This window comes from Panthera leo, chromosome A2 (genome assembly GCF_018350215.1).
Source record: "Panthera leo isolate Ple1 chromosome A2, P.leo_Ple1_pat1.1, whole genome shotgun sequence".
Classification (NCBI taxonomy): Eukaryota; Metazoa; Chordata; class Mammalia; order Carnivora; family Felidae; genus Panthera; species Panthera leo.
Window position 1 is genome coordinate 68,748,088 of NC_056680.1, and position 288,358 is coordinate 69,036,445.

A 288,358-nucleotide genomic window follows, 5' to 3' on the forward strand; every position below is an offset into this window, starting at 1 on the left:
GATGTATCTGCAGGTTCTGATGGAGCTGATTAACTTTTCCCCTTTGAAACCTGTTCTCCACTTGCTTCCAAAAGAGTAGATCAGGCCACTCCTCTCCCTGGTTTTTCCTCCTTAGGTCCAGGGTCTCTTTCACATTAGAGGCCCCGGGGCTCAGGATTCAGTCACCTGTCCTTGTCACGAATATTCTCTTCTAATCCCTTTATGACCTCATTCAATCTCAAGACTTTGAGTAGTATCTGTATATTGATGGTCCCAATTTTTGTCTCTTGCCTGGACCTCTCTCCTAAAGCCCAAACTCGTAGCTCCAAATCCTTACCCGATATCTCCATTTGAAAATCTAAAAGGATCTCACACATAGCAAGTTCAAAACCAAATTCTTAGATTTCTCCCTTCCAAACCCCTCCCCCCACTCTGTTTTCCATCTCAGTGAAGACCACCATCCTCCACTTGCTGACCAGGAACTTCAGGTCATGCTTGGCTCCTGTCTTCCCCTCCTGCCCCAGATTCAACTCATCAATAATTTGTATCAGCTCTTGTATCTACATACAACCAGAATCTAACCACATCTCATCACCTCCACAGCACCAAGCCAGGCCCACATCTTACCTGGATTATTACAAAAGCTTCTTCCCTGCCTTCATTCTATTCTGGACTCAGCCACAAAAGAGATCCAGTCAAGACCTAAGTCAATCATGTATCTCACTTCTCTGTTCAAAGGCTTCCAATTTTTTTCCCTTTCTATTTTTTAGGAAAAGCTGAAAATGTTACTATGCCCTACCAAGGCCCTGTGGTCCCCCTGCCCCTCTGACCTTAGCCCCTGTCTCTCCCACTCCCTACCCCGAACTCCATTCCAGCCACTTGGGCCCTCTTGCTGTCCCCTGTATAAACAAAGCCTCCTCCTCCCAGACCCCTGCTGGACTCACTGACTCTCCTCCATGAATTCACATGCTCCCCTTCTCACTGAGGCCCTCCACCCCATCTCACTTAAATTCATTGATCTTTATGCTGCTTCCTTACTTTGTTGTTCTGCACAGCCCTTATCCTATAATATTATGTGTACTGGCAGTCTTTTGCCGGTTAGAATATGTGCTGGGCACTGTTCTCACAATTTGGCAATGCAAGAGTAAGCAGTGCTCAGGACACAGAAGTCTCTCAACCAAGTGCATGTGTGCAAGTGTGATGACTGAGGAGTTTACTACACATTTGACTGGAACTTACAGAAGGCCATCTTCCACTCACTCTTCTCCTTAACCCCAAACAAGATGGGCAGAGGTCTGTTCTCCATAGCTCTGTGTGTCCCACAGCCGGTATAAGAGGTGATAAACCAAGGAGCTGTCTCGGGAGGCGACCAGAAGAACATCCCGCTGCTTCTGGAGAAAAAGAACTGGTGATTTCTGTGTATCAACCGCCTTGGAGAGGGCACAGCATCCTGGAGTTTGTCCTAGATTGTCTGGTCATAGCAGAACCCTAATTCCTTGGCCTTGGAGTCAGGTAACATTCGAGGCAGAATCCTGGAACCAGGGAAGGGGGCCCTGCATTTTCCAGAAGATGGTCTCTTTCTGTCTTCCGTACCCTAGAGGGCAGCCTTAGGTTCAGGGGAGGGTACATCACAGTTGAAGATTGGTCCGTGAAGCTGTCCGATGCCACAGGATTTATCTTAATCTTTATTTAGAACGTGGGGTCATTAGATCTTCCAGGAATAGGTAAAGGTGTCACACTCCAGTAGAAACACAGCCAGCCGACCTACCCAAGGGCTGGCAGTACAGGAACTATAGGGATCAGGTGACAGGGAGACATGAGAGCTTCTCCGCTCCCCAGTTGTCATCTTCTCTCCTCCAGATGTGGCTACTCTTCTTTGAAGTTCTAGCCTGTCACATAAATCAGTTTAGAGGGGCTGTAGAGTTGGGGTGCGCAGGTTACCACCTGGCACTCCCCTGAAGACTTCCTGAGGACTCTCCAAAGGGTCGGGTGTGTTCAGTCACTTTCTGGGAGAGGAGTTAAATAAAATTGGTGGTCAGGGAGGAAACTGGTGTCTCCCACCTAGCGCACTTACTCAGCACAGCTGGGTGAGGGGAGCAGGGCCAGGACTAGGGTGGGGGGAGGGGACACTGGAGGAAAGGCTGGGCCCTATGCCAAGAGCAGGCTGACCAGGAGAACCCTGGCTCAGTCTAGGGTAAACTGAGAGCAAAACAACCCTGTAAGGGAGGAGAGGCATCTCAGGGCTTGTCTGAGGCACTACGCACAGTGGGATACGCCCTCCGTGGTGGAGGGCCAGGACCCCTAGGGTGGGGCTGGGAGCTCAAGCCACTGCTTTTTTCTCTGGTTCCCCAAGGCCCCAGGTGTCGCCTGGTCCCCTCAATGCTGCCAGCTGAAAAAGAAACCGCCCCAGCCAGTTGCCCTGGAGACATCTGGGCCCTCCCTCTTCTGCAGGTGCCGGGCAAGAGGCACTGCAGGAAATCGAACTAACGATTCCAAAAAGAAACTTGAGAAACCTTCCAAATCTCAGAAGAGGAGTTGGGGGTGTGGGGGAGGAACAGATATCCCCATTCCTCATCTTGCTGAAATTAAGCTACGACCCCCATTCTCCCAGGCTGGTCCGGCTTCCAATCTCTCATTTAAAAATGAAAGATTTACAAAGAGACAAAAAGTTCCCCGGGGGGTGGGTGCGGGGGGTGGGGGGGGGCGGCAAAAGTAGCAAAAGGAAGGAATTACAGAGTATCCCAAGGTGTGGCTGGGATGTGGGGCCTGCTGGCCACAGGTCTCGGGTGAAGCTCTACAGGGCCAAAAATCCCACGAAAATCCCGCCCGGGGGCAGGAGGCCCTGGGCTTTCCCGGGGGACTGCCTCTAGTCTTTGTGGAAGCCCTCAGGGCACCGCCAGCCTCCTCCTACGCGCGCTGCACTTGGCCTCAAAATCCCTCCGGCTGGAACACAGCTAACTTCACCTTCACAGCTGCTCTGAGATCCCGATATCGGTCTGGAACCCGAGACTGCTCCCCACCCCCACCCCACAGGAAGGGAAGCGGGATTGAAAGCCACCTTTGAAGCCAGGCAATCGGGGAGCTTTTGTGCTGAGGCTCCAGCCAGGCTCCGAAAGTGCCAGTCGAAGGAGCCTGCGTGGTCCCCGTTAGCGCGTCCATCCGCAGGCGGCTGGAGCACCGACGGGGGGGGGGGGGGGGGGGGGGCCTTTTCGGGACATTCATTGCCCCTTTTTCCCTTGCAGCTGCTGCACCAAATAGCAGTTCTTTTGAAGGCCAGGAACAAGGCTGGTCCTCAAAGTTCATAATTAGAAATCTCAGGGAGAAATCACTGTTGCTAAGTTATGCCATGGGGAAGGGGGTTTCTTTTTTTGTAATCAAAAAAACAGAACAAAACGAAAAACAACACTAATTCTATGTTTAGATTGTTCATATGACCATAAAGACCAACTGACGGATAAATCTAATGGAGTGCACTTCACGGCAGGGGGCTCAGAGCAGAGCCAGTGAACTGTCTTTGTTTACTGCTGTCTGCAAATACAGAAAGCTTAGAAAATCTCCAGGGAAATGAAAGAATGTTATATATGCAAACCATAGTTCCAAGAACACATGTACATGGTAGGTTTTGTCAACTGCCCTGTGCTAGGTGCCTACATTATTTCAAGTCATAACAAACCTGTGGGGCAAATATTTATGACAATTTACAGAGAAAAAAAAAAAAAAACTAAGGCTTTGGAGAGATTGAAAAAAATAAAGCATGCTCAAAGTCACATTTAGTTTATGGCAATTTTTACATCATATGGTTATTCCATGTCCCTCCCAAGTTAAATATATGTTTTATATATATATATTATATATATATAAATATTATATTTATATATTTAATATATATTTATCTATATAAATATTATATATTTATATATTTAATATATATTTATATATATAAATATTATATATATTTATATATTTAATATATATTTATCTATATAAATATTATATATATTTATATATTTAATATATATTTATATATATTATATATATTTATATATTTAATATATATTTATATATATTATATATATTTATATATTTAATATATATTTATATATATTATATATATTTATATATTTAATATATATTTATATATATTATATATATTTATATATTTAAATATATATTTATATATATATTATATATATTTATATATTTAAATATATATTTATTTAATATAAATATTATATATTTAATATATATTTAAATATATAAATATTATATATATTTATATATTTAATATATATTTATATATAAATATTATATATATTTATATATTTAATATATATTATATATATAAATATTATATATATTTATATATTTAATATATATTTATATATATATTTGTGTGTATATAATATATACAGAATATTAATATGTATATATTATAGAGACATATATATGAATGTATAGCAAACAAAAATAATTTAATATAAAGTATACATAAAATCTACAAATATTTAATTAGGGGTTGAATACTTCTTTTATAAATTCTGTTAGTGTATGAGGGAGTAAAAAACAACCTGAAAATTCTGATAGCCTGATAAAGGGATCATTGCCTGGCACGTTTCATGCCCATCATGTAGATGTGACCTATGTGTCCCCCGCAGAAGGATCTACTCTCTGCCATCAATTCCACTCCAGGCCCAGGTTGAGGAGGAAGCCACTCTCTGGAGCATTACCCGCCAACAAGATAGAGGGAGAGGTGTCACACGAACACCTGTGACAGAAGGGGTGCCCGGCTTCTGAGAGCTTCTGCCCAGAAGTGACGTGTTTCCCTACATTACCATATCACGCAGCTGACTTCCGGGGGACCAGAAAGTACCACTCTCCCTTGGGGGTTGGGGTAGCCAGATCCTGAGGGACACACTCTACATTTTTCCCCATTGGCTACCATGGATTGTTCTCAGTCGAGGTTACTTGCCCAAGAAGGAAAGGCAGCGGGCACTTGCCCAATTAGCTCACCAGGTAACAAAACTAAATGGCACATTGTCAGAACAACTCACTAATCTCCAATGACATAGTAATTTCCCTAAATTTCAATGCAATCATTGAGAATTCATTTTTATAATGGAATAGCAAAACATCCCTTTTTTTTTTTTTTTTTTGGTGGTGTTTAGAAATCAGTGAAATTGATGATTAAGGTAGAAAGCTTCTTTTTCTTACATACACACACATCTGGTTCGTCTAGGTGACCATTTACAGGCTGCTTATAATTTCTATGAGAGCAGGAACTGGTACCCGACCTCTGAGTAGGGCACTTCAGACTCACTGAGCAGACAGTAAATGCCATGTATTCCAACTGTGAGTTTTAATAAAATAGCTAACAACCCTGAGAACTCCATTGTGTTTTATTTTACTACTGAAATATTATTAGTCCTTCCCCTCCCTGAAACAATTCATTTGGACAAGGTGCTCACCCTGTCATCTGCAAAATCGCAGGGCCCTCTCTCTGATGTCCCTGCCCAATCTGAGCCTTGACTCAGGCTTTCTTGTGGCTCAGTTCTACAGATTAACAACTGCAATAATTTCTAATTTTCCATTGAATTGCAGGAATAGAAAAGCAATTAACTTGGATTTCTCCAGCTGTGTTGATCATTTTTAATCTACAACATCCTACTCCTTACAGACCCTACAGACCCTGCCATCATCTAGAAATGCCACTTTGAGGGGTACCTGGCTGGCTCAGTGGGCACAGCATGTGACTCGATCTCGGGGTCATGAGTTCAAGCCTCATGCTGGGTGTAGAGATTACTTAAAAAAATAAAATCTTAAAGAAAAATTAAAATTCCACTTTGAATCTAACTTCTGGAGACCCCCTCAAAAGCGATTTTTTTTCCTTCTTTAGTACAGATCAATCCTTCATTCATTTCCTCTATATTCCGTATGAAGAAAAATAAAGTGACACAATTCTCTCACTTTGTGAAGTGCCCTGAATTCCTGTTTAGAAGAAGCTAAGCTTGACAATAGGTCTTTGCCACATGACCTTTCTTACAAGAGAAGAGACACAATTATATTAATTAAAATAAAAATTAAATATAAATAAATGAAAATAATAAATACAAATAAATTAAAATAATAATATTAACTTATAAATAGCTAAAATACCTCAAAATGTCTCCTTAGTTGTTTCCTTATGAAGCACATATTCTATCATGTGTTACAGTTTATTATAGACAGATAAGCTGGGCAAAACTTGCTGATTTGCAATAATATTTAGTCCACACAGCCTTCTAAGCCCTTACCTCCTACCCCCGATTTTCTCCAACATTAGCACATGGTCAGCTCACAGTACATGGTCATTGTACATACAACTATCCATTGAGAAGTTCCTTCTTTCTTTATCCTACGGTAGGACTCTATTTGTCTCCAATAATTTTTAATTGACATATATATTACATACATATATATGCCTATAGAACGTCAACCATGATAATGGTATAAGCATGAGCTGCGATAAACATTTGCGTTTTCTGGAAAAAAAAATAGAAATATGCTAATGTTTGAAATATGCTAATTTAAAGTGAGGTCTATGTTGATATGCTATGTATTATGACTCGGACCGAAATCTATCCACAAATGTATAGGCATACTCATGAGGTGAGCGAGGATGAGCCGGAGAGAGAAGGGAAGATCAGGAAAACCAGAGATGAGAACCATACCTAATGCATCATTGGCATTAGCATCCTTTAACTGGGAAGGACACAGCTGTAAACTTGAATGTCTGCAGTAGCCACGAAGATCCATGGACTGATGAATCCAGCTGCTGTCATTGTGAGCCAGAGACTTGATGTCCTTTCTGAAGGGGGCAGCTATGACCCAGCACATTGCCATCTCGCTTGAAAGAAGACACAGTTGGCCAGCACTTCCCGGTTTTCAGGAGGAACATAAAATCTGGGGCACCTGGGAGGCTCAGTCTATTAAACATCGGACTTTGGCTCAGGTCATGATCTCGAGTCTCCCAAGGTCGAGCCCCACGTCAGGCTCTGTGCCGATGGCTCAGAGCCTGAAGCCACTTCGGATTCTGTGTTTCTCTCTCTCTCTTTGACCCTCCCCCACTCACTCTCTCTCTCTCAAAAATAAAAAACATTAAAAAAAGAAACACAAAATCCATATTTTAAATATGAAATGTCCTGATTTTTAAACGTTCCCGTTAATTCGATTAAAATAACTATTGAATGGGCCACACAAGCCACATCCTGAACTTGGTCTTCAGGCCACCAGCTATAACCCTGAGGCTAATGCTTTCACTTATAACTATCTCTGAGAGAAGCAGTAATACCTTGGACAAAATTATTTAATCTCACTTTGGAACCGTTAACATGGGCAAAACATTGTGCAGTGTCCAGAAGCTTCCTACAAGATCCTTTGCAAAGTAATTAACAAACATCTCAACAATGCTAGAAACTAGCATTCAGAAATGTGATCCTGCTTTTTAAGCATTACGTAACCCTCAACCCTAGAGATAATGAAGAATACTAATGACATATAATGCTAATAAGAATACTAATGACAAATGAATGCCTCAGCAGTTTTGTGCTAGCCATATTATCCCCCAAAAAGCAGCAGCTTCTTCCCTACTCTCTGCCAGAGATGGCTCTCAACTCAGAGTCAAATGCAAATAACTTGACTCAAAGGGAGAGAATAAATGGCTGAGGAAAGGAAGAATGTCTGTAACCAGGAACTACACCCCCACCCCCACCCCCTCAGCAGCAGGCCTACTGAGGTCACTGACCCTCACCTTACAGAAATAGGTACTGTTCACAGTACAAAACTGCAAAGGTATAAAAGGACAGTTGAAAAATAGGCCTCCTTCCAACCCCTGACCCCCAGCTAACTAATATTCCTCCCCAGAGGCAACCCTGTTACTGAATTCTTGCATCTTCTTAAAATAAATCTTCAGAAGAGCTGTTGAATGGATGCACATTGGAAACCTATTTTAGAAATACATGCTCTTTTGGAATTTTAGGATTGGAAGGGACCTGGTTCAGTCCTTAACTCACAGCCTCCCTTAGCACTGCTCATACATACCAAGCTTTCTAAGGATAAGAAACCATTCCATTCAGAGGTGGCTCATTCCACTTTTCAATTGCTCTAGTAGTTTATAAAGACTATGTTTAAAAATTTTGAAATCTGCCAATCAGGTGTTTTTCGTCACCAATTCTTGCTTTGCCTTAAAAGGCCAGAGAAAACAGGTGGTCAAAGACCTTTTGCCTCAGGTTTGCCTGAGAAGGAACTTAAAGTATGTGAGGCCCTCCTTTCTCTATCCTGTCAAATAATTTGTTTCTCTTCCCTTTCCACAGGGTGTGTGGTTGCAGAGGACCCACCACCACGTTCCTTCTAGAAAAGATTAAGCTCTTACTTAAAATACTCAGGAAGCTCTTCTAAGAGGAAGACTGCTCGTAAGAGGAAGAAAAGAGTTTCCGATTTGTAGCTGGCCAAGAGAATGGACAGCCTGTGTCGTGAAAATTGATAGACCATATGAGATTTAATGTGGGAAGTCCTGGGGTCTCAGTACATACTTGCCAAGATGGTACGCACGGATGCTTTATCCAGAAATTTTTTGGTCAAGCAGCAATTTTGGTTGTAACTTCTCTAAAAACTTGCCAAGATATCCTGAAACACAATTTAGGGTCCTGATGTCTCCATTTGAAATGTCGTAATTGAATGATGGAGGACACGGCCTGGATCTGGATTCAAGGCTGGCTTCGTGACTAGCAAATCTTACTTTGGGACTTTTGGGGAAAATTATTTATTTAACTTCTCCAAGCCAGTGTCATCTTGCTGTAAAAGGCAAACACCGTATAACCTAACTAATGGGTAATCAGATGAGCTCATTTCTGATCAGTACTTAGCACGGAGTTGGGGTTGCCTCTGCTATTCGTATAGTGGTGGTGGTGGTGTGGGGCCCCTGACGTGCCCCGGGAGCACTCTCCACAGAGACTGAGTGCCTGGGAACCCTTTACGCAAGGCCCAGTCTGGGCGAAGCTGTATTCTCTTGAGAGGATGTCATTTCTGCCAGCTTGGCCATATGGTTTTTCACTTCACAAATAACACATTATCAGGACACTCCACGTACCTGCCAAAGAGCACAAGATCATCTGGAACGTCACCCCTTCCATCACAAACTCAGGGAGAAACTGAAACTTGAGACAGGTGCCCCAGGAGGATGTGAGGTTTACCCCTTCCTCCCCAGTCCTCTCCATTCCTTGGGATCAACCCAATATCAGATTGTGTGCCTGAAGTGTCCCACTGCCTCCTTGAGTAATTGTTTTCATAAAGCTTTGCTTCCTGAGATGCCATCATATCATATCAAAGGTCATTGGAACAAAATAGCTCTAGAAAGCTTAGTACTATTACAAAAAGGTGGCTACTAAGAATTCTGAAGTCTTTATACATTGTCTTCTTTTGAGGAGTCCCTGGAAGAAATTGCTATGTGGTCTTAAAAATTAGTTGTAGCTTCAATTGATTAGTGTTTTAACCTATGGACAATATGATTTGTGCCACCCATCATATTTCCTTGACAGACGCCTTAGAGTCAAATCCGTGGCCTTGTTAAGTAAACGCACCGAACTTTGCTGTGTGCAAATCTTCTGTAAGACGCCGTTCCAGCTGCATTCCAGGTTCCCCTGTGGTGTTTCCGGTTTGCTCTCCTCCAGTTTGGGATGCTTCTGTAGTTGTGTTTCTTTGCAAAGTGCTTTCAGTCCGTGTTTGGAACACGTGGAGGGAACTAAAACATGGCCTGCAGAATCTTCATAGCCTTCCCCATCCAGGGGCTGAGTGAGTTCAGAAGGCTCAGTGGTTGTCCTGATTTGTTAAAACAAAGGAACAAACGAGAATGACTCTAAATTCAGGTGAAAAATATATATAGGTTCTATGGATAGTGAGGGGCCCTGTGCCCTGGACCCCTCCTCCAGCGACAGGAAGGTTCTGGGCTTTAACTCCACTTACTTTAGGTTAGTAATTCCTACTTACACAGTGGGGAGGCCAGAGCTGAATCAGACCCGAATGTCACTAGTGAATCTTGTGTGGAGAGGAGGGAATCCAGTTGTAGAATGGGGCCTGCAGGTATCTGTCAGGTCTAGGAAGGAGACTGTACTCTGCAAAAGAAATGTCGCTCAAGTTTCTGCTGCCAGAGAACGTCTGATTTCTTCTGGCCAAACCCTTAGTGAATTTCCCTGTCGTTCCTCCTGCTTGAGAGGCCTGGTTATGGCAGAGAGGTTTGTCTCCACTAGCGTTTGTATTGTCTTCTTTAGAAGCTCTGTTGTTTGCGAAGTAATTTACCAAGCACGTTTGCTTTTCAGGTCCCCGTGGCTGGTTGATACAAATGCTGTGGACTCTGTAGGTACTCATGCATTCATTCAACTAATATTTTCCAAGGCACGTCTCTGAGCCAGGAGTTGGGTGCCCTCATTCCAGCCGATTTCTAGGTTGCTCCACGGGATGTGAAAGGTCCTCAGACTTGAGAGCTCCCATCTCAGCAGCCTGGCACTCCCGCCACGCGGGCGCAGCGTGGCCAGGCCAGCCTCTGACCCCCACTAGAGTCCCGGGGTGCTGTGGAGGAGTTGGGGGCCAGAATAAAGGGATGGGTTTCCATTTCTGCCGTTACCCGGTCTTGGGCCTAAGGCTCGGCCAGTTTGCCCCGGAGCTGGTACAAGTTTGCTCCGCAGGTTGGAGGGACGAAAGGCGGAAATGGGAACCCTGGTACAAATTTGGCTCCACGGAGGCTGGGTCACTGAGTAACTGCTTGAGTCCGCGAGCACCGGGTCCTGAGGGACAGCGCAGGGAACGTCCTGAGGGCACCCGCTCGGCTCCCGGACACCGCCTCCTGCCGCCACCCCAGCCCTGCCCCGAGCGCTTGGACCCCACGCGGGCCACCGCTGTCCGCCACCTCTAGTCGCCGCCCGCCCGAGGTCCAAACTGCCGGTTCTTCCTCCCTTCTCCGCGCTTTCTGCTCCTCCTCTGCTCCTCCCGATCCCTCCTCCTCCGCCTGGTCCCTCCTCCTTCCAGCCCAGCCTCCCCGGCCCCCGCCCCCGCGAGCTAGACGTCTGGGCAGCCCCCGGCGCAGCGCCGCGGCAGCAGCCTCCGCCCCCGGCACGGTGTGCACGCCCGCGGCCAAAGCGGCCCGAGTCCGAGCGGGTGCCGAGCTGGTCCCGAGCGAGCCCCGGCGGCCACCGCCTCGCAGACCGGACGACAGGCCACCTCCGCGTCCACCCGAGTCTCGCCTCGCCACGCACGGCCGTCCGACTCGCTCGCGACTCACTGCGGAGACCCGGAGCCGGAGCAGGGGGGCAGCGATGCGACCCTCCGGGACCGCGGGAGCCGCGCTCCTGCTGCTGCTGGCTGCGCACTTCCAGGCGAGTCCGGCGCTGGAGGAGAAGAAAGGTAAGGGCGAGTCCCGCCGGCCCCGAGCCGCAGCCGGCCCGGCCCGCACCCGCCGCACCGGCTCGGCGTCCCGCGCCGCCCGCCCCTCCTTTCCTGTTTCCTTGAGGATCAGCTGCGCTGCTGGCCGGGACCGTGGGAGGAACTGGACGTTTCGTTTCTGGGCTGGGCGAGGCAGAGGCGGCCCGGGACCCGAGGCTCCCTGCGCGGGGCAGCGGGGCTGCGGGCGGGGTGTGGGAGCCGCGGGCCGGAGCTCGGCGGCCCGGAGCGCTCGCAACTTTCTGTCCTCACTTCCTTGGCCTCCCGCGCGGGCTCCGCGTCCGAGCGCACACACTTGGCGCGGGGCGGCTCTGGTTCCCGCGGTGCCGGCTCGCGTTCCCGCACGTGCGCCCCGCGCTGTCCTCCGGGGGGGGGGGCGGGCCGGGGGGCGCGCGCCCGGTCGGGGGGTGTGTTAGGGAAGCTGGGGAACAGCCCCCGGGAATCCATCGCACCCCTCTCGGACCTCCTAGGACGGGCGGTTTCCCGAGCAGACCCACCTCACATCTTGCCTACACCCGCGTCTCGCACTTAAGCCACCCCGCCGGCCCTGGCCTTGCCAGCGTTGCCAGGCCCACGTCGCAGGACCCTGCAAGCTCTTTTCCTAGGTGTGGTGCTGCAGCCCTGACCTGAGTGAGACGCCTGAGCGTCTCGTGTCTGCCTCAACCTGTGGCTACAGGGAACCGGGGGCTTCGTTTCCTCTTAGGCAAAAAGGGGGTGGGGTCGGACCCACCCCGTGGGCGCAGACCCCCGACGCTCGCCCTGCTGTGGGTCCTCCTATCGGTCAGGCTCCGCGACAGCCCAGGGCTCCCTCCCAGGCATCCACGCCCCTCGGGCCCACGGGCTTTTGTGAACTCGTCGCTTCACGGGAACTCCTGAGATTCGTCCCCACCTGCAGCCCTTTGGTTGCCGGCTTTGCTGTGGAGCCGGACCCGGAGGTGGGGCCAGCAGCCGCGGGACAGCTGGGTCCTGCTGCCGGGACTTCCTAGGGGCGGGACCCATCCTGGTCAGGTCCCCACGGTTTTTCAAAATAAGGCTCACAGCAAACTTTCCTAATCAAAATCCCGAGATTTTCTCTTTGGGATGTTTCTTTTAGCTTTTTGAAGAATTTGACATTGGGCCAACTAAAATATTAAACATAATTTAAAAAAGCGGGAGGGGGGTGGTGGTGGAATTGATGTCCATGGTTCATGTGTGCCAAATGTCCAGACCAAACATGAGCGAGTCTGGCTTCGTGACTACCGACCATAAACCCACTTGACATGAGAAACATGCCTCAGAAGGTTTAATTACACAATTTCAAAATCAAGCAACCCGGGTTCCAAGAGTCAGGTCTGTACTTGCTGTTGATGTCATTGGCATAGGGAGTCGGGGCTGGAGCTGAGTGAGTTTGTTAGGGGAGCGGTAAGGCATAGACCAGTGGTTCCCCAAACTTTGTTGCACGTTAAAATCACCTGGGATTTTAACCAAACAAAACAAAACGAAAATTGATGTCTGGCTGCCACCCGCAGACGTTCTGATTTCATTGATCTGGGATGAAATCTGGGTGTTCAGGAGTTAGAAAAGCACCTCTGGTGATTCTGTGGGGTGGCCAGGTTTGGAAATCACTGGCATAGAGGAGAAGCTGGTAAAGTGTATGGAAAGATTACCTGCCAATGTAAGGAACTCTTTTTAAATGTCTGGAGTTTTAACAGTCTTGCAGAATATAGGAAAAAGGAGTGGGGGGCGGTGATTTCAGTAATCAGGGATTAGTCTTTTCACTGAGCGAGCTGGTGGCAAGCTTTCTGTCCTCTAAGGAGTCTGAAGGGCTCCCTCTCCAACTTTGCTATGAGCCCTGGGGGCTGTGGTCCTGCTCCTGAATCAGCTGGCAATTGGGTCCTCTTAGGCAGGTGGTATCTCTCCCTCTCTGCCACAGGAGACCCCTCCTTTTTTAAATTTTAAATGGACTCTTGGAAGGCCTCCAAAGCATCACTTTTTTTTTTTTTTTTTTTTTTTACTTGAAATGTTCACAGCGCTTTGCTGTTTGTTACCCCTTTGAACACTGCTATTAGTGCTTGGAGATTTGTTTCTGAGAAAAATATAAATACCACTTCATTTGACTGTCCCGTATCCACTTAAAACAGAATGCTCCTGAATAAAATTGTGAGAGTAGGCGGACAAATGTCATTCTGTTAAAGTAACATTAAAACACCCATTTCAAAGGGCAAATCATTAAAAATATAAAATGAAACATTTTTACAAAAGGTATTAAAGACCCGTATCAAATTCAGTCAGTGTTGTGCAGGAAAATTTGCTCATTTTAGAGAGACTTGTTCGGTCTAAGATGGTTATCTTCTGTTCTCACTGCACCTGCTACTGTCAAACACTGTTTTAAAGTGTCCTTTTATTCCCTACGTTAAGCATATGTGGCGGGTATTCTGTTTATAAAAGGGGAAACTGAGGTACAGAGAAATAAAGCGACTTCCACATTTAGTAGGAATGAACCAGGATTCGAACTTGGGCCTTCTCACCCTCTTGCCCTCCCCCAACCACCTAACTGAGCTGCACTGCCTTGTGTGAAACCTGGGAGAGCCAGGTCAGGTGTGTGTGAACGTCTCATGTCAGATGCTGGGAGCAGGGAGGAAAAGCACAGGAACGGGCGCGTTTTAGGATTGGACTCTGTGTGAAACTTGGAACAAACATCGGCCTGTGCGGTGGTCTAGACTCTTGCTTATGTACTCAGTAGTCGCTCTGCTTGCCTGTTGTGGAGGCAGCTCAGGCACCAGAGCAGTGGCGAGGTTGGAGATCGCTTGGGGGATGGAACGGTAGAGGTGTCGCTCTGGAAGAGACGCTGGGTGGTATTTTGAATTGTATCCCAAGTGAGGATCCACTCCCCGCCTTTCTCTAAGGAGTTCAGATGTGAGGAAGTTCAGTTCAGTCCTGGCCTGAAGCCAGGACACCTGCCTTCTCCTTGCAGCTCTGAGTCAAGGTGGACATGTCACCGACCAGCTCCAGGCTCCTGAGTCCTCATTTCTGAATTCAAGAAGTGTTTATTGAGTGTATAGAGTGTACCAGACATTATGGGCTAAAAGGGGCAGGGGTGATTTTAATAGTTTCTACTGTTGCTTCCACAGTGTGATTCTTTAAGTCCCTAATTAAGTACAGATGGTCCCCGATTTTCGATGGCTCGACTCACAGTTTTTTTTTTTTTGTTTTTTTTTGTTTTTTTTTGTTTTTTTTTATGAGGGTGTGAAATCGATGCACGTGAAGTAGAAACGGGACTTGGAATTTTAAACTTGGGTTTTTTGTTGTTTTTTTTTTTTCCCGGGCTAGTGATATGTGGTACAGTCCTGTCCCGTGATACATGAGACATTCAACACTTCATATAAAACAGGGGCTTTGTGTTCCAGGACTTTACCCACCCGTAGGCTAAGTGTCCTGAGCACGTTTGAGGTAGGTTAGGCTAAGCTACGATGTTAGGTATGATAAAAGCATTTCAACTAATGTTTCTAATTTATGGTGACATAACTCCATTATAAGTCAAGAAAGATCTGTATTTGGAAATTGCTTTTCAAATCCGAAAAGGAGACCAGGGGTCTGTGTGTCTATCATACATTCACAGCCGTGGGTAGCTCTGTCTGGCAGTAACTGGTTGAGCTCCAGTAGGTTTTGACCATTATTTCTGGCTCTATCTATTTAGTTTCAGTCTATAATTTTTCAAAAACTCATTCTCAAGTTTGAAGAAACCGATGGCCAGAATCCACTGTGCTACATAATTAGACTTGGTCCGCGTGACAGCACTAACATGTTTTGAAATGTTTTTAGAGGTAGTGTCAGTAAAAGATGAAGGATTCCGCCCTGTTTAAAAAGAAAGTACTTTTTTTTTTTTCTTTTTTCCCTTTGATCTAAGTTCCAGGGCCAGCAGCTAGTCTGAAACTTTACTGACAGGAGGTCCGAGCCAACTCTAATATTAAGTTGGTGATTATGGATGTTAAGAGAAGATAGCCCTACCCTGGTGCCCCAGGTCCCGAGATTAGGATGGGATCAGAATGTTGGGGACGTGCGGCTTGTTGAAGGACGCACCTGGGAAATCGTTTGGCCCTTGCCATGTAGCTTGCTGTGAAAGTCGTGTGTTTATGTGTGTTTTAATTTGGACTTAGTACAGTTGAAACGGGCTTATTTAAAGTTAGGTTTTTAGTAATAGAGGTATGTTTTGAGAAAAGCTCCAAATTCTAGAATATGGTTCACCCATGCATCGTTTCCATGTACACAGTTTCAAAACTAGAGTCTGCTCCTCTGATCTGTACTGAACTACTTTCATTTTGTTACCTTCTGTCACTTTTGGACATTTGAAATTGTCACAAAAGACATTTTTGGCCTCAGTTATTACTGGTTTATTCTCACACCATCAACACACATGGAATAGACTATCAATCTTGTTCTTGTGGGCCATTCCTATTCGACATCAGCACTTCTGCTCATTCCTTCCTTTTCATTTTCCTCCTAAAAGGTTGTCTTTTCTAAGACAATTCCCACAGTTGCTCTTTGCACAACATCTGAGTCTGCCATCCAGCTCATGGCCATGAGCAGGTTAGTTTGAATTTGGGCAAGGATCCAGTCTTACGTCAAATAACCGGTTTGACTGAAATTTTCACTTTTTCAGAGTCGTTAGGTACGGCCTCCTTCCTACACATTTAGATAGACACACTGAATTCAGTTGTCTAGAAAGTTCCCTGAGCCAGCTGGGAGCAGGAGGGATATCTAGGGCCAGTGAGCAGTGGTGGCTTGTTTACTTAGCCCTGTTAGAAGCTAAGTGCTGGATTTGACATTTTAATCTCTGAAGGCCCTGAAGTATAATATCAAATGCCTGACTGGCCCTCTTGACTAAGCATCTGTGAATTGCATACGCTTAAAATAAATTTTACTCCTACCAAATTTCAGCAGCTTGCTTCGGAAAGTAGTACGTGAAAGCTAACACAGGGGGATCGAATTTCCCTCTTCGCTCCAAGTTCTAGCCCATGCTGGTGGGCCAGCACACCTGGCCCTGATTTAGTAGAAATAATTACCTAAGTTCACCGCTATTGTTTGTCCTCTGAGTATAAGGGCGAGTATTGCTACCTATTACAACTTAGGCTCTTATTTGCTTTATTTCCTCCCCCCACCCCCTTTGTGTTTGAGCTACAGTGAGCAGTTCACACTCTTCTATCCACATTTTGAGATTTAGGAATGAATCGGAGTTAGCACTTGCCCTTAAGTATCTGGAAGTCAGTTCGGGAAGGAGGAATCTATAGATGACAAGTGTAGAACAGCATCAAAGAAGCAATGGTAGGGTTCTGTACAAGATGATAAATTCTTCTGGTGTTAGTCTTTGCTTTTAATTCTACCTGCAGAGGGGAATATCCCCCAACGGAAGGGTGTACTCATCTGAGCCTGCAGAGAGCTGTAGGTATTTCCCTGGAGAATATGGTCGGAAGGCATCCCAAGAGTAGTGCCAGTAGTAGCAAAGGTCTGAGGAGCACTGGTTATTTAGTGCACTGGGAAGAGAAGGGGGAGATGGGGAGGCTCCAGTTCATAAGGGCTTTGCCGTCCTCCCCTGTGAAGGGGAGCTCACTGGGGAGTTCTCAGCTGAGAACCCACATGATGGCTTTGAGGTTTAAGAACGAGGACTCTATCAGCAGCATGGGGAGTGGATTGCAGTGAAAAATGGGGAGATAGGTGATTCCTGTGGGCCAGGAGAGATACAGAAGATGTGGGCCAGGAGAGATACAGAAGAGGGAGTAGCGAGGATGCAGAAAAAATGACTCAGGCTGACCTGGAGGCAGTTAATGTATAACCAGTGCAAGGAACATGGAATCCCAGGTGACACACAGTGTTCTCACTTGGAAGGCAGGGTAAACACTGTAGCCATTCACAGGTTCTGAATGCTCTAGGGGTTGGGGGGGTGGGGTAGGGAGTAGAGTCAGCCAGGGGGATGTGAAGGGCTCAGATGGAAAAATCCAGGGGGCAGTAGAGTATACAGGTCTGGAGCCCAGGAGAGCAGCTTGGCCTTGAATTGTGTTTTATTAGATGTTTCAATTGCAGGCATTGTCTTTGGCCATAACACAGCCCGCCTCCAGCCTGTCTCAGGCTCACTGTCTCCATCTGTTTTGAGTCAGGCTGGGTTCTTCTGGATTACTAGTTTCTTTCTTCATTAGGCTGCTGTGGTTACCAGCCCAATTAGTTGCAGTTATCAGCAACTGATAAGTAATATATTATGCGTGTAAGTACATTGGGATTCCTATTTGTGTGATACTGCATATCCTTAGATGGGTATCCCCCAGTTCTATCTAAGGCAGCATCAGACTACTTGGTGTGTGCGTTAGGGACTGAACTGAAAAGACTAGAGGTGACTTTTTTCCTTTTTTTTTTTTAAGCAGTAGCTTTTGAACCTTGAATGTACCTTAGAATCAAAGGAGGAGGATGAAAAAGAGTGTGCCTCATAGCACCCTAGACTTCCGGGGGAAGGAGTGCCAGCATACGTGTTTTTAAAAATTTCCTAGGTGATCCCGATGAGTGCATTAAGTAGTGTGTTTCACTTCTGGCAGGGAAGAAGTTTTGTCTTTGTTCTCAGACTCACTGCCTGAGCTTCCTCAAGATCCAGGAACAGTATTATATTTCATTAGTAAATCATCTCGAAGTTGATTTTTTTTTTTCTCACGAATTCTCGAAAAGTCTATTGCAGTGGCTCCCAGAGTGTGTTACCCAAGAAACTTTGAAAAAGCTGATAGAAATGCACATTCTTGGATCCCTTACCTGGACCTCTGAACAGGATACTAGAACACGAGCCCTCCCAGGGACACTGACACATGCCAGTTCCAGAACCACAGACACTACACGCAGACCTCATGCTGGGTTCTGGAAGTTTGAAGGGAATAGGATAACGGCTTGTCTTTGAAGCACTCACATTTGGAAGGGCTGAACAGGGAGAACCTATTGTAATGCAACATCTCATAAGAAATGTGATTTGGGATTTCAGTGTGAGCCCCCAAAATGGGGTTAATTCTATTTCTGTGGCGGGGGAGGTTTCTCAGAAAGAGAACATTTAGCTGGATCTCAACGATGAGATTTTGCCCGTCTCCAGGCAAAGGGAAAAGCAGACGGGCAGTTTGTGCACTTGGCGATCCATCAGCAAGCCCATCACTGGTCATTTTCTAAACGTGAGTGTCTTATTAGAGCTCCGGCTAAAGTTTTGGAATTTCCTGCTTTATGTTTCTTTTTTTTTTTTTTTTTTAATTTTTTTTTTTTTTTAATATTTTTATTTATTTTTGAAGAAGAGAGAGACCAAGCGTGAGCAGGGGAGGAGCAGAGAGAGAGAGGGAGACATAACATTTGAAGCAGGCTCCAGGCTCCTAGCCATCAGCCAGAGCCGGACGCAGGGCTCGAACTCACGAACTGGGAGATCATGACCTGAGCCGAGGTCAGACGCTCAGCCAACTGAGCCACCCAGGCGCCCCTCCTGCTTTATGTTTCTAAACAACCATGAGGAAACTTACAATGTCAAAAGTAAAGTGCCTGAGAGGTAGCACATTTTACATTTAAAAATGAAAATGGCAGTTTTTAAAAAACTTATGGCCGGATGTGAAGAATTGAACTAGAATCTGGATTATAGTTGATAGTTTTAACATTCTTCCCAGTAGCATGACTTGGCCCCTAAAACTTGTTATGAATAAGAAAAATGATTACTTTACATTCTTTATTTGACTCCTACCACAGAGAGCAAAGGGAGAAAAGAAACAAAAGTCTGGGTAATTCTAGACATTTAGTAAATACCCATTGAATCACACTGAATCAGAAAACGTCTCTCAGATTAATTGAGCTCCTGCCACTTGTAAGTTTGAAGACATCTGTGTCCTGATTCATTGTTGATGAATTGCACAAATTGACCTGTTTATTTGCAGAGATCATGTGGAAACAAAGGGTAACATGTGGCTGTTGGTGCTACCTTGGGTACTCAGGCCTCTCTTTATGCAAGAGGAAATATCCAAGTGGTTCTAGGCCGTTTTGCTGCACAGTTGTTTTAAGAGCATTTTTGAAGGATTTTATTTTAAAACCAGAAATACACGGGTGCCTGGGTGGCTTAATCGGTTAAGGGTCCAACTTTGGCTCAGGTCATGACCTCGCGGTTTGTGGGTTCAAGCCCCGCGTGGGGCTCTGTGCTGACCACTCAGAGCCCGGAGCCTGCTTAGGAGTCGGTGTCTCCCTCTCTCTCTGCCCTTCCTCCTCTCACACCCTGTCTCTCTCTCTCAAAAATAAATAAAACATTAAAAAAATTTAAAGATAATAATAAAAAAGAAACCCAGACAGGTGATACCTGAAGGTGTACCGCTCTGCACATGGAGGCCTGCACGTGCTGGGTGATGTCATGAGTCCCTTAGCGGTTGTGTCTTCTTAACATGTGATTCCATTAGAACTGTTTGAAAGTCCTTTCACCCCAGGTTTCGTAGAAAATCAATGCAGTGCCTATCATCAGTCTCTCCGATATGACACACTGACATTTTTATGTGAAAAACTGTGCATGTTTTAGTTTCTTTGCCCATAGTCATAAATTTATTGCTATTTTAGAGTCTGGAATAAAAACAAATCATTTATTGAATCTGTGCTAATCCTCAAGGGCGGGCGTGTGCGCCTGGAAAAATTCTTACCATCGTGAATGAGATTTCAGAAAGGGTTTCAGGATTTTTTTGTAACATCAAAAACCTGGTTTTGCTTCTTTACCAGGAAACATTCAATACCTGACAACTGCAGGGGAATTTCATCACCATCCATGGCTTCTCTGCATTTACAGCGTCTCCTGATTCATTCTTATATATTGCAAGCCATAGCGGATGGATACATTGTTTTGAGCAAGATAAATTAGACAAACTATTTTAGGTGTGTTCTAGTATTCACTTGCAAGGTCCTTTTTAAAAAATATATTCTAATATAGCATTAGAAATTAAATTATCGTAACTTTTCCAGGAAAAGAAAAAAAAACCAGAACCCCCCCCCCGAATTTCATCGACTTTTGATTGCATCCAGATGAATGCCAGAAAAATAAAAGGTGGTTGTTGAAGAATTATCACTCCACCTGTTTGGTTTTTAAGATACTAATTTTAAGGGTCTTTTGACTATGATGAATTTCAGAACTTTTTCTTGGCTTTGATTTGCTGCAAAGTGAATGGAGAATCAGAAACCTTATCCTTACAGCACTTTTTGATTTCTTTAACTCTGCCTCCATTTCCTGGTACTTTAATAGATTGTATGCATGGAGCATATTTATGAGTGAGAATAATGTATTGCCTTAATCTGTCCTCCCTCCCTTCCTTTCCTGCTTCCTTCCTCTCTTTCTTTTTTGCAAGCTGTTATGGATAAGTCTTCACAAAGAAAGACTTTGACGTGTGATTATAAACGAAAAACCCTGACAAACGGCTGGAAAAATATACTGTGTAATTTTTAAAAGTTAGGACGTCAAAGCCATTCGGTGTTTACGATGATTTTTAATACAAATATGAATATGCATGTATCATTCCTTCAAAAATTGTATCGCTAAAGGAGTTTTTCTGAGGACATGGCTTCACGTGTTTTTCCCTGTAATCTGTTGTTAGTTATGATAGGAAGAGAACACAGGTTAGAACCTACCTTCCTGGTGTCATCTTCCATAAAATAACTAAACTAGATTGTTTGATGGAGCCTTCCAGCTGGAAACATCTATGAAATTAAAAGCAAATATAAATGCATGCAAGATATGTATTTAAACATTTAAATAATAAGTATGCTGTCCCTATAATTTAGATGCCAAAACACTGATGTCATAATAATCATAATAACACCTTGCATTTGTACAGCACTTTACAGTTTACCCAATGCCTTAACATCCATCTCTCCAAGCTTCCTAACAACCCCACAGGGTGGGAATAATTATCCACCTTTGAAGGTGAAGGACTCAAATTCTGCCGTTTGCCGACGATCACCAGGATGGTCAACATTTAGGTGCGGGGACAAACACTGCCTCCTGACACCGGTACCAAATGTCTCCAAAAGTCTCCCTCTTCCACCTTTAACACACCATTGCTTTTCTGTTTTTGATGTCTCCTCTCACTTTGAGTCTTATTTGTGAGTCAAAAGACTAACATAAAATATTCTCAAGTTTTTTGTTACACTTGTGTTACACCCAGTGCCCCTTCCAATTTTGGTATATTCTGCTCCAGTGTTGTACTTTCCTGCTTTTTTCTTGTTGTGAAGCAGTTTTTCCTAGAGTTAAGTCTCATCTGTGTATTGTAGTTGCCCATTTCATAAGATACAGGGCAATACATTTATGCACCTTGAAAACATCTACTTTAGAAACTAGAACTGTGGCTTTTTGCAGTTATGTCATAAACTTCTGTAAGTTTGCCAGACCTATAAATACTTGAAGTAAAAAGGAGGAGAGACAGGCGCCTGGGTGACTCCGTTGGTTGAGCATCTGACTTCAGCTCAGGTCATGATCTCACGTTTCGTGAGTTTGAGCCCCACATCGGGCTCTGTGTGGACAGTTCGGAGCCTGGAGCCCACTTCGGATTCTGTGTCTCTCTCTCTGTGCCCCTCCCCCACTCACACTCTGTCTCTGTCTCTGTCTCTCTCTCAAAATGAAGAAACATTAAAAACACATTTTAAAAAAAGGAGAGAAAGCAACTTGATGTAGCAGCTGAGTCAGTGAGCAGTGCCTATGGCAAGATGTGGTAATTCACTCACACAGATCTGTAGAGTCATTTATGTGATTTAAATGAAGCACACGCTTAAACTCATTAGGGTGTGTAAATAGCTCTTATGAAGAGAGACAAACTTAACAAGTTGTGTGTATTCCAGGATTGCTCATTTTCTGTATCAGACCCTTTATAAGAACGTTTTCTGCCCGAGATGATATGTGGAAGCATTGACTTTAAGGAGAAATTACTACAGAAGTCATAACTCTCACTTTGAGGTGCTTCATTGTTTGAATGAATAGAATTTGGAATGTGACACTTAATGGGTCTCTCATTAATGGCAATATACCTTTTCCACAAGAAATTTCAAAATACAGTGTGTGTTTTCCTCCATTAGGAAGGAAAGAACTTTTTGTGTTCTTGTTTATTTCTAACATCATGGAAAATTTTCAGCACTCTAGTAGATTTTCCCCTCAAACACATGTTTCTTTTTCTTTCTTTCTTTCTTTCTTTCTTTCTTTCTTTCTTTCTTTCTTTCTTTCCTTCCTTCCTTCCTTCCTTCCTTCCTTCCTTCCTTCCTTCATTAATTTTGGGAGAGAGAGAGCAGCATGAACAGGTGAGGGGCAGAGAGAGAGGAAGAGAGAAAATCCTAAGCAGGCTCCACACTATCAGCATAGAGCCCGACATGGGGCTCGATCCCATGAACTGTGAAATCATGACCTGGGCTGAAATCAAGAATTGGATGCTTGGGGCGCCTGGGTGGCGCAGTCGGTTAAGCGTCCGACTTCAGCCAGGTCACGATCTCGCGGTCCGTGAGTTCCAGCCCCACGTCAGGCTCTGGGCTGATGGCTCGGAGCCTGGAGCCTGTTTCCGATTCTGTGTCTCCCTCTCTCTCTGCCCCTCCCCCGTTCATGCTCTGTCTGTCTCTGTCCCAAAAATAAATAAAAACGTTGAAAAAAAAAAATTAAAAAAAAAAAAAAGAATTGGATGCTTAACCAACTGAGCCACCCAGCCACCCCAACACATTTACATTTCTTAATTATAAAGCAGAATAGGAAAAAGTCTCATATGTAAACAGTAGTTGATCCTTAGCTGTCATCCATGTAGTGTAGGTTTAGAGAACATCACGAAGGGAAGATGTTGATTTTTTTTAGAGCCAAAGATGATGTATCTCTTGTTGAAGAAGTAAATTCTTGCAGCAAACAGGCAGTTAGTGTATTGATTTCAGGGTGGCTTGCTTCGTAACTGGCCTCTATGCATTGCAAAAGTTATTTGGGCAAAAGCTATGCCATTTCACCTTCAATCAACAGAAATCTGCCCAGCCAACGCAGAACGGAAAGTTGAGCAATTTGCTGAAATGGGACAACATAGAGTCAGACTAGTTGCTCGTTTTTCACTTCACTTTTGACTTCTCAGGACTCTCGTTTACATGCAAATCTCAGCGCTGTGCCTGGTTTGGAGGGGACGCATTGAATGGGAAAAGTCCCAGAAGGATCCAAGACCCAGGTAGTTATTGGAGTCCATCTTCCCTCATGACAGTCTGGTTCTTAGAGTCTTGGCTAGAAAAGACCGGCTTTTAGAGTGTTGGGCAGTGGCTACTACAGGTTCATAATGTTGCCCAGTTGCAAAAACAGAATGTTCAAACAATAGCCAGGAAAATAGGTAGTCAGGGCCTAAACCATGCTAATGAAGCCAGTGAAAATGGGGTGCCCAGGTGAGGAAAGTTGCCGATAGTGTATACACTTCTTTTGCAACTGGGGAGATTTTTTTCTTTCCTCCTTGGACCTTGTTTTGGGAAGAGGTTGGACGTTATTTCCCCTCTGGGCTTGCATTCTCTCATCTAGGTGATAAGGGAAGAGGTAGGGGAGGTGCCAGCCACAGGTGAAGCACAGTGTTGGTCAGATAGGTAACCGAAGCTGAACGCGGGTTTGTCATCTGGCATCATCTGGCAGAAGCTTTACGAGCTGGGTGACTTCTGAACACTATTTACAAGGTTGACTTTCAGTTAAAAGAGAACCCACTAGGTGCCACGAAGTGTAATAACAGTAGTCCTGATCTTATGATCGTCACTTGTCCTGTTCACAAGATGTCCTGCTAAGCCATAAATAAATAAATAAATAAATAGATAAATAAATAAATAAATAAAAAGCCTAGGCTAAGTTTAAGAGTAGTTTTACAAATAACAGAGGATAGTGAATACCCACTGATGTTGAAATGAGCCATCACATGTGTCAACTCAGCAGTGTCCTCTTAGAGATGCAGGGAGAACAGTGAAATTAGCAAGTCCGTGTCTGTTTCTGAGGAAGCCCCGTAGTGTGGCCGGGCAGAGTGTTCAGTGCACCTCTGGGGGAGGAAAAGTATGTCTGTGGATGCATTTCCTTTCGAAGAGAGTTCGATCCAGTGAAGTTTCATTCTCCGAGGAGAGCTTCACCTGCACACACTTCCGTTGTGCCTTCAGAGGTTAGCTAGCAGAACCCTGGTATGATGCACATTGATTCTAATATTTCAGGGGGGGTGGTGTATCATAACATGAGTGACAAGGGTACATTTATGGTTAGCACATGCTGAGCCCAGAGATACGTGGCGGCTTGCTCTCCTGGCCGTGTGCATGGGTTGCTGTGTCTCCGTCTGGCACTCTGACTGCATGCACTCCCTGTTGGTATTATTTTACCAGCACATGCTTATGGTCGCTTATCAGCTAGATGTGCCCACTTGCTGGCATAGAATTGATTCTCCTGAAGAATCTCCGTCCATTTGCATTTTTTTGTTCTTGGTTATAAACTGGAATGCGTATGTCATTTACTTAAAATGGGAAAAATGTTCTGGGGTTTCTCGACTCAGAGAAGAAAAGGGGACACTTCCTCAGCCAGGAGTTGACTACAATTTTGGGGTGAAGGGGAGTGACCAAGCCAGAGGTCAAAATGCCACCTGTGGGGTACCTGGGTGGCTCAGCTGGTTAAGTGTCCAACTCTTGATGGCAGCTCGGGACATGATCTCATGGTTTGTGAGACGGAGCCCCGCATAGGGCTCTGTGCTGACAGCACTGAGCCTGCTTGGGATTCTCTCTCTCCCTCGCTCTCTCTGCCCCTCCCCTGCTTGTACATGCGCACACTCTCTCAAAATAAATAAATACACATTAACAAAACCCAACTCACCTGTGCCAGTTGTTCAGGGCTCTTGGAATAACTCTGCTCTTAAAACAAAGGCTACCCTAGATGGGTGTTTGTGAAGTTCTACTCGCTCTAAGTGTGTCCAATGATCATGTATGTGAATAATTTCCCCAATCTGAACATTGTTATGATAGGCTAAAGAATGTAACTAATCATCATTAACATTTGATGGGTGTTTTTGTTGGTGGTGCTCCAGAAAAGGCAATAATAACCTTCTTAAATCTAGCATCTATTTGATGTTAAATTTTTTTAGAAGGAGGAAAACCAAAATGTATACGTGGGACTAAAACATAAGTATACAAAACAATATGCCAAAGGAAAAAATGTCTAGACTTTCTATGTGGTGCTTTTCTTTGGACAAAGGTGATGCATTAAGACTTTGTCTCCTCCACACACATAGGACGGTGCAGGCCATGATAGATAGGGGTGCTGTCTCGGACCCAGGACCCCTTTGGTTTCAGGGTGTTGGCCAAGTTGGGTAACTACCATGAGGCCTGGTTTCCTCATCTGGAGAATGGAGGTAATAATGGCCCTTATCTGACAGAGCTGGTGAGAGGATGAGATGAGATGATTCATGTAGAGGAAGGAGCACAGGGCTCTGTCCCCGAGCACATTCCAGAAATGGTGGATATGATCACCGTTTGAAGTGCTGACTCTCACTGTGACCTCTAACCCTCACCGTGACCCTTATGATCCCTGTTGTAGGTGAGGAACCTGGGGTTTACAAAGGTTGTGTCACTCTCCCAAGGTCATCTGCCTAGGAAGGGGAGACCCTGGCCTCCGGCTTGGAGGCTGTGCCCTTAGCGGCCGCCTGCCCCTGCCCTAGATGTCTGCCCTGCCCTCAGGGCCCTCAAAAGGCCACAGGACCCAGGCAGGGGAAGGCTCAGCTCGCCCTGCCCCCCTCACCTCCTATCTCAGGACTCCCAGAGCCCAACCATCTTGACCCCTGTTTCCTTCCATGGTGGGCCTTCCTTTCCCTCAGAAGAGGATCACTGTTTCCTTGCAGGGCGCCTTTAACATGCTCTTCATTACAATGTGCAGCCTAATGGTTTATCCCTGTGCTGTTTTTACTTTCAGACTTTTGTTATGGCTACTGTGAAGGCTACTGTTTTGTCTGTTTTTTCCTGCCATCCTCTCTCCCCTTTCACGGCACTCGTGGCAGTCATGGCCACACATACTTACCCAGTCCGGCCTTTATGTCTTCGTGGTCCCCTGGATACCTGGACCACCTCCCAAGGAGGGAGGCAGGCGCCCCGGAGCCCCTGGCCCTTTCAGCAACACTTAAGCTTTCTAAAGAGAGAAAAGAATAGAATCTGTATTCTCTCTTTTATTATTTGACCTGAATTAATTACGCTGTCACAGGGAATGCTTCGTGCACTTGGCAGTGGGTTTTGAGCCAATGCATGCCCTTACCCAAGATACCTTCATCTGGGACTCCACCCTCACAACGTCCTTTGCTGCTGTCCTGTAATGTCCGTAATAGCAAGGCCTGCAGGTGTTTATATGGACCATGAAAACACATCAACTCATCTATCATCGTTTTCAAATTTTGCAAAGTGACGGACTGGTCGTGCATTAATACATGCTAGAGACTTGCTGTTTCCTCCCAGCAGTATATTATTCAAGTTATTGTAAAAGTTGTTTTAAATCTGCGAGCAAAAATAAATTGCTTTTGCTGCAAGAAACACCAAAAATGGAAAAGCTAACAGTTCAAAGATGATCATTTATCTCAGAAGCCCTACTGGCAGCATCACAGTTTTAAACAGTGAGATGATTTATGAGATGATTTGATCTACAAATGGGTTGAAGGGAGGTCCAACCTTTGTGCCACTTTTCTCTGAGCTCCCTGGACCCATAACGTCATAGTCATGGAGATGTGACATGCTTGGAGCGGTCTATTTGAAAACATGACAGACATAACGAGAAGATACGATCACTCTTAACACGTGAGGCTTGGGAGGCAAACTTTGTTTTCTTTGAACATTAACTTTACGGTTAGCATTTTTTTTTTTTTTTTTTTTTTTTTTTTTTTTTTTAGTGTTAAAGCAGTTGATGGGGGATGTGGGGTTAGGAAGGAAGGATTAAGGAAGTTAACTATCATGCATACCCTTGATAATGTTTTTGGGCATTAAATTCTTCACTTTCAAAGCACATTTTAGAGTCAGTATTTGAACTTAATATTTTGATCTTATTTCTTCTCAGTACTTTTTTAGAAGTTAGTACAGAAGTTAAGAAAAGTTTTAAAATTTGCTGTCGTTGTTGGAAAAATCATACTGAAAACAAAGCACTGCCCACGTTATATAAATAAGAATAGTGGTTTGCTGCAAGACCAAAGCTTTTTGTTGCTAGCTTTTTATTTTGAAAGAATTACAGATTCACAGGAAGTTGCAAAATAGGCACAGGGAGGTCGGTGCACCCTCTCCCTAACCTCCCCCCAGTGGTAACATCTTCATACAAAGTTTTAAATATTTAGTTTGGCATCTTTATCTAGTATTGACCTAGGCTAAACGCTCACTGTTTTCGTTAACTAGTGAGAAGACATTCTAGAAATCAGAGCCTTCACAATACTGTTTAGAAGTTAATTTTTTAATGAAATTTTTTGGCCTTTAACATTTGGGGGCTCTGCAGGAATGAGGAGGAAAGGGGAAGGAGGGCTAGAGGGAGAGCCTAGGTAGGCAGACAGACGGGCAGACAAATAGAGAGACACAGAAATAGGAAAACAGTATGGAGTTTCTTCAGAAGGTGAAAAATAGAACAACCTTACAACCCAGCAATTGCACAACTGGGTATTTACCCAAAAAATACAATAATATTAATTTGAAGGGATACATGCACCCTGATGTTTTTGGCAGCATTACCAACAATAGCCAAATTATGGGAAAAAGTCCAAATGTCCATTAATTGATGAATGGATAAAGATGATGTGGTACACACACACACACACACACATACACACACACTAGAATATTACTCAGCTGTGAAAAAGAATGAAATCTTGCCATTTGCAATGACGTGGATGGAATTAGAATGTATTATGCTAAGCAAAAGAATTCAGTCAAAGAAAGACAAATACCGTATGATTTCCTCCTATGTGGAATTTAAGAAACATAACAGATGGACATGGTGGGGGGGGGTGCGCGGAGAGAGAGAGGCAAACCATAAAACAGACTCTTAACTATAGAGAACAAACTGAGGGTTGCTGGAGAGGAGGTGGGCAGGGGGATGGGCTAGATGGGTGATGGGTATTAAGGAAGGCACTTGTGATGAGCACTGGGTGTTGTAGGTAAGTGATGAACCACTAAATTCTACTCCTGAAACTACCAGAACACTATATGTTGACTAATTAGAATTTAAATAAAAACTTGAAACAACAAAAAAAGAAAAAGAGAGAGAAAAAGTGAGATAGAGAGATGGAGTCATTCATTGATTGGACCAACCAAACGCCCTCTTGTAGGTTTTGGACAATTTGCATAAGCTATGTTTCTATTCTATTCAAATCACAAATGGTTGGGTTTTTGTGTGTGCACCGAATACACATTCATTCTTTATTTATTTTCATTTATTTGGCCTAACTTGCTGCCTTAATATTAAGTTTATAGGTGCCCTTGATGAGGGTCTTCTGGAATGCTGATAATGTCATGTTTTTGATATAGATACTGATTACACAGATGTATTCATTTGGTGAAGAATTCATAGATCTGCACAGTTTTGATTCGTACCCTTTTCTACATTTATGTTATACTGCAATGAAAGTTTTACATACCACACTCACAGTCACTTCCTAGAGAAGGTGACTTACAGGAAAAGCTCATATTTTATGAGAAAATTCAGGATCTCAAAGAAGGTGTCAGATTTCAGTCAAGGCAATGCATTTCTTCGGTTTTGGTCTGCATGACAATAGTCTCTTTAAAAGTGACATGACTCTGGGGTGCCCTGGTGGTTCAGTCAGTTAAGCATCGACGTTGGCTCCAGTCACAATCTCATGGTTCGTGAGTTCAATCCCTGCATCAGGTTCTGATGGCTCGGAGTCTTGAGCCTGCTTCAGATTCTGTGTCCCCTCTCTCTTGGCCCCTCCCCCGCTCGCACTCTGTCTCACTCTCTCTCAAAAATAAACATTAAAAGAAATTTCAAAGTGAGATGACTCCTACTTCAGTTTGCTCTAAGGTATTAATTATTTTACAAATCCGGTTAAAAGAGAGTAGCAACAAAGTAGCATGCTTCCCCTCCTTTACATTCATCTCTAAATCCCTGTAGGGAAGGCCTCTGGTAACAGGTATTAACCAAGGGCAGAATCTTTGAGGAAAGACCGTGTCTTTGAGGGTCACCGCAGCTTCCATCCCTGTCTGTTACTTCCCGATGTCAGGCTCTTGTGGGGCTAGGTTCAGACCAACCCTGGGAAAGAGAAAAGAAAGTCGATCCCATGCTACAGGAAAGCTCCCACTTTCACACACCACACTGCAGATCCTCTTGTGGAGTGTCCAGAACCTTCCAGCTCTCCGAGCATTCTGAGCCCTGATTCTTATACCTGTCCTATTGCACAGCCACAAACTAGGTTTGCAGTATGGCAGGGCGGTTTATTTTAGTAGATAGGTATAATTTGGCAGAATCTTCTGTGCATGTTTTGTTTTGAGTTTGCAGTTTGGTTCCACTCAGTAGGCTTGCATTAAATGTTTACTGCATCCCGTATGCTAAAAAGCTGCTGGGTGCTGGGCTACATAGAAAATGTAGCCTTTGCCCGTAAGGAGCTGTAGTCCAGCACCCCGTTCATTCTGCCACGTTCCCAGAAGTGAGAATTTAGTCTAGTGTGGTTTGTGAGTACTTCAAAACTGAATGATGGTCACAGAAACCACAGGGGGGTGTGTATGAATGTTAAGTGGAACATAATTTTGCAGAGCACTTTATAGCTTTCTCAGAGCCTTTGACACACTTGATCTCACTTGAATAATCATGTGATAATGACCTGAATTCACTTTTTGATCTCTTGATCAGGGAGATGCAAGAGGTAACAAGCCTCCAGCTTCTGTGCTCATGAAAGAACTCAAGTAGTTCTGAAATCTGTGTACACTCTTCACATTCCTTTTTCTTTTTAATTCTTTTTTTTTTTTTTTTTTGATGTTTATTTATTTGGAGAGAGAGATAGTGAGCCCGAGCATGGGAGGAGCAGAGAAAGAGGGAGAGAGAATCTCAGGCAGGCTCCGTGCTGTCAGCATAGAGCCCCATGAGGGGCTTGATCCCATAAATCGTGAGATCATGACCTGAGCTGAAATCAGGCGTCGGCTGCGTAACTGACTGAGCCATCCAGGCGCCCCCTCTTCACGTTTCTAAGTTGACATCTGAATTGTTTGTGACAGACTTAATAGTTGTAAGAGAGAGAATTTGAATCATTTGCTAAAGCAGGTAGTCAACTGCTTTTCTACCAGATTGATTCTGACTTAAAAAAAAAATTTTTTTTTATGTTTTATATTTGAGAGAGAGACAGACAGAGAGCAAGTAGGGGAGGGGCAGAGAGACAGAGACAGAATCTGAAGCAGGCTCCAGGCTCTGAACTGTCCACACAGAGCCCAACGCAGGGCTCGAACTCACAAACTGTGAGATCATGACCTGAGCTGAAGTCGGACGCTTAACCAACTGAGCCACCCCGGCGCCCCTGATTCTGACTTTTTTAAAAGTGATTTTCTGCCAGAAAGATTCTGATTTGTTTTCCTGATCAAAAAAAAAAAAAAGTTTGTTGTCAAAAAAAGTTTTTGTTCATACTTTTCTCAAAAGATCTAAGTTCTGACTGCCCGTTCTAGGATGGGTATTTGACCCCACGGATGGGAAGGTGAGGCAAAGTGACACATTGTGAGTTGGTCACCTTCGGCCTCAGTATTTCAGCGCTGAGTTAGCCTCTCTGCTGTCCCTCCGTGCGGCACCTGGAAGGGCTTGTCCTGGAGGCCTGAAGCACTTCCGGTGGGAGCAGGTGAGCAGGGGGACTGGGAAGGGGAGGAGAGCCCGAGCCCGTGGTGCACGCAGGCGGGTCGGCTTTAGGAAGAAGCACACATGGAAGGTGAGAGCCTGGACGTGGCTCTGTCGTGCCCCTACCCCCTGGGACGTCCCTGCACTGCAGGGAGACACCCCAGTTTGGGGACTGCCGCCTCGGGCCCGAGGACAGTCCACAAGGCCGTGGTGGGAATTGACACCCGATGAGACTGAAGGGAACACTTGACACTCGTGGCTGTCAGGAAGCTTCCCAAAGAGGAAGCGCCGGCCCCTGGGAACCGTGCGTGCCGTTGGGTCCCCTCGCACCGCAGGTGCGTCGGATTATACGGCAGCCTTGCACTGAGCACCTGCTGCTATGTGTCATGACCCGCGTTTGCACCTGGGATGCACACACATGTGTATTTGTTATCCCCCGTCAGGGAGGCTATAACGAAGCAGTGGCACAATGATGAACCTGCTTCAGGATCATTTTCTCAAACTGACGGCCACAAATGTACCCTTGGACAAGGGCCCTGGAATTTTATCCTCTTTTTTTATACTACTTTAACATTCTGTTTATTCATTTTTGAGGGCAATCTAAATTCTTGCGAACTTGGGTGCAGACCGCTTTATAGCAGTAAATCACGATCATCGCGTATGTGCGAATATGGTAAACTCCACCTTGCAGTGATACTCTAAACAGTCACTTGTATCCTAAGGGAATCACGAGGGAGAAAATATGTATTGACTCACATATTTACATGTGTTTCCCTTCTCTTAGGTCATTCAGTCCTGCCCTGCCCCATTGTCTGTTGCCTGAAAACAGTTGCCCCAAATATTTTGCTCGGTTTTCTGGTTGTTTACAGCAGGAGGGTACATCTGGGACCAGTCGACTAGTTGCTAGAAGCAGAAGTGTATGGCTGAAATTTTATAACTGAAAAACTTAGTCCCACGGTCAGTGCTTCTCCAGTTGGAGTCTGTGGAAGTTGTTTTTCTGTAAAAAGGACCAGTACGTTATTAAATTTGAGAAGTATCACTAGCAGCTCATGTATAAGATGTCATGGAGCTCAGAGGAGCAACGAGATGGGCCGTCTTGTTCCACATGATATGTTAGGGAACTGATTATACACACACACACACATATGTATATTTATTTATATATATGTGTGTGTGTGTGTGTGTGTGCGTATACACACACATATATATCTTTCTTTTAAAGTTTAAGAGAGAGAATGCAAGCAGGGGAAGGGCAGAGAAAGAGAACGCAAGCAGGCTCCGCACTGTCAGCACAGAGCCCGACGCAGGGCTTGAACTTGCGAACGCTGAGATCGTGACCTGAGCCGAAATCAAGAGTTAGATGTTTACACAACTGAGCCACCCAGGCGCCCCTGGGAACATTTTTCCGTTGGAGAGGAGCTTTGGTAAATACAAAATGGGTGGGTTAGGCTTTTGCAATTCATTTTACCCATTGGTATTTTTATTTCAGAACTGATTTGAAATATTACAAAATAAAATGTAAAAGTGCTTTCCTAAACCCTCCTTTACTCTGCATTTCATCATTGGATGAGTAAATAACTGGAGAGAGAACTTTCTTTGTTTTTGTTTTTTGGTGTCTACTTAATAAAAATATGTTGTTGTTGTTTTTTAACTACCGTGTTTTGGGGACAGCATGCCTTTTCCCAGAAAAATCTCAGGTTAACATTAAATAGGCACTGGCTGTTTATCTGATCTTGTTTATAGCAGCATGAGAAATTCAGTAACCTTGTATATACTTTATGCTGTTAACTGGGTAAGAGGTCATTGGAACATTTAGAATTCCCTTATAAATTCTCGGAATATCAGGTGAGGGCTGCTGTGTCGGTATCAGAAGATGTTTGTTACTCATCTAGAAATAAAATTAATGATGTGAGAAAAAATATATGTGGTTCTCCTTGGAAATCTCCATTCAGTGACAGAAACCCTGACCAAACTTCAAGTCTTTTCCAGAGTTAACAAGGGCCATCTGTCTGGACTGTTCACAAAGGTGTGCGACCTTAGTAAATTCAGTCTCAGCTTCTGTTGTGGTAAGTGTTGTAACTACACACGTGATATCAGAGTCACTGATTATGAGTCAAAGTTATATATGTATAAATAAACATGGGGTGAGCCTGAGGTACCCTGTACTTCTTTGCCGACATTCTCTACTGCATCATCATTGTTTATATTCTGGTGGTAAAGCTTTCTCACTAGATCGTAAACTCCACGCAAAAAGGAGCTGAATGGTTCATTCAGCCTCATAACTCACAGCATCATGCCATGTACACAGTGAGTACTAAATAAGTACTGAGTGCATACACTGAACATATCTAAGGCATGACTGCATTTCCAATAAACCTCTGAAAACCTAACATATCTTCATTCCCTGACAAGCATGAATGTAATTGTAAAAGGGGGGGGGGTGGTAGACTTTGTTTAAAGCAGCAGATTGTTAGATTACAGTGATCTCAGTTCATGAGTTTCCTCATTGGCCTTCTTTATACTTAATTTAGAAACAATAGAGAAAAAATAGAGAAACAAGCATGTCTAAAAGAGTATGGCAAGTGTTTTCTGACTTGTTTTACTTTTCAGACAATTCATCTGTAAAGTAAAGAACATGCATTGGTTTAAAAGTATTTTTAAGGAATTGGTAGTTGGATTAAAATTGATTTATCAAGGAAGAGTATCTTCACTTCATATAATCATGCTTAGATCTCTTCATAAAGAGGGGTCTAAGAGTTACCTGCAGTATTTGCCATCATCCAAACAACACAGAGGTATAGATTCCTTTTTTGTTTTTAATTCAAGTTAGTAGAAATTAGCAGGCAGTTCAGAGAAATATATGAACTTCAGAGTCCTCTCAGTAATGAAAGGAAAACTATTTTTACATCAATTATGATAAAATGAATTTAAGTGCATAATAAAGGTCATAACCATGATAACTCTTAAATATTACATCAAAGAAAAATAAGTTTGACTTTCATTTACTTGGAAATAATAATTAACTGTAACCTCAAGAAACACTATGAATGGTGAGCTCTCTCCCCACCGGAGCGTTGTAAAAGTCAAATGGCTGGTGGTTATTTACTAACAACAAGAGGCAGAAGTCATGCGCTGTGTGTCTTTGTGTGTCTGGAACTTCCCAGAGTTGGCACAGCGATGATAAGGCCACCATCACTAAATGACGAGTTATTAGTGAAATAAAATTGAATTTCAAGGACAGGGAAAGCGAAGTTTATTTAATTCTGTGATTCATGTCCTAAGTGTCATATGCTTTTACACATTCAGTGCAAGATATCACATTTTCTATTTTTAATTGAATTTTATTTTTCGAGCTAGAGTGCCAGTGGGGGAGGGGCAGACAGAAAGGGGGACAGAGGTCCTGAGATCTGAGGTGGGCCCTGCACGGACAGCAGTGAGCCCAGTGCGGGGCTTGAACTCATGAACTGCGACATCACGACCTGAGCCGAAGCCTGACGCTCAACTGACTGAACCACCCAGGCACCCCAAGATACCCCATTTTTAATTATATTTCCATGTGGCATGGATGTGGGTGGGAGTCTCATTTAGAAAAAGAGTTAATGCAATGTATTCCGTGTAAGCATATGAGAAAGTAGTAAGATAGAAAATTTTGAATGATCAGATTTTGAACGATCAGATGATATTTTGAATTTTCGAAGCAAAAGACATAAAATTGAGAGAATCAAAAGAAATATTTAAACAAAATAATAATAGTGGGTCAAACTTTGCTGCCACACATGAGTCTGGAGAGGAATATTGGCTTGATCTTGTGCGTACAAGCTTGAAAAAATGGTTATTTTTCATTTTACCTCTGGAAATGTAAATTGGCACTGTGAATGCCTTTATTGGGATGTGGAAGCTGTCTGTAAACTTCCTTTTGTTATTTTTAAAAAATGGACTGCTCCATTTCAAATGTGAAAAATTAGGATAAATTGTCGTCCTTTTGAAACATAAAGCACAGCCCTCTGGTGTGCATTCCACCTCTTTCAAATGGTAGAGCATCTGTCCTTCAAGCTGCCATTCAGTGTCTGTGTGCTACCTGCAAGGTGTTACCCTCAAAGCTAGAACTTAAAAGGTGGTCAGGACTTGCGTCACCAGTCAAGCTAATAGATTTCAGGCATATGGAGGTTTAGACCAGTGGTTCGTAACTGGGGACAGTTTTGCCCATCCTGCCCCCCTCCGCCCCTCCGAGCGGTGTTTGGTTTTCACCCTGGGTTGTGTTATTGGCATCTGGTGGGTAGAGGCCAGGATGCTGCATAGGACAGCCCCCACCACAAAGAACGGTCCCCAGCCCAAGATGTTAACAGTGCCGACAGTGAGGAACCTTGGGCTAGGCCGGGCCAACCATACTCAGCTCTTAGCCATTTCTTTAATATAACAGCAGAATCCATTTGTATTCTTTATGCCTGTTGCTGTGGGGTTAATTATGCCTTTGCCTGGGTTTTGTATGCGCCCAGAAGTGCAGCAGCCAGCGTGAAGGTTGGCGTTCCAGACAAGTCTCTTTGCCAGCATTCCAGCCTCACCTGCACCGTCTTGTCCAGCCTGAAAACTCACCAAGTGAAAGCAAGAGTCATGTGAAGACGCCTTAATTATACCCACTCGTAAACTTGCTTAAAAAGGAATCGGCAAGGCCCTGGGAATTGGAAATTGGCCCCTTCGCTGTTGTCGAATCAACGAAAATTTAACATAAAGCACGTGCTTTTCTTTTTCCTTCTTTATTCCCCCTCCCAGGCGATGTAAGAGCGCCATTGGGTAAAGAAGTCTTTCACCACACCGCTCTCTCAGAACCCAAAGAAAAACCAGCTTGTTCTAGCATAGCTTTGTCGTGGACAGACGGCAGCTGCCCTATTCTGAAGTCTCCTTTCACTGGGTAGCAGCCTGCCCGAGGCTGAAAACGTGTTGAATAGTGTGAGTTGCACAAGGGAACCGTAAATGTATGCCTGCTCCTGCTCTGTGGTATGCTGTTCGGGCTAAGGTTTTATTTACTTATTTTTTTTAAATTTATTTATAGATTTTGAGAGAGAGAGAGACAGTGAGTGTGAGCCAGGGGAGGAGCGAGAGAGAGAGGGTGAGAGAGAGAATCCCAATCCGCGCTGTCAGCACGGAGCCCGACATGGGGCTCAAACCCACGAACTGTGAGATGGTGACCTGTGCCGAAATCAGGAGTCAGATGCTTAACTGACTGAGCCACCCAGTCACCCCCTTAAGGTTTTAGATTACTACACCTAATGGCTTAGCAGAGGGACAGGCAGCCTCCTCCAGGCAGAGGTCACCAGGTCAGAGTTGAGCCTTGACCCGCCAGTTTCTTGAAATCCCCCCCAAGGGCTGAGAAGTCCCATGCCTTTTGCCACACCTGAAGGGAGTTACCAGAGTCTCGCAACAGAGCCACACACCTGTGGGGTGTTCCCTGGACATTTGCACAGGACAGATGACCATTGGTCCTGTTGGAATTTAGAGGCCAACTTGTGAGCTTGAGTTGAGTAACACCGGTCTTTCCCTTGTAATTCACATGTATCATAAAACACAACAATTTCTTTAATTTTACAGTCGCATCCTATAATAATGCCTAGCATACACCAGGTGCTCAATAAATATTTGTTGGGTGAATGAATGAGCTCAGAACTGGATGGGATCTTGGTCCAAGTCTCTCATTTAACATGGAAAGAAACTCAAGGTCCGCAGAGGTTCTGTAATTACAAAGGAAAAAGGGTGCTTTCATGGCCTGTGGTTTGTGTGGCCCTGTGAATCATGTGCTCGTACACCCAGAAAAACACGCGACAAGCCACCCTGCTGGCACGGGTACCCTCCTGGTCCTCTTCCCAGCTTTCTATAAAAGGGCCTCCAAAATTACTTCAGCTTTAAGTTCCCCCAAATCTGCATCACACCCAGTTGAGAAAATCAAAAGAATGAATAGTCAGGGGGTTGAAGACCTCAGTATAATTATTAGTTTCAAAACAATGAAATAGATATTTTCTTTTCCTTCTCTTAAACGTTTATTTATTTATTTTGAGAGAGAGCAACCAAGCAGGGGTAGGGCAGAGAGAGAGAGAGAGAGAGAGAGAGGGAGGGAGGGAGAGAGAGAGAGAGAGAGAGAGAGAGAGAGAATCCCAAGCAGGTTCTATGCCATCAGCACAGAGCCTGATGCAGGGCTCAAACTCACGAACCATGAGACCACGACCTGAACTAAAACCAAGAGTTGGGCGCTTAACCAACTGAGCCATCCAGGAGCCCCTGAAATAGATATTTTCAAATGTTTGATTCCATTAAGTAAGATTTTTTTAAAAGTTTACTTCAGCATATGTTAGTAATTGCAGTGTGTAAATGCTATGCAAGTATCCTGTGTAAAGTAATAAGTTTTAGAGAATCAAACATAATTTTCCAGATACATTGGACACATTCTAATCAAACTTAGTGTGACTACACCCAGCTATATAACTGATTGAACTTAATTTGAATTTGTATATGATGTTTTTTTCCAACAAAAGACTCGCGTTTTCCCATCTGTAAAAAGAAGGGGTTAGATTGTATGGTGGCTAAGGTCTTCCAAGTCTAAGAAAAGTAGCCTAAAGGGAGGATTCTGGACAGTGTTCACGGCAGGGGGTGGGGGAGGGGTCCCAGAGCCCCAGAGATAGTACCATCACTTGGTGGCTGTGTGATCCAGTGGAGACACCTCGGTATGCCTTAGTTCCACACCTGCCAAACACCCAATACGATGGGATCTAAGGCTGAAGGCTGTCATGGGGGTTCGGAGAGGTAGAATATGAAAAGTACAAGATGTTCAATAGATCTTAATCCTTTAATGCTGCTGCGATTATTGCTGTTGTAGTTTCTAGATGACTGCCATCCAATATGGTAACCGTGAGCCCCATTTGGTTGCTGCTGAGCACTTGAGATGTGGTTCATCCAAGCTAAGATGTGCTCATAGTATAAGAGACACGCTGGATTTTGAAGACTCAGCATGAGAGGAAGGATGTAAAAAATCTCATTTAAAGCTTTTTTGAATTAATGACATTGAAATAAAAATATTTGGAGCGTGTTGCAGTAAGTGAAATAGATTGTTAAAATTCATTTTGGCGGTTCCATTTTTGTTGTTTTTAATGTGACTACTAGAAAAATTTCGATGATTTATGTGGTTCTCACTGCATTAGAAATGGTACAGTGAGTAATCTATATGGTTATGGTCTGCAAAATGTGCTGCTCGTTTTGTTAGAACCTTAAAGTATCTCCTAGTCTCCTCTGCCTCCAGCCCTTGCATCTTCATTGGACCTGAAATCTTTTATTTTTTTAGCTTTATTTCTCTGAAGGGTTGGCATAGATTGAAAAAAACAAAAAACAAAAACAAACCTAAACATCTAGGCAAACATGAATTTAATTTGTTTTCTGACCATTCTATTCTGGCCGAGAGAAGTATGATCTAGGCGTGAATCTGCCTCCAGTAATTAAAGTGAGGTGCAATCCCTTCCTCTTCAGGGTGCCCACTGAGAAAATGTCACTGAACTTGCTGGGGTATCCTTAATGGGGTTGGGTGTCATTATCAAGGGCAGCACTTTGCTTGGTACTCCTTCCATCAGTGACTCCCAGCTGTATTCCTTAGACACATGTTAGTCTTAGTAGATGTTCTTGAAAAAAAGTATTCTGCAGTCAAGTAAGCTTGGAAAGCACTGTGTCTACAAGACCACTCCTTGTGTATGTTTTATATTAAAGATTCTGAGAAGTCCTGCAATAAAGAGGCCGGTCTAACATGTTACAACCCACAATTACTTACATTTATTTGACTACAGATCAGTTTTTCAAAGAACGCCTGTAAGACACACCCCACTGCTTCAGAAACACTGTTTCAGAAACACTCTCTCATATAATGAAAAGGTCCACTCACCTGAGCAGTGTTTTTAGGGAAGGGCAGGTGGAAACAGTTCCTCTGAAAATGTTCACGAGATCACTTTGCAGGAAGAAATCGCCGATAAGTATGTGTCTCTGGAAGGTGAGAAAACAGGGGGATTGCTGTTTTGTAAATACGTACCCTTTTCATAAAAGAATGCCTTGTTGACATTAGTAAAGTAAGGAAAAAATTACAAAAGTTCTGCCTTCAATTTGTATTTATTTATAGTCTATTTTCTGAAAAGAGTTGACACATCTTATAAGTGTTACAAATATGACAGGGCGCCATTCCAGCAAAATGGTTAGTTAAGGAGAATGCAGTCCTAAAGGAGCAGAGATGGCACTATTAGAAACTAGAGGCTAACGCTGCTGAGCAGGAAAGTGAGTTCCGAGCCTCCCCGCTGCAGGGAAGCCTCTGCAGGTTCCTGACCCCCACTCCAGACCTGACCTGATTGCTGCCTAAGTTATAGTGTGCAAGGTCAGCTCTGGGAGTATCTCCTCGAACATGTAGTTACTGCAGATTTCAGTTTATAGGAATTTGCATTATTGGAGAAATTGTAATGCAGATATTCTTTAAGATAGAATAAACCTAAAGCCTGTAAAGAAACCTAATGCTTTCAATGAAAATGTTTTTTGGCTTATTTTTTTTAATGTCTATTTATTTTTGAGAGAGAGAGACACAGAGTGTGAACAGGGGAGGAGCAGAGAGAGAGGGAGACACAGAATCCGAAGCAGGCTTCAGGCTCTGAGCTGTCAGCACAGAGCCCGACACGGGGCTCGAACTCACAGACCTTGAAATCATGACCTGAGCCAAAGTCAACTGAGCCCAACCGACTGAGCCACCCAGTCGCCCCATCATTTCTTATTTCTTAGTGTGCAACATACATTAGTACACTATATAAGTGCATTATAATTAAATAACATTTAGTAGAGGGATGTTCTCAGAATGTTTTTTGCAAGCAAGGAATGATGATTCAGAATATTTAGACCTTCCTGCTCTATTTGATCCACTGACTTATCAGTAATGAGGGACATTTACAAGAAGTTTTTAAAATGGCATATGCCTTATTATGGGATGACAGGTCATAGGTGACAGTCGTGTGTCGTGGAAAGCTGTGTAAGCTGGTATCTGGGTCCTGCTAGGAATGTGTCTTACAAGCAATAACGAAGTTGGCGAAGTTTAGGGAAACACAGCTGGGACGGCCCTGATAGCCTTTGGGTGACCTTGGACATCGCTGTAATTTACCTTTGGAGATGCACACGCACATCTTTTCAGCATGATAGGACCTTCCATGATGCTTTTCAAGCGGTTTTGATTGTTTGTTTTGCTCAACAGACTTTTTGTTGAGCCAATAGAATACGGTGGTCAGAGGCATCTCTTTGTAGACAGACTGGGTTCAAACTGGGGTTGCGTCTCACTGGCCCTGAGACCTTGGATGTGGTCCAGTGTCAGATTCCTCAGCTTAGGAGGGAGGGTTGAGCCTTTGCCTTCTGTTGGAGGCACTGAATGGGGTAGCTTAGTACAAATGTCCATGGTGATTATATGGCACTAGCTGTGGCCCAGCTCGGTAAAATACAGTAGCAGCCGATTCAGAATTCAAACAAGGAGAAAGTGAAGTAAGGGACCTAAAACAGGTTTCCTTCTTTTGAATGACTTTCAGAATTAAAATAGCCTAAGATGCTGGTGGCTCTAGGAAGGAGCTGTGCATCAAACACGGCCTGTCTCTTAATTAAAGGAAATGCAGCCTATTAACACAACTGGTGTGAACATGAACAAGCCATGCATATACACCTCGAACCAAGGCTCACCAAGATCTCCTTTTTCTTTTAATAAATACTTCCCAAACTGTCCACTCTGATTTTTGGTGCGGACACCAAGTTATGTGTCCTGCTGTCAAGAATACCTGCTAAGGACCCGGAGGGGATCGTTAGTTTTAGGGGCTGGGTGTTTGAATTCTTGCATAAAGTGGCAATAAAATCACCCAACTGTTGTTGCCTGAACTTGGAGACACTACAGTTATTTAAAAAAAATTCTTTTTTAACATTTGTTTATAAAAAAAAAAATTTTTTTAATGTTTCTTTATTTTTGAGAGTGAGAGACAGAGTGTGAGCGGGGGAGGGGCAGAGAGAGAGGGAGACACAGAATCCGAAGCAGGTTCCGGGCTCTGAATTGTCAGCACAGAGCCCGACGCGGGGCTCGAACCCACGAACTGTGAGATCCTGACCTGAGCTGAAGTCGGACGCTTAACGGACTGAGCCCCCCAGGCGCCCCAGGAGCCACTGCAGTTAAATCTTGTCCACAAGTATATTGTGATGCTGGTGACAACCTGGCTGCCGATACAGTGTCTCTGAAACATACAAAGGGTGACCACGTGTGTAAAATCAACTCCAAACAAGTTCTTGTTCTTTTTGCCTTTTAAAGCGCTTAATTCTCTGCACACTGTGTTACAGACAGGCAAGGGTCTATTGTCGTGGCTGTGCTTTAACTGAGCCGATGCTTAAAATGTTCTCTGAGTTTAAATTGTACAGAAGCCATATTTCACTTTTCCAAATGTTTATTACTGGGTCACTTTTAACCAGCCTTCATTGAAAATTGAATCTATATTTAACTTTTAAGAAAGAAGAAAAAACTTTGTTATGAGTGTCTGTTATGTCTAACACCCACCTCCCTCTGCACAATTAAAATTAAGCGTGTGTGGTTAGATTTGCCATACGAGACACATTCGTCCAGTCTCAACTATTACATGCACACACGCTCTCTCGCAATTTGAAAAGAAACATAAATCTGAAAAGCAGGTTGAAATTCTTTTATTAGTCAGAAAAAGGTGCTGTGCCAATATTTTTATTAGCTGTGAAAGATCGGTGAAAATGTAACCAGAACTGGTTCGTGCGTTCACCAGCTTTTATAGAATTGGGTGCTGTCTCAGGCACTGGTATCCCTAGGTAATAGGGTCAGGAGATCACGTGACTAGTTAGCGAACACGTATGACCAAAACCTAGATCTTTAGACCTTTGTTGCTTCTGTAACATCAGAAAGAAGAAAGTCATTTAGGAAAAAACCCAGGCTGTGAGGATAACAGAATCTCACTAGCTTATTTCTTGCTAAGAAGACATTCCTGTAGTGTAGACTCATGGAGAGGCTGTGTTTTAATAATTGGAAGCCCAAATGCCCCGCGGTTACATCCAAGATAGAAGTGGAAACTCAAAATGCTATTTTAAAATTATATATATATATATATATATTTTTTTTTTGAACGTCGTTGACACACAGTGTTACCTTAGTTTCAGGTGTACAACATAGTGATTCAGGTTCTCTAGACATCGTGCTGTGCTCACCATGAGTGTAGCTCCATCGGTCACCATACGACACCTTTACAGTATCCTTGACTCGATTCCCTCTCCCGTACCTTTTATCCCCGTGACTTATTCATTCCATAACTAGAAGCCTGGCCCTGTCATTCCTCCTCACCTATCTTGCCCATCCCACGTCCCCTCCCCTCTGGCAACCATTAGTTTGTTCCCTGTATTTATAGGTCTGATTCTGCTTTTTGTCTGTTGGCTTATTCATTTTGTTTCTTTGTTTTAGATTCTGCATAGGAGTAAGATCACATGGTATTTGTTTTTCTCAGTCTGACTTTTCACTCCACATAATCTGCTCTGCGCCCATCCACGTTGTCACCAATGGCACAATCTTATCCCTTTTGATGGCTGAATAATATTCCAGTGGATTTTTAAGTAATATTTTCAGTTCTTTAAAATAAACAGAAGTGTTATTTACTTCTAGTATGCATGCTTTAGCAATATGAAGTACTTTGATCTTGCTAACGCAATTACGTGTATTACGTGGCTTTTTATGCTCAAACTAGTAAAAGTATGGATTCCACCCACGTTATAAATCCTAATATGATCTTTTATAGACTGACCATAGGAATAACGATCTTTGATATCTGCATAGAAAGTTCTATTCCATGTTTGTAACCTTCAGTAGGAGGCACAGAGAAAATAGAATTTTAATATGTCTTCCATACGGGGAAAACTTGAAACTCTTGCACGTTTCTGCCCCAGGGGATTTCATAATTTCACCTTCAGCACGAATCCTTGGAGAACTCGGCCGACTGGGCCTTCCCCACAGAACCCTGCACGCGGGCTTGGACCTGGGCCTGTACACACCTCCAGAGAAGGAAATTTGATACTTCTTTCCTAGTTTGTTTCTGACGATTGGGGATTAGGCGTTCCTTCACATCAGGCCCTCGCTTTCTCATTCACTTCCCCCCCTCCCCCCCCGCCCCTTCCCTTGTCAGCAACTAGCTGAGGCCACTTACCAGTCCGTGCCACTGCCAGCCCTGGCCATCCATCATGGCCATTCCAGGCCTTTGAGATGCATGGAACCAACAGAACAGGCCCAACAGGGGGCAGGCAGGGTTCTTTGATTTATAAATGCATAAATTCAAACAAAATATGGACTGTGTGTCCACTCGATCAGAGGAGTGTAAGTCCCTTACATGTGGCGTCGAGGACAATTTTTTTAAAAATTTTTTTTAACATTTATTTATTTTTGAGAGACAGAGAGAGACAGAGCATGAGTGGGGGAGGGTCAGAGAGAGGGAGACACAGAATCTGAAATAGGCTCCAGGCTCCGAGCTGTCAGCACAGAGCCCGACGTGGGGCTCGAACCCACAAACCGTGAGATCATGACCTGAGCAGAAGTCGGCCTCTTAACCGACTGAGCCACCCAGGCGCCCCAAGAAGGCAACTTTAAAAAAATTTTTTTTTTAATGTTTATTTATTTTTGACAGAGACAGAGACAGAATGTGAGTGGGTTAGGGGCAGAGAGAGAGGGAGACACAGAAGCAGAAGCAGGCTCCAGGCTCTGAGCTGTCAGCACAGAGCCCGACGCGGGGCTCGAACTCACAAGCTGTGAGATCGTGACCTGAGCCGAAGTCAGACGCTCAACCGACTGAGCCACCCAGTCGCCCCAAGAGGGCAACTTTTAAAATTAGCCTGGACCTGGAATCTGGGCATCATCTTGACTGCAGAATCCCCACGTGTGCCCTCACCTCCACAAGCTCCCACGTTGTCTCCGGAAATGCTGCTTGACTCTGTCCCTTCACGCCCCCCACCTTCCACCACCCTGGTCTCACTGTGTCACTGTGAGCAGAGCATTGTGACAGTCTCCTGCTCCTCTGCCAAGCCTCCTTTGATCAGCCTCACCCTCTGTCTGCCTGTCTGTCTCAAACTGGTTTTGGTTGTGATAAAATACATACAAGACAGCATTTGCCATGTTGACCATGTTAAGTGAGCCCAGTGTCCATGGCTGGGTGGACGTTGCATTTCCATCGCACTCCGCCTGTGTCCATGCTCTGTTCTCCATCTGGAAGCTGATTCCTAGATCTCTGCATGGTGAGATCTTATTTCTTCTTAAAACATGACAACACAACACCTAGAGAGCTCAAGCGTCCTGGCCTGAGGTACAGCATTCAGCAGGGTGCCTGTTCCCTGTCCCTCCCTCCACAGTTGCACCTTGTTATGTGTGTCTGTGTCCGTGTCACCCCTGGGACCTGGGCTCCTGGACGGTGGGCGTAGCATCTGCTAAATCCTGGAAATCCTCCTCTCACATTAAGTGACCGGCTTCCTGGAACTCACTTATTTCAGGGGCGTGACAGCTCCTGGCCCACACGAGAGCCCTTCTGAAGTTGTTATTCTGTAGATTCCACTTGCTGCCAAGGTCTTTGCAAGAGTTTATCTGGTCACCGGAGAAATGGCCCGTGTGGCAGGTGTGACTCTCGGAACCTTCTGTGCAAGACTGGCTTTCGGCCTTTTTGGGTCAAGTTAGGGTCATGAACCGCTCACATCTGCTTGTCCAACGTTAAAAGGAACTTTTCAGGGGGCACCCGGGTGGCTCAGTCGGTTGAGCATCCCACCCGACTTCGGCTCAGGTCGTGATCTCGCAGTCTGTGAGTTCGAGCCCCGCATCCAGCTCTGTGCCGACAGCTCAGAGCCTGGAGCCCGCTTCGGATTCTGCGTCTCCCTCTCTCTCTGCCCCTCCTCCGCTTATGCTCTCTCTCTCAAAAATAAGTAAACATTAAAAGGAATCTTCAAGAGCTGCACTCAGGCTGTGGCCCCACCAGCTCTCCAGCACATGCTGTCCGACCCGCTGTCCCCTGGCTCGCTTGGCTCTGGCCACACTGGCCTCTGCTTACTTTGTCACACCCAAGTTCTTCTTCCCTCAGGGCCTTTGCACAAGCTGTTCCCTCTGCCTGGAAAACTTGTTGTAGGATCTCACTTACCTTGCAAGAGTTGTTGCAAGGTAAGCACCTTTGCACAAGCTGTTCCCTCTGCCTGGAAAACTTTGGGTGTAAGATCTCCCTTACCTTGCAAGAGTTGTTGTTTGCTTTTTATTTATTTATTTTTTTATTTAAAAAAAAATTTTTTTTTTAACGTTTATTTATTTTTGAGACAGAGAGAGACAGAGCATGAATGGGGGAGGGTCAGAGAGAGGGAGACACAGAATCCAAAACAGGCTCCAGGCTCCGAGCTGTCAGCACAGAGCCTGACGCGGGGCTTGAACTCACGGACCGTGAGATCGTGACCTGAGCCGAAGTCGGACGCTTAACTGACTGAGCCACCCAGGCGCCCCTGTTGTTTGCTCTTTAAATGTCTCTCCAGCTAGACTGTCAACACCACCAGGGCGGAGCTCCTATCTGCTTCTCTGACCCGTGTACCCACAGAGCCCAGCACTGTGTGGCAGCTGGATGGACATGAGATGTGCTGGGTTGAAGGTGAAAGAACCCGGATCCTGGCTCTGTGGCACCTTCGGTACCTGTGTGAGTTTGGTCAAGTCCCTTATGCTCCCTGGGACTTAGTTTCCTTTTGTGTCAAGTATGACCAGTTCCCCTCCCTGGGCTGTCTTGGAGGACTCATGTGCAAGGACACGGAGCCAGTGCCTGCACACTTAGGTCAAGGAACACTCAGTTCCAAGCCTTGCAAGAGAAACGGCCGCAACACACCTTCCTCGTGCACAGCTTAGCTCTTTGATTAGATACGTACGGAGAGATGATTTCTCAGGAAGTGATACATGCTCAGCCCTGATGGCGAGTCTTGGTCTTTGATGTCCTTGCCTGAGCCCTCCATGTTGCAACTTTTGTTGTTATTCTTTAAAAATCAGACTTTTCTTTCAAGACTTTCAGTAATCAATCAATTCTTCATAGCAGTAATCATAATGAGAGTAATCCTGCCCTGCGCTGGCTGTGTTGTATGAAAAGCAAACTACAGGGGCACCTGGGTTGCTCGGTCGGTTGAGCTTCCGACTTCGGCTCAGGTCATGATCTCACAGTTCAAGCCCTGCAACGGGTTCTGTGCTGACAGTGCAGAGCCTGCTTGGGATTCTCTCTCTCTCTCTCTCTCTCTCTTCCCCCCCCCCCCCCATCCCTCCCAAACTTGCACTGTCTTTGTCTCTCTCAAAATAAACTTAAAAACAAAAAAACCCAGGGGCACCTGGGTGGTTCAGTCAGTTGAGCGTCCGATTTCCACCCAGGTCATGATCTCACGGTTCATGAGTTTGAGCCCTGCGTTGGGCTCTGTGCTGACAGCTCAGAGCCTGGAGCCTGCTTCTGATTCTGTGTCTCCCTCTCTCTCTCTGCCTCTCTTCCCCCACCCCCCAAATAAGTAAACATTAAAAAAAAGCAAGTTACATGCTGCTGTCCCCAGAAACCTCAGGGAGATTGCCCTGCTCAGGTGTGTGGGTCCCTGATGGCTGAGGAAAGGTGCAGGCAGGTGGAGAAGTGCTCCTGGCCTCCCCCTGCATTTGCCAGGCTTTTGCACAGGGAAGTTGAAACAAGAGGCCAGGGAGCAAATTCTGGGCAGGGCTGTGGGGTAAGGAGAGGCTCCCAGTGGGGTTGGGGTGGAGCCGGCTGCCACGTTATAATGTGGCTGTTCTGGAAAAACAGCAGGTAAGCTCTCTAGTCTCCACTCGTTGTTCCTGCTTCCCTGGGGTGGGTCAGCTCCCCAGAGATCCTGAAGACCGTGAAGTTATCAGGAGAGGACCCACGCAAGGAAAACTGGACTTCCCCCATTGGACAATCCCCCTCCCCCCTGTCTGAAAACAGTGCCCTTTAGACATTTGGGGGATACGATTTTGAGGAGCAAGATGTTATCGTAGCTTTCTGATTCTTAGAGGATCTTTGCCTTTCTTGGGTCAGGGAGAAAATGCAACCCATTGCACATTCTTCAGGGCAGACTATTTTAATTATTACCAGTTTAATGTGTGCTTTGCTTATTTAAGGAAAATCCCTGTGGTTCCCTGACATGCTTCAATGTCCTAACTCCGTGTTTGGGTAAATAAGGCTTCACAGCCTGCCTCCTGCAGGAACTAATCCTTCGCGTTGAGGCCGGGGAACCTCCATGACCACTGGGTGGGAAGGCCGTGCCTCTAGAAAGGAGGCCAGCCACGCAGCCGAGGTCACCTTTGGCAAGAAACGAGCGTGTTCTCTGCTCCAAAGGATGATGCCTTGTCTGCAAGTGTGTGTATTCCAGAGCATTCCGTTTGCCTGTGGCAACTTTGCAAGACCATTCTGCAAGTTGGGTGTCTTTTGGCTTTGTCCAGAATGTTCCAGTTTTGATAGTCCTTAGAGCTCCCTCCGCCACCCCCACCCCCCCTGTGCCTCGTTTCTGTTCCCAGGAGGTTCACCAAGGGATCACAGAACGAGGCATTTCATTAGAGAGCTCCGTTTACACCGCTTTCCATGTAGAAACAACGCAGTCAACCTGGGCTGACAGGTTGAAGGGACAAAAGCCAGGCAGCAGCTGCCTGCTGGGAGGCCTGTGTGCCAGGAGCTCTAATAGCCATCCTCAGCCTGTTCCTGTCCCCTCCCTGGTAGACCTGGGAGAAATGTGGATTATGTAATTATTTGCTGGTTTCCCAGGGCCAAAAAGGAGAGGTTACAATTGAAATGCCAGGGTTGGTGAACCCTCGGATTCCTACCTCCCCTGCTCAGGCCGGCCCTGTCCTGTCTTCTCCCCAGCCCTGCCGCCCCTGTGTCCCAGGTAACCTCAGTGGGGTGGCACATTTCCTAGGAGGACATTTGATTCCTGGCCATTCCCTTGAGGTGATTCACATGAGCTCACAGTGTTTTTTTCTTTTCTTTTCTTTTCTTTTCTTTTCTTTTCTTTTCTTTTTCTCTTTTCTTTTCTCCTTTCTTTCTTTCTTTCTTTCTTTTTCTTTCTTTCCTTCTTTCTTTCAGCTCTTAACCGATCTGCTTTACACTGAACTAGTTTTGTTTGAAGCAGACAAACTCAATCCCCTAAGGACAGTGATGATTTCTTCAGTCTCTAAGGAGGAGTTTTCATTTTTCCCAACATGCAAGAAAGACACGGGCTCTCCCTGCCCCTCCGTGGAAAATCTCCCATTTATAATGACAATTGCTGAGTGCAGTACAGGTCAGAAACTTCGGTGAAGCCTGGAAGAGGAAAATGTTGCCTACCAGGCTGCCTGTTATTCAGTCTCTGCCTCGGAGTCCCCATCTTCCCCCTTTCTGGAAGGTCTAAGCAAACCCGCTTACAGCTGGCATTTCCTCTTTACTCTTTTAGACCACCTCACCTGTGTCTCTCAGATCCCCCAGGGCCCCAGCCTGCAGCTAGAACCTAGGAGTTCTGGTCTGACACCCTACTTGACTTTGGGTGACCTTGAGCAAGTTTCTGGGAATTTCATCCCCAGGTTGTCCTCACTTTGGTGTGTAGGACTTAAGTTAACACCGCATGGAAAATACCACCTGAGGACTGAAACCCATTTTGAAGACAGTAGGAAAGGCCACGCTTGTCCAGACAGGCATGGCATGGGTCTGGGCAGACACGGCTTTAAGGTCACCCTGCCAGGAGTCCCCCGTTATTTCTGGCTCGTCTGTGGGGGCTGGGGCTGCGTCTCTCAACAGTCGCTCTAGATGGTCAGCAACTATGGTGGTGCTCCAGGCACTGCTGGTGTCTTTAGTTCCAAAATTGGGATACTTAATCTGAAGTAGAGCTTGGCAACAAGCTCGGACGTGTGAAAAATGTTTGGGAAAGTCTGGAACACCTGGAGGCCAAAACCCTGAACACAGACCAAGGGGCAGCGGATAATCTGGTGCATCTGTGTTCGCCTTCCTCATGTGGTTGTACGTAGGTCCTCGCTGTCCCTCATGGCATTACCGCTCTTATTTTCACGTCAGGATCCCCCCACCCCCATCCTTGACCTTCCCACCTTGTTCCGAATTCTCCTCTCCATGCTCATGTTTGGAGGCGGCCTCTGACTCACAGATGGAGAGCGTCCTGTCTGCATTGTTGTTTTGGAGCCTCCGGGAGGATATGCTGGCAGACCCCGTACCCACTTCCAAGGACCTCCTCCTGCAGTACAGTGGGGCTGTCACTCCTATTCACTTACACACCTGAGTCACCGGAGCCACTCTAGACGTCCCCAGTTTCCCCACTTCACCCATCTTGTCCTCTGGGTCCCCGTGATGATGGTCTTGGGTCAGCCCTCACCGTCTCTAATTGTGTCCTCCCTGTCTCCCCTGCTCTGTCTCAGAGCGCTTCCCTGCTTTGCTGCCAGAACCATTTCTAGAACAGGGGTTCACAACCTTGGCTGCACATTGGGATCCCCGGGGGGAGTCGTGACGACTCCTAATGCCAGCCCCGACTCCTGATATTCTGCTATAGTGGGTCTTAAAGGAGCCTTACAGGTATCTTTTGAAAGTTTTCCAGGTGGGAATGTGTAGCTAGGATTGTTCTAAAATGCCAGTCTGATCATGTTACTAACTCTGTCACTCTTTTGGGTAGCTCCCTTTATCTAAAGCTCAAAATGGAACATATCTGGAATTAGGATACACATTTACACTTGTGCATGAAGTCATTCAGCCCACGGGCATTATTTAGGAACTCTTTACTGTAGTTGTAGATAAGATGTGATATGCTTAATAGTACACATGGTTATTTTCCTCATAAATACAGGACAGATACAGGTCTGTCCTTGCACTGATCCACATCTGGTCATCCACTTTCCCCTCTCCCCTTGTCCTCTCGTCCTTCTCTGGTCCCCCCAACACACACACACACACACACACACACACACACACACACACACACGAGGGTCCACGTTAGCTACATTGAACTTTATCTTGAACTCCTTTAAGTCTGCGCGATTTACTCTATTGTTCACCCGCATTTTCTCTTCCTAATTATATTTCCACTTATTTGAGCTTCAGGCATTCACATGCTTAGAAAAGAGCTCAACAAATCTGAAGGAAGGAAAGGCAACTTCTGGGAGCCTCAGTATCCTCATTTGTATAATAAAGCATTGGGTTGGCTGATCCACTGGGTTCCTCCAGTTTGCTCTGAATAAAGTGATTCTGCAACAGTTTATCTGTTGAAAAGAGAATACAAAAGGTGAGTTATCTCCTTGGCTTGGAGCAAATGATTCACAAAACATGGAAAACCAAATAGGTGAGGGCAGATTGAATGGAAGGCATCTTATAATTCTGGAGCAAGATTGTTAGTTTAAGAGTTTTATGGAAAACTTGTGGAGTATTTTCAATATATAAGTAAAAGGGTAGTCATCCTGGGTTATGTGTAGTTCATACCTGGAAAACTAAGGAACTTGTCTGACGTGTCCTAGTCAATAAAGTAGTTACCGGTGCTACTTACATCATTTCTATGAATAATCTTTTTGACCGAAAGGTTCGATTTCCACTGATTTTCAAACTGATTTTCAAATCTGACTCTTAGAAATATTCTTTGTGCCCCTCTGAACAAACTCATTTGAACATAAAGTGAAACGTTTGACCTCATTTGTCTCGTGCGATCCACATTTCACAGACCACTGGATTTCGGTGAGGTTGTTTTGCCTTTGACAACTAGCCGATAAATGACACAGCTAACTGTTAAATTAACGTGAACACATTTAATTTCAGGTTCACTTGCAGGTCAAACGTTCTTGCATTTCCTTAATCTGTTTGTCGCCCCATCATCTTATGGAAAATTGTCAGCTTTCGGTGTGGAAATAATTTTCTTGAAGGCAATATTTGTTGAATGGCTGACGGAATGAAAAACACCGGTTGCGTAAGTGTGAAAAAGATCTGGGTGTTTTAGTTGGCTGCAAGTTCAATATGAGCCAACAACAGTCTGACGTTGATGTTGGAGTATGTTAATAAAAGTACAGTGTCCTGAATTCAGGAGGTAATCATCTGGCTAATGCCGTGTGCTGGTCAGCATGTGTGTGGAGGTTACTAGGTGATTCAGGGCCTGTTTTAAAGGGACCTCGGCAAGTGGAGTTTGTGAAGTGGGCGTGGCCAAGGGGGTAGAGGGTTAGAGTCTGTGCAAACGCTCGGCACGGCCGACAGACTTCTGGGTGCTGTGACAGCCGTCCTCAAGCATTTGAGATGCTGTGATGTGGCCAGGGCAGCCGGCTTATTCTGGCTGCAGAGCACGGAACAGAGACAAATGGTATGAAGTTGGAGGGCGGCAGATTTTGGATCAACATAAGAAAGAATTTCATAAACAGCTACGGCGATCCTAAAATGGAATTTGCGGTTCATAAATTTGTAAATGCCGCGCCCTGGAAGTGTTTAAGCAAAGTTGGGATGGGCAGTTAGTAATCTCCTCTCCCGAGAGGAGATGCCAGCATTCGCTAGGAATTTGGGCTTCGCTGGCCTTAAGTATCTCTTTGCACAAGCATCTCCATCAGTTAACAAACTCAGGATGGAAAAGAAGCCGTTTTATTTATGTTAAGTTCCACAGCCTGGGTTTCTCAGGAACACCGTTGAGTAAAACGTACCTACTTTTCTGCAGACACTACAGAAAAATTGAAGATTTTTGGTTAGGGTAAAACTGGAATTTGAGAGAAAGGTGGTGGGTGTGGCTTTATTTTCAACTGACACTTTTGTGCAAAAGACAGTTTCACCAGGCCTTCTTCTGTGTTTGGGTCAAGTCATGTAATGTGACACCCCAGGGCTTTGGTTTTCTTACATAAAATAAGGGCGATGCTGGAACATTTCAAGTTCTCATGGGCTGTACCCTAAATTCTGCTAGGTCAGTACCCGAGAGATATGGCTGCATTTCGGAAAGCCAGGGGGGGATGCATTCTTGCCTTAGGATAGTCACAGAACCTCTGTTTTGCGGGAAACACTACCTGGCAAAGAAGGCACAAAGATCGATGACATTGAAACACGAAAGCCCATTTCACTAAAGAAATGAATTCTTGGGGCACCTGGGTGGCTCAGTTGGTTGAGTGTCTAACTCTTGATTTTGACTCAGGTCATGATCCCAGGGGTATAGGGGTCCCCACTGAGCATGGAGCCTGCTTAAGATTCTCTCTCTCTCTTTCTCTCTCTCTTCCCCCCTCCCCCACTGGCACTCTCTCTCTAAAATAAAATAAAATTAAAAAGAATTATTTTAAAATAGCTGATTGGGGGCACCTGACTGGCTCAGTCAGTGGAGGATGTGGCTGTTGATCTTGAGGTTGTGAGTTCAAGCCCCGTGTTAGGTGTAGCATACTTAAAAAATGAAATCTTAAAAAAATAAATAATACGCAGAGTTTTGTAAGACTTCTCCATTACGTCATCATTATGAGAAAACAGCGTTGTCCCAGAGATGTGCGGAGGGGACACTGGCTGTGTTCTTGGCTCAGGTAACTAGCTGGTTGTGGAGGGAAGTTGAGTGGGAGACACACAAAGCCAGTTCTTAGTTCCTGGCCCTGCTCGGCCTCAGGGGAGCATATGTTGAGTTACCTGCTGGCAGCGTTGGGGGATTACAGGCTAATCTGTGTTAAAAACACCTCTACCCCCAAAAGAACAACATAATTCTTTTCTTTTTTTAAGATTTTATTTTTAAGTAATCTCTACACCCAACGTACAGCTCAAACTTACATAACTCAGACGTCAAGAGTCAAGGCTCTACCGACTGAGCCAGCCAGGTACTCCCCAAAGAGCAGCTTAATTCTAACTTATTTCTGTCACTTTCAGTTTTCATAACTTTTTCAATGCACAGGTTTATGAACGTTTAATCATGGAATTCACATTTAGAGTCGTATGATTTTGTTTCATTTTGTTAACGTGTTCTGGTTTGTTCAACCATATTTTCATTGGGCCAATTTCCGTGGTTGTGCGATACTTGTATTTCCAATGGTGCATCAGTAGTTTTACACAAAATTAGTTTTCTCTTGTGGGTTATTTCCATACAGTATCGTTCAAGAAGTGAAATTAATGCAGTCTTGTGGTAAATTTTGGAATTTTACAACGTAATGCTGATTTTTTTTTTTTGATGTTTATTTATTTTTAAGAGAGAGAGAGAGAGACAGAGCATGAATAGGAGAGGGGCAGAGAGAGAGAGAGAGACGGAGACACAGAACCCGAAGCAGCCTCCAGGCTCTGAGCTGTCAGCACAGAGCCTGACATGGGGCTTGAACCCATGAACCGCGAGATCATGACTTGAGCCAAAGTCAGACACTTAACCTACTGAGCCACCTAAGTGCCCCTACAACGTAATGCTGATTTTTAAAGTTCCACATTCTATAAGGAAAGTGTACTGAGGCACAAAAAAAGCTTTAAAACTTGACCTTTTAAAAGTATCTTTTCCATTTATGTTTGTATTCGGAATACCTGACTACTTCAGGAGCCCAAGATCTAATAAATATCCCTGAATAAGTTTGGCTACTGTGGGTTTCTTGATATTTAACCTCCATTTCTGGAAAACATTTTATAACTTTTCACCTTCTTTCACTTTTGGGAGCCATAGATAGTTATGGGCAGGAGGCTGGCTGTATAATAGATGCCATAGTTTTAGATGATTATTTGAGATGGATCCCAGCGTAATAATGCAGTTTCCTCTGAAAATTCGATGAGTAGACTTTTGGAGCTCTGGATGCTGCATAGCCTGGAGAAAAAGTGTAGGCTTTGGAACCCTAGAGACCTGGGCTAAATCCCAGTTCTGCCCATTACCAACTGTGTAACCATGTGATCCTTAAAAATTACATGCACGCTTTGGTTGGCATAGGGTAGGAGCTCAGTAAATTATTTTTATTTTCAATTGCTCACATGGACCTGGTCAAATCCACTGTATTTTATCTTCTGCCACATAACAGTCTTTTTTAAAAGTTTACTTATTTTGAGAGGGACTGCATGCACATGCGAGTGCACATGCATGGCGGGAGGGGCAGAGAGAGAGAGGGAGAGAGAATCCCAGGCAGGCTCCGCACTGTCAGTGCAGAGGCAGACATGGGGCTTGATCTCACTAACCGTGAGATCATGACCTGAGCTGAAATCGAGAGTTGAACGCTTAACCGACTGAGCCACCCAGGCGCCCCCTGGCACCTATCAGTCTTTTAAAGTGACTCTAAGCAAGGTAGACTATATGTTGGGAATTACTCCTTGTGCTGTTTGAGCAGGGTGGTGCAGACCACAGCCAAAGCCCCCACGCAGGCTGCTCTTTACCATATTTCCACCAGCAACATTTGTGTTGAAAACCAGTTTTCCACTGTGAATCATTTTTAATGAATCCAGTGGATTTTGCTCGTTATATTTAACACGCCACTTCGTAATGGACGTTGGGTCTCTTGTGTGGATGGGGATTCTGCCTTTTATGTAAGATATGTGCTGCAATTCAGCCGTCGGGTCCCAGGCCTGGGAAGGCTACAGGGCCTTTATAAACTGGCCCACCCACGGGAAGGAAAGCGATTGTCCAAATGTGGATGGCTTTGCCTCCCACTGTTCTCAGCTGTTTCCAATTAGCCCCGATATACATAACCCCGGGTTGTATCTTTATCAGTGCAATTCTCCCATGTCGATGCAAATTTTAAACCACAGAGGAAAAGGAGACAACAATGAACATGCTTTTATAACACAGCTCTCTCTTTCATTGCAGCTCTTGCACGGCATAAATTTCCCTTCTCTGATTGAACTGCTTCATAGGCCAGATTGGTTGTTTGTGAGGCAAGCTTTTCCCTACCACGGATGAGGGTCCCAAAGGATGTCACAGATACAAATCACCATATAAATATAAACATATCTCTGTGTGAAACTTCATTTTCCATATGCAAATTTTTGGAACCAAGACAAATGGAACTTAGCCACAAGACTGAAAACCGTAGACTAACTATAATCTAATCTCCTTGACCTACTAGGCAGTTTGTTATAACTCGATTGGCATGATTTATGTGCCATCCATGAAATGAGTCTATTTATGTATTGCAAGCAGCAAAGTCACTAATGGGTATGTTTTTTGGAGATGAGTGGTTTGCTCTAACCATTCCTCAAAAGATCCAGTGTTTGGTCATCACTTTTAGTTGTAGGTTGGAATGGGGGAGCAGGGCCCTATTTGCCCAGGGCGATGGAACTTTAATTTCTAATTTGGGAAAATTTAGGACCCTGGAGGAGGGACTGAAAGACCCCAGTGAGCCAGGCGAGGAACTCAGTGCTGGGGAGATAAATGAAAAATAATAGCTCCAACTTTAGGGACAAGAGAACCCAAAAGCTAGAAGCTAGAGGTAGAATGAGGAAGGAGGTGAGGAGGAACTGTTCTAGAACTAAGTCTCAGTCCAAGCACCAGCCGCACCCAAGACTTTGTAGAGAAGGAAACTTCATTTCTGAACCCTGATTAGTCTTCAGAGTCACGGGAGAGGATTAAGGTACTTATCTCTTGCCTTCATGGTCCACCGTGAAGGCAAAACAAGGAGTTTTGGCTTTGGATGTGTCTGAATCAACATCGGCATAGTCCGTGAACATGGAAGGGTTAAACAGTAGAGAAATGAAGGATTTCACATCCCAGGTACCCTTTATTAACTCTATTTAATTAAGATCATAGCCCTACTCGCTCACAGCAATGGATAGATCATCCAGACAGAAAATCAATAAGGCCACTTAATGGCCTTAAGTGGCACATTAGACCAGATGGACTTAACAGACATTTAAAGAACATCCTGTCCAAAATCAACAGAATACACATTTTTCTCAGGCACGCATGGAACAATTCCAAGATAGATCATATGTTAGGCCACAAGGCAAGTCTCAATACATTTCCGAGGATTGAAATCATCTCAAACTTTTTTTCTGATCACAGTGGTATGAAACTAGAAATTAATTACATAAAGAAAAATGGAAAAATTACAAATAAGTGGATATTAAATAGCATGCTGCTAAACAACCAGTAGGTCAAAGAAGATATCAAAAGAGAAATAAAAAAAAAAAAATACCGCCTGAGTGGCTCAGTCACGTGAGTGTCTGACTCTTGATTTTGGCTCAGGTCACGATCTCATGGTCGTGGGATTGAACCTCATGTTGGGCGAGGAGCCTGCTTGGGATTCTCTCTCTCCCTTTCCTTCTGCATGCCCCTAAGATACCTTGAGAACAATGAGAATGGAAATGTAACATAGCAAAATTTATCGCATGCAACAAAAGCAATTCAGAGAAGGAGGTTGATAGTGATCATAGGCCTACCTCAAAAATCGAGGAGAGTCTCAAATAAGCAACTGAACTTTACCCCTAAAGAAACTAGAAAAAGAAGAACAAACAAAGCCCAAAGTTAGGTAGGAGGAAGAAAATAACAGACTAGAGGAGAAATAAATTAAATAGGAACTAAGAAGGCAATAGAAAAGAGCGAAGAAACTAAGAGCTGGTTCTTTGAAAAGATAGACTAAATTGACAGACCTTTAGGTGGACTCCTCAGGAAAAAGGAGAGGACTCAAACAAATAGAGTCCAAATGAAAGAGGATTTGTTACAACTGACACCACGGAAATATAAAGGATCATGAGAGACTGCTGTGAACAAGTACGCACTAACATTTGGACAACCTAGAAGAAATGGATAACTTCCTAGAAACACACAACCTGAATTCATACTAAGACTGAACAGAAAATCTGAACAGACTGATTGCTAGTAAGGACTGAATCAGTAATCAGAAACCTGCCAACAAACAGCAGTTCAGGACCAGACAACCTTGCCGGCAAATCTGTCAAACATTGAAAGAATAGCAATCCTTCTCAGACTCTATAAAAAATAGAAGAAGAAGGTATTCCCCTAAACTCATTTTGCCTGTCGTATCCTGATACCCTGATCATAATAAAGACCCATGTGATAAACCCTCAGCTAACTTCATACTTAACAATGAAACGCTGAAAGCTTTTTCTCTAAGAACAAGAATAAGACAAAGATGCCCACTCACTACTTTTACTCAACATAGTATTGGAAGTCCCAGCCAGACTTAGGCAAGAACAAGAAATAAAAGACATCCAAATTAGAGAGGAAGAAGTAAAATGGTCACTACTTACAGATGACATAATATTATATAGATAATTGTTAAGACTCCATCAAAAAAGCTGTTGGAACTAATAAACAAATTCAGTAAGGTTGCAGGATACAAAATCAATATGCAAAAAATCTGTTGTTTTTATACACTAATAATGAATTACCAGAGAATTTAAGAAAAAAAAATCCAATTTACAATTGCATCAAAAAGAATAAAATGGCTAGGAATAAATTTAACCAGGGAGGTGAAAGACTTGTGTATTGAAAATTATAAGACATTAATGAAAAAAAAATGGAAAAAGATACAAATAAACGGAAAGATATTTTATGCTCATGGATTGGAAAAATTAATATCATTAAAATATCAACACTACCCAAAGCCATCTACAGATTAAATGCAATCCCTATCAAAATTTTAATAGCAGTTTTCACAGAAATATAACCCACGATCCTAAAATTTGCATGGAGTCATAAAAAACTCCAAATAGTGAAAGTGGTCTTGAGAAAGAAGAACAAAGCTGGAGGCACCATGCTCCATGATTTTAAACTATGTTACAAAGCTATGATAATTAAAACAGTATGGTAGTGGCATTAGAAAAGCAGACACATGGGTCAGTGGAGCAGAATAAAGGGCCCAGAAATAAACTCACATGTATGCAGTCAATTAATTTATGACAACGAAGCCAAGAATATATCGCAAGGAAAGGACAGACGTCAGTAAATGGTGTCTGGAACATGAACAGCCACATGCCGAAGAATGAAACTGGAGCCTTACCTCACAACAGGAATTACACACAGGAATTAGTTGAAAATGGATTAAAGACTTGAATGTAAGATCTGAAACCATAAAACCGCCAGGAGGAAACATGGGCAGTAAGCTCCTTGACATTGGTCGTGGCTATGATATTTTGAATCTGACACCAAATCAAAAGCAATAAAAACAAACATAAATGAGTGGGACTCCTTTAAACTAAAAAGCTTCCGCACAGCCATCGAGGCCCACACAGATCCCAGCCTGCTTGTGGTGTGGGGTTGCTACCTGGATTTGGCATCTTCTGGAAATAGGGAGGCAGGGCTTGAGGCCTCATGAGTCTGGGTTTTCAGCTGAGGGAGAGAGAAGACAGTGCTTATAACCAGAAAGTCTAGAGCCAGGTGCAGTGCCCTCCAGGACTCATTACTGTTAACCCAGTCTGGGCTTCATGACCATCATAGAAGTGGATTCCTCAACAATAAAATAATGCGGTTAAAAAATAAATAAATAGAAGCCTCTTACACAGCAAAAGAACCCATCAATGAAATAAAAAGGCAACCTACTGAATGGGGGAAAATATTTGCAAATCATATCTCTGATAAGGGGCTAATGCCCACAATAAATAAAGGACTTGTACAATTAAAATACAGGAAGAAGATCTAAATAGACTTTTTTTTCCAAAGAAGATATACACATGGCCAGCAGGTACATGAAAAGATGCTCTACATTACTAATCATTAGAGGAATGCAAATCAAAACTGAAATGAGATGTCACCTCACACACACTTCTGGGTAGTTATAGGAGGAAAATGAGTTCACTAACTCAAAAATGTCTGTACTGTCATGTTCATCACAACATTATTTACAATAGCCAAGGTATGGGAACAATCCAGTGTCCATCCATGGATGGATGGATAAAAGAGGTGTGAGATATATATAGATATATAGATAGATAGATAGATAGGTAGATACACATACACACAAAGTAGATACATATACACACACACACATGCACACTGGGATATTATTCAGCCATAAAAAACATGCCATTTGCAACAACATGGGTAGACCTCAAGGGCATTATGAAATATGAGAAAGAGAAATACTATATGATCTCTCTTACTAGTGGAATCTAAAATATGTGTACACACACACTATATTAGACATATAACATATTCCATACTATATAAAAGATATATAACACATTCTATACACACTGTATATAAGATATATATATGTACACACTGTATATAAGATATATAAGATATAACACTGTATGTGTCATATAGGATATGTTATATATGTTATATGTATAGAATGTTATATATGTATGAAACAAGTTCATAGATACAAAAAACATTAATAGTTGCCAGAGGTGAAATGGGGGGGTGGGGCGGTGGTGACAAGTTAGAGAAATGGGCAAAACTATTTTTGCTTTTGTTTTTAGTTTAAATAAATTGAATTTAAGAAAAGAAAACAACAAAAGAACATAGCCCTGAACCTATTTTATAAATAATCCACTGTCGACCATGTATATCTTATGTTTTCTCTTTCTTTTATCACTGCTCATTTGCATGGAAAAGGGTGCATGGGCTTCTAAATATAACTTTGTGGTGCTTCTTTCCATTATATTTGTGCCACGGATCATATTTGATATGCAGGCAAACAGCCATGTATTACTGCACATTGTTAAAGAACAAAAATCGACCCGAGTAAATGGAGTAAATGTAAAGACCTAATTGGCATTATTTAGTGATTCGTGAAGCGGAGCTGTATTCTATCGAACAAAGAGATGGGGGCTCTGACGAGTTGTGTAAAATGGAAGCTCTTATAAGCAGAAATGGGGCAAGACAAGAGAGAAAAGAAAGGATTGTTTCAGGCAAGGTCACCTTCCTTTAGGGCCAGGGATCTTATTATGCAGATTACTTCAGTGGTGCGGATCAGGAAATTCCAAAGTGATTGGCTGAAGCTTCCGTTAGGTTAGGTATTAAGTCTGGTGGGGCTTAACGTCAGCAACTCCATTTTCAGCTGTTTCTTTTGAACAAGGTTCGCATTGTTATTTTACACGGAGATGGTGGGGCCGGGGGATGCTTTGGATTACCAGCTACCTTCTTTTCTTCTCCATTCTTTGAAAACATCAGAAACTGACTTTCGGCCTCTTTGCAAAGCTACTTCAAATGTAATGCTAGGCCCCGTGCTAGAAAATGTGCTCTTCGTACAGAATTTATGGAGCCCTTGCTTGTATGAGATGAATCTTACCATGTTGTGGATGCTTGTCTCGTGTGCTTTAAACCCCGCATTTCCTCATGTTAGTGCTTAAAATTAGCCTGCGAGAGAGACACCATGGTTCCTTTTCATGGAGGATCAGAGAGGTAGAGTGATTTCTCCAAACTCACAGAGCTAAAACCGGAGCCCAGGGTTGTGAGCTGCGAAGCGTGTTTACCCCTCTACACAACGCTGCAGCTCCAATGTCATCATCTAGGGTCAGATGGAAAGAACAGATGAGGTCAAGTTTCAAACAATAAGAGAAATTAAGAAACCTGTGCCCGGAAGAAAGAATGTCTGCCCTCATTAAAACTGGCTCCGTCCACCTCCTCTCATCCCTTCTTTTCTGCCTTTTGGCACTCTTTCTCTTCCCCCGTGTTTCCTCCTTGATCTTGTTTGAAACCCCTTCCCTGGTGAAGTCATTAGGCCCAAGCTTTCATATTACTTTGGCCCATAATTTAGATGGAACCACATGTGCTGATGTGATTATGGAAATCTCTGGACAGCAGTAGAATTGTGGAGGGGTCGAGCGCGTGTGTTTTGAGAGTAAAAGACCAGGTGTAGGAGAGGAAATATAATAAACAAAAAGTAGGGTTTTAAAAAATGAATACTAAACCCGCACTTACGGAAAAGACTCCCTTCCCAGGAGATCCTCTCAAAGTATCTTACCATTGGCACACACAGAGGTTACCCTCAGTCTCCTGAGCGGGGGCCATCTTGAAATCAACTGGAGGACAGATAGCGCCAGCCAGGCCAACCAAAGGTACGTCGTGAGCGCAGAAGCAGGTACAGATTTCAGCGCCGGATCTGTGTAGTGAGAGGAGCAAACCACGTGGATGGAGTGACTTACGAAGATATGCTACTCATGAGGGAGATGAAACAGTGAGGCAGACCAGGGGCGCCTCGAGATCGGAGGCAATTCCTAACTTGTCCTGGATTGTGAATTCCAACCGTTCTCTTCTTAAACTAAACAGTGCCGCTAAATTGGCACGGCCGTTCTTGGCGATGATCTGCTGGGTGCTACACATTTTGTCTAGTCTTCATTGGCTTCTCACCTCCACATGCAGACCTCAGAGAGTAAAAACCTTCATACGAAACATTGATTGCCACTGGTTTTCGTTGCTGACGGGAAGGTAATTCCTTTCAGTATTCTTATTTCAGCCTCCCCATGTGTGATGAGCAAGTGGCAGGAAAAAATGTATCAAGTATTTTAGGTTTGTTTGCCTGAACATAATAGGAAATTTATTTATTTTTTTAAGGTATGCTGTAGACCCATAAGTATAGAGAACAAACTGGTGGTTGCCAAAGGAGAGGATGGACAAAATGGGTGAAGGGGAGTGGGAGGGAGAGGTTTTCGGTTGTGCGATGAATAAGTCACAGAGCTGAAAGGTATAGTCTAGGGAATACGGTCAGCGACCTTGTAATAGCATTTCATAGTGACTGTTGATGGCTGCACTTGTGGTGAGCATAGCATAAACCGTGGCCGTGTGGAGTTACTGTGTTGTACGGTCGAAACTGATGTAACATCGTGTGTCAGCTCTACATCAGAAATAAATGTTGTGTCTTTCACCAACCACAGAAACTTCCAGGACCAGGTGGACATCAGTTTTTGATGTACAGTTTTTTTTTTTTTTTTAACATTTATTTATTTTTAAGAGACACAGAGAGACAGAGTGCGAGTGGGGGAGGGACGGAGAGAGAGGAAGACACAGAATCAGAAACAGGCTCCAGGCTCCGAGCTGTCAGCACAGAGCCCGACGCGGGGCTTGAACCCACCGACAGTGAGATCATGACCTGAGCTGAAGTCAGATGCTTAACCGACTGAGCCACTCAGGCACCCCTGTACAGTTTTTGATGTACAACAGGATATAGTTCTTTAAACTGTGTCCTTGATATTCACAGTTTAATTTAAAAATGCATGCAAGTTCTGGGGGCGCCTGGGTGGCTCAGGTCATGGTCCCACGGTTCATGAGTTCAAGCCCCGTGTTGGGCTCTGTGCTGACAGCTCGGAGCCTGGAACCTGCTTTGGATTCCGTGTCTCTTGTTGAATTCTAGAAATTCCCAGGTCGAATTTTGAAACATGGGAATGGTCAGGGGATAAAGGACATGATGACAAGTGGATACAACCTGGTAGTCTAGGTCATTCGTGTGATGGCAAATAGCAGAAGCCCAGGAGACCTGTTTGTCCTAGCATCGCCCGGGTAATGTAACCAACCTGTACTGCCATGGAAAAGTTCAACTACACGCCATAGCACAAACCCAACATAGTAACATTGGAAGGCATATAGCAAGTGTTTTAGGGATGTGAGTATCCAGAAGCATTAAGCAAGATTCTCAAGTCTTACAGACGTCAACCTGAGTTATCTAGAAGGTGACTTTTTTTTTAATGATGGCTTGATCCCCAAGAAGTGGGAGGAACAGAGGGAGGGGATTTCCTCTCTCCCTTCTCAGAAGTGTAAAATGTAATTCTGGAATTCCTTTAGTCTTCCTGGAGATCCTTGCTGCATTCTGGGGTTTTCATGTGTAAACACTTGGATGTTCGAAGCAAGTAACTCCCTAGAGAGGAGAGGGTGGAAAAGGAGTAACCTTTCCTTGGTGACTCATGAGCTGGGTGGAAATTCCCTCCCTGTGCAAGAGTGCTGCCTGAGTCTAAAGAGTTAATGCACTTGCAAAAGCCTCTAATTTACTCTTCCCGCAGAGTAATTGACTCACCAGAAGTATCTGGGTGCCTATTAACACATTTGTAGCCTTAAGATCGGTTCTATTTTAAGATTAAAAGTACAAAGCAAGAGCTGGAAAGTCATTAAAAACTGACGGCTGGTTTCCCCGTTTTTTGCGAGTAGTCATTAAAAGGTTCCTGTTGCAAAAGGAGCAAGAAATTGCTTGGGATCATGGCACCGTGAATTATATTGTAAACATGTGAACTCTGGCTGGGGAGAGGTCTGTGAATAAAACCAAAGGTAAGAGGAAGCATCACTGGAAGGTGTTGGAAGAGGCAGGAGACAGGGACCCAATATCCCTTCTTCTCTCCACTCACAGCCTTTAGATATACATGGCAGGGCTGAAAGGCACTGGGGGACAACAGCGTAAGTGAGATAATTTTTCTACCAGATGAAGTTGAGTCATATAGGCTCTGCCATTCTAAAACTATCCTCTGTTACTATGTGCCTCTCACTGCTGCCTCCCTTTGTAATTCCGGAGAGGGGTTCCTGACGTGTGTCCCCCTTACGTATTCTGAAAAAAAGTAAACGATTCCAAATAGTTTCGCATTGTTTCCTAGCAGTGACTGCATGATGAAAATATGGTGCAGATGTGACACCTGTATACAGTGCTAAAAATGTCTCCAGCAGCATTTGGAGAAGTCCCCCTATGCATTCCTTTCTAGCTTCCCTTTTTTGCAAGTTAACATCTTCCCGCTGTTTAGAAAGACTCTCTTACCTTTCAGCAGGTGATGCTCTCATCTTCGGAAATATAAAGTAACATTTGCAAATCACTATGATCGAGATTCATTTCAGAGACTTACTTACAGACCAGGTTAAAAAACAACAACATAGAATTGGTGCCTACAGAATCAATGCTGTGGTCCTAAAATAGAAATGGCGTTTGATAGAAAATGAGTCATTGCCATGATTTCTATTGTTTTCAGACTTTGGCTGTACTTAAAAAAAAAATACAAACAAATGCTTTGGGTGAAATGTGCCGCGGGTGGGGGCAGGACTCGTGTGCTCAGGTCATAATCTCAGATGCACCACAGCCGAGGAGTGTCATGAGCCTGTACCAGACAGAATTCGGTTCCAGTATGAAGCCAAGATTTCTGGATGCAGTTTAGTTCAGAACTCACTGTAACAGATTCTCTTGTCCTTCACAGAGGCGGCTCTTTTCACTGTCAAGTTTGGTTTGCTGGGTTACGGAAAAGGCCAATTCAAAAACTTTGATTCTTAGATTGATACGAGGAAAATAAGATAAACTTTTCCTGCCTGCTCGGGTAGGAGGCCACACTCGAGCTGAGTGCCTTTCACTGCACTCAGTGTTGTGGATTTGCAAAGCCCTTCTGCACCTGAAGGTCAAGTTCTCTGGCGGCCCCTGAGGTTGGCTGCACAGTCCTCTTCTCTGAAATACACTGCAGCCTAAGCTAATGATGGGTGTGATTCTTTTTTTTTTTTCTTAAGATTTTATTTTTAAGCCCTCTCTACACCCCACGTGGGGCCCGAACTCACAACCCTGAGATCGAGAGTCGTGTGCTCCACCGACTGAGCCAGCCGGGTGCCCTGATGTGTGTAATTCTTAAGCTTGAAAATGATACAGCAAGCAAAAATACATCATTTCACATTCACAGGACATCCCAAAGCTTGAAAGTAATTAATGTACTCGTGTAGAGTGGACATTATAGAACTTGGGGTTGAGGTTGGTAATTGCCAGGAGGCAGGTGGTGAGACACAGGTAGTAGCAATCCAACAGGTTCCTGTGGATGCCTGAGCTCCATCACCCATGGCTGACTAGGTGATATGAAGCCACTTCCACATCCTCAGGCATCTCTTTTGCTCCACCACCCCTGGGATGGTTGGAGGGGAGGCTGTGTCAGAATGAGTACCATTCTGCTGTTTCAGAGCAAATGACAAAGGTCAGGGAAAAAACCCAAGATGGAAAAGGCTGTTGTGCCCTCAAATGCTTTCAAGATTAATTAGGGACGCCATATGAGGGGGGAAATGGAACCATGAGAATATTATTAAAAAGTATTCCACTTATTAGACAAAGTCATCAGTCTGGAAATGTCCAGTAAACGAATGAACGGCCGAACAGACAGAATCGTGATAAAAGCCCCCGGAATGCTAGCCACTGGGCGATGGTGTTCAAAACCTGCGGTGAGAACGCTCCAGAACAGTCATTGCTTTGGTTTGGCTTCTTGTTTTGGAATCTCAGAACAATGATAATTTTCCATTGACAACATTCCTCAGTTAACACTCTCGTTCTGTTTCAGATATTCCTCATAGACTTCGGGCTCGATAGTGAAATTCTTTTCCGAAAGTAGAGAAGGATACAAAGACGGGATTCAGAAATATCGACGGCGGCCCCACTCTCTTCATCTCTCACTTTCTGCTATCTTGGGTTTCCTCGGGTTAGCGTGCTCACTGGCGTCGGTAATCCTGGCAGTAGCTGCATCAGATAGACAGTGGTTTTCCTAAGAGACAGCCTAGAATGAACGAGCCACCCAACAAGGTCAAAGCAAGGATTGTTGGTGTCTGCCTGTGCAGGGCACAGTGACCGTCAGCCAGCTGGACGTGCCCTGAGGTCTTGGCCTTGGTGGTTGCTGTCCTGTCCTCAGGCCAGTCCTTCAGAAGTTCCACCACTGTGCTGGGGGTCGGGGTGGGGGGCATCATGTCAGTGCCTCCAAGGACTGAAGTATGGAAATGCCCCATCGGCCAGGAGGCAATACTCTGTCAACATCTGAGAACAAACTTGGATAAAGCTGAAAAGAGAGAGAGAGGAACCCATGAAAGGCTGCCTCCACGCTTACTGGAAATGTATAAAAATGAGCTTGGAAAGTAGGGATGAGATGGGGAGCATGGGGGGAAGTATCCAGCCATGTATTTCGAGTAGAGAAGTCTGGCTTTGTTATTGAATTTCTAGGATGCTTTGGGAACAGTGTTTGTTTCTTTTTGATACTATTTATTAAAAAAGTCATGAGACTCAAGTCTTCTTATAAAGCAGCTTGAGACATTCAGTTTCAGATTGAATACAGAGGAGTGTGAAACTTTATTGTTTTTACTGTATTTTTTTTAAATGAAATTCTCATTTCAGGAAAGGCAAAGAAACCTTGTGAAAGCTCTACAGTCCATTTTTCTAAAATTCAGATAATTAAGGCCACTGATTCTCCTGAAATTGTTGTGCTTATAAAAGAAAAACATTTTACACAGGTGTCTCTTGAGTTCCATGAGCTCAGCTGCAGAACAAAGTCATTCGTGACTACCCAGCAGGAGATGACTTTCAGCTCTTGCAGGGGTTCTGCTACACATATATGTCCAAAAATAATTTGTTGATTGAATAATAAACAGCCTCAGGAAAAGAGGCAGTAAGTGTTTGCCTGTGTATGGTGCCGTGCCTAGAACCCTCATCTGGCCCCATGGGGCCCCGGGGCCCTGGTGAGCAGGGCACATCACATCGGGGTCTTGCTCAGTCCTGGAGGCCACAGAACCCACAGCTGTTTTACCTGCTAAGACCCAACTCCCTGTCCCCCCTTAACCTTGTCTTCCTTTCAAGGACTGGAGACCTCCTAGGTCATGATACCTAGGGATCTGCCCTTTCCCTCCTCACCGGTCCAGCTCCCTGAGACACAGTCAGTGGGAATTTAAATAATAGACCACCGACAGCAGAATTGGGTAGATGTGGTGAACCCAGGGAGATGCCTGCATAGATTTCCGATGTTTTCAAGGAGAAATCGTTACAGGGCACCCCAAAAAGTTACCTGCCTGAAACTTCCACCAACCCCAGAGATTTGATTACATACAACCACGTATTCTCCCCTCTCCTCCCTCCCTCCCTCTCTCTCTCTCTCTCCCCCCTCCGTCTCCCTCTCCTCCTCTCCCTCCCTCCCTCCCTCCCTCCCTCTCTCTCTCTCTCTCCCTCCCCCCCTCCCTCTCCCCCTCTCCCTCCCTCCCTCTCTCTCTCTCTGTCTCTCTCTCTCTCACACACACACACACACACACACACACAATCTTGTTGCTTCGCTTTAAGATTCTTCTTTCAGAAGTTTCCAGGGATACATTCTGTACCAAACTGAGATATTACCGAAAGCTTCTTTAGATCAACACACGATACAGGCTGTGTTATTTTTCAAACATCACACTTGAGAACACATGACCACACACATACGTAGAAAAACAAGTTTTTTTTTTTAAGTTTATTCACTTTGGGAGAGACGGAGACAGCGCTAGTCGGGGAGAGGCAGAAAGAGACAGTGAGAGAGAGAGAGAATCCCAAGCAGGCTCCGCATTCTCCGTGCAAAGCCCAACGCGGGCCTCGAACTCATGAAACAGTGAGATCATGACCTGAGCTGAAACCAAGAGTCAGACGCTTAACCTACTGAGCCACCCAGGCGCCCCAGAAAAACAGGTTTTAAACTATTTATTTAAAGATTTTTTATTTTTAAGTCATCTCTATACCCAACATAGGGCTTGAACTTACAATCCTGAGACCAAGAGTCTCATGCTTTACTGCCTGAGCTAGCCAAATGCCTCTCAAAGTTTTTAAAATGGAGAATAATGCTACATGGCTCATCCCACCTTTCTCTGAAGGTTCTGTTTCTTTCTCATCCCAGGCTGCATGCATGCAGAAAAGGAATGTGCTCTTTTTTGAATAATGAGGCTGTGCGCTGCAACCCCCAACCCCCCACCAGTCACCTTTCAATGCACAATACTGTCCTTTATTTCTGGTTAGACAGGCATAGGTGCTGATAACTAAAATTATATGCTTCTGACTCTGCTAATATCATTGATTTTTTATTCTCTTTTAGGCATCGTAAGAATTGCTAACTTTCCTGCCTCAGCAAAACTTCCACTGCCTAAAGTATAGTAAAGGGATTCATTCTTTAAAGGGTTGCCACAACTAGAATGGGAACAGAACCAACACGTGGAATTTCTTATCTACTTTCCACATAGAGTTCTGTAATTTAAGTACATGTGTACACACGTACATAAATGCGTACAGAAGAGAGAGTAGCACTAGCCTTTATTTATTTGTGTATTTATTTATTTAATTTAAATTGAATTCCAAGTTAGTTAACATATAATGTAAGAATAATTTCAGGAGTAGAATTTACTGATTCATCACTTACATATAACACCCAGTGCTCATCCCACTAAGTGCCCTCCTTCATGCCCATCACCTCTTTAGCCCTTCCCCCCACCTACCCCACTCCAGCAACTTTCAGTTTGTTCTCTGTATTTAAGAGTCTCCTACGGTTTGCCTCCCTCTCTGTTTTTCTATTATTTTTGCTTCCTATCCCTTATGTTCATCGGTGTTGTATCTTAAACTCCACATCTGAGTGAAATCATACAGTTTTTGTCTTTCTCTAACTTACTTTGCTTAGCATAATGCACTCTAGTTCCATCCACATAGTTGCAAATGGCACAATTTCATTCTTTTTCATAGCCAAGTAGTATTCCATTTTATATATATATATATATATATATATATATATATATATATATATATATATATGCCATATCTTCTTTATCCATTCATCGTCGATGGACATTTGGGCTCTTTCCATACTTTGGCTATTGTCGATAGTGCTGCTATAAACGCTGGGGTGCATGTGCCCCTTCGAAACAGCGCTCCTGTATCCCATAAGAAAATTGGATAAATACCTACCAGTGCAATTGCTGGGTTGTAGGGTGGTTCTATTTTTAATTTTTTGAGGCACTTCCATACTGTTTTCCATAGCGGCTGCGCCAGTTTGCATTCCCACCAGTAGTGAAAAAGGGTTCCTCTTTCTCCGCATCCTCGCCAACATCTGTTGTTGCCTGAGCTATTAATGTTAGCCATGCTGACAGGTGTGAGGCGGTATCTCATTGTGGATTTGATTTGTATTTCCCTGCTAATGAGTGATGTTGAACATTTTTTCATGTAAACTGGCAGTAGACCTTAAGGTGACGGCAAGACGCTGGAGTTGGGATGGGACTTTGCTCCAGCTCAGTGGTCACCTTTTATAGACGGGAGACAAATGTGGATGGTTCAGTGTATGTCATTATTCATGGCTAGTGCTTATTAGCAAGCAAACCCGTGCAAAAAGAAATCCCTCAAGCTAGGGCTTGCATTTCCTCCTATCTTGCTGTTTCTGTCCATACACAGACTATCTGATCCAAGGCTCCATTTCTCTTATCCCCCCGTATCCTGTCTTGTAGACAGGAAAGGAGGTGGAAGAAAGAAAAAGAAATGGACAAAGCGTGGGCTCTCTTCCCAGAAGCATCTTATTTAATCCCAGCTTTCTAAAGTGTTGCTTCATTCCATGGCAACGTGGGTATATACACATCCCGCTGGACGCTTCAGTGGTTTGGAGCAGGTGAGGTCTGTGCCAGATTCTCGGAACTGGAGCCAATGAAGGTGAGCCCCAGAGTTAAAATGCCGGCTCTTTTCTTATCCCCTCCGTGTCTCAGCCTAAAGATCTCCCTACTACCAACCACTGAAGCAGAGCAAACAGTCCGGGCAGTTTGCAACACCGTTAGGAAGAAGTGACAAGGAACCAGGAGGATTTGTGTTACTGTTCAAATGCAGGAAGAGCTTGTGAGTAAAAGGGGCCTGGCACTCCCATTCCATTAATTATATATGACAGTGGAAAACTCATAAAAGATACAAATACATATGCTTGTTTCCGAAATTAACTTTGTGTGTTTTTGTGTGAAGGCTTTTAGGGGCAAGAGGAAAAAAGCAATCATTTTAAATGTATCCTTCAGTTTGCCTTCTGTTACCTATAATTCTGTTTCACCTGTTCTTTTTCTTTTTTTAAATTTGGAATCTTCTAGAAATCAATGGAAAGTTCTCTCACAATTTTTTTTTTGAAAAGAAAATTGAAACCCGGTAGTCTGAGTGTATTAAAATATAGGGCCCAGGTTCTTCTGTTCCTTACAACCTTTCTGTCTAAGTCAGTCAGTGGTTATTAACTTGCTCCCTTCAATATTATTGTCTCTTTCCAAGTGTAAATGTTCTTCCTTTCTAAACAGTCTACCAATGTGCCTGTGTGTGTGTGTGTGTGTGTGTGTGTGTGTGTGTGTGTGTCTGTCTGTGAATGCACTGGGTAGCTCACAAGGACACTAAACAGATGTATTTCTGCTAAAATACTAGTATGTCTGCAATCTTTATTTCAAATATTTAGTTTTTGGGAGAGTGCAAGTGGGCGAAGGGCATAGAGGGGGACAGAGCATCTAAAGCAGGCTCTGTGCTGACAGGTTGACATCAGCGAGCCTGATGCTCAAGCTCACAAACCGCGAGATCGTGACCTGAGCCAAAGTCGGACGTTCAACCGACTGAGCCAGCCAGGTGCCCCTGGAATCATTATTTCTAATCAGTGCAGAATCACATGATTCTCTACAAATTGTGTAAGAGAAAAAATAACCAACATTTATTTTACAAAAATACTCTCAGCACATTTAGGTCACATATACAAAGATGTTCCAGAATGCAGCTTATCTCTTTAAAGACAACACTGTTTTCTGGGCAAGTCAAGGCAAAATATTCAGTAACTTAGCAACATAAACAGAATAAAGGTTGATATTGCGGGACATTTTTCTCTTGGATTGGATTGGAAAGCACACTGAGGAAACCGTGAAGAAAAACCTGACCTACGTCAGTGCAGTTCCCAGTAGGTATACTGTAGGAATACGAACGGGCATGCTCCCCAAAGGTCCTTGACCAGGACTTGGAGTGCAGTGTTCATTTGGTGTGGAACCTACAGGAAAGGGGAATGTGTATACCTTATAAATTTCAAGTGCAAACTTCATTTTAAATTTGCATAACATTAAGCGTCACAGCTGTGACTAGTGCAAAGTAATTTGAAACTTTCTTCTTCGAGGCACTTTGCTCAGACGTAGACGCGTATACCTTCCTGAACGTGTATGGATGTTTGTGCTTTATTTGTAGTGGAATTTGTAGTGGAAAAGCATGTACCTCGGGGTCAGACGAATGAGGTACAAATCCTGGCTCTCCCACTCAGCAGCCGTGGGATTTTAGTAAATGGCATAAGTTGTCTGGTGCCTGTTTTCCCATGGGACCATGGGTGTGATCATTGCACTTCCCCTGAGAGGGCTGTGGCAGGGTGAGTTTGCTAGCGTGTGTAAGTAGAGAGGTGCCTGGTACATGGAGTGTTGGCTGCTGTGGTTAATGATGCCGCCGATGGCCTCCCTTTCAGGGAAGTGACTTGTCCTTGCAAAGGCATAAGGATAGTTTCGTGTCAACTCATTTATCCATTCTTTGTTTCCACGAATAGGGCTGGAGTCAACTGCTTGGTTATGTCTCCATAAATACTGACACATGTTTCTAAAAATCTGATGTTTTGTGTCCTCTTGTGGTGCTTAAAGAGATCCCTGAAAGATGACAGCACAGATAAAGAGATGTCAGGAGTCCCTTGACGTCTCCAAGTGAAATTTGCCAGTTTTTAAAATGCCATCTACAACGGACGTCCACCAATTTATTTAGGCACATGGCTACAGTTCAGTTCAGTCCGTCATCTGGAAAGTTCCCTAAAAATCAGACTAAAATGTTTCATGTTAACATCTCATTTACTTTCAGGTCAGAAATATTCAGGCTTTGCTGTGTCTGATCACGCTTGCAGGCCAGACTTTTGGCTAACTAGCTGACCTTTTTTCTGTTAGTTAACAATTTAATTACGATTTTCCCAAATACTCAACTCGGATACGTCCAGGATCCAAGCAGGGGTGGTCAGATATCGGGGAACAGCATCATGTGATGGCCGAGTGCCGTCGTCCATGTCATGCTGGTGGGTTCTGTGTGGCCTGGAATAGCGTCTCACCTGTCAGCCTGTTTGCTCATCCGTGAGGCTGGTGTGAGTATGGTGCCTCCCTGCTAGGATTTTTTGTGAGAGTAAAGACTTTAGCACAGTATGTGGACAAGGCACGTGCTGTAACAATTCTGCCGTCACTGGGATTGATGCCATGCCTCGTGTAGACACCGCAAGGATATATGCATATTACCCCAAACTCCCTGACCGTGACCTCGCAGGCAGCTCACGGTCTGTGTGTGGCCCACAGGGAAGCGAAATGTGTGATATCTTATAAAGCTCAAGTGTAAACTCAGTTTTGAATTTACAGAACATTACTGGCTCTTGGCTGCTGGCAAGAACATTTATGTCTATGTATGCTGTCCCATTTTTTCCTGAGGGGACCAAGGAACAAAAATTAAAGTACTTTCTAGAGTCATCTGAATCCCATTCCTGTTCTTTTGCCACACTGTTAATTATACAGAGACATCCACCTCTACATCAGATTTGGTTTTCCCTACCTCTGAAGATGTTATCGGCTTCGTATTAAAAGAAAGAATAATAAAAAGCAAACGTGCTGCTTACTCTGTGCCCTCAGTCGAGCAATTATAACAATTATAACATTTTTCTTTCAAGACGTTGCATAGTGACAGAGATGTGTGTTCCTCTACAAGGATTACGTTTTAGCAAATTATGATTACAATACTGTTTATATCTCTTTCCCTTTAGAATCGAAATAATGATTTCTTGGATTGGGTTAAAACAGGCCCGGGGCCTGTGTCAGCCTGGTTCTGATGCACATGAGGCAGTGGCCCAGGGGTCACCAGTGGCTCTCCTGTTCACGATTTGTGGTCCTTTGGTAGTATACAGCCACCCTGTGTCATTCCCACAGCACCGTGGCTCGCTCCAAGGTACACACTATTAACCCCAAGAGAAAACAAAGAGCCTGGCTCCCCGCCCTTTTTTCTGGCTCTGAGTCATGCTGAAAATGTTTCAGGATATCTGTGTGGACAATAAGTGCTCATCTGGAACCTCGAAAACCTTCTAGAGGACCATTTGTTTACTATGACATCTCATTTTGATCCCACCCCCTCCGCCCCAGCTGATCGATTACTTCATGACTTTTACGCCCTTGCTATGTTTGCATGCTAGCCCTCTCCAGGTTAGAGGTGAAAATATAAAGATGTCATCGAAACAGAGCCCTCGGTGACAGCTGGTTCCCTGGTTGGGGTTGTGTATATAAAACAGAAACAGAAAGTGTAAGTAGTGACCTCGTATTATTTCACTCATTGTGAAAACCACTGGAGGTTTTTTCAGAATGATTTTTGACACAGATTTTTAATTTTTTTTTTTTAATGTTTATTCAGTTTTGAGAGACAGAGAGAGACAGAGTGCAAGTCGAGGAGGAACAGAGAGAGGGAGACACAGAATCCAAAGCAGGCTCCAGGCTCTGAGCTGTCAGCACAGAGCCCAACACGGGGCTTGAACTCACGGACCAGACTGCGAGATCACAATCTCGCTGAGCTGAATCTGAGCTGAAGTCAGACGTTTAACCGACTGAGCCACCCAGGTTCCCTAACACTAACAGATTTTTAAAAAAATAATTATTTTAAACATCTTCTTACCAGTTCCCCATACGCCTGATGTGGTTGCCTAAGATATATAGTGTTATTAAGGAATATATAATATTTAGGGATGCTTTTTTAAAATTATAAACCACTACTACAAAATGATCCATTCACTGAAGTCAAAAGAAATTTGTAATTAAGTAGCAAGCTGATTAGCTGGCAAAATCAAGATTATTTTTGCTTAAGGCAGCTGAAGAATAATGGCTAACCTAACATTCTAATTACTAAATAAAGAGTTCTCTTTGGAAGGCTATTTCAACAAAACGCTTTCATCCAGAATTTGAACCCTAGGATTGTACGGTATTTTAGAAAACTATTTTTATATCTTCAGTGAAAGCTCTTACTGAAAATGTCACATGAATGGAAAATGAGTATAAAAAAAAAAACCTCAGGAAGACACCTCACGATACCAGTATCATTATTTGTAACCCTCTTAAAACTTTTACAGAACACTTGTAAGTAACTAAATAGAAGGTCAATGGTGTATAGGTAACTAAGCCCTCAACTAGCTGCTAGAACAGGATCCAGCTGTTCTGGTCTTCATTCTCTAAAGGGAGGACCGATTTGACACAGCAGAAGGCAAAGCTAAAAGAAACAAATGTTTTGAATAATCCCACCAACCGGAGGGCACCACCTGAGACAATCTGGGCCTCACTAGTTTCCGTCCTTGTTTTCGGATGATCAGAGCCTCCGGTTTCCTCAGTACCTCTGTAGCCACGTCCGCGTGTGTCTTAGCCCTTCGGATGGAGGCCATTTTATCAGTTGAGTTGTAGACACAATGACAGAAGTTCCCGTCTTAGGGCTTTTATAATAGAAAAATTAGATTGAATTTCAGAATATGCTCACTGGGGAGTGGACATAGCAACAACAAGGACACAAACAAAAAAGAAGCCCAGTGCCTTTTGGAACAAATTTGTCCATCCGATTGTTTCCCCAGATTCAGTCACACATCACAGCTGATACAGAGCTGTGCCCCTCCCGAATCTTGGGAACACACCTTCCTGCACTGGATGACCACAGGGTACCTGAAGCTCCGGTTCCTCCGACAGGGACACCTCAGGGGGCAGAGCCGGCCACAGTGGTGAGGACGATGCTTAGGGGCTACCACAAGCGCCCCACAGCTGCCTTCCCTGGCAAGCTCCAAGCTACACAGTGTCCTCTGGAGTTGGAATGCTTTATGTTTTTCAGTTGGTTTGTAAATAGCATTGCACAAAAAATCCATGCAAATCAACTCTCCAAATCAGAATTTGCTCAGCTGAGAAGACCATTAAATTAGATGGACTGGCTTTCAGTTGGTGGGGGCACAATAATATAACTCTGCATAACAGTCCTTTAAAAAAGACAGGCAAGCACATTACATGATAATTTCCATTAAACTGGAAATGTCCAAGCCTGTTTCCCTCAATTAATTGTCCTTGTCTACTTCTCCAGCCTAGCAATTATCCATTAGTAATTAGTTACGAATAGGGCATTGGAAATGAAAACATTTGAGGTACTGCTACTGCTTATTATCACATTCTATTACCATTTTTTAAATCAGCATGAAGTGTATTAAAATCCAAAGTATATATGAGCTTTATTAGTTTTTCAGGTAGCATACCTAACTGAAATTCTGAACTGAAATACGATTCTCATCATAATAAGGGGCACTACAAGACAGTTTTTTTTTAATTTTAAGTTTTAAATGTTTTATTTATTTTTGAGAGAGAGAGAGAGAGACAGAGTGCAGGCGGGGGAGGGGCAGAGAGAGAGAGGGAGACACTGAATCCGAAGCAGGCTCCAGGCTCCGAGCTGTCAGCACAGAGCCCGACGTGGGGCTCCAACCCGCAAACCATGAGATCATGACCTGAGCCGAAGTCAGACGCTCAACCCACTGAGCCATCCAGGCGAGCCACAAGACAGTTTTGTCGTCAAGATTCAGGGATCCCAGTAAAAGTTGGTCATGTTGATTAGAGAGAATCCCAGTAACCACTGCATTTATTCATTTTCATGATTAAAATTTTCAGTATACTGTGTGGATTGTATTTAGGAACGCGATGTCGACAATCAATCCTTTTATTTCTATCATCTGGAATACCTATTTTCACACGCACTTCTCCACACATACACACCTGCCAAAAACAACCAGGCAAACACACACACACACACACACACACACACACACTCTCTCTCTCTCTCTCTCTCTCTCTCTCTCTCTCTCTCCTGCCTTCACCTATTTCGTTTATAGGAAATATACTCACCTGAATATGACCTACTTAATACTTGATCCCTGCTTCTTACAACAGTCTTTTTCCTACAATGAATACTTTTCCTTTGAATTTCATTTGTAGAGTATAGGGCCCATTCTCTGTTCACGGAGTTATTTGTATATATGTCGTCCCTCCTCTCCTAGAATATAATGTCCATAGAACTCTGAACACCCCTTTATTTATTTGGACCTATGTAATACCTGCCATCCTGTCATCGACATTGTCCTGTAGGCTGTCCATAAATATATGATAAGTAAAACAGAGAGAATGAGGGAAATTGACAAGCCACCAAGGGTCTGAAACTTCTCTGCTCTGGTGTTTGAAAACTGAGCTCACTTACCATTATAGTACGTGAAAGGCAGAATGAAAATTGTACAAAAATCCACATTCATATCAATATGTCAGTACAGTTGAACAAACAGCCATGTAGTGAGGTGTTGATAAACCTTATTTGATGTCTTGATGAGCTCAATTACAGATAATTATTTAGGTGAAAAAATTCCAACAAAAAGAATATTTAGGTCAGATCTTCAGCCTTTGTAAATATAAGTGAAAATTGGCAGTTTAGTATTCTGCGCTAGATGTGGCATTTTTTAAAAGACACATCTGTGTGCCTAGCATCGGACCTCGGGCGCACGGAAATTCTTTGATAATTATAGAATAAAATTTCAAGGTGAAAGCATCTTAAGACTGTGAAATTATTTTCCTGGGTGGTGAAAAGACTAAATAGATATTTTGCACAAAATAAGCTGTACAATTTTATTGCTAAATTTTCTGATCTTGGTCTTGTCAAAAATCTGTCTTCTGTATTTTCTTCTCTAATTGTGAAAAATATGTGAGTGTTGTGTGCCATTTCACATGCCCTACCGTACAATCCCTGGGCTAGTACCTAGATTGATTGTGCATGATCATAATGTAATCAAATGACAGAAACATTGACCTCTGAGTGGAACTAACCCAGTCTTCAGACTAAATGGCCGAGGTCTGGCAGAGAGCTGGAAAGCAGGCAAGAGTAGAAATATCGGGTCCCTCCAGAAAAGTTCGGGAAGGCCACGGAGACTCTTCAGTGCCAGAGTTGGTTAAATGCTCATAAAAAGAGGCCTTGTGGAGGTACTTTTCTGGAGGTAGCCTTGGTTTTTTTCTTTTAAACTAAGGCAGCAGCAGACCGCTGGACATTGTCCCCTGGGCTGGGCCTGGAGAGTAAGCTCTGACGCCGTTGAGTTTTGTTTTGTTTGGGTAGCAAGGCTTCACACAATTGTAATGTTTCACCAGCTAAACACCATGGTAGTGAGCCAGCGGCTCTGTGGGTGTGGAGGGGGAGGAGGAAGGGAAGCACTTTAGCTGGCTCTCTTGGGGTAAAGTACACAGTGGGCCTGGCTTCCCACTCTGAGCGGAGAAATAGTCTAGAATAGGCTGCGTATGCCCCTCCTGGCTTTCTAGAGACTTTGGAGTTTTTATCCCTTCCCCCTTGGTGATACGTTCCAGTTCCTGAGTCTTCTGTTGCCTTTGGGCATGTGGGGAGGGGAAGGTAGGGGAACAGGGGAACAGCTGTTGTGGCCAATGGTGGGAGGGCCTGCCCTCCAGGCCCCCCATACCTTCCCTCAAACCCACAGCAGTGCCAGAAAGCTTTCCCCTTACAGCCATACCTTTAGGTACCACACTGTCTCTGGAGGTACCATATACATTTAAAAAATCTATATATATTTTTTACTTTATTTCCCTTGATTCTTAGGATGTATGCTGAATGTACTATTCCGGATAATACTTAAGTATACAAAGAGTTTACAAACTTTGTCCTTTCCTCTGATCCCAGCACCCTGCCCACAACATGGGGCTCTGCTGAGGACAGAAGTTTGGGCTGCCCGTGGACAGCCCTAGGTTTCTGGGTCCCAGAGCATCTACCTTCACCCTCTCCACACAGAAATGGGGTAAGAAAGACAAGAAAGAGTTTCAAGAACTCCACTGTTTTGTGGAGCCCCCACGTCTTCCGGTAGCAAGCTTACGTTCAGAGAAAACGAGTTCACCGCTCAGGAGTCCTTCACTCTTTTCTGCTCTGAGCCACAGGCATTCTGGACGCAGTGGCTCCTAAGCCTGGCCAGCAGGAGGGAGCAGGGAGTAAATTAGCCCACCGGGGAGACTGAGGCAGGAATAGATGGGCCAACGTCCGGGGCTGGGTGGAGAAGAAACACCCACAGAGGGGCTTGGAATGGAGCACCCGGAGAGGGGAGAAGACAGAGCAGGGATCCCTGGGTCGGAAGGGGGCAGACAGGGGAGCAAGCCAACGCTTTGTGGGGGCTCAGTGCTGCAGGCAGAAGAGGGTCCTGGAGTGGCTGCCATCAGACGCAGAAGGAGCGCGAATGGTCCTCAGTATGTGCTGAAAATCACCTGAGAAAATAAACTGAAACTCTCACCCCGAAAGCTGTGTTCTTTCCATTGTTTTTCCTTCTGTGGCCAGAATTAGGTAACGAATGAGGTGGGCATTGAATCCTGTGTGCATTACATTTCGATACTTGGTCCACCATGCATTTTATGACATTAATTCAGGTTATTAAAAATATTGCAAGGAGGCGCCTAGGTGGCTCAGCCGGTTAAGCATCCGACTTTGGCTGAGGTCATGATCTCACGGTTTGTGGGATCAAGCCCCGTGTCGGGCTCTGTGCTGACAGCTCAGACCCTGGAGCCTGCTTTGGATTCTGTGTCTTCCTCTCTCTGCCCCTCGCCTGCTCAAACTCTGTCTCTCTCTCTCTCTCTCTCTCAAAAGTAGATAAACATTAAAAAAAATTTTTTTTAATATTGCAATAAATATTATTTGTCCTGATTATAGTCTTTTGGTGCCCCCTTAAATTTCACACCTGAGACGTGGGTCCTGTTTTCTTCTTCCCTTCCATCATTGGTGAAGCATCTGAAATACCTGAGGAGAGAAAAGGAAGAGGCCAATCATTTGTGAGAAACTAGCCCTTTCTCCCCTGGCCCGGGCATCTTCCAGAGCTAGAAACATTTAGGCTGTTGCCAGAAGTGAGCATTTGTATATTTTGGGAGCTTCTTGTGTATTCTATATATGAGTCTTTGAGCAGACACGTGGTTTTCAAATATTTACTCTCAGTCTGTAGCTTTTCAACCCCTTTATAGGGTTTTTTGCTGAATAAAAGTTTTTAATTGTGAAGTCTGATTTCTCCATTTTTTTTTTCTTTCATGGCTCATGCTTTTTATGTCACATCTAAGAACCTTGTGCCAAAATCCAAATCTTGAAGGTTTTCTCTTATGATATCTTCTAAAAGTTTCATAGCTTTGCATCTGAGACTTAAATCCGGGATCCGTTTGGAGTTAATATTTGTATAGTGTGTGAGGGTTAGTTAGAAGGTCATCCTTTGGCCTCTGATGTCCAACTGCTCTAGCACCATTTGGAGAAAAGACTACCTGATTTCAAGAGTTATTATATAGCTCTAATCATCAGAAACTCTTGTTTCTATTTGTTGTGCTTTTAACAAATATCAGTCACTGCAACCTGGGTGTGGTAGGAACGAATGGGGAAGATTCCTCTATGTTGAGCTACAATCTAAGGTGACCCAGTGACATTAATCATTTATCAGGAGGTGGGGGTGCTGGTGATGGTAAGCTCCCCCCCCACACACACACACCAACCCATGTCACTGCACATTAGGAAAATGCCCCACAAAAGGCGTACATCAAAGAATGAAAGCTCAGTCCTGTATTTTGAATGCTTGGAAGGTACTCCTGATTGCCACGTTTATATCAAAGAGTTTTCCAGGTAGGACTTTTTTTTTTTCTTTACAGGTAGAATTTTCCTCATGGAAAAAGCAACAGCCGTTTAAACAGAAAGCATTTTGAAATGTGCCTTGCTTGGCAAAGCTCCTTGCAGATAGGGAGTGGAAATGATTAACAGGGCAGTTATCAATTGTGGGCTTTCGGGAGCAGAAGGAACATTATCTTCTGATGTAGTGTCGGCCTGGGACATGTACCCTAGATATTGGCGATTGCCAGATCACCCTGGGACAGGAGTGACCATTTCTGCACAGCTCCTGGGTGCCTGCTGGCAGCAGAGTGGGTGACGTTTGTTTGTTTTTAATTTGCAAGCTGTTTTCCTCTCTCCAGAACATGCTGTTAAGTGTTTTCTTGCTTATTCTGTAAGGAGTTTTGAAGCCACGTGTAGACTTACGAAAAGTTGGCACCAGAAAGGCTGCCAGATAGAAATGTTCGGTGGCTTTTGAGCATTTTTAACCAAACCAAAGTATGAAATGCATTTTGAAATCATGACATATACATATAGCTGTATGTAAAGTTGCATGACATAATTACTGTGTTCACAGGACCTGGTTGAGTAGAGGCGTAGCCTTGAACCTCATGCATCTACAGGAGATACATCAACCTCACCTTATTCACCTTCTCTTCTTTCCCTTTTGCCCCCCTACCCTACACTTTCTTCCTAAGCATCTTTGTTTTCCTTTCATTTCCTTTGTCTCCTACCTATGACTCGCAAAGAAACAGAGTATTTAAACTCAGCTGGTGGCAGATTCCTCAGACACAAAACCACTGAGGGAGCAAAGCATCTTCATAAGGTTATTTTCCAGAACCTCAAACAAGGATTTGTTTCATGAAGGATTACTGTCCAAGGTCTGCATTTTCAGGCCCCTTATAGACTGTCAGTCCTTCTGTCTACATATGCAGTAGGCCACTCCTTCACGCATTTCTGGAAGTCACCTCTGTCTGACACCCTCACTTGGAGGTATGGTGGGAGTGGCCTGTTCCGGGCAATCATAGTGTATTAGTTCCCTAATAACTAATAGCAAATACAACCAACCATAGCAGATTACAACCAACTGGGTGGCTTAAAGCAATAGGAATTTATTCTCTCCCAGGTTTGGAGACCAGAAGTCCAAAACCAAGGGGTTGGCAGAGGCTGGCTCCTACAGAGCCTGTAGGCGAGAATCCTCCCTTGCGTCGTCTTAGCTTCTGGTGTTGCCAGAAATCCTTGGTGTTCCTTGCCTTGCGGACGAGCCACTCCCATCTCGCCTCCATCATCACACGTCATTCTCCTCTCTGTATACGTGTTGAAACTTCCCTCTTCCCGAAAGGACACGAGTCGTTGGATTAGGGGCCCACCCTAATCTAGTGTGACCTCACTTTAACTTACTTACATCTTCAAAGTACCAGTCTCCAAATAAGGTCACATTCACAGGTACCAGACAGAGATTAGGACTCAAACATGTCTTACTGAACAATTCAACTCCCAACAGTCATTTACACCCTCCTCCTTGGGGGCTTTGATTTTGGTGGTCTCAACCACTGCAGTATCAACAGGGCCACAGACAGATGGCGTGTGGGCCCTCTAAAGTGAAGGGCTTCCTTTGGATGTTCTTCACGACTCACTCCACTGAGCCCATGCCATAGCCCCGGAAGGACTGTAGCAGATGCCTGTGCCAATGGTCTAGAGCTCTCTGTAGAATACTGCCTTTGATGAGCGCATTATGAGCATGACAACCATTAGTTCGTACAGGGGCAGGAAAACCTATCTGCATTGTAACAGAAGTGATACCGTGAGGCATCATACGTATCCAGAGCTTGCTTCTAGGCCAAGTGGAGACCTATGGTGGGTCTACCGATGATTATTGGAAACCGAGGAAAGAGAATTCTCTTTTCCCTGAAAATAAATTGCTACTCATTAGCCAAAATTGTGTTTCAGAAATATGTGCACTAGGGGCACCTATGTGGCTCAGTTGGTTAAACATCCTACTCTTGCTTTCGGCTCAGGTCGTGATCTTGCGGTTGGTGGATTCAAGCCCTGCATCAGGCTCCGTGCTGATGACACAGAGCCTGCTTGGGATTCTCTCCCTCCCTCCCTCCCTCTCTCAAGGATAAATAAATAAACTTCTAAAAAGTAAATATATATATATGTTCACTAATATAACGCAACCAGCCATTAACATTTAAATATACTGAGGAGTCTTTGGTGAAATGAAATCCCCTGTGTCTGTATGTTATTATGTACATGGGTCAGTGGCAGCATGCTAGGGGAATGACTGTCCAGGTTCAGTGAGTACCCAGGTTTTCTGAATACAAGAAATGAGGAGAGATGATAACACACAGGTTGGCTAGATGAGGATCCTAAAACATAGCCCACGATAAATGGAACAGAATTAGGGACTTTATCCGTGACAAGGTCAGGCCAAAGCCAGCTGCCGAGACACAGGGTAGAGGAAAACTGGCTAACAAATAAACGCACCTATGAAAAACAGTTGGGGTAGTTTTTACCATAATGAAATAAAAGCCCAGACCGTGATGTTGTCACAAGTTACCACAAATGTCGTGGCTTCGAACAACACACACGTATCATCGCACTGTTTCCATGCCTGTGTTCCTGGGGACTCCCAAGGCTGTGATCGGGCCAGGTTCTCATCTGGAGCTCACTGTTATCCAGGCTCATCCGAGTAATTGGCAGAATCCAGGTCCCGGAGGCGGCAGGACTGAGGCCCGTGCTCCTAGAGGTTGCCCCTTTCCGGGGCCTGTTCACGGAAGAACTGTTTGCTTCGAGTATCTCCTGCCAGGAAGGGTGCAGACATTTGTTAAAAGCTTTCACCTGATTGAGTCAGGCCCACCCAGGCTAGCTCCACTTCGCTTTGGGACTTTAATGACTTCTGCGAAATGCCTTCCCTGCTGCCATTTGCCTGATCGCCAGAGTATTATCCATCTCTCATTTGGGTTGAATTGCAGTAAGGGATAAGAAGGAAATGGGAACTGGACAAGCTTCTGTCGGTTAGAAGTGCTCAGTTCCAGAGCTGCACGGGGGAGGGGTGTTTGCAAACCAGACCAGGCCCAGAGGTGGGGAAGGCACTGGGAAAAAGTCACAGCAACAGATAAAGGTGGAGCGGGATGTTTTTCTGAGGGAAAACAAAGGGAGGATATAATAGTTGTCTTCAGGTTGCTGGAGGGCAGTTATGGGGAGGAGGAATTTGGCATGCTGGTGTTCTGGCCTCCGATGGGAGTGAGGAGGTGTCCTGGGGCACTCATTCCAGCCCGGTGCTCGCCTGCATTCCTTCATGGCCCCCTCAGTTCAGTGACTTGTCTGAATTCCAGAGGAGTACTGCTGGTCCATAATCTTTAACAAACAGAAAAACAGCAGAAACGTGGCAGTGGCACGTTTTCATTGGAATGAAGGGCATGCTCAGATCCAAGGAAGGTACTTCCTTGCCTTCTCTGGGTCTCTAGAACCTAAGATGATCCTTGTAGCAACAGAAAATCAGGACACCAGCAGCCTTCGAAAGTGGACAGCAGTCAGCCTTGAATAAAAACATTCGCACAGGTAGTTCATATTTAATCATGTAAGGGACGCGTACCAGGTTGAAAAAAAAAAATACTAACAGCCACATGATGAGGTGGATCTTGCCGGAGGCATGGGAGCTGACACATAGTCTCCCTCTTTGCACTGCATTCCTACAAATCCTCTCAATATTACAAAAACCCAAGTCATTCCTGTATTCTTGAGGTCTCCAGCATGCATTTGTTTTTCCACGGGTTTCTGTTTGGTGGCATGGAAAACGCATGGGCTCCCGGGTCAGGTAGGCTCTGTGCTCTTTGACCCCCAGACATGGCTGCATCTTACTGGGCCCATTTGATTCTCTATAAAATGAGGATGATTCTCTTCTCCAACGGAACAAAAGAGTCCAGTACTTGGTTGGTGCTTCAAAACTAATATTTCTCCTACTTTCTGAAAATACATCTGAAGGAACTGGACAAGAATCCCTGAACATTTAGAAATTTAGTTTTAGCCATACCATAAAGTGAGTGGTGTGAAAGTCTGCTAAATAAGATTTGCTAAGTATCGGGACAGAGGAGAGAATTGGCATTTGAGGTTTCTGTCTCCTGGCAACACTAGGTTCTTTATACATCATACCTCTTTTTCTTTTAATTTTTTAAAATTTTCTTTATTTTGAGAGCACAAGTGGGGGAGGGGCAGAGAGAGAGAGAGAGAGAGAGAGAGAGAGAGGAGAGAGAGAATCCCAAGTAGGCTGTCAGCACAGAGCCCTGTGTGCGGCTTGAACTCATGAACCATGAGATCATGACCTGAGCCGAAACCAAGGACAGGATGCTTAACCGACTGAACGCCTACGTTGTATCTCTTAATTTTCACAAACTCACTTTTTACTGTGAAGATAAGGAAATGGGGGTTCATCACGGCCCCACGAGATACAGCGGAGATGCAGAATTCAAGCTCATGTGTATTTAGCCCCATGTTTCATGGGACCCTGAGTTGGACAATACTCATGATTTGAACATCACTCTGCCCCAGGAACACATGACCTTATTCCACTAACGACTTCCTTTATGCCTTGGACCTCGTTTAAAACCATTATTAATAGTATTTTAAAAGCTGCTGTTGGGGTGCCTGTGTGGCTCAGGCATCTGACTTCGGCTCAGGTCATGATCTCGTGGTCCGTGAGTTTGAGCCCCGCGTCGGGCTGTGTGCTGACAGCTCAGAGCCTGGAGCCTGCTTTGGATTCTGTGTCCTTCTCTCTCTGCCTGTCCCCACTTGTGCGCTCTCTGTCTCTCAAAAATAAATAAATGTAAGAAAAAGAAAAAAAAAAAAAAAGCTGCTGTTTGTCAAACACTTACATATACCAGGCCCTGTGCTAAGTAATTTTCATGAATTGTGTAATTTCTATATTGGTTCACAATTTCCCTGCTTAATATCTCCAGTGTCCAGTGGAGGAAAGTGAATCTCAGAGGGTGATTTGCTCAGGTTCACGCAGCTGGTCAGTACAGAATCAGGGGCTTCTGAGCCGGGGACACTCTTAATGCCTTAAAACCATAATGACAGCTTGTAAGATTTATAAAAAAAAAAGAAAGAAAGAAAAAAAAAAAAGCCTGTGGTAATCCAAAAAAGTGAGATGATTTTGCTCCGTTGGAGGAAAAGAGAGCATGAAAAGACGTATCACTAGAGTCTGGGAAAAAATGAAGCTGTGGCTTTTCTGTCGGCCACGTCTTTTCTTTCCTGGCAGTCTCTTGGAATGAAACCATCTATTCCAGAGTTTTCTGCTTTAATAGGAGCTGCAGGGTGACTCTTTTCTGTCCTGCTTTTATCGCTCTCCCCTTCCTTTTGTCTGCCCACCCTGCTGCTCAGGGTACCGGGGCGAGACCCCCAGCCTGGGCAACCTTGACTCCCCTGCCCAGGCGGGGGGGCCAAGGATGGAGGGTGGCCACCCAGCTGTGGACAAACAGCAGCTGGCAGGCCGAGCCGGAGGGATGTGTGAGATGTGGGGCTTTGACGGCCCATGAGAGAACAGCATTTTTATTTTCCCTTTGTGTTTTCCCTTCTAAGCCATGAATGGGTCTCTCCCTCTCCCTCTCTCCCCTACCCTGTGCCCCTCTCCCTCACTCTGTCCACCTCCTGTTGCAGGCTTGCATGCTTGCATTTTTTTGGTACACAATCCTATCCTAATATTTCTCTTTCCTGCAGGCAGGAAATGAGAGACGCATTTTTGTAGAGCCATTCAGGAAGTCGTCCAGAGTTATAATGGCCCATTATCTAATGGTCAGAGTTTACTTAGGCTTTCACTGCTCCCACTGCCCACTTGAAACAAGGGAAAATATTTCCCCCACCGCCACGAGGGTGCTATTCACATCTGACCACAAATGCTCAGAGGCTGCGCGTTTCCACCGAGAACTCGAGGTCGGCAAAACCGTGTCGTGGTGCCCAGCACAGCAGTTCACGTGAGCACTATTTTATATTCATTTCGAGACGCTTCTCAATTACGTGTGTATAAGTCTGTGTTCTGAGCATGATTCACAATCCCTTTAATCCCAACGTTTCTTAGCGTTAACACCAGCAATGGCACTTATTAAAAATGCATAATCTGGGGCGCCTGGGTGGCTCAGTCGGTTAAGCTTCTCAGTCGGATCTCGCGGTTTGTGAGTTCAAGTCCCGCGTCAGGATCTGTGCTGACAGCTCAGAGCCTGGAGCCTGCTTCGGATTCTGTATCTCTCTCTCTCTCTCTCTGCCCCTCCCCGACTCACACTCTGTCTCCCTCTCTCTGTCTCAAAAATAGACATTTAAAAAATGTTTCTAAATGCATATTCTTAGACTCTGCCTGGTGCCTACTGAGTGAAATTGTTGCAGGGTGGGGATCTCAGGGATGTTCACTCTAGGAGTCTGAGACTATGTGACCACAATAGGAAGGGCCATCGCTTTAACAAAAGGCAGTTTGCACCGGAAGCATGGAAAGCATTTAAAAGGTATGGCAAAATGTGTTTTACGAACACCAAGGATTTATGATTTTTATTAGGAGTGTTCAGAACAAGATCAAACTTTGAAGGAGGAGGAATCAGAGAGTGGCATTTTTCTCATACGATTTTTGTGATGTTGTGACGAGTTAGAAGGTTCCCCATGAGGTTTATCAGTGCGTGAACACCGGTGTCCCCAGGTTAGCCCCAGCCCTGCCCTGCTCTCGTCAGGATGCAGAAAGGGCTGACTGACTCACAGCTTACAGGAACTTGTGCAGGTGAGCGGGAGACATCCTAACACCCGATGTGCATCGGTCTCTCCTCCTCCTCCTCCTCAGCTCCTCCCTCCCGTGTGGTGGGCCATGGAAGAAAGGAACTGGTTGTGGTAGCTTCTCTTCTTAATCGTGTAATCAGAGGGGGGAAGGGAATGTGTGTTGGCAGCTGATTGAGGTGGCCCACAGGGAGGGAGATAAATGTAAATCGTGATCTTCTTCCTCAAAGCTTGATACAAGGGAGGAGAGTAAAAAGCTCATTTTTCCCCACATCTGTGGCACCTGTGCTACCTGCTCATTCCTCTCTCATCTGCATAAACAGCCCATGAAGCCTGAAGTACCGAGTCAGGAACACGATGGTCACCTCCAGGAAGAAAGCCTGTTTTCAGACTCTGTACTCTGGGTCCCCATGTGCCTCTACTCTGAAGATGGGATCAATTCAGGGGAGGCCCTCTGGGCGCCAGGGACCCCAGGAAGACCCCAAAATCTAATCTGTGAAGCTGCAAAACATTTCCTAGGAAATGTTCTAGGACTTCTTCATGAGTCAGAACACAGGTGCATGTAACACCTTTGCTGGAAATGTCACCCCACAGCCTGCAATTTCCCATGTGCAACTCTCCCTGAGGAACCCTGGTCACACTTCTGGCTGTTCAGATTACACAGGGGTAATTTCAGAGTAATTTTCACGTCAACTGCCAGGCATCTGCACTTGCAAATTAAATGCCTGGCCCATGATTTTGCTAAGGTAATAGTTCATTACGATACAAATTACAGGGTGCACCTGGGGCATGTGTCCTCCACAGTCATCTGACTTTCCCTGTGATTACCCGGGGTGGTCATTCTTGCCTGTCAGTCCTGATGAAAGCCTCCTTCATTCTGCTAATGGGGACCTAGCTCCATTATGAACCCCATTTCTTTAATGCTGACATTGTTTTCTTTTTGGAACAAAAGGCCTTTGCCACTTGAACTAGAATGTCGCCTGTCTTACCCCTGGCCCTTTGCATATGAAAACATCAAGCTCTGGAATTCACCAGCTTGCCTTGCTGTCCTGCATTCCTTTAGTCTTCCCTTTGTCTTCCACTCCCTCCTCCCTCCTTTTTTTCTGTCTCTGTTTTTTTATTTATTTGGCTGTATTTAAATTTTTTTTTAAGTTTTTTTTAATGTTTATTTATTTTTGAGAGAAAGAGAGCAGAGGAGCGGCAGAGAGAGAGGGAGACAGAGGATCGAAAGTGGGCTCCATGCTCCACACTGGCAGCAGAGAGCCCGATGTGGGGCTTGAACCCGAAAACCGTGACATTATGACCTGAGCTGAAGTCAGATACTTAATCGACTGAGCCACCCAGGGGCTCCTGCTCCTTTTTAATTTATTTATTTTTTATTTTTTTTTAACATTCATTCATTTTTGAGAGAGAGAGAGAGAGAGAGAACCCGAGCAGGGGAGGGGCAGAGAGAGAGGGAGACACAGAATCCAAAGCAGGCTTCAGGTTCTGAGCTGTCAGCACAGAGCCTGATGCGGGGCTCAAACCCACAAACCGTGAGATCATGACCTGAGCTGAAGTCGGACGCTTAACTACTAATCCACCCAGGTTCCCCAATTTATTTATTTATTTTGAGAGATAGAAAGAGCTGGTGGGGTAGGTGCAGAGAGAAAGAGAGAGAGAGAAAGAGAGAGAATGTCAAGCAGGCTCAATGCTGTCAGTGCAGAACCCGATTTGGCTGTATTTTCATGACACGATACAAAAACACATCCTCTTGGGGAAAAGTTCAGTGGTTACAGGAAGTTGGACGTTAGTAAGAAGCAAGAACCATGCTTTCAGATGCCCTCAGATCCTACTCACACTATCAAGCGTGTGGGAGGTGTCCTTCCAGAAGTTTTTCTCTGTATTTTACATGCAAATGCATGTTCACATAAAAATAAGTTTTGTTCCTACTTTTGTACAGATGGGTTCATATACTTGTTGTGCCATCGTTTTCTTTTTAACTTAATTTCACTTTACTTGAGAGCTTTCCAAATTGCAGTAGGTATGAAACAGCCGCCTTTGGGGGCGCCTGGGTGGTTCAGTCAGGCATCCAACTCTTGGTTTTGGCTCAGGTCGCGATCTCATGGTTTGTGGGTTCGAGCCCCACATCGGGCTCCGTGCTGGCAGTGCAGAGCCTGCTTGGGATTCTCTCTCTCCTTCCCTGCCTCTCCCCGACTCGCACGTGCACTCTCTCTCCCTCTCTCTCTCAAAATAAACTTAAAAAAAGAAACAAACAAACAAACAGACAGCCTCACTTGTGTGATTTTTGCCTCACCCTCGGTGTAGCCTGCCACTATTGATGAACACTTAGATTGCTTTGGATTTGTTCGCTGATAGACTGAGCACTGCCATCGGCATGTTTAAATAAGCCGCTCTGGTGCACACCAGAAGTGGTTTTCCAGGAGAGATCTGGAAGGGGAGGTGCCACCAATGGATTTTTTAATACTTTTTATTTATTTTGCTTAACACTCAGAAGTCAAAACACACACCCAGAGCCCCTGACCGTCAAGCTTATTTTTCCTTTCATCATCCACCCTTGCGTGTCTGAAATATTTTAAAACCAGTCATGTCTCAGCTGAGGAATCATCTCATGCAGCACTCCAGCCTTCACCCTGAGCATCTTCAAACACACAAGACTTAACCACCACTCTTTTATGTCATGTACCAACCAGTGCATTGGCGTTTCTCAAAATGCCTTTTTACTGGTAGGTGGCTGGAACCGTGATCCCCAAATTGGGCCCACGCCTCGCCTTTCCTCGTGCTCTCTAGCCCCTCGAGGGGACAGCCCCTTTCCGTGGTGTGTGGGCGACTGTGGGAACCGGCGTTCGCTGCATCAGTGCTGGGAAATGCCCCACCTGCCAGATTTGCTTCCCGTGCTTCCCTCCAACTTGCTGGGCTGTTTTCTCTACCTCCTGTCACCACAAGCTGCCCAAAGCATTGATGAGATGCAAATTCAGCTTTCCAGCCTGACTTCTTGCTAGGTAATGCTCTCTACTTCATAATGCATCAAGGGTGACGTGTATTTTTAGTTCGATCATAATGTCTGTTTTTTAAGAAAAGACTTCAGATGGTCCGTAAGGTGCACACCCTTGTTTGCTGATAGAAAAGCTGCCAGTACAAAGGTGTGAGGTGGCAGGCTAAGGACACACAGGCAAGAAGCCTTGTCCCCAGGCCTCTCCTCTGTCTGCCATCCCAGAGGGAGTGCTTTCTTTAATACCACTTTTCCAGCTTCCCATGGAATTGGGATTCATGAAATGGCCATGCAATTGAGGATTCAGAGACAATGACCAAATAGTAGAGAAAACATAACATAGAAGCCTTGAAAAGAGTAGAAAACATATGATTTACAAAAACACCAATTTTACAGCTGGAAAGATTCACTAGACTTTTGAAAAGTGCCCACGTTAAGCCCTAATTAAAAGTCAAAGCTTAACTTAGATGTATGGCCGGAGATACCAAGGAATGGCAAGCCATGTGTGTTGAAGGAGTAATCTGTTACTATTTGGACTTCTAAAATACTGTATATATCTTCTCTTTCTACATCTTTCTTTTAAAGACGACCATCTCATGGGGCACCTGAGTGGCTCAGTCGGTTAAGTGTCCAACTTCGGCTCAAGTCATGATCTCGTGGTTCGTGAGTTCAAGCCCCGCATTGGGCTCTGTGCTGACAGCTCCGAGCCTGGAGCCTACTTGCCTACTTGGGATTCTGTGTCTCCCTCTCTCTCTGCCCCTCCCCCACTCGCACTCTGTCTCTCTGTCTCTCTCTCTCAAAAACAAATTGACATTAAAAAAAATTTAAAGACAACCGTCTTGACTTCAAGGTGCGAGGCCACTGAAAGGTAAAATTTTATCTGCAGGCAGCAATACCCCTTAGTTGTAGAAGAAAAATCTCGTTTTAACTCTGAAAACCCAAACAGCATTCTGGTTTTCAAGGACCTAACCTATAGCTGTGTATTTTATAAAAGACAAACTATACTTTCATATATGAGGTTTTTGGGTGTGTGGATTTTGATTTTTCCAGATACGGGATATTCTTCTAGATGTCAGGAGCCGTGCCTGACACCTCTCCTTTGATCATGATCTCATCTGAGCTTCTCAGCAGCACAGCTAGAGAGGCACCACCCTGGGCTAGGAGAGCACCATCCCTGTTGCCCAAGATCACCAGGTTGCCAAATAATAAAGCCAATGTTTTCAGCCCAATTTCTAATGTAAAGATTAGTATCATTTTCACAGTATCATGCTTTATTTTTTTAATTTTTTTAAATGTTTATATTTATTTTTGAGACAGAGACAGAGCATGAGCGGGGGAGGGGGAGAGAGAGAGAGAGAGAGAGAGAGAGAGAGAGAGAATCCGAAACGGGCTCCAAGCTCTGAGCTGTCAGCACAGAGGCCGACGCGGGGCTCGAACTCACGGACCATGAGATCATGACCTGAGCCGAAGTTGGACGCCTAACCAACTGAGCCACCCAGGCACCCCTGTGGTATTGTGCTTTAAATGTAAAGGAGGATGCCCTCAACTTTGCAAAATGGGCCCTTCGAATGAAAAGGATCAGGAATATCTAGAAAAGAGCTATGGTAATAGAATATCATCAGTGAGTCTTTTACCAATAATTGTGGGGTAAAAAGTGATGGAAGCTGTTGTCTTGAAAGATTCTGCTGATAGCAGTTCCTAATGCAGAGAGGTACGTGGGTTGAAAAACTAGCAGCAGTTCGGGGAAAACGACATGACGTACCGGCTGGAGGGAACACATGGTCGGCTGTCATCCCCTCCGACCTGCTCTCATGTGCGTGCCTCTGATCGTCACCTGCCAGAGAGCGGGGCTGAGGAGAGGGGGATATTTCAAGAAATGCCAAAGCCGTTGGTCGAAAAAGCCTGGACTGTGTTCTAAACTCTGGCCCTGACGAGTTGCAAGCAGGCGTCCTTGAAGAGCACTTGAACTTGCCTCAGAGAAGGCCCATCATTCTTCGGAAGAGCTGCACACTGGTGCCACCAGGTCCAACACTAATTTGTTGTGAGCACCCACGGGAGAAGGGTGTACTGGCACGAAGCTGCCTCTGTCCTCCCCTTGGGCCTGACATCCCTGCTGTGCTGAGAGCAGAATGGCCTATAACGCAATACTGTGGGTGAGATTTTGTACACTTGTCCCTCGCTTCTTTTGCATTTGGCCCGACAACTCAATTAGATGCTGAGTCCTGCAGATGTATTTGAGGAGTACAGGAAATGCCCCGGAGGGTGAGATTAGGTGGCTCCCTGTCAGGCTGAGTGTTCACCTTAATTACTGTGGCAAGATCTACATCAGTAGCATTAGCTCCAGCCTCATTTGGAGTCCTGCGGTGAAGCCATGTTCAGTGGCTTCATGCTCCCGTTTCCCTGTTATTCCATAGTGCAGGGCCCATGCAAATACTAGACCTACAGTCCACTGCTTTTAAATTTTACGCAGCCCCACAAATGCAGCAAATAAGATGAAACTGGTTTTTATTCCCCAGAACTGCCTTTTCTTTTCTTTTAAAAAAAAAACATGTATTTTGGAGTGGGGGGCACCTGGGTGGCTCAGTCGGTTAAGCGTCCGGCTTTGGCTCAGGTCACGATCTCACGGTTTGTGGGTTTGAGCCCCGCGTCGGGCTCTGTGCTGACAGCTCGGAGCCTGGAGCCTGCCTCGGATTCTGTGTCTCCCTCTCTCTCTTCCCCTTCCCCCGCTTGCACTCTATCTCTCTCTCTCAAAAATAAATGAATATAAAAAAAAATTGCTTAGAAAGAAACATTTTTAGAGAGAGAGAGTGCGCGCGTGCGCAAGTTGGGGAGGGCCAGAGAGAGAGAGGGAGACACAGAATCCGAAGCAGGCTCCAGGTTCCGAGCTGTCAACACGGAGCCCGACTTGGGGCTCCAATCCACAAACCGTGAGATCATGACCTGAGCTGGAGTTGGATGCCCCACCGACTGAGCTACCCAGGGGCTCCTGCCTTTTCTATATTCATTATAGAAGCATTGGTTTTGAAGAAAGTGTTTGAATTTTCTATCACCCGAGTTATCTCTATGGAATCAAGTTTAGATACCTTTTTCAACAGTTCAAAACATGCTGTCCTATCAAATGTCACCGAGCACAGTGGCGAGCAGATGAATGTCATTTCTGTGCAGGGCTAATGACAGCCGCCTGCCCTTGGCGTCAGCCGCTGGTGGGGCCAGCTGGTGCTGCATCTCGAGCAATTTGCAGATAATGAATGTGATTCTGATGATGTTGCTAAAGGTTTGTTCATTCTGAAATTGGATTGGGTGTCAGGGATTCAGAGGGCTTCTCTCGCTAGCAGTTATATGGTTAATGAGAGTGTTGTGGGTTCTAGCCCCAAAACCTATATGGAAACCCATATAGGACAAAAGTTTACTCGGTCACCTTTATGTGTCCCACCTTTCTAACTCGCCCAACCTTTTCAGGTGGGCCATTTAATTTAATCAAAAGAATCCAAACTTAAATGGTACTTTGAGAAACCATTTAGGCTGTGTCTTGATTTCCTCAACGGACATCTAGAGAGAGATGAACTCACTGGTCTAATGGGTCCCTTCCAAACGTACGTGCCTGTGAACTGCTCACGAGGGGGTCAGGCCTGTAAAGCCCCTTTGTCCGTTGTAGCTGATTTACCTTCTACTCTTTTAGTTCTACGTTCCATGTTTGAAATTATAGAGGTCACATTTCTGTGCTTTTTAAGTGGAATTGCTCTTGTGTTGGTGGTTGTGTTTGTCATGTAGCCCGGAGAATCGATAACCAAAATTGGTAACACACGGTTAGTAATAAATCACATAGGTGGGGTGCCTGAGTGGCTCAGTCGGTTAAGGGGCCGGCTCTTGGTTTCGGCTCAGGTCGTGATCTCACAGTTTGTGAGTTACAGCCCCAGGTCAGGCTCCACAATGACAGTGTAGAGCCTGCTTGGGATTCTCTCTCTCTCTCTCTCTCTCTCTCTCTCTCTCTCTCTCTCTGCCCCGTCCCTGAGCTTTCTCTCTCTCTCTCTCTCTCTCTGAAAATAAACCTTAAACATCAATCACTCAGTCAGTCAATCAATCACATAGGTGCCCAAATCCATATACTCATTCCACTACTTTTTTGCAGGTTTGAGTCCTAGTTAATGACACACAAAGCGAGAATGTCTCTCACCTGATTGTGAGGCACCTCTCACTACGTTTCCTTGTGCTTTCACAATGTGACCCAAGTTTCTGTTCCTGGAAACAGTAATTTCTACTCACGTCCGCACACAATCAATCACGAAGATGTGATTTTTGGACAAGGACACTGCATTTATGCCCATTCTAATTCTGACAGGAGACTTTCTGCCGGAGACCGGGGTTTTGTTTGTGTTAGGGTTTTTGTTTGCTTTTCATTTGCCTTGTCTTAGCATCTGAGAGTTCTCTTCATTTAGGGGCATGAGGAAATTTGTGTCTGTTATCTCAGCACGAACGTCTCTGAGTTTCTCTTGGGCGGCGTGGGTTAAGGCCTCATGCTTGAGTTCAGTCTATTCGTGGCAGCAGCATTTTCCTGCGGGTGTCGTAACTGTTCCTGGAAGCCCAGGGGTTTGCTGAGGAAGCATGGGAGTGTGGAGGTGCCGACGGACATGGAGCAGTTGGCTCCATAAAATATCAGTTACATCGCGGATGATGGCAAAACCATACGTGGGACAGGAAGCGCGTCCACCAAGAACTAATAATACAGCCAACGTGAGGCATGTGAAACTTTCATACCGAACTGTGCACAGGCTCACCAAAGTTACATTTTCTCCGAGGCTGAGGAAAAGTTTGTTTTCAAGAAGGGCTGCTTGACAGGATGACATCTGGTGATAACATTGATTCATTTGGAAATCAGGCTTCGAGTGAGTTTCCGTTGACTGGCGAGGAGGAAAATGAATTGACCTAACTAGCAAGCAGCTCCTTACTCTCAGGAGAGCCTGTGGCCAGTCAGGAGAGGCAGCTGCCCGATCGGAGCGCCAACTCCAGAAGCTTTGCACAGTGCTCTTCCTGAGCACTGCAGTGGCGCCTCACAGGCGTGGGCCCTCCTCTCGAGGTGGTCATTTGGGGATAGACTGGCCTGTTGAGTAGGAAGTCTGGTCATAGACGGGTTTCCAAGGAGTTAGGTTTGGAGCAGCCGAAGACCAGTGCTCGGAGAATCCTAGTTGGAGGCCAATATCTAGGTCATAGTTTTCTGTTAAGAGCCCATAGGAAATAGGGAAAGGAATGTGCTACAGAGCATTCCAAAAATTCCCTTGGAACTTCATCTTTCACAGGGCTAGATCCCCTAAGGCTGCATATCTATGCTGTTATCTCAGGTCTGTGTGGAAACAGGGTGAAGAGAAGTGAGTGCACAGTACCGTAGGTGTATTTTTGGCCTCAGAATTGCTCTGGCATTACATTTTCACGTGTGTTTATCTTACGGGCTCTAGACAGACCCTGCTCTTTGGCAAATGAGGCAGATATCTTTGGGATATGAGAAAGGCCCCAGATGGATTCTGCAGAAGCGTTTTGGACCGTTCGAAACCAGGACTGGTCGTAATGCAAATTCATGGACTCTAACTTTAGTTAAACAAAAAGAAACAGTTGGGGGGGGGGCGTGCAGACTTGGGATACTGCTCTGTAGACTTTGGAGGGGGCTCCCTCCTGAGTGGTATGCCTCTTCTCCTTTCTCAAGTGAGGACTCCAATAATTTGGAACTGCCCCCTTCCAGCTGAAACGCCATGCAAGTATGAAGGAAAAGATAGCAGTGATTTCCCTGAGGATACCAACTTGGTCTTACTCGTTTGTAACTGACCCGGTGCCCAGACTCAGGGCATTGATGGCATGATCTCTTGAGACCATCTCTGGACCCTGTAATGCTCACCACAGTTCACGGGTACATACACTTGGGAACTGTTGGGAGAATGAATTTGTGACCTTGGAAACCGCACTGTCTCCGGTAAACAGGAAAATCAGGGATGAAGGCAGGTTGACGCTGGAGCTTTATTCACTCTCAATACTGATCAGGGAAGGCTTTCTGGAAGATTTGGTTGGAAAGATGTCACAGATAAATGAGAAAATTGTATTTTATAACTAAAGTCTGTGTTTTATTTACTTTTGACTCCGTAAGCACTACGGAATGCCCTTGCTAGAAGCCATCCTGTGAGAACTGAATGTTTTAATTTTCAGTTCCTAGTGGCCCTTACAGAGCCAACCACAACTTTGGGAAAAGGGGCTTGTACAGCCCTCTACGTGGGCCCGTCTTGCACTCTGCTCTTGGTTACCAGCTTCTGGGAGTTGCCTTCTCTTTCTCCACCCGAAATCAGTGACATTCCAGTTGTCTCCACAAACACAGGGCAGGTCTCCTGACAGAGGAATCCACCTCAAAGAACTCTCTGGGTCCCACTCAGATGCATCCCGCACACCAGAGTGTCAGCATTTCAAGTGTCAGGCGCTCCAGGTGGACTAGCAGAGCGAGGTAGACGAGCAGGCCGAGCAGGCCGGGGCTGGCCTTAGATCCCGTAGGAGCCAGCAGGGAGGCAGCACCGGGAAATCCCTCCCCACACGCTAAGCCCAGGGTGCGGCCTAGCGCCAGCAGTCTTATCTCTTGACTCTCTTATCTCTGGCTTTTATTTCTCCTCATAAAAGAGAAAAAAAGACTTGTGTCTTAAAGAAAGCCAAGACTCGGAGGTAGGCTCCCTGAGAAACTAAAGGCACTCAGGCTTCGGGGCGGCTCTTGCACGGGCCCGCCCCTTGGCCCCGCTCCTACTCTCCTTACACATTCATAACTTGGCATTGCTTTCTTCAGCCCCCAGCCCACACTTACCAGCTCCAGGACCCACCCTTACAGGCACGTCTTCTCCTCTGTCACAGCCGTGTAACTCAGTTGTCCCTGCGCCATGCAAAATCCAAAAGGTCAAATCACTTAACCTTTCTAAAACTCCATTTCCTTTTCTCTAAAGTACGGAAATCAGGAGACGGTTGTACGGATTCAACGACTGGAGCTCCCACGTGATATGAGCCCGATAAGATTAGCAGCTGTTCTTATTGTCATTAGCGTCCTCTCTGTTTTTAAGCAGGCACACCACAGAGGACTCACTTCCCTGAGCTGTTGCAGGGGCGCTGCTGTTAGCTGCTGTGTTAGGCCCTGTTGTCTGGGACAGGCAGCCCTGCTTCCAGTGACCGTGGCCCTGCTCTGTGCAGCTGTGGGAGTTCAGGCCGGCTTAGCCGAGGTGCCTCAGTTTCCTGATTTGTGCAATGTCAAAGGATCACATACAGGGACACACAAACAAACACACATACGCACATGCACACTCAGACTCACATACACACAGACACAGACACGCACATACTACACACACTTAGACACTCATACATGTACACACATACAGACACATACAAAGAGACACACAGAGACACTCACAGAGGTGAAGTAATATTTACTAGTCAAGCGGGAGAAAGTGGATCTCGTTCCTCTCCACTTTTTACACAAGGAAACATGGAGACTCAGTGCAAGGCGAGTAAAGTACAACACAGAAGTGTATCCCAGGCCCCCCGTGAGCCCCGTCTCTGTGATATTTTCTCTCTCTCACATGGACACACATGCTCAGATATTTTTCAATGTCTTTTTTTTTTTTTCGAACTCGTAGTCTTAGCATGATCTGATAGCAAGAAATGGTAATAATTATGCAGGTTACATCAAAGGGACCGAGGATAAATGTGATAAAAACACATCCATGCCTGAGAAGCAGAATCTCCAAGTTAGGAAAACCAAGTCACAGGCACAGGGGAAAGAGCAGAGAGGCTCGTGCACAGTAAGGCACTGTGAACCCCAAACAATTCCTTATGTGTGCATCTGTCTTCATAATTAAAACACACAGGCACACACAAAGTCAGTCTTATTTAGATCAGAGCCTATATTAATACCCAGCAGATGGGAGCGTACAGCATCCTGACGGAAGCCAGGTAGAACACAGACAGAAGTCAGGTGACCGCTTCCTTCTGCCAGAAAGCGCTCTTCCCTTCGCCAACCCTTAGTTCAATGGTTCTCAGCTCCCACTGGTCAATGGAATCATCTGAAGAGGTTTTACACATCAGTGCCTACCCTAGAGTGATTAATTCAGACTCTGCAAGTAATATTTTTTAAAAGCCCTCCAGTGGCTTAGCATGACTTACTGAATATCTGACTCAATTAAGCCGTCGACAAGTTTTTTCCCTTTAATTTTCTTATTTGTCCATGGGAGCTCCCTACCTGGTGCCTCCCAGGCCTGGTACTTCTCGATTCTATTTCATAGCAGCGTTGGCTCTGCCAGTCAGAATTCAACTTACGACATGTTTCTAGAAAAGTGTAGGGGGATTTGTTTCCTTGGCACATAAAAAGGGGTGAATTTGTACATTGATAAGTTTCTTCTTCCGGATGGCAGTTCTCCGATTATTGTGCAGTAATTCTGTTTCTAGTCAGCTGACAATTACATTGGATTTAAAAAAAAAAATGTGTCGACAAACCCTGAGTTATCGTCAGTGGTGGCTAGTTACTAATGGATGCATTCGCTCCTTTAGTTCAACAAAGGAACTTTAGTAGAGCAAACATTTGTTCAACACCACCTATCAGGTGTCTACTGAGTGTTTATTGATCATCGGGCACATGTGGGCACGAAGATGTGGAGGAGGCCCCGTCCTACCTTCTCATTTCCCCCGTTGAGACAGTCCTAGTTGGGCCGACTCAGTTGCTAGTGTTAAGTGGATTGAATCCCCCTCTTGGTGTCGTGACAAACCCTGTTCTCAGCTCCCTTGTCTGTTGTTGACTTGAATCGTATCTTTTGGATTCACTTTCCTCATATGTGAAAATTAAATATTACTATGGTGCTGCTGGCTGGGTCCTTAACCTGTTCTGCAACAAATCACTTACCTTCAGCTCATTTGTGGCTCCCCACCTTTCTCTAGTCTCACCCCCCTGCTCTGTGTTTCCTTCCGCACTTGTGACTCCTAGAGGGATGGATGGCCCTTCATGGGTCTCCTGTGCTCTCTCCAGACAGTTAGGTCCCCACCTCCTCATCCTCCAGGCTTATCACTCAGTACTCAGGAGGATGACTCATTCAGAACTCCAAGGATCTTCCACTCCAGATGGCTTTTTCTCCCCGCTCCCAGGGCATTGGAGCTGTTTCACAGAAATCTTGAAGTTTAATATCCCCAACCCAAACTTAAACACTATGGTTAAGAAAAAATGCTAGGGTTGCACCAACACCTATTTCATTTTTTCATAGTGAAACTCTCGTCCCTTTAAGGATGTGACCCCTTTTCCCTCCTGGTTAAATTCTAGTCTTCAGGTCTTCAATCTGTCTTCATCATGTCTTCAGACATCTTCCAGTTCAGCCCCTCTGTCTTGCTTTGGTGGGGGGGTGGGAGGGGACCAACTGGTGTGTGTGCAATTTACCATCACGATGGTTTCGAAATCAGCTATCAGAAGATCAGTGCCTCTTGGTGTTCTCTGGAAGCTGTTTCCTTTTCTATAGATGTGCGGTGTGTCAGCTGTGAAAAGTGCTGCAGGCGGCTTCCCTGGCTGAGGGTTGCCCGTGGCCTTAGGCTAAAAGCGATTTGGACGAGCTGATGAGGCACGTTCATTTCTTCCGTGTCCAGCTTTCCAAGCATCCTGATAATTACTGTCATTCCTCCTGCAATTAGAAGCCCTTTTTCTTTCTGCTCATTTACATAAAATTCACTTTGCAGATTCTTGACCGAAGGAAGACTTTAAACTCTTAGTTGAGATGGTTTTGTATTTATATCGACCGAAGTACTTGGTAACAAGTGAGAATCCTCTGAAACATACCCATGCGTATTGAAATTTGTTTTAGGGTTAACTCTGGGGCACCAGTAGATTAAAGTGTGAATGCGTATAATGGAGATAGAATGTCTTCCCAATCCATGCTTACTTTTTCTGCTCCTTCGTAAACATTGTATCAAGCAATGGGATTAGATAGCAGCAATCACCAGTTGTTTAAAAACAGCAGATTCTATGTATGGCCATTTGATGTCCAGGAAGAGATGGAAGCATTATGATCTCAGACAGAGACCAGGAACCCAAAATGTTTTTTCTGCCCTGACATAAATTTCTGTTCCGGTGGGAGTTCAAGGCCAAGCTGCTCCTGATTAAACTTCCACTGTCACATTGGTAAAGCAGAAATGTATTGGTTCCCTTTCAAAAAGACAGCGCTCCTCTCCCTTACACAGGTGACAGTCTGCACTGTTTTAGAATCCTGTCAGCTCCCGTGTGGCTCAGGGGGCAAGCAGAGCTTTGGGGTGGCTGTATTTCTGGAGCGCCCCCTTCCTGAAGGTACTGGAAGGTCCTGCCTGGATTAGATACTAATTAAAGTCTTCATGCACCAGGCTTGTGTAATGGACCTGATGGAATGGAATGACTGTAATGAAATCCATTACCCCAGCTCCTCACTGATCCTCAGGCACGTGTTATTAGCTTCTTGTGACTGCTAAGGGAAATTGTGACTTACCCAAGGCCACATGACCTCTGCTCTTTCTGAAACCTGAATTACTGGTTCTAGAACTTTAGCATACAAAGAAGGTTCTGAGGATGTTTTTTTCAAAATGCAGATTTCTGTGCCCTACCCCTCAACATACAGAATCGGAGTCTGTGGAGTGAATCCGATGACCCTTTGAAAATCACTTGCCTAAGGTGCTACCACTTAGAATGCGGAGCTCCAGCCTCCTTGCTCCTGGCCCGTGGCCCCAGTGTTGTCAGATCCACAGAAGAAGGGGGAACAGCAAAATCAGTGTGGGGATGGCTTCAGCGGATAAAGCCTCCCCCTCAAACATTTACCCAGTATTGTTTTCGTAAAGCAACAACACAAAACTGTAACCAACCCAAATAGCCGTCGGAGCCAATGGGCCAGTGTGTCACCCCACAGTCACTTAGAGGGGATTTACTCGAAAGCGAATGAAATGTACGCCCCTTCTGAGGCCCTGGGTGGTCCCAGCAGTGTGCTGGCAAGGTCCTATATGTTACGAAATTTGCAAAAGGAAACATTTTGTCACATTTGGGGGACTTCTTGTTCCAGTACTCACTTTCCCTTTGTCCCTAATTTCGTATGCAGCAGCCTAGGACCCACAAACCCCACGTCTACCTTTGCAGTCACCCAGGGGACACTGCACAGCAGCAAACAGATTGACAAAGACGACAGTGTGCCCAGTGAGCAGCGTCCAAGGTGGATTCTGCCCTTTGCCCCACAGTCTCCACAGGACGATTCTGTTTGTGAAAAAAATATGTATTTGTGTCTCTAAAAACTATGTATTTTTTTGCCCCATACCTGTCTGTACTCTTGAGATCCCTAAACTTGTAAAAACTGACATTCATTCTATTTTTTTTTCCCAATTAGAAGAGGATAGATTCTTTTTCGTAGGATGTTTGAAAACTAATTAAAAATAGAATGAGGAAAAATTCTTAAGTCAGTAGCAGTAACTACTGCTAACATATATGCAGTTGGTGTTTCTTCCACCGTCGATCCCAGAGTTGCCCTTTGCATTGGTGATATAGTCGCTGGAGAAAAAGCCTCCTAACTGTAGGTTCTGTTTGGTTTCAGACCCCGAAGAGAGGACAAAAATAAGGGTGTTGGTAGCCTTATCAGAAGCTGACAGCTCATTGATTTTCAACATATAAAGAGCTCGGGTTTCTCTGAATAACCAATTTGTGGACTGGTGGGAAGGGGGTGTGGCACTCCTACTCACCTACGGTGGTGCACCGGCTTGACTGGAAACACGCGTGACCTTCCAATAACCAGGGAGGGATGGGTTAAGTACCTAATGGTTAAGTATATAACTACATATGCTAGACAGTAAAAACTATTGTGTAGGTAAATATTAAAATGAAAACTTTTGCAATATAGTGAATGAAAAAGGGCAAGTGTCAATGAGTGTATGTAGTAAAATCCCATTTTTTATAAATAAATTCACCTACCTGCCATGTACACATAGAAGAAAAATTCTGAAAATATAATTACCATATGAATATTGTTGTTCATTTTGTCTTTTTCTCTATTTGCTTATCTGTAATACCAATTTGCTTCAAAGAACATGTTCCTCCATCAATCTAAAAGAAAATAATTAAGGGCACCTGGGTGGCTCAGTCGGTTAAGCGTCTGACTCTTGATTTCGGCTCAAGTCATGATCTCACGGTTCATGAGTTCGGGCCCCACATCGGGCTCCGTGCTGACAGTGCAGAGCCTGCTTGGGATCTTCTGTCTCCCTTTCTCTCTGACCCTCCCCTGCTCTCTCTCTCTCTCTCTCTCTCTCTCTCTCTCAAAGACACAAAAAATTAATTAATTAATTAAAATAATTAAATTATATTCAGAAAGAACAGGCAAAGCTGGTCCTCCAAGCTGTCATCCTTGGTGATGTGAAACTTGTTTTCTTACTTGTTGGAAAGGTTCAACAATGCATGGAGATAGTATTTGACAAAGTACAGCATCCATTCGTGATACAAACTCTCAACAAAGTAGATTTAGAGGGAACATGCCTCAACATAATAAAGGCCATACGCAAAAACTCGCAGCTAACATCATTCTTAATGGGGAAAAACTGAGAGCTTTTCCCCCATGATCAGGAACAAGGCAAGGATGTCCACTCTTACCACCATTGTTCAGCATAATACTGGAAGTCCTAGACTCAGCAATTAGACAACATAAAGAAGAAAAAGGCATCCAAATCAGCAAGGAAGAAGTCAGACATTTGTTATTCACAGACGACATGATACTCTACATAGAAAACCTGAAAGACTCCACCAAAACACTGTTAGAACTTACACACAAATTCAGTAAAGTTGCAGGATACAAATCAATGTACAGAAATCTGTTGCGTTTCTATACACCAGTAACGCAGCAGAAAGAGAAGTTAAGAAACCCGTTTGCAATTGCCTCGGAACTAGTAAGATAGCTGTGAACAAACAATCAAAGAGGTGAAAGGTCCGTACTCTGAAAACTATAAAATGCTGATGAAAGAAATTGAAGATGACACAAAGAAATAGAAAGACATTCCATGCTCATGGACTGGAAGAACAAATATTGTTAAAACGTCTATACTACCCAAAGCAATCTATGCATTTAATGCAATCCCTATCAAAATACCAACTCTGTTTTTCACAGAGCTACAACAATCAGGGGCGCCTGGGTGGCTTAGTCTGTTAAGCGTCCGATTTTGACTCAGGTCATGATCTAGCAGTACATGAGTTCTAGCCCCACATTGGGTTCTGTGCTGACAGCTCAGAGCCTGGAGCCTGCTTCGGATTCTGTCTCTCTCTCTCTCTCTCTCTCTGCCCCTCCCTCACTCGTGATCTCTCTCTCTCTCTCAAAAATAAAATTAACATTAAAAAAATTTTAACAAATCAACCCTAAAATGTGCGTGGACCCACAAAAGACTCCAAATAGCCGAAGCAATCCTGAAAAAGAAAAGAAAAGAAAAGCTGGAGGCATCAATTCTGGACTTGAACTTCTATCATAAAGCTGTAGTAATCAAAACAGTATGGTACTGACACAAAAATAGATGCATACATCAATGGAACAGAATAGAAAATCCAGAAATGGACCCACAACCATATGGCCAACTTATCTTTGACAAAGCAGGAAGGAGTATCCAACAGCATAAAGATAGTCTCTTCAACAAACTGGACAACAACATGCAAAAGAAGGAAACTGGATTGCTTTCTTACACCATACAGAAAAATAAATTCAAAATGGATGAAAGACCTAAATATGAGACCTGAGACAATAAACATCCCTGAAGAGAACATAGGCAGTAACTTCTTTCTTTGACATTAGCCATAGCAACTTCTTTCTGGATATGTCTCCTGAGGCAAGCTAAACAAAAGCAGAAATAAACTATTGGGACATCATCAAAATAAAAATCTTCTCTACAGCGAACGATAGAATCAACAAAACTATTGCAACCAATGGAATGGGAGAAATTATTTGCAAATGACATATCCAATAAAGGGTTAGCATCCAAAACATAAAGAACTTATAAAACTCAACACCACAAAAAAATAATCCAATTAAAAATGGGCAGAAGCCATGAACAGACATTTCTGCAAAGGTATCCAGATGGCCAAGAGTCACATGAAAAGATGCTCAACATCACTCCCACAGGGAAATGCAGATCAAAACTACAATGAGATATCCCCTCACGCCTGTCAGAATGGCTAAAATCACCCACACAAGAAAAAGGGAACACTTGTGCACTGTTGGTGGGAATGCAAACTGGTGTAGCTACTGTGGAAACCAGTATGGAGGTTCCTTAAAAAGTTAAGAATAGAATTACCCTATGATACAGCAATTGCACTACTAGGTATTTGCCCAAAGAATACAAAAACACTAATTCAAAGGAATACATGTACCACTATGTTTATAGCAGCGTTACTTACAGTAGCCAGGATATGGAAGCAGCCCAAGTGTCCACTGATTAATGAATGGATAAAGATTGTGTGTGTGTGTGTGTGTGTGAGTGATGGAATATTATTCAGCCATAAAAAATAATGAAGTCTTGCCATTTGCAGCAACCTGGATGGAACTAAAGAGTATGATTCTAAGTGAAGTAAGTCAGAAAAAGACAAATACCATATGATTTCACTCATATGTAGAACTTAAGCAAAACAAACAAGCAGAAATGGAAAAAGTAAGAGAGACAAAGCTAGAAACGTGCTTGACTATAGAGAACAAGCTGATGGTTACCAGAGGGGTGGTGGTGGGGGGCTGGGTTAAATAAGTGAGGAGGATTAAGGAGTTCGTTTGTTGTGATGAGCACAGGGGGATGTATGGGAGGGTTGAATCACTAAATTATAGACCTGAAACTAATATCACACTATAAACTGTAAATGGAATTAAAATAAACATTAGAAAAAAATAATAAAGATTTTAAAAAAAGAAAAGGTTCAACAAGGTAATGAAATGATATGCGAGTAACCACACCTTGAATGGTGTTCAAGTGTTTGTCCATGAGTCCATCTATTAAGTAATTCGACTCCTGACTCCCAAAGTCTTCTGATTCCCAGGCAGCAGTGGGCACAGGAGAGTCTTCTTTTGACTCACTGTCAAGAATAGAACCTTGAAGGTGCCTTCACAGCATTCAGCCCTTAGCTGGCTCTTAATAGATGTGTTTTCTCCCCTCTTTCATTCTTCCTTCTCATGGACTTAAGAAGGAAATCAATTTCTAAATATTCCTGTTTTCTTTCTTACCTGTTTTTTGTGTATGTAATTGTGGTGCTTCGTTTTCCTTCTATTCCTCTCTTGATCCATTCTCTGGAATTAATTTTTTTTTAATTTTTAATGTTTATTTATTTTTGAGAGACAGAGAGTGAGCAGGGTAGGGGCCGAGAGAGAGGGAGACACAGAATCTGAAGCAGGCTCCAGGCTCTGAGCTGCCAGCACAGAGCCCGATGTGGGGCTCAAACCCACGAACCGTGAGATCATGACCTGAGCTGAAGTCAGATGCTTAACCAACTGAGCCACCCAGGCGCCCCATTCTCTGGAATTAATTGAGTCATGATTCCATGCCCAGGATGCTGTGAATACAGTGGTTGATCGCCCCCACCCCCACCATCTCTTTCAATTGCACAGACATTTCAGATGATATCACAGGTGCTTTTTCTGGGGGGTGCACGGCTTCCTTTGACTCCTTGTGTTTTGGGGGCAGTCATGGGCTGGGTGATTTTTTTAATGCTACATTCTTTTAAGAATTAAAAGCCACCATTTGGCTGTCAGAGTTTGAAGTAAGTGTGACAGTACAAGCCATGAGAGTGAGGGCAACATTTGTTTTTATAAAGAGGTGAAATGATTGCTTGAAATTGCTGAGCAGGACATGGTCCCAGAGGCTTTGGAGGAACTCTGCATTAGCCAGGAAGAGAGCACTTTGCACGTCGTAACCTTGAGAGCTACAGTCAGCCGCTGCAGGACTCACTGCTGCCAAAGCCACCTTGTTGAGGGCTGCCCGGCTGTCACCAGCTGTGGCTCCTCTTTGAGAGCAGCCTCACCAGGCCGTGGTGGGGTGGGAGGCATCCTCCTCAATCTGATCCGTGAGAAAGCGCGAATGGGTTTCACAATCGTTCCCAGTACCTTCTGCCAACTTCTATGAACAGATGTGGAATTGTGGAATTAAAAAAAAAAAAAAAAGGCTAAGGACCTTCATTCTCAATGTTATAACCGGAACATTTTTGATAGAAGAGCACAAGCTAATCAATTGTTTAAAGTCTCAGGGATAGAACGGATGTATTACATGCACTGGTGTTTACAGAAATTACAAGGTGGGCTGCATTTTATGGTTTCTCTCTTTAATAATTTTTTTTAAGACATTGTGTCTAGGAGCACTCCATGTAATCCACCAAGCTGTTTCGTCAAAAGGAGGTCAGTTTTCATCATGGACTTCGTGGCCGATCTGAATGGCGAGCTCATCTCCGAGAGTGCCCCAAGAGTGGCCTGCCTCTTCAGTGGAGCGAGCCTCCTCTGGAGTCCTGCCCATGCTCATGGAGAAGAGAAAGCACTAGAAAATCACAAAGCTTTCCGCCCAAGCTGTGCTGGGCCACCTGACCTCGTTTTTTTTGTGTTTTTTTTTTTTCTAATTTTAATTATGTCAAGTGCTTCACAAAGACGGTAGCTCCCTTGGGTCCCTCATATGAGCTCACGGTCATGAGATTGCTCCCATCACAGCTGTGTTGTGCACACAACGATCCTCTATGACCCAGCAGATGTTCTGTGTAAACAGTTGTATTAATTGCATCTTGAAAACATCGTCCTCCTCAGATTCTCCAGGGTTGGGTGAAGTCTGAGGTGGGCGGGAGGGCCCTCGAGAGAGACATGTCTGCAGGAAATTCTCTCCTTCCCATTGCTGTTCTCTAAATTGTCTTCGAGCCACCACAGCTGTTTACTGCACAGGGACCCTGCTCACAGTTGTGGTTACGCGGGGCTTTGAAAGGGGATCTCAGCTCCCACCCTCTTTGAGCGCGGTGCAGGGGACTTCATTGTCAATCTGCATGTGTCCTTGAAGTCCTGCGCTCACTGGGACGCATGAAAAGGAGCCTGCCACCTGAGCCATCGAGCCACCACAGATGCTCTGTGCTATGTGGGAGTCAGCCATGAGCCTTACAGAGCACCCCCGAGGGCTGCTGGGGCCCTCAAGTCCATTTGAACACTTAGAATGACAGGGAACTTAACCACCACAAGAGAAGTCTGGGGGAGAGGGTTATGTTTTTGTGGGGTTTTTGTTCGTTTGTTTTTTGACAGCTGTAATGCTTTTAAAAAAAACAAAAAACAAAAACTTGTTAACATGAGTCCCTGCCTCACCTTTATTCTTGCCCTCTAACACCACATACTAAGATTTTTTCCGTCATGCCAGCCCCTCAATTTAAGGACAGCTGATTCTCCTCTTCCAGGGGCTGAGCAGCCCCCTCCCTGCAAGCAGCTGACAGTTGGCGTCACTTTGACAAGCTCTGTGAGCGCTGCCCGGAAAGGGACCTGGTGCTTTCTGAGCAGCCCAGGGTGGAAGGCATCCATGGGGACCTGTTACCTTTACCACTGCTGCCCTCCCCCATCCGCTGCACTCTACCCGGGTCTAATCGAGGCTCGGGGCCTACAGAAATTTTGAAACTTAAAAATCCTTTTTAAAAATTACCACTGTTGTCAACACCTCTAAATTCCAGCTCCTCGGGGTCACCTCAGACCCAGTTTTGCCGCCTGGCATACAGAGTTCTGCTTGACGTTGCTTCATTGTGCTTCCTAGGGCTTTATGTACTGCATCGGATTGAAAATGTTGAACGAGGCTCAATTTTCCGTTATTAACTGTAGTACCCCTCATCTGTTTAGAAATCAATCCACCATCAATGGGCTTTGTTGACACTACAGGAATCCGTGAAATCCTATCAGCCAGCACATCTTTGCTTTGAGGCAGACTTGCCAAATACATCATTATCTGTGTAGCTTGCTGACCTCAGCTACTGCCTGAGGTCTGTCAACTTTGTGGTGCTGCCCCCAAGGTGAAACAAGTTAACCACATATGATCTGTGTTACTGGACTCCCTCGATGTACCCGCCACCAATCCTTTGTCTTTAAAGGCACATACACCAGATTTTAATAGCTGTATTTTTCTGAGGTAGGTGTTTATCCTCGTCTTCCTTCCCTTCTTGAAAATGAGAGCATTTGCCTGTCAACAGTTTTCAATCTTTCGAAACATTCCCTAAGGTTGAACAATGGTGGTTCAGCTATTTTGACCCATGTTCTTCCCATCAGGTTCCCATTTCATTTATATGTCTTGAATTAAGATTTAAAAAATTATTCAAGAATTTTCTTCATGTTCATTAGTCTCTACCCAAAGGAGTTGAAAATTTATGTCTATACAAAAACCTGCATAAAGATGTTTATAACAGCTTTATTCATAATTGCAAACCTTTGGAGACACCAAGATGTGCTTGAGTAGGTGAATGTTTAAATAAACTGGTATAACCAGACAATGGAATACAATTCAGCATTAAAATGAACTCTCAAGCCATGAAAGGGCATGGAAAAACCTTAAATGCATCTTAGTAAGTGAAAGAAGGCAATATGAAAAGGCTACATACTGTATGATTCCAACTGGATGACATTCTGGAAAAGCAAAAATGGAGTCAGTAAAAAGATCTGTGGTTGCCAAGGGTTGCATCAAGGGATGAATAGGCAGGGCACAGAGGATTTTTAGGGCAGGGAAACTACTCAGTATGATACCACAATGGCGGGTGTTTGTCATCATACATTTTCCCAAACCCATAGAATGTATAACACTCAGAGAGGAGCCTCATGTAAACTATGGACTTTGGGTGAGAAGTCCGTATCGCTGTAGGTTCATCAGTTGTAACAAATACACTACTCTGGCAGGGATGTTGATAATGGGAGAGGCTCTGCATGTGTAGGGCTGGAGGTAAATGGGAACGATCTCCCTGTACCTTCCCCTCAATTTTGTTGTGACCCTTAAACTAATTTTTTATAGTAAGAATAGTCTTGATGAAAATATAAGACACATTACGTAGCTGTCAGTTGACGTACTTAGCTAAAATCGCATACTTCGCGTTGGAGGATGGAAAATCAGTCCCTGCAGATTTTGAAGTCCTTATATTTGAGAGGGAAATTTCAGATGGTATAGTAAAAGGCCATGTGATTTGGCTCTGGATTTTAAATACCTCCCCGTGGTTTTCTCTTTCCTTTGAAGAAACTGGGACGTTTGGGAAGGTGGAGAAAAATGTAAGGAAAAGAATTCCCAAGTGGGCCACAAAGGCTCTTTTGCATTGATGTTCTCAGGTTTGGTCTCAGTATTTGTTCGTGGAGGTGGCGAGCTGCTTCAAAACTCAAATCTCGCACTTCTTTGAGGCCTCCTCTGTTGGTAGACATGCAACACATTCCTGGACAAACAAGGCAGACAGATACTTCTCACTAAGGGATTGTCTCCACATCCGGTATCTTCAAAGACTGAATTGCTAACTACGAATCCCAAAGAAATTCCCGAGACTTTGATTCCTTTTGAGCCGTTCTATAGGAGAGGCGGAACGTTTTATTAAGTTGGTAATCATTGCCAAGTCCGGACAAGTCCTTAAAAAGTGTCCTCTCTGAGCATTATCCGAATCATGTGTTTCATGTATGGGAAGGGATGTTTTATTTTGGCGTCAATCTTTAAAAAACAAATTTACGGATTAATATTATGGTTTAGCTAACTAGATGGCCTCATTGAAGAAGTTCATAATTGTAACATGTCTTAAAATATCTCTACCTTTTTTCCCCTTCTAACACTGTCTAATGCCATGTAAATGTAAAAGATCCCCTTACAGAATTAATCAAATCTTCATGAATGTGTAGCGTCGCATCAAGAGAATGAGTCGAAGGCTGACATATTTCATTTGAAGCTTAATCTAACGACGGAAGTTTGAATAGACAGAGCCGTGCAGATAGAGCTCTTTGGGAAGAAACGAGGTGGTGGTTGTGGTCGTGTCCACACCTGAACAAGGAACATGACCAAGGAAATTTAGACATCAGACTATGTTCTTCTGAATACGAGAGTCTATACAATAATACTCTATAGAAAAACCCTCAATATTCTGGAAACTGCCTGTTCCTTTTTTATATCTTTGCATATCATTGAACCTAAACAGGATTTGGGAATATTCACACAGGTCTTGTCATTTCTGTTTGCAAGAATGAACAGTGCTGTAGGGGAAGGTCACATCTTTTAATTCACGAGAATTCTTTTTTCTTGAATGATGTGGTTTCTAAAAATTCATTATTTGAATTACATTTTCATTGTTCCATGCCAGACTGTAGACGTGCCCGTGCTCATATTAAAAAACAGCCACGTAGGGGCGGCTGGGTCGGTTGAGCGTCCGACTTCGGCTCGGGTCATGATCTCATGGTTTTGTGAGTTCGAGCCCTGGGTCAGGTTCTGTGCTGACAGCTCGGAGCCTGGAGCCTGCTTCAGATTCTGTGTCTCCTCCCTGTTCCTTCCCCACTCACAGTCTGTCTCTCTCTCTCTCTCTCTTTCTCAAAAATAAATCAACATTAAAAAAAAAATAAAAAACAGCAGTGTAAATCCATGCCTAAATCTGAACCCAGCTTAGAGGAAATATAATGTACCTGGAAGTACCCACACTCGCTGAGTATATAAGCACATCTGTTGCTACTAATAATAGGAAATATTTATTGAACGCTTACTGTGTGGTGGGCACTGTCCTGTGGGCTTTAGATTCTCAGTAACAACCCTGGGTGGCAAGAAGCATTTTAAGCAGTTCAACATGAGGAAACTGAGGCATAGAAACCAAGTAAATTTCTGAAAGTCACGCAGCCAACAACTTGCCAGGCTGGGTTGAAGCCCTAGGATGTTAGTTCCAGAGCCCCCATGGGCTCCATCTAGATAGATGGAGAGTTGAAGTCCCAGCGGATGGTGAGACAGGCGGGGTTTAAAGCCTCCCTGAGTTCTCTATAGGCTGTGTGACCTTGGCAAAGTCATTTTCCTGAGCTTCATTTATCATCTATAAATTAAGATAAAAGATGACACTCCCTTTAGGGTGTCATCTTAAGGATTCCAAAGCTGTGCTCAGTACTATCCTCAGTAGAAAGAGGCCAGAAACGCCAAATCACATGGCCACCTGTGCCTGGCCTCGCTGTGCTGGGTGATTAGCCCACCTTCCCACTTCTCCCAGCTCCTCACACCCCATAGTAAGGAAGGGTTCAGGTCAGTAACTTGGGGGAAGCACTGGCTCCTTTCATTCAAATGTATTTTTCTTGTTTTCTGTTGCTTTCCCATGAAGAAGGAAGTGGGCAGCCTGGCAGGGAAAGTGATTTAGAATCACTTCCTGTTTATACTTTGGCATCATTTGATCTAACGCAGATCAGCTGCTCTCAGAAAGTTAAATGAAGGAAAGGTGTGGGGGGAGTGGATTTGGGTTAGCCATCTTTTCGGTGAGAGAAATATTATTAAGAATTAATAACAAGCTTTTTCGGCCAACATGGTCAACTTATACCACAGAGTCCCCCTTACACATTAATTGCATAGTGGATATTTGCTTTTGATTTTAGGATTTGGACTATAATCTGTGTTTTAAACTATTATGGTGTGGGATTATGGTTGTTGTCTGTTTGTCTTTGTTGCTTATTTTCAGCTATCTGACCTGGTGTCAAATACTTAGGCAGGAGTAATATATTCAATTGTAATGTAGCTTCTTCAGAATAATTCCATGTACTTTTTTGGTGTGGTTTATGGCTGAGAAGAATAGAGACTGTGCATGTGGGAAACAGCAGAAAGGCTGTGCCTTAATTGCTTCAAGTACTTGAGATGAAACCAGTTCATTTGCTCTTACTTTTTTTTAATCTCATTCCAAGTGGTTTTGTAAGTCCTCCTAAGTTTTAAAAATGGTTTTCTATTGCTAGAAGAGAGGGATTTACCTTATAACCTTATAAAACACAGGGTTAGCGGTATCTTCTGTGATCAGACAGAAGTTGGGTCTGGGGGGGAGGGGAAACGGGGAGTTGTAGGTCCAGTTTTAAGACGCATGAGTTCTGAGGATCTAATGTACAGCACGGTGTCTATAGTTAATAATAAGGTGTTGTGGATTTGAAATTTGGGGCACCTGGGTGACTCAGTAGGTTGAGCGTCCGACTCTTGATTTTCGCTCAGTAATGATCCCAAGGTCATGGGATCGAGCCCTGCATCGGGCTCTGAGTTGAGCGTGGAACCTGCTCTCTCTCTCTATGTCTCTCTTTCTCTCTCTCTTCCCCTCTCCCCACCCCCGTTCTCTCTCTCTCTCTGTCTGAAATTAACAAAAAAAGGAAAAAAAAATTTGCTGAGAATAGATCTTGTGTTCTCAACCCCCCCCCCCCCCGCAGCCACACACACACACACAAAAGAATTAACTATGTGAGGTGATGGATGTGTTCATTGTCTTGATCTTGGTGATCATTCCACAATGTATACAGATATCAAAGCATGACTTTGTGCACTTTAAAAACATACAATTTAGATTTTTCGATTATTCTTCAGTAAGGCTCGCAGGGAAAAAAAAAAAAAAGAACCCGTATCTAGCAGTTTCATGCCCTACGTGTAGACACTCCTTTTCATCGTGAAAATAAGGCCTGCATAAATGATGCACAGAAATGCATGAACCATGAGCGCACCTTAAGGGGCATGTAGGGAGCTCTGGTGCAAACCTAGCCCACCTCAGTCTACCTCTACGGGATTTATCCGTATCCAGGGCGAATCACAGAACTTATTCTAACCAGAGCCTGTGAATAAAAAGAGTGAAAGAATCCTGATTGTATGCTAAAGTTCTTTTATAGTCAGCATTATTCCAAATGTATAAACTATTTTAATTTAGCTGTTTTGTGAGATAGATCTATTTGATAGATGGGACATTGTTTAAAATAAATGTTCTATTTAACGAATAGGTTTTTTAATACTAGATATCTTTATTCTTCCCTTTGACAGAAGTAGGATGATGAGAGTAAGTAATAAAGACCGGCAGGCTGGACCACTTCAGACAAGATCGGGTGCGTTCAGGGTGGTATGGCCCTTACACGAGGCTGGACCACTTCAGTAGGAAGCCACCACCACGGCCATTGTAAAGAGCAGATGGAAACCTTGTGTCAGGATGCAGAACTCAAAGCCTAGGTAATCCTGATAACACATAGCTGGATATTAAAGAAAAACGTAAATGCTTAGTCTTCCCCTCCCAAACACCATGGGGAATAATTCGAGCCCAAGTGTCTCACCGTTGGCTCGTGCCCTCTCTTGGCTCAGGAGTGAAAGCTATGTACCTCTCACCCCAGATCACGAATTCATTCTGGGTCAGAATTGATGGACAGTGTCAGGAAGGCTCTCCAGTGGGCCATACCCGTCCTTTCCTTTTGTACTTGTAGCAGTTGATCTGTATTTCATAATGAGTTTTGCCCTGCTCCTAACATGACATTGATGTCGTTTCTCTGGGCACCAAATCGTCCAGTGGTTGTTCGTCAACACTCAGTCATTTCCCTTCACACATCAGCCCCTGTGTCTGGAATGCTGTGTGTGCTGCACAGTCCACAGGTCTGAGAGAATGTACCTTTGATGTCACCCTTAATGTTTGTTTATTTTTGAGACAGAGACAGAGCATGAGCCAGGGGTTGGGGCAGAGAGAGAGAGAGGGAGACACAGAATCCGAAACAGGCCCCAGGTTCCGAGCTGTCAACACAGAGCCCGATGCAGGGCTCCAGCCCACAAACCATGAGATCATGACCTGAGCCGAAGTAGGACGCTCAACAGACTGAGCCACCCAGGCACCCCAATGTCAGACTTAAAGTAAAAGCTTTCAAACTGTTTCATGTGGAAGTCTAGACCTGATTCATACAAAATGACTTTTTGGACTTTAATTCTAAGACATTGTCCCCCCAACTTTGGAATTTTGTTGCACCCTATCAACACGTATCCTTAATGCAGTAGTTTTTCCCCCCCAAACCTACATTTTACAATGTATAGTTTAAAATCAGTTTTTTTTTTTAATGGTATTTGGAGATGTTAAAAACTGAGGAGTCAAGACATCACCCTATTAACCACAAATTGTCTTCAGTTGTTGTAACTCAAATATTCCTGAACTCGTTTTCATGATAAATGCATTAAATATATATCTGTAAATAGAGGCTTATGTATAATGCTTCCAACTTTGTACCTTTCCAAGAAAATTATAATACAGGAAAAGTCAGTCTGTCTTGTCAGAAAAAATCTATTAAGAGGCATAATTAAGAAGCATCTGGTTTATTAAAACTCAGACATTCTTGGGGCACCTGGGTGGCTCAGTCGGTTAAGTGTCCCAACTTCGGCTCAAGTCATGATCTCGCGGTATGTAAGTTCGAGCCCCACGTTGGGCTCTGTACTGACAGCTCAGACAGAGCCTGGAGCCTGCTTTGGATTCTGTGTCTCCTTCTCTCTCTGCTCGTCTCCTGCTCTCTCTCTCTCTCTCTCTCTGTCTGTCTCTTAAAAATAAATAAACACATTGGGGCGTCTGGGTGGCTTAGTCGGTTGAGTGTCCAATTTCAGCTCAGGTCATGATCTCACGGTCTGTGAGTTCAAGCCCTGCACCGGGCTCTGTGCCGACAGCTCAGAGCCTAGAGCCTGCTTCAGATTCTGTGTCTCCCTCTCTCTCTGACCCTCCCCCATTCATGCTCTGTCTCTCTCTGTCTCAAGAAAATAAATAAACGTTAAATTTTTTTTTAAATAAATAAACATTAAAAAAATTTTAATAAGAAAAACTCAAACATTCTCATCGTTTACACAAAATAGTTAATGTTGTAACAGTTGTTTCCTTCCCTGTCCGTGCGTCCTCTTCCTCTCCATTTTTTTCTTTCTGATGCTAGGTATTTATTTTTTTTCCATTTCCACTGACAAGCCACAGGATAAGCAAATGATCACTAGAAGAGTTTTATTCTCTCAGTAAAGAAAACTCCAAAACTCCTATGGAGTTAAGTGCTATAAAGCCTCTATTATTTCAGGTGTTTAATGATTTCACATGAAATATTGGCAGTTTAACACAAGCAAAGGAAATATGTGAGGAGGAGACGCCATAGAGAGTGAGGAATGAGTACGGGGCTCCTGACTGCCTGGCTCTTGTATTGTCCTTGCAGTGTCCTGCGGACAAAGCATATTGTGAAGTGCAAGGTTCCGGACTACATTTGACTTCCAAATTCCTGAGGTCACAGATTGGGAGACAGAGCAATGTTTGCATAGGAAATCGGAAGATGATTTTTGCACAAGTGTCTATCTGTGATCTACAGTTTGCCTGTCCAGTCTGTCCCTCCCTGCCTGTTATCTGAAACAATCTACTGACGAGACAGGCCTACTTGTAAGATAAGTGATCTGCAAACTAAGAAAAATGTTTAAAATCCATATAAATAGTTATACTATCTTACATTATGCGTAAAAATGCCAATAAATAAGGAACAGGTCGTAAACAATTTCACTGCTGTGTAAATGAATCATCTTTTTACTGGATCCCACTGGATCTCTTACAAAGATACGTGGTTCCCCTTCAGTTATCCTTGAAAGATGAAATTGCAACAAAAGTTCTATTCTTTTTAAGTTGGCAGAACTTCTGAAAGGTGATTCTTTGCTGTGTACCATGACTCATCCCAAATGTAGAATTCTCTGACCCAGAGCTAGCTCTGTGTTTTATGTAGGAGCCTAGAAAAAGCCATGAGTGATGGGACATGGCCATGTGTAGGCTCCTTGGCAAAGTGTGGGCCAGGTGACGGGGACAGCCCAGCAGTGGGGTTGACTGCAGGCTTCATGGGAGGCCACACGTGGCTGCTCCCGTCCCCACCCTGAAAGCTAGTGCACACTCATGGCATTCCTAAACAGTCCTCTTGAGACCCTCTTAGGAGTTAGCGGGAGGATGCCTCGTCTTCAGAGCAAAGGACAGAGTAATCCTGATCTGTGTTTCCCAGCCAGACCACTTCTGGAATAACATTTTGCTTCTCCGATAGTCAAAGTGACGTTAGACTTATATATATATTTGTAAAAACCTTCAAAAATTAGAAATACGTAACGTGAGGTAAAATATCCCCATAAACACATCCCCACCCTACTGAGGAATAACAAGTTTATAGCTTTCCCCCAATTTTGCCTTTCATAAGCACATGTGTGTGTGCATGAATATATATACATATATATGTAATGAATTTTTAACAAAACTAGAATCATATTTATGTTTGAAACCATTATTTAGAGCTTACAACTCATGTTCATAACCATGTTCTAAAAGTTCCTTTTTGCTTTAACTTCATACCACAACTTGAAAAGATTTCCGTGTTGATCCATCAAGACCCATCTCGTTCTTTTATTAGCTGCCATGTATTGCAGTGTGTGGGTGATCCCCAATTCATCAAGTGCTCTGTTGTCAGATATTTGGGTTATTTCTTTTTTTTTTTTTTTTATTGTTTATTTACTTTTGAGAGACAGAGAGAGAGTTGAGGGAGGGGCAAAGAGAGAGGGAGACACAGAATCTGAAACAGGCTCCAGGCCCCAAGCTGTCAGCACAGAGCCTGACGTAGGGCTCCAGCTCACTAACCGTGAGATCGTGACCTGAGCCGAAGTCGGATGCTTAGCTGACTGAGCCACGCAGGCACCCCTGCTATTTGGGTTATTTCTATAAAAGGTTACAATGAGCATCCTTGTTCATACATTATTATGTACTGGAGCAAGTCTCCTTTGGACAAGTGCTAGAACTGAAATCTCCAGTCAGAATGTGTGTGACAGGGGCGCCTGGGGGGCTCAGTCAGTTGAGCGTCTGACTTCGGCTCAAGTCACGATCTCACGGTTGGTGAGTTCGAGCCCCACGTCGGGCTCTGTGCTGACAGCTCAGAGCCTAGAGCCTGCTTCAGATTCTGTCTCCTCTCTGCCCCTCCCCTGCTCACGCTTTGTCTCTCAAAAATAAACATTAAAAACAAAAAACAAAAAAAAAAACTCAAAAGTTGTGTGATAGTTTTAAGCGCTACCCTTGAAGAAAATAAGAAAGTGCAGTAAGACTGAAGAAAAGTAGCCAGCCTGGGACTCGCGTATAGTAGTCTCAAGGGCTAAGCGTATTTATCTTGAAAGCAGAGAGGGGGAGAGAGTTGCAGGTATGACAGCCACCCTCAAATTTTCAAAGAACTGTCATTCAAAAGCAGAATATGATTCTCTGCTGACCCTTGAACATCGTGGGGATTGGAGGGGTGGGGGGACCGACCCTCTACACAGTTGAAAATCCAAGTATAACTTTCGATTCTCCCCAAACGTAACTACTCATAGCCTACTGTGGACCTCACTGGTAATGTGAGCAGTAATGCAAGTAACATAATTTTATGTTACATGTATTATATACTGTACTCTAACGACAAAGTAAGTTAGAGAAAAGAAAATGTTATCAAGAAAATCAGAAGGAAGAGAGAACATGTTTATGGTGCTGGACTGTAATTATTGGGGGAAAAAAAATCTGCATCTAAGTGGACCTGTGCAGTTCAAACCAATGTTGTCCAAGGGTCATCTTTAATCTGTTAGGACCTCAGGTGGCAGAATATGAGTAGTGAATGATACCAAAGTTTGACTTGATATGCAACTCCCTTAGGCTTGGAATTATCTGAACTCACCAGTGTCCCCAGTGCCCGGCGTGCGATAGGCCTTGGCAGCCGGGACACAGGCCGGGCAAGCTGCCTGTTCTCAGAGAGCTTACACTTCAGTGGGGAAGATGCAAAATGAAGAAGTAAACTTATAAAAAAGAAAAAAAAAGGAAATTTCCCATAATGGTCAATGCTCATTGAATAAAAAAAAAGAAAAGAAAAAAAATAGGGTAACATGATAGAGCGTGAGGAGAAGGGAGGCAGGACAGGGACATTTCATAGGACACACAGCAGAAGCTCCAGTGAGGAGCACGCTACGCTGCCTTGTTGGACAGTCAGTTCTGCATTCTTGGAAGTTACAAAGGGGATATGTTAATATGCATGGAGGATTAAATCACGGGATCTGCAAAGTTGCTTAAAGTCTCTTTCCACATAAGATACATTGATGTCATCCAAACACAAGTTATCGACAAGGGCTCCTATTCTTCCCAAGTATCAGGTGTTACTGTAGTTAAACTGGGATGCTGACATTCTTGTGGGGGAAAATTGTGAGGAATATCCACAGGAACGAAAGATCTTCAGGCATTGGGATGTGTTCCCAGGCAACGGTAACTTCAGGCTGATTTTGCCCTTAAGTTGCGGCCTCGTGGCTGTCTTCAAAACAACCAGGGGCCTGCACAAGGCTGTTCCCTGATCTGAGCGCTCCCACTGCCAGAGACCAGGCAGAAAGCAAGATAAGACAGGTCCTGAAGCAGTAATTCAAAGCCTTCCTCTCTTTTCCCATGTGAGTCATTGTTAGTGAGAATATTACCTTTGCAGAGAGGCTTAATTCCTTTCAGACTTTAAAGCCATACTTCCCCTTGGCTTAGGTGTAAGCTTTTGTCTCAAAGGACATACCCTATCAATTCTTTGAGCTTGGGATTGTGGGCATTTGTTTATTTGCATGGCAAAGACGTCTGCTTGGCATTTCAACAAATAAAAACAGACATATAACACCATTCTTTTTTTTGAATGAGTACCAGAATATTTCTCATGTGAACTTGAGAAGGAAGTGGAAACCCTGGGGTCCTACTCTGGGATTGGCTATGCATCTGTTATGTGTGACCTCTGATGGGTTTCCACTCTGTACTGAATAAGGTTATCTAGATAAGCAAATGTGAAAGTACATTGGGAGGCTTAACAAGATAGAAAAATATGGGATATAATTATATAAACCTATGTTGTTGAGAAATGTAATGCTGTAAGATTCTGTTGGGGAAGAAGGGAGTAGAGAGGATCCATATGAATGTTGTGAGAAATTTCAAAGAGAGAAAGGAGAGGGAAGTGTTTTGTGTTTTTTTAAGTTTATTTATTTTTGAGGGAGAGAGAGACAGAGAGAGTGGGGGAGGGGCAGAGAAAGAGAGAGAATCCCAAGCACTCTCCATGCTGTCAGCACAGAGCCCGATGCGGGGACTTGAACTCTCGAGTTGTGAGATCATGACCTGATCCGAAAACAAGAGTTGGAAGCTTAACCGACTGAGCCACCCAGGTGGCCCTGAAATTTTAAATTTTCATAGGAATGTAGCCAAAGTGAGACAAAAAGGATCTCTATAGAGATAGATGCCTCTGTGACTTGATCATCACTAATCCCGGTAGATAACAAAACAAAAGTGTGTGTCTGGGTCCATGCAGCCACGCCCACCTGACCTTCTGGGGACAACCCTTCAGCATGGTACAGCCCTTCCCTGCCGTCGGCCACCAGGAAAGACTGGCAGAGGTTGGGCACGGCCCAAGGTTTCCACTGGCACCAACCAATGATTTGCAGGCCTTTGTTTTACATCTTAAATGTCTTAAGATTACTAAATTACTTATAACTCAACCAACATCTATCTATAACCAAGAAATTCATAAGAGACTATTTCATCATGAACAGAATGAAGGACCCAGGCAACTCTCTATCTTGTAATTACCGGGTTTCCATGCTGCTTCCTGTTCCTATCCGGAAGTTGAATTTCAAATACTGCTTTTCAGACTTTATTTGGGACCAATTTTAGCTCCGCTTTCCTTTCTCCTGCCTCTCTCTGCTGGCCATCGGCCACCAAACTGCACAATGACCAGCTGGCCCCTGGCAGATCTTGGGCCCAGGTGTGAAGTGGCTGGAGAAGTGTTTCAAAGCCAAGAAGGGAGTGATTTCATTTTCCATTGACACTATGCAGAAATGAAGGGGATTCAAGTGCCTTCAGAAAAGCTTCCTTCCAGTGAGCGGAGTTTTGGGGGGTTTCCAGACTTCCACCGCTTTTATTCTTGGAAGCATCATTGTTGCTTTCCCCCTTCCATTTATATCCCAGGAACTGATTCAGAAACCATAGAAATTGGATTTGGAATCGCTGAATGCTAGCAGACAGCTGACTGCACTCTTCCCAAGAAATCCTGCCAGCTGGGTTAGGCTATCAAGTGGTGCATGCCCTCCTGGGCTGGTCCTGCCAGGGCCTCTAACGCCGAGGACTGCCATCGTACAGCAAAGTGTGCTCCAACTCAAGTGTTTTGCTTCATTCTTTAGACATTTTGTGGTTTGGGGCTCAATCAACCGGGGTATGATTTGCAATCCACAGTAACCGGTTTCGGAACAGCTGCCCAACTAGGCGGGTTTCATCTTGCTTGCTTGCGGATTTTTTTTTTTTTTTTTTTTTACCCTCACACCTTTTTTTTTTTTAATTAGACTTGGATTTCAGTTTCCTGAGCCTTTCAGGGACCGTGGAATCAGCCTCCGAGCAGGACCTGAATAGGACCGAGCAGGACGCCTTCCTGAATACGGTGCGGCAGTGAATGTATTTGTAGGTTTCAATTTGCCCAAAATGTGCTCTAAGAATCACTAAAAATATTGTTGCCATCTAGATCGGATAAAATCCTATAGAAAGGAATTCCTGGACTTGTGTAAGAGAGCTGGCTTTACCTCAGGAGTAAATGAGTTCAGTTGAATAAGTTAAATTCAGATAAGATCACAATGGATGAGTGTTCACCAGAGAAGCATTTTGGAGTCCTTTCTATTAGAGAACCCCTGTGTGAAAAGCCCGGGGCTTTTGTGTTAGCAGCCCACCAGGTAAATACCATATAAACACTACATTTAGGAGGGCTTGGGATGGTGCCAATAAAAGGAAACGGTTTTAAAAACAGGAAGGAGGTGAAATGTATGCCCCTTGATTACATGTTACTCCGTGCCAGGCATTGTGCTAAATGCTTTTGTTCACATTATCTTGCTCAACCTGAGAGCCCAGGGTTGGTGTTAGGGTGGGGATACAGGAGCTGGGAGAGGCTGAGGGATGGGCTTAAGATCTCATGCTAATGCCTGACCCAGCTAGAACTGGGACTCGAGGTGACTGACGCCAACTCCTGGGCTCTCCAGCCTCACCTAACCGCCACCCCCACCCCCACCCCGATCAGTAACCGAGATTCATAGGCAGTGGGGCAACCAGGCCATTCCACCTGATGCACAGAAGCTTCCTTTTACCTACTCCTTCTCAGGCTGGAAAAACCCCCACGCAGTAGAAACAAGAATTCAGTCTGTGCTCCACAGCTGACCCCTGCCGCAATATGAAAACACCTTCACAGAGTAGTGCCCATCCGTCCTTCCATGTCGTGTGGATGCCCATGTTGGTGTCAACACTGTTTTAAGGGTGGTTTAGTCATGATGTTTTGACTGCCACATCTCAGTGTCCTTCCCGCGTCCCAGCACTTCTGTGCTCCGAGTGCAGCCAAGACGTCAGTGCCCTGCATGGCGGGGGACAGAATCTCGGGCCAACCGTGAGAGCACAACAACCAGACGACTGAGGCAGCTGGTGGGAGGGGGTCTATCCTCAAACCCGTAATTTGGGGTCAAAACAAACAGATGATTAGCTGGAGGTTGTCACTTTCAATCAAGGGCTTTAGCGTCGTCTAGACATGGCCTCAGAACCTGTTGGGCCCCCTGGCAGGCTCCACGGCAGACGGGGAAGCAGGGAGGAAAGGCTACAGCAGGTCCGAGTCAGAAAGCCGGGCCGCCCTGTCTATGCCTCAGTAGTTTCACAGGAAAAGGAGAGGGGTTTTCCTACACGTGTCTCAGGCTTGCTATTAGAATTGAAAACTAAGAAACGATGAGTATGGATACTGTTTGGAATATGATATTTTGACGATCCTTGTATAAGCTATGAAACTGCAGCCCACAGGGCTTTTGAAACTGGCCAAGGTCACACAGGCACTGGAATTGTCTCCTGACCTTCACTATTCACTCCTTCCCTGGTCACTTTTCATTTTGCCCCAGAGCCTTCCAGTCGGAGTCCTTGGACTCCAGCCTTGGTCTTCTATGATAGGCATCGATTATATCATGGAGGTCTTGAGATAGTCATCAAAGGAAGATAAAATGCCATACAGACTCAGGGTGTCCATATTATTTTTCCCTCCAAACCAGGGCACTTTTGAGAGTGAAAAGAGAGAAAATGACCAGACCCTGGAAACACAGCGCGTCCCATACACTTCAGAAAGTTTTTCAAAAGTCAAGATGGAAAGAGGCTTCATTACTCAGCTTCTAGTTAAATAGAAAGTTCAGTGAATTAGAACAACTCATGGCATACACATGCTGACTAATCATGAGACAGTGCTGATAACACTGCTATCTCGGTCCCATGGTCGACTAAAGAAGATAATGTGCGTGCTTAGTGTATGGTGAGCAGTCAGGAAACATGTTTATCCCATAAAAATATTTCCCAGTCAGATCACTAGTGTCCAGGCCATTTCCTTATTTATTTCCCCAAGTGAAATAGATAGTTGAAAACACCTTGATAGCTCTCACTTTCCCCATGTGTTTACAGGATGGTGATTTTAGTTTCATGTTACCCCTAAAATAGTGGGAAGAGTCTTTGGTGTATATAAACATTATGTTTTTGTCCTGTAGGTAGGTAAGCAAATCACCTTCTCCCCACATTCCCAATATTTTTTCAATGGACCTCCTCCAATAAGTAATCAATAAGGGGAAATTCATTGAAAGCCTCAATTAGATTCACTCTTGACCCGAAAACCTAGCTCAGAAATCCAACCTTTTTTTTTTTTAAGTTTATTTATTTTTTTGAGAGACGGAGAGAAAGAATGAGAATCTCAAGCAAGCTCTGTGCTCAAACCCACGAACCGTGAGATCATGACCTGAGCTGAGATCAAGAGTCAGATGCTTAACCACTGAGCCCCCAGGGCTCCATAAAATCCAACTTTTATTCAACATTCTTGCACTGTAAGTTCACAGAACTTCAATTCTATAGAAACATCCCTGAATATTTAGTTTTGACAAGGACCCCAAGGTGATTTGATAAGAAGCAGGGCTGTTTGGACTCTGTAATTTTTTGATGTAAGTTCAAGTCCTGTCCAACCTCTAGAAAGCAGAAGACATGCTTTACTGCAGTGACCCTGGGCCTACCTAGGGAGCTTGGAACAAAGACTGCCCAAGCCCCACCCTGACATTCTGATGTCCTTTGTCTCTGCTCTGGTGGCAGACGGCTTTAACAGCTTCCAGGGACTCTGTGGATCCAGGGCGGGAAACTCTGCTCCAGAAAGATGCTACTGATGCCTTCTTTCCTTTCTGTCCGCACTTCGTACTTTCTCCTTGACTTAAAAAGTAAGACATGGCCATTCAGGAATATTAGAAAAATATAGAAAAGCATGATGTAATAAATAATAACCACACAAAATATTGTTATCCAGACACCATTATTAACACATTTGTATGTATGTGGTTTTTACTCATTAACAAGAATACTGAGATTTTTCTGTGCCATTTAATAATTTTAAAAGATGTGTCCAATAGACTGGAAGTATTAATATATGTGGGTTTTTTTCCTGGCATTACCAAAAAAATGAAATATATTGTTACAACCTATGTAAATGTCCACTTTTTTTTTTATAATTCTAAATTTTTTTAATGTTTATTTATTTTTGAGACAGAGAGAGACAGAGCATGAACGGGGGAGGGGCAGAGAGAGAGGGAGACACAGAATCGGAAGCAGCCTCCAGACTCTGAGCCATCAGCCCAGAACCCGACGCGGGGCTCAAACTCACGGACCGCGAGATCGTGACCTGAGCTGTAGTCAGACGCTTAACTGACTGAGCCACCCAGGCACCCCATAAATGTCCCCTTTTGAGAGGAGACTGCGTAGAAATAATGAAACGTTACTGCCTTTTATTTATTGTTCTTTAAGTTCATGTGAAAAGTTAAAGATGATTTCAAAAAAATGCCTTAAGTTAAAATATCACCAAGACTCTACTTAGGCAAAAGTACAATAAAAGTGTGTCAGACACTTTAAAGGCATGATCTTTTTTAACCCCATGATAGGTTGGCAACAAAAGGATTTTACCTGCTAGGATTACTGTGAAAACATCATGCGTACTGCCAGCATAAAGTAAATATTCAGTCAGTGGTTGCTATTTTTATGAATTCTGTTTGACAAGTATACATTGTCCTGTATCACATTTAAGAAGTTGTATTATCAGGGCGCCTGGGTGGCTCAGTCGGTTAAGTGACCAATTCTTGCTTTTGGCTCAGGTCGTGACTTCGAGGTTCGTGAGTTTGAGCCCCACATCGGTCTGTGTGCTGACAGCGTGGAGCATGCTTGGGATTCTCTCTTCCTTTCTCTCTGCCCTTCCCCTACTTGCACTGTCTCTTTGTCTCTCAAAATAAATAAATAAACTTAAAAAAAACCCAGAAATATTATCATTACCTAAGATTTTAGATATTCTATCTTTTAGAAATAGATTCTTTTTTTTTTTTAATTTTTAACATTTATTTATTTTTGAGCAAGAAAGAACATGAGTGGGGGAGGTGGAGAGAGCGATGGAGACAGAATCTGAAGCAGGCTCCATCCAGGCTCCTAGCTGTCAGCACAGAGCCCCACACGGGGCTCAAACTCATGAACCCTGAGATCATGACCTGAGCTGAAATCAGATGCTTAACCGACTGAGCCACCCAGGCACCCCAGAAATCAGTTGATTCTATAATCAGTCACGGGATGGGAGAGTGACTCACAGACCTCCAATCTCCAGGGTTTCCTGGAAGCCTTCTCGAAGGTGGAGACTGTTGCGAATTGATCAGCACCTGGCATAGGGACCAGCAGGGACACAGGCTGCAGGTTTTGCTTCCACCCACAAGTTTTCTCCAGAAGAGCAGGCTGCTGCTACGGAGCTTTGAACAAATACTGACCTGGTTATTTATTTACATCGGTCCTGTCAATTACGTGGAGAACTTCCTGTGTGCCCATCCTTCTGCCGTCTGAGTCCACTCACAACAATATGCCTGTGTCTGCTGCGAGGCTGGACTGGTCGGCCCCTGATTGCAGAGCTGGAGAGGAGAATGACTTCAGTAACCTTTATAATCCCCAGGGCAATCGTGTATTGTTATAACTTTACGTTTTAAAGGACAACAGGTGATGTATAGGAAGATGGGTGTGCACGCACACACACATATGCACACTTTCCAAGTAATGTGGATAAGCATCTCAAGTTGGAAACAGAAGTATTCCTAAGTGAAAGTTTATTGTTTTTTTATTAGTTTACTCAGTTTGGAATAGGGGGCAGGCATGTGGGTTCATAGTTACTGTTAAAACCTTGTTTGACACCTGAACATATATCTTAATCATGCTGGAAAAGAAAGATTACCATACGAAAAGCATGGTCGATCCCCTGATACCAAGTTCTGGGAGCGTTCAGGTCTTTAGGCCTGTTGGTGCTCGAGGGCAGGTGATTGAGATTTCTGAGCCTATAGTGTGCTCAAAACTCTACCCATGGCAGCGTTCCAGAAGGAGTCTGGTTGTACCAAGCTTCTCATTTTCTGTGGGTAACTTAGTGAGGGGCCCTGAGCTGGATCCCATTATTCTGGCCTTTCTCTGCTCCCCTGTTCGTGTCCCAGGCCAGCCACATATACAACCCCATTCTGAAACCCTGAATTCCTGATGAGGGATTCCATCCCACCAGATAGCTTTTCTCAGAGGAAGCAGCATTCCTAGAATTTTTTTCAAGTACATTTTCAATTCAAGTATAACATAAAATCAGAAAAGTCCACAGACCAAAGGTGTACCATTCAACGAATTTCACAAACCAAACTCCCTTTGGAACCAGCACCCAGATAAGGCCTTTTGTGCCTCCTTCTGGGATATAGTAATCACTATTCTGATGCCACATCTGTGGATTAGCTTTGCTTATTATATATATTTTTTTAATTTTTAAATGTTTATTTTTGAGAGAGAGAGAGACAGAGAGACAAAGCATGAGCAGGGGAGGGGCAGAGAAAGAGGGAGACACAGAATCTGAAGCAGGCTCCAGGCTCCGAGCTGTCAGCACAGAGCCCGACGCAGGGCTCGAACTCACGGACCAGAAGATCATGACCTGAGCCAAAGTCAGACGCTCAAGATACTGAGCCACCCAGTCACCCCTAGCTTTGACTATTCTTGAACTTCGTGTATATGGAAATCATCCAGTATGTACCCTTATGTGTCTGATTTCTTTCACTCAACATTGTGTGTGTCAAATCTGTCCATGTTGTTCTGTGTAGTTGTTTCAGGCATTCTCAGCTGTACAGTTCATTGTAAAAGAATACCACAGTGTCCATTCTCCCATGTTTGGGTTGTTTCTCTTCTTTTGCGATTATGGGACTGTGAAATCATCATATGTGTTTCTTGGTGCACTTGTGTATGCCACAGTGAGTGAGGTACCTACGAGTGGAATTGCCAGGTGGTAGGGTATGAATTTGCTCAGCTTTAGTCGATACTGCCATAAGGTTTTCCAAAGTGGTTTTAGCAAACTACATTCTACCTGCAAATGCTTGAAAGTTTCAGTGTCTCTGGATCTTCCCCAATGCTTGTATTGTCTGGCTTTTTCATTTTAGCTGTTCTGATGAGTGTGCTCCCTAGAAATGTTATGATGAAAATTGATATTAATCAACTTTTTAAAAAATTAATTAACTTCCTTAAATTCATAAATATAGACTTCTTTGCCAAGGAGGCAACATGGGACCTTGCACAGTGTATGAGTGTGTATGGAGTCAGGCAGAAATGGGCTTGAATATTGCTTCTGCCTTTTGTCAGCTGAGTAACTTATCTCTAAACCTAGGTTTCTCCTTTGGAAAAATTAGAATAAAGGACAGGATTGAATGAAGATTAAATGACAGCATGTAAAACCAGCAAAGCCCTGAGCCACATGGTTTCTTGTTTATACCCCACTCCCAACAGATTCTCTCTCTCTCTCTCTCTCTCTTTTTACGTTTATTTATTTATTTTGAGAGAGAGTGTGATCAGGGGAAGGGCAGAGAGAGAGAGGGAGAGAGAGAGAATCCCTAATAAGCTCTGTGCTGTCAGTGCAGAGCCTGACATGGGGTTCCATTTCCTGAACTGTGAGATCACGACCTAAGCTTAAATCAGGAGTTGGGCGCTTAACTGACTGAGCCACCTAGACGCCCCAGATTTTCTTTTTTTTTTAAACACAAATTTATACTTGTTACAGAAAAGCTTGCTTTCCTTAGCAGAGTATGAGGGTTGTGTATGGCCATGAGCCACTATTAACCATGACCAAGAATGGTGAACTGACATACAGTCTCTGCTTTGTTCTCTTCCTAGATAATATGAATTTTCATAGTTTTCCCACGGCCATTTCTAAAATTATAGAGGATGACACTTAAAAGAGAGATTGGAAGCCATCCAGCCCAACAATTCACTCCCCTAAACCGGAACTGAGCCTCAGCGTGGTTGAATGACTTTTCTAAGACCCCACAGGTAGCTGTGGTCTAGAAGCAAACGGAACTCAAACTCTCTGATTCTAGTCTAGTGCCAGTTTCACAGTGTTTGGTGACTCCAGTCATTTGGCCTGTATCTGTTCTTAAGTGATAATGAAAATTAAAATAACTTCTGACAAAGGCAGTTATTGTAATTAACAAATTGTTCCCAATAAACCCTAAAAGACTGCTGTGTACATCTCCCATACCAATGACTTCATTATTCAGCAAATCAAATTCAAAGGGAAATTGCTCTTTTGATTCAAATGGTTTATAAAGGATAGGGACATGATTAAAGCTACCTTCTTAGATCGGTAGATGGTGATTGAATGAATGTGAGCAATCGAGTTACCATCGTCCAAGGAAAGATGTAACAATCTAGAACAGAGAAGCATTTCCTCTGGGAAAACCCATGCTTTCTAACTCCCACATTTAGGAAGCATGTTACAGTTAAGCTGCAAAAAACAAACAAGGCAACTCGTCAAAACGGAAGGACTTTTGGCCCTAGCTGCAGCAGCAGTGGGGGAGGGGGGCGGGGGACATTTGATCCCAGGAAAGCTATGGCAGGCCTGGAGAAAAGGCTCTGAATGAGCAGTGAAAGCCCTCCGGGAACAGGGCCCTGCCCTAACTGAAAGAACTCTGTAAAATAACCCAGAGAAGCCACAGCAGGCATCTTGCTGAGAGCAATTTGCAGACTGTTTTCTCAGACTTCTGCACACAACGTTCTGCAGAATGCCCTCAGCAGAGTGTGAAGGAAAACCTTGTCTCTTAAGGTTCACGTTTGTGCGTATTTGTGCCATGGGGCTTGAGAGTGATACAGTGGCTGCTGAAAACCACCAATAAGGTACAGTTGAGGTCTTGGAAATTGCAAAAGATTGGATTTTGCAGACAGAAAAACAGAGCAGGTATCATAGTTAAGACCCTCCGTGCTCATGCCAGGGAGACTGGGGTTAGGGCCCATGCAGAACTGGGACCTGGAGAAAGGAGGAGAAGAAGAGTACCTAAATATGGACTGTCTACCCAGACTCAGTATTTGTAAGTTGCTGTTAGAACGGTATTATAACTATACCCTCTTACACTGTGGGTGGGTATGCAAACTGGTGCAGTCATTCTGGAAAACATGCGAAGATTCCTCAAAATGTTAACAATAGAACTATCCTACAATCCAGCAATTGCATCACTAGGTACTTACCCAAAAGATGCAAAAACACTGATTCGAAGGGACACATGCACCGCCGTGTTTATAGCAGCACGATCGACAGTAGCCAAATTATGGGAAGAACCCAAATGCCCATCGAGTGATGAATGGATAAAGAGGATGTGGTATGTGTATACAATTGAATATTACTTAGCCTTCAAAAAGAATGAAATTTTGCCATTGGCAGTGAGGTAGCTCGAACTAGAGAGCATTATGCTAAGCGAACGTAAGTCAGTCAGAGAAAGACAAACACCATGTGATTTCACTCGTGTGTGTGGAATTTAAGAAACATAACGGATCAACACGGGGGGAAAAGGAAGAGAGGGCAACCAGAAAACAGACTCTTCACTGTAGAGAATAAACCGAGGGTTACTGGAGGGGAGGTGGGCAGAGGGATGGGCTATATGGGTGATGGAGACTAAGGAGGGCACTTTTGATGAGTACTGGGTGTTGTATAAAGTGGTGAATCACCAAATTCTACAGCTGAAACTAATATGCTGTATGTTAACTAACTGGAATTTGAATGAAAACTCAGAAGCAAAAAAAAAAAATAGTCGGACCCTTACATTACTGGTCGCTTTAAAAGTCTCTAACACAAGTTGAATGTTTATTAATTAATGAGTCCTCCATGTGCCTTCATACAATGCTTAGCAGGAAGCCAGTTACCCCTTCGGGTTGTAAGCAGAAATGCTAGAGTGTAGGGCCAGTAAGGAGCCAAGGATGCCATCCAAACCCCAGAGTAGGAAGATCCCTTCCACCACACCAACATGCCCGCTCCCTGCTGCTTAAAAAGCTTATCACCTTTGGCTTGGTCATTCAGCAAACACATATCAATCAGCAACCTCCCTCCACGTGTCAGCGACCGGCAAGGCACTGGCCGTAGCAAATCCGATAAGACACCCTGCCTGCCCTCTAGACATCTCACATCCCCCGGACACATGGACCAGTAAATCAGTCATTCACAGCCATAGCATAAGTCAGGGTGCTGCAACCAGGATGGGAGACTGGCTGATCCCTCGGGAAGGCTCCCAGGGAAGACTGAATATCGAAGTGACAGATGAGAAGGCCCACATGTTGCCCGTGAATGTTTTCTCAGTACCAGACTGTCAGGAAAATTGGTCAGGTTATTTCGCTTAAAAACACTCCAACTGGAAAGCTAGAGTTTAACTTTAAAAATACATTTCAAAGACATTTTTAATTTTTTTTTTTTACAATTATTTATTTGTGAGAGACAGAGCACTAGTGGGGGAGGGGCAGAGAGAGAGAGAGAGAGAGAGAGAGAGAGAGAGAAAGAGAGAGAGACAGACAGACAGAATCCAAAGCAGGCTCCAGGCTCCAAGCTGTCAGCACAGAGCCCAACGCGGGGCTCGAACTCACAAACCGTGAGATCATGACCTGAGCCAAAGTCGGACGCTCAACCGACTGAGCCACCCAGGCGCCCCAAAGACATTTTTATTTTTAACAAAGCCTCCCTTTCGTCCAAAGTCAAGGACTAAAGAATAAGGCTCCATGGTGGGGGGGGGGGGGGGAGAGATCAAGCAAGCCTGAAAAGACGGCCCTTCCCACCCCTTCCCCTATTGCTCCTTTTACACCTCAGGTGTTACTGTGATACACTGAGTACTCTTTTTTCTCCACATGCAGTGTGTACAACGGTCGCCACATCTCTCTCCCAGGAGCTGTAACATAGTGACAATACGGCCTCAGAAGGGAAGTCAGACTCTGCTGTGCTTTGATGCAGTAGAGATATGACATAAGTGCCTGATACCAACACAGCCTTTGGAGTGTTTAAAAAATATATGGTGACTATAATTAATAATACTGTAGTGTATACTTGAAATTTGCCAGCAGAGTAGATCTTAAGTGTTCACACTCTGCCCCCCCCCCCCCCCCCCGCCCCACAACAAAAGCTAACTATGTGAGGTGATGGATGTGTTAATTAGCTTGATTGTGGTAATCATTTAACATCATGTACGTATATTAAATCATCACGTTGGAGGCCCTAAACATAGAGCTTCTACTTGTCAATTAGACCTCAGTAAAGCTAGGGAAAAATACAGGGGAATAACGTTGGCTCTGGCGTTGCACATCTCCGGCAGATGTTTAGTGCTTGGAAAGTAGAATTTCAGTGTCGTCAGAGATGATCTTACCCCAGTAGATGTTGTGAGAAGAGAATTTCACTGTGCATTTGCCCCGCCTGAATTGAATATGCCTGAATTTTTGCGGGTTACAATCTCTGTTCTAGCCGCTCCACTGAACCTTACCCGGAAAGGTTCAAAGAATTTACCACCACAGTCGCTCTGTAGCTGGATCCGGCACATGCCTTTGCCTCTTTATCTGCTAGATCCTTTTGCAGGATTTGACAACATGGTATCTGCTTTTGTCTTTTGCCTTGGGGACAGGCCCCTCCCTGTCCAGGTTCTCCTGTCTCCTTGAGGTCTCTCCTTGTGTCTTTAGCGGCCTCTCCTGTTAGGAGGACACTGTTGCAATCCGTGAGCGGTCAATCTCCCTAATGCCTCCTGTGATGAGCTTCCCCTGGAGCTTGTTAGAAATGCAGAATCTCAGGTTCCCTGGAAACCTCTGAATCGACGATTGGACAACGTCCTGGGCATTTTGTGTGTTCCTTAGGCTTTGAGAAGGGGTCTAATGAGCTCCTAGAGTACAAATATTGCTGAGGTCAGTGTTCTAATTGGGCGGCTACATATAAGTATGGAATCTTTGTGTTTCTTGCCAGCCTGAATGGACCCAAGGCCATCCACCTGGGCCAGAACAGGCTGTTCCTTCTTGATTTCTCTCTCACATTGCTGTGTCTCTCTGTAAGCTCAGGTGCTGTCCTTCCTGGCAGGAGGGCCATGGACAGGATGAGCTCCCGGCATTTCTGATAACACAGCACACATGCCTGTTCCCCAAGACTGGGGTCCCCACCCGCCTGCTTGGCTTGTCTGTCTACACCTGGCTGGCCAAAGAGGGCTTGTGGCTCGTGTCTACTTCCTGGTGTTCTGTGTGGAAAACTGAGCTCACTCCATGGATGTTGAGCAACGTGATTAATGGCCAAGGGAAGTACTTTCTGGGTTTGACACATAATCGCTCCCATCCTTTCGCTGGAATAATTTCTACTAGATTATTCACTTTAGTAGAAAAAAGAATGTATGACAACAGTGAGGACATTCACGTGTAAATGACCTGCCTGAAAAGGCAAGTACTCATTTTTCCCTGTTAATCAGCAAGTAAGTGGTGCTGTGAGACGTACTGCAGTATTGAGTGTCTGTCTCCCTTCCTAGACTCTCAGCTCCATGAGGGCAAAGATCCTCTGTATCTCCAGCAACAAGCACAGGACTTGGCACATGTTCAGGGCCCAGTGAACATTTGATGAGTGGCGCATGGACCAATTCATTCTCCTTGGAGCACTGTTGACACATCTTCACTCATCAGGCTGTGTGTTATTATTGTCTTATTTTCCACTGGTTACAGCGCCTTCAGACTTAAAAGACATCATTAATATTGTTCTTCAGAAGAAATGTTGATGGAAATGAGTCAAATGGCATGATGGTTAGAAACTTGCCAGGTGTCATTTTTGGGAGATTAGATAACCTGTGTTTTCTGGTGGAGTGAATTGCCTGTTTGTTGCAAGTGAAGACTTTGCTGGACTGGTTTACAGGGCCAGGGGGAAAGAGATAAGTGAGTCTTCTAGTGAGAGGTCATCTGTTTTGAAAGCGGGGAAGATTCCATGAACCAGATCCAAGGGTTACAACACAGGGAAATGTCTCAGACTTCAGGGCAGTGCAGCCCCCGACTGAACATTAAACATAAAAATTCTTCACGCCGTCATTTTTGGAGAGCCCACAGAACTATGAGCGTTTGGATGTTTATGGCCATGAGTAGATTTGGGATAAAACGCTGATACCAAAGGAAACGTGAATCTTTAGCAGGTATTCACGGGAAAAGGCTGTTCCCTCTCCTTTCCTTGCCTCTGCCCTTTCGGAAGCCATTCCAACCGAGGCGATGCAAACAGACATTCCTACTCCTCCGCCAGAACTGGAACAAAACCGAGCTGTCATCTCAATGGCATCGTGTGCTTCCCCGCCTCTCAGGTAATGGCTTGACCATGACAGGAATGTCTCAGGCATCTTTGTGTTTGCCTTCACGGGAAGAACACAAAGGTCCAGACTTTCTAGAGATTTCATTTGTCCTAAAAAGCCACTGGCTGGAGCTGTACTTTCTGCTGCTCTGTCCCCCTCCCCACTCCCCTGCCCAACCAAACCACTTTTACTCTCTTTCTTTCCATAGAACCCCTGGTTCAGAGACTTGCCATTAAAAACAGACCAGAAATACAACCCTCTGCAGCATAATGGGTGGTTTTTGTCTTTTGTTTTAGGTTAACAGGCTCTCCTGGATACGTTTGATTCATGGAACCAAGTATGAGGAGAACCTTCCCTTACCACAGTGAAAAGACATTTCAGTGATGCAGTCAAGTGTGTGCTGTAATTAATTCAGTCATCTAACAAGTACATTTGTCATCCTGATGTGACTGGTGACCTTGACTGGGAACGGAGAGCCTCCTGTTAAGGTCTCTTCAGTCCAGGGGGCTCCTGGCTGTCCGATTCCATCAAGTCATATCGGATTGTGCACTTCAGACTTGTTATGAGGATCAATCTCACGTTAAGTGTCTTACCACAATGAAGTGTTTAAAAATTAAATAGACACACTGTTTGATTTTTTGAAAAGTCAGTTCAGACCATTTGTGTCTCTTTAATCCACACTAGGGGTTCTTTAATATCCAGAAAGATTGAGAAGGTGGATCTGAGCCCACTTTCTGGAAGAAATGGTAACAATTTACTTGGGTAATCTTCACGAATCAGGCATATAGCTCACCAGAGGACTCTCTTCCCAAAGAGCCCTCTGAGACCTTCCCACACCCAGAAGTCTCGCTCCACCTCTGCGACCTCAAACAGCCACGTTTCCCTCCCCGCCTTCCTCCCTGCTCTCAGCCTTGCCTCTGGCTCTCCAGACCACAGTCACCCTGTCCTTTGATAGCGTGGAATTTCCATCTAGCAGCTCCCGTGTAGACTCACTCCCATTTTTAAGTAGACTACATTGCTCGGCGTTCTTGCCCATCGGGGGCGGCTCCCCCTCTCCTCTCACTGCCCCAGCCCCTGCAAAATCTCTGGCCCTGCTGCCTTCTGGGCACCCCCTCCCTTCCAGTCACTGTCAGGCTCACTTAGCGGCTATTCTGACTGGCATCCCCTTCCCACTCTTCAGTAGACGTGCTTGTGTGTCTTCTCATGCTCCGTTCCTTTGCTTTCTCTTTTCCTCTGTGCACCTGCAAGCTATTCTTCACAATACAGCTCCAGCATCCCCTCCTTTAGGAAGCTTTGTCTGTAAGTGCCTTCCATCCTCTCCTAGCTGAGAACCAGCAGTGTGAGTGCTTGTTTTAACGTCTTTCCCAGCATGTCGCCTTCTGTCTCTGTCATTGGCTGAGTTCCTTTGGGTCGGGGGCCAGTGTAGCGTCTTGCCTTCAATAAATAGTGACGGAGGGGGGCACGTGGGTGGCTCAGTCAGTTAAGCGTCCGACTTCGGCTCAGGTCATGATCTCGCGGTCCATGAGTTCAAGCCCCACGTCAGGCTCTGTCTGTGCTGACAGCTCAGAGCCTGGAGCCTGTTTCAGATTCTGTGTCTGCCTCTCTCTTAACCTTCCCCTGTTCATGCTCTGTCTCTCTCTGTCTCAAAAATAAATAAGCGTTAAAAAATAAAATAAATAAAATAAAATAAAATAAAATAAAATAAAATAAAATAAATACTGATGGAGGATTTAATTGACTAGTTAATCAATTAATAGTTTACAAGTAGCATACCTTGGGTGCAAAGATCACTTTAAAATAATCCACATGCTGGGTTATTTTCCAATGATGACTAGGCTAATCTATGATCAGCAAAAAGTCATTAGACTAGGTCACAAATTCCTTTTTCGTCTACTGGCTTGCTGTAGGAGATCTTGGTACCTCCATTTTACCAGTTTCATCTTAAATTTCTTGTCTAGAAAAAAATGGCATGACCTAATAAGACTAGATAAATTAATGAAATAACAGGGACATTGTGGGGAAACCAAGGAATCAAAGAGTCATTATTTGGCACATAAATATCTGTTCAACCAAGTAAGAAATTCATGTTCAAAATTTACTGATAGTAATTAGCATCATCATTTCTTTTATAAGCCTATATAAAGAAAACTTAACTAAAAGTATTTTATATTTCTGCTTCAGATTTTATGCCCCAGAACGGATGTATTCTTACAAGCTTTTAGGTCCCCCATTCCACTTTAGTATAGAGTCTGGGGAAATGCATTTCTTCACATTTGAAGTGTACCTACTTGTAAGATGTCTTCAGAGTTTACTTGTAAGCAAACAATTGCAGGCAACATCCTGGAGAGTCTTATCTTGTATTTATCACACGCTTCATTTTATGAAGAGAGGAGCTGCGACGTCTCATTGATCTAAATGTCAGTGCAAATCCAAGAAAAGGAAGGCCTGCAGGAGAAGACACAGACAGGGATCAAAATGTGGGGGGAATGTAACAAAAGATTAGAGCAGCTGACTTGTCCCAGCTCAAACACAGAATCAAAGCTGGGTGTATGTGTTTGTGTGGAGGGCAGTGTGTGTGTGTGTATGTGTGTGTGTGTGTGTGTGTGTGTGTGTGTAGTTCCAAAGTCTAATTAGGGACCGTATATGAAGGAACAAGGATACGAGCAAGAAAACTATAGCTTAAGTTATAGGAAACAACTTTGCTCTAGATCGGTCATGTTTTTCAGATGCCCGGGCTTGTTGGTATTTTCCCCTTGTGCTTTTGGCACAAAATGTTCTTGTGACATCCCATGGTACTTCAGTCAACTCTAAAAGCTTTGTTTCAGCATGTTTTATGGATATCAATATGTTTCCAATCTCTGCCAGGTTTTTTAAGGCACATTAGGCATGAAATTGACTAAATCATTCAAACCAGAGGCCACAGACTACATCTATGGACCGAGCAAGGCTCCAGAGACTTACTGGACTGTGTTGTGAAGTTTTCAGATTTCCAAAATCTCCAATTTAAGCCCAAAGTTATCGTAGTGTGGATAATCTTCTTCGGTTGTAAAGTATGGTTGGAAAATGATAGGGGACCCTGTGTGAATCCTATGGATCTTGGGATCCTGATGAAATGTGTGTTGTCATATGTGGGTTTGGACAGGGTATAACTAAAGCAGAGGGTGCAGCCATCACGGGCAGTGCACTTTGCTGACTCGAACCCAACAGAACAGTGAAGAGCCATCACCACCTGGTTGTCCCTTAAGGGCTCTGCTGTTCTCCACAGCCCTAGCAGGGACACACTGCCCAAGGATGTCTGCCCTTCTTGCCCTGGCCAGACTGAACTAAAGTCTTCCCCTGTGATCTAGGCCTTTGAACTATGATCTAGTCCTCTGCTGCTTGAATATTCCAGATTTTTACCTGGAAAGATCCATGGCCTCTGACAGTCTCTTGTAGTTCTAGAACTAAGCCATCCCCAGTTCTGTTGATTCAGACTCCTTAATATTTGTCAGGGTTGTCTGTGACCCTTTCACCATTCTGGTGCACTGCGTGGAAATCTCGGTGCAGAGGCATCTCCTGGAAAGCTTGTGAAGATGCGGATTCTGATCCTGAGAGTCTGTGGGGAGGACTCCCCATCTCTAACAGGCTTCCAGGCAAGGCTGATGTCGCTGGCCCACACACTGCACCGAGTCATGAGGTTCTAGATTTCAGCTGCAGTCACCTAACTGGTCTGTCCACACTCCCTCTGGAGGCCACACTCCCTTCTCCACATGGTGGCGAGGACTTTCTTTCTTTTTTTAAGTTAGAAGAGGGAGATTATTTAATTTTACCAAGATGCAGCATGGCACGGAGAAAAATAATTCTTAGTCATAAACCAAGTATGCACCATTGAAAAACCACATGCTTTAAAAAATAATGGCTTCTTCAAAAATAAAGAAAAACTGACAAAAGGGGGGGCACCTGGGTGGCTCAGTTGGTTAAGTGTCCGACTTCGGCTCAGGTCACGATCTCGTGGTTTGTGAGTTCGAGCCCCACACTGGGCTCGTGTTGACAGCTCGGAGCCTGGAGCCTGTTTCGAACTCTGTGTCTCCCTCTCTCTCTGCACCTCCCCCCATCTCAAAAATGAATAAACATTAAAAAAAAAAGCAATAATGGCTTCTGGGGGCTCCTGAGTGGCTCAGTCGGTTAAGCATCAACTCTCGATTTTGGCTCAGGTCATGATCTTATGGGTTTGTGAGATCGAGCCCTGCATCGGGCTCTGTACTTGGGATTCTCTCTCCCTCTCTCTGCCCCTCCTCCACTTGCTCTCTCTCAAAATAAATAAGCTTAAAAAAATAAAATGAAAAATAAAAAATGATGGCTTCTATCTTTATAAGAAAAAAAGTCACAGTGTTTAAAAAGTATAAGCTATTATGCTTTACTCTATCCATCCCACTTAGAGGATGAGTCACCTGTCACCAAGGCATTGCCAAAACCCAAGCTCATTTCATTACCAGTAGCACCGTGGGCCTCCAGCATTAGGGTGCTGGCTCTTCCTGCAAAGCTAACACGTACTTAGGGATGACTGTTTTTTGTAAGACCTCGCAGTTTGTGAGTTTGAGCCCCACATCGAGCTCTCTGCTGTCAACTCAAAACCTGGAACCTTCAGATTCTGTGTCTCCCTCTCTCTCTCTCTGCCCCTCCCCTGTTCGTGCTCTGTCTCTGTCTTTCTCAAAAATAAAATAAACATTAAAAATTTTTTTTTAACTTTTTGTTTTGAGGGAAGTATAGATTTACATGTTGCTGTAGGAAATAAAACAGAAAAGTCCCACGTATCTTTTACCCAGTTTTCCCCAGCAGGAACATGTGATATCACAAGCAGGATATGAATGGCAACACAGATTTCTTTCACCACAAGGACCCCTCCTCTTATAGACATGCCCACTTCCGGGCATCATCTAGATCCTTCTTTAAAAAGCAGCAGGTATTTTAAAAACACAAATCTGAGCAAGTTCCTCCTTGTTTAAAACCTGCCAGTGGCTTCTTATTGCCCTTAAAATGGAATCAAAATCCTTCTTAACAAGCTCCTCAGCTGGCCATCCTCTGCCTCCCAATTTCCAGTACTTTCCCTCTGTACTAGATTTCTGCTCAGTCACAGAACCTTTCACTATGGCCACTCCTTCCACAAGGAAGCCCCGAGACTTCTCCACACACTTTGCCAAGCTCCTCTTGTCCTTAAGAGCTCAGCTGAATGGCCATTCCTCAGGGAATCCTGCCACAACCTGCCAGACCAGGTCGAGTTTCTACATTCTAGAAGCATCCGCACAGCCACGATCACAACTGCAGTTTGGTCCCGAATTGTTCAACAGTTTGGTGCAAGTCTGTCTTCCCCACGGGGTTGTTAAGTTTCATGAGGCAGGAACAGTGTCATTGCTATCTGTGCATGTCCCTGGACCTCGAGTGTTGTGTGGCACACAGCAACACCACAGAGATGATGACGACAATGACGATGGTTCACAGGAGCCCAACACTCTTTTATAGATGTTAACAACTGCACCTCCCATGAGGGAGGCACTTCTTATCCTCATTTCACAGATGAACAAAGTGAGGCTCAGCAAGAAGTAATTTGCCCAAGGTGACACCACTAGCTTGTTCACAGGCAGGCATCCAGAGCTGGAGCCCACATGCTTCGGCAGGACAGCCTTCGGCCCCGATGGCTGACCTTTGTGCACTTGGCCACCATGCTGGATGAATGGTGAAGGGAAATATTTTCTGAGCTGGATCTGATTAACCACTTGCATGGAAGTCACAAGTGGACGAAGATTACAAGGAGCATTTTATTCTGGTGGACCTGATTCTCAGTGGTTTCCTTATTAGTTTTTTTTTTAATAGCTTACGTGTTAGACATGAATTACAAAGTCTAGATGATTTGCAAGTATAAACTATAAGGCATTTTGTAAATGTGATTTTATTTGTGAGTGGATGAGTGTATACTGAGTATAGCATTCATTATATGACAAGTATTGTGGGATTTAGGAATTGTTTTATGAAATGACACCAACATCCAGCAAAACACAAACACCCCTATTTAACCTCAAATCAACACTCAGTAATAAATGAATAGACTTCAGAGGAGAAAAGCAAGTGTATTTCTAATGGTAAAAACCATTCCCAGTGAAAATTAATTAAGTTAATAAGAGCTCCTCCCTCGCTTGGCACATTAGTACTTACTCCTAATTGTTATTTGATATTTTCGGTTTTGTATTTCTTTTGCAAATTGAGGCAAGCATTTGATGAATGACCGGGTTCTGCTACCCAACTTTTGGACTGTTTCCAAGCATGAAATTACAATTCCAGATAATCCTGTCACAAAGATCTGGGTTTCATTAGGAGGGAGGGGAGCTGGGAGATGGCCCAGTCTGGCCTCCCCCAAACCAAACATCCCTGGCTTTCTCTAGTTCTACAAACGATTTAAATTTTTTAGTAATCCTAAAAATTGATGTGCTTTTTCCATGAGAGGAAGTGTGGCCACATTTTCCAGAAGGGGCGGCCATATTCCCTCATGCTCTCATCCCCAGCCCCTCACCCTGGCCACCACCCACATAACATCTGTAGTTCTTCAACTAAAAGCACAAATTATTGTAAAAGTTAATTGAGCTTACAAAGAAATGCTTGTGTAGAAAACTTTCTCGGCTTCGGGGAAAACAATCTGATTTGAGTGGCCATTCAGCAGAGTAGAAATTAGTTCACTGGAAGGCACTCCTACAGCCCCCTTCTGCGGCCACCATTCCCCGCCCCACCCGCTCCCCCCTTTCTCAAGATTTGACAACTTGCCAGAATAAACAGCTTAAGGATGAGTTCGGTTAAGGCATAAAGCACATCCTTACAGTTTTTTACTTCTCTGGTTACTGGCTTCAATAACCAGAGAGTCAGCTGGAAAAGCAAAAACAAACAAATAAACAAACAAAAAAAAACACAAACAAAAAAGTGCTTTAGATTACAGATTACTGAGTTATTGAAATATGTCCAGTATACGGGGCCTAGGCCTCCAGCCATTTCAAAGGCCGTCGGATGCCACCCTCACGCAGCACTGGCCTTGCAGGGACATGCAGAGCCCCGGGTTGCCAAGAATGACTTTATCTTCATCAACATGTTCTGTCAGATTGAATGGGACAGCCAGAGAAGCCAGGGCTGGCACGAGAACAAATAGAAAGGTTTCCGATCTCCTGGAGTGAATTGTTGAGCCAGGATTTGGTCCTTAGATTACAGGGGTAAGGAGCTTTCGTTCTTAGTGCTTTTCTCAGCCCGGTGACTTGGCCGCAGGTTCCTTTCACCACAGAGCATCCTGGTGGACTTCTTATCGCTTCACCTAATAGCACCTGCATTTTGAGAGACACTTTTGGCCCAAAGCAGCATATGTGCCTCCTGGAGATTAGTCTTTAATTTTCCCTGCAGGGAAAAAAATCAAATAGTTTCTTACTAAGAGGTAAGGACGTCCACTCTAGTATTCTTTGGCCTGGACTTTTTTTTAATCGTGGTGGAACAGTTCACCTTAGTCATTGTATTTAAATGTGAAGGCTGTTTAAGAAAGCTTAGGGAAGAAGAGAATCACAAAATGTTTTCTGTTAGCAAGATAAAAACGTCAGAGAAAAGTGGACGGTAGAAATTTCTTCAAAGGAAGATATGAAATACGTTTTGTAAGTCACCTGGATGAGTTGTTTTTATGTATTCTGTTGGATAATAATAATGGAGCAAGGATGGCAATGATATGTTTTCTTATTATTCTAACAGACTCATGTTTGGGGAAGACATTGATTGCGCTGGTTTAATCTCAGATGTATTCAGTCAGAAGATGGGCTTTCAACGTCAGAATTCTATATCTGCAGTCACTAGCCAGTCTCATTATCTTAGGCTACTGGGATGTGATCGAAACGAACATGTAAGAGAGACCCAAGCAAGGAAAAATACTTCCTCGTCCAAGTTGGAGAGGAATTTACCGTCAGCCCTACTATTAATAGATGCAGCAGAGAGATTCCATTTTCATTGCTCAACTGCCTTATTAGTTATTAAACTTAAAAGAAGTGGATCAAGTCTGAGAACTCACATGTGACGTTAATGCAGAAATTTGAGTAATTCAGCAGTATTTATTCGTCTTTCATTCCTTGCTGAATTTCTCAGTATAATGAACTAAATGGGAGCCAAGGGAGACAGAATGTTTGCTGTTGTTCTCAGATGACACATTATTCTTTAAGAGAGACAAAATGTGCTGTGAAACAACAGAATGCTCTCACCGCCCAAGTATGAGCAAGTGCAAGTCCATAAGAGTCAGCCACAGGACTGAGGACCTGGGAAGAGGAGCTAGCTGGATGGGGTAGTCTTTCGGGAGGATGTCGCTGTGAAGGGAGGCCACACAGGGTGAGAGCAGTGAGAAGCAATCATTCATTGTCTTCCCATATCTGCAGGGCTGTAAGGTAGAGGAGAAATAAATTGCAACTGTGTTAAGCCAGAAATTATCAGGGGCCCAGCTTCAGATCACTGTAGGGACTGATTATGTGATAGAGTTAGAAATACAAGTATATTGCTTCACAAACTTGTAGCAGGATTGAAATTCAGGGCAGACTAGCAGGACTTGATAAACATTTGCCATGAACATGGAAGACCAGGATTCTCAGGTGGGGAGGTGTAGAGTTGGACATTCACTTCTAAAAGTAAACGATGCCTAGCGTAGAACTGCAACACCGCCTACACAAACACACGTCAGTGACGATTCCCAGCCCCTGCGCTTCCCTATCAGTTTTTAGTACCTTGTTATCTTCAATTCCTCTATTTAGCTGATGAAATAGGAAGATCTTAACCCTAAGAAAGTTCTTTTTTTTTATATGAAATTTATTGTCAAATTGGTTTCCATACAACACCCAGTGCTCATCAAAACAGGTTCCCTCCTCAATGCCCATCACCCACCCTCCCCTCCCTCCCACCCCCCATCAACCCTCAGTTTGTTCTCAGTTTTTAAGAGTCTCTTATGTTTTGGCTCCCTCCCTCTCTAACCTTTTTTTTTTTCCTTCCCCTCCCCCATGGTCTTCTGTTAAGTTTCTCAGGATCCACATAGGAGTGGAAACATACGGTATCTGTCTTTCTCTGTGTGACTTATTTCACTTAGCATAACACTTTCCAGTTCCATCCATGTTGCTACAAAAAGCCATATTTCATTCTTTCTCATTGCAACATAGTATTTCATTGTGTATATAAACCACAATTTCTTTATTCATTCATCAGTTGATGGACATTTAGGCTCTTTCCATAATTTGGCTATTGTTGAGAGTGCTGCTATAAACATTGGGGTACAAGTGCCCCTATGTATCAGCACTCCTGTATCCCTTGGGTAAAACCCTAAGGAAATTCTTCAGGAGTTTGGCCTTGGAGGAGAATGATTCTTTTTAACCACATGTACCTTCTAGAAAGTACACGGAAAAGGGAAATCTAATCGTATACTTCCTGACCTCCTCGTAGGCTTTCCTCTAATACAGACGCTGGTGAAGCACAGCCCATGGTTCAAATCCAGCTACTGGCTGTTTTTGTAAACAAAGCTTATTGGCACAGAATGCCACACGCCTGCTCATTTGCTTAAATGAATTCCAGCTACTGGCTGTTTTTGCCTGCCAACAGCAGAGCTGAGAGGTTGAGACGGACACTTTATGATCTGCAAACCTGAAAATATTTACTCTCTGGCTATTCTCAGAAAATGTTTGCCAGCCCCTGCTCTGGAATACCATAAAGGGTGTTTCAGGTTCTCTCTTTTCTAGACTTAGACCTGCTATTTCCTCCTTTTTTCAGGCAGGTGATGCATCTAATAGCAAATGGTTGCATAGGAGAATGGCTAATGTTAATTGACAGCTCTCTTCATGGAGGGGTGAATATGTTCTAGAAACAATAGTATATGAGCGAAAATGAAAATTCTCCTGTGGCAGAAACTTGGCTTGGGCTTCTCCTGACTTAACTTAGTGTCAGTGATTTTCAGGTCTGTTTTCATCTTTGTCCATGAACCCGGGAAGTGGGCTTGGGCACACGGAGCTAGCTAGGGAAAGAGGCTTTGGACCTCCCCCACTGGGACCAGGTCTGTCCTCCTAAATCTGCTCTCTGCACTGCTATTTCCTCTTCTCATTTGAAAGTGAAACTTAAAAGGAATATTTAGATTAAGTAGGAGTAAATGAAAAAATGCCCATTTTAAAGCAAGCATTAAATAAAAACATGTGCATGCACACAGCACAAAAATCCAACTACTCTTACGAAACCACCACAAAGGGTCAGACGAGGCTTTTTCTAAGTGAAAAATAACAGTAGAGAATGTTCTGAGCAGCAAGTTGGGAGTTCCCTTAAGGGAATTCTAAAAGGCATGTAATAGGTGTGGCTTCCTCAGCTTTAAGTGCCCAGCATGGACTCCCTGGGCAGGTATGGGTCCAGACACCTTCCTTTCACGCCATGGGCTTGTCTCTGGGCCCAGGCAGACTGGGTAGCTCAGTGGCGAGAGCTCACATCTGCTGGCCAGGCCACACACAGCTTGCGAGCAGAAGGCAGAAGGGTCCACCACTCAGAGTGCTCGGAGGAAGGAAGCGATTCATTCTACTCGGGTTCAGTCTAGATGTAATTCAGATTCAAGCCATAGTCCTATTTGTTAAGGGTCTGCCACATGTCAGGTGCTTTGCCCAGGGGTTCTGCAGTCTCATTGAATCCTCCTGAGTCACAAGTCCCTGTTTCATAGATGAAGAAAAAGAGACCAAACGTGATCAAGAAGTTGCCTCTGTAATGGTGGAACCGGAGTTCTAATCCAGACCTTGTGACCCAGTGATCCAGGGTCACTGATCATTGACAGATGCCAGTGAAAGTTTCCTTATTGTTCTGTAGCCAGAATCAGAATGGCTGGGGGATGGTTTTCCACATTTTCCTTTTTTAAATTTCTTTCTTTCTTTTTTTACTTAACTTTGCCTTATTTTTTTTTAACATTTATTTATTTATTTATTTATTTATTTATTTATTTATTTATTTTACTTTTCAAATCCTTTATGGCATAAAAGTGAAATATTGGTTCATACAGTTCTGCTGAGGTCCTGGTATGTTTCAGTAACTTGAAAAAAAAGGCAAGCGGGAGACTCTCCTCATTAGTGAAATCAAGCCACTAATCTTTGTAAGCAGATTATTTTTCTTCCGCTCCCTGCTTCTCATTTGTTCCCAGCAGCAAAAGGGAGGAGATGATGACACAGAGAACAATTCCACCCCAAAGTAGCACAGTGCTAGCTCAGACGGAGAAGCAGCTTGGAAACCTCAGTTTTGTCCGCTTTGTACCCCCCACCCCAACGAGCCCCCTGTACTCTGACCCCGTCTCCCAAATCCATCTATCTCCCAAGAACCCCCTATAAAATGGCTCTGCTTCCTTTTGCCTCCAACATCTATGCTTCCTTTCCCCCTGCTCCTTTGGGCACTGATTGTTCTATGTCGATGCTCAGGGCAGATTCCAGATCCACCCTTGCTCCTGGAGGTTCCCGGGTAGAAGTGCCCTTTGATCTCCATGCACTTCATTTCCAGGCTTGCCTGTGGTTCTGCAAGAGCCACCTTTGGGATCGCAGGCTAGCTAAGGAGCTAGTCACACCTTCCCATGGCAGGTGCTGCCTAGGGGAGGGGACGGAGGAGAACTGGGACTGTTTTAAGGAGGAAACGTGGGCGTAATGGCCTTTTCCTGGTGTCTTAGTGATTGCTCCCTTGTTTCAATCTTTATTGTCATTTGCTTTGTTTTTTGTTTCTTGGGTTTTTTTTGTAGGGGTGGTGGTGGCTATTTCTGTGTTGTGTTTTTTTTCTAATGCTTATTGGTAAGCCAACTTAAATGTATGTGTATTTATTTTTTTTTAACTGTTTAAATTGTGTTTTTAAGTTTTTATTTATTTTGAGAGACAGGGAGAGCACGAGCAGAGAGGTGGCAAAGAGAGAGAGGGGGAGAGAGAATCCCAAGCAGGCCTCCGCATTGTCAGTGTGGGGCTCGAATTCACAAACTGTGAGATCACGACCTGAGCTGAAATCAAGGGTCAGGCACTCAACCGACTGAGCCACCTAGGCACTCCAAATGTGTGTGCATTTAGAGACAGACTTAAAAACAATTGTGCATTGCAGACTGATTTTTTAAAAACATGGATAATAATAGAGGAAAAAGTTTAAAAGAACATTTAAGCCACCTTGGGGTAGGGGTAGACATGAATTGCCTCATAGAGTTGCAGAGAAACTCTTGCAAAAAAGATCTGTGTCCCCTGTTTCTGGATTGGAAACCTTTTATTTCCTTGCAAATTACGAATCTTTTTCAGAATTTTGTTCAGTAAGAATGGATGGAGACATGACGCTTACAGATGACTATAAACAAACTCAGGAAGGGTCACTTGTACCCCCAAATTAGAATACGGGCAATGACCCCGAGGAGGAGAACGCAGAAAAACAGATAGGAATGGAAGAAACCCGATTTTCTAGGTGTGGTATATTGTGGGACTGTGTATGGTAGTCACCAGGCTCATCACCTGGCACCTGTGAGCAACTTTTTCTTTTACTCCGAACGTAAGTAAAAGAGTATCATGTTTCCATTTGCTTGGTAGTAAAGGATACTGGAATCCCTTGCCCAGATGACTCCAGATTGGCAATTTCTCTGCTTTTTGACTTGTGTTCCTTTAGTATGTCTCTACCTCGAGTATCTTTGGGATATCCTGTGATTATTTCATGTGTCATCTCCCCAAAGAGCTAATATATTCCCTCAGGGTGGTGAGTACTTCTGAGCCATTCTTGGCCACTGTGCTTATACTATTTTATGAAACATGCTTTAGTTCACTAAGTGAATGAACAAAAGAACACCCAGGCCCTCGTGGCCCAGGTGAAGATCACAGAGCACTGGGGACTGAACCCTTACTGAGAGGCTGTAGCAACACCTAAGGGTGAGGACTCTACCTTGCCATGATGCTTCTCAGCCATGCATGGCATTCAGATGAATTCTGGAGGGACAACTCAACCAGCCACTAAATAGCCCAATGTGGAGAATGTTACTCACCCTTTGTCATTAGGGGGTGAGTCATGCGGACCTGGGCAGAATATAAAACAGAAGGTAGGTGAGTCGGGTGAGGACTGTGCCCAGAGGAGTGAAATCTTGTCAGCCCGGCTTCACTTCACCTCCCTGTCACCTTGCTGAGAAGGACATAGATTGTGAGGCTGTATCTACGGAGAGAAAAGCTGCACCCTGAGATGTGACACTAGACTCTACTATGAGAAGCTGTTGAAGGTGTAGTAAGTCGCCAACCAAGCACACCGAGGGCTCTGGCATGCTCTCACCCAGCCTTCGCCTTTCAGACCGTGTTCTGCTTGCCAGTTCTCTACTGAACAGAGTCCAGCTAAGTCAGAATTGAAAGGCGGTGGTAAAATGAGGGCAGTCTTGAGGTAGACTTTCTCACAGGTTTGAAACTCGGTTTTCAAGCAGTGTCCTTGACACCAACCCCATCTTGGAATTTTCTATTTTCCACTTTCTTCCACCAGCCCTTCTCTGGGCTTACCGTCGGTGGCAATCATTTGTGTAACCTTTACCGCCCATCCCACCCCCTACTGCCCCATCCCTTCAAGTCCCCTCATTGTCTGTGTGGCAGACAACGAGTTAGATGGGCAAGCCCATCCTTTCAGTGGGTTCTTCTATGGTAATGGCTTTGCCACAGCTCTTCCTCATCCAGGGAACAGGCAGGTTTTAGGGCAGCCTTCATGAGAATGAGCTTTGAAAACTGAAGGACTGTGCAGATGTCACACGCTAATGTTATTCTTGACTCTGCACTGCCCTGCACTGGTAGGTCTGAGAAGGCAACAGAACTCTGAAGAAATAGGTCAGAAGTATGAAATTGCAGTGGAGGCAAAGGATATAAGCAAGCGGCGGCTTGGCCACCAGACTTTTGGAAGGGAAGTGGTATTAGTCACTTCAGAAGTATTCTTATATGTGAAGAGAGAGCCCCTGAATATGAGTCAGCAATAATCCCCAGCTAGGAGATTAGAAAAACAGAGCTCGGGCCAGAGAGGAGGAACTTACTCATGATATCTCTAGAAAGGAAAAACCAGACACACTAAATTCACTATTGTTTATATTTTCACATGGAGAGGTTTTAAACCAAATCCAGTGCTCTCTTTTCTTCAGGGTGCCCTGCTCAGCATCCAGCATTCAGTGAAGGTATATGTTAGCCACCTACAACCCTAGTTCTATATAACCTGATGTAGATGCTGATAGAGAATCTGATACACGTAATTCCTCCATCCGTGGATTTGTGTTCAGTACGTGTCACCATGTTTAAAATACAGAGACACTGGCCACCAAGGCAGAGTGTTGCCAGACACATAGTAGGTGTTCAAAAGAGATTTATTGGATTGAATGAATAAAAGATGGATGAGTATTGCCTTATGAAATCATTTTTAATCCAAATCAGTTTCTCATAGTCCAACAATGTAGGTCAAATTCATCTCTGACTAGCCATTCAACTACCTATTAAAAAATGGAACGGATTGCCAAGCCCTGTGGTTTAAGATACTTAGTTTCCGTTGTTAGGGCCAACCTTTGGATAGTATCCTGTAACAATGAGAAGTGATGACTTTTATTTCAGGATTTTACCTTAGGATTTTATTTTATTTTTTAAGTAGGCTTCACGCCGAGTGAGGAGCCCAACGCAGGCCTTGAACTCATGACGCTGAGAACAAGAACTGAGCTCGATCAAGAGTCAGATGCTTAACCGACTGAGCCACCCAGGCGCCCGTATTCCAGAATTTTAAAGCATCCCAGATTTCAACACAACTCCTCAATTCTGCTGAGTCTATTTTAAAAAAAAAAAAATTTAAGCCCCCGGGGGAAAAATAGTTTGTTGGTATCATTGAAAACATAGGCAGAAATAGATTGCAAAAGTTTGGTTGCTGTGGATACTGCTAGGGGGTGAAGCTTCAGTGTCAGACATAATTTATATTTTGAGAGAGTTGTGATTTATGAAGTACTTCTGTGTCCGTGGTCTCATTACTGCTCACCCTACCCTCTCAACTATGCTGAGTTGGTCCCATTTTTAACCAGTCAGGACACTGAGACCCAGAGAGTTAACTGGCAGGAGACCATCCCATAAGGATACTATCGCCATCGTCACTCTGATAGATGTTTGATGTCACTGGAAGCATATTCCACGGTCTGTCATAGAACTGGACTTCCTGGGGTTCGGACACATTAGTTAATTCCCAGGAGACTGAACACACTATACAAAGTTATCCCAACTCCACATATTGTTTAAAGATCATAAACTTGGCTTGCGATTATGTTAATGGCTAGGAGGAGGGTCATGGGAATGGAAATCAACCAGTTTAGGTGTTCTCTTCCCTAACTCAAAAATAAAAGAGATGTTATTTTAAAATCTTCTGCTTGATAACTTAATTGGAGTGACTGTAGTTTGCCGTTGTATTGGATATGCCAGAGCTTGGTAGATCATCCAGTACTCAGGAGGACTTTTTGACTATTATATATGCATTTACAAATTGCAACGTAGATTCAAATTCAGCTTAATGACTATCTTTGGATGTCTGCAAGCTGAGAACTGCTGGTTAAAAATCAAATATGACAAACGAACTACTGATAAAATGTAAAGTTTTGGAAAATAAAGAAAAATCTTCATAATAAATTGGAGACTTTTCCCCTTCTACAAAACCTACAAAACCTTTGGTTAAACCGCCAATGAAAATTTATTTATTTATTTATTTATTTATTTATTTATTTATTTATTGTTAAGAGACAGGCGAACGGGGGAAGGGCACATAGAGGGAGACACAGAATCGAAAACAGGCTCCAGGCTCCAAACTGTCAACACAGAGCCTGATGTGGGGCTCAAACTCACGAACCATGAGATCATGACCTGAGCCGAAGTCAGATGCTCAACCAACTGAGCCACCCGGGCGCCCCACCTCCAATGAAAATTTAAATGCTACTTTGTATTTACTTTTACTGTTTTCCCAATTATTTTATTATGGCTCAACCATAGATTTTCTGTGTTCCCATTACAAGCTGTTGTGTGAGTTAAATCAGTTTCATAGGGTAGTGTGGTACTGTAATCACAATTTATAATACTTTTCCATGGGAGAAATTTACCCTATGCTCCCCAAAACCAATGTAAAAAATAAATTTATAGATCAGGGAAAAAATGAAATTTGAGAAGCCCATCACTGTTTGGAACAGAACTATCTCTGCGTAATGCATGGTGTTTTCCAAGGGCTCCAGTATGCAGCTTATTCAGAACAATGAGGTGAATAATCTACAGCTTACTCTCTCTTCTAGCATTTTCTCTGTCTAGCACTTCACCGTTCATCAATTATTTGTAATTTTTAAAGCACTTTTATAAAGCTGTTTAACATGGATAATGCAAAACTTTGAGGATCTTTGTAGCTCTACTTGATCATTGCTCCTCTAAAAATGTATTTTATTAAAATGTCTTTCTTTTGGATTTTTCAACATGGATTTTTGTAAATTTTCCCCTTGGTATTTTTTTATTATAAAGGAATGTATGATCACTACAGAAAACTTGAAAAAATATAAGGAAGAAATAAAACACTCAGAATCCCACTGTTCATAAAAGACCATCATTAACAACTTGGTGTATTTTCTGGGCATTTTTAGCATAGTTGAGATGTACATATGTACACGTTTTAAAATTACCACCACAATACAGTTTCAGTAAGGCAAAAGAAATGAGCAGTTCTGATATGATAAAACCTCTGGCAAATTCTCTGATGATCTTTTTCTTCTGTATTTTTTTTAATTTTTTTTTTAACATTTACTTAGTTTTGAGAGACAGAGTCAGAGCTTTGAGCGGGGAGGGACAGAGAGAGAGGGAGACACAGAATCCGAAGCAGGCTCCAGGGTCTGAGCTGTCAGCACAGAGCCTGACACGGGGCTCGAACCCAAGAACCGCGAGATCATGACCCGAGCCGAAGTTGGGCGCTTAACCGACCGAGCCACCTAGACGCCCCTTTTTCTTCTGTATTTTAAAATCCAGTGTATAAATGTCATCTTACTTGGGATTTCCTTAAACCTCTTCAGCATGAAAGTGGAAAAAAGTCCTTTGGCTTTTAAGGCTTAATCAAATATGTTACTTAGACTAGAAAGATTTTACGGTGACCAACTAGAAGGTTGTGAGGACAAACCCTCTCGTAAGACATCCTGCCTCCACCTCCTCTATCAGACATTTGGAAACAATAAAGGCAAAGAGACCCATGTCGAGTCATGTAAGACTTCCACGGTCACATCTCTGTCATCCATGATCACACAGCCACCCGTTGCTTTCCCACCGAAAATAAACATGCAGGCACACACGTGCACGTCTCACAGTAGTCAGGGCAACGAGATACCCATATATCTATATGAAGTCCACCTCTCTTCACCATCTAGATAAATGAATAAATATATATATTTGCAGAAACAATCATTTTAAGTGGTGATAAATTTACTAAGAAGTAAAGAAAGCAGGGTGACGTGATAGAATGTAATGGTAGATACTTAAGCTGATCTGGTTCTAGGCTAGGTGTTTCTGAAAGGATGGCCATTGAGTTGGAATCCCAATGATAAAAGGGAGGCCAAGATGCACACATCTGGAGGGCAATGGAAGAACATTCTGGGCAGATGGGACAGCCCTGAAGTGGGCCAGAACTGGGCCAGCTGGAGAGAACTAGGGGAGTGAGCAGTGAGAGGCTGAGAGAAGGCAGGCTGACGAGAAAGGAGCTTGTACTGTGTTCCAGTTACACTGGGAAGCTTTTGGTTCGAGCCAAGGAATAGTGTGATGTGATTTCTGCTTCAAAACAAGGTGTTCTGTGGAAAATGGGGCACGGATGAAAGCAGAGATAATTTAGGAGGCCAAGGGGAGAGATTTACAAGAGCCCAACTGCTTTGGCAAACATTAATATGTAGTTGAGAAAACAACAAATTAAGACAATTATAAATTTTCTTAGGCAATTTCAGAAGTGTCTAAGTGGGTTTGGGAAAATCTGGAGAAACTTGTTTTAATGTTGTGTCTTAATCAGCAGGACATATTTGCCCAGGCTTGTGGGGAAAGAGAGGTGTCCACCCCCATAATGGCACGGGAAAGCCACAGGCCCTAACCCATAAAGTCAGGGGTATCCAAGACTTCAAGCAGGCGTATTGTTTTTATTTTCAGTTAAGATAAACTGGGGGGTTCTTAAGAAAAAGAACGACCAGACTGTGGATCAGCCTTAGATGCCCAAGGATAATACACAGATAACTTTACATAAAACACTTGTCTCGGGGCGCCTGGCTGGCTCTGTCGGTTAAGTGTCCATTCGGCTCAGGTCATGATCTCACATTTCATGAGTTCGAGCCCCATGTTGGGCTCTGTGCCCACAGCTCAAAGCCTGGAGCCTGCTTCGGATTCCGTGTCTCCCTCTCTCTCTGCCCCTCCCCCGCTCACTCATGAGCTCTCTCTCGCTCTCTCTCTCTCTCTCTCTGTCTCAAAAATAAACATTAAAAAAATTTTTTTAAATAGTAGACTATGAAATAAGCCTTACACAAAAGGGCAAGACTACGTAATTCCATTAATATGAAATTTTACAATAGGCAGGACTGTTCTTAGTGAAAACAAATCACCGTGTGGTTTATGGTATACAGGGGCCAGGATTGCCTGGGAAGAGGCATGAGGGGGCCTCGTATGGATGATGTTCTATGTGGTTGTAGGAGTGCAGGTTACGTGGGTGTGTGCATTTGTTGAAACTCTCAAATGCTATACTTACGGTTGATTACCTCACAGTTTGTGGATGTTGCACAGTTGTGGATGATGTCAACAACAACAACAACAATAGCTGTAAATTAATCTTGAGCTGCGATCAGTGGTATGCCAGGGTGAAATGTACTGACATTTATACCTTACTTTAAAATGCATCAAAAAAAAAAAAAAGTAAGATGGATAGATATGTGACAAAATGAACACAAGGCTAATCTAAGGATATTCACACTATATCTTTCTTTCAGCTTGTCTGCCCGTTTATGAATCTTTGTAATAACACTGGAGGATGAAAAGCCAAGTGCTTTGTAGGGCCTGTGTCCTGGGGACTGCTGCTCTTGATTCAGTAGAACTTGTCTTCAGATTTGTAAGAGGTAGAGCAAATCAATAGCATTTTGTATGGAGCTGGATACACTTTTAATTGTCTTGGCTTCAAATGTATAGCCCTAAAGTGATACCAAACAGACACAGACAGACAGAGTGCGAGCAGGGGAGGGGCAGAGAGCGAGGGAGACACAGAATCCGAAGGAGGTTCCAGGCTCTGAGCTGTCAGCACAGAACCTGATATGGGGCTTGAACGCACAAACCACGAGATCATGACCTGAGCCGAAGTCGGATGCTTAACTGACAGAGCCACCCAGGCGCCCCTCAATGTGTATTTTAATGAAATCATTAAACGTGTTCCTTTTCTTTCCCTTCCTTTTCTGATACACATTCTACAGACAGAGTAATCTAATGCCCAATATTTGAGTCAGGTTACCTGCAGATACAAATATTCCCAGTTCAGGCAATACCTTCGGGCAAGTTTATGTCCACAGAGGTCCACTAACATCTGTGCAGTTGCATCTTGTATCACAGTCACAGTTCTCAGTAGTTAACTTTAACAAAAGAAAGCTGAAAGCTTTTGTGTTCATTCAGCCTTTGAAACGGTTCTGAAGGTCAGTATTAGTTTCACCATGTTTGCTACTTGAGGAAAGCCTGCCGCAGAGAGCTTAGAGAAGTCATCCAGGGTCACATCATGAGGAAGTGGCTAAACAACAACTTTCTCCTGGATGAATTTAAAAGCTCTTGCTCTTGGCAGTTTTGTCTTAAATCTGCCTGCTTTGTGATTTAAAACATAATAATTTTACTAATTCAGTGGTCTCGCATTTAAATCTTTCCATTGCTTTATAGTCATAATGTGAGACATTTGGTATAAATAGAGAGCAAAGATTAGACTTTGTTGAATCAGGAAACCTAGGTCAAATCATTCTGATTGTCACTCTGGATTTCACTTGGACACTGGCATCCCCTTTGGGGCACATGGCAGGAGAAAGCCCCTGAAGAAACACCTTTGTAATGATTTCTCTTGATCCTTTAGTAATTAATCCTGGAATAGAATTCAAGACGGACTTGTCTTACGCTGAATCACGCAGCGTATCAGCTGCCTTCTTGTTCTCAAGAATACACGTGACAGGCAATTGAACATTTAGGGCTTTTTGCGTTTTTTGTTTTGTTTTTTTTTTTTGCCATCATTTAAAAAAAAACCATTTTGCATGAAGCTTTTTTAAAACATATTTATTTCTTTACACAAGTTGTCTAGTTGCTTCCCAAAATGTTTTATGAATAAAGGTTCGTATCAATATTGTGCAATGCTGCTATTGCTTCCAAATATAGCAGCATCTGGTTTTCTGAATATAGAAGTAGTTCATGCTAATTGTAAACAATGACGGATGATGGTAGAGATTCATCAAACAAATATTTTAGGAGCTCATTTGGCACTTTTTTGAATGACTGAATGAAAGCACAAATACAGCATTTTTGAAATTATTTTTGCTATGATGTAACAGGCTAAACTTAAAGGACATGTTTTCTTTTTTTACTGACAAAAGTTACTTTGTCATTGATTTAGTAATGAAAAGTCCGGGGCGCCCCCCTGAGAGAAATTTACAAGCTGAAATCCTTTATCATTTAAAATGAGAGCAATCGTTACTGTTTTTCATTTCTCTGTGAACTGAAGAAACTCTTCTGAAACGCACTCCAACCCTGAGTTCTAGGATGCTGTTCACCTGGCTGGGATGAAGGCGTGACCAATACTGAGCTACTTCAAGGATAGCCAATCAGTTAGGATGAAATTTAGGGACCGTAGTCTCCCAGCAGGGAAAGCAGCTTTTGTTTACCCGTGTGTCGACTGAAAGGTCATGGGTTATTGTCACAACCCCATACCTACATTGGTGGTGGCATCTTTAAGGACCTTGGAATTGGGAAAGCAGTCTGGCCCCATCTATGTGATTAGTCTGGCCCCAACTGTGTACAGCTGTCCCAAAGTGAGGTTGCAATCAGAGCGGCCCATACTCCTGAGTGAAAGCAGCCCCGAGATGTTGGGTCCATCCAGTGTTATAGCTGGAAGAAATATGGAATCATTCTGCCCCTGCAGCCAGTAGATAGGGGTTTAGTCTTGTCGACTGTCGAAGTTCCCATGCGAGCGTTCTCTCTACCGCCAGATTTGAATGAGACCACAGAAGAGCAGAGGAGGGAAATCCCCACGGAGTTGCAGAGGATGTGGCGATTGCTTCATTTTTAATGTTGGTGTAAATGCTTTGGGTTGAGAATGTGGTGTCTCAACATGTGCTCACGGCCGTGGCACCAAAATGTGAGGGCAGACGGTCAGATGGTGCCCTTCAGAGCAGTTCCCATGGGGAGGGAACAAAGACGTCTATAAAATGGAAATGTAAATTTAGAAAGAGTTTCCGAGGAAAGTACCTGCATATTGACTTTGGCCTTGGTTTTGCGTTCAGCCACCTGGTTACGGATTGCAGCCATGCCTTCGCACATGTAGAAGAACCTGGCTAGTTCTGAATCTAACCTCCAAAGCCAGAGGCCATATTTCTTCACTCTTATGATAATTTTGGTTCAAAGTATAGTCGCTTAACAAGCTCCCTGCTTCAAAAGCCCCAAACCTCTTTGCTTTGTTATGCTTGCTCAAACATGCCTTTCAAAGAGCTATGACTATTATAATCTCCTTTGCTTTTAAATATAGACTGTCAAGTGTATTTCCAGAGTCTAACTTTGTCCCCCATTTTACTTCTTGTATTAAGTTAAAACATGAGGGAGGTGAGCATGCCAAGACTGTGTACAATTGTGTCTCCACCTGTGCTGGGTGGATTCACATAGAGTGTGGACAAATAGAAGGACGTATTGGTTTCTCAGTACCTGAGTGTGTTCTTGCCATTTCATTATTTTCTAGATGTATAAGTAGACCTTTGATTTATTCTTTGATGCATTAGTTTAGAAGAATATTTTTAATCTCTGGCCAGTTGGATTTTAATTTACACTCTTGTCGATGATTTTAAGTTGTACAACACCGCGGTCAGAAAATATCGGCTAGCGTATGTTATGTTTGTAAATATCCTTTGGGCTCACAGTAATGTGATAGTCTGTCTTTTTCGTAATGTAAAACATTCATTATATAGTTATTAATTCAACATTGTAATTATCTTATTATCTAATGATACATATGTTTTTGTCTACCAAAGCTCTAAAAGACTATTGTGTCTTAAAGATTTTCATAGAATTTTCCCGTTTCCCCTTGAATTTTTAACATTTTATAAAGATTCCATGCATTATAGGGATGAGCTATCTCTTGTTATGAACTGTATACCTTAGATAAACATTTTTGGCCATATTTGTCTTGAGTGACCCTTTACCAGAATTAATATTGTAAGTCACTGAGACTCTCAAAGTTTGTTGAAATTTGTGAACATTTTATGTTATTTCTGCTACTCTACTTGGCATTTCATGTGATATCTTTTTCCCTTTTGTTCTTTTGCAGTTTGCCAAGGCACAAGTAACCGGCTCACCCAGTTGGGCACTTTTGAGGACCACTTTCTCAGCCTGCAGAGGATGTTTAATAACTGTGAGGTGGTCCTTGGGAATTTGGAAATCACCTACATGCAAAGGAATTATGACCTTTCCTTCTTAAAAGTTAGTTCGATGAATTTGACTGTCTTACCCACATATGATGGAAAGAAATAGAAGTAGACAAAGACCTTGACAGAATTTAACTGGAAGTCTATATGCTTTTGCCATGGCAATTATGGGCCAATTACAGGTTTTATCAGAAAGCCACTTCACCAGCTGGTGTGAAGTTAGAGCTACGAAATAATGTCAAAGAGAAGGAGGCTAGCCTGACGCTCCTCTATCATCATAGACACTGATATTAAACGTTTAACCAGTGCTTTAGCTGGGGTATCCTGATACATTGGCTCTTAAAAAAAAAGTCCTGCTTTGTACCATTTGCCTATTTCCTTTGTGTAAATACTTCCACTCTGGTTGGTTTCAGTGACACCAATTCACAAATCTCCCAGCTATTTCACAGTAGCCTCTTGTGAGCCAATAGGAGCCAGCTGGGAAGGCTTCAGATGTTGGTGATAGTTGAACTTTGGATTTGATTGGCCTCCTTCTGGGCTTCTCTTTCTTTTCTTTCTTCCTTTCTTTCTTCTTTTCTTTCTTTCTTTCCCTTCCTTCCTTCCTTCCTTCCTTTCTCCCTCCCTCCCTCCCTTTCTTTCTTTCTTTCTTTCTTTCTTTCTTTCTTTCTTTCTTTCTTTCTTTCTTCCTTCCTTCCTCCCTCCCTCCCTCTCTCTCTTTCTCTTTCTTTTTTTCTTCCTTCCTTCCTCTCTCCCTCCCTCCCTCCCTCCCTCCCTCTCTCTCTTTCTTTCTTTCTTTCTTTCTTCCTCCCTCCCTCCCTCTCTTCCTTCCTTCCTTCCTTCCTTCCTTTCTTTTTCTTTTTTTCTAATAAGAAAGCATGCAAGAAAGACACAAAATGAATTAATAAAACATTTTCATTCTCTTCTGAGTATATTGAACACCAAGTAAAATGAGTCACAACATTCCTGAATAATGTACATTGCCCTTTGGCTCAAGAGGTGAAAGTACAGGAGTCATCGTAAATTCTGTCACCTCCCATGTCCCCACTGTAGTTATCTACATGCTTTATGTTTGTCAGCACTCATGTGCATAGCTCACATAGGTGCCCTGGGCTTTCTTGACCCATTTTAGATCTTGCATTCTTGACTTCTGCACAAGAGAAATAACGTGTTCATGTTTTCTCTCCTTAGACCATCCAAGAGGTTGCCGGCTATGTACTCATTGCCCTCAACACAGTGGAGAAGATTCCTTTGGAAAACCTGCAGATCATCCGAGGAAATGTGCTCTATGAAAACACCCATGCCTTATCCGTCTTATCCAACTATGGCACAAATAAAACCGGACTGCGGGAGCTGCCCATGAGAAACTTACATGGTGAGAGGCCAGGGTACAGGGAGGCTGTGGGTGCAGAGAGCCACTCAGGTGGTACTCAGCGAAACTGTCACTTTTCTTTTCTTTTGTTTTTTAAGCTTATTTATTTTGAGAGAGAGAGAGAGAGAGTGAGAGCGTGCATGAGCAGGGGAGGGGCAGAGAGAGAGAGGGAGAAAGAGAGAATCCCAAACAGGCTCCGCACTGTCAGCACAGAGCCCCACACGGGGCTCAAGCTCACAAACCATGAGATCATGACCTGAGCCGACATCAAGAGTTGGATGCTTAACCAAGTGAGCCACCCAGGCATCCCCTCAGTGAACCTGTCACTTTTCTTAATGCCACTCGAGAAGACTTTTATTCATCAAATACAAAGGTATTGAGTGCCAACTGTGTGCAAGATACAGTAGATGGAAGTTTTTAAGAAGATGGTAGCTGATGCAATGTTAAGAGAAGATTTAAGCCAGGTACCACTTCCTTTATATTCATGGAAAAATATCCAGATGACCTTGGCTGGAATGCAGGCTTTCTGTGCCTAGGGAGTGAATAAACTGCCTGTCTTACTACCTGGACCTCGGGTATAAGGGATACACATTAAAAACCAACCCCAATTTGAGACTGTGTTTGGCATAATGCTGTTATACAGAAATTCATCTGTAAGTTAAGGACAGGGAATGACGTGATTACAGAAGTTTGAATTCCTCTGAGTAGGACACTTGTGAAGATCCTCTGAGTGGGAACTAAGGAAGATCATAGAAGAGACAGGAAGTGGATTTAAACAAAACTGAAGATAATGACGACCGTGCCCTCGCTATGTGGCAGGCACGGTGCCGCTCATGTTAAATCAGGAACTCCGTGCTCACCACCTCCTCTCAGGGCAGGCGTTTAAACTCCCACCAGTTTATACATAAAGATATGGTGGCAAAGTGACTCTCTTAAGGTCCCAAGTTAGTGAAAAAATGGCCAGGAATGGCCACCAAATGTCTGCCCCCAGAGTCCTTACCCTTCCCACATGCCGTGCAGTTCTGATGGGAAGGGGGCTCACCAGGAAAGTGAGGGGAGGGGGGGTGACAGCAGAGGATGCAAGACAGAGTCCTGGGGACAGTGGAGGCCTGACAGGTGACAGTGCTGGAATGTGCCAACACATCCAAACCCGGGCGTGCGGGCGGCTGGCACACCACATGAGCGGGGCTCCTGGTTTGGCCATTCTATAAAACCGCCCTAAGACTTTCCACCCACCGCTTCAGCTGCTCAGGGCGCCCACGCACACGGTCTGTGTTTATGCTAATACTAATTTGTGCTATTTACACATTTTGCGAAAGAGTATGTGCATTTAGCGTGTCTCAATCTGCCTGTCTGGCCTCATGCTATCTCATGGTGACAGGCAGATGTGGTTAAGAGCGCGGACCCTGGAGCCAGACTGTCTGGGTTCCAGCCCCTGCCTCCATCACTCACCAGCCAGATGCCCCTGGAGCAGATTCTCTCTGTGTCTCAGTTTCCTCCTCTTTAAAAATGTGGGTAGCAATGGTAACACACATCCTAGGGGTGTTGAGAAAATTAAGTGGATTGCCATAGAAAAAGCACTTAGGGGGCGCCTGGGTGGCGCAGTCGGTTAAGCGTCCGACTTCAGCCAGGTCACGATCTCGCGGTCTGTGAGTTCGAGCCCCGCGTCAGGCTCTGGGCTGATGGCTCGGAGCCTGGAGCCTGTTTCCAATTCTGTGTGTCTCCCTCTCTCTCTGCCCCTCCCCCGTTCATGCTCTGTCTCTCTCTGTCCCAAAAATAAATAAAAAAAAAACGTTGAAAAAAAAAAAAAAAAAGAAAAAGCACTTAGAAGTTACTCCCATTGTTGGTATTATTTCTGGTGTTGGCATGGGGTTGTAGAAATGGGGATTCGTTAATGTTATTAAGTAATTATTGTGAATTTTTTAATATTAAGTACTGTTGTTAATAATTAACTCAGTGCCCACCACCAGGTATATAATCATGAAATACTGAAAGTTAAAGGAATGACAACGATGGATCACCTCTTTCTCTTCTAGGTGCTCTCTGCCTAGGCAGGGGCACCTGAATTGCCCGGCACCTTTGCCGCCTTCCTTTTCCTTGTCGTGATTGGAGATCGTAGGTACTCTGTACGGCCCCACCGTGACCTTCCATCGCGCACTCTTTCTTGCCACCGTGGTCTGTTGTCCTGATTGTCACAGCAGCTCTGATGCCCCTAGTGTGTGTATCCAGTGCTGACCTCTCATCAGAGATTCGTCCTCTCCTCTCTGGCTGCCTCCTGGCCGGATGTTCTCTCTTGATGGTCCTGCTGTCATCTCTGACTTTATACCCAAAGCTCCACAGCTTGGCCCTTTGGACCTCCCAGCCTTCCTCCCGTGATTCCTTTGTTCCCCACCACCCGCCGAGGAAAATGCCCGCCTGTCTCACCGACACACGTTGGCTGCGGTCTCCTGGCGAGAGAAAGCCGACTGCGCCCTCCCTCCGTGCTCCTTCAGAGCCCACTCCTGTCTGTGTTCTGCGAAATGCCATTCTTTCCAGCAGCCTCAGACCCCTTCTTCGGGAGACCCCTTCCTTTTCCACGATGGTACTTTGTGCACAGAGAGTCCTGGGACCATTCTGAAGATTAATTAAGATAATGTGTTTGAATCAACTAGCAGAGTACCTGGCCCTGTCGCATGGCATGCACGGTCTTCTGTGGCATGACCTCATCACGTGACCTGCCCTGCTCCCCTTGCCTGTCGGCAGCTAGATGTGCTTCATCCTCGCAGGGTCCACAGCTCTTGCTGCAGTGTTTCGTGCCACTGTTTCTGTCTAATGTCATCGACGCAACGCTCTCCTTTTGCTCACGCTCGAATCTCTTCTTAATCTGCCCTGATTTTTCCTGTCCTATCAGTTCTTCCTTTGAAACAATCATACGTTTTTTTTTTCATGCCATTTGCATTCCCAGTGTCTGCCACCTCTTCATCATGCATGTAGATTCTTCTCAGACCCCTTCACTGCCCGCCCCACCCCCACCCCGCTTTCTCCAGTGAGGAGCTCAGAGGCAGCTCACAGCATCGCCCCCTCTCCTGGCCTCCCGGCCCACAGTGAGTGACTGCCGTGGCCCTGCCTTCCTGGTTGCCCCTTCACATCATCGTACAGCTTCCTTCCTCCCCATATTTCTGAATTCTGATAGTTTGCTGATCGAAGGCCCATTTCGGGGTGGGGGGAACCTAACTCCGAGGCACTGTCATCAACTCATTTTTCAGCTGCCCCCACTAAAGCTCTGTGGGGAGTCTCGTTTGCACACTGGCATTTTAGCAGGACTCAAAATGTAAAGAAATGCGTATGTACTTTGTGGGAGTGTAAAGACGTGGCAGATGGCTGACTGAGGTTCTTTGCACCTGCAGAAATCCTGCAAGGCGCTGTGCGGTTCAGCAACAACCCTGTCCTCTGCAACGTGGAAACCATCCAGTGGCGGGATATCGTTGACAACGATTTCATAAGCAACATGTCGATGGACTTCCAGAACCACGTGGGCAACTGTAAGTGTTCTACAGACGTCCCCTCTGCCTGTAGCTCCTGTGGTGGGACAGAGCCGTGGTGCTTTGGGGTCAGGAGGGGGTGGGGGTGGTGGAAAGCCGAGCCATTGTTTAAGTCACATTAATCTAAACCCAAGATATCTAGCGACAGTTGATCTGCCCACGAGAAGAGCACCTACTTAAGACAGAGGGAAAGTCTGTTTTGGCAGATCACCCCTGAGACAGTTGAGCCCTCGTGTGGCCGTTGAGTCCTGGCACGGGGGCTTCTCCCGTCCTGGCTGGAGGAGGCAGACCAAACTTTTGTGTGCTTCTGACTTGCTGCTGAGCCTCAGAGTGATGCCAGGTCCCTCCGGAAGCACTAAGCTGACCTCCGCCCTCCTACACGGAGCCTCAGGCAAGGTTGGGCACAGTACACAGGGCGGGAGTCTGTCCATATTCCCCCTAATGCCCATGACCTAGTCACTGCCATTCATCAGTAAAGCGGCCCGTGCCAGGGAGAGGCTGGCAGGGGGCCAGGCTGTAGGTCAAGGCTGTACCCCTTGGCTCCCTGGCAGTGCTGTGTGGGAATCTGCAGACACTTGCCTACAGTTACCAGGCTCCGCTAAGCATCCCCCTTCCTGATCTCCCTCGTCTTTTAATCCTTTAAAATAAGAAGCCATCCCCATTTCCTGCTTCTCTGTTTCCCTAAACTATGGCATGGATGCATGTTTTTGTTTGGGGTTTTTTCTGGTTGTTGTTGTTGTTGTTGTTCTTGTTGTTTTCTTTGGTCTCAAAGAATTTGGAGTGCACACGGCTCTTCAGAATTGACTGGAGCCCCTTTGTGGGGATTTCACTTAATCTTACTGATTTGTTTGTTTGTTGTGGTGAAATACCTCTAACGTAAAATTTACCATCTTAACCATTTTTAAGTATACAGTTCACTGGTATTAAGTACATTGACACCGTGGTGCAATCATCACCACCCTCCGTTCTTCAAAACTCTTTTCATCTCACGAAACTGAAACCGTGTCCCCATCAAACATTAACTCCCCGTCCCTGCCCCCAGCCCATGGCAGCCACTGTGCTACTTTCTGTCCATGAGTGTGGCTGTTCTAGGGAGCGCGTACAGGTCGGGTCACACAGTTTTTGTCTTTTTGTGGCTGGCTTCGATCACTTATAATGTCCACGAGTTTCATCCATGTTGTAGCATACATCAGAATTTCTCACCTTGATGTGGATGAACAGTATTCTGTTGCATGTGTATACGTACCCACATCCCACATGCTTTGTTTCTCCTTTCATTAGTTGATGCGCTTTTGCGTTGCTTCCATCTGTTGACAATTAGGAACAACGCTGCTATGAACATGGGTTTTGAGCCCCTTGGTTTGATAAGTAGATTATTCCCACACATACTCGGCAGGGCACCTACTGTGTTTGCAAGAAACTAAAACCTGTATTTTACGACACAAGATTTTGTGTTATCCATCATATCGAGGTTAACCTTTCCCTAGCTATCTGATGGACAATGAGGAAGTTAAATCGTGCACATTTATGACGACAACAACAAAAACAAAAACTGACACAGGAAGACTGTGAGGCTTCTATGGGTTTCCTGTACATGAGGTCAGACAGCCTGAATGGCACACGTGCCCCCATCACACCAAGACCATGGGAAAGACCCGGAAGAAAGTGTTGGGAAGGAAGAATGACAGGTGCACGCAATAACAAGATTCAAATACAACAAAGCCACAAATTGCAATCTGATAGGATATTGGGTCAAGAATAGATATGCAACAATAAGCCACCAATATGTAAGAGAAAGACAGTAAGAATAAACCTTGCCAAATTAAATGTCCATGAAGAAATGACATTTCAAGCAAATAAGGGAAGAATTCATTATCCAGTAAGTTCCTCCAGAATTATTTAACTGTTAAGGAGAAAACGTCAAAGTGACAGAACTATAATGATTGTTTTAAAAAGGAACACCATTCCCCGGCCATCCTTATTAATCCCCTGACCGGCGACAAGTGCAGGAGTCTGCTGCTGTCCTTGTGGAAAGGGAAACCCTTCCCTTTCCAGCCCTTTTCAGGCCACACATACCTTCTGAGAACTTTTCTTCTTAAATTTTTAGCCAAAAAATCTGATAAGGTGATTTAAGTATTTTATGGACAATGGATTTGAGATTCAGAAAGGTTACCCAGGGTGCCCCTACACTGGGTTATTGTTGATTTGTTTGGCAATCAAAGTTATATCAGGTTGGTTTACTTAAGAGGAAACTAAAATAAATCAATCATCCACTTTGTACATCCATATCAATCCCAAATCATATTATATGTAATAAATCACTGAATATATATGTAAGTGCTAGAAGGAAACTTAAAGGTGAATGTGTGTCATATCAAGTTGGAGAAAAGCCAGTCAGATACCATAAACCGTGTTAACGACAAACAGAAAATATTGTGCGTCATCTGCTTGCCTTGGAAAGGGCTAATATTCTTGATGATAAGAATGTATAAAGTAGTCTTAGGAATCCCAAGAAAAAGGTGAACCTCCCAATAAAAAAAGAAAAATGGGCCAAAGACATGAACAGTTTGTATCTCCCCACACACAAGATGGCCAAGAAATAAAGTAAGAAGTCATTTCTTACTGTAATTTTAAAAGGGTCAAAATAAAACAAAGCAGCATCATTTTTGTCTTTGCTAAACATTTGGATTCCTTTTGATTTTTAGATACTCAGATCAGGAAGGGTATGGAGAAGCAGAAATTCTCATATTCTTCTTGTGGGCATACAAATTAATAAAACATGGTCAGGGATAGAATTTTGGCAATATGTATTGAAGCTTTAAAGTATGCCCCACCCCCCTGACCTATGAACTTCATGTCTAGGAATAATAAGAAAAAATAATGAGGAGAATGAAAATTATAGGATATAAAAAAAATTTTTTTGTACAAAAATATTCCTTGCAGCCTTATTTATAATGGATTTTGGAAGCAACTTATATATCTAAAAATAAGAGATCGGTTAAAGAAATTATGGTACAACCATGCTAGTAAAAATACTGAGAATTTAGTGGGTGCATAACAGCCCCACCAGATTAGACACACTTAATGTCATGGGAGAAGCTGAAAACTTCTCCCAAGCTTAAACAAATATGGGAAACTGGACCAGTGAGTTCATTTGAATTCCAGTCTTCATAGCCTGTGACAAGTCCATAATTACTCTCTGCCTCAGTTTCTACAGCTGAAATGTAAATAAAAGCAGAACGTGGTTCATCTTTTTTTTTTTTTCTTATCAAAGTCTTTTGAATCATCTTACAAGTCAACCAGCAAATAAACAGAGAATAAGAAATGTGAAAGCTGTTCCTTGTTTCTAGAACATCATGTTGCTCAGGGGTTTGGGCAGTCCCTGCCATCAGCCTGCTTGCTTCCTCTGAGATATGAATTCAACTATTGCCTTTACATTTTAGGCCAAAAGTGTGATCCAGGATGTCCCAATGGAAGCTGCTGGGGTCCTGGAAAGGAGAATTGCCAGAAATGTAAGTCAGCAAACAAAATTTCGGATAAATGTGTGCCCACCTTCGTCCCCTTATGCTTAGCGAACTGTATGTGTTTTCCCTTTGAAGATTCCTAAACGCAGTCTTGTTTTAAGGCCAGATGTGAGCAGTTATGTGAATGACCTTCTTGCAGATCTCCCTGCATGCAGTTAATCCAGAGTGGGCTCTTTGGGGCACTCCAGCCTGTCATAAGTGAGTGAAAGCCAGCCACACGCATCCAGCCACTCTCTCTGAGCAGTATGTTTGGCAGGTCTTCCTGGGAACAGAAGACTCGGCCATGTTACCTGAGCGTCACAACACTTCTTATTTTCTCTCTCTTGGGAGCCCGCCTATACAGAAGCAGGAGGAATGCTTCTCAGGAGGGTTTTTCTGCAGGAATCCTAGTTTACGAGCATGGGTGGCCTAGGGATCTGGGGACCTGTCACCTTAAAAGTTCATTATCTGTCCTTCAGTTTAATTGTGATGTGAGGGTTTCGCCCTTTTAAACACTCCTTTCTGGCAGCATTTCTGTTATTTGATGTGCTTTCCATATCATCCAGAATCTCAGTTCTAACTAACATGTAATTATCGAGCAGGTCCAGAAGTCTAGACTTGATCTGGTTAGTTCTCCTAAGTGATTAAAAATAAGTAGAAAACAGAGGCGCAATAAAGAAATGTCATGATTCAGTGTTATTAGGCAGAGCGTGAATGTTTGGGAACATTTTAACGAGCCGGGAATCACTAAATTCGTCACCTGGTTCACGTTTTCATCTGTTTCCAAGTGCTCTGCAAGGTTCCTGAGGAATGACCCTTCCCTGGCTCTTCAGCTCACAGGTGACTTTTGCTCCTTTTCAGTGACCAAAATCATCTGCGCCCAGCAGTGTTCCGGGCGCTGCCGCGGCAGGTCCCCCAGCGACTGCTGCCATAACCAGTGTGCTGCCGGCTGCACGGGGCCCCGAGAGAGCGACTGCCTGGTAAGGCTCACCCCTCCCCCAGCCCGACCACAGCATCTGGTATTGTCCCGCCTTCACCACTCACCTTGTGACTTCAGGCAAATCATGTGACCCCTCTGTGCCCCGGTTTCCTCCCCTGACAACGATGGATAGCAAATACCCACCTGTTAGGTTATTTAAGTGACACAGTGCATGTGGCATCCATAACCGGGACCTGGGCATCGAATGAGCATCAGAATAAATACGCGCTCTCTGGGGTTAACGTATATTGCAGCCAGCAGCACTGTTCTCACACTCTTTATTGTTCCATGTCAGTCCTAGTATAAACCTATGGAGTTGATTTCGTAAGGCCCCCAACCTGGATACAGAGATGTTACGTGACACATCCAGAGCCACACGGATCTCAGCACGGCTTGGAGCTATGTTTGGATCTTCTGACCGAGTCCCTCTGCTCGTTCCACCACAGCTCAGAGCCTCTGCCCACACCCCCAACACAAGGTCTTGAAGCAGTCGCTCTTGTCCCTGTTACTACAAAGCCCTGGCAAAAGCCTTGTGTCCCAGGGGCTGTGGGCACCACATGTAGGTGGTACCTCAATTGTGGGCACCATGGGAGTCCTGGAGACACCAGGGCTGGCAGATGTGAGTCTGGAGGCAGCACCAAGTGCTATGACGCCCTTGTGGGCTCCAGGCGAGGAGGCCCACCTAAGGTGGAATCCAGAAGACTCCCAATTTAAGGGAAGGGAGGATTTTTAAAGTCCAGAGGCTGGACCTGGCCAGGATTTTGACTTGGTTCGTCTGGGCTGATTGTAATGTGCCCCTGGAAGGGAGACGGCATGCAGGTCTCAGGGCCATGACCGTATATGGTCTGGTCCCCTCTGCATGGTACCCTTCCTCATCAAGGTTATCTGTAATTTGGCAGTACGTGCTAAAATATATCCTCCAGGCTCTGCGCTGGGTGGGAAGCCTGCTGAGATCCTCTCTCTCCCTCTGCCTCTGTCTCTCTCTCTTAATCTCTGTCTCAAAAAAATAAAAGTAAAAATAAAATGCTTTTTAAAAAATGGGGCACCTTGATGGCTCAACCCAGTAAGTGTCAGACCTTTGATTTCGGCTCAGGTCACGATCTCACAGTCACGAGATCGAGCCCTGCGTCAGGCTCCATGCTGGGCCTGGAACCTGCTTGAGATTCTTTGTCTCCCTTTGCCTCTGCCCTGCCCCAAAATAAAAATAAAAAATAAATGTTTAACATATATCCTCAAGTGTTCCTTATAAGGAAACCCAATGTAAATTGAGTTTAAAAATGATTTCACTCTATAGTTCTCATTCTAGTATGTGAACTCCTGCATCCTTTCCTGTAGTTAATAAAGATGTATTTTTTCCCATCATAAACCATAAATTATCACAGCTAAGACAGTGTAAGAAAAGTCATACTTTTAAGAAAAAGGTCTTTCTGACTCTACTGAAAGTACTTGGCCAGTTTTTTTTTTGCTTGGTTTTGTCTTCGTTTTTTGTTTGAATCAAATTCCTGGACATTGGGAACTATAACCTGAGCTTTCTGCACAGAATTGACACAGTGCTGAGCGTCCTTGCCAGTTTGACCAGTGCATGTCCCTCCTGTGAACAGGTCTGCCGCAAGTTCCGGGATGAAGCCACGTGCAAGGACACCTGCCCGCCACTCATGCTCTACAACCCTACCACCTACCAGATGGACGTCAACCCAGAGGGAAAATACAGCTTTGGTGCCACCTGTGTGAAGAAATGCCCCCGTGAGTTCATCACATGCAAAACCCTTTCAGTTATCAGGCATCCATTTCCTGTTTTATCTCCTAATCCTTGAGTCCCTCTGTCTTGTGTAATCTTTTTGTCCGTATGTTTGCCTCACTGTCAGACAGGTGACCGTAGGCCTGTCCAACGGTATAGGGGATGGGTTAGGACACTGCCGCAGGTGACAGGCGATGGCTGATGCCCTGTTCACCACCGTCAGGTTTCACGTCCATGGTGGCCAGGACAAGAAACACACCCTGGGACCGAGGTCCAGCTGTACTGGTCCAGAATATCAGTTGTCTGATTGGCACAAACCCATGGCCACTGGGTCATTTCACTGTTTAGCTCTTGCCCCAGTAGACCTAAGTTAGAGAGTGTGTCACAAGACCCGCCCTCTTTAGTGGTTAAAATCCTGGTCAAAATTGTGCCTTCTAGGGGTTCTAACACTGCACAGGAGGGGTTTTGTGTATTGGTTTGTTTTGTTTTAATTGTTTTGGATTGGGTTTTGTTTATTTGTATTTGCCCTCTACAGATGGCTATAGTATTCAGGGAAATGGTGATAGGCATTATGTCCTAAAAGAGAAAGTGTAGAGTTGTCTAATTAAAAAGCTTTATAAACCATTCCTAATTTCTAGGAGGGAAAATCAACCAAGAGAAAAAAACAATTGTAGGTACCATTATGAGAGGGAGCATTGCCCTACCAGATTTGTGGACATGCAAACCTTTAAATTCTATACAGAAAAAATAATTTACAAATTGAACAGTACACCATGGTAATGGGACTAACTGAATAAAATTTCTAAAAATTGCCACAATTATGACACAGGTATCATTTTTGATGGAGGGCTTACTAGGTAGAGTTTAAAATCCACAGGAGGGGCACCTGGGTGGCTCAGTCAGCTAAGCATCCAACCTCGGCTCAGGTCATGATCTCACAGTCCATGAGTTCAAGCCCCACGTTGGGCCCTGTGCTGACAGCTCGGAGCCTGGAGCCTGCTTCTGATTCTGTGTCTCCCTCTCTCTCTGCCCCTGCCCCTCCCCCGCTCATGCTCTGTCTCTCTCACTCTCAAAAATGAATAAATGTTAAAAAAATTTAAAAAAATAAAAAATAAAAATCCACAGGAAAACAGGGCGCCTGGGTGGCTCAGTCAGTTAAGTGCCCAACTTCGGCTCAGGTCTTGATCTCATGGTCGGTGAGTGTGAGCCCCGCGTCAGGCTCTGTGCTGATGCCTCCGAGCCTGGAGCCTGCTTCGGATTCTGTGTCTCCCTCTCTCTCTGCCCCTCCCCTGCTCACGCTCTGTCTCTCTCTCTCAAAAATAAATAAACATTAAAAAAATAAATAAATAAATCCACAGGAAAACAGAACCTGGGAGAAAAGCAGACAATTTACAGAAAGAAAAATTACAAATGTCCAAGAAATATGTGTGAGGACATACTGGGGGAAGTCAAAACAGGAACACTTAGAGCTCCAGAAACATTGATATTTATGTTAAATTAAGTCAGCGTGAGGGGAGGCTTGGAAGATGACCCATGTGCCTGGCTTCATGCAGCACCAGCTGGTGGTCCCAGCCCCCAGCAAAGGGAAGGTTGTCAGGCTGGACAGAACCACAGAGGACAGCAGGTCTGCCACACGAATTATGCATATCCTCAGATGAGGCAGCTTCGCTGGAAGAGTGGGCTTCGTTCGGGGTCACTTAGTTTTAATAAGTATTCAGGCTTTAACCATAGGTCCTGAAGGTAGAACGTCCAGAAAAATGAGCTGTGAGGAGATGTTTCCAAACTTGTGAGCAGACACCACGTTCTACCTGACACGTCCGTCTCCTACGTGCTGAAATCTATTTCTCCATGTCATGGCTGCGTAAGCTGTTAAAAACTCTTGAACTAGATACCTTGTCTGTTTGCAACCTTTCATTCTTTGTCCTTAAAGTAAATAAAAGCAGAGGATGATAGGCCCCTTTCATCTGCGCCTTTGTAGGAGAACAGGTGACAACTGTGTGAGGCCCAGAAACACCTGTTGCTGCTTTCACCACCTTCCTTTCCTTGTCTCTCCCCAGGTAACTATGTGGTGACAGACCACGGTTCGTGTGTCCGTGCCTGCAGTTCTGACAGCTACGAAGTGGAGGAAGATGGCGTCCGCAAGTGTAAAAAGTGTGAGGGGCCTTGCCGTAAAGGTAGGAGGCCTGTACGGGGTGGGGATGAGGCTTTCTCTCTGGTCACGAAGCTGGGGGTTTTCTGCCCTACCTCCGCCGGACCCCCCTCGGCATCAGACTCGGGAAGAGATTTGAGCAAGTCTTTTTCTTCAGGCTCGCAAATTTGTTCCTTCATCCCATGCCCTGTTCTTGGAGTATCCTCAATGCTAGCGTGCTCCTACTTGGGCTTTTACTTTATCATTTTTGTAAAAATTTTTGAACCCCCAGAAACATCGCAGGTATGGTGCAGTGAACACCATATGCCTCTCATATATGAATTCGCCACTGGTTGGTGTTTTGCCACATTGCGTTCACTGCCTCCATATTTGTGTGTATGTGTTATGTGTGCATGCGTGGGTGAAATTGTTCTCTGATCTATAGGACAGTTACAGATATTGTAACACTTCACCCCTACGTCTGTCAGCCTATTTTCTTACAAAGGGGGCCATTCTCCTAAGTAAAGAAAGACCAGGTTCACACTCAGGATTGTTGAACATCGACTCAGTACTCTTTCCTAGTATTCTATGTAGTTCAGACTTCCTCTTTCTGTCCCCATTATGTCATATTTAGCTGCTTTTCAATACAGACCCCAATCAACAATCATGGGTTTCAGGTAGATGTCTTGCCCCATTTTCTTCATTACTTGACATTTGTGGCTCAGCTCCCCTCCCCCCACTTGCTTTCCTTCTGTCTTCCGTGACCTGATGTGAAGAGTCTAGGCCAGGTATTTTGCAGTAGGTCCCTCAGTTTGGCTTCACTGGCTGTTTTTCCTCATGGTCACATTCACGTTGAGCTTTTTTGGGCAGGAGCATTATACGTCATGTTGATTTCCTCTCATCGTCTCACAGCAAGGGACATAGGATGCCATGTTAGTTCATTACTAATGATGACAAATCAGAAAAGATTTTTGGGTGGTTATAAAAGAGTGACTTCCTATTTCTGTCATTTCTTCTACATTTATTAGTTGGCATTCTTTTCAAAATTTTTTTTTTACCTCCTACATGAGATCATGGAATCCTTCTTTATTCAGTTTCTTGTAATTCATTCCTGTCATTCCTTTGGGTGCTCAAATTAGCTCAACATGTGGCCAGTGGGAGCCCCTACAGCTGGCTCCTGTGTCCCAGTCGTGTCTTCTGCTCAAAAGCCACTGTCTACGCTCTTTGTACTTTGCTTCTTAAACTTCATATATCCTAGAAATCACTCCGTATGAGTCCATGTAAATCTTCTTCATTCTCCGGTACAGCCGCATAGGCTCCCCTCTGTGGCTGCACCAGAATTTTTTCAACCGATCTCGCTTTATGTGCTCATTTTGATTGTTCCACTATTTCGGTGTTATAAACAACACGTCAGTGCCCAGCTGCTTACCTTGATATCCACGGGTGCCACCTTCCCTGTGAAGCTATCCGTCTTTTCAGTTGAAACTGATTGCTCCCCTTTTTACTCCCATAGACATTTGACACGCATTCTCCACGGGGTCAGCTTAGCCTCCATGTCATTGAACCCTCCCAACACATCTGTGTTATCATGATCCTATTCTACAGATGAGGACACTGAGTACCAGGGAGTCTAAATGACTTGCCCAAGTTTCAACAGCTAAGAATAACAGCCAAGATTTGAAGTTCATGCAAGCTTGGTCCTAGGCCAGACCCATGAGCTCGTCGGCCCGGTCCACCTCTTCCCAGTCTTATAACCCCTGGGGGGCAGGTGGGTCAGTGCCCTGGTGGATGAGTGTCCTTTGGCTTCAGGAAACTGTCTGGCAGAGGAGACATAGAAGGAGAAAAATAAGAATGTGGGGCGGCGCCTGGCACAGAAGGAGTAAAAGAGAAGAGTCCGCTGTGGAAAGAGAGGGTTACTGTCAGCGCCCTCACACGACTGACATAACCAGAGATGGTTTGGGTTTGGTTTTGTCCATTTTGTGTTCAAACACATTATGTGTTCAAACACGTAAACAGTTTGATTCTCCTGTAGTGATTCTGACCAGTTTTTCTGCGTATCCCAAATTCAGAGCCCTTCAGGTATGGGGCAATACCACTGGGTAAGGATGACGGTGCAGGAATGTCTAGGGGTGAATACATGATTTATCTCTGAATTTAGGAATTAAAGTAACCCTGCCCCCACTATCACACACAAGCAGAGAGAGAGAGAGAAAGAGAGAGAGAATGAATATTCTCTCAAACACATGGAATTCTCTGCCAGACCTGTAATTAAATGGCAAGTCCTTATATGGCCACCTCATTCTCCATTGTCAGCCAGACCCTATGAATCCTAAAGAAGCTCGGCCATGAATCCCACAACCCACAATGTGTTAGGTGCCGCACAAGAAGGTTTGAGTGAGCCAGTCGACACAGGAGTCCTTAGAGGAGCCCCCTCCACCCCCAGACCAGAGAGGAGGCTGGCACACAGAGTGAGCCCAGAGACCCAGCAGGACAGTCATGGCTGCCAGAGTGGAAGGTTCTTTGCGACAAGGGACTCCCAATGAAGCAGAGCACAGAGGTGGGCGGTGGGACAGCGGGGCTTGACTGTACCCCCTAGAAGTCCAGGGGGACAGGATAGGACCTTATCCTGAGCAATGAGATTTTCAGTGACTGTACTTCAAAGTCAAGATAGGTCTGGAAGATAGGTACCAAAATTTATCTGCAAATTCTAGACGGAGAATTACAGCAGATAAATATGGGCTTTAGGGCAGAGATGGCATTTGAGATGGAAATTTAGGAGTGGATATAAATTAATAAATGGGCTCAGGGTGTGGAAAAGGGCATCTGAGACTGATGTAGCAATAGGACACAGATCAAAGCATTTGGCTCACATAAACACAGGGGAAGAAAAGCAGTTAATCTGATAAAAGTTATTACAGTATTCCCTATGATGTAATATAAGACAACCATTAACAATCACCTTCAACGAATAGTTTATATGATATGAGGAATGTTCACAGCAGAAAAAGCGAAAAAAAAAAAACATATCTGGCGTGTCATCACCACGGAGGGTAGCTGGAAGGAACACTTTTCAAAATATCCTAGAGTGGAATTTCTGGTCATTTTGGTCCCTTTATTCTATTTTTCAACATCCTCAGAGGAACGGACCTTACTCTTACTAATTAAAAAAAAAATCTGTGCCCATTGTTTCTGTAAGACTGATGACAAAGACGTAACCAGGTTAGAACAATGGAAAGGTGTTGAGTTTTAGGGGAATGCCCTGACGAGAGCCGGACAGAGGTGGTGCTGGTGGCAGCCCGTGGATTGCTCTGCCAAGGACACAAACCAGAGGAAGCAAGAGTAGTTAAGAGCAATTAGACTAAGTCTAGGAGGGAGATCGTGAGGAAGAGAACCCAAGTTGAGGGTAGCAACGGCAATCAACGAGGACAACATCACCTTCTCCAACCGCTTAACTCCAAGCCCTGCCACAGTTATGGTGCCCAGCCGGCCTCCGTGAATGTTTGTTGAATGAATGAATGATGGCATGGCAGTGATAGTCTCATGGCTACAGTTCCCTTCCTGCTTCCCTCTGCCTGTAGATCCCTAGCTACTCTTAATCCAACATATGTGAATGGAATAAACATCTCCCTTCTCTTTATAGTTTGTAATGGAATAGGAATTGGTGAATTTAAAGACACACTTTCCATCAATGCTACAAATATTAAACACTTCAAAAATTGCACCTCGATCAGTGGAGATCTTCATATCCTGCCAGTAGCATTTAGAGGGTAAGTAACAGATTAAGGCACTGGTAGGGAGAAACACAAAATCCACTTTGTTCACTGGACGAGATTGTTAATCAGTAATCATTCTGTTGCTTGTTTCAGTGACTCCTTCACGCATACTCCACCTCTAGATCCAAAGGAACTGGATATTCTAAAAACTGTAAAGGAAATTACAGGTGTGTGCTGCTAACATATCCATCAACATAAATGGAAAATGGGTGTTGTACAGAGAGAACTTGTGGATGTAATCTCTTCTCTCTTGGCATAAGGACATTTCTTCTGAACGTCTACCACTAATGACTAATGGGTTCTTTGATCATTTTCACAATGCGCTTTCCCCTGCACATGAAGGGTAAATAAACACTTTAATCAAAGACTTGAGTCATTCCCGATTTTGTGTCCTTGTCTTCTCGGCCCCGGCCAGCCGTCCTGATGGCCCAGTGACTTTCATGGGTAGAGGGAGAGGAAAGGCAAAGTGCTGAAGGAACAGCACAGGCTCTCGAGCCTCACAGACTGGACTTCACGTCCCTGCTCGGCCACCGGCCAACATTTGGTCCATGACTGCCATCAGAGCTCCACTGCCTTCATCCATAAAAAAGGGAATAATTGGACCTAAATAACAAGATTGTTTGGAATATTGGAATTAAGTCAGGAAAATCTGTGAATCTCATTCTGTGACAGCTTAAGACATGGCACTTGTCATCAAGAAGCCAGTCTGGGCCATCAGATACGGAGCCCAGGAGGGCTGTCAGGACTATGGCACCACGGGACAGCCTGTGGGGGTGTTGGGTGGTGAGAGAGATGCAGGGAGGGACGGGGGATTCTACGTCAGAGGCAGGATGTCCGCTGTTTAATTGTGCCTTGGCTTGTATCAACACGTGGGTAAGGTAAAGATTAGAAAAAGAATCCAATCAGATGTTCACCTTTCTTGGTCCTGTTACAGTCTCTCGAGAATCCTAAAATGTCTCATAAAAAAGAAACGTTATATAAGCGGTGCGTGTCTGAGCCTTCCTTCTCCCTTTGTAGGGTTTTTGCTGATTCAGGCCTGGCCTGAAAACAGGACTGACCTCCATGCTTTCGAGAACCTAGAAATCATACGTGGAAGAACAAAGCAACAGTAAGTTGACCCGAGCCAAAGCCTGGTAGATTAAAAAGCAAAACTTTTTTTTTTAAATAAGACCTACAGAAGAGTTTGAAATTAGACTTCTACAGCTGTTACAAAGATCCTGCAGAGAGCTGCCATCAGTCCTCCAGCCAGCTTCTCACCTAAGCGTGGCACGGGAGGCAGAGGAAGAAATTAACATCGGCACATTGCTGTGACCTCCACCACCAGACGTCACTCCGATGTCACCAGTTTGCTCGTGAATGCCACGTGTCAGTGTGCAGTCCAGTACCCTGCACTGTACTTGGTGGCTGTGTCTCCTTAGTCCCTTCCAATGTGTAGCAGTCCCTGTGTCTTTTCATCTCGTTTATGGCCTTGACGCTTTTAAAAAGTACTGGCCAAGCATTTTGTGGAAGGGCTGATGTTTTCTCATGATTCGATGGAGGTTGTACGTGTTTTGGTAAGAGGAGTCCTGAAATGACATGTCCTTATGAGCACACCGCGTCAGAGGGGGCTGACAGACTTTTTAATACACGACTGGTTCAGGGGTTCCCCTTTTCCAACTCCGACAGTGGCATACTCACGTAGAAGCATCTTGAATATAGCTCAGAGTAATAATGGTTTGAGAATTTCTTTGTCAGACCTGCCTTGGAAACAGTCTGATGCTGAGAACTATTACTCATTAATTGTCCTTTAAAACGACGACATAATATCACTCAATGTTAAAGAAAATCACGGGGCGCCTGGGTGGCTCCAGTCAGTTAAGCATCCTACTCTTGATTTCGGCTCAGGGCCACGATCTCACAGTTTGTGAGTTCGAGCCCTGTGTCAGGCTCTGCACTGACAGATTCTCTCTCTGCCCCTCCCCTGCTCATGTGCACTCTCTCTTTCTCTCTCTCAAAAGAAATGAACATTTTAAAATTATATTAAAGAAAATTAGAGTACAGTACACATAAAATATATACTGCTTTTTAAAAACATTCTTGGCTGTGCATCTCTGATAATAATCATTGCTTCCCAGAAAGACCCCTTTGTTCTGAGTTCTCAAGACCACTTCTTTTGAACCACTTCTTTCATAGAGACAAGAGATTTAGATCCATTTTCTTGGGGCGCCTGGGTGGCTCAGTCGGTTAAGCGTCCGACTTCGGCTCAGGTCATGATCTCACGGTCTGTGAGTTCGAGCCCCGCGTCGGGCTCTGTGCTGACAGCTCAGAGCCTGGAGCCTGCTTCAGATTCTGTGTCTGCCTCTCTCTGACCTTCCCCCATTCACTCTGTCTCTCTCTGTCTCAAAAATAAATAAACATTAGATCCATTTTCTTAAGTGACTGGCAGGTGCCAGTTGGCTTACATTTCGGAATTTAAACAAAATTAGAATTACTTTTTTTTTTTACCTTTTCACATTTATGAGAAGTCCAGAAATACACAGTCCCTCTTGGGGCAGGGTGATCGCTGGCTCCAGGTACAGCTCATCAGAGCCAGGTCTGGCCTGCACGGAAGACACCAGCTTTGTCCCAGTGCCTAGGCTTCTGTGGGCACATGTTGAGAGAAAATTCCTAAACAGTAGAGTTACAGGTCTTCAACACAGGGCTCCTAGCTTTCCACAGGAGCCGGGTTGTGGGAAGGGAGAAGGAGGAAAGGGTCAGGAGAGAAAGAGAAACAAGGAGAGGAGGGGTCTCCAAATTCAACTTTTGTCATCTCCTGTCTGATGTCTCCTCATTGAGTGCTGCCTCAGCTGGTCTATTCCCTGTCCTGGTGTCCAATGAGCTTCCTAAAAATGCAAGTCTCTTTCCTGTAGTTCCCCATCATTTGCACACAACAACCAAGCTCAAGGTGTGCAAGATCTTCTGTCACCCTCCCTAGATCCCTTGCCCAAGCCTCCTCACCTCCAGGTTTCTGCTCCAGCAGTAGCTCCTGGTTCTCAGCACCCCATCAGATGCTTTCTTGCCTTCCTGTTCCTCCTGGTGGTTCAGGATTTCCCTCCTTTTAGTCTGAATTACTTTTATCCAGTCTCTTGATGAAAACATATTGATAGTCTTATAGAGTTCTAGCACAGACAGAGTTGGATGGTTCAGATGTTTGTTCAATATATGGATGGATGGGTTAATGGATGGATTGATGGGTCAGTGGATCAATGGATGGATGGATAGATAGCTGAGTGGATGGATAGTTGAATGAATCCATGGATGAATGGATATATGAGTGGGTAGATGGATGCATAGATGAGAGGATGGATAGATGGGTGGATGGATGGATGGATGGATGGATGGATGGATGGATAGATAGGTGGAAAAATGGATGGATGGAAGCATGCCTGCCTAGATAAGTAGATGGACAAATGGATCAATAGATGGGTGAGTGGATGGAAAGATAGATTAATGGGTAGGTGGGTGGATGGAAAAAATGAACCTATGATTTTTGAAGTGTATTTGGATATTTGAGGGATTAGAACGTGCTCTCGGGGCACCTGGATGGCTCTGTCAGTTAAGTGTCCAACTCTCTATAGGCTCAGGTCATGATCTTCAGATTGGTGAGTTCAAGCCCTGCATTGGGCTCTGTGCTGACAGTGTGGAGCCTGCTTGGGATTCTCTCCCTCTCTCTCTGCCCCTTCCCATGCATTCCTTCCCCCTCCCCCATCTCTGTTATGCTCTTGCTCTGTGTCTCAAAATAAATAAATAAACATTAAAAAAGAAGAAGATGCTGTTCAATTCCCAGGCAAAAAAAAAAAAAAAAAAAAACATGCAGTAAATATAATAATGACATTAATATTTATTCACCTTCAGTATTCCACTGGGGTTAAAGATAGTAAATGGACAAGGAACTAGCTTTTCCCTGGAGGAGCTTAAAAAAATCCGTTGTCATTTTCAAAAGTTGCAATACAGACTTCCTGCAATATGACTTACAGTCACTGGGAGGGGGACTGTAGTACATATAAGGTGGTCCAGAAGAAAATTAAAATAAAGCTTTTAGTGATAGAATTTTTTGGTCATTTTTCACATTTTTCTTCCCTCCACTGTAGTGGTCAGTTTTCTCTTGCGGTTGTCGGCCTGGACATAACGTCCTTGGGATTACGCTCCCTCAAGGAGATAAGTGATGGAGATGTGATCGTTTCAGGAAACCAAAAATTGTGCTATGCAAATACAATAAACTGGAAAAAACTGTTTGGGACTTCAAGTCAGAAAACCAAAATTATAAACAACAAAGATGAAAAAGGCTGCAGTAAGTAATCACTTTGGTTGATCATGGAGATGGTTCACGTGGGTCATGTATGTTGATTTAGAAGATTCCCAAACATTTAAATTATATTTTTCATTCCTAAAGAAGCAGATTAAAATAAATCTGTACAGTCCTACATGTGAAGTTATCATGGGAAGTTCACCGGAATTGTTTCTAGATCATTCACATTTCGTAGGATGAATTTGCCTGGAGGTTTAAGCTGTCAATTATTTGTAACGTACAGAACTAAATTCAGCATTAATTATTTTACCTTTCAGCCGTTCTCCCTGCTCATTTCAGCCTCTAATGACTCTAGCTGGCAACACATAGAGGCATACACACACGCATGCAGATAGAATGAGCATTTTACAGCGACATTTCCTCATCTGAGTTTAGAGCCACAGGCTTCTCTTGAAGCCAGGCCATGCACATTTCTTTTTACCGAGACCCTGGTCACTGGGAGAAGCAGATCTGAGTTCAAATTCTGCCTCTAGCCCTTCCTAGCTTCCAGATCTTGGTCAATGTACTTAATACCTTTAGGCTTTGGCTTCCTCATCCATGAAATGGAGACCGCAGTGATTCCCACTGCTAGTGAGAGAATGAGGTGAAATTTTGTATATAAAACTCTTGACATGGTGCCCAGCACACGGCAAGGAACCACAAACCTTCCCTTGTGTCTCCATCAGCTATGACACTCATCAGCAAAGTGCTACCCAGGTCCGGACCAGGAACCCTTGACTCCCAGTCCGGAAAAGGGAACTTGAAGTTGGCCTCTAGAAGCCCATTTTGTGTCACTGCTTCTTCCAGGGACCCCCAGCATGTCTGTGCAGCTCAGGGTCACAGAGAACCCAGCGCCTCATTTACAGGTGTGGTCTCAACTGGCCCCTCTAGTCGCTGTCCCCTAGCTGACTCCTTGTGGCTCCCTGTGTCTTCTCAGAGGCGATAGGCCATGTCTGTCATCCATTATGCTCGTCAGAGGGATGCTGGGGCCCGGAGCCGAAAGACTGCGTGTCCTGCCAAAATGTCACCCGTGGCAAGGAGTGTGTGGAGAAGTGCAATGTTCTGGAGGGGTAAGGTTATTTTGTAACCCCTTTGTTCTGATAAAAACTAAGGTGATTGTTTTTATAAGTTTACTGTTGTTCACTTTGATACTTTTCCTTTTTTTCTTTTTCCTTCGTTTTTGTTTATTTGTTGACAGCTGTTAATCACCAAAGGAAATGAACAAACTTTTTGCATTACTTAATCCAATCCACTAATTTATAGAGTCTCGGTTTTGGAAATATCTAATCTCTTTCAAAGCCACACAAAGTTCCCAAGAGAAATGGAAAAGCCATAAATAGTTCATGTGGCCAAGACCACAGTCACTTAGACTTTTCTTTGCAGTACATTCTTCCTGGTGTGTCAGAATATAGTAATACAAATTATATTTCCTGGTTAATTTTTGTTTTATGTTCAACCAATATCGAACAGTGCAAATAACTTGAAACATAACCATGGACAAAGAAATAAACAATCATATAAACTTTGTTGGATTTTTTGGCTATCGGTTAAAAGTACAGTTGCTTGATTCTGTGGGAATCTTGATATTGATGTAAAGCTCTGACCACAAATAACCACAAATAATGACTAAAAATAAATTAATAGGAAAGTAAAATATAAGGATAGAGAGAAGCAGAGGCTTTTTCCTTTTTAATTTAAAGAAAAGGAGACATTTTGTGAGAGAGAGCCATAGGAATTACAAATGGCTACAGGAAATCTTCCTTCTTATTTTGCTATCAGGGCGTGGGCCACAGCACGGATTCAGAAATATTCAGGGGACTCCTGGGTGCCCAGTCGGTTAAGCGTCTGTCTTCGGCTCTGGTCATGATCTCACAGTTTGTGAGTTCGAGCCCCGTGTCGGGCTCACTGCTGTGAGCGTAGGACCCACTTCAGATCCTCTGCCCCCCTCTCTCTGTGCCCCTCCCCAACTAGTGTTTACTCTCTCTCTCTCAAAATAAAGACACATTAAAAAAAAAAAAAAAGAAATATTCAGGATCAGAATGAGAGGACCAAGTCTAATTCTGTAGGAATCCTTTAGCAAAGACGCCGAGTAACCTAGCAGAGTCCTCTGTGTAATTCAACAATATTAATGCAATCCTTACTGCTATGAATAGACGTAAATGTCGTGTTTTCTACATCTTTTTAAAGGGAGAGGGAATTAAAACCACCATGTTGTTGGTGCCCATGCCTTTAGACAGCACTTGCTCAGTTTGCAAGATGGGCTCCTCCAGCCGGCATCATGACCCAGAGAAGGAGGGAAGGAAAAACTGGGCACATTTGGTTTAATTGATGACATAAGGGAAGACTTGGGGAAATGTTGCGGGGTGTAAACATTCCTTGTGTTTCCTTGTTCACTGGCGCGAAAGCCTGCAGTTAATTACCAGGCGGCATTCAGTCTTAATAGCTGTCACAACTGTTTTATCTTTTCAATCAAACATCATCTTCTTGCTTAATGTGGACCCATACGTCTTTGAGGAACAGGGAAACTAGTTCAAGCAAAAGTGTTCACACCTGTGTTCCGTACTTCCTATTTTTATTAATAATCATTGAGTATGTTTTAATATCTCTCCTTCCTTTTCCTGTGAGTCAATCTACAGTTACCATTTCCTTCTAGCTTAATTTAAATATCCATGAATCTGATATTGTGGGGGGTGGGGGAGGTGGTCACCTCTTCCGGACTATTACTTTTTTCATTTGTTGACCTGTTTGCCTAATAGACAAAAACTGTGCCTTATAGAAAAATGTAGGGAAGATATTTTGATTATAAATGAAGCTTGTGCATTTATTCGGAGAGGAGATGACCATGGATTCAGTTAACAAAATTGGTTTATCATATTGCAATATAATCCTAGATTCCCTACCGTTCAATGTTTACCTAAATTTTTCTCGCATTTCTGAGAAAGGTGTTCTGTGTCACCTGAAATTTCAGACAATTGCAACTCAGACAGTTGTAACCTGCCGGCATTTTGAATCAGGATCTCTAGAGAAAGCACTGATCAGTTTTCTTTCTTCTCTCAGGGAGCCAAGGGAGTTTGTGGAGAATTCCGAGTGCATACAGTGCCATCCAGAATGCCTGCCCCAGGCCATGAATATCACCTGCACAGGACGAGTAAGGAGCACGTTTGATGTTATTCACTCATACGTCCAAGGGAAAAGCCTTCCCAAGCAGCAGAACCACAGCAATGATCCAGCATCACTCTGCGGCTACCAAAGAGGCAGCCATGCCCATACAGGGGGCCTTGTGACCTCCCAGCTGGGTCACAGAGGCTGTGGTTGAGTTGACGTCATCACGCAACCCACCTTGTAGGAGCACTCACCCTTTCTGTCCAACACCCTCCAACAAATCTAATAACATCTACTCTTTTACCAAAAACCAGGGATGCCTGTGGGAGGCTGGGGACATCGACAGCCAGTGTTCACTGTTTCTGACATCTGTCATCATTGCTTCGTCATCTTAATCAAACATCATCAGATTCTTATTTAACATTCATTCATAATTATTTGAAGAGTTCTTAAAGAAACACCTAGTGGAGCACCTGGGTGGCTCAGTCGGTTAAGTCTCTGACTTTGGGCTCACGTCATGATCTCACAGTTCGTGGGTTCGAGTCCCGCATTGGGCTCTGTGCTGATGTCTCGGAGCCTGGAGCCTGCTTCGGATTCTGTGTCTCCCTCTCTCTCTCTCTCTGCCCCTCCCCACCTCATGCTCTGTCTCTGTGTCTCTCAAGAATGAATGAACGTTAAAAAAAATTTTTTAAAGAAACATCTAGCAAAACTTTTCAAAATTCAGGTTTCTATTTACATAAAGAGTATACGTGAGAATTCAGGTCCTCCTCACACCAATGTTCCAATGTTGTTCATTCTCAATATTATTTATAAGGAGTTCTGTTTGTATTTGAGCTTCAACAGCCATATCTAAACCTTCTAATTGAACACATTTTTCAAAAGCTGTCTCTAAATCAGGCTGAAGGCTGTGTTTTGAGGTGTAGGCTGCTACCAAGGCAGTTTACAAAGTAAACCATTGGTTTATAAGTTTACATGGTGTTCGGTTAAATTGTCATCATTAAAATAAGTCCGTTGGTGATTCTGACTTAGTCATCTGACCGTTCTGATTCTGGGAACGCTCAGTCTTTGGACAAAACGGAGACATCAGAGAACGTCACCAGTGAGCACATCCTTCCTTACCAGCTTTATTTCACTCCCTTGATGTAGGGCACAACCCGAATAGTCAAGTTTCACTTCTGTGAGTTTTTCGGAGTTTAGGAAACGGAATCAAATAAACACGGTATACAGTTACTTATGCCCCCACTGCTTACTTCCACTTACTGCCTTCTTGTCCCTGGAGAAACATAGATGTGGGCTTTCTTCAGTTCGCCTCAGCAAGCCTGGCTTCCCACATAGTTGCTCTTTAAGTTCAGATATGATATGCAAACAATGCCATCTGAGCGATAGAGATGTAAACGTACACGTCGACTCATCAGGATTGTTTTGACAAAGAAACTTGCCCACAGTCTGTTAAGTAAACTGTCACGAAGCGTACAGTATAGTTTCTTTTCCGTTGTTATATCGTCAGTGCATTTGAAGACTTCTCAGTAGGCTGTGAACAGTGGTTCACAGTCACAGACAAGCTTGTTGTGTTTCTGCTTTAAGAACGTCTGTTGTTTGACTTCTTTTTCACACAAAGTATTATAAGTAAAAAGTTACTTCAGTTTCGAAGGAGAAGGAAACCTATAGACCTGTCTCTCTCCGTCTTGGTGTAGGGACCAGACAGCTGCGTGCAGTGTGCACACTACATCGACGGCCCTCACTGCGTCAAGACCTGCCCGGCTGGCATCATGGGAGAAAACAACACCCTGGTCTGGAAGTTTGCGGATGCCAATCGCATGTGTCACCTGTGCCATTCAAACTGTACCTACGGGTGAGTGACAGCCTGACTGTGGTGCAGACGACGCCGGGCAGAATGTTTCCTGTTTTCATTGTATGTAACCAAAAAAGAAGAAGTCAAGTAGAGGACAGAGAATAAGTTTTCTGAAGACGTTAAATGATAGCGTGATATGGGCTCTTTTACTTCATATTCAACAATTGTTTCTGCAAAATTATGCAAAGGTGTTATCAGCTTTCCCAAGGGGCTCGAGCTCGGTACTCAAATCAAGACTCTTCCAGCGCCTGTCCTGTCACTGTCCTTGTCAAGTCACCTCTTCAGATGTAAACTGGCTTTTCTTTCCCCCTGAGCTACTTCTGCATCAGTAGCTTCTCCCTAGTAACCCCTGCTGTTTCCCCCGCAGCACCTTCAGAGGCTGCCAAAAAAAACCAAAAAAAACAAAAAACGGAAAAAACAACAAAAAAAAACCCGCGTGTGGTCCCAAAATGGACAATTTCAATTTGCACTCACTTTGTGTAGTATTCCCTCTTGGAGACTGCGGGGCATTGTTGGGGAGAAAAAGCTAGTGAGCGGGGAGTTTATCAGTGGTCACTCATTAGTGATGCCTTTTGTCTTTGAGTTTTGGTTTCCCTAGGAGATAATAGAGTGTGAAATAGGGAGGCCTCCCATGCATCCACTTCCTGAAAAAGCCTGTGTGTGTGTGGGGGGGGGGGGGGGTGTAGGAAGGAAGGCCCAAAGGCACTGGGGAGAAAGGAGCAGGACAGCTTGAAAATGGGGGAGGGAACAGACCGTACCCTCCGGGAGGAGTGTACAAATCCCAGCCCTTGACTGAGGTAGAAAATGGGGTGCTTGACAGGCGCCTCTGGCCTGGTCACATACTTGAAATGTAGTCCTTCATCCTTAACCAGGCCATGAAATGGTAGTGTCCCACATCTCCTTTTTTAAATTGATATAGAGCTTACACACAATGTTCTATTCGTTTCAGGTGTACAGCATAACAATTTGACAATTCTATACATTACGCAGTACTCCCCACAATATGTATAGTCACCATCTGTCCCCAGACAAAATTATTACATTATGGACTATATCTTCTGTTCTGCACTTCTCATCCCCATGTCTTATTTATTTTATAACTAGAAGCTCGTACCCCTTAACCCCTTCACCCATTTTAGTCATCCCCCCCTGTTTCTCTGTGGCAACCACCAGTTTGTTCTCTGTATTTATGAGTCTGTTGCTGTTGTTTGTTTGTTCGTTTGTTTTATTTTTTTAGTCTCCATTATATAGATAAAATCTTACGGGATTTGTCTTCTTCCGTCTGACTTGTTTCAGTTAGCATAATTCTCTCTAGGTCCATCCATGTGCAACAGCATGAGTTGTCTTTTGCATTTAATTGGAATATTCTGTTTTCTTACTGATGTTTGTCTTGGCAAATGTTGCCATACTTCAAAGCCAATGTATTCTGCCTTTTTATATCATTCTGTAATCAAAATAAGGGACGGTGGCCTCCCTCACTAGAACGATCACCCAGCTTCTCAAGAGTCATTTAAGACCAATGCCGTCTCTGCTGTATGTAAGACGTTTCAGTCCTGTGGGAGGAGAGGAAACCAGCTCCCGTACTGCCCCTGGATTCCAGGGTCTGAAGTCATCACTGCCGTTGCCCTGCCCCTGAGACTCATTCTCACACATCGGTTCCTCTCCTCCTACCCCTTAATTAGTATGGCTCTAGTCTTGGCCGCCTCTCCTCCCCTGCCTGTACTGACATCCTAGAGCCAGATATGAGACAGCTATACCTATATCATAAAGTACGCATGAACGCATTTCAGTAACAGAGGCCAGAAAATGTCCACTTTGCTAAATGCTAGAACAATCTGTGTCAGAGAGTGCAGCATTCAAAAATACGTGCCGAGTGAATGAACGAATGAATAAATGCAAAATAAATAAATAATTAACTGCTGCCCCCCAAATTGAGATTCATGGTGATTTTAATGATTTGAGAGTAATTTAAAGCACGTTGACTTATGATCAAAATGTGTATTTCTCCCTCAATACCCACAGCTGTTCTGGGCCAGGTCTTGAAGGCTGTGCAACAGATGGGTAAGTGTTCTACTTGAGTCTAGTGGACCTTCTCAGAAATGACCAAACACTCTATCTGCACAGATTATGTTTTCCTGCATTTCTGATTCCCCTCTGCCTTCACAGGTTCTTTTTTTTACAGATTTTTAAAAATGTTTTACCTTATTTTTTGAGACACAGAGAGAGACAGAGCACGAGCAGGGGAGGGGCAGAGAGAGGGCGAGACACAGAATCCAAAGCAGGTTCCAGGTTCTGAGCCCAACATGGGGCTTGAACCCACAAACGCGAGATCGTGACCTAAGCCCAAGTCAGAGGTCTGCTCAACCGACTGAGCCACCCAGACACCCCTTTTACAGATTTTTTTTTAAGTTTATTTTTTTTATGTTGACAGCACTTGCAGGGGAGGGGCAGAGAGAGAGAGAGGGAGAGAGAGAGAGGAAACCCCAAGCAGGCTTCGCACTGTCAGCGCAGAGCCCGAGGTAGGGCTCAGTCCCATGAACTGTGAGACCGTGACCTGAGCCGAAATCAAGAGTCGGACGCTTCACCGACTGAGCCACCTGGGTGCCCCTACCTTCACAGTTCTTATTTCTTCTCTGGGCTGGCATAGCATCCCTGGCAGAGACCATCCTGCTGGTTGCACCCACCTCTCCCGTGCCTACTTTGTCGTGTGCTTCGGCGGAAGGGATGCAGGATGTGAGCCCTGGGGCCTGTTCCACGCCCAGCTCGTACTTGGTACACAGTGCTCCTCTTTATGTGGAGTCTATTTATGACTTCTTGGTCACACCAGTTCTGCTAGAGCCTCCTTCTAGCTTCTCTTCTTTTCCTGCTTGATGATCCATTTGACCGTATCACAAACCTTCCTGTGTGATGACAGCTCCAGCTTGGGGGGACTTTCTTCCCTTTTCTAAACAATGACTTCCACTAGCATTTCAGTTCTGATTCATTTGCTATCATTGCTTGAAATGCTGCACTAGGAAAGGCAGAATCGGGAATGGCTGTTCAGACTCCTCAGGACAGAGTGGTGTTATCGACCAACACTGTCTAGCGAGGAATCAGAATGATGTACAAGCCTCCTCTTTGTCATTCCTGACGTCCCCAACGCTAACCAAATCTCCATCTCTTCCATTTCTCGTCATGTCTACAAAATCCCTTCAATAACCTGCCCTCCCTGTCAGCTGACTCTTCTGCCCCAGAATTAACCCTACTCTCAAGTGAAACCTTAAAGACAAGTTAGGCGGTCTCTCGCTTCCTCTTCGCTGAGCCTACCGGGATGTCAGCAAAATTTGTCCTATCTTCATGCTACACTCGGTACCTTTGTAATGAGGTTTTCCGTCAAAGCCCCACCTGGAAACTAGCCAATGGCCATTCTTTGTGATATTTACTCTTTTTATGTTTTTCTTCCTTTTTTATTCACTCACCCTTACTACAGCTCCCCATGGAACAGATAGTCTGTAACCAATTATTCTTTATATCTTTCTGGTGTTCTTTTCAATATAATAAAAACTCACTAATCCAAAGTGCATTCACTGGGGAGATGGGATAAGGCAGGAGATGACTTTTTCACTCACTGAGAAGAAAGTGTTGTAAATATCATTGTCATGAAGTACCTTTGACTCACTTACAAGCAATTTGTAAGGATCTTGGGATACTTATGTGCTAATGATACTAATTAATCTTTGATGTTCTTTAACATTTCTTCCTAAAAATACGAAGTTTGCCAGAAATTCAAATAGAATAGATACTTGAGAACAATAATTTTAAGATGATTTTTATAGAATTTTAATATGTAAAATTAAGTTATTTTATATTAAATTGATACAGATTATATTTATAGGACTAGAAGATTGTATTATAGTATTTCTAGAATCTATAAATACAGATTATATTTATGGAATTTGAAGATTCTAAATTCAGAACCCATGAATTCAGATGGTTGTTTCCTCAGTGAGCTCTAGAACCTGAGTTTTGAGTTTTTGCTGTCCCTGAATCAAACACCACCTTTGTGGGAAGAAGAATGTGGCAGAGTGGTTTGATGTTGCATGGTGACATCACTCATTTATGACAATGATCTTTCTTATGTTGAAATCCTATCACATGATAACCTCCCCCCAAGCTTATTCGTAAAGCATTCCACATGGCTGTCATCCCATCTTGAAAGCCAAGAACACTTTGAAGAATCTCAACATTATGGAAAGAGTCCCTTCACCTAGGCAAACCAGTAGACAATGCATGTCTTAATACATGTGATGTGATGTTCTAGGCTTCGTATGTATGGAGATACTCTGGGGATACATGAAAATTCATATAAAAAGCATTACTGAAGTCTGAGTTACTTTTTGAATTATGTGGTTTCTTAAAAGATTAAAATATAATTGTCAGGGCACCGGGTGGCTTAGTTGGTTAAGTGTCCAACTCTTGATTTTGGTTCAGGTCATGCATGACCTCATGGATCAAGCCCATCTAGGTGTGGAGCCTGCTTGGGATTCTCTCTTTCCCTCTCCTTCTGCCCCTGCCCCGTGTGTGTGTGCATGTGCTCTCTCAATAGATAGATAGGTAGATAGATAGATAGATAGATAGATGATAGGAAGGAAGGAAGGAAGGAAGGAAGGAAGGAAGGAAGGAAGGAAGGAAAAAAGAAAAGGAAAGGAAAATAAGGGAAAGAAAAGAAAAGAAAAGAAAAGAAAAGAAAAGAAAAAAGAAAAGAAAAGGAGTCATATGGAGATGTCCAGATGATAGGTCAATTTAAAAAATGCAAAAAAAAAAAAAAAAAAAACAAAACCTGGGGGCAAAGCCTCTTATGCTCAAGAAGGTAGAAACACTACCCTAGAAACTCTTTGCTTTCTTTCCTCTCTGTAGAAGCCACATGGTATCTATTTTCTGAGATGATGTTAAATGATGTCAATGTACCAAAACATGCAGGAAGTACATACAATGCCAATGTAATAGAGTCTGTCACCAAACCTCACTTTTCCACGTCTCCCTCTTGTTCCAGGCCCAAGATCCCATCCATCGCCACTGGGATTGTTGGGGGCCTCCTCTTGGTGGTGGTGGTGGCCCTTGGGGTGGGCCTCTTTCTGCGCCGACGCCACATCGTCCGCAAGCGCACACTTCGCAGACTGCTGCAGGAAAGAGAGGTGAGTAGGTGCCCAGGCCGCACGCCCACCAGTGCCCCTCTCCCCAGAACCCCAGACAGGAACGAAGGCTCTCCTGCCAAGTGTTGCCAACTATTTTAAATATGTAATTGTATTATTATGCCTTATTGCTTACAATGGAAAAACCAGAAAGAATCTCTGAATGTCCAGGTATAAACAATTAATGACATTTTGGTACCTCTCTGGAGTGAAATGCCAATCTCACGACACAGATACAAAAGCCATAGGAGTCCTGTTTAACATACAGCACTCAGGTACATGCACAGGAGAAGGGCTTGCAAACAGGTTGTCTGGTGATTCCTGTGAAGGCACATGTTGAGATGTTACTTTGGCAAATCCCATTGTCTATAATAGTGCCGTTCCATTTTGAGCTGTTTGTGACTCACTCTACTGGTGGGTCTTGGGCAGGCCTCTTTGTGTCCGGCAGTGTGTCAGAAGCCAGAGTCCCTGGCAGGAGGGACCCGTAGCAGCTCATAGCACAATGGCACTTGTGTGTGTTAGGAGGCCCGACAGGCTACCAAAATGACCAATATCAAAACTTCCCTCACCAGAATTCTCTCAGTCCGGCTTATTGGCTGGAAACAGAAATCGAAATTGCATTTGTTGAAATGGAGCTCTTCTGTGCGAGGACAGCTGTATCAGGGAGTCCCTGTCCCAGCATACCTTTTCTGAAGTCCTAAAGAGAAGGTGTGCGTTCCTCCTTCCAAGTGAGCATGGCGGGTTCTTGGTGCTCACGCCCATCCACACATGGCTGTGTCTGAGCCTGGCTCACACCTCCTCCCATGTGGGCCTGAGCATTGAGGCCGCGACCCTCCTTCCTTGTCTCTCACAGCTTGTTGAGCCTCTTACGCCCAGCGGAGAAGCTCCCAACCAAGCTCTCTTGAGGATCTTAAAGGAAACAGAATTCAAAAAGATCAAGGTGCTGGGCTCTGGAGCATTTGGCACAGTGTACAAGGTGAGGCCACCAGGGCACCGAGACTTCTGGGGATGCAGGTTGGTGGGCATATTCAAAGTCCTGGGCTGTCTACTGTCTATCAAGCTTGTCTACTCTATGTGTAGCTCAGCGTTTGGGAAATTCTGATGTTTTCCCCAAGTTGTCAAGAGGGAATCTTTTATACTGGTGACATATAAGTGGTCCTGTGAGACCTGTACACAGACAACAAAGTTATCGTGGAGGACAGCATTGACTTTGTAAAGGGGTGAGTGGCAGGGATGGAGTCTGAAGGGGGACTGCCTCTCACTGCATGACAGCATCCAAATAATGCCCAGGTCAAAACAGCTCTTAATTTGTTTTTCCTGGATCCTGTTATATCAAGTCTGATTTCCATTAGACCCAGAGCCAGTATCTCAGAATTCTGGACAAAATGATCCACACTGGTTTTATAATTCACACAAGCTTTGGGTTTTTTGTAATCTAACTACTCTGATTCATGGAACACTATATAGCCAAAGAGCTGCTGAGATGTCATGGCTCCTAGCACTGGTGACCTTGGAGCACAGAGCTGTGCTCAAGGTCCCTCACCCTTTCGGATGGTATTACTGGTAAAGTCCGTGCATCTTGTGAGTCAGCATATTGCATAGTGTGACAGTCGCCAGTTAATGTCTTCTCTCCCTCCTCGTCACAGGGACTCTGGATCCCAGAAGGTGAGAAGGTTAAAATTCCCGTGGCCATCAAGGAGTTACGAGAAGCCACATCTCCAAAAGCCAACAAGGAAATCCTTGATGTGAGTTTCTCCTTTGTTTCCTAGTTATCCACAGGCGTGGACATCAGAAGCCACATTTTAGAAGCCACACACTGCCCTGTTTTAGACTTTCTCCATCACCACATTCTAAATGTTTACTTTCATGTCTTTTTTTCCCTTCAGGCTGTAGTTGGTATAATTCCCTCTCAGGGCTTCTCCGATAGAGAAGACTTGGGTCCTCCATTCTGCTATGTCTCCCAAAAGGATAGAAACTCACAATCGCTGGCTGTCCACCAAGGGCCAGGCTCAGGACTAGTCGCTTTGCACATGAGGAACTCTCCCCATGAGTCTGTGGTACAGGGATTAACACTCAGTATGCTTTGCAGGCATAAAGAAGCTTGCTCACGTTCACGCGATTGGCACAGGATTCCAGCCTATCGTTATTTCTGCCCCTGAAGCACGTGTCCATTTTGCTCTACCAAGTTATCTTTGAAGTGGCTTTTTTAAAGGTGCCTGGGATTATAGTATGGATGCTCTCTAGAAGCTCTGTAAAGTGTTGCCCCTCTTTGGTACTTTCCCCCAAATAGCTTAAATGTTATTTCCAGTGTTCTCCGTTAGTTTACGGGGCAAGACTTTGAAATGTGCCACAAGATTATTTGCACGTCTTTACTTTCGGTACCACTGAACTTTCGTCATCTTCTCTGGATCCTCACCAGTCGGTGAGGGCACTGCATCCCTTTAAACAGCAGTTGGCTGAAAGAGGGGCCACCATGGAATGTGGCCGAGCCCACTTCAAGGGATGCCCAGGAGGATCCAACGGACAATCCTATTGGGGTGTCCGTGAACACCATTGGCCTCTGTTTGCTGTGGGTTGATGCAAACTTTTGCTCCTGTCCCAGGGCAGAGCCAGAGAAAGAGAAGCTGGAGAGGCTTAGCAGGAGGTTAGGGGAACCAAGTCAAAGCAAAAGAAAACCGACTGCCTCAAAAATCTAGAGAATTTAGTTATCCTACGGTGGGGAGGGACAGGAGGCAAATGTAATACTCCCCCATCTTACATCTAACCCACAGGATATATACCAAACAAAGCAAACATGGGCCTTTTTTTTTTAAATTTTTTTTTTTTAACGTTTATTTATTTTTGAGACAGAGAGAGACAAAGCATGAATGGGGGAGGGTCAGAGAGAGGGAGACACAGAATCTGAAACAGGCTCCGGGCTCTGAGCTGTCAGCACAGAGCCCGACGTGGGGCTCGAACTCACAGACCGCGAGATCATGACCTGAGCCGAAGTCGGCCGCCCAACCGACTGAGCCACCCAGGCACCCCAAACATGGGCCTTTTAAAAAATGTGTTTAGACACAATGAGCTTCCCAGTGGCATAACACTGTATACACTTCAATTACCCCCAGCTGACTTCCCTCCTTTACTCTGGCACACCCTAAATGAGAGATGATGTATTAATAAATAAAGTGCAGTAGCAAATCGCACGCATTGAAGATATACGTATCGAGCAAAATTACCTCTCATTTTCAATGGCTTACAAATTAACGTGAAGTCCAATTAACATATACCGTCAGCTCTCATTGGCACAACCGCAAGAAATATGTTTGCGAAGGCTCTTGACTTAGAACCTCCAGCTCCCTCACGTATTGCGTTGAAAAGAAAATCTTTTTTGCGGAGTCTGCTTCCTTAATTCGTGTTTTACTCATTCAGGGCATTCCAATAACTCTCACAAAACAAGGTTGAAATGTGAATTTCAGCAATGTTTACAACCCAGAGTAAGGGGGATTTTGAAGACAATAGGTGTGCTTTGGGGGAGAAGTCGTTTTCACTGAAAAGGACCTCCAGGTCCCCTGAAACCGGAGGAAATCTGCTGTGGTGGGGTAGAGGAGGGGTGGACAATAAAGTAAACCCTGAAAAGTTTACAAAACACGAGCCTCTGTGTACCTCTTGCTCTGCTTCTCTCCTGCTCTCTTCTCCCTCCGTTTTTGGGGAAGTTTTGTTTGTTTTGTTTTGTTTTTTGCGTTTTTTTCTCCAGGGTTAGTGAGATATAATTGGCGTAAAGCATGGTGGCCCGACTTACACATACTGTGACGTGATACCGCAGTAAGGTTCGCTAGCGTCTTCGCCTCATATAGATACAATAAGAAAAGCAAAAAAAGAAAAGTTGCTCCCTGCCTAAGAACTCTTGGCATCTACTCTCTTAACTTTCTTGTATACCATACCACAGTGTCAACTCCTTTTCTCTACCCCCCTGCCCCCCATTATTTTGTTCCTGCCTTTGATTCTTGTTTCTACTGGACTCTTATCTTTTCTGATATCAGACATCACAGCTGTCACAGTTCATGGGTGACACACTTGAGAACTTGTCATTTGCTTTTCCTGAAGCCCAGTCTGCCCAGAATTCGCAAGCAATCCCATCAGGGCAGGGTGATTCCTGGGTGATGGAGAGCCCCTGAAGGAAAGGAGGAGCCGGTAAGGGAAGTGATTATAAGGCCAGTTTCAACAGTGAGCTAAGGGCAAGTCAGTTCTGTGACAGGACAGCCCGATGGAGCTGAACGTGTCCTTTGAAGTGCTCATACTCACTTGTAAATGGTCCCACACACCCAATACTGGCTACCCTTCTTCCCCTACTGAGATCAGGCACTGAGATCCAGAACATACACGCGGCAGCCTCTGGTTTAAGCTGCTGGTGGTGGCTTAGTTAACTGGTACAGTTTCAGAAATGTAGGGGCACCTACCTTTCATTCTTAAGGTTCAGTGTATGCCTTCCTGAAGGAGTTTAAAATGTAGTGGAATCCTTTTCCCCAATTCTTTTTTTTTTTTTTAATGTTTATGTATTTTGAGAGAGAGCGAGAGCCTGCGAGAGTTCATGCCAGCAAGGGAGAGGCAGAGAGAGAGAGAGGGAGAGAGAGAATCCCAAGCAGGCTCCATGCTGTCAGCACAGGGCCTGATGCGGGGCTCAATCCCATGAACTGTGAGATCATGACCTGAGCCGAAATCAAGAGTCAGATGCTTAACCGACTGAGCCACCCAGGTGCCCTCTTTTCCCCAATTCTTTTTTTTTTTTTTTTTTTAATGTTTATTCATTTTTGAAAGACAGAGACAGAGCGCAAGCAGGGGTGGGGCAGAGAGAGAGGGGGACACAGAATCTGAAGCAGGCTCCAGGCTCCAAGCTGTCAGCACAGAGCCCAACACAGAGCTCAAACTCATGGACTGTGAGATCCTGAGCTGAAGTTGGACGCTCAACCAACTGAGCCACCCAGGTGCCCTCTTTTCCCCAATTCTTTTTGTTTTTTTTTTAAATTTTTTAAATGTTTATTCATTTTTGAAAGACAGAGAGAGACAGAGCACAAGCAGGGGTGGGGCAGAGAGAGAGGGGAAAACAGAATCTGAAGCAGGCTCCAGGCTCTGAGCTGTCAGCACAGAGCCCGACGCGGGGCTCGAACTCATGAACTGCGAGATCATGACCTGAGCCGAAGTCGGTTGCTCAACCGACTGAGCCACCCAGGCGCCCCTCTTTGCCCCAATTCTTAACCTAAAATAGTTCACAGCTGAAGGAGAAAAGTGAAAAGGAAGGCATCAAACATCATTTTGGCAACCGGGACAAAATAATAGACTTTCAAGGTCCCAAAGCCTCAGAGGCACCCTGCCATGTGACTCAGCCTCGGGGTCTCCGAACTGAACGTGGGCTCTGCCTGCCGGTCTGTGCGCGTGGCTGGTGTGTCCAGTCCAGACACTGTTGTGGACTACCACACATTCTTTCTGCAAGTCACAGTGCACCTTTGAGATTCCAAGATAAACAGCTCAGAACAAAGCTCGCTTCAACTTCTGTGCACACCAAGCAGGACACACGACCAAACAGCGTGTCCATTGTTTTTGGGGGCGGGGCGGAAGCGATGACCTAGTTCTGTTGCACTATCGGATTTGAATAGGATCGGGGACCTGGCAGGGCTCCAGGCTCTGTGTGGCCCGACACCCACGCCCGAGCTCCGTTCCCCGATCCCCCCCGTCCAGGTCAGCTCCTCGCGGCCCCACAACAGATGGGCAGCTCAAACTGCTCTGCTCTGCAGATTTTTCTCCCCTCGAAAATGAATACAACATGTTTCCAAATCTCAACCAGATCTTGAGAAAATAGGAACGGCCAGAGGACTTCTTTGGAGTTATGGTTGTACAGTTTCCCAGACTTGGGGGAGAGACGTGATTTGTGCTTTTCTGGCAATCGCGTGGCCTCTTAATTTTTCCATAGACTTCCCAGTTTAAGTTTAGGGAAGGCAATGGAAAAAGAATGCAAACATTTATATATGTGCTGTGTGTGTCACGAGGTCTCCGAGCTTTCTGGTAGCCTGTTAACCAGAGCGCTCAACAAGGCATCACAGGAGACCACAGGGTGCAGCATGTGGGGTGAGGAGGGGGCTCATGGAGGGTGCCTCCCTTGTGAGGAGACCCTTCTGTGGGCCCAGCTCTGACACAAGGCATCTCCATTCGCCTCCCTGGGCCTCAGTTTCCCTTTCAGGCAAGTAACGGCCTCAGAAGAAATGGGACTTGCAGGACCCTCCAGTTCTAAGTTTTATAAACAGCCCTTCTCCAAGATTAAACGATGTTTGAATGTGCATAAGTGTCAAATGTCTACCCTGCCCTTAAATGTTGTGATACGATGTTTATAATACAGAAGAAATACCAGCTCTCCCAGCTCTCCCTGCAAGGAGAGGGCCTAGGCCTGCAGGAAAGCATCCACACAGACGTTGGCAGCGAATGTTAAAAGCTAAGGGAATTTTTGTTGCTGTTGTTAATGGGAGTGGCACGGTCTCTGATTTGCTTTGAATTTCTGCCTTTGTTTGATTTCAGTGTAGTTCAGTCCTGACCGTTTTGAGGCACTTATGTGCCTAGACAGGTGTTTGGTACCACTGGAAGGACAAAAGAGGAATAAATGTCCACCCTCACACCAAGGCATTAACCCCACTTGCTGAGGCCTCAGGTACATGCAGGGGATATTGAGGCGACAAATGAACAGCGTTTGCCAACAAAATATGGCGCTAAATAGGCAAATGACGGGAGCTGAGAATGTAGTCCTTTCCTCAAAGAGCTTGATGGGGAGGGAGGACATTTTCAGAATCACACAAGTATTTAAGAGCAGATTATGATTAGTGCTCCTGAGCACTCAGAATCCCCTGGGGGGTTTGTTCAAACAGATTGCTGGGCGCACCTCCCGGCATCTCACACGGTAGGGTAGGCCTGGGTGGGGCCCAGGAATTTGTATCTCCAGCAAGTTCCCAGGCAGTGAAGAGCCTGCTCCCCCAAGGAAAAACTGCGAGATGCCAAGAGAGTTTGAGACTGGGGAGTCGGGAAGGCCCCTCGGAGGAGGAGTCAGAGAAGGAAAGAGGAGGTGGAAAGACATTCCAGGCAGAGGCCCTCTTGTGGGCGAGGGCCTGAGGGAGGTTGAGAGAGCCCAGAGCAGGAAGAAGGGGAAGGAGGGGGGGTGGGGGGTTCCGGAGAAGGGGCTGACGTTCAAGGCCTGGGGCTGCCCAGGAACTGTGAGGCCGGAGAAAGGCTGAAGGCAAGAAACATGATGTGATCAGGTTTGAGTTTGGGAGTATGTGTATTGCCCTCCACCCCCAGCCCAGCGACCTGTGTCCTCGGTCTCTTCTGTCACCCCTGGCTCCTGTGATGTTCTCACCCAAGCATCCCCCTTCTCCTGGGGGCCAAGTCCACATTCCGCCCTCAGGAGTGGTGGGAATATATGAAAGAACTTCTGAGCTCTCTGTTGCAGGCCATGTGGTCCCTGTCACATCTGAATTAAAGGTGTTCGAAGGGAGGACAGAATTTATGGGTGCTGTGAGACAGAAGAGAGGGTCCCATTGTGTGCGCAGTTGGAAATAAAACCTGCTTCTTGCACCCAAGAATAGAAGGGTTAAAATAAAGTCTGTAGTCACAGTTCTGTGTCCCAAAAGGCCTCTGCCGTGACAGCCAGTTAAATGAGGGAGGGGGCACTTTGCAGAACAGCACAGTTTCCCATCTTGAGACTGAGGCACGGCGGCAGCATCGACCCCCCTCTCTTGAGAAATGAATCCTGGGCAGGGGCGCCTGGGTGGCTCAGTCGGTTAAGTGTCTGGCTCTCAGTTTCAGCTCAGGTTATGATCTCACAGTTCGTGGGTTCGAGCCCCACATCGGGCTTTGCGCTGACGGTGTGGAGGCTGCTTGGGATTCAGTCTCTCCCCCTGTCTCTCTCTGCCCCTCCCCGACATGCTCGCATGTGCGCACGCGTTCCTCTCTCTCTCTCTCTCTCACACACACAAAAATACATAAAAACTTAAAACAACAACATCAACAAAAAACAAATGAATCCTGGGCAGCCAACAGAGTCTGCAGTCACTGTAACGTAATGCCCTCTGTCCGGTTCAAAGCCACCCAGAAGGGCCTCTCTGGCTCTACTCCCAGGACCATGGTGGTGCGGTAGACCATTGTCCACTGAGACCCGGCCTTGTTGAGAAGTGAGGTCTCTCGCTGGGGCCACTTGCGGGCTTGTGTGACCTCTGCTGGGAACTTTCGCCCTCGTACCTCTGGACGCGTGTCTCCATTCAGCGAGAAAGGCATTACCAAGGCGTAGGGGCCCAGACACGGATTTCTGCAGCCCTGACAACATTTCAGGGTGCAGCAGCTTTGGCCTTCGGACAGAGGTCTTAAGAACAGAGATGTCAGCGGGTTCCAGTTTCATTCAATGTGCTGTTGCCAAATGCTGCGCGGGTCTCTCTGTAGACGGAAAGCCTTGCTTCACACTCACAGGGTCCCATCTTCCACTCATGGGTCCTTTCACAGCCTGATACGTATGCAGTAGACCTCGCGTGAATGTAAATGTCCATTGCACTGAATCTTTCATGGGCCGCCCCGTCCTCCGCAAGTACACACTTTGGAACTCAAAATCACGTTTGCGCTTTGCTTCTTTTTACCCGGAAAGGGCTCTGCCTGCCTCTCCCGTCAGCCACCATAGGGGGACCTTTCTAATGCTTTCCTCTCCTCTCCTTCATGCAGGAAGCTTACGTGATGGCCAGTGTGGACAATCCCCACGTGTGCCGCCTCCTGGGCATCTGCCTGACGTCCACGGTCCAGCTCATCACACAGCTCATGCCCTTCGGCTGCCTCCTGGACTATGTCCGCGAGCACAAGGACAACATTGGCTCCCAGTACCTGCTCAACTGGTGTGTGCAGATTGCGAAGGTAAGTCGACGTGGAAGCCCACCCAGATGGGTTGTGCACAGAGCAGGGCCCAGCTCCGAAAGTAGGGTAGAGATGCCCACTAAACAGGAGGTGCGGCTGCCTTAGCTCGCGGTGCCTATCCCTCATGGCCTGGGAGGATGCGGTCATTCGTGGGAGCCCCGAAGAAAAACAACAAGGGGAAAAAAATAAAGACAGCTGGAAAATCGACAATTGGGTTCTCCATCCTGGGACAACTAAGTTTGCCGCAAGGGTACATGCGTGAGTGTGCGTGTGTACCCAGACACACAACATACGCTCTCCATTATTTTGGTTTCAGTTGAATTGATTGCTTTTGGCATCAAATCAGTGCCTGTCCCACTGCACGTTGAAAATCTAATGATATGACTACATTTAAACAATTTTCTCTTTATTAGGTGGTTAGTATGATTTGATGGCCAATGCTCTCATTTCTCTGGCGTTCTTTGTGTTGACTATTACGGTCAAGATGTGGCTTCTGCCCAGTCGGGACTTGATAACAAGGCAAGCAGGGAGGCTGAGGCCGAGGCTGGGACTCAGATGGCAGTGTGGCTGTGACGACAAGGGCAGGTGCTGGGTGTGAGACCCGGCAGGTGAACAGGTGCTTCTGCTGCTTCACTGGGACTCCTCATGTGCCCACCCCTCCTCTGTTAACAGGCCTGATCCAGTGTGAGGGAGGGCGGATAATGCTTGGCCAGGTGGCCCTACCTGTGTGCTGAGGACAGAAGCAGAGCCATGTGCTGGGTATTTAAGTACCCATCTGGCCTCCAAAGGACTTGTACTTTAATCTCAAAACTCCCCCCCTTTTTTTTTAATGTTTATTTATTTTTGAGAGAGTGCGAGGTGGGGAGGGGCAGAGAGAAGGGGACAGAGGATCTGAAGCGCGCTCTGTGCTGACAGGCCGACAGCAGCGAGCTCGTAGCGGGGCTCGGACTCACAAATGGCGAGATCATGACCCGAGCCGAAGTCAGTTACTGAACCGATGGAGTGGCCCAGGCTCCCCTCAGACCTCTCTCTCTTGATCCCAGCACTGCATCAGTTATTTGCAACCCAACTGGCCAAATTCTGTTTTTTACTGGCAATGTTTTACTGGGTTGAATTTGGGGAGTTTGTGGGCAGGCCCCTCTCTGAGCGTGTATGTCATTGACATTCTCTGTCTCCCCAGTGCGGCAGGGTGTGGAGGGGTGTGCTGGGGCCACAGAGTCAGAAAGCCTGTCTTCCACCGGATGTTGTTTGGTTCCTGCCTGCTCACATCACCCTGTGTCGTGGTGGTAGTCAGTCCTGTGGAATTACTCTGGCAGTTGTTCTGATCTTAATTCCTAGCAGGTGTGTGAGGTGACTGATAGGACAAATAAAATATGTCTGGGGCACTGGCCAGCCAGTGGATGCCCATAATACCACAGGACAGACTCTTGCTGAGAGCACTGGCACCAAGGGAAGGCAGGCTCCTTTCCTGAATCCAGGGTTCTGGGCCATGTTGGCCAAGTGGGAGACCACCTCCCAGGATGACCAGAGTGCAGCACGTTGCTGTTTATTCCGGTGCCATCTACAGCTGCTGGAGGCTCCCAGCACCCTGGGAAGTGGGGGGGCTCTCCTCTTCTCACCGTCTCTAGTCTCCTGGTGTTCCTGTCATTCTCCCAGCCGTACCCTGGCCACAGAGCAGAGGGGTTATTCGTGTTATTAGAGAACAGCCCTGGAAGTGGGGAGCCATGCCTCAGATGCTATGGTTTCATGAAAATGCTCATTATTTCTGTGACTGGTTTAGTTTCCTGAGGCTGCCACAAATTGTCACAGACTGGTGGCTTACCACAACGGTAACTCACCCTGTCACAACTCTGCAGCTCAGCAGTCCAAAATCAAGGTACCAGCTGGGCCATGCCCTGTCCGAAGGCTCTAGGGAAGAATCTGTCCTTGCCTTTCCTTTTTTGGTAGCTCTAGACATCCCCAGGCTCCTGGCTGTGTCCCTCCAACTTCTGCCTGAGTCTTCACATAGCCTCCTTCTCTGTGTCTCAGTCAAAATTGCCTCTTCCATTCTCTTAAAAGACACCTGTCACCCCTAAATCCAGGGTGATTTCATCCAAGACCTTTACCTGGTTACATCTCCAACACCCTGTATCCAAACAAACCAGGTCACTTTCTGAGGCTCCTGGTCAGCATGAAACTCAGGGACCCTATTCAGTCCGGAACAGTGGCTGATCTGGGGGAGGAGGTGGTTAGCCCCAAGTAGGTTTTACTGACTATAGAATTATTCCTAGAGGTCTGCTCATACACTGACTCCTGAACCCAGAAATTCTCACTTAGCTTTCTTCCTCGATTATCTAAGGCAACAAACTGGGAGTATGGCCCTCCGTACCTTGCTTTATTTGCTTTATTTTCTTTTAAGCACATCTTGCTACCTGGGAAGATGTGGCTTATGTACTTGTTCACTCGAGCGTGTGCCCACCTGCCCCATCTGGAAGGTGAGCCCTGGAAGAGTGGGTGTCCTGGCCGCATCGCCACCCGGGGCAGAGCGTCCAGATCTCTGTATACCTGCGGCCAGCTTCTCCTCCCAGATTCATGAGGCCCACTTCACCAGAGGGTGCCAAAAGACTGAGCATTTCTTCTCTAATTATCTCATGGCAACCACCAGCTCCACGAAAGTGACATTTCTTGTGATGGGGCACATAGCCTCAGCAAGTTTTGTCCAATACAGAACTGTGTTTACAAGTCAGCAGACTGTAGATCCAAATCTCAGTGGTGGCATTTATTAGCCATGTGACCTCTGGCAAGTTGCTTGTCTTTTTGTGCCTAGTCTCTTTGGCTGTAAACGAGATTCTGCCATTGGTCCTCCCGGGTGGCGAGGACAACCCCATTTAGCCTCTGTGACACATCTATCATGGTTCCCGCATGCATGTGGTGCTCACTGAATGCTCCCTCTCTCCGTTTCTTGCCCCGTATTTTGGCTAAGTTTTGTTGCATCAACAACTGATATCTAAGCTGAAATGCTGTCTTCCTCGAGTTGTACATCCGCTTTCATTTAGTAGAGCATCTCCTGTTTCCGGATCTTCTCGCAGTCGTGAGTTTTTGTTTTTTTTTTTTTCCTCTCTCTCCTTTGCAACCTTACGTTTCAGTCTGCCTGACCCCTGGTGTCTACAAAGTTGGAAGTGTCTTTTACCCTAAACACCAGCTTCTCCGACCAAAATGGAAAAAAAAAACAAACATAAATATGCTGGTAGCCACAGCAAGGAGGAATTCAGCTTTGCCTGGGCCCTGTCATAGGAGTTACCAGAGTCCCCGAGTTGAGTTTCCAGGGCCTGAGAGTTTTGCAAGATCGTTCTCTGTATAATGTTGCTCACAATTTCAGCCCGTTAATTGAAATCCACTATTCTGTCTATTGTACTTTGTTTAGCTCTACTTCACATTGATGTTCTTCCAGGTGGTGGCTGTTAGCGGTCTGGGGTAGATTTGCTCTCTAATTCAGAAGAGAAATCTTTTCCCACTCTATTTGAATAGCTGTAGTGATGGAGTGCCTGTCCCGGAGGGAAAGGAAAATAATGGTTTCCTCAGTTGTGAAGAGAGAAATTTGCTCTTGGGTTAGTGACTTTTTATCTAAGTATGAAATGCTGTTTTTGAAACCACCCAGAAACACTTAGTGGCTGACCAGAAACTAAACTCGTGGCATTTTTAAAGTGGGATGCATTGACTTATAAACGTCCTGCATTGATTTACAAAGGCATGGACTCTCTTGGGAAGTTTTTTCAATATTGATGGAGAGCTGGCCACTGTTAGGCAAGTTTATTTTCCTGGCTGAACTGCTGAGAGGACAAATTATATCACCTGGGCAAAAGGAAAAGAAAAGAGAAGAAGGAAGGGACTCGGTCAGGATGGGACTGGGAGAGCAGAAGAGAGCCACAGCCCCTCACCGTACACGGTGAAAATGGATTCTATTCTCCGGTCTCAGGACCGCCACCTGTCCCCCATCAGAAAGATCTTTCTTTCCTAAGCTCCTGGCTCATGAGGCCGGGTAGCTCCCACTTGCTGGGACTTAGCTGCTTCAGAAAGTGTATCCACTCTTTCTGGCTACATAAGGCAGCTAGTAAGTCCAAAAATATATCAGATGGCACAATAATGTTATAGTATGTTCTAATCTGAAAGATCCTATCATCCTATCATCCATCTCTTGGAAAATACCCCTCCGAGTATCCATTGTCCCGCACATTATTGCAAAGTCCTGCAGGAAAGCAAGCTCTCCGGACTGTGCTTAATCCGTCATTTTCCCAAACCTTTGGGACAAAAGAACTTTCTCATCACCTAACCCTGATTAAGATCTCACGGAGTTGAGTTTTCAGGGAATTGGCATACATCGCGGATCCTCGGGATCAGGCCCCAGTGGGGTTTGAAGACAGAAGGCAGGAGGCAGCAGAGGCTCTCGGGAAGACATGGGCTGCAGGGCCATTCTCTGACCACAGCTCGATGGGCACCAAACCATGCTTAGGTCAGGCTGTGAGATACAGTTTAATAAGGATAAACTTAAAAAGTTAGTTCAAAGCTTTCATTTTAGAAGTACACGGGATTACTTGGTGTGGTGTAAGTTTATTTGAAGAAGCCCCAGGTGTTTTCATGGGCTACACATTTGTCAGAACCGTCACTGCCTGGGAGCCGCTAAAAGGGGGAGGAGACAAGATGGGCAGAGCCATTCGCAGGTTATCAGGTCCAGGTGAGGAGAAAGAAGTGCTCGTTCTACCCTGATGTAGCCAGAACATTCCAGGCCATGTATGTTCGGTTCTGGGTGCCCCGTCATGAAACCCATGTTGACAAACTCTACTGTGGTCATAATAGATGAGCAGGGGTGTGAGAGAATGAAAATCATGCTGGCTGAAGAACTAGGAAAAGAGCTACAGTCTGTTAGTCTAACCAGGGTGTCGTGGCAAACAGACACTCCATTCTCTGGAACTTCAGATGCACAGACTCCTGGTCCCGCCTGGGCTCTGGCCTTCCCACTCAGGTCAGCTCCCTCTACACTCCAGGTCAGGATTCATCAAGGTGAGGTTCAAGGTGCAGCCCAAGGGTGCTGATTCACCACTGACCTCTGCTCTGTCCTCAGAAAGGACGACTTCCAGGAGCTGATTCCCCTGCAAAGCACCCTCCTCCGTAAACACCTAGGCAACAAGACAGATCAGCAACAGAGCCAAACAGTAGATCCAGTTACCAGAAATTTCAGTTATTTGGATTATTTTTTACTTATTCTCGAATGTTCCACAAAAGGTTACGGTTGCATTTAATCAACCTAAATGATCGCTTTGCAGGAAGTCATTAAAAAGCCAAAAGTTACTGTGCTATTAAAATATCAAAGCATCAAAATACCAACGTTTAGATATTTCACTTCGTCATTTCTTGGGCGTGTATGTGCCAGTATTAGGAATCGTGTGAAATAGATGTATAAATAAGATGAAATTTCTTATCTCCCCAGTTTATAAGCCAGTGAGGGAACCGGAGCCACACAGCTAGCAGTGTTGCAGGGAGTGAATGGTCAGAGCAGGAGAGCTGGGTGCAGGGAGGACAGACTCCCGCAGGCTGCTATGAAGAACACACGGGGTCCGGCAAGGTGGGCTCAGTCTGTCAGCCAGGCACCAGGTGCTGTGAGGACAGTGGGGAGGGGACAGGAGGGATGGGCAGGGGATGGGCACACCAGCCTGTGGCTTAGCCTCGAGAGTTCTGTGCTGGAGACGTGAGTGAGAGGCCTGACCCACCTGTTGGCAGTGAGCACACAGTGAGAGGTGGCCATCCCACAGTGTCAGGAATGCAGAGCAGCTCAGGGGCTGAGAGCTGGGCTGCTGCGGGAAGGGAAGGGCAGGGTGTGGAGCTAGAGAGGAGGAGGGGAGGCCCCGGTAGGGCCCCGTAAGCCCCAACAAGAAGACAGCTTCGGATGAAGAAAGCAAAGGGCGCCTCTCGGGAATTTGTTCACGATCAGACTTTTTGGGAAAGTGGAGGAGTCGCGGCCTAATTCAAGCTCACGGCAAAAGGGAGGGAGAAGTGTGGGTGGATTTGGCAGTTTGGGGGAGATGATGAAGGGCTTTCACTGGGCACCATCCTGAGTGTTCTACATGGATTAACTTATTTAACCATCTGAGGAGCCCAATTTACATATGGGGAAACTGAGGCACAGGCATGTGTAAGTCACTTGCCGAGGTCTTGAGCTAGTTAAGTAGCAAAATCAGGATTGGGCCCCAGGCAGCCAGTCTCCCAAGTCCATACTGTTTTGTATTCTTCTCTTTTTTTTTTTTTTTTTAAATATATTTATTTAAAGTCAAGTTAGTTAACATAAAGTTTCAGTGATTCATCACTTACATATAACACCCAGTACTCATCCTTAACAGGTGCCCTCCTTAATGCCCATCATCCATTTAGCCCATCCCCCACGGACCTCCCTTCCAGCAACCCTCAGTTTGTTCTCTATAGTTAAGAGTCTTTTATGGTCTGCCTCCCTCTCTGTTTTTATTTTTCCTTCCCTTCCTCTATGTTCATCTGTTTTGTTTCTTAAATTTCACATATGAGTGAAATCATATGATATTTGTCTGACTTATTTCGCTTAGCATAATACACTCTAGTTCCATCCACGTTGTTGCAAATGGCAAGATTTCACTCCTTTTGATGTCCGAGTAAAACTCCATTGTATATATAAACCACATCTTCTTTATCCATTCATCAGCTGTTGGATGTTTGGGCTCTTTCCATACTTTGGCTGTTGTTGATAGTGCTGCTATAAACATCGGGGTGCGTGTGCTCCTTCAAATCAGCATTTTTGTAGCCTTTGGATAAATACCTAGTAGTGCAACTGCTGGGTTGTAGACTAGTTCTATTTTTAATTTTTTGAGGAATTTCTGTTCTATTTTCCACAGTGATTGCACCAGTTTGCATTCCCACCAACAGTGCAAAGGGGTTCTTCTTTCTCTGCATCCTCGCCGACATCTGTGGTTGCCTGAGTTGTTAATTTTAGCCATTTTGACAGGTGTGAGGTGATATCTCATCGTGGTTTTCATTTTCCGTACTCTTGCACTTGCTGTCATGGCTCAGGGCAGAACCCACAGACCAGTGAGCCTGGCTGGTCTCCTGTCCCCTCACAGTAGGATGTTGGTGCCAAACGAGCCCTGTCTGGGATTGGAAATTCTGACACTTTCTACCTCTTCTGGGTAGGGGCTCAGTGGTAGGTGAAACATACTATTGAGTTTACTCTGCCAAAACCATCTGCCAACCTCTCTACTTCCTACTTTGTGCCATTTCCGTACTCACGAAGTCAGGGGTCAATGGACTCCCCATGGCTGTTTATGAAATAGAACAGAAATGGATCCCAGCCTCTCACTCTGGACTCCTCCCAAGAGTTGTAGGATGCTGCAGCCCTCGGGGAAAAGAGTCTGTAAATGTCAAACCCAACCACCCCCAGTCCTTTCTTCTTCCGTAGGTGGTATGCCAGAAAAATCCTTAATATCCGTGTGAAGCATATCCCTGGGCTTCTCTTGTGTGCATACAGGTTCCAAGCTGGCTCTTCAAATTCCCGTATAACCTTCGTATTTCAAAATTCATCCTAGCTGTCCTGTAGTAATTAACAAAAATAAATATGTTGATTTAAATTAAAGAGAGGATCTCTTCAGGAAATGAGCTCCCCAAAGAGGCCCTACTGAGCCCGTGCTGATACAGCTTCCTGTGGTTCTCTGTGTAGATGGGCTCTTATCACGTCTCTTATCTTTGCTGACTGGTTAAAATATAACTTTGCTGGGCACTGAGATGGTCTTTGAAACTGCCTCTATAGTGTGGGACAGAGACTTGATGAACAGAGTTTTATCTAAGTTCAAATGAGCCTAATCTTGCCGCCCCCAAATCATCTCTGATTTAAACCCCTCTGGCTGATTAGCTGGTGCTCCAGAGGATGTAAACGGCTCTTTCCTCCCCATTCCCAAGGCTTCTCTAAAGACTGATGTTCTGAGAAGACGTCACAATTTATTAAAGTGGTTCTGGTCCTTTAAAGACCGGAGGGTCTTTTTGTTTGTTTATTTGGAGTTTCTTCGACATCTGAGGCAGCCTTTGGGCCAGCATGCGAGTATCACTAGGAAATTAGGTCTGGGTCCCAATGGTGGTCTTAAGGACCCAGAGCACTTGGTCTGACCGGCCTCTAGACCCTCTGGGGCGGCTCTCAAGGTGGTCATGTGGGTGCCAGGACCCCAGCGCCAGAGTGGCTTTCTTTGGAGGTGTATTTGAAATGCCTGGCACATCATCAGTGCTCACAACTGTCCACTGCTCTGATCATTCATTCATTCATTCATTTTCCAACAACTTTTGTGCAAATGTGTCCAGTGCACAGATTGTTAGGCATTCCAATAGGCAGAATGAAAGGTTTGAGATGGTAGTTAGACGAAGCTGGAAATTCCCTCTAACGTCCCCCCTTGGGGGTCTTGTGAACTCAGAGCACAAATTTGAAATAAAGCGAGAGGGATAGGGCAAGGTTGACGGGCTCCCATGTGTCAGGACTTAATGTGTGATCATTACTATATGAATGTGCAATAGCTACGTGATCCCTACCACTGAGGAAATCTTCGGGAAAGGTCTGATGAGCACGCAAGCCATGCAGGGTGGAAGGAAAAAGAGAAAACAAGGGCAAGAGAGAGAAGAAAGGAGGGAGAACAAGTGAGCTAATACAGCTTGGAATGCACATGTTGCGCTAACCAGGCGAGAGGCCAAGCTCAATTAACCCTTTTGGAATGGGTAAGAGTACACCATGTTTAATAGAGGACTTACTCTTGTATAAGAGACAGGAGGACCAAGCAGGAACCAAAGGAGAAAAGGAAGCTGATGAATGGAGCCCCCCGTGAAGGGGTCGTGGGGAGAGGTGACAGGGCGTAGTAAGTCAGCCTTCTGTTTGGAAGTGTTTTCTCAGCTTCTGTTCCTTCCCTCTCACTCTCCACATGCCATTCCTAAATAATAATCCCTAATTTGGAAACGCTGTCCCAGGGAGAGCCTGCTGGTTTCCTCTTGAGTAGACGTGAGCCCTATTAACCTTATTATGCAGCACCTGAGAAATCTTAGAACGGGGGCACTTAAGTCAAACAGTATCTTAAACATTCAGGAACTTTCTAGATAGTACCACAGAGAAGAGAGACATGGGAATTAATCATTTTTTTCCCAAGGAAAGAAAAACATTGAAGCCCTCAAAAATAGCCTGCAAAGACTAATTACTGGTAGCATCTTCCTAAGATCCTACTTTCCTATGAGGGTTAGTTTTGCTCTAGAAAGAAAAAATTGGGGGCGCCTGGGTGGCTCAGTCGGTTAAGCGTCCAACTTCAGCTCAGGTCATGATCTCACATTTCATGGGTTCGAGCCCCGCGTCGGGCTCTGTGCTGACAGCTCAGAGCCTGGAACCTGCTTCGGATTCTGTGTCTCCCTCTCTCTCTGTCCCTCCTCTGCTTACACTCTGTCTCTCTCTCAAAAATAAATAAACATTAAAAAAAATAATAAGAAAAAAATTTTAATGTCACTTCACTAATAACATCCATGCAAAAGGAAGCAAAGAATTTGCCAGAAAATCTGGGAATCCATTCCTACCTACAGGTACTCCCTGCCATTGCCCCAACATGGAAGTCCCGCCATAGCTACGAAAAAGCTAGAGAGTAACACAGGGTCAGTGAAGCCCATTTGGTTCCATTTCATGCATTTCAATAAGCATTTCTGTGCCTGTCTTTACTGGGGACCTCATGAGTGTCGGCTGTAAAGGAGGTTGGAAACCTGGCCCATTCTCCCGGCTGGTGAGAGAGAGGCACATTTGTGAGTTAAGTGGGAGAGAATGTGGGACAAACAACATAAGATGTCTGCAGGACTTAATGGCTTCTCCCACCTGCCAGACTGGCCCTGCACAGAGGTGACAGCTGCCACGCTCATGTCAACAGGTTGGAGCTTGGGAGGGTCCCAGGGAGCTTGGCTGAGCCAGGCAGGCATGGAGCAAGGAGGAGTAGCGGCCGGAAGTGACCTCACCTGCCAGCAGGAAGTGCGTGCGACAGACCCCAAGAAAGCTGTGGGCAAGGACAGGAGTTGAGGGGTAACACTTCTGGGAATTCAGGTGTCAGGCAATGTGGTGGGTGCTTCTCAAGTATTCTTTCTTTCTTTTGCTTTAGCAGTGACTCTGGTTACAACAGAATTAGGGCGGCAACCCAAAGAGGGGGTGGGAAGGGCCACCTTGTAAAAGCAGATGCAGTATCCACGTGATTGCAATGAAAAAAAAATCAAACTGGAAAAAGAAACAATCTTCTCCATTGGTAGCGAATCCCATCAGGTCGTCCAGGGAAGCAGGAGAGGAGTGTGGCTTCACATCACCCAGAAGCAGGGCTCTGCCCCAGCCTGGTGAGCACCCTTACCTTCCCTGCTTTGTAAATCAACTAAGCACAAGGAAGGGGACACCAGGCAGGGGGCGCGGTTGCCCGAGTCCAAACAGTCGTCCAGCCAAGTTTCAGCCCTACAGCAGACTTCTGGCTCTGTCACTATTTAGTAGGTAGTTACTGGGGCGCGTGGGTGGCTCAGTTGGTTGGACGTCCGACTTCGGCTCAGTTTGTGGGTTCGAGCCCCATGCCGCGCTCCTTGCTGACAGCTCAGAGCCCAGAGCCTGCTTTGGATTCTGTGTCTCCTTCACTTGCTGCCCCACCCCTGCTTGCACTCTGTCTCTCTCTCTCTCTCTCAAAAATGAATTACCATTAAAAAAAAAAAAAATTAGTAGGTGGTTACTAGTGTTGAAGGTGCAAGTAACTGTGTCCTGCAGGGGAAGCACACAGATGGGTGCAAACACAAGTCCCTGACGCAGAAAGCTCAGAGCCTGTGTGAAGATGGCCTCAAATCCCTGTGCGCAGGCACCAGCTCTCCCCAGGGGAGCGCCTTGCCATCTTTGTATGAACCCAGGTCCGCGCTCTCCAGGGGAGTCGGCTAACCAGTGCGTTCCCTCACCGCACGGCCCCATGTTTCAGGGCATGAACTACCTGGAAGACCGGCGCTTGGTGCACCGTGACCTGGCAGCCAGGAATGTCCTGGTGAAGACGCCACAGCATGTCAAGATCACAGATTTTGGGCTGGCCAAACTGCTTGGCGCCGAGGAGAAAGAATACCACGCGGAAGGAGGCAAAGTAAGAAGCTGGCTGGTAGACCAGCAAGCATTTTCTTGCCAGCAAACTGACCCATGTAGGGGACCTTCTCAGAAGTTCTGGGTGAGGTCACAGCAGCTGCCCTGACACCTGGGTCGAGCCAGGGTCGTCTTCTGGCCGCTCAGGCTGGAGGCGCTGCTTTGAGAGCAGGATTTGCTGGCAGAGTGGGTATAGATGGTTCTATCACGTCCAGAGGCCAAAGCCACGACCGAGAGCCAGCTCTGTCTTCAGGTGACCGTTGGCCAAGGTTAGGTTTCAGCCTCCTCCTCCAGGATATAGCACCCTTCAGAGGAGCATCTGGGAAGTGTTACAGCTAATTTGGTGGCACACAGCTCTTGAGGACATCTTAGAAATATGGAAAATTCCCCATGCTGTTCTAGAGCTCCCGAGGGTCTCCGTGACTCTTGTAGAGTTGGCTCCCTCCTCCCAGACAGGCTTGAGGGTCCTCCGGGGGGCTCTCTCCCAGCACTGAGGGGTGCAGGTCCCCCAGGATTTCCGAAGCGGCTGTACCCCTCTTAAGCTTCATTCTGGCCTCTATGGCTCCAAGCAGCTTCAAACACCCGTAAACGTGAGGTGGCTAGGACCACAGTGCACGACCAGGGCCCCCAGCCCCCAGCAGGTGCACCCAGTTCACCAGAAGAGCCCACAGACCAAAGATCCTCAGCTGAGGCATTTATGAAACTGCATGTGGGGACCAACAGAATAGCCCCGTTTTCTACCAGGTGTTAAACTTGCTCCTCCCGCTGGCGGGGGGAGCACTGCTCCTGGGGTACTGGGGTACAGTGGCCTGGCTCTCCCACATTTGTCACTTGTAATTTGTTCCAATGTGATCTAGTTTTTTTTCAACAGAGGGAAGCTAACAGTTTACCTTATTACTTTTTCTCTCATCCTTCCAAGGTGCCTATCAAGTGGATGGCTTTGGAATCAATTTTACACCGAATTTACACCCACCAAAGTGACGTCTGGAGCTATGGTGAGTCAAAATCTTGATGCTAATGAATGCGTACTGAGACTAAGCCGGCTTGTATCGTTTGTTGATTTACATTATATGCTCTGTCATCCAAATACTGTCTTTTGAGACAATGGCTGATAATAGTGTCCTCGTTGCTGTCTGTTATACTAAGGACATGACAAAGGAAATTGAGTCTAACTACCACACTGCCTGTCACTGGAGATATCAGTGAACTAGTCAAGAGGGGGGAAAGGGAGGGAGAGAGAGCTTGGACTTAGGAAATGCCTGTACCTGCGACATCAAACCAAACTTGACCTCTTGCCATGGATTTGAAGTGAACCAAAGGCAGATGACAAATGAGGTTTCATGGGGAAGAGTTTCCGGGTAGAGAAATGAGGTTTTGTGACGGACTAACTCAGTGGCTGTTGTTTCCTGCAGTGAATGGTGGTCTGTGTGTATCAGAGAGAATGACTTGACAAGAGTGCACTGTGAGGATGTGTCTGTGGGGAAAAAAATAATAATAGTAGGCAAGGGAAATAGTTACTGCTTGTGGCTCTAGTGAGGACATCTCATCGGGACTGACTCTCTGTTTCCCCCTCCAAATCTCCCCATGGCCCTGCACAGGCCTGTGCCTCTCCTCTCAAACACTCCTTTCCCATTCTTGCCTCATTGCCTTTGTACAAAGGACGTCCTGAGCCTACAAGGGCCTCACCATTTAAGAAAGTGTCACTAGCACATTTTCACTGACTGCTGTGCTAGGCCCCCACACCTGTTCACAGTCAGCCCTCACAAGTCCAGCAATCTGCTGGAAGGCTGCCAAACAGCTCATCTAATATATTTATCCATGAATTATCCATCTATATCCCCTATTAAAGCAATGGGGGTGAAGGGGTGGGGCCACCCCCCTCCGTAGAGATGGGTACTTGGGGAGAGAAATATTGAAACAAATTTCCAAGAGTAATTTAGTTATTATCACAAAACCAAATCATTCAGGATATCATCTGTTTAGTGTTTTTTTTTTTCATAGTACTATTGACTTCCTAATATTCTAAATGTGCTTTAATTTCATGGATTTTTGTCTTCTGCTGAGAATGCAAGCTTTACAAAGACAGAGGTCTTTGTGGGTGAACAAGTGAATTTTTACACGTGCCTGTGAACGGGGCTGCCTGCCATGAATGAACCAGATGAGGAAATAAATCTCTTCTGATGCCTTGTTAGTTCATTCATTTCCAAGATATGTCTACTCCCCAAGAGGGATAGGAGGAAATGCTTCTTTTCCTGATCCTGAATCCCGGCCAGAGGCATCCGCATTGTCACCTCCCTCCCTCAGTGACACCATAGCAAGAGTTGCCATGGGTCTTTTCTCTTCCTGTTCTACACACATTCATCTATTCTCCAGACAACAGGCAAAAACTATTTTTAAACTAAAGCAGGCTTTTACTTCTCTGAGTATCATCCTTCTTTGGTTTTCCACGTATGTTCCAAATAAGACCTGAGCCCCTAACCACGGTGGGTGAGATCACAATCACGACAGGTCTGGCTTGTCCAGGATCATGTGGCCACGTTTCCGTCCTTGCCCCTGGCGTGAGCCAACTCACAGTCCGTGAGTTGATCCACATTTGTTGAATCGATGAACACTCTCTATAGTTCTGTGACTTAATACCTTTGAATGATTACAACCAGTATCAGAGACTCAGCATCACTATGGCGGTCATGTGGTTTTCATTTCGGCAGAAGACGTGCTGTCAGCCATTAGGATCGATCTGCTGTCCCTGGCAGTACGCTGGAATTGTTAAACTGTAAGCCTGAAGTTTTAGTTTAGAAAACATATCCTGTTACCCCACTCTCTAGTCCCCACTCAAGACAAAATATTTTAATAAATTTGGAATGTATGTGTTATGCTTAGGAGTTGAAAAGAGAATTTGTGCCATGTTTCAGGCCCACTCAAACCTTGACTTCCCAGAGGAATTGTGCACATTTAAATTTTAATGTTTCTTTATTTTTGAGAGAAAGAGTAAGGCAGAGGGACAGAGCACGAGTGGGGGAGGAGCAGAGAGAGAGGGAGACACAGAATCCGAAGTAGGCTCCAGGCTCTGAGCTGTCAGCACAGAGCCCGATGTGGGGCTCGAACTCACAAACCGTGAGATCATGACCTGAGCCGAAGTCGGACACTTGGCCGACTGAGCCACCCAGGCACCCCTCGATGTGCATATTTAAACACAATGTCTAAACCTAGTTATAGGAAAATTCATTGACTTCATGGATCTGGAGATGAGATATTTTTTCATCCAGTCCATATTGACACTGGTGAGGAAGGACAGGAGAATCTACTTTCTTACCCCTGAACCATTACTTTACTCCATTTTTCACTCCTGCATGTTGCATATTCAGGTCATTCAGTTTGGTGATGGCCTCTGGATGATCCAAGCAGACCTGTGGTAATAGGTATCTAGAGGCCAGCTCTAAAGAAAGTCTGTCATCAGACCAATTGGATTATCAGGAAACTGCCAGGATCCTGTGTCTGTCCCTCTCCATGCAGTCGAGGACCTGGGCTCAGTCCCACCGGCCTCCTCTCTTAGTCTCCCCAGTGCTCCTTCGCTGTCCAGGTTTCTAGAGCAGAGAATTCCGTCAAGGGAGGAGGCACAGAGATGGAAGGATCGTCAGAACTCAGAACTCAGGGAGGGCCTGGAAAAACACCAATTCTAAAACTGCTTTGCTTTTTTTTTTTTTTTTTACTCATGATGCTTGATGGCTTTTTGAAATAAACGGTATGGTGTTTTTAGGTTTGTTAAAAAGATTATGGGGTTCTCTGGTTTCCAGTTTTTATTATCATTTTAAAACGTGCAGTGTATATAACCCTGTCTGTAGGTCTCCATCTTCCGTAGATCCAAGTCGTTTAGGGGAGATGTCTGAGTGTGTGACTCCTGCTTCCTTGCATAATAACATGTATGTCATTACGGTGCTTGTGTTGTCATTGTTGCTGTTACTGAAGTTTACCATTTATTGGCCACTTACTATTCGCCTGGCCTTGTCTGAACATTTCCGTTGTGTTATCTCATTTGATCTGCACAACTGTCTTCTAAGACAGATGCTGTTATTATCCCACTTTACCCAAAGGTAAAATGAGTCTTCCAGCACTCAAGCAAATGGCCCAAAGCCACAGGAACATGGGTTTTTAAATGTTAGAAACATGTAAATGATGACTAAAGACAAGGCCGTGTGATTATTATCGACTCGTAAAGCAACTCTTCATCCTCTCAGGAGTCACCGTTTGGGAGTTGATGACCTTTGGGTCTAAACCTTACGACGGAATCCCCGCAAGTGAGATCTCGACCATCCTGGAGAAAGGAGAGCGCCTCCCGCAGCCACCCATATGCACCATCGATGTCTACATGATCATGGTCAAGTGTGAGTGACTGCTGTGGCCATCCACTCTTGCCTAGCTGGACCTTGGCACTCACAGCCCCTTGTTGTGCCTGGAAAGGCATCACTGCCCTTAGCCAAAAAAATTGAGGCCTCTGATTCCCTGAGGAAATATTGTCACATCTTTACAGCAGGCACTCAAGTCCAGGAACATCTGTAAACACCCTCTCCCAACATTCTTCAGGAAGCACTTGCTTGACCCTTTGAGCACTGTGACCTGGCATGTGCCCATGTTTGGAAGCAAATAAATAAAATCAAATTCCTCCAGAAGCCATTACACCGAAATATTCTAGTCTCTGAGTTGCTCAATGAAAAAGGCACTCTGCATTTTGAGGCCCGTTACCAGAGAGACAGAATGTTTTTAAATGCCTGACAATGAGTAAGCACATGAGGCTAACAGAATCAACATTTGCGTCTTGACTTCAGCCTTTCAAATAATAGATCAACGTGAGGTCTTGTGCAGTGTAGCAAGTACACATTTTAATCTAAATAAGAGTGTGTAACTTGATTGATGCTGTTATTCCACGCGTTCAGTAGGCTCTGAAGGTAATGTTATACTGATGAAAGAAGGGAGCACAGGGGGTATGATAGGGCCAAGTTGATGTAAATATTACTGCCTTTCTGAACTTCAGACCACAGAGGTAAGCTACTCTCACTTCCTCGCTTTGGGCCGGGGAAGCTGGGGCCCAGAGAGGTTACATGATTCCTCTAAGGTCACATAGCAGTCTGTCCAAAAATAGCTTGACATCCTGCTGATAGAAAGTAAATGTGAACCCTCAAGAGACGTGAGGATTTCCAGCTGAGAACCGTTCCTCCAGCTTGTTTGATCCAGACTTAGATCGTTGTGTAATCAAATGTGCCAGGGAGGTTAACATGTGTCTTAAGGAAGACTCGGGAACACCCCCCTCACTTGCGTGCTTGGTTACTGAATATGTAAGACAATGAAAGCACCAGGATGGGAAGTTCCCAAACCCTGAGGCTGTTAAAGAAAGTCCCTAACTTTCTCTAAATTGAATCTAGTGTCCAGCTTGCAAGACTGCCAAGTGAATATAGATGAGCGTGGACGTCCAGGGAGGACTTTGCCGGAGAGCCTGCACGCCGGGGGCTGCCTACAGTCAGAGCAGTTCACAGATAGTGCGGCCCTCGATGCTGGGTCACTTGTGGTGAAAATGCCGGCACTCCGGCTCTAGGAAGAGTAGGCATAGAAAATTAGAGGATGCTCCTGTCATTCTGATTCAAGTGTACTGTGTCATCACGGCCTGTAAACTGTGACCAACGCTCGTCTGCCAAGACAGAAACGTCTATCACAGAGATTAGGTTTCTGCATCACTTATTTGCCTACAAAGAGGTCACCATAAATGCCCTCGTGAAGCAGTGCCATTTCTATCATTTCTTTCAGGGCCTGACTGTACTGTTTTCCTCATTCCTTCCCCAGGCTGGATGATAGATGCAGACAGTCGCCCGAAATTCCGTGAGTTGATCATTGAATTCTCCAAAATGGCCCGAGACCCCCAGCGCTACCTTGTCATCCAGGTACCGGATCACAGTCTGAACTTCCACTGGGAGAGGTCCCTCTGATGGGCGTCAAATGTCACTGTGTTGCATCGTGGGCCAGCTCGGCCTCCCTGTCTCCCAGGTCCCGTCCTTAAATCCTCAATGCATTTGCAGCAAGCCTTGAACTAAGAGGAGGGCATGTGTGGTGCCTCCAAGTTCATTTGCCATTCCCTTCTAAAGTCTAGTGCCCAGACACACCCCCTTCCGTATGTCACCTTTACATTTCAGTTAGCCAGAGCCTTCGCGCGGACTGATGGAGAAGCGGGGCTTGGTGTCAACCAATCTGGCTTCAGATCTCTGGCTCTCCACTTCCCACTTTAGGTTAAAACCAAACTCACGAGGCTGTTTTAATTGAGTCAGTGAAATAATGAATGCAAAATATATTGCATAGCACCCAAAGGTGCTGCTTAGCATTCCAGTGTGTGTTGGGGGGTGGGGGAGAGGGGGTCTCCACACACCTCCAAGCAAGCAGTTCTCTGACACCAGCTGGGTGTCTCTCCCCAAATCTCCATGTGTGCACCGGCCTCGAAGCTCTCTGACCCTGGTCCCTGTGGGTTTATATGGAGTCTTCATTAAATAGGCATTATTGATTAAATTACTGACCATGGGGACTGATGCAACCTCCAGCCCCTCCCCCATTCCAAGACATCAGGGGTGAGACGGATAGTTTTAGTCCTTGGGTGTGGTCCTAAAGCCACTCATTAATGTAGCAAAAGACACCTTTGCAGCTCTCATCACTTCGGAAATTCCTGGGGTCTAAGAGTTCTGTGTCCTGAGTAGGGATAAATTTCTTATTACAAATGACCACAGCACCTAACAGCATAGTAACACTCAATAAATGCTGCTGCTTCGCCCCTGTCTTCTTCCTCTTATGCTGTTTCTATTTTATTCAGGGTCTTTTATTTTATTTTATGTTTATTTATTTATTTTTGAGAGAGAGACAGAGAGAGACAGAGCGTGAGCATGCTTAAGCAGGGGAGGGGCAGAGAGAGGGAGAGAGAGAGAATCTCAAGCTGGCTCTGTGTCGACAGAGCAGAGCCAATGCAAGGGTCGATCTCATGAACCGTGAGATCATGACCTGAGCCAAAATCAAGAGTCAGACGCTTCACCAACTGAGACACCCACCCAGGCGCCCCTTGTCCAGGGCCTTTAAAACATCAAAGAACTTTTAGTGTCTTAATGTCAATAGGGGAGGGAAGGAAGTGGCTAGACTTCAGAGAACCAGGGTGATTTTGTTATAACTAAATTGGCGAACAAATAGGCCTCCCTGTTTGTGACCACAGATCCCTCCTCTAGGCAGGAAGCGGACTAGCATCTCTCTGGGCCTCACTAACTGTCTCACAATCTCTGCACCAGGGAGATGAGAGAATGCATCTGCCAAGCCCTACAGACTCCAATTTTTACCGCGCCCTGATGGACGAAGAAGACATGGAAGACGTCGTAGATGCCGATGAGTACCTCATCCCCCAGCAAGGCTTCTTCCACAGCCCCTCCACATCCCGGACCCCCCTCCTGAGTTCTCTGGTAGGAAACGTCATTCACTCTCAAGCTGTATCCACTGGTTTGAATGACATGTTGAGAGAAAGTGAGAGAAAATGAGACCCATCTAGTGGAATGTACATAGAGTCAAAGAAGTAAATTTCAACCCAATGGTCAAGCCAATGTCAGAATGAACCAGTTAAGTGTATGAATTCTCTTATTGCATTGCCTCTACTGGATCATAACCTTTTTAGGTCTACTAAGGATTAGAATTAAATCAGAATGAAGCCTAGTTTTCTAAAGCTAATGGGTCAAGACGAAATTAAGCACCTTTGTTATATCTCCTCCATGAGACCCACCAGTCAGTGGAAATGGGAGAGAAGATGCAAGTGTACGATCAGCAATTTTTTGTTTATCTTTTGTTTGTTTGTTTGTTTAACTCTTTCAGAGTGCCACCAGCAACAATTCCACCGTGACTTGCATCGATAGAAATGGGGTATGTGTGAACAACTAATAAACCAGGATTAAACAACAGCTCTGGATCAGGGCTGTCTTGGACATAGAAAATGCCTGTCTTAACCCAACTAATCTTGATTTTCCTTCCTGTATCTCCTTCCTTTCTTCCCTGGTTGGTTTCCCTGACCCCTACTCTGAGGCCAGTAATAGCTATCACTTATCACAGTGCTGTTCAGTATGTGGTTGGTGGGCTTGGGGTAGCAGCATTACCTGGCAGTTTGTGAGAAATGAAAACTGTGGAGCCACCGGCCCAGACCTACTTACGTAGGAATGCTGGAGGCAGAGCCGAGCCATCTGTGTTTGAGCCGGCCTTCCAAGGAGTGCTCATGCTTGATCGCATGAAGCCTTGATCCAGACCCATACTTACCAAGAGAGAAGCCGCCAGCCACACTTGTCTGCTTCAATTTCAATCGGCAACCACTGAAGAGCACAGATTACGGAACATTTCTGTTGTTGCCGAAATCCCTGCTTCACAGCACTGACCAGGTCCCTGCCACTTGCTCTGTGGTCTGTGAGCCAGCAGCACTGGCATCATCCGGGGGGTGGGGGGAGGCTTGCTGGAAATGCAGAATCTCAGGCCCTCTCTAGGGCCTGCTGAATCAGAATCTGCATTTTACAAAATCTCAGGTGATTTTTATACACATCAAAGTCTGAACAGCACCGACTAATAGCCTTGCCTTCTTCCCTCCCCTCAGAGCTGCCCCCTCAAGGAAGACAGCTTCTTGCAGCGGTACAGCTCAGACCCCACTGGCACCTTGACTGAGGACAACATGGATGACACTTTCCTCCCGGCACCTGGTGAGTGGCTAACGCTGAACACGGTCATCGGCTTCCCCAGGCAGCAGGGCCAGCCTCCGTCCCCTGGTGCCCAGAGGACATGCTTCCTTCAGGCTAATCCGGAGGTGGGGACTCTGGCAAATTCACAGACACAATGTAGACAGTGAGAGGCAGAGAAATACAAAGCGACCGAGCACACGTGAGGGTCTTTGTATTGAGCTCAAGTCACGTCCAGGTTGGAGGTGTGCTTTTAGAATCAATCAGAAGACGTTCTAGAATTTGAAGCAGGCATTAAAGGCGTGTGTGTGCGTGTGTATGATTGTGTGTGTGCCAGTGAGTGTGTGAACACGTGTGACAGATTCGATCCTGGCTCCATTCTTGGCCCATGAAACATGTATTTTCCTAATCCGAGCTTTATCCCCAGACGTACCATACCTGTGTGCACACATACGCCTCAAGGCGGGCCATCTTTTTCCAAACTTTAAATTGGTAAGAGACAGATGTGCCAATTGCTTTGAGAAATACAGAAAGGAACGTAATTTACTTTGCAGCAACAGCCAGAGAATCATCCTCCCAGCTGTCCCTACGCTTGGTTGCCTCAGGGAAGAATATTGATAGGGTTCAGATGGTACACAGGAATCCTGCTTGGGACGATGCTTTGCTGAGTACTTCACCTGCGATTTCTTTTCCATTTCAGAATACATAAACCAGGCTGTTCCCAAAAGGCCTGCGGGTTCCGTCCAGAACCCCGTCTATCACAATCAGCCTCTAAATCCAGCTCCTGGCAGAGACCCTCACTACCAAAATCCCCACAGCAATGCAGTGGACAACCCTGAGTATCTCAACACCCACCCCACTTGCGTCAGCAGTGTGCTCGACAGCCCCACCCTCTGGGCCCAGAAAGGCAACCACCAGATTAGCCTGGACAACCCTGACTACCAGCAGGACTTCTTTCCCAAGGAAGCCAAGTCAAATGGCATCTTTAAGGGTCCTGCAGCTGAAAATGCAGACTACCTAAGGGTTGCACCGCCCAGCAGTGAATTTATTGGAGCATGACCACGGAGGATAGTGTTGGCCGTCACAATCTCCAATGTTTCAGTCCCTGGGTCAAGCCACGGCAGCTACTCAGTGCTGATAGTCATGCCCACGTTAACTCTTGGACCCGTGGACTGGTTCAGCCATATTTGCTCCGATGGGACCCATCTTTCATGCAGGAAGTTCCCCCTACTTGGATGCACTTTGGGGAAGTTTCTGGGACATTCCTTTGTCTTCGAACTGTGAGGCCTCCACAAAAAAGGCATCCAGCAAGAATATTGTCTGTTTGGGCAGAAGTTCACCTTGCCATGAGGTATATCTGATGAAACAAACTGTGTTAGGAGTTTAATTGCTTGGGGGCCCTTGGGGTTTTTAATTGTCATTGTTGATTTTGTTTATAATGGGCTTTTCCAATGAGGAAGAAGCTTGCTTGTAGCACTTGCTGCACTGAGTTGATCCAGGCCCAACTGTGACCAAGAAGCAAGGGTCAGCGTCTTCCAGCTAACATTTGATTCCACTGACTCTGCTTCATGATTCTTCCATTGCAAGACAGAACTAGAAGTGCTCTATGTCCTGAGCGGGACTTATTGGTACTGTATCAAATCATACCAGGTACGAGAGGATAAAGCCACTTTGAACCCTTCCTGACTGAAAAAGAAACGGAGCAGGGGAGAACTCTTCTTCAGACTTCTTTTTATACAGGTTTCCTCATGGTACTTACTCTCCATTGGTTGTCCAGCGTTTTCTAGTATTAAGTATTAGACTTACTTGTTTATTTTCCATTCCATTGAAACTCAGTATGCTTTCCCTGTCAGTAGGAGGAGACGGTACATCAAACCATAACCAGCATCGGCTCGTATTTAGACCAATAGCCTTTAATCAAGATGGAACAATAATGCAAAAGTTCACACAAGAACATGGCTCTCAAATTTGAGTCTCGAAGGAAATACATCAAGTCCCTTAGGGGTCAAGGAGTGGCCATATATCGGGACACTGCTGAGGTACAGCCACTCCTAAAACACTTTCAGCCTCCCACCACCAAATTAGGCTACTTATGGGAGATAATTTTCTTTTTATGTCACTTTAGAAGATTTTTACTCAAAGGGTACTTTTTTCCTTTCTGATGAGCTGCCCCAAAGCGCCCGCCTCGCTCTTCGGGAATGAAGGGATCCAGGCTCTGAGGCCCCTGTGCGGGAACGCACAGCCCTCGCCGCTGGGGGGCGCATTTTACAGGTGGAAATAAAGACAACATTATATATAGGGGAAGAAAGTGGTAAATATGAAATCAGAGTTTGAAATTGATGACAATGCCTTAACGACATCTACGGGTATTTTAGAAAAAAAAATCCCTCTTAAAACAATTTCCCAGTTATTGGAAGATCCAGATAATTTAGGACGTTAAGTGTTTTTCCAACCTGTGTGTCCCTGTAACCCGATCGGTTCACGGCAGTGCTTTGTATACAGTGTTTTAAACACCCTTAGTCAACATCCAGCTTATCAAGGGAAGAATGTTGCAGACAATATTTCCGGCCTACAGATGTGTTCAGCCACACACACACACACACACACAGACACACACACACACACACAATTGTCCTTTTGCTATTAAATTATTGACTCTCAGGTCAGGGCCGCACAGCTTTGTTACCAAAATATTGATCTTGTCCCAATGGTATTCAATACTCTTAAGCAACTATCCCAGCCCAGCATAAGCACTAATGATAGAAAAATAAATAAAACATAATCCCAATTCCCAGAAATTCACAATTTGGCCAAGGGAATTGACTCATAAAGGCCAACCTTAAAGCAACATGATGGGATGGTAGGCAAGACAGGTCTGCCGAGCACGGACAGCACAGAACAGGGAATAGTGGATGGGCCCTGCCTGGGGGGACCTGGAAGGCTCCTTGGGGAGGGAGTGGTGGAGTTGGGTCAAAACAGGACCAGGGTCTTAGCCACAAGGGAAATGGGACGTGTGTTCCAAGCAGAGGAAAACTTGACCAAGAAAGCATCTGCCAGAGGAACCACTAATGAAAGTGGGAGAAAAGCCTGCCTTAGGTGGTCTTTACAAACTGTCCCTTTAAGCCTGGGAACTAGCCTGTAACATTTCCCAAGTGCCCTACATGTGGGTCCTTATGGGGATTTGAAAATGATGAGCAAAAAGATTAAACATCGTTCTAAGAATCTAACACGTTATGCCATTGTCAGTAAAGCACTTCTGTTATTTATTCACCTCAGAACATAAATATTTTGATAAGTTTCTCCAGCCCCAGGAAACAGAATGATGCACATTTTTGTCACCACTTATTCTTCAAGAAGCAAGGGACTGGTGAGGGAGAGCAACTGAATGTGAGTTCAACTGTAGCAGTTAAATCCTAGTATTTTTGTAATTTACAATATTTTACTATAACATAATAAAACGGCGAAAACTATTCAAGCTTTTTCTTTTTTGTATTTCAGCTTTCCTGCATAAAATCTGGTTGCTAAATTCTCTTAATTGTAGGACTGTGTTTCCCAAAATGTCCTCACAATGGCTATCCAGGGAGGCGCAGAGGGGGCTTGTAGATGCTTCAGAACCTGAGAATGCAGAGCCCGAGTCAAGAGCCCCAGCCGTCACTGTGGGCAGATGAGGAGAGGGCTCCCTGCAGCACCAGTATTTCCGTTTCATGGCCCTGATTGGCCAGGGTTCAAAGCTTCTACTCTGTCTCTTCAGTTCCTCCTTGTTGACACTGGGTTCAAAGACCCTGGAGAGAGCCTGTTCCTTCCTCAATCAGTTCCTGGAAACGTTCCCCTTGACCCCACCTTAGATTTGGTCTTTGGAAACAGTTCAGGGAAAAGTAGTTGGAAGTGAACGCTTACAATGGGCCAGCGTCCTCACACGTCTCGTATAAACTTTAAGGAGTCCCTGCCGTCATATTCTATGAAACACACTTTTGTCACCTCACAAAGTAAAAAAGATGAATCTTCCAAATTCTAGATTTGCTGAGTGCCAGTTGTCACTGGTTTTATAACCAGGAGCATTGTGGAGGCACCATATTGCATTCCAATTGATAACAAGGCTTAGGTATTTGTTGAAAGTGCTTAATCTGAAGGATTCTTAGTTTGGCTCAGGTGCAGCCTGGGCCCATGGGCTTTTCAGAGCTTCCCCAGCTTATTCTGATGAGCACCAAAGTTTGGGGGAAACACTGGTATAAAGGAAAGGCCTAGGGGGAGGCCCGTCCCTCAGCTGGAGGCATCCCGCTGGCCTGTTGCACACTCTCCAGGCCTCAGGTTACACAAGCAGGGGTCAAGTTGCTGAGTTATGGTGACCCACAGATCTCACCCTTGCTGCCAAACAGAATCACCTGGTGAGCTTAAAAAGCAGGGCAGGGTCCCTGCAGACCAATGAAGGGGACTCTCAGGGCTCCCCACGTGATCCTAATGGGCAAGCAGAGTTAAACCCTCACCTCTAAGGTGACCTGTAAGGTCGTCTATACCATGCCCCCAAGTCAGGGCCGAATAGAAAAGCCTGAGTCAGGTAAAGGAAGGTGGTGGAGTCCTTAAGATTCCTGAGACTTGCCCACTCGTGACTGTTCCAAATCCTCTAATTCTTCGTCACCGGCAGCTTACCCTGAAAGTGGCAAATACCCAAACCTGAGCCTCCAAAAAGCCCCGGAACAGTTTGCGTTTTCTAAGAAGTTAGAAAAATCGGTCTCTCTCACAGTGAGGCGCTCGCCGCAAGTGACAGCTGGTGGAATTGCCCTCAACGTCTACTTTGCATTTCTCTCTTTTGATAAGTGAACGTTTTTATTACAACGTAACAATCTGTTTATATTTCCTTGCCCACGGGCTGTAAAACCTTACTGAAAAGAAATCCCTGCCTCTATTACCAGCCACACCTGCCGTATCAGGGGCATACATTTTTGTACTATGAAAGACACACTCACATAGGGTTTGTAAATGTTAATCTATTTTTGTAACTTTTTTTTGAGGAATAGTAGCCTCTCTTGTAGCACTGAACTTTGTAAGGTATGTTTTTAGAAAAACTCATTTTTCTACTAAAAGTTAGACTGAAATAGAATCAAAAGTCAAAACAAATCTTTGAAGGGATTTAATTAAAGCAATGGAACGCTCCTCTTTCTCATAAAAAGGCACAGCCTCATCGCAGAGCTAAGCTAGGTCATTGTCCTGATAAAGAGGAATCATGCCTTTTATATTTATAAAATGAGAAAAGGTAAAAAGCACATATGGTTTAGTCTTCCGCTAAAGCAGGCTCTCTCCATGTTAGAGGAAAAGAATGACTTTGTTATTGCTAACACGGATCCAACTGCATGCTATGCTGTACTCAACTGCCAGCATGATCCTGTCGATGTAAAAAAAAAAAAAAAAAAAGCAATAATATAGCACTTTGTTGGTTTATATACACTAATCTGACTTTGATACAAATTATTTTTATTTTTATATTTATAGCTGATGCATTTACCAATAGACTAAACAGATCTGCAGAACCCTAATAATGTTCAGCATGTTTTGGTTACTCAGTACACTGATGAAGTCCATGTTTCCCAAGCCTTCTCATGACCTCACCTTCCCATTCCCGAAAAAGTGTTCTCAGCCCCTGGCTGCACAGTGAAATCCCTTGGGGAGCTTTTGAAACTAGTGAGGTCCAGCTGCACCCCAGACCAATTCAATACAAATCTTTATGGGTGAAATCCAGGCATCCGTGCCTTTGAAAGCTCCTAATGGTCATTCTGATGGACAGCCAAGGTTGAGAACCACCAACCTAGGTGCCTGGACAACTTAACGCTTCAAGGACCTCAGTGCCAGTTGCTGCGGGGGAGGACAGGTTCTGTGACAAGCTGCCCAAGCACTAGAAGGGAGAGGTTTAACCAGCTGATGAAAAGGGAAGGAAATGTGGAACAGGTTTTTCCATTCCCCCTATTACAGGTGGACTGGTGGTATAATAAAGGTAGAGAGCATTCTCGCTGCTGGTCCAACCAACATGGCACCCACCATAAGCAGGTAACTTTTGTTTGCCTGGCTAAAATAAAACATTGACATATATGTTACATTATAAAGGGGAGACATTAAGAAGATTGTGTAAGTAGCTGGATGGCTTTTACAAAAACAATAGTCCAAGAAAAGGATTCTTGCTTTAAGAAACACTTTTATATATTTTCCATAAATTGCATCTGGGGAAAAAAAAACCTAAAGCAATTAGGGTTTTCTCTTCCACAGTTAAAACTTTACGGCCACGTTACGCCCTCCGAGGTCACAGGTCTGTCCTGTCTAAATTGCCCACAAAAGTTCTTACTATGCATCCCCACCCTATCACCTAGCAGACGAAACTTCAAGGAAAAGCATATTTTTTTTTCCTTAGGTGCATTTAATTGTTATTTTTAAACCCTTTGACCTTATTTGGTTACAAAATAATCTTATACTGTAACACCATCTCTTGGAAATGAAGAGATCCTATAGATCTGATGCCTGATAATCAGGGTGACCATGTCCAGTTAACAACAGACAGCAATACCTTCATTTCTAAAACAAGCAAGCAATAGCTTTATAGCTTCTATATATGGTACGTCTTAACAATGTAAAATTTTGCTGTGATGAAAGCAATATGTGTACAAATGAAAAGCAAGATTCTCTTTTATATGGTTTACACTGTTGATCAGAACATGTTGATTGTATATTGCGTATTAAAAATTAGATGTATATTATTCATTGGTCTTTTCTTATAAGTACCTTATAAATAATAATATTGTATCATTTGTTAGCGATGCAGCGTTGACAGTAGTTATTAATCATATCTGACCTACTGTAGATGTTCTTTCCTGATAACTTTTTTAAATTAATTAATAAACTTTATTTTTAGAGCAGTCTTAACTTCAAACACTGAACAACTGAGCAGAAAGTACAGAGGGTTCCCATATCCTCCCTGCCCCCCACTCCTGCCTCCATTGTATCGTGTCCACACCCAAGTGGCCTGGGAACTTTTTAATGTTTGGAGGTTTCCTGTGCGAGACTGGGACTCCTCAATGCCGTGCTGTGTGGCAGCAGCGTGCGGTTTGACAGGGGTCTGCAGCGTCTTCGCACCTGTTCCTAGGACCTCCCCTCCCCTGATTTCCTTCATGGTGGAGAAACACAGAGCCAAGGGGAAATTCCTTTTTTTTTTTTTTTAATTTTAATTTTATTTATTTTTTTTATGAGTATGATTTGTTGTCAAATTGGCTTCTGTACAACACCCAGTGCTCATCCCAACAAGTGCCCTCCTCAATGCCCATCACCCATTTTCCCAAGAGGGAATTCCTCGGTGGACGGGATTTTCCTATGGCAGGCACCAAAGCAAACAGAAGTTTTATTGCCATTCTGCTAAATCACAAATGCTAGAAGCCTGAGGAATGAACGAGGCATACCCTTGTGTGAGGGTCCCGCCCCCCACTCTGGGCTGCACGGCTTACACCTTACCACCCACCTCCCTTACATCTGAGGGCTTTACCAGTCCATGAGGACTCCATGTGGCGGGAACACTTATATCCTATGCTTCCTGTGAGCCAGGAAAGTAACCACCAGCATGGAGGGAAATTGTTCTGCCAAAGTCAAGGTAAATGTTCTGTAAGAACCCGGTTCTCCAGCTAAGTACTTGAACACGTAAGGGAATAAGCAGTTTTCTCATCTGTAGTAACCACAGAGTGCGAGTCAAAGGGTATAAACCCATCTCAACAGCTGAGGGAAAGCCAACTTGGCGATGAAGCAGGTGCCAGCACTGGGGAGGAAACTGGAAACGAGACCAGCAGCTGACCAGCTGGGAGGTGGGAGGGCACAGGGTAGGAAGAGGTGGGCGTGCGGTTTTAAGTTGGCTTTAGATTGTGGAACTAGCACCTGGAATCCCCTGGCCCTGGCCTGGAATCGTCCACAGGGCTTCAGATTTCTTTGACTTTCAGTGCTCTGACCCCAGAGAATAAAGCCCCAACTCCCTCTGCCACTGCTTTCTCCTGGACCAGCTGGTCGCCACACAATGCTCTACCTTGTTCCTGTTACACAGGAGGACAGAGAGCAGGAAGTGGGGCTCGGCTGGCTCACGACCACCACTGATCCCTGCAGGGTTGACTCTCATCATTTCCAGGAAAATTGCAGCTTTGTTTTTGTGTTGTTCATTCAGAAGATCATCGGTCGCCTACATACAAACGGAGGGCTGAGAGTAAATTGTAATTCATGTGGAAGCAGGACTTCAGGATAACCGGGTCCCTGAAGAATAAGCAAATCGGGAACTTTCCAGTTCCCCATTGTGGCCCCAGGCTCCCCTGGCTTCCTGGCCTCCTGACCTTCCACACGCTGGTATTGTCAGGCACCTTGGGAAGGAGTAAGCCTCTTAGAGCTCAAAGCCTTCGATTAGGGGGTTTAGCCCCACATAGAGAAAGGCAAATGTCAGCAAATGAGGTAGCCTTGGAGAGCATTATGGGGCACTGGCCCCCTCAAGCCTCCAATGTCATGCCCAAGGGAAGGCCATGGCTTATGATCCCAGAGGAGTGCCCTTACCTCAGGGCAAACTCCCTAACACCATAATCTCCACCACTGCCCCACCATCCTGCTCCCCATAATTCCAAGCTGAAGCTCAGGACAAATGGAGTTTCAGCTTGAAGAGATTTTGCTCTGGGCCAATAATCTTGTGAAAGTAATTATAACTACCCGGGGAGAGAAAAGTTTTCCCAAGAACTGGAGGGTCTGAAAAGGAGGACAGAATTCTTTTTCTTTGGGTTTCCCTTTGCTCGGGGCTTGGGCAAGTCCTCCAGACCTTGCTCCTCTCAAGGTTTTTCCTCTCTACCCAGAAAGGACATCTAAAAACTTGGGTAGACCGGGCACCTGGGTGGCTCAGTAAATTGAGCGTCCGACTTCGGCTCAGGTCATGATCTTGCGGTCCGTGAGTTCGAGCCCTGTGTCGGGCTCTGTGCTGACAGCTCGGAGCCTGCTTTGGATTCTGTGTCTCCCTCTCTCTCTGCCCTTCCCCCACTCGTGCTCTGTCTCTCTCTCTCTCTCTGTCAAAAATAAACAAACATTAAAAAAAATTAAAAACTTGGGTAGAAAAGCCCTAAGAACAGATCTGATGTCCACCCTACTTTCAAAAATAGTAAACGAAATACGAGAAAGAGCCTATGGGCATATTTGTAATTAGTCCCTTGAAGGAGCCTCCCATTCTGCTCCCCATTAGTCACACTGAGAACCCTGAGAGATACAGATCATGGGAAGAACAGCCAAGTCCACACTCTGAAATGCTTCTACAGATTTTACCTTGAATCTCTCTCCTTGCCCGGGACACTGAGCTAGAAAAGCTGGATGCTAGGGTCTAAAGGAAATAAAAATATATCCTTTACCCCATTCTTGAAAGCAACCCTTCTGAGCCCAAGCAAAGCGCATCCCTAGTCCTAAATCCAACACGTGTACACCTGGAGCAAGAGAACAGGTGGACCCGTGGTGCCTCCCACTGTGTTCTCACCTGTGGCTCAGTCCCCCACCGTGTAGGCCACCCCTGGGCCACTCTTTGGCATGAGATCAGCGCAGGTGAAGATGCTGAACAAGCCTCCAGCCTGGGACCACTTGGCAAGAAATCCCCAGGATCCCGGACCTGAGCATGGGGCAGGAGAGGGAGGGCAGGCTCCAGGTAGGTGTTCCCTTGCCTGAGAAAGGGTACAGTCCATGGAATGGGAGGGGGAGGCGAGAGAACAGTCTGGGGAGACTGGGGAGGTCTACAACCCAGGGTCCCCAACACCTGGGACCAGATGTGGTCCCATTTGCTCAAGCAAATGAGACCTGATAACTTAATAGAAACTGGGTTTCTTTAATTCCAGTTTCCAGGAGCCTAAAGGCCAATTCAGTTTCTAAAATGCACCATCCTTTCTTTTCTTTAAACAGTGATGTAAAAAACAAAAACAAAAACAAAACAGTGATGCTCCATCTAGGTGAAAGCGAAGGTTGGAAAAAGAATAGCATCCTCCCTTCTACTTCAGATAGAGCTTAGTGCCACACCTTACCAACTGTTTTTATTTCTAAATGGCTTGCTTTTCCCTTTGCTATGTTTCCAGAGCCTTCTTCTTTTATCTTTTTCTACTGTTGACCACAAACAGAAATGGGCAGATAAACCAACAAGGATATTTTAACCTACAACAACTTTCCCTCAGCTCTTACACTTGGCTGATCAATTTCCACAAGGTCAAGTCTAAGTGAAATTGACCTAATACAGCACACAACCAGGCTTCCAGGGGAGAACATTGTTTTTCACATAGAACAATAACATAAAAGAAATTGAAATGACAAAGGTTCATTAGACTCAAAGAGTCTAGTTGCGTTCTGGGCAACTTGTGAAGAATAGTTATTTTTTATGTCATTTAAAATATTTCAGAACAGGGGCAACTGGGTGGCTCAGAAGTTGAGCATCTGACTCTTGATTTTGGTTCAGGTCATGATCCCAGGGTCATGAGATAGAGCCCCACATCGGGCTCCACACTTAGCATAGACATTCTCTCTCTCTCTCTATCTCCCTCTGTCCCTCTCCCCTGCTCACACTCTCTATAAAATAAAAAAATCAATCAATCAATCAATCAATTTAAAAACTAAAGTATTTCAGAACATAGAAAAAGATGGAAAGTTGCCCAATTCATTCCACAATGTTGGAATAGTACTAAAAATCAAATAAATACACAAAAAGGAAATCATGGCTTTATTTATGAATGTAGGTGTAGAAATCCTAAATAAAGGAAATGGAGCCATTTATTCCAGGAATTCAAAGATAATTCAACATAAGATATTTTGTTTATATGCATGAAAAACAAAATAGAGAAAATGTTAAGATTAAGAGATGCTCACAAAGCTCTTGATAAAATTCTTTCATATTGCTGTTAAAATCTCTTAGTAACCTACAAATAAATAACAACATCTTTAACTGGGTAAAAATATCTATCAAAAATTTAATAAGAAACATTGAATTAGGGGTGTCTGGCTGGTTCAGTTGGTTAAGCGTCTGACTTCGGCTCAGGTCATGATCTCATGGTTCGTGAGTTCGAGACCCGCATCAGGCTTTGTGCTGACAGCTCAGAGCCTGGAGCCTGTTTCAGATTCTGTGTCTCCCTCTCTCTCTGCCCCTCCCCTGATCACACTCTGTCTCTCTCTCTCCAAAATAAATAAACATTAAAAAAAAATTTTAAGGAAACATTGAATTTAATGGTGAAATACCAGCACCTTAAATAAGAACAAGAGCACTTTTATTTTTTCAACACTGTCCTGAAATTCACTGTTTTAAAAACAAGGAAAAACATATTATTTATGTATGATATACTTGCATCTTTAAAATATAGTCAGCAAGACTTGTCCCATACCCAAGGACTAAATCCAGCCAGCAGGCTGTTTTTTTGTAAATAAAGCTTTATTGGAACACAATTGAACCCATTCCTTTCCATATTGTCTATCACTGTTTACACACTATAATGGCAGAGTTGAGTACTTCCAACAGGGATCCTATGATCTGCAAAGCCAAAACTATTTCCCATCTGGCCCTTTACAGGAGTTTTCTGACCCCAAAACAACTGGCTGGAAAAAAATTATTAAAACAAACCCTGAGAGACTCTTAAAGGCAGAGAACAAACTGAGGGTTGATGACTAAGGAGGCACTTGTTATGATGAGCACTGGGTGTTGTATATAAGTGATGAATCACTGAATTCTACTCCCAAAACCAATATTACACTGTATGTTAACTAACTAGAATTTAAATAAAAATTTGAAAAAAAAAAAAAAAACAAGAAAATTCAATAGGGTGGCCATGTGTAAATATAAGCAATAGTTTTTGCATTTACCACCAATCATTAACTGGACAATATAATGGAACGAATCTTATTCAAAATAGCAACTAAAACTACAAAATACCTAGGCACAAACATAAATGTGCAAGAGGAGCATGAAAACAAAAACCAAAAAATTTTGCTGAGGCATAAAAAAGAACACTTAAAAATATATTACAGTTGTGGATGTGAGGACTTAACCTTGTAAACATACCGATTCTATTATATAAATTCAATGCAATTCCAATGAAAATTCCAATTATTGTTTTGGGAAGTAGAAGTATTAGAACTTGGAATCTAGAAAAGAAAATGCACAACAACAGCCAAGACCAGATGAAAAACAATTGAGTTTTCAACTGATATCAATGATATAAAAACACACTATGTAAAACTTTAATAATTGAAGCTGCATAGTTTACCAATGCTGTCCAGGACACAAATTAATGGAAATACTTCAGAAGTTTGGAAATAGACATGTACTATGTGTGTAAATGCAACATATGACAATGATAACTTTCCGGAGAGTGGACGAATGGAGGACTGTCCAGTAAATGGTTTTAGAGAAAACATCTATGCATTTAAAAATTAATTAGAGCTCTATTTCACACCTTACCCAAAACAAATTGCAGGTGGACTAAAGATCTAAGCATAAAAAACAAACAATCCAAGGATTGGGCAAAATGTATGTGAGTATTTTTGAATCTCATGATGAGAAGCTGCTAACGCATAACAACAAAACCCCAAAGCCATAGAAAAAGATTGGCAATGTGGCCACCTAAATTTCCTTTTGTTTTTCTTTTTTCTTTTTTCTTTTTTTTAGTTTTTAAAGAAAAAAAATAACTAACCACCATTCAAAAAAGTCAAAATTCATATGAGGAAAAAAATTTAAGATACAGCAAGGATTAATATCTTAAAATATGAAGAATTCCAATGAACCCATAAAAAGTTAAACACCCACCAAAACTCTGACAGTGCATAAATGGACAATTCGTGGAAAAATTACAAATGACTAAAACATTTATGAAAGTGTGTGTTCAGCCCCTCTAACAATTAAGAAAATGCCAGTTGAAATGATAATGTCATCTCACGACACATTTTGGTGGGAATAGGAAGTGTCACAATCTTTTTGGAAGACAATCAAAATAGTAAATATGTGTATCCTTTGATATGCAATTTCACTTGCAGAAATAAAAACTTTACTAAAATATTGTTATTGACTGAATGTGGGTCCCCTAAAATTTCTATAGTGAAGCCCTAACCCCAGGAGGGTCTTTGGGAGGTGATTAGGGTTCGATGAGGTTGTGAAGCTGGGATCCCATGTGGGACTAGTGTCCTTATAAGAAAATAAGGTCCTCATTTTACGCCTGATGAGGACACCGCAAGAAAGCAGCCACCTGTAAGTCAGGAAGAGTGTTCTCACCAGAACCAGACCATGCTGGTACCCTGATCTCAGACCCCAGCCTCCACAATAAATGTCTGTTGTTTAAGCCACCCAGTCTATGGTATTTTGTGTTTTGGCAGCCTGAGCTAAGACGATATTCAAACAACTATGCAAAGATATATGAATAAGAATGTTGACTAAAACATTATTTGTAATAGGGAAAAAAGTTTTCAATGTCCATCAAAAGGGAAATTATTAAATGAGTCATGGAGCATGGTAGTATGGAATTCTGTGCAGTTGTTAGAACAGGATAAATCCATATGCAGTGGGATGGAGGTACATTCCCTCCTTATGATATATGATATACGATATACAATATATGATATATGATATATAAGACTGTATGATATGGTTTTAAATGAAATGAAGCAAGATGCTGAATAATATTTTTGGTTTTCTAAGAAAGCTTATATTTGTGTATATACCTACTGCATGAGCGTGCCCCTACGTATACAATCTGGAAACCATCTGGAAACATTAATGTCAACCCATTAATGGAGGAGACCTGTGGCGAGTAGGGAGCAAAATGTGAATAATAAAGTAGCAAGGAGGGAATTTTACCTTTTATGTTCTATACTTCTCTGTTGTTTGGATTTTTATAATGAATGTGTATTACTTTGGCAATTGTGTTGGGACAAAATTTAAACTGTATCAGTTCATAGCTTTTCCCTGCCCTCCACTCACAAGACATTTAGCAATTTCTAGTTTAGCATTCTCTTCTTCCTGATCTCTCTGTCCGAGAAAATCCTTGTGGCAGCGTCTACTGGGAAAGCCATCAGTGGAAGGAGAATGCAGTCCTCGGGCACTGTGTGTGGCAGGGAGGATGTGGTGGGCAGAGAGCATCTGGGGCTGAGTGCATGGGTTCTTGCGATGACCAAAGACGGACACGCAGCTAGGATGACAGAACCCCTCTAGTGTGACAGTGTCTTACTCAGCTCAGGCTTCCATAAAAAAAATACCACAGACTGAGTGGCTAACCATTTATTTTTCACAGTCTGAGAAATCTAAGATCAAGGTGCTGCTGACTGATTTGGTCCTGGTCCAAGTCCTCTTCCTCGCTGTGTCCTCACATGGCAGAGAAAGCAAGATCTCTGTTGTCTCTTCTTAGACACTAATCCTATGTTGAGGCCCCACCCTTGAGATCTCACCTAACTCTACCTCCTGAAGGCCCCATCTCCAATTACCATCACATTGGAGGGGAATTCAACATAAGACTTTGGGGGTGAGGGGAAACACAAACACTCAGTCTATAACAGAAAGTCTTCTTTAATTTAGGAGCAAGAGATTAGGGAAGAGGAGAGGACTTCCCTGAGAGTAAAGTTCTATAGTTTAGATGAGATCCAAATATGGCCTGGAATTTCTGTTTGGGTCTTGTTTCTTTAAATGAGATATTGATTCAAGCATCCAAGTGTCAGCCATTAGAGGTCAAAGTTCCAACACATAACATTTTAAAGCTTAAGAAACAAAACAATATATTTTTTAAGTTTATGGGCCACAGGCACGAGCCACAGAAAGATTTAGAGGGTGTTTTAAAAAGTGAGTTGGAGTAGAAGGGGGTTAGGAAGACTTTCCTTAAATATAATTCACTTTAAGCAGCACATCCTGAAGCCAGCCTCAACCCCATTCCACAACAGAATTTAGCCCTGATGCTGCAGGAATCCACTGTATGTAGCTAATAACTTCTCCCCTGCCCTTCTGGAACTGTGCTAGTTATGCACCATCCTTGGGAGAATTGAAACAATAGTCACTTAAATTATTTTCTATAAGGTTTAACTCTCTCCAGGTACTCCTGCTGGCCACCAAAAATAAACGATGATTCCATATTTCACCCATTACATTAATTAAAGGAATATGCTCAATAAATCAGTAAAGTGCCAATTAATCCTTGGAACATTGAAAGAATTAACTAACGAAACAATAATAATTGATAGTATATATAAATATAAACAATATGTATACTTATATATTAGACACTGTGCTTAGTGCCCATCTACACTTAGGAAAGAGAAAGGATTTTCTTATTTTATAGATGAAGAAATATTTAAAATGTAATATTCTGCTACTATTTTGGACAGAGGAAAAATCACATCACCCTTGCTCAGGACCAGAGTCTACAGCTGGAGTATTTCCTAGACATCAGGTACCATACTTCCTGGACTCCAAACCCAAAGTAAAACCAGTCATCTCTGGTGTAGGATTGGTTCCAGGCCCCTGAGAGTGCACAGACACAAAGTACTAAACCAGCATGCAACTAAGACTCTCAGCTCACTCAACAAACATTAATTGACCCACTCTGTTCCAGGACAGGTGTTGAGCTCTGTGAAAATACCAAGACTAGTGTTGCAAAACAAGTAAAGCTGCGTGCATGTGCACATGCCCGCACACATGCACACACATCAGAAAGTTGGCTAGGAGCCATGTACGTGGACCCCCTCCTCCTCAGCTGCCAGGTGGGAATTCAGACAACCAGAAATGGTTACAGTTCAGCTGAAATCATACATCCTGATAAAGGGCAAGCAAAAAAGAAAAAAAATCAACATGGCAGCCAAGATCATATTCTTTAGCATAAAAAGTACAGACCATAGCACAAGAGATACAGAAGCAGAGTTTACTTTGATGAAAATAAAAAAGATCTTCTTCAAGGAAAGAGAAGTATATTTTCAATAAATTCTCATTTGTACTTCTGGTAAAGACTTCTAAAGACAGCCTTGCCTAGCACACCTCCTCTTCTTGGCACATGGGAGATTGCATTTCCTACTCCTATGAAGTGAATGGGCCATGTGGTTTTTCTGACTACCAGGCTATGAAGAAAGTGACTCCTGAAACTTCTAGAACAAAGCATTACATTGCAGAGCAGAATCTTCCAGCACTGTGTTGCCAGACCCCAGCATGGGATGGGCACAGTGAGCTCGGTTAGGGTTCTGTCATGACCCAAAGATGTAATTTACCTGTGCTTTTAGACCTGTTACCCATCACTCTGCCCACCTCACCAGCATCCTACTTCTACAGTCTCTTATTTTCAGTCCAAAACCAGAGGTTTTTGAGTCAAAGGGTTATATCTTTCAGCACCCATCCACAAATGACAACTTTCTGTTTTCCAAAAATAGCTTTAAATGTCCATTTTGTTCTCTTTTTTTTTTAAATCATTTTTTACAATACTCATGTAGGATATTACCTTGGCTGAAACTATTTGCTTAGATCTTACCAATAGAAAATTTTGATTCATTCATTCATTCATTCATTCATTTTCTCAACAAATATTATTGAGCACCTACAATGTTTCAGGAACCGTGCGAGATGCTGGGAATTTGATGGGAACAAACCAACAAGGTCATGCCTTCCTCCAGGAACATACAGCTTATTTTTTAGGTTCCCTTTTTCCTGTGAGGATACAGATGACTTGAAATATTTGGGTCTGGGGGCGCCTGGGTGGTTCATTCAGTTAAGCACCTGACTCTTGATTTCAGCTCAGGTCATGATCTCACAGTCATGAGATCAAGCCCATGTCTGAGCTCTGTGCTGGCTGTGGAGACTGCTTGGGAATCTCTCCCTCTCCCCCCCTCTTCTCCTCCCTTGCTCTCTCACTCTCTCTCAGCAATCAATCAATCAATCAATCTCTGGATCTGAAAGCACCAAGGAGTTCCCAGAACAGCCCTATTGGATTATTTAGGTGGTTCCTTTTCCTCAGGGAGATATTTATTCATTTTGAAGACCTCCAAACCCCCCTCAGTGAGCTTTCCTTTAAGAAGCTCATGCCTTGACAAAAAGTCTACCTTACCAGGTCTAATGTTATCTAACCAAGCCCAGACTTCTTCCTCTTTATTGCAAACCCTAAGGAAGTACAGACCGTTTGTCATTTCTCGCCTGGACCCCTGAATTATCTCCCAACTTGTCTTCATAACTCCAAAGATGACATTCCTCTGCTGCCTGGGTGATTTATCTGAAGCTCAGATCTGACCAGAGCGCTCACCTTCTTGATCCTCTACATCGTCCGAGAGGATGAAGTCCAAGCTCCTCAGCATGATGTCCGAAGCCCTCATGACCTCCCCCGTTGCCCCACCTCGGCTCATCACTCCCCCTCACTGCTCTGTTCAAGCACTGCTGAGTGGCTTTTGCTGTCCATTACTCATACTATATCATGCAGCCTTTCCCTCTGAATGTATGGCTTTCTCTATTTTCCTTACCAAATCCAACTGTCATTCATTCATCAAGAACCTCCACATCAGGGTGCCTGGGTGGCTCAGTCAGTTAAGCGATTCTTGATTTCATGATCTCACGGTTTGTGGGTTTGCGCCCCATATCAGTTTCCACACTGACAGCTCAGAGCCTGCATGGGATTCTCCCTTTCTCTCCTTCTCTCTCTCTCTGTCCCTTCCCTGTTTGCGTGCGCTCTCTCTCTATCTCAAAATAAATAAAAATAAACTTTAAAAAGAAGGAAGCCACTTCTGAACCCCCAGTTTGGGCCAGTGCTTGTTTTTAGGGCATTCATAGCACTCTGTACCTCTATTCTTACATATCACATTAATACCGAAAATTCTATTGTATGGAGCCTTTTCCCCTACTAGAAAAAAGCACCTTGGAATTAAGGATTTGTCCATATTAATCATTATTCTCTGCTGCCTGAAGCAATAATGCTGCTTAGAAAATGCTCAGTAAAGATTTGGTGAAATGAACTAATACAATCCCATGTCCTTCTTCCTCACTTAATAAGCAATCTTTCACTTAGATCCAGAAAGGGGAGGCACCCATAGTGACTTTCTACTTGCTCTGTAAGATTAATTTTTCAGTAATAAGGGTCTAATTAGCAGAATGAAATGACCAAGAAAGTTCTAGTTGAAATCTCTCATCATGAGATGTTTGGTATCACATCTCTCTTCCATGACCTGTATCAGGAACATGTCGGTTCCTTTCTTCCATCCTGTTCCACACAAGACTCCTCTTTTGCTCCACCTCTGTCCTTTAATAAATGTTGTAATTCTTGCATATAGCCCTTAAGGCTTATATTCATGTAATATGTGTTTATGTGAATTCATCCTTCTTTTTAAAAACTAAAATATTGCAGATGGCAATGAATTTTCTTAAGTTTATTTCTATATTTATTTAGAGAGCTAGAGAGAGCACAGGCAGGGGAAGGGCAGAGAAGAGGGAGGGAGAGGATCCCAAGCAGGCTCCATGCCTGCTTTGCCACCAGGCAGAGACCTCCAGGATCTATTGCTTAAAGAGTGTGGATGCAGAACTCAATCCCATGAACCTCAAAGATCATGACCTGAGCCGAAATCAAGAGTCAGCCACTTAACTGACTGAGCCACCCAGGTGCCACTGGATTTGGTTTTTTTAATGTCGAGGGTTAGTCACTCTTTTATAATCCTGTAGCTTCCTCTTTTCCTTCAGCAATATGTTTTGGAAACCTCTCTCATAATGGCGTAGAAGTTCAGCTTATTCTATCTATTTCCTAATACTCTGCAGTGTGAGCATAGGTTTTTTAAAAAGCAGCTATCTTGGGGTGCCTGGGTGACTCTGTCGGTTAAGTGCCAGACTTCAGCTTAGGTCATGATCTCATGGCTTGTGGGTTTGAGCCCTGCATCGGGCTCTGTGCTGACAGCTCAGAGCCTGGAGCCTGCCTTGGATTCTGTGTCTCCCTCTCTCTCCGCCCTTCCCCTGCTCACGCTCTGTCTCTCTCTCTCTCTCAAAAATAAATCAACATTAAAAAAAATTTTTAAATAAAAAGCATCTATCTCTCTGTTGATAGACTTTGGTAGTTTGCTTTCAACCTTTTACTATCATAAATAATGTTGTGATGAACATTATTTTGTATCCCCTCTTGTACCTCTGCAAGGCTCTCTCAGGGGTTCTGCAATAGGAAATTACTTTGTCAAATGGTGGGCTATTTTAAATAGAAACTATCAAATTGCCAGGAGAATATGAGGGACCCATTTCTTCACATCCTTGCTAATTCCTAATATTATCAAATTTTGTAATTTGTGCCAAGTCAACGGAGGTTAAATAACTGGTTTGTCTTAGTTTCTGTTTTCTTTTTCTTTTTGTTTTCTGCATTTTCTCAGTGAAGATCAGCATCTTTTTAGTGTTTATATTTGCACATCAAATATGCTTATTTGAAATAAAGCATACAATAAATATAAATAAAAATACATACAATATGTTTATTTTTCTTACTTTATTACCCATTCAAATTTCATTTGTGGCCTTTTTTTTATTGGTATGTCTGTCTCCTTTTTATTGACTTATAGGAGCTCATTATGCATCCTGGATTCTCATTTTTAATTTTCTAATCACATATATATTGTAAATATTATCATTGGTAAAACATAATTTCGACTTTTTTTACATCAAATTTATTTTTTTCTTTGTGGTATTTGCTTGTGCATCTTGTTTCAGAAAGCCTTTCTTTTCCTCAAGGACATAAAAATGTTTTCCCATATTTCTCCTGTCCACAGGCTATTTTTACTTCCACTTGATGAGTTTCAATGGACTACCTACCATTTCTGGTGTTAGACCGCACACCCTGCTGATGAGGCTGTTTCTTCTATCCTGGGCGCTCTGCACTTGGCCCTTCCAGGCCTCAGTTTCCGTCTAACCAGGTCTGTGTCCTCCCCAGCAGCTCACATCCACCCTCACAGCCTCCCACACCACCCACAGAGCCTCAAAACCAAGGAGAAACCCTGGGACTTACCTCACTGATAGGAGGTTCATGTGATTCCTAGACAATCCTTGAAAACGCTTGTCTGGTGTTTCCTGGCAAAGTAATATGTACCCACAGAAAGTAGCAGTGAAGGGATCTGAAAAATCTTGGCAGGTTCTGTCACGGCCTGAACAATTTTTCCAAGAAGAACTCTTAGATGCTGTTGGCCACCAGAGTGGTACTGAGTTGCCTGTCTTCTTCCTAGGGCTGGAAAGAAAACTCCCTCACACCCCCAAGTGCCTATAAGGAGTCCCCACTTCTCTGGAGCCTGCAGACTTCCGATTACTACACTTTTTCAGTGGGAGAGAACTTCCCCTCCATCAAAGACCTTCCCTTTTGTCAGAAAACAACCTAAATTGCAAGGATCCAAGCCTAAACATAAAAGAATTTAGTTTCCTGATGGTGAGCCTGGAGGTAGGTAACCCAAGGCTGACACAGTTGCTCAGCACTGCCTTCGGGCACTGGACTTTTTTCTTCCTACACAGAAAGCAATGGCTTTCATCAACAGATGGCTTTGCAGGATAACTGCTGCTCCCCCAGATAATATAGAATTCCAGGCAAGAAGATGGGGGGAGGATAAGGAGGTAAAGAAGAATTCCAAATGAAGCTAGTGCCTTTTGATCAGGAAGTCTAGAAATTGGTTGTAGATCATCTGCTGGAACACTGGCCAAGAGCAACAAGGGCACATAACCCTTGTAGGGCAGTCATGTTTCATCCATTTGGGCTAGAGCTCTCACCTGCCTTCCCAGGATCAAGGAATTTCTGCCAAGTGCCTGAACAATTGGGGATTCTACACCAGATGATAAGAGAGATGAAATGCTGTTGGATAAGTAATAGCCAGTGAACACAGCAAAGGGAAATCTGTGGGAAAACAGGACTGCGGTAAAGGATATAAATTCTCCAGGGTGGTGATCGGTGGCCCTATCACAACTTCCATCAGACAGACTCAAAAACTCAAGCTTGATGTAGGGAGTGCCCAAGATGAGCTGGGATGTGTTTCTAGAAAGTTGGGGGTGCCAGGGCTGTTTGAATCCTATAATTATGTTGTATATTCTACCCAGTGTGGAGCAGAACCCAGGAAAGCTAATGGGGTTAAGAAGAACAGAGTCCAACCCATAGAAGAGGGACTGGAACAGAGTGTCTAGGCCCAGATAAGTGGGTCACAGAGCAGGATACAGCAGCAGCTTCAGGAGGAATCTAGAAGACAACTGAGAAATCAAGACATAGATGACTCTATGGCCCAGGCAGACACAGCTAGAATTAAAAAGGAAAGGCCAGACTTTGTAGACATCCTCTGACCAAAAATTGCCTCCAGGTGTACCCCAGGAATGCCAAGAATAAGGTTTAAGCAGGAAGACTGAGTGTAGCCTCAAGACACTGGTTGAGATGAGACTCTCATAGTCTTCCTGCCCCTGCCCTTGCTGGAAATGACCAGGCCTGTTAAAGCTGTTCCTAATTGAGGTATCAATGGCTAGAGTTGGAAAATCCAAGGAAACAGGAGGTAACACATTCTATTCAACTCTTCCTTATTCATCAGACTTCTCTGTATCCATCTCTATAATGAAGCAGACAACCCACTCCTTTCACCTCTTTTCATCCATGTTTATGGTTCTAGAGGAAAGATGGAAAAAATAAGCCTCCTTCTCTTTTATTCCCCTTTACTTCCTTCCCATTCTCTTGGCTTAGGTTTTGACTCTTGGCCATGCTGCACTTGTGTACTCCTGATTTTATTTATGCATCATTGCTCTCCATTTCATATAGGAGCGCTCTATTTACTGAGTTAACCTAGAGTGTAGACAGACATTAGAAACCTGCAAATTGTTTATGCTCCAGGCCTCCTACAACTTGAATCTGGAACCCCTTTACTTTTTTCCCACCCCCTTTCCCACCTGGAATTGTAACTTGTTGCTTGGAAGCACAGTGGCCATCTTGCCACCAGGAGGGATGCCTAAAGATTTTCTTTTAAGACTTTGTCATCTCTTGCATATTGCAGCTCAGTTTTTACCCTCTACCTCCTGGTCTCCTGTCTTCCTCCATATAATAGAACATAACATGATGAGCATTTACTACAGAGCAAGAATCAGTGAAGCACTGTGACACATGGCTTCATTTATTTTGGGATTTTCATTCCTAAACAATATAGAGTATAAAGTATCTTCTTGCTAGTAAATTACCTGATTATTAGAATAAGACATCTTGCTTAATAAAGACACCACAATTGTTATGAAGTCATAAATTCTATCCAGAAGTTGGCTTAATATCTTACCCCTCCGCTGCTTTTTGACCCACTACCCAACTCATTATTAAGAACATCACCAATTCTGCCTCTCTCCTATCACATTCCCCTGTGGACTTCTCAGATATAACCACCACCCTGAATTATGTGTTAAATCATTTCCTAGCTTTTTCTAAAAAAACAATGATCATAAATGAAATGCACTTATAGACAATATATTATTTCATCTTATTTGATCTTTATCACTTTAAAAATGAATCCCTAGTTTAGGCAGTGTCTCAGGGTTGCTTTTCCCAGTCTGAATTATGTTGGTGAGATTCCTCCTGTTTTGTCGAGTTGGAGTAAATTCATTTTCAGTGCTGTAGTGTCTTTCACATTCAGTAAGAGATGAGGAGCATTACAGGCCCTGTTCCTCCTACTTTTAGCCTGTGTGGCATTCTGTCCTCCACGATGAATCTTGTGATGGTTCACCCTTTCACGATGCAATGTTGGGGTATTTGCGCTGCTAGGCAAGTGAGGGCTGGTGCATGTGTGAGGTTGCTAAGTGAGACAGGAACGACTTTTCTAGTTTATAAACAATGTTATTGCTCCTCTGGTATAGAACAGTTCTTCAGAAAACAGAAATTGTCATGTTATTTCTCAAGAATACATTTAGTGGGTTCTAAGATGACAATGTCATAACCTATACAGTTAAGAGAGGGGACCCCCTGGGAGACCTCAACACAGACAGATCTCATGATGAGTCACATTTCTCTTGGTCTTGAATGCATATAACTTGAGGTTTAAATTGCTTTCCATGTGACCTTAATCAATAAGCTTCCACAAGAAAACATGAATGGAGCACTGTGGGCACTACGGACACTCTGGGCACAGAGCATCATCTGGAATAGGAGCCATAAGACCTGCTCTGGTCTCGAGTCTGCAAGCCATTCACTGAATGGCCTTGAGTGGACTTTCCTTCCTGGCTTCAGTCTACTCCTCTCTGAAATGAGGGGACTGGGCCAAATGGGCTTCACTGAGGTCCCTCCTGGCCCCAAAATTCTAGCACACCTTATCTCAGAAAAAACTAAGAAGGTAGAACCCTTGCTGCCCAAGTCCAAGGTGAGAAAAGGGTTTAAGCTGCACTGTCTGTTCTGCATGCATATTCATCAAAGTTTCTCAGCAGCCAGAGATGCCCCATCGTTTTATTAATCTGCTTCACTGAGCATAAGTTTGGTTTGGAGGTAGACCAAGACTAATTGGCAGGTGACGGAAGTTCCAGTTTTCTTTTCTTCCCAACAAAACAACAAAACCCACCGTCTGGGTTTTGCCCAGCTATATGCTTTTTCCAGTAATAGGCACCTTGAGTCAGTTTCAAAAGCATGAGCTTATGCTGACCTTACAGATTCTAAAATTAGGAAGTAGAAGAAATATCCGCACTTATCCCATAAGTGTGGTTTTAGCTCATAAATGGACAAGGAGCAGACCTTTCCTTACTCACCCAAAGAGCTCATCTGGTTCTGCCACTCAGTTCTGGGTGACTATAAGTAAATCGTATATCCCCACCCCCCCTACAATGAAGAAGATGGGCCAGAAGGTCCCTGAAGTCTACCACCTCTGAAGTCCCAAGGTCAGATAATCTGTCTAGAATAAAAGAAACATACGCAGATACCTATTTGAGGAGAGTTCAACATACAGAAAACAATTTGGATCCAGACATTACCTTCCTCTATGTCTTGGGTATTCACTGAGCATCTATTCTGTGCTGGACACAGACATTTTGTCTTTATACACCCTTCCAAGATTATTAGGGTGTCAGTAATATTGTTCCCATTTAACAGATGAGGAAGTTGCATCTCGAAGAGAGTAGGTAACTTTCTTAATAATATACTTATTAGTCCCACAAATACTGCGTGCCAGCGCTAGGATTTGAACTGAGGTCTGCCCCAAAGTCCACACCATATTTTTAATGTTTTGTTTTTTTTTTTAATTTTGAGGGAGGGAGCATACGTGTAAGCAGGGGAGGGTAGAGAGAAGGATAGACAGAGAATCCCAAGCAGGCCCTGTGCTGTCAGCACAGAACCCCATGCAGGGCTCAACCTCATGAACCATGAAATCATGACCTTAGCCAAGATCAAGAGATTTGGGCCTTAACCAACTTAGACACTTAACCAACTGAGCCATCCAAGCACCTGCAAAGTCCACAATCTTTTTTTTTTTTTAATTTTTTTTTTAACGTTTATTTATTTTTGAGACAGAGCAAGACAGAGCATGAACAGGGGAGGAGGGGCAGAGAGAGGGAGACACAGAATCTGAAACAGGCTCCAGGCTCTGAGCGGTCAGCACAGAGCCCGATGCGGGGCTCGAACTCACGGACCGTAAGATCATGACCTGAGCCGAAGTCGGACTCTTAACCGACCGAGCCACCCAGGCGCCCCTCACAATCTTTAAGCGATAGATCCTAGAGGTCTTCGCCTGGTGGGAAATAGCACCGCATGTGTTTTCGTGGTGGCATGCTGTTAAAATGTCTACACACAGTGTCCCTGTGGGATGTGTGCACTTCCCAGCAGGCCAGCTGCTCTCCCATTGTCCCTGCTTTAAAAAACATAACTGGGGATCGCTTCTCGGCCTTTTGGCTAAGATCAAGTGTAAAAAACATAACTGGGAGTGGCAGGGGGGTGGGGGTTGGGGGTGGGGAGGACACCTGGATAGCTCAGTCGGTTCAGTGTCTGACTTTGACTCAGGTCATGATCTCGCGGTTCGTGAATTCGAGCCCCATGTCGGGCTCTCTTGTGTCAGCACAGAGCTGGCTTCAGATCCTCTGTCTCCCTCTTTTTCTTCCCCTCAAGCTCTCCCTCTCTCTCTCTCAAAAATAAAATAAACATTAAAGAAAACATAACTGGGAAGAAAGGAGATTGAGAAGCTCTATGCTGCACGTCTGTAATGAGCCTCATGCAAAGGGCGGGAAAATGCTGTTTTATTTACCTTGTTTTATGCTCTTTGAAAAAAGGAGGAAGCCAGCTTGGATTGCACATGGGCTAACACTACTTTGACAGTGAAGTTTTCAAAGTAGCCATTGGTGTGATGTTTACAGGTATATAGGAGCTAAACACCAGGGGGCCAGAAAATGTGCAATGATTCCACAATGATGTGCCTTATCATTTTTAAAAGACTCATCTTGAGGCAAATTTGGACTTTGTAATGTCCTAATACAAGTATTTTCTCACTGACTGTAAGTAAATATTTTCTAGAATGCCTACAAGGCCCAGCCTATTCCCCAATGTTAGGAAGCCATAAGCCATAAGGGGACCCCAATGTTATGTACAGGATAATATAAAATGAGATTCTCTTCCTGTAAGTGGGAAAGAAGAACAAATGGAAAGAACATATAACTATTTGGATTTGAGTTTGGGGACGCAGACTGTACCAGTGTCACAAGACACTGCCAGGTCTAGTCAAAAGTGAGCCCCAGGGGCGCCTGGGTGGCTCAGTCGGTTGAGCTTCTGACTTCGGCTCAGGTCATGATCTCATGGTCCGTGAGTTCGAGCCCCGTGTCAGGCTCTGTACCAACAGCTTGGAGTCTGGAGCCTGCTTCACATTCTATGTCTCCCTCTCTCTCTGCCCCTCCCCCGCTCAGGCTCTGTCTCTCTGTGTCTCGCAATAATAAAAAAAAGTTAAAAAAATTTTTTTTTTTAAAAAGTGAGCCCCAGGTTATGACGGAACAGTGAGCCAGAATTGAGAAAAATAAAATGCAAAGCTGCCTCCACCTGCTTTGTCCCACCCCCTAGAAGATAAATCAGAGTGGGGTAGAGTGGGACAGGCAGACACAGAGGTGGCCTTGGGCCAAACGTCTCCCCAGGACAGCACGAAGCCATTGGCTTCCAGGGTGGTGCTAGACCAAAGTCCCAGCGTTCCAGCAGGGATTCTGGAACAAGGCTGAGTTTCATAAGCTGATTTTCTGAAGGCAGAAGTGTCTGGCCGAGGTGACAAGAGAGCCAGGTGGCTCTGTCCACAGAGAGGAGGGGAGCTGGAAACGCCCAGCCACAGCACTTTGTGTCTCCCTGGACTCCTGCCAACGCGGGCCCATGGAGCCCCCAGCTGCTGGCCTGAAACCTGGAAAGGATGACATTCCCTGCCGGACATGTGCCGAGGTGCTTTGCAGCCGTCCCACGCTTGTGTTTGTGAGCGAAGAAATTCATTTTGCGCTAAGGGGAGGGAGAGAACTTGCAAATTTCTGCACCCACCTGGGCTCCCTGATTTTAATCTTTATTCTGTCTGCCACGCCTGCACGAGCCTCTGTCCCTCCATCACTCTTTTCAGTCTTGCTGTCCTTTAAAAACACCGCCATCGGGGCACGTGCGTGGTTCAGTTGGTTTCAGAGTCTGACTCTTGATTTCAGCACACGTCATGATCTCAAGGTTCGTGAGTTCAAGTGCAGAGCCTGTTTGGGATTCTCACTCTCTTTTCTCTCTGCCCCTTCCTCTCTCTCAAAATAATAAATCAGCTAAAAAAAAAAAAAAAAAAAAACCCACCTCCATTGGTGATACAGGAAGAGAAACATCGGCCGTGGACACGTCTGGGCTGGAATCCTGACTCGGCCCATGGTGGTCTTGTGATGGCAGATGACTTTAACCATACGGCACCTCACTTTCCTCATTAAGAGAAGAGAGTAAGGCCCCTGATGCGTGTGACAGAATTGAGGGGTAGTCTGGGAGAAGGTTGCTGGCTGCATGATCCTAAGTCCAGGACCGTGCCTCCTCTGATCACTGATGTTACAGCGGCCAGTCTCTTTCTGCACAACTGCACTGTGCCGTGCTCCCGCTCATCAGCCTGTGACCTGCCCATGGGCATGTGGAAATGACAATGCCTAGCGTGAATATTGCCCGATTCAGAGACACACAGAGTCACTGCCTTTGCTCAGGTTCTGCTCGTGCACCCATGAAAGCAGAGGGTTTTCCACCTTGGGACTCAGCCAATCACGTTTCCTTGTCACCATGGCCTGGACCGGCCCTGGTGCCAACCAGGCTGCTCCCTTGCCAAGGCTAGCACAGGGGCTGTCGTAAACACAAGCTCTCCTCAGTACTGCGTGCGCTCTTATTTGTGCCAGGAAAGATCGTAAAAACAGGGGGTTAGACCCCATTCTACTGTAAGTGAGGAGCGCCAGGACATGTCTCACGGGATTGGCAAGGCAGCCCATGAACTAGTGTACAAGAAGAGCCTAGTATGGGACCTCGTGCTAGCGAGTGCCAGGAAATGTTACTTTCCTTTTCCTATTCTGTCACTGCTTCTTTATGCTTGTCTGTGTCAGATGGCAACGAAGAAGAAAGAAAAAAGAAAGAACCAAGTGCGTTAACCAAAAGTTTTCCTCTTTATGGGTACCAGCCATGTTTCTTTTTTAATTCTGACTCCATGAAGACAGGAACTGTTTCATTTGATTTACGAATATATTATGAATGCTAATGTCTAATATCAGTATCAAGGAGAGTTTTAAAATGTCATCTCTGGGGTGCCTGGGTCAGTCGGTTAAGCATCCAACTCTTGGTTTCAGCTTAGGTCATGATCTTATGGTTTGTGGGTTTGAGCCCCACATTGAGCTCTGAGCTGACAGCATGGAGCCTGCTTGCGATTCTCTCTCTCCTTCTCTCTCTGTCTCTTCCCTACTTGCTTTCTCTCCTTCTCTTTCAAAATAAATAAACAAATTTAAAAAAAGAAATGTCATTTCTGCAGAGGAAACCCTTCCTGTTATGCAACCTGATCTCTTGAAGAGTCAACAATCTGTGAACACGAACTTGTCAGTAGGACATGGTTGAAATTCTAGAACAATACAAATTTTGATGAATCTCCTGAAATGAAACCTTGCATTACAAACTAATTCCATTCCAGGCAAAGGTCAAATGAAGCTGAAGGTTGAAAAAGTGCTGTTACGTACACAAATCCCATGGTCCAGACTCTGGGTAAAGCTCATAACCAGAGCTGTCTTTCAAATTTTTTAACTTTTTTTTTTTCATCAGAAAGACATGTACGTGTTTTCTAAAAATCAAATAGTGTAGAGACACAGATAAGGAAAAACAACTGTCCCCTGCCTGCCCCCCCAGCCTCCATCCTGGTCTCTAGAGGCAATCATATTTAATAATTTCTGATTTAGTTCTTCTGTGCCTGAAGTTCTCAATAACAAGCTCATGGAGCTATTTCTAGATTCATCAGCCTTATATATTATCCTTAAACTTTCTGTTGTGCTACATGACAGTTAAGTTTGCTTATACCCCAATATCTTTCTTTATAACACATTCACCTGCTATATACATTTGTATGTATAGGAAATATATGTTTATAATGCCTTTTTAATTCATTTATTTATTATCTTTATAACTTTATATCCTTACCTCTCTATATATTTTCCCATCAATATAGACAGGATGTATTTCTCTTTTTGAGCTATAATCACTAATACTCATTTATTAATCCAAATCAAATGGGAAATAAAAATAAATATCAAACCACTAGACAAATCCCTTTTCTGCTCTGATTTAGGATTTAGGATTCCTAGCTGTTGGAGACAGTAAGCACTCAGCTGGACAAGTCTACTGACAAATGTAGATTATCTTAGTGGTGCGAGCCTTGATGAGCCATATACATGGACTCACCATTTACGGCTGAGCTCCTTTATGGGATCCCTTAGGCATCTTCCAAATATCCAAGGCCTGTAATTCTGGGACTCACATGTGCACTCCTGTAAGCCCTGCTCATCCTACACCAATAAGAATGTGCTGCTTTCTCAGACTAGGAATAATTGCTTTTCATCAACGTTCCAACCTTCTTCAGAGCTTTCTTGAATTGGACCCACTGTTTCCTGGATCCCACAGCTTTTTTTCTTTTTTCTTTGATCCTAATATTTGCTACAGTACAGTTTCCCAGGACAGACACAGAAAAGTAAATGTGGATTTACTGTGATGCTAATGAAGCATAAAAGCTTTAAGGTCCCCAACCAGCGTGGGCTTCTTCCAAGGCCCGAGGAAGGAACGGCCTTTGCTTTAGCATCACATGATTGTGTGCTTTTATAAAATCTGCAAAAATAAAATAGTTTAACAATAATTGTTTAGGACAACATCTCTCTCCTTTTTTCCCTCTGTCACACGTATGTTGCTAGGTGATGATGCAGTGGCCTAGAAACGTGTTGAAAATTAGGTAAGGGGAAGCTGAGTTGGCGATACAGAGTTTGGGTATAAGAGTCATGGCTACCTCTATGTATAATTGAGCACTTGTCAATTCAAAGAAAATTCCAGAAAACTCTTCTTTCTGTTTCTCCTCCCTCTCTCCCTGTCAGCCTCACCAGCTCAGAGCCTGAGGTCATATCTCAATATGAACACATTAGTTTCCTATACTATCAATCAGAAATAACAAATTTTGGTCAACCATAAGAGCACAGAAAAGACTGAATATTTCTATTCTTTCTATAAAAATATAAGCCTGGGTGGCTCAGTCAGTTGAGTGTCTGTCTCTTGATTTTGGCTCAGGTCATCATCTCATGGTTCATGGGCCTGAGCCCCAAGTTGAGCTCTGCACTGATAGCACAGAGCCTGCTTGGGATTCTTGTTCTCCCACGCTCTCTGCCTCTCTCCCACTTGTTTTCTCTCTCCCTCTCTCTCTTTCTCCCTCTCTGTCTCTCTAAATAAATAAATAATGACAGAAATCAGTGAATCAAAAATTTTCTGGATTTTATAATGTTTATAATATTTAAAGTTAATATATTTGTTTAATTGTGATTTCTTCATGAGTCTAAGTAAATATTCACTTTTGAACCTAATTACAGAGTAGTAATTTATTTTTATTTTTTAAATTTTTTTAAATTTTTATTTAATTTTGAGAGAGAGGGAGAGATACAAAGCGTGGGCTGGGGAGGAATGGAGAAAGAGGGAGATACAGAATCTGAAGTAGGCCCCAGGCTCTGAGCTGTCAGCACAGAGCCTGACGCGGGGCTCAAACTCATGAACCTGTGAGATCATGACCTGAGCCAAAGTCGGACACTTAACCGACTTAGCCACCCAGACGCCCCCAGAGTAATGAGTTTTAATGCTTTTCTAAAAGAGAACCCCCCAATTTGCATAAGCTTCAGGCCCCACCAAACTTGAATCCATCACTCTACTGGAAGTACATTTCCTGAGGCCTTGCAAGTCTAAAAATGACTTTTATTGATGGATAGTGTGGCCAAGTCAGATTTCTAGTTTGATTTTTTTGTTTCTCAGATACCCAAAAGCACCGAACCAGTGCTGAGAATACCATTTTGATTCAGTTCCCTACTTTGGTGGAGTGGGGTAGAGAGTGGGCAGAGTGGACAGATGTTTCACACTAAGATGTATTGCTAAAATACAGAAATCCTTCTGTAGCAGTAGGTACATGGCCAGTGTCCTCTAGCGCCCCCACCCCCACCTCGCCAAAGTCTCCCCAAGCTGTCCTGGCCTCTGAAGACTTTCCTCTTGGATCCCCTAGACTTCCCACAACCCAAACAGCTAACGGGCTAATGCCCAGTACAGCAAGACACTATTTTAGTGTTACTTCTAGTAGCATCCATTCTGATGGGTCAGTGCCCAGGCCATACAAAGTGTCAAATATTTTGACTACTGCCACTTGAGGGTGGGACTTTGTTGTTATCATTGTCTGTTTATTTTAGTCTAGAAGCTGTCAGTATTTTCTTTTGTTGTATGAATTCTGAAATTTCACAATCATGTGGCTCATCTGAGTCTCTTTCCTTTCATTGGGCTGGGTCCTCTGCCGTGGATGTCTACAGTCAGTCTGGGACTTTATCCTGACCCCTCTTCTGCAGGAAAGCTCATTCTGATTTTGATAGCTGTCCAGCCTGTAATGGGATTATAAATTCTTTCCTTAGGGAATTACCCTGAAACTGTCAAGTCAACTGACTCTTCAGTTTTCTTCCAGAAAACACTGTACACAATTAGGCCAAAAACTGGGTCTTCACCTCGCGCCTCCCCCCCCCCCCCCCCACCGCCTCCCCTTCACAGATCAGCACACACTAGTCTCCCACCCTCTCCACTTGCATCTAGCCCTTTCCTTCCTCCCACATCTCTTTCACGGACATGATGCAGATACTTTTACTCCTAAATGGTCTCTGTGTTTTACTCTTTCTTCTGAAGCACAGATGCTCACCTATCATTTTTGTCTTCCAAAATTATACAGAACTGTCTTTTGCATGCAAAATATTATCTATGGTGTCCAAAGATGTCTAGAAAGTAATCTGTGTCTGGTTTCTAGATTTGCATGATAATGTCCACCATCACCATCTCAACCTGCCCTCTGTGTCATATTCTAATCCCAGTTTGGCCTGAGGAGACCCTTCTCCCCAACCACCCTATAGGATTTAGCTTTCCCTCCACCTTTTCCATAAGGTTGTCACAGATCCAAATATCCCCCTCCCCACTACCAAAGGAATCTCTCCCTTATCCTACTCCCATTGAGTTTCCAATGTGTTGAGTTTCCAAAGATTTTTACTTTTAGGTTCCCTGGTGGGACTATCTTTCCCTATGTTGTGAGCATCTGCAGGCAGGGAGCTCTTTCCCGGCTGCCAGCACACTGGTTTCTACATTACATAGTATCTATCATTTAATTTGAGAGAATGGAAAGAGAGGGGGTTCTGTGAATGGAAACTCTTTGGGTAAAAAGGTCGAGAAGAGCCAGAAAACCAGAGCTCTGCAACTTTTTATAATGGAGGCTTAATTCCATTTGCTGAGACTCTGCATCTCTGAATTTCAGACTTCTAGAAAGGGGAAAGTTGGAAGAGTTAAAAAGACTTTTTCCTCTGGTTTTGCCATCAAGCCTTGTTGTTCAGCTGCTCCTTTTATTCCTGACCCAAGTTTAAGGTTAAAGGAGGAGGATCAGGCAAAGGGATCTGTATGTCCCACTAAGTAAAAGGAGCTTGCAGATTATAAAAACAGGAGGCTAGCCCACACCGTCTGAGAGCCAGGCCATCGTTCCCTCCGGAGGATGTCAAATGATTCAGGCCTCAGAACTTGGAGGCAGGCACACAGCCCCCCTCCCACCCTGCATTGGAACAGCCCCAGACAAGGGGCTGGGTCTGGGGATGAGGAGGCCAAGCTCTTGACTCACCATCGACCACCTTCGCCCCAGGTAAAAACATCTGATCAGCTTCCTGAAAAGCAGGAATATGGAAAAGAATCAATTACCACTTCCTCCTCTGCTAGATCCTTAGTCTTTATGACCCTTTGCTCCCCCTATGTCGCAGTCAAGGGAAGCCTCAGAGTTCAGATACTTTGTAGGACAGCAGGACCAGTTAAATATGAGGCTCAAGGCTTGAGCATCTACAGAGAAAAAAAAAAATCTGGGGTCTAAATCTGACCTCTGCCACAAGTATTCCAAAACCCTCTTTTTTTTTTTTTTGTTCCTGAAACAGTCGAGTACTTTAAGAATCAAATTATCAATTATTTTATTTATTTTCTCTGATATCAGAAAATACTTGAAGTCTTAATAGATAAAGTAAAATTTCAAATAGGTCTCAAATGGTGGAATTTTATGTTATGTTTGATTACAAAAATAATGCAGGTAGAAACAAATATAATCAAGAATTCTTATAATTTTTTTTTAATTTAAATAATATTTTGCTCATCCATGAGGAGCCCCTGTTTTCTCTCTTTGGCTGTCCCTGCCATTCCTCAGCACAAAGCTTCCATGTCTTAATCCAAGATGGCTGCTCTAATTGCAGCCAAAATATCCACATTCTGGGCAAAAAAGGACACAAAGGCAGGAAAGGGCTGTGCCATGAGCTCTTAAGAACGCTTCTCAAAAGTTGTGCCCACGCTTACATGCCATCCGTGCTATGTTCTCATGTAGCCACACCTCACTGTGACGGGGATGCTGGGGAACGGAGTCTTTTCTGTGCCCAGATAATATACTTGAGTTCATTTGTTGTAGAAAAGTGGGAGAGCAGATATTGGATACTACCAACAGCCTCTAGGACAGGGAGTAAATTCCAAGGAGAATCTTGGTCAGGTCAGCAAAGGGGTGAATGTGAAGATACAAATGGCGGTTTGCTCTGTCTTAGGGAAGAGATGGTGTGGGGGGTCGGGGAAGACAGGGCTGGAGCCAGCCTAGCCAGAAAAGCCCAGACGCACTGACTTTTAGGTGGAGACATGAGACTGCTGACTCCAGGAAAGAATTCAGGCAAAAGGGAAAAAATGTAGAGGATTTTGTAATAGGGGTTTGCAATGGAAACCCTCTGTACTGAATACCTACATAATCCTCCCTAAGTATCAGTGCCTTGTTAATGTGGAGTGGAGCCGGATCTGTTTCGGAGAAGGACTGGGGTTGCTGCATCCTGCTTCGGGGGAGGCATGCAGTTGCTATACTGAGGCAGAGCTGCTCAAAATACCAGAGTTCTGCACGTTATCTTGCAGGGTGTAATTGACCTGGGCAGGGAAAGATTCATTCATTCATCTTTGAAGGAAGAGATTTCTCCAGGTCACAGGGAGTAGAGAATGTCTCCAGCCCACACTATCCACATGTGTGTTGGTGGATTCTTTCTGGTTAGACATGGAGTTCTCACACATCTGAGTTTTTTCCTGGTGTCCTGGTGAATGCAGTCTTACTACCAAGAGCAGAAAGCAGTGTGAGCCCTCATGTTCTCTGCCTTCCTCCCTCGGGTACTGATGAAGAAGGCAGGGGTGTGCCTGGGTGGTTCAGTCGGTTAAGCATGTGACTCTTGGTTTTGGCTCAGGTCATGATCCCAGGGTCGTGGGATCCGCACTGAGCATGAAGTCTGTTTGGGATTCTTTCTCTCTCTCTCTCTCAAAATAAATAAATAAACTTTTTTTTTTTAAAGAAGGCAGGTATGCACAATTTATAACTACTATTGGTGGCCAATAAGAGTGATGTCTGAATAGATGGGGTCTTGGCTTGAGGAATTGTTGGCGGGTGGGCTGGCCATCCTAGGAAGAAGTAACAAGGTGAGAAAAGATATGGAGTTAGGAGGGTGAAGCCTCAAATCAGGAACTAACAGCAAAGTGAGGATACAAGGTGCTATAAGAGGCAGGGCTAGAAAGATGCAACCCTTGGCAGATAAATCTGTCTCAGTTCAAGTGCCAGCTCCCATCAGCTGGAGGCAGTGGCTCCCCAGGGGTCTGAGGCACGGTGGACAAGAACGGCTTGATTAGCTAATGAGGTTCCCCCCAAGCCTGAGGAGACAGAAGTGGCAGGAAAGGAGCCACAGAAGCCTGTGACAAATCTGAGAGAAGAGGGTAAGGAGCCTCAGAGCCACATGAGGAAGTCTGAGGTCTGTCTGAAGCAACTTGTGATACAGCATGTGCCCAAATACATCTAATGATTTCAGAATCCCGGGGGACTGAAAATTAAACTGACGTACCCTTCTCCTAAGAGTTGGCCAGAGAGGTGATGGGGTGGAATATAATCCCTGGGATTGTATTTGCTTTGAGAATAATAATGACGGTCAGGGGCAGGTGCACGAGAGATCACAGGGACACGTGGGCCGGAAGGGGTGTTTTTCAGCTGCTTACTTGATAATGATAATGATAGCGAAGAAGCTCTGAGAACCTGGTAGAAGGAGACTCAGAGGAGGACTCACAGTTTTGGGATTCCCTCCAACATCCCTCTCCATTCCACTTCTGTGGTTACCGGGGGAAGGATTCCACCCTCAGCTTCAAATCTCCAAGTGACCTCAAGCATTTGAAAAGGTCACTTTGCTCCTCCAATTTGCTGTCCTTCCCGTGAAAGAATTTACATGTCACTGTGGTTGTGCTCATGGCACAGAAGGGTCGCCACCACAGTCCCTAAGTGTTCTTTTCAAAAGCTGGTGTTCCTGGATGGAGTTTCATGTACTCCTAGAGATTCTCCCTCACGCCCAAGGGTAAAGCCACTCTTATTGCTCTATGTGTGTTCATGAATCTTATCCCAGTGTCTAAAAATCCAGACTGGTGGTCCTCAGACCATCTGGGCCATTTCTCAAAAAAGCGCAGGAACTCACATAGAAAGCATTCTCCTGGTGGTCACCTGACACCCCAGGCTTTCTGAAGTGTATATTCAAAAAAGACACCTCACCTAATAGCATGACTCTAGAAATACAGCTCTTTGAAGCTTTCACATTTCAATTTTCCCCATCCATAAAAAAAAAAAAAAAAAAAAAAAGATTAAGATGCAACAATGGTGTCACAATTTCACCTGCCTGTCATCAGACTTTAATACAACTACCTGATCTTGTCAGTGTACCTGGTAGGGACAATGAAGTCTTCTTAAAACAAAAGTTCCTGAAATGGATGAATGGAATTTCTCGTTTATTGGTGGAAGCCACTCCTCCTTTGCCAACAATGCCCTTTGGTACCCATTCAGTGTTCCCTGTCCTCATTATCTGCCTCCACGTGACAAAGTGTCCCAGTGTCCGTTCACACCCCCTGCTTTGCTGCCAGTTCTAATACTGACCTTAAAATGACCATGGGCATGCTGGGGATGGATGTTGCAAATAGAGGCTGCTTGCTTGTTTATTTACTTATTAAAAAACTCAGAGCTTTTGTCTAAGGACACAGTGCAAACAGTGATCTGCCAGCCTTTGGTATCTGATTGGTCTAAACAGGCCATATGTTTTTAGCTCCCTTTACTTCCAGACATCCTACTAATTTCCTCAAGGCTAATTTTTTTTCTGACTCTACGTTCTCCCAGTCTTTTTCTGCCTCAGCCCCTTTTAGACACTGCTTGTCCATTTCTCACAGACCCTACTACCCCACCCGCCTCACTACCCCTCACTTAGACCATACGTCTCTGTATCATCTTTCTAACCTAGCAGTAGTTGGGTGTGTCACTGCTATCTTACATTCACTGGCTGTTCACATTCACATTCACTCCCTAGCCCCTAAAGTCTTTTTAGTTTGTGTTTCCCTGAGTAAAGTTAAAGAAGATACCCAAGAACATAATCCTGGAGAGCACTAACAAAGGGATGGGCAGTGAAAAACAAGTCAGTTAAACATAGAAGAAATGGTCAAGTGGGAGATGCATCTGGGTGGCTTAGTCAGTTGAGCACATGACTTTGGTTCAGGTCATGGTCTCACGGTTCACGAGTTCGAGCCCCACATTGGGCCCTCTGCTGTCAGTGTGGAGCCCGCTTCAGATCCTCTGTTCCCTCCTCTCTCTGCACTTAGCCCGCTCACACTCTCTCTCTCTCTCTCAAAAATATACATTAAGAAATAAAAAATAAAGAAATGGTCCAGTGGATTGGCAGAAACCAAAGGAGAGGAGAGTTTCAAGGACACAGTCTGGGTCAAATACCAGATGGATGTGACAGAAGATAAGGACTGGAAAGGGTCTACCGAAGAGTTGTATTAAGTGGGTAGCTGGACATGACCACGGAGGAACTGGGTCACTGGAAAACTGACAGTCTGGTCCTGTAGGCATGCAGCCTCTGTAAGGCAGCTGGGCATTGTGGAAGGAACTTAGATTTTAGAATCATTCAATTTGGCTAGAAGCGTGTGCTGTCATTTACTAGTTCTGTGATCCTGGACAAACAGCTAAGCGGAACCTCGGTCTCTTCTGCGAATGCACATAAAAATACCTTCCTCAGAGGGCAACTGAGAATGGAGTGATGACACTCTGTGAATGCCGGGAGGTCCCGTTACCCTTCCATCTTGTTTCTTCAGTCAGCACTATATTCCACCTCACTTGTTCACAATGTCGTCATGCGGTGACTTGGTAATTTCAGCAGAGAAGAGGCTGCCTTTTGCCCCGCGTTCCGCCTCCTCAGTAAAGTGGCTTCAGAGGCAAAGCCCTGTCCCTGGCAAGGCTGTCAGCTCATGAGCACTCAGCGGCTGAGCTCCAAAGGGAGGACTCCCCCCCGCCCCAGTTTCTGCAACCTCCCTCACCACTGCATTGTGTTTCCCACTCACACCTCTTGCGGCCCCTTTGCTGCCTTCTCCACAGGCTGTTCTGTCCCCTGTAGGGCCCTAAAGCAGAACTTATCTCAATTTTCAGTCCAAGCCCCCTCTCGGCTTGGTTTTTTTATACCTCAGAGATTTTATCCACACTTAATTTATAACTTCCATATGGAAAACATCCAAATAGGTCCACATGCACATCTACTGCATCTATAAACCAAACATCGTAACTTCCTCCTACCCCTGCTTCCCTCTAAAAAATAATTTAAAAAGAACAGCAAGGTCTTCAAGTCACCGAATCTGCAATTGGCATCACGACCCAGGCATCAGTTGCCATTCCTTCACCCATTTCCGCCCGCAGAGCCTTGCAGACTCTGCCACTGCTGCTTCCACAGGGGTCCCTATTGAGGCTGAGATCTCAGGACATCCTCTCTAACCTGTGGGAAGGAAAGCGGAGGGAGGGGAGCAAAGGAGAGGGGCCAAGAGAGGGGAAAAGGGGAGGGGGGTAGGGGAAGAGAAGGAGGAGAAGAGTGGGCAGAGGGATATGGGGAAAGAAAGGAAGGGAAGGAAATTTTAATGAGAACCTACTTTGGGGCAGAAGTTTCCCGAGGTAATTTCTAATAGCTAATCGGAATTAGAAACTTTGGCTTGAAATATTACTGCACCACCTGCAGGCTGGGTCTGCTAGTTCAAGACCCAGTGGGAACAGAAAGTGCTCTACCATGTAAATTGCCCTTCCCATGCCCACTCACACACGCACACATAGTGCCACACACACACCAACACACACATGCACACGGAGTCCAGGGGGCGTGGACTCAGGACATGGAGCCACGCCTCTGACTGCTGAGTTCCCGCCTTATTCATGCAGCAGTTCTAACTCCGCCCTCTGATCAAGGCCCTCCTGAGTCAAGGGACAAAGCTGTGCCCACCAGCTTGCCCATGTTCAAAGCACCCGGCCTCTGCTTTCATCCTGACTCCCAAGCCCCTTTTCCTATTGGGATTCCTATTTGTCAAACAGAGCCGAGGACTGGCTGCCTCCAACCCTACCTAACTCCCAAACGCCCTCACCTGGAGACAGATCCTCATCACTCTGGCTTACTATGTGTCACATACTGTGCTAGATGGCTCTCACACAGTGACTCATTTTATTCCCACGACAATCCTGCAAGGAGGTCTTACTATCCTCAGGTCAAACAGCTGGAATGTGCAGAGCAGAGTTTCACCTCATCTGTCTGTTAAACTGTCCCGGGGGACCTTGCATTGTGGAAGGGCATGGATTCGTTTGAAAGTGGTAATGTCGCAGTGATGAATTGTTCTAAAAGAAGAAATAAATCCAGTTGTGGCCACCTGTTTTCTGTCAGCACAAATGGCAGTGTATTTCTGTGCCTGGATGACACAGAGACAGAGATATCCAGTGGCTTCTGCGGTACTCAGCCAATGCTGATGCTTCTCTAAACCTGGTTTTCAAATGAGCTTCCATGTGTCATAGGGATATCTGTCTCCAGGTTAGAGTCCATCACGATGTTTCATATCCTTTTATAAAATCCAGTGCCTTCAAACACTCAGCATATATTCTTAAAATTATGAATGCAATATCCCCCATATTATATTTTATCAAATATTAATGCATTCCTTACAATGCCTGGACTAGAAACCAAAATTGTCAAAAACACCAATAGATTAATGGTGCCCTCTGCTGGTGGCACTTTGTGCTTTACAGCATAAAGGCCGAAGGTCATCAATGTTGAGATTCAGAAATGATAGTGTGACGTGTTAGAAGTACTCAGAAGTGGGGCGCCTGGGTGACTCAGTCGGTTAAGCGTCCGACTTCGGCTCAGGTCACGATCTCGCGGTCTGTGGGTTCGAGCCCCGCGTCGGGCTCTGGCTCTGGTGGCTCAGAGCCTGGAGCCTGCTTCCGATTCTGTGTCTCCCTCTCTCTCTGCCCCTCCCCCGTTCATGCTCTGTCTCTCTCTGTCTCAAAAATAAATAAACTTAAAAAAATTAAAAAGAAAATTTAAAAAAAAAAAAGAAGAAGTACTCAGAAGTGAAGAAACTAAATGTCAGCCCCAACTCTTCTGCAAGTTGACTTCCTGACATTATACGAGTGATTTCCGCCTCCTGGGCCTTAGTGGTCTGTTCCAGAATGGAGTTTGAGTCAGGTGGTCTGCAGTGCCTCCAGGTTCCTACGTTCCTGGACGGCACAGGACTCAGATGCACGCTCTTGCCAAAATTTGGGAACCAGACCCTTTTATAACCTGGTAGAGAAGCAATAAAACTCCCTGAACCACCATACCCTATAGGTCAATAACGTATCACGTACTTTATCATGACTTATTGACTTTACACTAGACTGGAGAGAAACCTGCAACAAAGGAAACAGCTGGCTGAAATTCCTGAACACACAAGTGACCAGCATGCTCACGGGCTTCCCAGTGGTCTGAATCCTGGGAGGTAATGACCCCGAGATAGAACAGTCACTCATCTTTCCACCTTGGGCATGGCTGATCCTTTGAATTTCTCTTTAATTTTTTCGCTTGGAGGTATGCAGATTGTGCATTAACTAACACGTGAGACTCTTACTGCTGGTGAGGGTCATCGATAAGCTGTCCTGAAGCCAGAACTTTGGTTTGTTCCTGATGGGCCCTGGGCCTGGGGAACCTGGCAATGCTAGAGGCTCCAGTTCTGCTTCTGCCACCTGTGTGTCCTGAGTCTCCATTTCTGCATTGTTGAAAAAAGAAGGGGTTTTCCCGAGGAGCAAACAAGATAATGAACACAGTACTGCTTTATGAAGCCTGAAGATCATGCATATAGATGTGATCGTTAGTATAGAAAGCCATCAAATAACCATCGGCCATATTTTCCCAGTAAAGAGTGAATCAAAGTAAACTGAAAAAGAAACTACAAATTTATGCAAAAAAGAAACTAGGAGGTCTTAAATAGCAAAAGCAAGATTATCTCAGGGCATCACTTCCCTAAATAAAACTACCTTGAGATGCTCCCAAGATAAAATGATTGCACAGGCAAATAATTTACTCCCCTCTAGAAGATTCACAATTTCTGTCAGCATGTAGGACTGCATTTTGCTGCCAAATTTGTTACCAAAAATGTTCCATTTTTCAGAGTTGTTTGGATTTCAGAATTGCAGTTAAAAACTTGTAAACCTGCATCAAAATCCATAAAAAGCTTTCAATCTAAGTGGCTCCCTGCTCTCTTTAGAAGAATCCACCTTTCCTCCTAGTTTTAGTTTACCTAGTTGTCAGTAACTTAGTAGTCAAAATAATCTTCCCAACTCGGGTTGAGTTAGGACTACATCGTCCAATGTATATAAAGTGCTTGTCACATAACTGGGCAAGCGAGGGTTTAATAACTGTGGCTATAATTACCACCTGTGGTGGAAGGGTTTCATTCTGGCTCCAGGTCATGCGGGAGGGATTCGATACCAGAACTGTCTAAGAAAGAGGACCCATGCCCCCACTTCGTGCCAATATTCTGAATCCTGAATAAGGACTGGTGATCTGAGAATCACAGAATAGACTACTTGAACTCAGGACTGGCACAGAACATCTAGCATACATGGATGGCATGAGAAGGTGGTGTCAATTATTTAACAATTGTTCCATCCCACAAGGTCAGATTTATATCTGTCGTATAACTCTTATTTACAATATAAGATGAAGGAGGAGGGAGAATGATGATTTTACCCAATGCCTATGGTGAATGGCTCTAAACTTTAACTTCCTGAAATACTACCATGAGCTATGGACCTTCCTACAAATTAGGGTCTTTTTTCAGCTGGCACACACTTCCTTGTCTTGAGTATGCTGAACATAAATTCAAAAGAACCACTGTTCCCAAGTCAAGTCATGATTAAACACCAGTGGGTCCTGTTCTGGATATTCTCTGCTGTTCTTTTGACCTCTTTGTTGATTTTTCTGCCTGCACCAAATGTCTTGATTACTGTAGAATTATTAACTTTATACAAGTGTTCAAATTGGGGAGTGTAAGCCTTCCAATTTTGCTCTTTTTCTCCCAAGATGTCTTTGGATATTCTAGGTCTTTTGCATTTTCATGTAAACTTTAGACTCATCTTGTCAATTTCTACAAAAAGTCATGTTGGGATTATGATTGAGATTGCAGGGAATGCCTATGTGGGAGAATTGATAACTCCATACTACCAAGTCGTCTAACCCATAGACATGGTGTATGTCTCCATTACGTAAGTCTTTAGTTTCTCTTAGCACCATTTTGTATTTTTCACCATAGAGGTCTTGCATATTTTTGCTGATTTATTGCAAAGTATTTATTTTTCTTCCAAGATTTCATTTAAATTCAGTTTAGTTAACATATAGTGTAATATTGACTTTAGGAATAGGACCCAGTGATTAATCACTTACATATAACACCCAGTGCTCATCCCGAGTGCACTCCTTAATGCCCACAACCATTTAGCCCATCTCCCGACCCACCTCCCCTCCGGCAATCTTCAGTTTGTTCTCTGTAGTTAAGAATCTCTTATGGTTTGCTTCCCTCTCTGTTTTTATCTTATTTTTATTTCCCTTCCCCTGTTTTCATCTGTTTTGTTTCATATATAAGTAAAATCATACATTTGTCTTTCTCTGACTAATTTCCGTTAGCAAAATATACTCTAGTTCCAGCCACATTGTTGCAAATGGCAAGATTTCATTTTTTTTGATAGCCAAGTAGCATTCCATTGTGTATGTGTGTACCACATCTTCTTGATCCATTCATCACTTGTTGAACATTTGGGCTCTTTCCATAATTTAGCTATTGTTAATAGCACTGCTATAAACATTGGGGTGCATATGCCCCTTCAAATCTATTTTTTTAATTTACATCCAAATTAGTTAGCATATAGTGAAACAATGATTTCAGGAGTAGATTCTTTAATGCCCCTTACCCATTTAGCCCATCCCCCCTCCCACAACCCCTCCAGGAACCTTCAGTTTGTTCTCCATATTTATGAGTCTCTTCTGTGTTGTCCCCCTCCCTGTTTTTATATTATTTTTGTTTCCCTTCCCTTATGTTCATCTGTTTTGTCTCTTAAAGTCCTCATATGAGTGAAGTCATATGATTTTTGCCTTTTTTGACTGACTCATTTCACTTAGCACAATACCCTCCAGTTCCATCCACATAGTTGCAAACGGCAAGATTTCATTCTGTTGATTGCCGAGTAATATTCCATTGTATATTTATACCACATCTTCTTTATCCATTCATCCATCGATGGACATTTGGGCTCTTTCCATACTTTGGCTATTGTTGATAGTGCTGCTATAAACATGGAGGTGCATGTGTCCCTTTGAAACAGCTCACCTGGGGGCGCCTGGGTGGCTCAGTCGGTTGAGCATCCAACTTCGGCTCAGGTCATGATCTTGCGGCCTGTGAGTTCAAGCCCCGCATCGGGCTCTGTGCTGACAGCTTGGAGCCTGGAGCCTGCTTCAGATTCTGTGTCTCCCTCTCTCTGTGCCCCTCCCCTGCTCATGCTCTGTCTCTCTCTGTCTCAAAAATAAATAAAAACATTTAAAAAAAATTTTTTTAAAAGAAAAAGAAACAGCACGCCTGTATCCCATGGATAAATGCCTAGTAGGGCAATTGCTGGGTTGTAGGGTAGTTCTATTTTTAGTTTTTTGAAGAACCTCTGTACTGTTTTCCAGAGTGGCTGCACCAGCTTGCATTCCCACCAACAATGCAAAAGAAACCCTCTTTCTCCGCATCCTCGCCAACATCTGTTATGCCTGAGTTGTTCATGTTAGCCATTCTGACAGGCGTCAGGTGGTATCTCATTGTGGTTTCGATTTGTATTTCCCTGATGATGAGTGATGTGGAGCATTTTTTCATTGTCGGTTGGCCATCTGGATGTCTTCCTTGGAGAAGTGTCTATTCATGTCTTTTGCCCATTTCTTCACTGGATTATTTGTTTTTTGAGTGTTGAGTTTGATAAGCTCTTTATAGATTTTGGATACTAACCCTTTATCTGTTATGTCATTTGCAAATATCTTCTCCCATTCTGTCGGTTGCCTTTTAGTTTTGCTGTTTGTTTCCTTTGCTGTGCAGAAGATTTTTATTTTGATGAGTTCCCAGTAGTTCATTTTTGCTTTTGTTTCCCTTGCCTCCAGAGATGTGTTGAGTAAGAAGTTGCTGCAGGCAAAATCAAAGAGGTTTTAGCCTGCTTTCTCCTTGAGGATTTTGATGGCTTCCTGTCTTACATTTAGGTCTTTCATCCATTTTGAGTTTATTTTTGTGTATGGTGTAAGAAAGTGGTCCAGGTTCATGCTTCTGCATGTCGCTGTCCAGTTTTCCCAGCACCACTTACTGAAGAGACTGTCTTTATTCCTTTGGATATTCTTTGCTGCTTTGTCAAAGATTAGTTTGTGGGTCCATCAAATCTATTTTTGTATCATTTGGATAAATGCAGAGTTGTGCAATTGCTAGGTCATAGGGTAGTTCTATTTTTAACTTTTTGAGGAACCTCCACACTGTTTTCCAGAGTGGCTATACCAGTGTGCATTCCCACCAACAGTGTAAGAAAGTTCCCCTTTTGCCACATCCTTGCCAACATCTGCTGTTGCCTGAGTTGTTAATTTTAGCCATTCTGACACGTGAGAGGTGGTATCTCATTGTGGTTTTGATTTGTATTTCCCGGATGGTGAGTGATGTTGAACATCTTTTCATGTGTCTGTTAGCCATCTGGATGTCTTCTTGGGAAAAATGTCTATTCATGTCTTCTTTCCATGTCTTCACTGGATTATTCATTTGTTGGGCATTGAGTTTGATAAATTCTTTATAGATTTTGGATACTAGCCCTTTATCCAATGTGTCATTTACAAATATCTTCTCCCATTACATTGGCTGCCTTCTAGTTTTGTAGTTGTTTCCTTTGATGTGTAGAAGCTTTATATCTTGATGAAGTCCCAATAGTTCATGGGGTGCCTGGGTGGCTCAACTAGTTAAGTGTCCAACTTTTGATCTCAGCTCAGGTCATGATCTCATGACTTCTGAGACTCAGCCCCATGCCAGGCTCTGTGCTGACAGCATGAAACCTGCTTGAGATTCTCTCTCTCTCACTCTCTCTTTGCCCCTCCCCATCTTGAGCATGCTCTCTCTCTTTTTTGTAATTAAAGTTTGTAAAAAATAAAATAAAATTTTGTAAATAAAATTTACAAAAAATTGTTCATTTTTGCCTCCTGAGACATTTCTAGTAAGAAGTTGCTACAGCCAAGGTCAAAGAAGTTGCTGTCTGTGTTCTCCTCTAGGATTTTGATGATTTTCTGCCTCATATTTAGGTCTTTCATCCATTTGAATTTATTTTTATATATAATATAAGAAAATTGTCAAATTCCAATCTTCTACATGTCACCATCCAATTTTCCTAACACCATTTATTGAAGAGACTGCCTTTTCCATTGGATATTCTTTTCGGCTTTGTCAAAGATTAGCTGACCATATAGTTGTGGGTCTATTTCTAGGTTCTCTATTCTGTTCCATTGATCCATGTGTCTGTTTTAGTGCCAGTACCATACTGTCTTGATGATTATAGCATTGTAATACACCTTGAAGTCCAGAATTGTGCTGTCTGTCCCCCACTTTGCTTTGCTTTTCAACATTATTTTGACTAGTTGAAGCCTTTGTGTTTCCATATAAATTTTAGAATTGTTTATTCTAGTTTTGTGAACAATTCTGGTGGTATTTTGATAAGGATTGCAATGATGTGTACATTGCTTTGGGTAGTGTAAACATTTGTAAACATTTCAACAATATTTGTTCCTCCAATCCATGAGCGTGGAATTTTTTCCATGGAATCCATGGAATATTTTTCCATTTCTTTGTGTCTTCCTCTATTTCTTTATATGGGTTCTATAGTTTTCAGAATACATATCTTTTACCTCTTTGGTTAGGTTTATTCCCAAGCATCTTATGGTTTTTGATGCAATTGAAAATGGGATTGATTCCTTGATTTCTCTTTCTGCTGCTTCATTATTGGTATATTGAAATGCAACAGATTTATGTACATTGATTTTATATGCTGTGACTTTGCAGAATTTTTTGGTAGTCTTTGGGTTTTCCACATAGAGTATAATGTCATCTGTGGATAGTGAAAGTTTGACTTCTTCCTTGCCAATTTGTATGCCTTTTATTTCTTTTTGTTGTCTGAGTACTGGGGCTAGAACTTCCAATACTATGTTGAACAACAGTGATGAGAATGGACATTCCTATCATGTTCCTGACCTTAGGAGAAAAGGTCTCAGTTTTTCCCCATTGGGGATGATATTAGCTGTGGGTCTTTCATATATGGCCTTTATAATTTTGAGGTATGCTCCTTTTATCCCTACTTTCATGAGGGCTTTTATCAAGAAAGGATGCTGTATTTTGCCAAATGCTTTTTCTGCATCTATTAAGAGGATTATATGGTTCTTATCCTTTCTTTTATTAATGTGGTGTATCATGTCCATTGATTTGTGGATATTGAACCACCCCTGCATCCCAGGAATAAATCCTACTTGATCATGGTGAATAACTCTTTTAATGTACTGTTAGATTTGATTTGTTAGTATCTTGTTGACAATTTTAGCAGCCATGTTCATCAGAGATACTGGCCAGTAATTCTCCTTAAAAGTGAGGTCTTAGTTTCTTTATCTGGGAAAGGAGGCAGCTGAACACCATGGGACAGATAAGACCACTGCTTTCCAAGTCATGCCATTGATCACAGGCTTGTGGGCATGTCCCTGTGCCTCTCTGAATGGGACCATCATTGTCAGAATCCTCCAAATACGAGCAACCTCATGCATTTGGATCAGATGAGAAAATGGACACAAAAGTCCTTCAGAAATTGCAAAATAGTGTACAAATGATAAGTCAGCTTCATCTCATTCTCCAAATTCCCTTTCAGACTCAATTAATTAACTAATTAATTAATTCACGAAATATTTTCAGGACCTATTATGTGCCACACACTATGGTAAACCATCTATATCTATAGTGATAATCTATACAAACACAACCCCTGTCCTCATGCTGCTGTGGGCTAGTGGGGGAGAAAGGCATTAAATAATTGCACAAATATTTTTGTGATCCTGTAACACAACCTCTTTTCTTCCATATTCTTCTTTTCCAGTCACCTCTAACACCAGGTGGTCCCAGTGGTGAGTATTGAGGGGAGGGAGGAAGACTCACTCCCATCCCCACTTACCCTCTACTGCAGGGGGGCAGGACTCTATCACTGACACTGTGTAGAATTTCTAGCAAGTGGAGACTATAAAAAGCATATGTATTTTAGTCAACTTTATGATGGTTTGTAAATTCATTTGAGACAGTCCACCCCTTATGGTCTGCACCCAGGGGGGTACCATGTCTGTATACCATGGGAACCCCATGCAGTTACCTCTCTACCACTGCCTGTGGTTTGGCCCACAGGCTGTCATATCTGTCAGGAGAGTGTCTCTTTGTTCTAACTACCGGTGTTCAAAATCGTAACTCAGCTCCTGTATGCTCTCACCAAACAAAACAAAACAAAACAAAACAAAACAAAACAAAACAAAACAAATTCACTCCCAACTATCTCCAAAAGAGGTCCATGTCAAAATTTGAACTCAGAGCCTTTCAATTACTAGAAGGCTTATATCATCTCAGCTCATTTAAGCACTTCAGTGCATGTAGGCCTCTGATTTCTAATATGTCACAAATAAAATGAGAAATATTACCACTCACAAAATAGACTACACTCAGACAAACTTTAGACCATAACTCTTGTGGTCAACAGAATAATATCCCCAAAATATGCTGTATTAGTTTGTGAGGGCTGCCATAACACAGACTGTGACACAGAAAGTACCAAAGACTGGGTGGGTTCAACAGGAGTTTATTTTCTCATGATTCTCAAAACTGGAACTCTGAGATCGAGGTGTTGGTGGATTGGTTTCTTCTGGGGCCTCTCTTCTTGGCTGTAGAGAGCTGTCTTCTCCCTGTATCTTCACATTATCTTCCCTCTGCCTGTGTCTGTGCCCAAATTTCTTCTTCTTATATGGACATCAGTCATATTGAATTAGGGCCCACCCTAATGACCTTATGTTAATTTAATTATCTCTTTAGAGACCCCATTCCCAAACGCAGTCATAATCTGAGGTACTGGGGGTTAGAACATCAACATAGGAATTCTGAAGGAACACAGTTCAGCCTATAACAGATATCCACATCTTAATCCCCAGAACCAGTGAATATGTTACTTTACATGGTAAAAGGACTTAGAAGATGTAATTTCATTTAAGGATATTAAAGTGGAGATATTACTCTGGTTATCCAGGTGGCCTCAATGTACTTACATGTCCTCAGAAGGAGGCTGAAGAATCAGAACCAGAGCAAAAGGTATGACAGCAGAAACAGAAGTAAGAGAAAGACAGACAGACTTAGAGAGATAGAGAACTGGCTTTGAAAATGGAGGGAGGGACTGTGAGTCCAGGAAAACAAGTGACTTCTAGAAAATGGAAAATACTAGAAAATGGACTCTCCCCTAGAAACTCCCAAAGGAACACAGCACTGCTGGCACCTTGTATTAACTCGGTGAAACTTCTGACGTCCAGAACAATGAGATAATAAATTTGTGTTATTTTAAGCCACTAAGTTTATAGGACTTTGTTATCGCAGCAATAAGAAAACTAATATAATTTCCCAGTCTGGATATATTTTAGAAGCTGTGAAAATGGGGAAACAATCAGAAGAATAACCAGAAAATAATGAAAAACCAGAGATCAAGGGACAATACCAAAGGAAATGAGGAAGGAAGAAACAAGGAGAAAAAGAAATTGAGAGAGAGACTTGGTAAGGAATTCAGAAGGTAGCAGGTCCTTCTGGCCTAGAGAAGATTATAATACTAGATAATTTAAAACACAAAGCACAGGGGCACCTGGGTGGTTCAGTCGGTTAAGCGCCGACTTTGGCTCAGGTCACGATCTCACAGTCCGTGGGTTCGAGCCCCGCGTCGGGCTCTGGGCTGATGGCTCAGAGCCTGGAGCCTGCTTCTGATTCTGTGTCTCCCTCTCTCTCTGCCCCTCCCCCGTTCGTGCTCTGCCTCTCTCTGTCTCAAAAATAAATAAACGTTATAAAAAAATTTAAAAAAAAAAAACACAAAGCACAGAGTATGATAAAATCAGTTGTGGAACCTGGAGCCTCTAGGAAAGGAGCCTTATTCAACTGCACCCAAGACTCTGACCGCACTGATACAGCAATACCTGGGAAGAGTTCCCTCAGCAGGGACAGGCCACAAAACTAATCATCCAGATCTGAAAATAGCCCAGGGCATGCATGCTTTAGAGAAGCCACTGACCTAAACAAAACCTAGTTCTAAAACCATCTGGGTGAACAATTGGGGCATCCTCGGTGGGGGTGACCATAACAATAATAGCTACTTTTTAGAAGTTTGTTACTATGTCCAAGCACTTGAGAGAATGAACATATAAACAGACAATGGCCAGCCTACTTGTAAAAATAGAGCTAACCTACAACTTGCAGCAAGCAGTCCAGGAAGCCAGCCTGCCATAAGTCAGACTTAGGGGAAGTCAGACTGCTATCTCTGATAACAATCCAGGAAACCAAACAACAGCTTCTGTAACAATTGGCCCCAAAGGGCCAGGACTTGATTAGCAACTTACAGCTTCATTAGTTTTTGCCCTTATTTCCAACTTAGGTCCAAGCAGAGAAAGCCAATTATACGCTCCTGGTTACACATTGGTTATAAATGTAACCAATCACATAGAGTGTCCTCCTTCTAGTACCCATCTCCAGCTTTGCCTTGACAATAGCCTCCAATCAGGACACACTAAAACCTTCTGCTTTCTCCACAATGAAGCTTTCCTACTCCTCGTCTGAGTTTCTGCCAAAAGCAAGTTATGGTGGCTGACTCCCTTGCTATAGCAAGGGCTTGCTTATTTTCATCTTTATGGTCTTCATGTAAACACTTAGGAAATACTTTCTCACAGCTTCCCTAGAGGTGTTAATTTATATGATGGACAGATGGCAGCACCTAAAGGGTCATTCTCTGATTGGGATCTGAGGCTCTGCATTCATTACCTGGGACTTGAATACCCAGAGAAGTTTGACTAAATACTTTTCCCAGAGCTGACCACTAACCACCTTTGGGAAAGATCAAGCTAGAGTTTGGGAAAGATCAAGCAAAGCCACAGCCTGGGAGCCAGAAAGTAATAGTTGAATTGGATACCAGAGCAGAAGGATTAAACACGGAAAACCAGAGAATGGTCAACATGAGGTGGTCACATGTATCTGGCCCACATCACAGGGGTATTTTGTTTTAGAGATTAGCATGCTTTAAAATTTGCCCAAGTATTCCTGAGGGTTCCCCCAGGGTCTTGTCTCATTGTCAAGCACAGTCCAGGCTCTCATGCCACCACTGTGCTTGCCTCGATGCTTCTAAGACCACTGTGCTCCTGGGCCTAGAAGATGCAGATGCCACCTCTCTCTCTCTCTCTTTCTCTAGAAGCTAAGCACTAAGCACAGGGGCCTGCACTCAGAATCCCATATTGTTGCACTAGATATGGCACCACAGTCCCCAAATCAGGATGATCCATACCTACCAAACATCAGAGCCTTGATCAAACAGTCCCATCACAGACATTAGGACTTTCCCCTGACTCTGTCTCAGGCTCACCTCCATGAGCCTTGTGCTTTGTCCAGCATCACCGTCATTCCGGATGATTGACAACAAAACATATACTCCTTTCCTGCTATGATTCTGAAACTCACTCAGTGATCTAACATTGAGACATTCCCATGATTGTCTTGGAGCAAATAGTTTTAAAATTAATTCCACAAATATTATTCATGCACTAAACTATCCATCTTTTGGAGGATGATGAACACTGGGGATGGGGGCTGGGTTTTCATCCAAAAAGTAAAACATATTCAGTGAAGCCAGGAACAGGATTTCAAAGAAATTAACCCATCATAGCTGCCATCCACATCCCCACCATGAGCCCTCACCACCTGGGTTCCCTTTGCTGGGTGGGGTAGAATCTGAGGGGGGGGGACATGCTGGAGAATAGGTCACCATGTAAAGAAAAGGGCAAACCAAAGAACACTTGCCAAAAATTTAAAAATTCATTGGCAGTAAGCCAAAGCACTGTAAGATTATGGCCAAGTACCACATACTTGCATGTGGGAAGTCAGGTTTCCTTGAATCTCATCCTGTGTATCCATCATTTAAGACAATGCTTGTCAAAATCCAAAGGCAGCAAAGGTGCTAAAAGTATGATGTATAAAGGACAAAAACCAAGCTGCAATGTTTTCTAAATGGAGGCATCAGAAGGATAGCTATGTGTGAACTTGGCAGTGTGGAACCAAGTGGTCCCATTGTTATGAGAGTGGCAGGTACGATTCCTGACGCTCTCTTGTGTGTGTCAATACACCCCAGCTGAACCTCCCCACCTCAAGTGCATGCACTAGAGAAGTTAAATAGCAGACGTATTCACACTTTGGTCTGTGACACATGCTTTTCTTATGGAAACTTCTGCCCTCAATATAATATTGTCAAGGCTGAAAACTGAGGATTGCAGCCTCTTCCATTATCAAGTTGGCCTATTTGTGTGCCCCATCCCTCCAGACTCTGTGATTGGTTAAGGGGTAAGATATGATCCAACAAAACCAACCAGAATATTCAGGCAGAGGGATGAGGGCATTAGGAAACACAATTCTCTTTCCTTAGCAGATTGCTAGCTATGGGGATCATGTAAACCTGGGGCATCTGGAAGTCATTTTTCCCACCACCAGGGAAGAGCTTCACAGAGCAAAGCAGAGCTGAGAGAAAGAGACGAACCAACTCTTGATGACAAGGGTTGAAACCAGAATTCTGCATTGCTGAAGAAACATGCTGAATTCTTAGTTCTAAGAGTCAGCAAAGTCCCTTGTTTTTTCTAGGCAGATTCAACTTTTACTTTTGTCAATTAGTCCCAGCTAGAACAGAGGGAAATCTACTGAGCCTATACCTAAAATTAGGATGCACACTAACAACAGATTTCCTGCCTCTTCCCCAGTGCTCATGTCAAACAGTTAATCTGGGAAGGCAGCAGGGAGACAGTGCCTTCAAGAAACACAGTTCCCTGCTAGATCTGAGCCAGGACCAAGAGGAGGTGGTCATCTTACACTGGGCACATCAGATGCCTGAAATAGCACCATGGTGTCAGGAAGGCCAACATAAAGTGGCAAGAGAGGTGCTTTCCTCCAACAGGGCTTTAGCCTCAGGACCTGTAACACCAGCCCGTTTTTCCAGGGCACATAACTCTGAATAGCAGAACATGTCCACTTTGATGTGGTGCCCCCACCCCCAGAAATCAGAGAAAAAAAGTGAGTGGAGTCAGAAACTCATACTCCAGTGTGTACAGCCTCCTATTTGGAGTGGAGCCCATTTTTGTTTTCAGAGCCACAGGGTTATCTGGTAGAGCAACCAAACATCCCTGGACACAGCCTGTTTTGGACCCTAAAAGGGACTCATCAAGTCCAGGCGAGGCCATAGGATAGCTACAAACTTTATTGTGTCCCCTCCAAATTCATATGTTGAAGCCCTAACCTCATGTAGCTGATTGGAAATAGAGCCTTAAGGAGTTGATTAGGATAAAGTTAAGGTTAAGGGTAGAGCCCTGATCTGTTAGAACTGGTGTCCTACCGAGGAAGAAACACAGGAGACCTCTTTTCTTTCTAGCTCGCTCTCTCTCTCTGTCTCTCTCTCTCTCTCTGTCATGCAAGCATGCAGTGAAAGCCAGGAAAAGAGTTCTCACCAGAAACCAAATCCTGCCTTGATCTTGAACTTGCCAGCCTCCAGAACCATGATAAATAGATTTCTGTTGTTTAAGCCCTCTGCCTTCCTCCCCACATCTGTGGTATTTTGTTATGGAGTTCTGAGCGGACTAAGACATGCACCATAAAGCTCTTGGATAGCTATGTCCCAAGATCTCTAGTAAATATGACACCCATCTGATATTGTGGTTTCCTGACAAAACCTGAGATAGCACCTCAGCTAACCTTGAACTCCACATGCAAAAAGGATGGGGACTATGTCCTGGCTGCTGCCTGGCAGCTAGAGGCTGCAACTTCTAGAAGCCTCCACAGCTGGTCAGATGCTTGCCATGTGAGGCCAGCAGAATGGAAGGCTAGACTTTATGACCAGGAGTTCGATTTCCTCCCTGAGGAAGGAAATCAAGTCTGCTGGGTCAACTTTGAGGAAAATTAAGTGCTAGGCAAAGTCCTGTCTCAGGGCCCACTTAGTCAACTGGCCTCAAAGTTTGGAGTATGTCAAGTGGCCACAGACTGAAGCAGGCCTTCCAATTACAAATGTCTTAGTTGTGTCAGAAGCTGGGCTACAGTCAAGAACCTTCTTCTGACAATTATTCAGCAGAGCAGCCACACTGGACAAGTGCATGGAAAATGGCCTCACTGGGTGGGTCCCTGTTGGCTGTTCTCACTGCTTCCTTCCCAAAGTGTGGAGCAGAACAGGCAGGGAGCTGAATAGCTGTTTCCCTGATGAGGGGAAATAGTGGGGCCTTGGACAATTCCTGGCTGCTTTTCTGGCTGCTTCCAAGCAACAGTAACAGAAATGCCCCATTTGTTCTTACACCATGGGTGCCACCTGTCCTCGATATTCGGCCTGGTTTTCCCACCCTGTAGCTCTCTTCCTAGTTTTGTCAAGTGGAGGCAAATTCTCTGCCTCAGTTGGACTATTGCTTCCTCTTCGGGAGAGGGGGTTCTCTTCTCCTTTATAACCATAAACCCCAAAGGGACCCTACCCTGCCCAGTCATCCTACCACATTGCTAGAATCCTTTGCTCTCTCATTTCCCCTGAAGGTTATTTCATTACTCCTCAGTGCTTGAATTTCCCACACCCTTCTCATGCTGGACCCCAGCATCTTGTCCTCACTAAATATGCAATCATCTCCTGCCACCACATCTGCTGATCTCCCTGCACCTAGACTCCTCCACTCCCTGTTCTCTCCATGGCAGGTAGCCAGTGGTCCTTGCTTCTTTCTTAAGCAACCCCTTTGCATGTGCTCTGGACCTTATCTCTCCTTTATACTCAAGGACGTTTCTCCTATAATTATCTTCCCTCCCTCTGGCATCATAAATCTACCCCTATATCCTGGCTTATCACCATAAGCATATAATGTGTTCTAGTATCTCTCACCTTTTAAAAAAGTCATTTCTCTGGAACCCATGGTCCCCCTTGCACTGCTTCTTGCCTTGCTACAGCTCCTTTGTAGGGCCCTTCACTGGCTCCTCACCCTCTAAATGGAGCCCGGGGTGGCATCTCTTCTATCTACAGTCATATGCCATGACATCTCATTGGTCCCTTGGCTTCCATGACACCAACGTGCTCATGATTATTGAAATTCTATTTCTAGCCCAATGTCTTTTCTGAGATCCAACCTCAGATATCTTAGTGCTGAGTTAGATACCTAGTAGGTGTCTCAAGTTCAGTAAAATCAAAACAAAACTCTTATCAACTCTGCTCAAACTTGTGGGTCCCTCTGATCATCCCCATTTCAGCAAATGGTACCAATATTTCCCCCATTTTCAAATCAAACCTTGGGAATCCTCATTAACTTCTTTTCCCCATATACCCTGGAATTCTTCCTGCAATTTCTCAGCAGGTCACACTCATTCTTATTTTGTGAACCCCGAATCCAAACCCTCCTCATCACGACCTTTCAGCCATGTGTTCAGACTCATGGCACCTCTCAAGCTCTAGCACAGATTGCTGCCCATGCTGTGAACACCACAGCCCCTGAGGAAGGACAGATTGTGAAGAATAAGCAGGGACAAGAGCAATTTCCACTGGCTACCACATGCAGGACCAGGATCACAGAAAGAGAGTAAAGACAGTAAATAGAAGCGGCAGGAATTGAACCTAGGAAGTCTGGCTCCAGAGTCAGTGCTCTCAACCACACGATGCTAAAATAAACACAAGGGCTGGATGAGGAGAGTGTCCAGCATAACTAAGGAACTGTCCAGCTGACCTGCAAAACTTTTATTTTTGAGATGAAAAAAAAATAGGTTTACTCAAAACCCTCTCTATTTCACCACCCACACATTACCATGATAGGCCATATATAGTTGTAGGAGGTCATAAGGCCATTTTTCAGTCTTTGAAAACACTCTCTTCCCAGGATGAGAGGCTAAGTTAAAGGTTTGGATCCATCAAAATGACCGTTTGGGCAATTGGTATGGTGGGGAAAAGGACAAGGGGAGCCAGGGAATAAAGGAGTGACCAGAAGAGGAGCAAGGTACAAAATAGCAGTTCTTGAACTAACACAGGGACTCCTTTCTGGGATTACAGAGTCCCCCTTATGTGGCCTGGCCCATGGGGACAAAATCTAAGAGTCCCACCTGGACCAGAAACTAACTGCCCAAATCAAAGAGACCATACGTTCCTATTGTGACCACCAGAATTGCTTCAGGAGACTAAAAATATGGATTATATGCCTTATTGAATCAAAACATCTCAGGTGGCATCTGAGAATCTTTACTTTTAGAAGCTTCTCAAATGATCCTGTAGATCATCCAGATCTGAGAATCACTGGGGCAGCGTGGAAGAAGGGAGAGATGATTGAGGCCTGTAGTGACAGCCAACTTCTAGGCTGACCCCCAATAATTCAAACTGTCTGATAGTTAAACCCTGTGGAATCTCCTTCTACAATGAATAGCCCTGACCTGTTTAATCAATAGAATATTGCAAAAATTATGATGTGTGGTTCTAAGCTAGGTCATAAAAGACATCACAGCTTTTTTCCTCACTCTCTCTGGATCACTTTTCTGGCACTTTGTGTCATAGGGACACTCAAGCAACCCTGCAAAGAAGTTTACATAGAAAGGAACCCAGGCCTCCTGCCAACAGTTTAACATCAACTTCCTTGTTACATAAGTGCACCATCTTGGAAGTGGATACCCCAACCCCAGTGAAACCTTTAAATGTTAGTTCTTCCTTACATGACTCCTCATGAAAGGCTCCAAGGCAGAATACCCAGCTAAGCCACTCCTGAATTCCTGACCCACAAACTGATATGAAGTAATAAATGTTTATTATTGTTTTAACCTGCTGAGCTTTGGGGTGATTCATTAAGCAGAAAGGAATGATCAGGACCACTTCATGAAGGAAATGGGACTCTGAGCACTGATAAGAGAAGGGATGAGAAAGAGAAGAGACAGAAGGGAGGACATTAGGTAGAACAATAATCTAGGTCAGGAACAATATATTTCACTGGAAGTGAAATGGAGAAGATCACATTTATTCCTATTTTCCCAGAAAGAGTCACAGTGCTCCTCCAGGGTGCAGGAGGACTGGCATCATTGTGTTCAGTGATGTGGAATGCCCACACTGCTCCAACAAGTTGGCCTGGATGCTCACTGCCTTGGTCCCTGGGTCTCAAGCTGAGCTACACATTAAGGTCACCTGGGGAAATTTAAAAAGTATTGATTCCTGGACCACATCCCCAAAGATTCTGGTTTAATTTGTCTGGGCTATCACCTGGGCATGGGGGGAAGTCTTAAAATCTCCCCAGGTGATTGTAACATGCAGCCGTGGCTGAGAACCACTGCTATAGCCAAAGAGCTTCAGTATCTTTCTACGGCTGCACTAAATGTGTGTACAGTGAGCGTAAGCAGAAAACTGGGGGCCCTTTGTTCTAATGTAGCTAATGTGCAGGGGTGCTGGGACCATGCACACTAAAGTCAGCCCTCTTCTGAAGGGCAATAATCAAATAGCCAATGGGATTGCTGTTCTGGTTATCCATCACTGTGTGGCATAAACCACAGTAACCATTTGTTGTAATTATCACTCTTGGACTGGCCTCAGCTAGATGCTTTCTTACTTGGACTCTTTCATGTGGTTATAGAGAGATAGTGGTGAGGGCTGGAGTCCTCTCTAAGGCTTCCTCAAAGATTGTCTGGTGGTTGATGCTGGCTGTCAGCTGGATCTTGGTGGAACATCCACATTCAGACTTTTCATGTGGGCTGAGCTTCTTCACAGCATGATGGTTGGCTTCCAAAAGTAAGCATCCCAGGGAAACCCTCACAAGCTATAGAATCTGTTATAAGCCAGCCTTGGAAGTCATGCAACATCACCACATTTCGTCATCAAGGCAGTCACAAAAGCCCAAGATCAAGGTGCTGTGGACTGACTTGTGTCACCCCAAAAATTCATATGTTAAAGCCTAAGTCCCTAATGTGATGATATTTGCAGATAGGGTCTTTGAGAAATGATTGTAATTAGGTGAGGTCTGAGGGTGGAGTCCTCATACAGACACCAAAAAGCTTGCCCCCTCTCTTTGTTTCTGCCAAGCAAAGACATAGCAAAAAGGTAGCCATCTGTAAACCAGGAAGAGGACGCTCACCAGAACCCAACCACACTGGCACCTTGAACTCAGACTTGGTCTCCAGAATGGTGAGAAATAAATGTTAAGCCCCAGTCTATGGTATTTTATTATAGCAGTCTGAGATGACTGGGATAAAAGAAGGGTCAGAGACTCCACCTCTTGATAGGACAAGTGTCAAGGAATGTGCAGACATATTTAAAAACCACCTGAAGTAAAATGGACAGGAACAACACCTCTTGGATACATCAAGATTCATACCCAGTCTGAAGCAGAGAAGTTTCTGGTATTTCATAGAGATGATCAGCAGTAGAATTATTTGTGATCCATAGAGTTACTGTAATTGTAGGTCCTGGACCTTTTTGTGCAGAAATGAGAGGGGTGGAAGTCAACTTGGTGTTGGGGGGGACCGGTTGGTCCCGGTCTTACCGGGAAAGCAGCAGAAGAAATTCTCACTTGTTTTTAAAATTCCAACATACAGCACTCTGCCTAGTACACGGGAAGCACAGATGTTTCGTGAACTGATGAATTCAGTTCTCAATTACCATCTCAGTTACCTACAATACTCATCCTTGAAAACCCAACAGAAAGGTCCTGTGCTTGAATCACCTCTATCCTATGTCTGGTATGGCTCTGCCTATTGCAGAACAGAAGATGTGAAACGACAAGGGGTCCACCTGCTGCCCAGTGACAGAGATGGGAGCTGGCAGCAGAAGGCTGAGAGTGTTTAAGAGTAGTTACTGGAACTGGTTTATGCTCTGAGGGAACAGCGTGGGAATCTGTGAGGGGGATTAAGCTGTAGCTGAGATGCTGTGATTCGTTTCAGATGTGGATGACAAGACACAGTGGGAACGGAATGCAGACAAACTCTCAGGCTGCCCTAGCCCTTCAGCTGCTGTGAGGTGGTCCTGTGACCAGACATCAGGCACTAATGGTGCCTGGCACAGGCACTGCTCTCAGGGCCCCTCCGGGCCTCACAAGCAAAAGTATGGTGTAGATACAATTCCACTGGCCACACTACACTTGCATCCACTCAACTGGTCCCATTGGGGAAGGCAGATGGGAGGGCCAAGCAGATGGCAGGAGGCCCATGAAGGTGAAGGGCACAGGCTCAGCGGTGGCTGAGACACTGAAGGGAGGCTCATGCTCCTCAGAGCAGCAGGGCACCGAGAAAACAACCCCAGTGCTGCCATGGAGGGTGTTGGGTTGAGGGATTTGCTAACTGGGTGAAGAGTGAAAAGGCCACAGGGAAGGTGACCTGAGATGAAGTGGGAGGGGATTCCCAAGAATGAGGAGGCTGTCAACCATGAGGACTCTCAAAAGCAAAGAAATCAACACAAGTAATAACTTTTAACATTCTAAGGGCTTACTACATGCCTGGCAAATGGCCTTCAGCCATCCAGAGCTGTGAATTGGCTATCAGAGTGACTGCACAGCTATTCATAAAACATACGTTATTTAATCTCACAGAAAACTCTGAGGTGACATTATCCCTGCTTTGCATCTGAAGAAACTGAGTGTATTAGTTTCCTATGCTGCTGTAACAAATTACCACAAACTGAGTGACCTAAAAGAACAGAAATTTATTTTCTCATAGTTTGGGAAGCCAAAAGTTCAAAATCAAGGTGTCAGCAGAGTCATGTTCCCTCTAAAGGCTCTAGGGAAAAATCCTTCCATGCCTTTTCCTAGCTCCAGGTGGCTTCTGCCAATCCTTGGCATTTTTTTGGCTTATAGACACATCACTCCAGTCTCTGCCTCTGTCTTCACATGGCATTCCTTCCTGTGTGCCAGTCTCTCTGACCTCTCCTTTTCTTTTTTTTTTTTTAAATTTTTTTTTCAACGTTTTTTATTTATTTTTGGGACAGAGAGAGACAGAGCATGAACGGGGGAGGGGCAGAGAGAGAGGGAGACACAGAATCGGAAACAGGCTCCAGGCTCCGAGCCATCAGCCCAGAGCCTGACCCGGGGCTCGAACTCACAGACCGCGAGATCGTGACCTGGCTGAAGTCGGACGCTTAACCGACTTTGCCACCCAGACGCCCCTCCTTTTCTTATAAGGACATCAGTCATTGGATTTAGGACACACCCTAATTCAGCATGACCTCATCTTAACTAATTATATCTGCAGAGATCTTATTTGGAAATAAGGTTATTTGGAACATTCTCAGCTTCCAGGTGAACATGAATTTCAACCCAAACATTGAGTCTTAGAGAGATTTAAGGAATTACCCAGTTTCCACAGCCAGTAAGAAGGCAGTTGAAATAGGGTTTGAACCCATAGAGCAAAGTCGTTGCACTGGTCCCAGCAGCCCAGAGTTGCCTCAGCAACAGAATGGTTTAACCCATTCTGTGAAGCCCCCAAGAAGCATCACCACCACTACCATCACTTTTTAGCCATGGGGACAGATATTGTGCTATCAGCGTGAACTCCTGAATAAACAATTACTTATGCCAACAAAGAAAAATGTAAGCAGAATTTGGAGAAAATGAACTCTCAGGGAGTAAAACATAACACTACCCTCCCCATCATAAGCTGACAGGACCCACAGGGAAGGAGTTGAGGGAAATTTTGCCCAGTAATTTGAGGACATGAGAATGGTCTCATCAAGCTTGAGGGAGATCATCCAACCTGACATCCACATTCCCACCCTCACTGAAATTACTGGGTGTAATCCCAAACTCTGCAGGACAACCTGGGACAGCCTCCAACCTCAAGAATTCTATGCAGACTACGGTGACCCCTGGTGGCCTGGAGGAAAAGTGCTGGTGGGAGATTCAAAGGCTCAAGTGGAAAGCAGGAGCCTCCAAGGGATGTTTTCAACTCCAGGAGGGACCTCAGAATTCCAGGGAGAGGGAGCCTGAGGGAAGCAACACAGCTGGAGGGCCTTGGCATTATCGAGCTGGGACGGTGGCATGTGGGCAACGAGTAGGCGGGCCCTGAACAATGAGTAATCCTTCCTTCATCCAAAGACTCCAGGCTACACTGTGCAGCATATTATCAGAAAGCAAGAATTAAACACAGCACAAGACAAAGGAATAAAGACCTTCTTCATGTACTCAGTGCTGTTGGCCTTCATAATAGAGGGGCTGGGATGAGGTCCCTTTGCTGTTAAAACCCTTTACCCTGCCTCCTGCTGGGTCTCAAACTGTTCCCAGGGTCCCAGAGGGCAGGTGACACAAGCTAATCCTCTGGCTTCTGCCTCAGCTGTCTCACCCTTTAGCTGTTACCTCAGCCAAGTTGCTAGCCTGCTCTGGGCCTCAATCCATTCAGTTAAACAAGGAAAATAACAATACTGGCCCTGTCCACCTGACAGAATTATAGCTGGGAACAAATGAGACAATAACAAAGTGTAACCTGAAGCTCCCTTCCCAAAGAAAAGAAAGCAAAATGGATTTATTATTTTTTTTATTTTTTATTTTTTTTACAAAAAAAATGTTCTCGATAGTTCCTCAAACCAGGGAGACAGGCTGGAGCTCAGAGCTGGTTCCATGTCTTGTGGCCCAGGGAGTTGGCCTTGGCTGGAGCTCAGAGTGGGTGTCAGGAGTAGGGTCCGTAGAGGCTGTAGGGCTGAGTCCACTGCCCTGCCTGTGTCCCTGTGTGGCAGCTCTGTGACCCTCAGCAGGCTCCTCTAACTCTCCAAACCTCAGGGCTGAGGTAAGTCTCAAAGAAGCTCACACGGAACTTCTAGGCATCCGTAGGTATGTTTCAGAAGTCTGCACATGTTCTCCAGATGATTATCTCTCCCTTAATTTTATATTCTGCTGCCACTTTCTAGTTTATATGATGTATCTTTTCAAGGGCATTCTTCAGTCCTCTTTCTATATTCCTCACCTCGTCTCCGGCTGTACCTGGTGGTTCTCCTACTCCTTTCCCAAATGCTGAATTTTCCTAACTAGCGGGTGGACATTTTGTAGCTCAGCCCTGCACCCTCCAGCAGAGCACTCTAGGAGCTGTTGGCGGAGAGAAGTAAGTAAGGCAGTGCCTCCAGAAGTAAGGCACTCTTCTGGGAGCTGGAATTGGAAAGATTTAAACCCTCACCAGCACTGCAAACAGTAGAGGGCAGTGGTTCCTACTTATCAGATTTGGAGATGGGTCATCTTAGTTTGGAAGTCAGACTCAGGTTGGAAGTTGAAAAAGGAACCTGGGATTCCCACCCACTCCCCAACCATCCCCCACCCACCACGTTCTCCTGCTTTAGACCCAAGCTAGGGAGGGAATGGAAAGAAAATATTAGGGGAAGTTGAGAGAGGAAAAGAGAATAAAACAAGTTTTTATTTCTTTGCCCATGTGCCTCAGAGAGATCTACCCCTGAGGCGCACAGACAGACCAACCCTCACCCCAGAGCAAGCTGTAGCCTCCAGAGGAGGCTCAGAACCCTGTGGTGATTTCCTGGCAAGATTTCCCTGACTAACCCCTTTCCCCTCCCACATTCCACCCTATTGGCAAGTAGGGAAGTCTTTGGGAAAGGTAATTAATTAAAAGTTGTATACATTAAATATGTAGAGCTTTTTGTATATCAATTATAGCCAATAAAGTGGGTTTTTTAAGGCCCAAAACATGTACTTGTCATCAATTTCAATTGCAGAAATTTATTCTAAGAAAACAAACATGTCAAGAGGAATTATTACTAAATTCTAATAATAAATGATACAATGAATTTAGTAATAAACTATGCAGCCATGAAATCTTGAGGGAGAATGTGTTTACATGGTAAAATGTCCAATATACACTGGCAAGTCGAAAAACAGATCATAAGAGTATGTATATTACGATCATAGTTTGCATTATTTAAAGGGGAAGGAATGAGAGAAGGAAGGAAGGAAGGAAGGAAGGAAGGAAGGAAAGAAGGAAGGAAGGGAGGGAAGAAGAGAGGGAAGGAGGGAAAGAACAATAACTCTATTAAACAAAATGTCAACAGTGATTAGTTCTCGTTTTCAATATGAGTAACATTTAATTTTTATAATTAACATATATAATCATATAACAAATTATATGTTTACACAAAAGAACAAAAAATTATCTAAATAAGTTTATGTCTAACAACCTCATGCCTCAGAAGTATTTTATTAAGAAAAAAAGTAAAACAAAAATTGAACCACAACTTTAAATTTCAGATGTAATCACAAATGAAAAGAGAAGGTGTTTAGAAGTTTTCTGTCCTCCTCAAATCTCTGCGTGTCTTGATTTGAAACGGTAAGTCATTAGGAATCGAGAAGAAAATTTATGCTTTATCTATAATATTGCTTCTTCATAAGTCTGGTATTTAACTTCAGGAATTGTTCTACTTACAGACATGCAGCTTATCCCATTTTAAAATTAATGTTTACAAAAGCTCTAGCACCAAGACTCTTCTCGCCACCAGCAGGTAGCAACAAAGGTGCTGGGGATTTGCAGAGAGAAGACAAAGGGGAAATAGAGAAGCAGGAAAAGTCAATCAATAGCAATGGTTCTCCAACTTTGGTGTTCAGCTCTCTTCAACAGACACTTGTTTGAATACAGCAGGCTTCAGGTCTTTTTCCCCCCAACAATGGCTGCAAACCATTCATTCTGCTCTATCTTATTAACTCCAGAAGATCCAGGATCCCAAGCAAGTCCCCTGCAAAGCTTTCTCCACTTCCCTTTTGAGGCTGCATTGACAAATAACAACATTGGGATTTCAAAATCTTACGAGATTAAAAAACCATCCTCCCACATGCTGACTGTTAAATTAGTTAACTTGATTTTACTGGGGGTGCCTGGGTGGCTCATTTGGTTGCGTGTCCAGCTTCGGCTCAGGTCATGATCTTGCAGTTCATGAGTTTGAGCACCACATCAGGCTCTGTGCTGACAGCTCAGAGCCTAAAACCTACTTTGGATTCTAGGTCTCCCTCTCTCTCTGCCCCTTCCCTGCTCGTGGTCTCTCTCTCTCAAAAAATAAAAAAAATAAACATTAAAAAATAACTTTTATTAAGTTATTATAATTAGGAAATAGTAATATCAAAGAATACCTGTTTCATATTAGCTGTGCCCTGGCTGACATATTCAGAGTCTAGATTATATACTCTTATTTATAGAGTCAAATGGAAACTGCAGATACATGCAATGCATGGAGTTGCCTTTGTAGATTATAAGCTGTGAGTGTAAAGTAGTGGAAATGCAAATAGAACAGTTGGCCACATCATACCTTAAAATCTGCCCTTATAGCAGAAGTCCTGATCCAGCATCTTAGAGTCATCAGAGGAGGTCATTTGAACTGCAAATGCCTCCCAGAAATTCTGATATGTATCCCCAGTGCCCACTGAAGCACCCTCTTCCAGTGTCCCACTGCTGCTATTGAAGAGCTGGCATCATTTATCAGAGTGATGGGATGAAAAATTATTTAGTCACTGCTATCTTAAAACAACTAAAGACAACAGTATGGTACTGGCACAAAAACACACATAGATCAGTGGAATAGAATAGAAAACCCAGAAATGGACCCACAACTATATGGTCAACTCATCTTCGACAAAGAAGGAAAGAATATCTAAAGGAAAAAAGACAGTCTCTTCAACCAATGGTGTTTGGAAAACTGGACAGCGGCACGCAGAGGAATGAACCTGGACCGCTTTCTTGCACTAAAATAAAATACACAAAAACAAATCAAAATGGATGAAAGAAGGGATGCCTGGGTAGCTTAGTTGATTAAGTGTCCAACTCTTGGGGCGCCTGGGTGGCTCGTCCGGTTAAGTGTCTGACTTCGGCTCAGGTCATGATCTCACGGTCCGTGAGTTCGAGCCCCGTGTCGGGCTCTGTGCTGACTGCTCAGAGCCTGGAGCCTGTTTCAGATTCTGTGTCTCCCTCTCTCTCTGCCCCTCCCCTGTTCATGCTCTGTCTCTCTCTGTCTCAAAAATAAACGTTAAAAAAATTTTTTTAAAAATAAAAATGAATAAAAAAATAAAAAAAAATAAGTGTCCAACTCTTGATCTCAGCTCAGGTCTTGATCTCAGGGTCATGAGTTCAAGCCCTGTGTTGGGCTCCATGCGGGGCATGGAGCCTACTTAAAAAAAAAAAGAAGATTGACTAGCACAAAATGGATGAAAGACCTAAATGTGAGACAGGAAGCCATCAACATCCTAAAGGAGAACACAGGCAGCAACCCCTTTGACCTCAGCTGGAGAACCTTCTTAATAGACACATCACTGAAGGCAAGGGAAACAAAAGCAAACATGAAATATTGGGACCTCATCAAGATAAAAAGCTTCTGCACAGTGAAGGAAACAATGAACAAAACTAAAAGTCAGCCTATGGAATGGGAGGAGATATTTGCAAATGACATGTCTGATAGAGGGTTAGTATCCAAAATCTATAAAGAACTTATCAAACTCAACACCCCAATAACACATAACCCAGTTAAGAAATGGGCAGAAGACATGAAGAGAAACTTTTCCTTTTCCAAAGAAGACATCCAGATGGCTAACAGTCACACGAAAAGATGCCTAACATCATTCATCATCAGGGAAATACAAATCAAAACCACAATGAGGTAATACCACACAACTGTCAGAATGGTTAAAATTAACAACACAAGAAAGAATAGGTGTTGGCAAGGAGATGGAGAAAGGGGAACCCTCCTGCACTGTTGGTGGGAATGCAAACTGGTACAGCCACTCTGGAAAACAGTATGGAAGTTCCTCGAAAAGTTAAAAATAGACCTACCCTGTGATCCAGCAATTGCACTACTAGGTATTTATCCAAAGGATACAAAAATACTGACTGGAAAGGGTACATGCATCTCAATGTTTATAGTAGCACTATCAACAATAGCCAAACTATGGAGACGGCCCAAATGTCCATTGACTGATGAATGGATAAAGAAGATGTGGTACAATGGAATACTACTAAGCCATCAAAAATAATGAAATCTTGCCATTTGCAATGATGTGGATGGAGTTAGAGTGTATTATGTCAAATCAAATAAGTCAGAGAAAGACAAATACCATATGATTTCACTCGTATGTGGAATTTAAGAAACAAAACAGATGAACATATGGGGGGGTGGGGGAGAAAGAGAGGGAAACAAACCATAAGAGACTATTAAAGGGAAAAGAGTTAAGATGGCAGAGAAAGAGGGGACGCTGGGCTTTCCTCATCCCTCAAACACAGCTGTAATGAGGCCAGATAACTTGGAAATCGATCTGAGGACTGGCGATCCTCAGAAGGATCTACATAGCTGGAGGGAGATAGCATGGCAGGTGCGGGGTGCGTGCAAATGAATTGAGGGTGAGAAAAATGGCAGTGCCCCACAGGGGAGAAAACCCTATCCACAGAGGGACAAAAGGGAGGGGAATAAGAGAGGGGTTGAGAGACTGTGGCATCGGGTTCACACAAAAGGAAAACCTCTTGGACCACTGATTGGGGAGTAAGAAGTACTGAGTGCTGCAGATTTTTTGCAGTGTGTGGAGCTCAAACGCTGACATTTTGGAAGTGCACAAAAATTTCCATGGAGCATATCTGTAGCACGCACTCCTGGAAAAGGAAGAGCTGGTCCTGGAATGTAAGCACGGTGTATGGGTCTCTTGGGTTCATTGGGAGAGAGCATTCCCCTTCCTGGAGTACTTTTGGAAGAGGGTATATTGCCTGTCCAAGGACAAAAGACCTTAAAGCTCCCAGAAAAAGGCCTACTTTTAACAGTAGGGGCAGAGGCACACGCAGAGGGCGTAAACCTTGTCGATGCTTTTAGCAGTGCTAAACCATAGATTCAACGTACCGCACAGGTGTCGGACTGTTTTTCTGAGACAAAAGACATCAGACACAGCACGCAGAGGCCCTACTGCAGAGGAAGGGGACAGGTCCGGATGGTTTCAAGTTTTGAATCCCAGCTGTGCACCAAAGGAAAAAAATGCAGGAGGGGCACCTGGGTCGCTCAGTCGGTTAAGTGTTTGACTTCGGCTCAGGTCGTGATCTCACATTTAGTGAGTTCACGCCCCACAAGGGGCTCTCTGCTCTCAGTGTAGATCCCGCTTCAGATCCTCCGACTCCCTCTCTCCTTCTGCCCCTCCCCTACTCACATGCTCTCTCTCTCTCAAAAGTAGACATTTTTTAAAAAGGAACTTCTCTTTAAAAAAGAAAAAGAAAAAGAAAAAGACACAGGAGAACTGTGGCTCAGGGTGAACTTACTGCCCTCACTGCTTCCTGAACAGTAGGGGGTGTGAGAGTTTTTGTCCAGGGATGGGAGATTTGGGTGGCACCATTTCACACCCACCACCAACAAGGTAGACTTCAGAGAACAACACAGCAGCCCCCAGTGGAGGCAGGGCCCGCTTACACCAAACCCTGACCCCCTGTGCCCAGCAACTGCTTATTTACTGACGCAAGACTGACTCTGAGCCAGTGCAATGGACCTCTTCTCCAGAAGACCAGCACAGGCAGCACCCCTCCCCCCCCACCATGCACCAAGTGCACTGAAAATCGAGTGCTTCAAAATTATACATGGAGTTCTGGTGGAAATAATGTGAGGATTTCTTTCTTTTTTCTTTCTTATTCTTTTTTTTTTTCTTTTGGAGTCAGACTCATAGTTTTTTGTTTGATTGGATTTTTCATTTCCTTTTCTCTGTTTTTTGGACGAGGTTTCTTTTTTTCTTTCTTCTTTCTTTCTTTCTTTCTTTCTTTCTTTCTTTCTTTCTTTTCTTTTACCTTTCCTTTTCTTTGGCATCAAGTTTATAGTTTTGATTGACTGGGTTTTTTTTTTTTTCCTTTTCCTTCTCTCTCTCTTTCTCTCTGCATCAGGCTTTTTGGTTTTTTGTTTGTTTTGTTTTCCATTTGTTTCATTTGTTTCCATTTTGGGTTTTTTTTTTGTTTTTCCAGACTTATTTTAACAAACAAATGAAAACACACCAAGTAAAAACGCCCAAACACTCCCCACTGCAAGCAAGAAAGAACTCTTCAGAGGACTGAGCAGTAAGAAAGAGCAGGCAAAACACAAAACCAGAGTGCACACAGTATACACCAGAGACCCTTCCTGAAGTGCCAGGCCCTGGACAGTGTATGACCCCTTCTTAACATAGCATTATTCTTGGGTGCAGGAAATATAACAAGATTTCAAAACACACAAAAGTGTGTTCTTGCCAAAATGACAAGATGGAGGAATTCTCCCCAAAAGAAAGGTCAAGAAGAAATCACAGCCAGGAACTTGCTCAAAACAGATATAAGCAATATATCTGAAAAAGAATTTACAACAGTCATAAGACTATTAGCCGTACTTGAAAAAAGCATAGAAGACACCAGAGAAACCCTTGCAAAGAGATCAACAACCTGAAAACGAGTCAGGTTGAAGTAAAAAATACTGTAACTGAGATACAAAACTGACTGGATAGTCACAACAAAGATTGAAGAAACAGAGGAGAGAATAGGTGATATAGAAGATAAAATCACTTAAAATAATGAACCTGAAAAGAAGAGGGAAAGGAAACTATTAGATCACGAAGGGACATTTAGAGAACTTAGTGATTCCATAAAATGAAACAACATCCATACCATAAAGGTTCCAGAAGAGGAAGAGTGGGGAAAAGGAGGAGAAGGTTTATTTGAACAAATTATAGCTGAGAACATTCCTAATCTGGGGAAGGAGACAGGCTTCCAAGTTCAAGAGCACAGAGAACTCCCTTCAAAATCAACAAAAACAGGTCAACAACACCACATATCATAGTGAAACTTGCAAAATACAAAGATAAAGAGAGAATTCTGAAAGCAGTTAGGGACAAAATGTCCTTAACCCATAAGGGTAGAACATAAGGTTAGTAGCAGACCTGTCCACTGAAACTTGGCAGGCCAGAGGGAGTGGCAGGATATATTCAATGTGTTGAATGGGAAAAATAAACAGCCAAGAATTCTTTTTTTATATAAAGTTTTTTTTTTTTTTTTCAGAGAGAGAGTGCACAAGTGGGAAAGGGGAAGAGAGAGAGAGAGAGAGAATATCCCAAGAAGTCTCCACACCACCAGCACAGAGCCCAATGCAGGGCTCAAACTCATAAACCATAAGATCATAATCTGAGCTGAAGTTGGACACATAACTGACTGAGCCCCCCAGCTGCCCCACAGCCAAGAATTCTTTATCCAGCAAGGCTATCAATCAGAATAGAAGGAGAGGTAAAGACTTTCCCAGACAAACAAAAACTAAGAGTTCATGATCACTAAACAAGCTCTGCAAGAAATTTTAAGGGGGACTCTTTGAGTGGAGAAAAAAGAAAAAGACTAAAGCATCAAGGCATCAAAGCATCAAAGAATAGAAAGGACCAGATAACATCACCAGAAGTACCAACTCTACAGGTAACACAATGGCACTAAATTCATATCTTTCAACAATCATTCTGAATGTAAATGAACTAAATATTCCAATCAAAAGCCATAGGGTATCAGAATGGATTAAAAAAAACACCAAGATCCACCTATATGCTGCCTGTAAGAGACTCATTTTTTTTTGTTTTTTTTTTCTTTTTTTTTTCTTTTTTTTCTTTTTTAATATATGAAATTTACTGTCAAATTGGTTTCCATACAACACCCAGTGTTCATCCCAAAAGGTGCCCTCCTCAATACCCATCACCCACCCTGCCCTCCCTCCCACCCCCCATCAACCCTCAGTTTGTTCTCAGTTTTTAACAGTCTCTTATGCTTTGGCTCTGTAAGAGACTCATTTTAGAACTAAAGTCATATGCAGATTGAAAGTGAGGGGATGGAGAACTATCTATCATGCTAATGGAGATCTAAAGAAAGCTGAAGTTGCCATACTTAATTCAGACAAACTAGACTTTAAAACAAAGACTGCATCAAGAGATGAAGAAAGGGATTATACCATAATTAAGTGGTCTATCCATCAAGGAGATCTAACAGATATAAATACTGATGCCCCCAATTTAAGAGTACCCAACTATATAAATCAATTAATCACAAACATAAATAAACTCACTGATAATAATGTAATAATAGCAGGGGACTTCAATGCCACCCATACAGCAATGGACAGGTCATCTAAGCAGACAATCAACAAGGAAACAGTGGCTTTGAATTGGCACACTGGACCAAATGGACTTAACGTATAAATTCAGAGTGCCCAAGGAACATTTTCCAGAATAGATCACAACTGGGTCACAAAGCAGCCCTCTACAAGTACAAAATAATTGATATTATACCATGCATATTTTCAGATCACAACACTATGAAACTTGAAGTCAACCACCAAGAAAAATTTTGAAATCCCTCATATACATGGAGGTTAAAGAACATCCTATTGAAGAATGAATGGGTTAACCAGGAAATTAAAGGAAAAATTAAAAAAATACATGGAAGCCAATGAAAATGAAAACACAACAGTCCAAACCCTTTGGGATGCAGTAAAGGCAGTCCTAAGAGGAAAGTACATTGCAATTCAGGCCTATCTCAAGAAGCAAGATAGGTCCCAAATACGCAACCTAACCTTACACCTAAGGAAGCTATAAAAGGAACAGCAAATAAAGCCTAAAGCCAGCAGAAGGGAAATAATAAAGATTAGAACAGAAATAAATGATATAGAAACAAACAAAAAAAAAGTCAGTAGAACAGATCAATGAAACCAAGATCTGATTCTTTGAAAGAATAAACAAATTGATAAACCCATATCCAGACTCATCAAAAAGGAAAGAGAAAGAACCCAAAGAGATAAAATTATGAATGAAAGAGGATAGATCACAAACAACACCACAGAAATACAAACAATAATAAGAGAATACTATTAAAAATTATATACCAACACACTGGGAAATCTAGAAGAAATAGACAATTCCTAGAAACATGCACTATCAAAACTGAAACAAGAAGAAATAGAAAATTTGAAAAGACCATTAACCGTAAAGAAATTGAATCAGTCATCAAAAATCTCCCAACAAGAGTCCTGGGCCAGATGGCATCCCAGGGGAATTCTACCAGACATTTAAAGAAGAATTAATACCTATTCTTCTCAAACTGTTTCAAAAATAAAAATGAAGGAAAGCTTCCAAACTCATTCTATGAAGCCAGCATTACCTTGATTCCAAAACCATACAATGACCCCACTAAAAAAAAAGAATTACAGGCCAATCTCCCTGATGAACCTGGATGCAAAAATTCTCTACAAGATACTAGCAAATGAAATTCAACAGTACATTAAGAGAATTATTCACCATGATCAAGTGGGATTTACTCCTGGGATACAGGGCTGGTTCAATCCTTGGAAATCAATGAATATGATACACCACGTTAATAAAAGAAAGGATAAGAACCATATGATTCTCCTTATAGATACAGAATATCCATTTAACAAAAAGAAAGCATTCATTCTTTTTTAATTTTTTAAATCTAAATCCAAGTTAGCTAACATATAATGTAATAATGGTTTCAGGAATAGAATTTAGTGATTCATCACTTACATATAACACCCAGTGTTCCTCCCAGCAAGTGCCCTGTTTAATGCCCATCCCTCCACCCAATACCCTCCAGCGACCCTCAGTTTGTTCTCTGTATTTAAGAGTCTCTTATGGTTTGCCTTCCTCTCTATTTTTATCATATTTTTCATTCCCTTCCCCTATGTTCATCTGTTGTGTTTCTCAAATTCCACATTTGAGTGAAATCATATGATCTTTCTCTTTCTCTGACTGACTTATTTCAGTTCGCATAATACATTCTAATTCCATCCATATTGTTGCAAATGGAAGATTTCATTCTTTTTGATTGTCAATTAGTATTATATATATATGTGTGTACATATATATATATATATATACCACATCTTTATCCACTCATCAGTCAATGGACATTTGTGCTCTTTCCATAATTTGGCTATTGTTGATAATGCTGCTATAAACATTGGGGTGCATGTGCACCTCTGAATCAGCATTTTTGTATCCTTTGGATAAATACCTAGCAGTGCAATTGTTGGGTTGTAGGGTGGCTCTATTTTTAATTTTTTGAGAAACTTCCATACTGTTTTCCAGAGTGGCTGCACCAGTTTGCATTCCCACCAAACAGTGCACAAGGGTTCCTCTTTCTCTGCAACATTGTCAACATCTGTTATTTCCTGAGTTGTTAATTTTAGCCATTATGACAGGTTTGAGGTGATATCTCATTGTGATTTTGATTTGTATTTCCCTGATGATGAGTAATGTTGAACATCTTTTCGTGTGACTGTTAGCCATCTGGATATCTTCTTTGGGAAAGCGTTGGTTCATGTCTTCTGCCTATTTTTTTCACTGGATTATATTTTTGCATGTTGTTTGATAAGTTCTTTATAGATTTTTGGGTACTAACCCTTTATCTTATATGTCGTTTGCAAATATCTTCTCCCATTATGTCAGTTGCCTGCTGGTTTTGTTGATTGTTTCCTTCACTGCTCAGAAGCTTTTTATTTTGATGAGGTCCCAATACTTCATTTTTGCTTTTGTTTCCCTGTCTAGTAAGAAGTTGCTGTGGCCAAGGTCAGAGAGGTTGTTGCCTGTTAAACAGATTAATCTCCAAAGAATATATTCAAATGACCATTAAGCACATGAAAAGATGTTTAATGTCAATAGTCTTTAGGGAAATGCAAATGAAAACCATGAAGAGATACCTCTTCTCATGCCCAGGACAACTATAATCAGACAGATAGATAATAACAAATACAGATGAGGGTGTGGAGAAATTAGAACCCTCATACACTGCTAATGAGTATACAAAATTGTACATATGATTTAGAAAACAGCTGGACAATTTCTCAAAAGACAAAATATAGAGTTAACACATGACCCAGTAATTCCACCGCTGGTTATATACACAAGAGAAATGAAAATCATATGTCCACACAAAGGCTTGCATATGAATGTTCATAGCTGTGAACGTGTATTATTCATGACAGTGAAAAGATAAAGAGAACCCAAATGTCCATGAAATGATGAATGGATGAATAATATGCGATATACCTATATAATGGAATATTGTGTGTCAATAAAAAAGGAATGATGTACTGATACAGGCTACAATAAGGATAAATCCTGAAAACATAAAAGAAGCCAGACCCAAAAGTCTACCTTATATATAATTCCCCTTACATGAAATCTCCAGATTGAGTAAATCTTTAGAGACAGAAGTAGGTTAGTGGTTGGTGTGGAATAAGAAATGTCTACTAAAATTATACTGATGTTTACACAACTCTGTAAATACGCTACTAAAAGCTGGGTTGTACACTTTAAATGGAAGAATTTTATGCTATGGGAATAATATTTCAATAAAGCCAGTAACATTTTAAGAGCGAAAAAGTCAAACAGGAAGAAAAGGAAGAGGAATGAGGAGAAAAGAGGAGGGTGAAGAAGAAAGGTATCTGTATTGTCCTTACAAAATCTTAAGAAGTCCCTGACATGAGAAAGACCAACCTCAAAAGTTCACATGCCTTAGGCATTTGTGTCACAACTGAGGAACCCCTAGTTTGGGAAACACAAAAATATATTTTTTTAATCTTGTGTTTGTTTGTTTATCTTTTATTTACTATACAGGCTGCTAGCAAACCTGTCTTCTGACTTTTACTCTGAAGAGCAAAAAAACATACTGTCTGCTCCAAAAGGAGACACTATTTCTATCTTCCAAGGCTGTTCAGTATACAAATGTCTTTGAAAAGACATGTAGAAACACCAGAGACATGGAGAATTTTCTCCCAACAGGGCTATTCAGGCTATCTCTTTCTTGACAGAGTGAGCTTTGGTAGTTTGTGTCTTTCAAGCGCTTTGTCCATTTCATCTAAATAGCCAGATTTATTGTCATAAAATTGATGATAATATTTCCTGATTTTCCCTTTAATATCGGTGTATTTATAATGAAGTCCCATCTCTCATTCCTGATGTTGATCATTTGTGTCTTCGCTATTTTCTCCTGCTTGGTCTGACTAGAAATTTATTGATTTTATTGATCTAAAAATAAAAAGCTTTTGGGGCGCCTGAGTGGCTCAGTTGGTTAAGCATCTGACTTTGGCTCAGGTCATGACCTCATGGTTAGTGAGTTCAGACTCCACATTGGGCTCTGTGCAGACAGCTCAGAGCCTGGAGCCTACTTTGGATTCTGTGTCTCCCTCTCTTTCTGCCCCTCCCCCACTCATACTCTCTCTATCAAAAATAAATAAACAAAAAATATAACAATAAAAATCTCTCATTGATTGTAGTTTTTCTCTTGTCTATTTTCTTGATTTCTTCTCCGATTTTCATTATTTCCTTTCTTCTGTTCAGTCTGAGTTTAATTTGCTCTGCTTTTTCTAGGTTCTCAAAGTTGTTTGTTAAGTTTCTTAGGTCATTGATATGAGTCCGTTCTCTTTTCTAATACAGACATTAATAGTGTAAATTTCCCTGTAAGCTCTGTTTAGCAACAACCTACATTTTCTGTGTGTTTTCTTTTAATTTTCATTCAATTCAAAATAATTTCTAATTTTTTATTTCTTTTTGATCCCATGGGTTATTTAGAAGTGTGCAATTTAGCTTCCAAATATTTGGAGATTGTCCAGATATCCTCCCATTATTGATTTTTTAATTTGATTTCATTGTGGTAGAAGAGCATGCCTTGGGGCCTCTAGGTGGCTCAGTTGGTTAAGTGTCTGACTTCAGCTCAGGTCATGATCTCACAGTTCATGAGCTCGAGCTCCACATCGGGCTCTGTGCTGACAGCTCAGAGCCTGGAGCCTGCTTCAGATTCTATGTCTCCCTCTCTCTCTGCCCCTCCCCCACTCACGCTCTCTCAACAATAAATAAAAACATTAAAAATATTTTTAAAAAAATAACATATTTTATATAATTTGGATTTTAATACTATATTAATACTTTCTGCCAAACATTCTGAGTGCACTTGAAAATAATGTATATTCTGCTGTTGTTGCATAGAGATATATATGATTGTTGATTAGGTCAAATTGAATAATTGTGCTATTCAAGTCTTCTATACTGACTTTTTTCTCTTTGTTCTATTTATTATTGGAAGAGTGCTGTTGAAATCTCTGGATATAATTATGGATTTGTTTGTTTATTCTTCCT

At 44.2% G+C, this 288,358-nt stretch overlaps 1 protein-coding gene across 2 annotated transcripts; it reads left to right on the forward strand.

The window, feature by feature from the left end:
* Window positions 1-11,164: 11,164 nt before the first annotated feature.
* EGFR (epidermal growth factor receptor) lies at window positions 11,165-218,327 on the forward strand. Of its 2 annotated transcripts, XM_042914127.1 has the most exons (28): window positions 11,165-11,409; window positions 154,537-154,688; window positions 155,822-156,005; window positions 159,389-159,523; window positions 162,967-163,035; window positions 163,888-164,006; window positions 165,607-165,748; window positions 167,801-167,917; window positions 171,512-171,638; window positions 171,738-171,811; window positions 172,662-172,752; window positions 175,754-175,953; window positions 176,888-177,020; window positions 179,008-179,098; window positions 180,747-180,904; window positions 182,927-182,965; window positions 185,937-186,078; window positions 186,929-187,051; window positions 187,722-187,820; window positions 194,806-194,991; window positions 205,986-206,141; window positions 207,057-207,132; window positions 210,373-210,519; window positions 211,970-212,067; window positions 213,445-213,612; window positions 214,016-214,063; window positions 214,779-214,881; window positions 215,558-218,327. In XM_042914127.1, the coding sequence occupies exons 1-28, from the start codon at window positions 11,322-11,324 to the stop codon at window positions 215,914-215,916; spliced, it is 3,624 nt and encodes a 1,207-aa protein (XP_042770061.1). In that variant the 5' UTR covers window positions 11,165-11,321; the 3' UTR covers window positions 215,917-218,327. The 2 variants fall into 2 exon arrangements, with proteins under 2 accessions (XP_042770061.1, XP_042770066.1); XM_042914132.1 differs by lacking the exon at window positions 182,927-182,965.
* Window positions 218,328-288,358: the final 70,031 nt, after the last annotated feature.

Excerpts from the sequence above, each read along its gene's own strand:
- EGFR (XM_042914127.1), top strand. The coding sequence starts at position 11,322 with ATGCGACCCTCCGGGACCGCGGGAGCCGCGCTCCTGCTGCTGCTGGCT. Across the intron at positions 159,524-162,966 it reads CCAGAACCACGTGGGCAACT|GCCAAAAGTGTGATCCAGGA; the intron begins GTAAGTGTTCTA and ends TTTACATTTTAG. Across the intron at positions 171,812-172,661 it reads AACTGTAAAGGAAATTACAG|GGTTTTTGCTGATTCAGGCC; the intron begins GTGTGTGCTGCT and ends CTCCCTTTGTAG.